The 265,397-nt window shown below is 35.2% G+C and overlaps 59 protein-coding genes, 5 long non-coding RNA genes, 3 other non-coding genes and 1 pseudogene across 88 annotated transcripts in view; 39 read left to right on the forward strand and 29 right to left on the reverse strand.

Moving 5' to 3' along the window:
* The first annotated feature begins 16,333 nt into the window (after window positions 1–16,333).
* Window positions 16,334–16,899, forward strand: LOC9326071 (defensin-like protein 268). Its single transcript, XM_002889963.2, has 2 exons — window positions 16,334–16,439; window positions 16,540–16,899. Exons 1-2 carry the CDS (start codon window positions 16,391–16,393, stop codon window positions 16,800–16,802), a joined length of 312 nt encoding a protein of 103 aa, XP_002890009.1. The 5' UTR covers window positions 16,334–16,390; the 3' UTR covers window positions 16,803–16,899.
* A 1,709-nt stretch (window positions 16,900–18,608) lies between these two features.
* LOC9326072 (defensin-like protein 286) lies at window positions 18,609–19,129 on the forward strand. The gene is made up of 2 exons (XM_002889964.2): window positions 18,609–18,740; window positions 18,839–19,129. Exons 1-2 carry the CDS (start codon window positions 18,680–18,682, stop codon window positions 19,012–19,014), a joined length of 237 nt encoding a protein of 78 aa, XP_002890010.1. The 5' UTR covers window positions 18,609–18,679; the 3' UTR covers window positions 19,015–19,129.
* An 898-nt stretch (window positions 19,130–20,027) lies between these two features.
* LOC9326073 (putative defensin-like protein 288) lies at window positions 20,028–20,473 on the forward strand. Its single transcript, XM_021013784.1, is given in 3 exon segments — window positions 20,028–20,042; window positions 20,202–20,292; window positions 20,295–20,473. Coding segments are annotated over 3 exon segments (204 nt in total). The 3' UTR covers window positions 20,393–20,473.
* A 575-nt stretch (window positions 20,474–21,048) lies between these two features.
* LOC9326074 (defensin-like protein 287) lies at window positions 21,049–21,673 on the forward strand. The gene is made up of 2 exons (XM_002889966.2): window positions 21,049–21,350; window positions 21,443–21,673. Exons 1-2 carry the CDS (start codon window positions 21,290–21,292, stop codon window positions 21,616–21,618), a joined length of 237 nt encoding a protein of 78 aa, XP_002890012.1. The 5' UTR covers window positions 21,049–21,289; the 3' UTR covers window positions 21,619–21,673.
* Window positions 21,674–21,924: 251 nt separating this feature from the next.
* LOC9326075 (protein ABHD17B) lies at window positions 21,925–24,789 on the reverse strand. Of its 2 annotated transcripts, none has more exons than XM_002892716.2 (6): window positions 24,312–24,789; window positions 23,388–23,424; window positions 22,933–23,169; window positions 22,774–22,821; window positions 22,297–22,673; window positions 21,925–22,175 (listed from the first exon to the last, which is right to left on the reverse strand). In XM_002892716.2, exons 1-6 carry the CDS (start codon window positions 24,620–24,622, stop codon window positions 22,103–22,105), a joined length of 1,083 nt encoding a protein of 360 aa, XP_002892762.1. In that variant the 5' UTR covers window positions 24,623–24,789; the 3' UTR covers window positions 21,925–22,102. The 2 variants fall into 2 exon arrangements, with proteins under 2 accessions (XP_002892762.1, XP_020866639.1); XM_021010980.1 differs by having other exon boundaries at window positions 21,938–22,175; window positions 22,933–23,164; window positions 24,312–24,327.
* A 1,564-nt stretch (window positions 24,790–26,353) lies between these two features.
* Window positions 26,354–28,041, forward strand: LOC9328825 (root meristem growth factor 2). Its single transcript, XM_021015023.1, has 3 exons — window positions 26,354–27,160; window positions 27,393–27,439; window positions 27,599–28,041. The coding sequence occupies exons 1-3, from the start codon at window positions 27,082–27,084 to the stop codon at window positions 27,806–27,808; spliced, it is 336 nt and encodes a 111-aa protein (XP_020870682.1). The 5' UTR covers window positions 26,354–27,081; the 3' UTR covers window positions 27,809–28,041.
* Window positions 28,016–31,703, reverse strand: LOC9326076 (putative pentatricopeptide repeat-containing protein At1g13630). Of its 3 annotated transcripts, XM_021015022.1 has the most exons (5): window positions 31,055–31,703; window positions 29,020–30,935; window positions 28,800–28,931; window positions 28,633–28,717; window positions 28,016–28,438 (listed from the first exon to the last, which is right to left on the reverse strand). In XM_021015022.1, the coding sequence occupies exons 1-4, from the start codon at window positions 31,497–31,499 to the stop codon at window positions 28,715–28,717; spliced, it is 2,496 nt and encodes an 831-aa protein (XP_020870681.1). In that variant the 5' UTR covers window positions 31,500–31,703; the 3' UTR covers window positions 28,016–28,438; window positions 28,633–28,714. The 3 variants fall into 3 exon arrangements, with proteins under 3 accessions (XP_020870681.1, XP_020870679.1, XP_020870680.1); XM_021015020.1 differs by having other exon boundaries at window positions 28,800–30,935; window positions 31,055–31,702; XM_021015021.1 differs by lacking the exons at window positions 28,016–28,438; window positions 28,633–28,717; window positions 28,800–28,931 and having other exon boundaries at window positions 29,131–29,248; window positions 29,397–30,935; window positions 31,055–31,702.
* Window positions 31,704–32,926: 1,223 nt separating this feature from the next.
* On the forward strand, window positions 32,927–34,693 carry LOC9328826 (DNA-3-methyladenine glycosylase). The gene is made up of 5 exons (XM_021012364.1): window positions 32,927–33,391; window positions 33,569–33,626; window positions 33,778–33,861; window positions 33,947–34,088; window positions 34,207–34,693. The coding sequence occupies exons 1-5, from the start codon at window positions 32,974–32,976 to the stop codon at window positions 34,483–34,485; spliced, it is 981 nt and encodes a 326-aa protein (XP_020868023.1). The 5' UTR covers window positions 32,927–32,973; the 3' UTR covers window positions 34,486–34,693.
* A 101-nt stretch (window positions 34,694–34,794) lies between these two features.
* Window positions 34,795–37,535, reverse strand: LOC9326077 (phosphatidylinositol 4-kinase gamma 6). 2 transcript variants are annotated; one of them, XM_021012363.1, is made up of 2 exons: window positions 37,370–37,535; window positions 34,795–37,016 (listed from the first exon to the last, which is right to left on the reverse strand). In XM_021012363.1, exon 2 carries the CDS (start codon window positions 36,931–36,933, stop codon window positions 35,062–35,064), a length of 1,872 nt encoding a protein of 623 aa, XP_020868022.1. In that variant the 5' UTR covers window positions 36,934–37,016; window positions 37,370–37,535; the 3' UTR covers window positions 34,795–35,061. The 2 variants fall into 2 exon arrangements, with proteins under 2 accessions (XP_020868022.1, XP_020868021.1); XM_021012362.1 differs by having other exon boundaries at window positions 34,795–37,071.
* A 741-nt stretch (window positions 37,536–38,276) lies between these two features.
* On the reverse strand, window positions 38,277–40,256 carry LOC9328827. 2 transcript variants are annotated; one of them, XM_021012365.1, is made up of 4 exons: window positions 39,998–40,256; window positions 39,837–39,900; window positions 38,914–39,434; window positions 38,277–38,831 (listed from the first exon to the last, which is right to left on the reverse strand). In XM_021012365.1, the coding sequence occupies exons 2-4, from the start codon at window positions 39,855–39,857 to the stop codon at window positions 38,474–38,476; spliced, it is 900 nt and encodes a 299-aa protein (XP_020868024.1). In that variant the 5' UTR covers window positions 39,858–39,900; window positions 39,998–40,256; the 3' UTR covers window positions 38,277–38,473. The 2 variants fall into 2 exon arrangements, with proteins under 2 accessions (XP_020868024.1, XP_002892765.1); XM_002892719.2 differs by having other exon boundaries at window positions 39,992–40,256.
* Window positions 40,257–43,801: 3,545 nt separating this feature from the next.
* On the forward strand, window positions 43,802–45,037 carry LOC9328828. Its single transcript, XM_002889969.2, has one exon. It carries the CDS (start codon window positions 44,124–44,126, stop codon window positions 44,790–44,792), a length of 669 nt encoding a protein of 222 aa, XP_002890015.1. The 5' UTR covers window positions 43,802–44,123; the 3' UTR covers window positions 44,793–45,037.
* A 2,170-nt stretch (window positions 45,038–47,207) lies between these two features.
* LOC9326078 (PI-PLC X domain-containing protein At5g67130) lies at window positions 47,208–49,816 on the forward strand. The gene is made up of 7 exons (XM_002889970.2): window positions 47,208–47,517; window positions 47,713–47,829; window positions 48,216–48,332; window positions 48,425–48,523; window positions 49,012–49,315; window positions 49,403–49,626; window positions 49,712–49,816. The coding sequence occupies exons 1-7, from the start codon at window positions 47,425–47,427 to the stop codon at window positions 49,796–49,798; spliced, it is 1,041 nt and encodes a 346-aa protein (XP_002890016.1). The 5' UTR covers window positions 47,208–47,424; the 3' UTR covers window positions 49,799–49,816.
* A 1,213-nt stretch (window positions 49,817–51,029) lies between these two features.
* Window positions 51,030–51,821, reverse strand: LOC9326079 (F-box protein At1g11270). Its single transcript, XM_002892720.2, has one exon. It carries the CDS (start codon window positions 51,730–51,732, stop codon window positions 51,094–51,096), a length of 639 nt encoding a protein of 212 aa, XP_002892766.1. The 5' UTR covers window positions 51,733–51,821; the 3' UTR covers window positions 51,030–51,093.
* A 59-nt stretch (window positions 51,822–51,880) lies between these two features.
* LOC9328829 (peptidyl-prolyl cis-trans isomerase E) lies at window positions 51,881–52,944 on the forward strand. Its single transcript, XM_002889971.2, has 2 exons — window positions 51,881–52,271; window positions 52,549–52,944. The coding sequence occupies exons 1-2, from the start codon at window positions 51,956–51,958 to the stop codon at window positions 52,764–52,766; spliced, it is 534 nt and encodes a 177-aa protein (XP_002890017.1). The 5' UTR covers window positions 51,881–51,955; the 3' UTR covers window positions 52,767–52,944.
* A 6-nt stretch (window positions 52,945–52,950) lies between these two features.
* Window positions 52,951–55,006, reverse strand: LOC9326080 (probable 6-phosphogluconolactonase 1). 4 transcript variants are annotated; one of them, XM_021013724.1, is made up of 4 exons: window positions 54,725–55,006; window positions 53,978–54,188; window positions 53,761–53,896; window positions 52,951–53,559 (listed from the first exon to the last, which is right to left on the reverse strand). In XM_021013724.1, exons 2-4 carry the CDS (start codon window positions 54,148–54,150, stop codon window positions 53,062–53,064), a joined length of 807 nt encoding a protein of 268 aa, XP_020869383.1. In that variant the 5' UTR covers window positions 54,151–54,188; window positions 54,725–55,006; the 3' UTR covers window positions 52,951–53,061. The 4 variants fall into 4 exon arrangements, with proteins under 4 accessions (XP_020869383.1, XP_020869382.1, XP_020869380.1 ...); XM_021013723.1 differs by having other exon boundaries at window positions 54,636–55,005; XM_021013721.1 differs by having other exon boundaries at window positions 54,517–55,005.
* A 6,586-nt stretch (window positions 55,007–61,592) lies between these two features.
* LOC9328830 (cytochrome P450 78A5) lies at window positions 61,593–63,749 on the reverse strand. Its single transcript, XM_002892722.2, has 2 exons — window positions 62,591–63,749; window positions 61,593–62,471 (listed from the first exon to the last, which is right to left on the reverse strand). Exons 1-2 carry the CDS (start codon window positions 63,527–63,529, stop codon window positions 61,854–61,856), a joined length of 1,557 nt encoding a protein of 518 aa, XP_002892768.1. The 5' UTR covers window positions 63,530–63,749; the 3' UTR covers window positions 61,593–61,853.
* Window positions 63,750–70,297: 6,548 nt separating this feature from the next.
* TRNAT-CGU lies at window positions 70,298–70,369 on the forward strand. Its single transcript has one exon. It is a non-coding gene; the product is annotated as a tRNA-Thr (tRNA).
* A 227-nt stretch (window positions 70,370–70,596) lies between these two features.
* On the forward strand, window positions 70,597–73,290 carry LOC9328831 (ras GTPase-activating protein-binding protein 2). 3 transcript variants are annotated; one of them, XM_021014879.1, is made up of 9 exons: window positions 70,597–70,782; window positions 71,075–71,256; window positions 71,377–71,680; window positions 71,765–71,958; window positions 72,041–72,197; window positions 72,292–72,407; window positions 72,503–72,568; window positions 72,653–72,713; window positions 72,795–73,290. In XM_021014879.1, exons 2-9 carry the CDS (start codon window positions 71,077–71,079, stop codon window positions 73,031–73,033), a joined length of 1,317 nt encoding a protein of 438 aa, XP_020870538.1. In that variant the 5' UTR covers window positions 70,597–70,782; window positions 71,075–71,076; the 3' UTR covers window positions 73,034–73,290. The 3 variants fall into 3 exon arrangements, with proteins under 3 accessions (XP_020870538.1, XP_020870537.1, XP_020870539.1); XM_021014878.1 differs by having other exon boundaries at window positions 70,598–70,782; window positions 71,071–71,256; XM_021014880.1 differs by having other exon boundaries at window positions 70,600–70,782; window positions 71,071–71,256; window positions 71,768–71,958.
* A 1,214-nt stretch (window positions 73,291–74,504) lies between these two features.
* LOC9326081 (ninja-family protein AFP2) lies at window positions 74,505–76,206 on the forward strand. Its single transcript, XM_021012559.1, is given in 3 exon segments — window positions 74,505–75,172; window positions 75,175–75,414; window positions 75,594–76,206. Coding segments are annotated over 3 exon segments (1,038 nt in total). The 5' UTR covers window positions 74,505–74,784; the 3' UTR covers window positions 76,004–76,206.
* Window positions 76,207–76,231: 25 nt separating this feature from the next.
* Window positions 76,232–79,156, reverse strand: LOC9326082 (probable inactive purple acid phosphatase 1). Its single transcript, XM_002892723.2, has 11 exons — window positions 79,048–79,156; window positions 78,758–78,942; window positions 78,589–78,680; window positions 78,444–78,510; window positions 78,225–78,347; window positions 78,039–78,131; window positions 77,749–77,960; window positions 77,531–77,663; window positions 77,233–77,438; window positions 76,715–77,150; window positions 76,232–76,628 (listed from the first exon to the last, which is right to left on the reverse strand). The coding sequence occupies exons 2-11, from the start codon at window positions 78,929–78,931 to the stop codon at window positions 76,323–76,325; spliced, it is 1,842 nt and encodes a 613-aa protein (XP_002892769.1). The 5' UTR covers window positions 78,932–78,942; window positions 79,048–79,156; the 3' UTR covers window positions 76,232–76,322.
* A 5,614-nt stretch (window positions 79,157–84,770) lies between these two features.
* Window positions 84,771–85,414, reverse strand: LOC9328834 (defensin-like protein 260). Its single transcript, XM_002892726.2, has 2 exons — window positions 85,267–85,414; window positions 84,771–85,149 (listed from the first exon to the last, which is right to left on the reverse strand). The coding sequence occupies exons 1-2, from the start codon at window positions 85,322–85,324 to the stop codon at window positions 84,842–84,844; spliced, it is 366 nt and encodes a 121-aa protein (XP_002892772.1). The 5' UTR covers window positions 85,325–85,414; the 3' UTR covers window positions 84,771–84,841.
* Window positions 85,415–94,188: 8,774 nt separating this feature from the next.
* On the forward strand, window positions 94,189–97,229 carry LOC9328836 (protein root UVB sensitive 3). Of its 2 annotated transcripts, XM_002889974.2 has the most exons (15): window positions 94,189–94,553; window positions 94,662–94,719; window positions 94,784–94,843; window positions 94,932–94,970; window positions 95,044–95,106; window positions 95,225–95,281; window positions 95,408–95,471; window positions 95,568–95,651; window positions 95,751–95,833; window positions 95,924–96,053; window positions 96,129–96,221; window positions 96,344–96,482; window positions 96,557–96,600; window positions 96,702–96,889; window positions 96,979–97,229. In XM_002889974.2, exons 1-15 carry the CDS (start codon window positions 94,432–94,434, stop codon window positions 97,075–97,077), a joined length of 1,323 nt encoding a protein of 440 aa, XP_002890020.1. In that variant the 5' UTR covers window positions 94,189–94,431; the 3' UTR covers window positions 97,078–97,229. The 2 variants fall into 2 exon arrangements, with proteins under 2 accessions (XP_002890020.1, XP_020869152.1); XM_021013493.1 differs by lacking the exons at window positions 96,557–96,600; window positions 96,702–96,889; window positions 96,979–97,229 and having other exon boundaries at window positions 96,361–96,475.
* Window positions 97,230–97,327: 98 nt separating this feature from the next.
* LOC9326083 (F-box/FBD/LRR-repeat protein At1g13780) lies at window positions 97,328–99,286 on the forward strand. Its single transcript, XM_002889975.2, has 4 exons — window positions 97,328–97,420; window positions 97,507–98,442; window positions 98,545–98,685; window positions 98,779–99,286. Exons 2-4 carry the CDS (start codon window positions 97,510–97,512, stop codon window positions 99,067–99,069), a joined length of 1,365 nt encoding a protein of 454 aa, XP_002890021.2. The 5' UTR covers window positions 97,328–97,420; window positions 97,507–97,509; the 3' UTR covers window positions 99,070–99,286.
* Window positions 99,287–99,636: 350 nt separating this feature from the next.
* LOC9326084 (factor of DNA methylation 4) lies at window positions 99,637–103,295 on the forward strand. The gene is made up of 7 exons (XM_021013492.1): window positions 99,637–99,741; window positions 100,311–101,526; window positions 101,622–101,803; window positions 101,877–101,945; window positions 102,046–102,339; window positions 102,545–102,754; window positions 102,859–103,295. The coding sequence occupies exons 2-7, from the start codon at window positions 100,317–100,319 to the stop codon at window positions 103,093–103,095; spliced, it is 2,202 nt and encodes a 733-aa protein (XP_020869151.1). The 5' UTR covers window positions 99,637–99,741; window positions 100,311–100,316; the 3' UTR covers window positions 103,096–103,295.
* On the reverse strand, window positions 103,271–106,810 carry LOC9326085 (putative pentatricopeptide repeat-containing protein At1g13800). Of its 2 annotated transcripts, XM_021013491.1 has the most exons (3): window positions 105,234–106,810; window positions 103,652–105,023; window positions 103,271–103,558 (listed from the first exon to the last, which is right to left on the reverse strand). In XM_021013491.1, exons 1-2 carry the CDS (start codon window positions 106,564–106,566, stop codon window positions 103,915–103,917), a joined length of 2,442 nt encoding a protein of 813 aa, XP_020869150.1. In that variant the 5' UTR covers window positions 106,567–106,810; the 3' UTR covers window positions 103,271–103,558; window positions 103,652–103,914. The 2 variants fall into 2 exon arrangements, with proteins under 2 accessions (XP_020869150.1, XP_002892774.1); XM_002892728.2 differs by having other exon boundaries at window positions 103,652–106,810.
* Window positions 106,811–106,890: 80 nt separating this feature from the next.
* On the forward strand, window positions 106,891–108,233 carry LOC110225017. Its single transcript, XM_021013496.1, has 2 exons — window positions 106,891–106,989; window positions 107,159–108,233. Exons 1-2 carry the CDS (start codon window positions 106,958–106,960, stop codon window positions 108,036–108,038), a joined length of 912 nt encoding a protein of 303 aa, XP_020869155.1. The 5' UTR covers window positions 106,891–106,957; the 3' UTR covers window positions 108,039–108,233.
* Window positions 108,234–108,335: 102 nt separating this feature from the next.
* On the forward strand, window positions 108,336–110,739 carry LOC9328837 (uncharacterized hydrolase YugF). The gene is made up of 10 exons (XM_021013494.1): window positions 108,336–108,656; window positions 108,943–109,037; window positions 109,102–109,199; window positions 109,316–109,365; window positions 109,442–109,537; window positions 109,650–109,739; window positions 109,851–109,943; window positions 110,023–110,118; window positions 110,279–110,344; window positions 110,433–110,739. Exons 1-10 carry the CDS (start codon window positions 108,480–108,482, stop codon window positions 110,583–110,585), a joined length of 1,014 nt encoding a protein of 337 aa, XP_020869153.1. The 5' UTR covers window positions 108,336–108,479; the 3' UTR covers window positions 110,586–110,739.
* Window positions 110,740–114,093: 3,354 nt separating this feature from the next.
* LOC9328838 lies at window positions 114,094–114,512 on the forward strand. The gene is made up of 2 exons (XR_002329445.1): window positions 114,094–114,196; window positions 114,280–114,512. It is a non-coding gene; the product is annotated as an uncharacterized LOC9328838 (long non-coding RNA).
* A 715-nt stretch (window positions 114,513–115,227) lies between these two features.
* LOC9326087 (PLASMODESMATA CALLOSE-BINDING PROTEIN 1) lies at window positions 115,228–116,608 on the reverse strand. The gene is made up of 4 exons (XM_021010930.1): window positions 116,275–116,608; window positions 115,840–116,082; window positions 115,719–115,755; window positions 115,228–115,643 (listed from the first exon to the last, which is right to left on the reverse strand). The coding sequence occupies exons 1-4, from the start codon at window positions 116,324–116,326 to the stop codon at window positions 115,376–115,378; spliced, it is 600 nt and encodes a 199-aa protein (XP_020866589.1). The 5' UTR covers window positions 116,327–116,608; the 3' UTR covers window positions 115,228–115,375.
* Window positions 116,609–117,399: 791 nt separating this feature from the next.
* On the forward strand, window positions 117,400–117,472 carry TRNAA-UGC. Its single transcript has one exon. It is a non-coding gene; the product is annotated as a tRNA-Ala (tRNA).
* Window positions 117,473–117,980: 508 nt separating this feature from the next.
* Window positions 117,981–118,888, reverse strand: LOC110225178. The gene is made up of 3 exons (XR_002329588.1): window positions 118,629–118,888; window positions 118,477–118,526; window positions 117,981–118,309 (listed from the first exon to the last, which is right to left on the reverse strand). It is a non-coding gene; the product is annotated as an uncharacterized LOC110225178 (long non-coding RNA).
* Window positions 118,889–120,701: 1,813 nt separating this feature from the next.
* Window positions 120,702–120,774, forward strand: TRNAA-UGC. Its single transcript has one exon. It is a non-coding gene; the product is annotated as a tRNA-Ala (tRNA).
* Window positions 120,775–121,294: 520 nt separating this feature from the next.
* Window positions 121,295–124,466, reverse strand: LOC9328839 (probable methyltransferase PMT4). 2 transcript variants are annotated; one of them, XM_021013564.1, is made up of 9 exons: window positions 124,186–124,466; window positions 123,400–124,068; window positions 123,170–123,305; window positions 122,842–123,082; window positions 122,500–122,728; window positions 122,257–122,414; window positions 121,861–122,164; window positions 121,559–121,691; window positions 121,295–121,462 (listed from the first exon to the last, which is right to left on the reverse strand). In XM_021013564.1, the coding sequence occupies exons 2-9, from the start codon at window positions 123,861–123,863 to the stop codon at window positions 121,313–121,315; spliced, it is 1,815 nt and encodes a 604-aa protein (XP_020869223.1). In that variant the 5' UTR covers window positions 123,864–124,068; window positions 124,186–124,466; the 3' UTR covers window positions 121,295–121,312. The 2 variants fall into 2 exon arrangements, with proteins under 2 accessions (XP_020869223.1, XP_020869225.1); XM_021013566.1 differs by having other exon boundaries at window positions 122,500–122,725; window positions 124,186–124,465.
* An 802-nt stretch (window positions 124,467–125,268) lies between these two features.
* On the reverse strand, window positions 125,269–126,686 carry LOC9328840 (protein KTI12 homolog). Of its 2 annotated transcripts, none has more exons than XM_002892732.2 (2): window positions 126,579–126,686; window positions 125,269–126,350 (listed from the first exon to the last, which is right to left on the reverse strand). In XM_002892732.2, exon 2 carries the CDS (start codon window positions 126,329–126,331, stop codon window positions 125,423–125,425), a length of 909 nt encoding a protein of 302 aa, XP_002892778.1. In that variant the 5' UTR covers window positions 126,332–126,350; window positions 126,579–126,686; the 3' UTR covers window positions 125,269–125,422. The 2 variants fall into 2 exon arrangements, with proteins under 2 accessions (XP_002892778.1, XP_020869267.1); XM_021013608.1 differs by having other exon boundaries at window positions 125,269–126,346; window positions 126,579–126,672.
* A 187-nt stretch (window positions 126,687–126,873) lies between these two features.
* On the forward strand, window positions 126,874–129,199 carry LOC9328841. 2 transcript variants are annotated; one of them, XM_021013609.1, is made up of 3 exons: window positions 126,874–127,035; window positions 127,578–127,734; window positions 127,820–129,199. In XM_021013609.1, the coding sequence occupies exons 2-3, from the start codon at window positions 127,590–127,592 to the stop codon at window positions 128,947–128,949; spliced, it is 1,275 nt and encodes a 424-aa protein (XP_020869268.1). In that variant the 5' UTR covers window positions 126,874–127,035; window positions 127,578–127,589; the 3' UTR covers window positions 128,950–129,199. The 2 variants fall into 2 exon arrangements, with proteins under 2 accessions (XP_020869268.1, XP_020869269.1); XM_021013610.1 differs by having other exon boundaries at window positions 127,823–129,199.
* Window positions 129,200–129,418: 219 nt separating this feature from the next.
* On the forward strand, window positions 129,419–131,181 carry LOC9326088 (putative SNAP25 homologous protein SNAP30). The gene is made up of 6 exons (XM_002889980.2): window positions 129,419–129,531; window positions 129,638–130,012; window positions 130,113–130,206; window positions 130,510–130,637; window positions 130,705–130,802; window positions 130,884–131,181. Exons 2-6 carry the CDS (start codon window positions 129,638–129,640, stop codon window positions 130,981–130,983), a joined length of 795 nt encoding a protein of 264 aa, XP_002890026.1. The 5' UTR covers window positions 129,419–129,531; the 3' UTR covers window positions 130,984–131,181.
* Window positions 131,182–131,387: 206 nt separating this feature from the next.
* On the reverse strand, window positions 131,388–133,826 carry LOC9326089 (probable inactive purple acid phosphatase 2). The gene is made up of 2 exons (XM_002892733.2): window positions 133,037–133,826; window positions 131,388–132,917 (listed from the first exon to the last, which is right to left on the reverse strand). The coding sequence occupies exons 1-2, from the start codon at window positions 133,733–133,735 to the stop codon at window positions 131,643–131,645; spliced, it is 1,974 nt and encodes a 657-aa protein (XP_002892779.1). The 5' UTR covers window positions 133,736–133,826; the 3' UTR covers window positions 131,388–131,642.
* Window positions 133,827–133,964: 138 nt separating this feature from the next.
* Window positions 133,965–136,215, forward strand: LOC9328842 (probable leucine-rich repeat receptor-like protein kinase At1g35710). The gene is made up of 11 exons (XM_021013607.1): window positions 133,965–134,246; window positions 134,316–134,463; window positions 134,549–134,620; window positions 134,771–134,842; window positions 134,931–135,002; window positions 135,084–135,227; window positions 135,312–135,392; window positions 135,458–135,529; window positions 135,612–135,683; window positions 135,782–135,853; window positions 135,945–136,215. The coding sequence occupies exons 1-11, from the start codon at window positions 134,150–134,152 to the stop codon at window positions 136,033–136,035; spliced, it is 993 nt and encodes a 330-aa protein (XP_020869266.1). The 5' UTR covers window positions 133,965–134,149; the 3' UTR covers window positions 136,036–136,215.
* A 115-nt stretch (window positions 136,216–136,330) lies between these two features.
* LOC9326090 (uncharacterized protein F44E2.3) lies at window positions 136,331–138,254 on the forward strand. Of its 2 annotated transcripts, none has more exons than XM_002889982.2 (7): window positions 136,331–136,473; window positions 136,559–136,656; window positions 136,744–136,901; window positions 136,999–137,098; window positions 137,187–137,565; window positions 137,637–137,718; window positions 137,829–138,254. In XM_002889982.2, exons 1-7 carry the CDS (start codon window positions 136,448–136,450, stop codon window positions 138,021–138,023), a joined length of 1,038 nt encoding a protein of 345 aa, XP_002890028.1. In that variant the 5' UTR covers window positions 136,331–136,447; the 3' UTR covers window positions 138,024–138,254. The 2 variants fall into 2 exon arrangements, with proteins under 2 accessions (XP_002890028.1, XP_020869265.1); XM_021013606.1 differs by having other exon boundaries at window positions 137,832–138,254.
* Window positions 138,255–138,758: 504 nt separating this feature from the next.
* Window positions 138,759–139,364, forward strand: LOC110225038. The gene is made up of 2 exons (XR_002329457.1): window positions 138,759–139,151; window positions 139,264–139,364. It is a non-coding gene; the product is annotated as an uncharacterized LOC110225038 (long non-coding RNA).
* Window positions 139,365–139,439: 75 nt separating this feature from the next.
* On the forward strand, window positions 139,440–140,158 carry LOC9326091 (haloacid dehalogenase-like hydrolase domain-containing protein Sgpp; the record flags this gene model as incomplete). The annotated part of the gene is made up of 2 exons (XM_021013808.1): window positions 139,440–139,567; window positions 139,664–140,158. Coding segments are annotated over 2 exons (432 nt in total), but the record flags the coding sequence as incomplete, so codon positions are not given.
* A 1,113-nt stretch (window positions 140,159–141,271) lies between these two features.
* LOC9326092 (nodulin-related protein 1) lies at window positions 141,272–142,012 on the forward strand. The gene has a single exon (XM_002889984.2). The coding sequence runs from the start codon at window positions 141,395–141,397 to the stop codon at window positions 141,863–141,865; it is 471 nt and encodes a 156-aa protein (XP_002890030.2). The 5' UTR covers window positions 141,272–141,394; the 3' UTR covers window positions 141,866–142,012.
* Window positions 142,013–143,033: 1,021 nt separating this feature from the next.
* Window positions 143,034–147,371, reverse strand: LOC9326093. The gene is made up of 4 exons (XM_002892734.2): window positions 146,901–147,371; window positions 146,198–146,436; window positions 145,395–146,115; window positions 143,034–145,279 (listed from the first exon to the last, which is right to left on the reverse strand). Exons 2-4 carry the CDS (start codon window positions 146,432–146,434, stop codon window positions 143,214–143,216), a joined length of 3,024 nt encoding a protein of 1,007 aa, XP_002892780.1. The 5' UTR covers window positions 146,435–146,436; window positions 146,901–147,371; the 3' UTR covers window positions 143,034–143,213.
* A 7,617-nt stretch (window positions 147,372–154,988) lies between these two features.
* LOC9328843 (eukaryotic translation initiation factor 5A-1) lies at window positions 154,989–156,784 on the forward strand. Its single transcript, XM_021013436.1, has 5 exons — window positions 154,989–155,624; window positions 155,884–156,006; window positions 156,103–156,159; window positions 156,248–156,322; window positions 156,460–156,784. The coding sequence occupies exons 1-5, from the start codon at window positions 155,505–155,507 to the stop codon at window positions 156,559–156,561; spliced, it is 477 nt and encodes a 158-aa protein (XP_020869095.1). The 5' UTR covers window positions 154,989–155,504; the 3' UTR covers window positions 156,562–156,784.
* A 1,664-nt stretch (window positions 156,785–158,448) lies between these two features.
* Window positions 158,449–161,494, forward strand: LOC9326094 (probable WRKY transcription factor 4). The gene is made up of 4 exons (XM_002889986.2): window positions 158,449–159,159; window positions 159,848–160,521; window positions 160,604–160,768; window positions 160,892–161,494. The coding sequence occupies exons 1-4, from the start codon at window positions 158,725–158,727 to the stop codon at window positions 161,148–161,150; spliced, it is 1,533 nt and encodes a 510-aa protein (XP_002890032.1). The 5' UTR covers window positions 158,449–158,724; the 3' UTR covers window positions 161,151–161,494.
* A 28-nt stretch (window positions 161,495–161,522) lies between these two features.
* LOC9326095 lies at window positions 161,523–165,034 on the reverse strand. Of its 2 annotated transcripts, none has more exons than XM_021012908.1 (10): window positions 164,548–165,034; window positions 164,154–164,259; window positions 163,697–164,056; window positions 163,520–163,606; window positions 163,166–163,435; window positions 162,931–163,069; window positions 162,546–162,846; window positions 162,261–162,455; window positions 162,048–162,170; window positions 161,523–161,954 (listed from the first exon to the last, which is right to left on the reverse strand). In XM_021012908.1, exons 3-10 carry the CDS (start codon window positions 163,986–163,988, stop codon window positions 161,844–161,846), a joined length of 1,518 nt encoding a protein of 505 aa, XP_020868567.1. In that variant the 5' UTR covers window positions 163,989–164,056; window positions 164,154–164,259; window positions 164,548–165,034; the 3' UTR covers window positions 161,523–161,843. The 2 variants fall into 2 exon arrangements, with proteins under 2 accessions (XP_020868567.1, XP_020868568.1); XM_021012909.1 differs by having other exon boundaries at window positions 161,619–161,954; window positions 163,697–164,028.
* Window positions 165,035–169,816: 4,782 nt separating this feature from the next.
* LOC9328844 (ARF guanine-nucleotide exchange factor GNOM) lies at window positions 169,817–175,932 on the forward strand. 2 transcript variants are annotated; one of them, XM_021010813.1, is made up of 3 exons: window positions 169,817–170,008; window positions 170,918–171,748; window positions 172,160–175,932. In XM_021010813.1, the coding sequence occupies exons 2-3, from the start codon at window positions 171,011–171,013 to the stop codon at window positions 175,784–175,786; spliced, it is 4,365 nt and encodes a 1,454-aa protein (XP_020866472.1). In that variant the 5' UTR covers window positions 169,817–170,008; window positions 170,918–171,010; the 3' UTR covers window positions 175,787–175,932. The 2 variants fall into 2 exon arrangements, with proteins under 2 accessions (XP_020866472.1, XP_002890033.1); XM_002889987.2 differs by having other exon boundaries at window positions 169,850–170,008; window positions 170,887–171,748.
* A 164-nt stretch (window positions 175,933–176,096) lies between these two features.
* Window positions 176,097–177,904, forward strand: LOC9326096. Its single transcript, XM_002889988.2, has 5 exons — window positions 176,097–176,628; window positions 177,083–177,182; window positions 177,268–177,385; window positions 177,464–177,559; window positions 177,656–177,904. Exons 1-5 carry the CDS (start codon window positions 176,250–176,252, stop codon window positions 177,791–177,793), a joined length of 831 nt encoding a protein of 276 aa, XP_002890034.1. The 5' UTR covers window positions 176,097–176,249; the 3' UTR covers window positions 177,794–177,904.
* Window positions 177,905–178,591: 687 nt separating this feature from the next.
* Window positions 178,592–181,453, forward strand: LOC9326097 (serine/threonine-protein kinase STY46). Its single transcript, XM_021012590.1, has 11 exons — window positions 178,592–179,168; window positions 179,271–179,345; window positions 179,554–179,670; window positions 179,771–179,865; window positions 179,954–180,074; window positions 180,155–180,234; window positions 180,322–180,381; window positions 180,469–180,590; window positions 180,694–180,779; window positions 180,879–180,994; window positions 181,065–181,453. The coding sequence occupies exons 1-11, from the start codon at window positions 178,851–178,853 to the stop codon at window positions 181,189–181,191; spliced, it is 1,317 nt and encodes a 438-aa protein (XP_020868249.1). The 5' UTR covers window positions 178,592–178,850; the 3' UTR covers window positions 181,192–181,453.
* On the reverse strand, window positions 181,352–182,880 carry LOC9326098 (transmembrane emp24 domain-containing protein p24delta7). The gene is made up of 4 exons (XM_002892736.2): window positions 182,593–182,880; window positions 182,283–182,492; window positions 181,786–181,862; window positions 181,352–181,689 (listed from the first exon to the last, which is right to left on the reverse strand). The coding sequence occupies exons 1-4, from the start codon at window positions 182,797–182,799 to the stop codon at window positions 181,545–181,547; spliced, it is 639 nt and encodes a 212-aa protein (XP_002892782.1). The 5' UTR covers window positions 182,800–182,880; the 3' UTR covers window positions 181,352–181,544.
* Window positions 182,881–192,006: 9,126 nt separating this feature from the next.
* Window positions 192,007–194,735, forward strand: LOC9328845 (uncharacterized protein At1g04910). The gene is made up of 8 exons (XM_021012757.1): window positions 192,007–192,556; window positions 192,640–192,707; window positions 192,789–192,877; window positions 192,972–193,134; window positions 193,259–193,548; window positions 193,638–193,842; window positions 193,950–194,107; window positions 194,227–194,735. Exons 1-8 carry the CDS (start codon window positions 192,295–192,297, stop codon window positions 194,483–194,485), a joined length of 1,494 nt encoding a protein of 497 aa, XP_020868416.1. The 5' UTR covers window positions 192,007–192,294; the 3' UTR covers window positions 194,486–194,735.
* LOC9326099 (fructose-bisphosphate aldolase-lysine N-methyltransferase, chloroplastic) lies at window positions 194,665–197,003 on the reverse strand. Its single transcript, XM_021012758.1, has 6 exons — window positions 196,396–197,003; window positions 196,260–196,288; window positions 195,902–196,113; window positions 195,664–195,786; window positions 195,171–195,575; window positions 194,665–195,091 (listed from the first exon to the last, which is right to left on the reverse strand). The coding sequence occupies exons 1-6, from the start codon at window positions 196,872–196,874 to the stop codon at window positions 194,876–194,878; spliced, it is 1,464 nt and encodes a 487-aa protein (XP_020868417.1). The 5' UTR covers window positions 196,875–197,003; the 3' UTR covers window positions 194,665–194,875.
* A 20,734-nt stretch (window positions 197,004–217,737) lies between these two features.
* On the reverse strand, window positions 217,738–218,282 carry LOC110225344. Its single transcript, XR_002329715.1, has 2 exons — window positions 218,160–218,282; window positions 217,738–218,028 (listed from the first exon to the last, which is right to left on the reverse strand). It is a non-coding gene; the product is annotated as an uncharacterized LOC110225344 (long non-coding RNA).
* LOC110225343 (phosphate transporter PHO1 homolog 3) lies at window positions 218,281–222,387 on the forward strand. Its single transcript, XM_021014837.1, has 12 exons — window positions 218,281–218,923; window positions 219,591–219,960; window positions 220,049–220,097; window positions 220,168–220,239; window positions 220,325–220,454; window positions 220,531–220,651; window positions 220,749–221,007; window positions 221,094–221,198; window positions 221,293–221,487; window positions 221,571–221,852; window positions 221,923–222,059; window positions 222,164–222,387. Exons 1-12 carry the CDS (start codon window positions 218,299–218,301, stop codon window positions 222,261–222,263), a joined length of 2,445 nt encoding a protein of 814 aa, XP_020870496.1. The 5' UTR covers window positions 218,281–218,298; the 3' UTR covers window positions 222,264–222,387.
* Window positions 222,388–226,423: 4,036 nt separating this feature from the next.
* LOC9328847 lies at window positions 226,424–227,323 on the reverse strand. The gene is made up of 2 exons (XM_002892739.2): window positions 227,232–227,323; window positions 226,424–226,849 (listed from the first exon to the last, which is right to left on the reverse strand). Exons 1-2 carry the CDS (start codon window positions 227,262–227,264, stop codon window positions 226,574–226,576), a joined length of 309 nt encoding a protein of 102 aa, XP_002892785.1. The 5' UTR covers window positions 227,265–227,323; the 3' UTR covers window positions 226,424–226,573.
* Window positions 227,324–230,829: 3,506 nt separating this feature from the next.
* LOC9328848 lies at window positions 230,830–231,634 on the reverse strand. Its single transcript, XM_021014836.1, is given in 2 exon segments — window positions 230,830–231,086; window positions 231,088–231,634. Coding segments are annotated over 2 exon segments (642 nt in total). The 5' UTR covers window positions 231,601–231,634; the 3' UTR covers window positions 230,830–230,957.
* Window positions 231,635–232,920: 1,286 nt separating this feature from the next.
* LOC110225141 lies at window positions 232,921–233,939 on the reverse strand. Its single transcript, XM_021014066.1, has one exon. It carries the CDS (start codon window positions 233,745–233,747, stop codon window positions 233,193–233,195), a length of 555 nt encoding a protein of 184 aa, XP_020869725.1. The 5' UTR covers window positions 233,748–233,939; the 3' UTR covers window positions 232,921–233,192.
* A 262-nt stretch (window positions 233,940–234,201) lies between these two features.
* LOC9328849 (probable fucosyltransferase 7) lies at window positions 234,202–237,502 on the forward strand. The gene is made up of 3 exons (XM_021014065.1): window positions 234,202–234,475; window positions 234,549–235,656; window positions 237,024–237,502. Exons 1-3 carry the CDS (start codon window positions 234,361–234,363, stop codon window positions 237,376–237,378), a joined length of 1,578 nt encoding a protein of 525 aa, XP_020869724.1. The 5' UTR covers window positions 234,202–234,360; the 3' UTR covers window positions 237,379–237,502.
* An 802-nt stretch (window positions 237,503–238,304) lies between these two features.
* On the forward strand, window positions 238,305–241,628 carry LOC110225440 (fucosyltransferase 6). 2 transcript variants are annotated; one of them, XM_021015203.1, is made up of 3 exons: window positions 238,305–238,521; window positions 239,841–239,988; window positions 240,068–241,628. In XM_021015203.1, the coding sequence occupies exons 1-3, from the start codon at window positions 238,435–238,437 to the stop codon at window positions 241,516–241,518; spliced, it is 1,686 nt and encodes a 561-aa protein (XP_020870862.1). In that variant the 5' UTR covers window positions 238,305–238,434; the 3' UTR covers window positions 241,519–241,628. The 2 variants fall into 2 exon arrangements, with proteins under 2 accessions (XP_020870862.1, XP_020870863.1); XM_021015204.1 differs by lacking the exon at window positions 238,305–238,521 and adding an exon at window positions 238,954–238,967.
* Window positions 241,629–241,764: 136 nt separating this feature from the next.
* On the reverse strand, window positions 241,765–243,517 carry LOC9326100 (annotated as a pseudogene).
* Window positions 243,518–245,368: 1,851 nt separating this feature from the next.
* On the forward strand, window positions 245,369–247,849 carry LOC9328850 (probable fucosyltransferase 8). The gene is given in 1 exon segment (XM_021011129.1): window positions 245,369–247,849. A coding segment is annotated over 1 exon segment (1,521 nt). The 5' UTR covers window positions 245,369–245,630; the 3' UTR covers window positions 247,152–247,849.
* A 141-nt stretch (window positions 247,850–247,990) lies between these two features.
* LOC9326101 (probable fucosyltransferase 9) lies at window positions 247,991–249,875 on the forward strand. Its single transcript, XM_002889993.2, has 2 exons — window positions 247,991–248,309; window positions 248,392–249,875. Exons 1-2 carry the CDS (start codon window positions 248,144–248,146, stop codon window positions 249,819–249,821), a joined length of 1,596 nt encoding a protein of 531 aa, XP_002890039.2. The 5' UTR covers window positions 247,991–248,143; the 3' UTR covers window positions 249,822–249,875.
* On the reverse strand, window positions 249,196–250,176 carry LOC110224603. The gene is made up of 3 exons (XR_002329104.1): window positions 249,940–250,176; window positions 249,587–249,732; window positions 249,196–249,286 (listed from the first exon to the last, which is right to left on the reverse strand). It is a non-coding gene; the product is annotated as an uncharacterized LOC110224603 (long non-coding RNA).
* Window positions 250,177–256,883: 6,707 nt separating this feature from the next.
* On the reverse strand, window positions 256,884–258,852 carry LOC9326102 (2-oxoglutarate-dependent dioxygenase DAO). 2 transcript variants are annotated; one of them, XM_002892742.2, is made up of 4 exons: window positions 258,385–258,852; window positions 257,760–258,133; window positions 257,343–257,664; window positions 256,884–257,247 (listed from the first exon to the last, which is right to left on the reverse strand). In XM_002892742.2, exons 1-4 carry the CDS (start codon window positions 258,610–258,612, stop codon window positions 256,975–256,977), a joined length of 1,197 nt encoding a protein of 398 aa, XP_002892788.2. In that variant the 5' UTR covers window positions 258,613–258,852; the 3' UTR covers window positions 256,884–256,974. The 2 variants fall into 2 exon arrangements, with proteins under 2 accessions (XP_002892788.2, XP_020866556.1); XM_021010897.1 differs by having other exon boundaries at window positions 257,760–258,210; window positions 258,385–258,445.
* A 334-nt stretch (window positions 258,853–259,186) lies between these two features.
* On the reverse strand, window positions 259,187–260,900 carry LOC9328851 (2-oxoglutarate-dependent dioxygenase DAO). Its single transcript, XM_002892743.2, has 3 exons — window positions 260,697–260,900; window positions 259,987–260,359; window positions 259,187–259,903 (listed from the first exon to the last, which is right to left on the reverse strand). The coding sequence occupies exons 2-3, from the start codon at window positions 260,328–260,330 to the stop codon at window positions 259,324–259,326; spliced, it is 924 nt and encodes a 307-aa protein (XP_002892789.1). The 5' UTR covers window positions 260,331–260,359; window positions 260,697–260,900; the 3' UTR covers window positions 259,187–259,323.
* A 387-nt stretch (window positions 260,901–261,287) lies between these two features.
* LOC9328852 (mitochondrial uncoupling protein 3) lies at window positions 261,288–263,045 on the reverse strand. The gene is made up of 2 exons (XM_002892744.2): window positions 262,596–263,045; window positions 261,288–262,014 (listed from the first exon to the last, which is right to left on the reverse strand). The coding sequence occupies exons 1-2, from the start codon at window positions 262,980–262,982 to the stop codon at window positions 261,484–261,486; spliced, it is 918 nt and encodes a 305-aa protein (XP_002892790.1). The 5' UTR covers window positions 262,983–263,045; the 3' UTR covers window positions 261,288–261,483.
* Window positions 263,046–263,218: 173 nt separating this feature from the next.
* On the forward strand, window positions 263,219–264,127 carry LOC9328853 (photosynthetic NDH subunit of lumenal location 2, chloroplastic). Its single transcript, XM_002889994.2, has 2 exons — window positions 263,219–263,749; window positions 263,919–264,127. The coding sequence occupies exons 1-2, from the start codon at window positions 263,279–263,281 to the stop codon at window positions 264,015–264,017; spliced, it is 570 nt and encodes a 189-aa protein (XP_002890040.1). The 5' UTR covers window positions 263,219–263,278; the 3' UTR covers window positions 264,018–264,127.
* The window catches only part of LOC9326103 (casparian strip membrane protein 6), a 1,549-nt gene continuing 98 nt past the window's right edge, over window positions 263,947–265,397 (reverse strand). Inside the window, exons 1-3 of one of the 2 annotated variants that reach the window (XM_002892745.2) lie at window positions 264,909–265,397; window positions 264,708–264,831; window positions 263,947–264,391 (exon numbers count right to left, since the gene is read on the reverse strand). The exon at window positions 264,909–265,397 is cut by the window's right edge and continues 4 nt beyond it. In XM_002892745.2, coding sequence (XP_002892791.1) covers window positions 264,176–264,391; window positions 264,708–264,831; window positions 264,909–265,222 — 654 coding nt within the window. In that variant the 5' untranslated portion in view covers window positions 265,223–265,397 and the 3' untranslated portion in view covers window positions 263,947–264,175. The remainder of the gene's footprint in view (window positions 264,392–264,707; window positions 264,832–264,908) is intronic. The other variant, XM_021012442.1, reaches the window with a different exon arrangement.

A 265,397-nucleotide genomic window follows, 5' to 3' on the forward strand; every position in this document is an offset into this window, starting at 1 on the left:
GACAGTGGCATCCAAAGAATGATCTAACAATAAAAAATACTTCTAAAATATATATGCTCTAAAATATATGCTCTATTATATTATTCCCTTTGCGAGGCAAACCAACTTCACCACGGTAAGAGCCCGAATCATTTCTAGATAATATTATGCTTAGGTCAAATCATGCTTCTCTATTTTTGATCAAGACATACATATCCATTCATATTCTATGTTTACACATGTACGAACATATCTTGATTTATTATATATTTTGGATTCCGTATATAAATAAATAAAAAACTTTATAATGTTCTTTTTTCGGCAGGAAATGAACTTTTTGTGTGTTAAAATTACCTTTTTATTGTTCTTTACACATGCGATCTAATTCTAGATGTCTCTCCTTATTTAATCAATATTGAGATATGTGGCTGATCCTCTTATGTTGTTTCCCCCCTTAAATTTCCCTTAGGCTGGTAAGAATTCATATCCGCCACATAAGAACAATGGATACATATGAAATCAGTGGATCCATCCGTAGAAGCCACATTTATATGACAAGGTGACTAGTGTTGATGCTTTTAGAACCGCGGTCTTTGAGGGATCAACCCACAAGATATCTTAACATACTGTTGGAGAAATTAAATTGTAGGTTACTCCTACTTTGACTCCCTTAGAGCATGATTATAGGGAGTATGTTAGCAAAATCTTAGGAATAAATTGATTACATTTAATCAATTTTCTGCTTTATCAGTAACAAACGTTCCTTAGCTAAGGAACGAAAGTTGGTTTAAGAGACAGCCACGTGGCGTCTTGTGAATGGGCAAGCCGAGAAATATTTAAAGGAAAAAAACCACACGCGTTTTTATTTTTTCCGTTTTCTCTCTCTCTCTCTCTCTCTCTCTCTCTCTCTCTCTCTCTCTCTCTCTCGCGAAAACGGAGAAATCGGAGAAATCCCGATGATTTCCTGGAAATCGTTTGATATCGGAGATTCCTCCACTCCGGCCGTCGTTCTTCCGTCGGCCCATCATCTCTACCGACTCCGGTGGCGACGGCGTGTTCGGTTGATGTATTCGGCGAGGTGGGGTTTAGAAATCGGAGAGAAGTTCACAAGATCTCCGATTTTCGATTCGAAATCGGAATCTCTGCTTCAGGTCTATATTATTCAAGGTATGCATGTCTCATTTGGTGTCTGAATTGATGTATTTTGCGTATTAACAAATTAGGGTTCTTCGGATTAACAAATTAGGGTTTCGGGATTTGGGGATAATCGGTTTTTCGTTGTTAAGTCTATTGTTTGCCTTATTAGAAGCATGTTTGAGTGTGTGTGTGATGTATTAAAAGAGTTTTCAAATTAGGGTTCTTCAGATTTTTGAAATTAGGGTTTCGGGATTTGGGGAAAATATGTTTTTCGTTGTTAACACTAATATTTGGCTAATTGGAAGCATGATTGAGTCAGTGTTGTTGTTGTTTAAGTAATTTCTGAGTAGTGTTCTTTGGATTTGTTAAATAAGGGTTTCTGGATTTTGAGAAATAGTGTTCTTTGTTGTTAAGTGTATGAATCAGATGCTGTCTAATTAGAAGCATGATTAATCTATATTCTGTAATGTTTAAGTCATTGTCAATTGGAAGCATGTTCTCAGACTATAAAAGTTGATTGTATATGCTTAATATTGTAGGTTCTTCAACATGAATGTCAGTTTAAAGAAGCAGTGGAGTTCATGGAAGCACTTGGTTTAAAGAAGCAGTGCAGTTGTGTCATGTTCTTCAACATGAATGTCAGGTAATACTCTGTTTTTGATGTGTGGATGATTGTTTGGATTAAGACTTTGTTGGATCATTTGTGATGATGATTAATATTCCGGAAACTGTTGAGATAATTGAGCTTTTGTTAGCTGCTGCATATTGATTAGTCTTCATTAAGATTAGGTGAGACTTGAGTGTTGTTGGTTGTGTCAGTTTGTGATAAATGCTTTTAGAGTGTCTTTAATTGTTTGCTATTTGTCTACCTAAAATTGAATTAGAATGTCTACATCAGATAAATGCTTTGTGTAGTGATTGTTGGTGTCGGATCCCGTAATTCGGATCCGGCCCGGAAAGTTTAGGATTCAGGAAACGAAGTGGGCCGTCAAGCTAGCCCATATGATGAGATGAAAAGCCCACTTAATTTCAAATCCAGCTCGAATGTAACGTCGGAATCTGCGAAGTAAATAAAGTGCGGGTCATACGGAATTCACATATTGGAGAAGATTCGAAACGGAAATAATAATAAGGGCGTGATTCGCGGCTAGATTGGGGGGAACGGATTTCGACGATGTAGTTATAAATAGGGGTTGTAGATCATTTGTAAGGGGGACGGAATTTCTTGAGCAATAAACGGATACACATACTTCACTCTTTTGTTTTCTTTTTGACGATTGCTATTCGAATTAGCAAGGCTAGACGACCCGATACACATCATAAAATTTGTATTGCGGATTCCGACATCCACAATTTGGCGCTAGAAGGAGGGGTTTTCTAGTCTTTTACTCCAGAATATCAATCGAAAAGATGTCAGACATAGCGGATCCGGCTTCAGTCCTCGACGAGATCAAGAAGTTGCTTAAAGATCTGTCCGAGAAGACCGACCAGCAGCAGCTCGCCACCACTGCGTTGTCTGAGAAGCTTTCAGCGTTTGAAGAGCAAAGCGGCAGCCAAATCGCAGTCCTCACAGCGAGTTGTTCCGAAATCAGGTCAGCCCATAATGCTTATGCGGATCGGGTTGATACAATTCTTGCAGGAACTTTGCGGACCAACGGGCCTCGCGACCATTTGGACTTCCATGGTCCGAACGTTTCGAAGGTTCAGGATCCTAGACTCGTTTCCCCGAACAACGTACTCCCATCTTCTTTGCCTCTTGGCTCTTAGAGTGAACCTGGAGATGGATCCCGTCATGCTCAAGCACCTCAAAACTCAGCCGGCGGTCCCTTTGTTCCAGCCAGAACACCTCTCCCCATTCATCTTGGCAGCACCCCGCATCATCCTCAAACCGAGTCCCATCCACCTCACCTTCCGGTCAACCCGGAAATCTAGAGCTTACAAAATCAGATTCGGGAAATGAGTTCGAAGGTTCATCAAGCCACCAGTTCAGCTCCCGAAGTCGATAGAGTGATCGAGGAGACGAGAAGGACTCCCTTTACTCCTCGAATTGTAGCCCTGCGAATTCGAGACCAAAGGAAGGTCAAACTTCCGGGGTACGACGGTAAGGGAGATCCCAAAGAATTTTTAGCGTCTTTTCAGGTGACCGCAGGTCGGGTACATTTGGAGCCAGACGAAGTAGACGCGAGCTTATGCAAGCTCTTCGCCGAGAACCTATCCGGGCCAGCTTTGACCTGGTTTACTCAACTAGAAGAAGGATCGATCGATAGCTTCAAGCAACTATCTACTGCCTTCATCATGCAGTACGGATACTTCATCAAGAGCGATGTAACTGATGCCCAGCTGTGGAACCTCTCACAGGGAGCCGGAGAGCCGCTCCGGACTTACATCACCTCCTTTAAAGAGATTATGGTCCAGATCCCAAATTTGTCTGATTCCGCAGCTATTGCTGCACTCAAGAACGGTCTATGGCACGAATCCCGTTTCCGAGAAGAGTTGGTTGTTAACCGACCAGCCACTATTCAAGACGCCCTCCATCGGGCAACGAACTGGATAAACGCGGAAGAAGAGCGGGCCGCTCTAGCTAAAAAGTTCAAAGTAGCTCCAAAACCTGCTCAACTTCTTCCTCAGAAGAAACCTGTTCAACCTGAAGCTCGGAAACCTGGAGCTGGCACATTCTCAGTGGATCGGGAGGAGCCAAAAGGTTCTCCGAAGATTTCACCTGCGAAGCAATCTTTCTCGCCAAAGAGCAAAAACGGCGCTTTCCCGAGTAACAAGTGGATTCGTGACCCAAACGCCTACTGCGAGATCCACAAAGTCAAAGGGCATGCTACGAAAGATTGCAAGGCTCTAGGAAGGTTACTGGCTGCCAAGTTCGGATCCGGGGAAATAACCGAAATCGACATTTCGGAGCTCGAGCCAACTCATCCGTCGGAGCAAACAGTAGCAACAGAGGAACCATCTCCTCCTAGCAAAAAAACCAAAAGGATCCAGTCCCCTGATGTTTTTAAAGGACCGAAGAAGCAAATCCAGGTGATTATGGGGGGATCCAAGCTCTTTCGGGATTCCATTAGTGCAATCAAGCAACACGAACGGAGGGCAACCCCCCCGATTATCAAGAAGGCCAGACTTACTGAGGAACAATTACCCGAAGTAACATTCTCCGAAAGCGAAACCAGTCAACTTGACAAACCACACGATGACGCTCTGGTCATAACACTCGATATTGCGCATTGCGAAGTATCTCGGGTTCTCATTGATACTGGGAGTTCGGTGGATTTAATCTTCCTCGATACTCTGACAAGAATGGGAATATCGAAGCAAGATATAAAGGGGCCACCATCTCCTTTGGTTTCCTTTACTAGCGAAGCTTCAATGTCGCTAGGAACAATTGTGCTCCCGGTATCCGCAGAGGGCATAGTCAAAATGATCGAGTTCACGGTGTTCGATCGTCCGGCTGCTTATAATGTTATCTTGGGAACACCCTGGATTTATGAGATGAAAGCAGTACCTTCAACGTATCATCAATGCTTGAAATTCCCTACGAAATCCGGAGTAAAGCAAATCCTGGGAAGTCAGCGAGCTGCGAGGATGTGTTACATGTCCAGCCATAAGCTTAAAATTCAATAGCAACCACAGTTCGAGGTGCCTGCAAATCCCGTCAAAAAAATAAGCAGTGACCTCGTGGAGGCAGTGGTAGTTAATGAGGAGTATCCGGATCAAACTGTGAGAATAGGAGCAGGATTAAACGAAACACTCCGAGTCGAACTGATAACTTTCCTAAAAAGGAATAAAAAAACTTTCGCCTGGAAAATCGAGGAGATGACTGGGATCGATACAAAGGTCATTTCGCACGAGCTCAACATTGACCCGACTTTCAAACCAGTAAAACAAAAACGCAGGAAACTTGGTCCAGACCGTGCCGAGGCTATAAATTCCGAAGTTCAGCGCCTGCTCGATGCCGGTTTGATTCGCGAGGTCAAATATCCGGACTGGTTGGCAAACCCTGTTGTGGTCAAGAAGAAAAATGGGAAATGGCGGGTTTGTGTAGATTTTACCGATCTTAATAAAGCCTGTCCCAAAGATAGTTTCCCACTTCTGCACATCGACCGACTTGTGGAGTCAATTACGGGCCATGAAATGATGTCCTTTATGGATGCTTTTTCCGGGTATAATCAGATTTTGATGAATCCGGAAGACCAGGAAAAGACAGCTTTCATCACGGACCGTGGAACTTACTGTTATATAGTCATGCCTTTCGGGTTGAAAAATGTCGGAGCCACTTATCAACAGTTGGTGAATATGATGTTCAAAGATCTCCTCGGTAAAACGATGGAAGTGTATATTGACGATATGTTGGTGAAGTCAATATCAAGCACTTCGCATATTGAGCATCTAGAGCAGTGCTTCGCAATTTTGAATAAGTTCGGAATGAAGCTGAACCCGACCAAGTGCACTTTTGCAGTTCCGTCGGGAGAGTTTTTGGGTTATATTGTCACGGAGCGAGGAATCGAAGCTAATCCGCGACAGTTGAACGCTTTTCTGGCGATGACTTCGCCTGGCAACATCCGGGAAGTTCAGCGACTCACGGGGCGGATAGCAGCTTTGAACCGATTCATCTCGAAGTCAACTGATAGGTGCCTTCCATTCTATAATCTGCTCCGAAAAGCGAACAAGAATTTCATCTGGGACGAGAATTGCGAAAAGGCTTTCAAAGATCTAAAAGATTATTTGTCCAAACCTCCTGTGTTAGCGAAACCCGAGTTCGGAGAAGAGCTTTTCTTGTACGTATCGGTTTCTGACAGCGCAGTAAGTGGAGTGTTAGTGCGATTGGATCGGAACGACGAAAGACCGATTTTCTATGTAAGCAAGTCTTTTTCGGTAGCGGAGTCAAGATATCCGATGATGGAAAAGCTAGCTCTGGCAGTAATTACTTTGGCTCGGAAATTAAGACCGTATTTTCAATCTCATACGGTTATTATCCTAACCACGCAACCTTTAAGGGCAATTTTGCATAGTCCGAGTCAGTCAGGAAGATTGGTTAAATGGACAATTGAGCTAAGCGAGTATGATATTCAGTTCCGAACAAGGACAAGCTTGAAATCTCAAGTCCTCGCAGATTTTCTGATTGAACTACCTCTGGTCTCCATGGAAGTCAAAGAAAATGAAGGACCTTGGATACTTCATGTGGACGGAGCGTCCTCAAAACAAGGTTTCGGGATCGGTATCCGATTGCAATCCCCATATGGTGAAGTAATTGAACAGTCATTTCGTCTCGCATTTAATGCGTCGAATAACGAGGCGGAGTACGAGTCTCTCCTGGCAGGACTTCGTCTAGCGGTTGGGATTGGTATCACAAAATTACAGGCATTTTGCGACTCGCAGCTCGTTGCTAATCAATTTTCCGGTGATTATGAAGCACAGGATGGCAGAATGGAAGCTTACCTCGCTCAGGTTCAGGAATTGAGTAAAAAGTTTCTTAGTTTCGAACTCACTAGAATTCCGCGAAGTGAGAACTCAGCGGAGGATGCCTTAGCGGCATTGGCGTCGAGTTCCGAAGTAACAGTGAGCCGAATGATCCCCGTCGAAGTAATTGAACATCCCAGCATAGCCACCGGAGAGCTGAATTTCGTGACTACACGGTCTATGCAAAGAAGGATGAGTGTGGAACAAGAACCACAAAGGGTCGAGGAAACTGAGCAGAACTCCGAAGTAGAATCTCTAATCGGAACACCGCCTAATCCGGAACCACTACAACCAGTGCTACCGCTTCCGGATTGGGGGGCAGACTGGCGGATACCCATCAGAGAATACATCCTTAATGGTATTCTCCCTGCGGATAAGTGGGAGGCACGGAGACTGAAAGCTAAAAGTGCTCGTTTCTGCATTTCGAGCGACATCCTCTACAGAAGAAGCATCTCGGGTCCTGACATGATCTGTATTTTCGGACAGCAGGTCCGTACTGTGATAAAAGAGATTCATGACGGAGTATGCGGAAATCACTCCGGAGGTCGCTCTTTGGCTTATAAAGTAAGAAAGTACGGATATTTCTGGCCCACGTTAATCGCGGATTGCGAGGAGTATGCGCGGAAGTGCGAGCAATGCCAGAAGCATGCACCTTCAATTCACCAACCCACCGAGCCATTATCATCAGTCTCTTCGCCTTATCCATTTATGAAATGGTCTATGGATATTATTGGGCCTCTTCATGTTTCTACTCGCGGAGTGAAATTTGTCTTGGTTCTTACCGATTATTTCTCGAAGTGGGTAGAAGCGGCAGCCTACGTAAACATAACTCAGGTTCAAGTTCGCAAGTTCATTTGGCAGGACATCATTTGTAGGCACGGTTTGCCATATGAGATCGTTACTGATAACGGACCTCAATTCATTTCACGGCAATTCGAATCTTTCTGCGAAGAATGGCAAATCAGACTCAGTCGATCAACGCCTCGTTACCCGCAGGGTAATGGTCAAGCTGAAGCAATGAACAAAACTGTTTTGTCTACTTTGAAGAAAAAACTCAAGTCGCACAAAGGAACTTGGTTTAATGAACTACAGAGTGTTCTCTGGGCAATTCGCACTACTCCTAGGCGTGCAACTGGTGAAACACCATTTTCATTAGTTTATGGAATGGAGGCTGTAATCCATGCTGAAATATTTGTGCCAAGTCCGAGACGGATGAATAACCCGCAGAACGATGCAGCAAATAGCGAACTGATGGTGGACGTTATTGATACCATTGAGGAGCGACGTGATCGAGCTTTGATTCGAATGCAAAATTACCAGAATGCCGCAGCTCGATACTATAATTCGACTGTCCGAAGTCGGCACTTCGACGTTGGGACATTAGTATTACGCAAAGTTCAGCAAAATACAGCCGAAGACGGAGCAGGAAAGTTAGGCGTCAATTGGGAAGGTCCTTATCGAATTACTCAGGTAGTTCGCAATGGAGTTTATCGCCTTGAAAACATGGAAGGAAAAGCAGTCCGAAGAGCTTGGAATTCCATTCATCTGAAGAGATACTTTGTTTAAGTATTTTATTATTTTCACTATTGTAAATCGAACTACGACAGACTTGATCCCCACCTTTGGGTACGTAGGCAGCTCGGACCTCGAGTGCAGTCTCTAAATCAATAAAATATTTACATTGTTGAAACAGTCTAAATATTCAAAGCCGAGATCTATCTCACAAACCGAAAAGGTTATTTTCGTACTATTTAAGATTCTTTTCATCCGAGCTCAGTGCTCGAATAGACGAATCTTTATCTCTAGAAACAAATGGAGATTTTTCTTCTAAAACAATTTCTAAGTATATTTACTTAAAAGAATAGTTGGTTCAACACAGTTCAATTCGGACTTCGATGTCCAAGTCTCGTGTCATGTTTCTTGAAAACCGGAAATACTTCAAATGTATTTCGTTTTCCTTTATGAACTTCTTGTCCGACTTGCGTTAGCAAAAAGATTTTCGGGAAGGAAATAGCTTAAGTTTTTAAAATCCAAAAGATACGGGAAGCAAAAGCAAAAGGTTCTGATTAAAAACAAAAGGGGGGCCATTTAAGCCATAACAACCCCGGAAATCAAATCAAGGATCTTTAGGCTTCGGGATCCTGCTGTCGCTTTTCCTCCGACCCCTGGACTGTTTTGAGGTCGGACATGAGACTTTTGTTGGAACCGAACTCATTGATTACAAGTTCCTCCTCGGTATATGGACCTTCAGGTGCCGACTCGGGAGGAGTGGCAACAAAGAGATGAGCAAACTCATCAGGACGAGGCTTGAGAGCGTTTATCTTGTTAACTTTGGCCTCCGCATCCGCTTCATCCTTCTTCACAGACTCCAGCTCGGCATCAATATCCGGGATTTCGCCTCTCTTAAGCTCCTCAAGAAGCTCCCGATTTGCTCTAGTCTCCACAGCTCGGTTGCTTATTGACTCATTCTCACTTAGGGCTTTCAGGTAGATCTCATGCTTTGAGATCAAGCCACTGTAGTGTTCTCGGAGTTTCTTTCGCTCATCCTTCCTTGCTGCTGCGAGCTCCTCGTCCCGTTTTTCCGCAGCAACCTTGCACCATTCCTCACTTCGCTTGATTTCGGCCTCCAACGAAGTTATCTTGTCACATGCCTCAAGGTACATGTTCTTTCCGGTTTTCAGTTTCACCGACAGATCCGTGTTAACTACATCAAGATGGTTACAGCGAGCTTCGGCACTCAACATCCGTTCCCGGATATCGTTGGCCTTCGCCACAGCTTTAGCATTCTCTTCCTTCATCTCTTTCATTTGACGGATCTCCTCTTCGAGTTCAGCAACTCGAGTCCTAAGGCTGTCAAGCTCGTTCACGGGGAAGAGCGGGCTCTCGTGACAAGAAAAGGTGGTGTTGTATTCGAGCATAATCTATCAGAATGAAAAGAAATCGTTAGTTCAAGCGAAACGAGCTGAAGTAAGAATTAAAGGAGGTACCTCTCCAAGTTTGTCGGCGAAGCGAAAGTAATTCGCCCTGTTGACTTCTTTTAGCTCGCTGAAGGCCGGGATCCTCATCCCAGCCGGAGTGAAGTTCCTCATGAAATCAGCTGGAGACTTCGGAGGGGCTAATTGAAAGTTTTATAGGAAATCAATATGAATGATTCGTACTTTGCAAAAAGAATCGAAAAACAATATAGGATTACCTATTGGAATAGGGATTTCTTGACGACCAGATTCCCGATTCTCTGAGTCTTGCGAAGGCGACCATGACTTGAACGGGAGGTTCGGACAGCGGAGTCCCCTGAGAAGTGTCTTTAGCTCCTTGGCTAGTAGTCCCGGCATCTTCGGAAGGAGTCACATCGACATTCGTGTGAGAACGACTTTTGCGATGTAGAGGAAGAACATCTGAGTCCTCGCTCTTGCGTTTCCTCGAGGAAGTTGCAGTTGGTCCTCCGTCAGAATACTCTTTTTCCCGAGATGATCGGGAGGAACGGGAATCCGAAACTCGGACTATCTCTTTACCAGCAGACTCCTTCACTTGATCTCGACGATCAGAAGTCTTCGATTCAGATGCCGGCATAACAGAGCCGGAAGACCTTCCTTTCCCAGATGCGGATCTGGACTTTCCCTCTTCCAGGGCCTTCGCCATTCTGGCCTTATCTTCCTTTTCTCTTGCCTCCCTAACCTTTTCCCTCTCTTTTTGGAGCCTCTTCTCTTCACGGTAGGAGACTGGAGACATGTTTCTATCGATGATGGGAGAAGTGTGAGGTGGAGAAGAGGTAATAAGGTCGGAGCGACTGCGGACACGGGAGCACGAGTTCCGAATTCGTTCACAAGTAAAGAGTTCCCACGTGAGGTCACTTTGATTGCAAATCCTGATGAACTGTTCTGCAAAGGTATGGGAGACCGGTGTCTTCGGAAGTTTAACTGCAAAACAAAAAAGGATTATTTCACCGAGGAGTGAAGTCAAGAAATGAAAATATGCAATAAATCCCTAAAAACCATCTAACCAGGACGACGTGTCCAGTCCCGAAAAAAAATCCTGCATTTGGACCATAGGTGAACTCGTTAACAGGAAAGAAGAAATACGACTTCCTCTACTTCTCATCTTTTTCAGGAAAGTCTCCGAAGACCCTGAAATGACTCCTCGGGCTAAGGAAGAAGGTTCCCGGGGTTCGCCCCTTCTTCATTGTGTAGAGATGAAAAATGTCGGATAGCGTAATCCGGTATCCATTCTCCTCTGCAAGAGTCTGGAGGCATAGAACTATCCTACGTTCGGGCAAAGCTGAGGCAAAGCGATCCCCAGTTCATGCATAAGTTCTATCAGAAGCCCCGGTAAAGGAAAGGAAAGGCCGCACTCCGAAAAGAATATTTTGAAGGCGCAACAGTGATCGGTAGGAGCAGATTCAGGAGACTCTCTGGGCTCCGGAGCTATCAGTTTAACTTGTCGAGGGATACCGCAGCCGCCTTTCATCAGAGCTAGTTTCCTGTCATCGAGTTCTGAGGAAAAGTATTTCCCGAACTCATCTTCGAGGATGAAAGATTCATTTCGGACCTTCTTACTCTTCTTCGGAGCCATAACATGAAATTGAAAGTTCTAAAGATGAAAAAAGATCTGGCAAGAAATGAATCGAGAAACCCTCAAGAAAACTGGTGAAGATCTTCGCCGAAAACCCAGGAGATGAAGATCCCGACGGAGAGTATTCTTCGGATGACGGGGAAGAACCACCGGAATTCGAAGGAGTACGGCGGAGGAACGGCAATTGACGGAAGTTTCTTCACACCTAACGGTTGAAAATCTAAAAGATCTTCAGATCTATGGCCTAAACCTAGCGGAAAGCAGGTGCTAAGAGTAATCTACTTCTAAAAATCTAATCGGATTCAAGAGTTCAAAGCGAAAAACAAAATCAATGGGAGAATTTAGGAGTAAGGAGAAGAGGGATACCTTTAAATAAACGGAGGACAGAAGTGGATCGTGGGTATTGAAGGCAAGGTACAGAACTCGAAGGGTCCAGTCTAATATATAGAACGTTTTGGCGGGAAAAGTGAGAACCCTAGGATCTCGAAGCGTCGCCTCGTTCCCGAGAAGAATCTCTCGGTTGGCAGGAAAAGTGAAAACCCTAGGATCTTGAAGCGTCACCTCGGACACGGAAAAATCCCGAGATTGACGGTATTTATGTCGAATTTCCTTTGTTACAAGATTTTCAATATCATAAGTATCCCGAAGCATACACCTCGGAACACTTGGGGGGCAAACTGTTGGTGTCGGATCCCGTAATTCGGATCCGGCCCGGAAAGTTTAGGATTCAGGAAACGAAGTGGGCCGTCAAGCTAGCCCATATGATGAGATGAAAAGCCCACTTAATTTCAAATCCAGCTCGAATGTAACGTCGGAATCTGCGAAGTAAATAAAGTGCGGGTCATACGGAATTCACATATTGGAGAAGATTCGAAACGGAAATAATAATAAGGGCGTGATTCGCGGCTAGATTGGGGGGAACGGATTTCGACGATGTAGTTATAAATAGGGGTTGTAGATCATTTGTAAGGGGGACGGAATTTCTTGAGCAATAAACGGATACACATACTTCACTCTTTTGTTTTCTTTTTGACGATTGCTATTCGAATTAGCAAGGCTAGACGACCCGATACACATCATAAAATTTGTATTGCGGATTCCGACATCCACAGTGATTATACTTCATAAATGCTTTGTGTAGTGATTAGTCTTCATTATATTTGTGATTTTTATTTCAAATGTTAATCTGTATTGTTTCTTAATCTTGAATTTGATTTATTGTTTTCTTTTTATTGTGAGATATGGTGTTTATTGGACACAAAGATGAGAGAACGGAGAGGAGATGGACTGTGAGGATCAGAAGCTGCGTTAAATGGCCAGACATTAAGGTAACAGAAGCTATCTTGAATTTGATTTAGAACATTGATTATTTTTGTAGTTAATATTAGGTGAGACTTGAGTGTTTTGGTTGTGTCAATTTAGTGATAAAAGCATCTTAAAAGAGTTTTTAATTGTTTGCTTTCTGTCAGTTTTGATGTTGAATTAGATTGTCTACATCAGTTTTTAATTGATCAATGCTTGTTTGGTTTCCATTAGGGTTTAGAAGTAAGTGTATCATTGATTGTTACCCACAACTGTAAACAAACACTAACACATAAAGTCTCTCTTTCTCTCCCATTCTCTTTCATTCTCTCGGATTCTTCTTTTATTCTCCCATTCTCTTTCATTCTCTCATCTTTCATTTTCTTTAATTCCCTTTGTAAACTCCCTGAAACTCTTGGAGATGAATCCATATACTAACTCTGCTGGCTTCATGGAGATGTTAACAAGTCAACAAGAAAGAGGAAGCCTAAACCCCAATGCTTGTGAGTCAGCATCACCAAGTATCAGACTTGGTGAATCTGATCTCCCTGCCTACAACACCCAATGGACAGAAGCGACAGAAGCTACAACTCAAGGTGGAAGCGCCAAAGCTAAATCCACACCAAGAAAGAGGAACATGTGGACAAGTCAAGAAGATTTAGTCTTAATATCAGCGTGGCTTAATACAAGTAAAGATGCCATTGTTGGCAATGAGCAAAGAGGAGTAGCATTCTAGAAGAGGATTGCAGCATATTATGCTGCAAGTCCCAATATATCTGGTGAGAAAAAGAGAGAGCCAACCCACTTTAAACAAAGGTGGGCCAAGATAAATGAGCTTGTTTGTAAGTTTGTGGGTTCTTTCCAAGCTGCAGCAGGACAGGTGGCAAGTGGTATGAATGATGACGATCTGATTAAGCTTGCGCATCAGATATTTGAGGCTGACTACGATAATAAGTTCAACTTGGAGCATGCATGGAGAGCGTTGAGGAATGAGCAGAAGTGGTGTCAAGAGCAGTCCACTAAATCCACTGACAAGAATAAAAGAAGAAACGTAGATTCTGAAGCTTCCCAAGCCCATAATGAGTCTCAAGCATCTCAATCTCGTCCTGCTGGTGTTAAGGCAGCCAAGGCAAAACTCAAAAAGCCTGCCACAACTGCGCCACTTGTAGAAGAAGAAGGGCAGGATGTAGAAAGGATTCAGGCTTTATGGGAGATAAGGCAAAAAGAGTTTGCTTTGAAGCAGCAAGAACATGCCTTTAGAAAGGAACTTACCAACTCGAAGTTGCTTGATTCTCTTTTATCTAAATCAGATCCTCTATCTGAAATTGAGGAAGAACTAAAGAACAAGTTAATTAGGGATATTTTGCTTTGAATGTCTCTCATGTATTTCTGTCTTTATATTTATGTCTATGCTTTTAATTTCTTGCTTGGATTTCTGTCTTTATGTTTATGTTTCAATTTGAAATTGTGGTTGTATTTCTGGTTTATGTTTGCTAAATGAAGTTTATGTTTCAATTTGTTTTATGTCTTTATGTTTCAATTTGGCTTTGTATCTTTTTGTTTATGTTTCGATTTCTTTCATGTCTTTTAACTTATGGTTTTTGCAATAACTTGGTATGAATTATGTGCAGGTTCACGTGAAAGGAGAAGAAGAGGACAAGTCTGAATCTGTACTTGGACACCACAAGACTTCTTTGTAACCACAAGTTTCCAGCAAGCTTTTGGACCACTTGATACTCTCTCTTTGGTCACGGACCAAGCGTATTTGTTCACTTCTTTGTAACCACAAGTAATAAATTGATTTGTACCACAAGTCACAAATGCTTTGTAACCATGTATTATTTGAGAACATTGCCTATAAATATCACAAATTTCATGTTGCTATGAATTATCTCTTCTCCTCAGTCTACTTTTTCTTACAAACTCACAACAAAAGAAATCCAAATCGTTGAACCACAACCAATTACTTATCTAAAACCAATTCTAAACCATAATTTATTCCATAAGCAAATACCATCTTCTATTTCTTTTCACTTCAATATCTTGTTCTAAACCCAAATCTTTTTCTTCCTAAAAATTATACATACAAAATGGCTTCATCTTCCAATTACAATTTCGAAGAAGCGTTGGACGAAGAATTATCTAATGCTTTATCCAATGCTTTCCAGCAAGCGTTGGATAATTCTTTGGATTCTTACGGTGATCGTCAGCAAGCCGCAAAACCGAGGAAAAAACGAGTCCATATTGAAAGAAATCGAGAAGAAGGACACATCCAGTTATGGAACGATTATTTCGCAGAAAATCCAACTTTCCCTCCTAATCTATTCAGACGCCGTTTTAGAATGAATAAGCCATTATTCATGCGTGTTGTTGATCGCCTCTCCACAATTCCATTCTTTCAACAAAAAAGAGATGCTACAGGAAGAAACAGTTTATCTACACTACAGAAGTGTACAGCAGCAATTCGTATGCTTGCATATGGTTTAGCGGCTGATGCGGTTGACGAATACCTGCGGATTGGTGCAACCACTTCGATGAAGTGCATGGAACATTTTGTTGACGGAATTATTTATTGCTTTGGAGATGAATACTTACGACTACCCACTGCAGAAGATCTTCAACGGCTACTCGTTATTGGAGAGATTCGAGGATTTACCGGGATGATGGGAAGCATTGATTGTATGCATTGGGAGTGGAAGAATTGCCCTACCTCTTGGAAAGGACAATATACACGTGCCTCTGGAAAACCAACGATCGTTTTAGAGGCTGTAGCTTCCCAAGATCTTTGGATATGGCATGCGTTTTTTGGACCGTCAGGTACTTTAAACGATATTAATATTCTAGATCGCTCTCCGGTTTTTGATGACATCTTAAAAGGGCGAGCACCAGCAGTGAATTATACAGTCAACGGGAACGAGTATAATTTGGGTTACTATCTCACGGATGGCATTTATCCTAAATGGGCTACTTTTATCCAATCTATTTCACTTCCACAAACTGAAAAAGCATCTTTATTTGCAACCCATCAAGAAGCTTGCCGTAAAGATGTCGAGCGTGCTTTTGGAGTTTTGCAAGCTCGATTTGCTATTGTCAAAAATCCGGCTCTTCTTTGGGATAAGGTAAAAATAGGAAATATTATGCGAGCATGTATAATACTTCACAATATGATAGTAGAAGACGAACGAGATGGGTATACTCTGTTTGATACGACCGAATTCGAACAAGCGGAATCTGCAGGAAGTTCACGGGTGGATTTCACATATTCTACAGATATGCCTTCAAATTTCTTCTGATGACCAATAGAGCTCGAGTTCGTGATCGAGGTATGCATCAACAATTGAAGAATGATTTGGTCGAGCATATATGGACAAAATATTCCAGAAATTAAGTTTAAAACATTTATGCTTTATGTAATTTATGTTATAAATTGTATCTCATGTATGTTTTAATTTTTTTACTTTGTAACAATTATTAAATTTTCTATAATTATAAATTTTATTTTTATATTAATATTTTTTTTTCTAAGAACCACATGTTAAGAGCCTACCATTAATCACACAGAAATCTTAACTCAAAAATACTATCTCTTAACAATCACTTTTACAAATAAATTACTTAAATATTGCTAAGAGCAAATTCTAAGAACCCACCTATAATCATGCTCTTACATACTAACAAGTAAGTCAACATTTAATTTAAGAATCACATCGTATTACCATAATGACGGTCCAACATAGCTTTAAAACTTGTGAAGTCAATTAACTAAAATAAAATCACTTAATTATTTTGTTCTTATCAAAATTAATTTTGAAAATTTATTAAGTTTACTACCAATAGTCAAAGTTTTTTGCATTAAGGTCTCCTCTCTATAGTCTATATATAGAGAGATGAATCAATTTATTCACATCGAAATTTTATTCTCATTGCAAGGGCAAAATCTATGGCGAGACTTATCTTTCATTTTGTATTCGCTCTTATTGTTGCATATTGTAAGAATATGCTACACATATATACATAGCTTTGAATGTGAAATATCCGTTTTACACTTCTGGCAACATTTACTAATGTTTTATTACTTTTGGGATGCAGATTTATTGTCGGTATCTGATGCGATAGTAAGAGAATGGAAAGAACCATGCTTTTGTCCTTCCACAAATCCTTACTGCAACTGTGGCGATGATCTTCAAGTTCCTACTCCTTCAGTGATTGGTCCTAACCCTAAAATCGAAAAGTGTGCGCGTTGCAATGGAAACTCTCAATGTAACAAAGTTTGTCCGGCAACGTGCAAATACAAAGTCTGTATATACAATCCAACATGTGATTTGCATACATGTTATTGCTATATATGTTGATTGATGCAACTTCGGTGAACGTATAGGTAGTTAAAAGAAGAAATGTCGAGCTTACATGGTTTTTACAAATATATGGAAATGAATATTTCTCATTATATTAATTTTGCTAAGTATATGTCACATATTCGATGGGGTGGTGTGTGTTTTAAATTCTCATTATTATGATAAAGCCAAAAGACTTTTGTCTGACATAGGAAGAAATGTGAAAGACCTAAAAGAAAAAATTGGAAAAAGATAACTCTTTTGCCCATAGAGGTATATAGTTGAGATCAATAGAAGCTAATTAGCACAAATTGGTTCTTTGATATCTAATGAAACGTAGTGGTTAATCGTAAAACAGAGGTAGAGATGGTTGCCATAAAAACAAAAACATGTACGCTAATATTGATATTAAATATATATATTACAAAAAAATCCAAAACATATTTGACTAGAAGATAACATATAATAGAATTAACGAATTTCTAATTAAGAGAGAAAGAGAGATATCAAGACTATTTTTTTCTGTTAAAGGAGAGAAATCAAGACTTACAACAAAGGACGAAAGGAAACAAAAATGAGCAATGTTGCCATCATATCTTTAACATGAATTTTCGTGTTTATCAATTTAACGCGTAGGATTTGTGAACTAATTTACTGTTTGGTATTAATGTATGGTGGATTGGATGGGGGTATTTAAATAGTGTGTGTGTAGAAGCAATGAAGCATGAAAATGACAACTAATTAAATAAGTTTGAATATATAGGAGTTTAAAATAATCAAAATAAGTTTTATAAAATAAATAAAATATCATTTTAAACATATTTTTATGTTCTAAAATGTATTTCATGATTTTTTTAATTAGAAATAATTTAGATTATTTAACTATTTTTTTTTAAATGTGCGTATAAAGTTTTTTGAGTGCGACCCAGGGAGACAATGTCTCTCCGTAATTCATTCAGAAACTAAAAAGGAATTAAATGCGTATAAAGTTTGACACTTTGACTGTTTTTTTCTTCTTCTATTTTATATAATATATTAATATTAATTTATAACAAACATAAATCATTATTTAAAAAGTCTCACATTTGTTTTTATTTATATACTTTTATTAATTTTCATCTTTGTTCGTTTTACATATTTCTGACTTTTAATATTAATTAGTTAAAATCATATATTTACCATAAATGCATATTGTTTCTATTACTATTAAATGAAGTACAAAATCTATTTAAACAAAAAAATGAAGTACAATATATAAAATCTATTTATTGTTGTAATATTCATATACTTTGATGCAGATCTAAAACTTTATTTATACATAATTTTAAATGCTTATTTTCTTTGATTACTTTTTAAAGATATTTCTAACTCAATGATCTATGGATGTTCATTAATTAATTTTTTATATATTTTAAAATATTAATATAAACCCATTTCAAATTTTCAATATTGAAAAAGGTCAATTTAAGATACAAAATTTAGTTCTTAAAATTATTATTTTACCATTACCAATTAACTCTATCATATTCTTGTATTTACTATTTTGAAAATTATTCAATCCAATTAACATTCAAAATTTAATATTAAATTTCTTATTTATCTTTAAGTCAAAATTAATCAATTTTAAGTTTAGGTCAGTAAAATTTAATTATAAATATACTAAAAACACACACACAAAGTTTTTAATAACTAAATACTTTTTGAAAACTGTAAATCCAATCCAATTAACTTTTTTTGCTAATTTTTCAAATGAATTTTAATAAAAACATTAAAATAATTAAGCACAATAAATTCTTTAACGTGTATAAATATCTAGAGCCCATCATCACAAACCAACAAATCAGTTACAGATTAAATTCATTAGACAGAGTCATTTTCAAAACTCGGAGACAAATATGAAGAATCTTCGAATAACCATTATTGCGTTCCTGGCCGTTCTTGTCTTCACCACAACTGGTATTTAGTTTCAATATACATTATTGTAACACTTTGTTTGTTGGCCGCTTTGATATAAACAACGTTCGTATTAATTCTTTTTATATTTTATTTGGCAGTTACAAATTCTTTGGATGAATCTAAGGTGGACACTATATCCGGATTCATAGAAAACAATTGTAAATTGGACCAGGGTTGTTTAAACCATATTGCATGTAAGCATTGTTCCTATCGCAATTGCAAATGCGATAATGGAACTTGTAAATGCCATGGCTCTAAACCCCCAAGCCCTTGATCCAACTGCATCTTGAACTTGTCTTTCTCCTATATACTCTTTTGTTTGTAATGCAAAAGAAAATAATACATTATGTTCAATTGATATAACTGGTAATGAAGATTATATATATCAACAATTAATTAGTATACAAAACTATATATCGAATGAAAGGTTTTGTGACCGAGATTATATATAACATGATTTTGCTTGGAGATGGTGTGGCTGAGTAAATCAATCTGGTTCAATTATGTATGTGTTATGCTTTCCAAAGTCCATAACCCGATACCAATTTTCTGCAACCGCCTAGTAATCGCCCAGATCATTACATAAGATTACATACAAAATCATGAGATCATAGTTAGAGTTTAGATAACATAACTTATGGCTGATAGCGTTAAAAATGCACATAGAAGAAATAAGCTAATCACCCTGTCGGTTTGGTCTGAACATATTTTATGATAATATATCTAAAATAGTGCTTGTAGAAACAACAAATAATGTAATTATCGATTTACAATTGTATATCAAAAGCCCAGGTCTAACTTCAAAATACAAGACTTACATTTTTTTGGGGTGGCCCTGAGCCCTAAACCAGCAATATGGAAAAAGAAAAGCCATAAATTCTTAGGATACATTTTTATTTTATTTTTTTCTTATGACACCTTCAAAACGGCAAAATAGCTTTCCGGAGCCACCAAAGTTTAATTGGACAAACGACAAAAGCCATAGATATTTTTTTCTATCCACGTAACCGTCACTTCTTTTGGGATAAATTTAATTTCTACAAAAAGCCATAGATTTTTAGAACACCTTATTTAATGAATATGTAAAATTAATTTGACATTATGCGTTATTTAATGAAAACATTGACGAAAGCAAAAATATTTTAGGCAACGAAGCAACTTTCTGGACCTCATCATGCTCTATATATACCTATTATTGTAGTCTTTCTTCATTCCATCGCAAACTAAACTAAAGTTATTCACACCTCATATTCTTCAAACGAAATCTGTTCAGAGCTAGGAGAAAATATGACCAACCTTCGCGTAACCATTGCAGTGTTTTTGGCCGCTCTTGTCTTCACTGCGACTTGTATTTAGTTTTCGTTTCTAAATCTAAAATTCAATTTTCAATTAGTGTTTCTTATTATCTTATATACCAAGAACCTTGTTTTGAATATGGATTTTTTTTATTTTTTTTGGCAGTTTCAAACTCTGTGGTGGAAGCCAATAAGAAAGAGATCATAATCACGTTCACATGCAAAAAGAAATCGGACTGTTTCACAAACATTGCTTGTGAAGCTTGTGTTGATTGCCGATGTGATAAAGGATTATGTAAATGCCATGGTTTTGGTGGAGACAAGGGAAATCCAACAGCTGCGCCATTAACTCCTTAATTTGTCCATTTCTTTTTCTTTTTTAAATCCTCTTTTGTTTCTTGTAATGCAAATGAATAATTAAAAAGTGAAAAATTTCAATTGATGAAATTTTTTTCGTGATTGACAATTTGGTGAAAAAAAACTAAACTAACTTTGCCTGAAATTAACTTCCAGATTTAATCACTAGTGGCAGTTTTTAACACATCACAAAAAAAAATATTTCTTTTTGATATATGGATAAATTTTTTTTTTTTATGTAAAATGATCAAACAGAGATGAGAGATAAAATATAATGATTTAAAATAATTAATAGGATATAATTTGATATGAAATCTTTTTTTTATTAAATTTGATTGGCTATACAAGTTTTCGGAAGATACTTTAGGGTATTTAAAAAGAATTTTATTTTATTTTTGGAATATAATTTTAAATGATTTAATCATTAAATATAGGAACAAGTACGAAAAAGTATAAGATAGTTTTGCCCTTAATAAGTGTTTTTTTTTTAATTATAAATACAGCTTTCTAATGACATTTCATGAAAAGTTTAACACCTCCATAACTATTTTACTCAAAAATGTTCCCCAATTAATAGTATTACATATTATCAGTCAACTTTGCACAAAAAAAGAAGAAGATATTATTAGTCAACAAAAAAGATATTATTAGTAAAAAAATATATATTATTAGTCAACAAAAGATATGATATTTTCATTTATGTTTACTAAGTAATAAATATAGATTTCTATTTCCAAACATTAAAAAAAAAAACAGATAAAATCACTAGATATGTGTTGTTCTGTCATATCTGTGTATACTACACTAATTTCATTACAAACCAAACTAAAATAATATACATCGTTCCTTTCATATTCAACAGAAGGAATCGGTTTCAAAACATAATTAGAGAGAAAAATGAACAATCTTCGCGTAATTATAGCTGTGTTATTGGCCGTTCTTGTCTTCACCGCGACTGGTAATTAGTTTCTTTACATTTAACGCAATGGTTGACCACTCTAAACACTTAACAGTGTTTTAATTTAATTGTTTTCTTTCTTCTTCTTGCAGTTTCAGAGTCTGCGGAGGAAATGGGAAAAGGGGATGTCACAATCTCACTTAAATGCAAAACGAAAACGGAATGCTTAAAGAACATTGCGTGTGAGGCTTGTGTCGATTGTCGATGCGATAGTGGAACTTGTAAATGCCATGGTTTCACAGCAGAAACCAATAATCCAACCGTTTAATTAACTCATATTTCTCCTAAATGTTCTCTTTTTCTTTTTATATTGTGAAAGAAAAATAAAGCGCAAAAGTTCAATTGATATAACAATGAAAACTATGTATCAATATCAATCATTTGTTATATGATTACATATGGAATGAAACGTGTGTTAAGATTGACATATCAAATTCCAGCCACACAAAAAACTAGAAATTCACACTAAATTAATTATCATCTAGCACCCGATTTATAAGTACGATGATAATCTCTGCGGGAAGAGTAGTTGTAGATTTTTAATGATGAAAATTGATCATTCGATGTCAAGAAAAAAAAAAAAATTATTGGAAAACTAAATGGTATCAAATATGAATATATATATATATATATATATGTTTATAATTGACTTCTTAAAAATAAAAATGAAGATATGTTCATACTAAAGATGTTTCTCTTTTCCACAGAATCTAACAAACGAATCAGAAAAAACAATATTGTGACAACAATCATCAAACCTCTGCAACTGCATTCTTCACACAATCAACATTACACAACCGAACTGATCTCACCATTTCACCCAACCTAGAACCAAAGATTTAGATAGTAAGATCCCATGTACAAAATATGATACATATCGACTTCAAATAACAAAAAGTAAATTCTATAATTGAATTATTCGGTCATCAATTGTTTAAGTACTAACCTGTCGAAGCTATTCCTAGCCCGATCAGAGCTATCCACGCTGTTTCTCGCCTTCCCAAACCGATGATCGATACTAATCTTTCTTGATTTGTCTCTTGCAGTAGTAACACATTCTATGCTATGTCTAGATCCAATCCAATTACTACTCTTTGTTGATTTCTCTTTCTTGTGGTCATCAGCCAATGATAGGCGTCGGAATTTTGGAACTGGAAGCTTCTCAATGGCTGAAATGAACTTTCTTAAGTGAGGTAAGTACTCAGGAGACGTCTCAATATCACAATGGCCTCTTCCTTTAAGCCACAAGGGTTCATATTTTTCTTTGCATAGTCCCCATAAATGTTTTCCATGTGAAATATTCACCACGTCGTCATCTGTTCCCTGCATTGCACGCAAAGAGAATTATACCAAGTTGTTACTATAATCTCGTATAAATATAATAAGAATGAATATATGTATATTGCAATGAAAACACACTTACATGAATTACAAGAACAGGACAGTTTACGAGATGAATTTTGTCGATATTCTGCAAAAAGAGAACTCTTATAAGTTTGCCTAAACAATAATGTACGTACGTAGTTATCCTTAGTTTGGGGTATTTAGTAAAATCAAGGAAGATATATAAGAACGATCGAACCTTGTAAATGTCGAACGGGAAGGAGTGCTTGAGAGGGTACATGACTCGTAGACCGGACAAGAAAGGACTATGAAGAACAAGTGCTCGGAGACGTGGAAGACGAGAAGCTAGCTCAAGCGACGGTCCACTTCCAACGGATTGTCCATACAAAATGATACGTTCATCTTTTGTACCGTACGTCTCTCTTAGCCAATTGTGAGCTGCTTCGATATCTGCGTACGTCTCTTGCTCGCTTGGCTTTCAAAATTTACGATCCAAATCACACAAAATATCATATACTCAACAATCAATGTGAACTTCTTAATTGGAGTATTCATTATATGGGGCTGACAGTAGTTTTTAAATTTGCTTTTTGGGTTTACATATTCGTATACGCGCTAATTAGTCCCCCCACAATAATAATAATAATAAAAAAAGACTATGGTGATTAGAAATAATCGAAATAAATGACTTACCTTACCAGAAGATTGCCCATATCCTGAGTAATCATATCTGCAATTATCATCACATTAAACCATATACTGTATTAATAATAATAAAAAGAACCCAATTATTATTATTTTTACAATTCGGTCGTCTCGGTAGTGAAGTACACCAACCTTTTTTATATAGTTAATATATTTAAAAGAAATAATGCGTCTTACATTTAAAAAAGAAACAGCGAGCTAAGAAATTTGACGAAATGATCTGAGTTTTGGGATTAAAAATGAATTTGGAATCCTATGCTCAATCCTAACCTAATCTTGTCTCATTCTCAAAACAAGACTACAGAAACAAAAGCTATCCCTCAAGAAGGTCATAATAAAACTAAAAACAATTTAATATATGTATCAACCCTTGTTTGAAAAATCGCTAGGCGCTAGTCGGGCGCTCGGCATGGGCCTAGCGATTAATCGGAAAATCGGATTAAAATCGGGGATTAATCGGAGATTAGTTTTAGGGTTATTTTAATATTTTTAAAATATATTAATCCAATATTGTAAAAATTTATGATTTTTATTACAAATTTATGATTTTTATTACAAATTTATGATTTTTATTAAAATTTGAACACAAGTTATTGTAAAACATCACAAACTCTCCATTCAAATGATTAAATAACAAAAATAAAAAGTTTTTTTATACTTGCAATCTAAAAAATAATCGGGGTATATAAGATTAGGCGGAAAGTAATCGGATTAGGCGGAGAATAATCGGGTTACTGATTTTTTAGGGGATTAGTCATTAATCGAGGCGGATAGGGTGGGCCTAGCGATTAAGCGGAGAGTAATCGGGACTAGGCGGGGATTTTTAGAACAGGGGTATCAACTATACCGTTAGTATCAAAAAATAAAAGACAAGTGAATTTAATGGTGTTCATGCATATATAAAACACTAACCCCATGAGATTGACATTGAGTTGAATTAGTTCGGCGAAGATGTAGAAAATGTGAGCAAGATCAGCGGCGTTGCCATGAGAAAACAAAACGGTGAGTTTAGCGGTTGGATTTTTCACATACATGGCCACAATCTCATTCCCTCTTCTCGTCCTTATCTTCACCACTTCGATGTTCTCATCTCTTAGGTAATGCGGCATGTTCGTAGAAATCCTCATCTTCCCCGTTGATTCCTCAGTCACCACCGTGTACGACGGCGGATTTGGTGGGAAGAATGCTAACTTCGCCGCCATCGTCGACGTCGCAATTCCCATTTCACTCAAAGAAACTTTTCTCTCTTTCTTTTTTTTTTGGTGATAGAAGACAAGAATGGCCTATATGCAATAATGATGGATGCTATAATCTATTGATATTGTTTATTAATTTATTCATAATATGGTTAGAAATGGATGCTAAAATTTCCCTTTTAAATGCTCTTTCTTTCTTTATATATATAGTATCCATCTAAATATGTATGGCTAAGATTAAGGCTTAACATAATATATTAATTTCCTTAACTGTGTAAAATGTTCCCCCTTCATTTTTCACGGGGTTTTCTTATTACTTTGGAGCGATATATAACCTACATAATCACATTTTTCAAAACGTATAACCCAAACATTGTGTCAAAAATAATCGTAAGAATATTGAATAAGTATGTTACTTATCTAATTATCAGAAGAAACAAATTTTTACTTATCAGTATAAAAGACTAAGATGATTGAGGATACACGCACGCCCACATACTGATCATTGTTCTCATCTTCTAGATGCTACTTGCATTATAGAAATATAAATAAATCATTATTTATTGAAAGAATATACAATTGAATCTAAAAAAGGGAAACAATGATGTGTAGTGGAGAATAAATCGCTCTAAATTTATTTGTAATCTTATTCGTTTGGAGGGACAGAAAGTTTACTCTCATCATTACTTAAGGAAAATTCACATCAATCTTTCTTTTGCAATTACACTAGCAACACCTTTTTGGGTTAACGAAATATAAATTCAAATTATGCTTAGTTGCAACATTGCATGGTTGACGACATGATAAGTCCCTGCAATTGGGCCTCTATGCATTCGTAAAGCCCATTATGAGCAATGTAATATACTAGTATTCATGCGAATTGATGAAAATTCATCTGGTTTCAAATTCATAAGATTTACACGATAGTTCATGCAAATAAGAAAATGTTTATGAAATTCATCAGGTTTAATGAAAATCACTTGCACGACTAATTTGTTAATATACAGATAAAAGTCTTAATAAAAATGGTTGATAATTTCAGACCTTCAAATTTGTAGTAGTATAAAAGAAAAAAATATGTTATATAAATGTGCACGGATTATCCCTTTTTTTAGCAGTTTCACACATTATAGTTTAATCGAATTAACTTCAGATGATACAGTAATGGTACTAATACAAAATATTATGTTATGAATTCTGATCGGGTAAAGCAATTAGGTACTCGAAATTTGGTGCAATGTGGGAGAAATAGCATACACAATTTTGATACTAACAAAAATACACATATTCCAATTATGGAAGCTATTAGCTATATAGAGCTATAGACCATAGGTTACATTCCACACCCACTGATTCATCGTCCATATTAACTAACTAATATAACTCATATTTGACCGACTTCCTTCGGCTGCCAATTTTTTTTTTATTGTATAGATTCAAATAAAATTTGTTGATTTCTTTTGTCAACTAAAATTTGTGAATCTTATACGGTTTAAAATAATTCATGATTTAAAAGATATTTTTCTTTTGTTTTTTTGAACACCAAATATCGTTTTCTTAGCTACTACTAAAAATAAGACTAATATAATGGAACAAAAATAACCGACTACTAGACAGTTAATTTAATTAACTAGTATATATATTGTATGTGTGTGTTTACTTACGTATATAGAAGAAACAAATATTTGTTGATTAAGATTAAATTATAAATGATGGAACAAGGGTTACTTTTATTGTTCTCGAGTATGAGAAAAGTGGTAATAGAGTAAGAGACAAACACAAAACACGCACATCTGTAAATTGCATTGTACGTTATGTTTCTTCTCCTTATTCGATGTTTAATTTTTGGGCTATTCCCAACGTCAATTTTTGCATTTTTCAGTATCATACTTTGTGTATTAATTATGAGAATAATAATTTGAGATCACTACATTTTCCTTTTCTTAATTAATTTCCTCTTTCCGAGCAATTAAATTAAAGAAAAACAAGGGATGTTCTTGAATGTTACATCGTATTGACTTAGTAAGCACCTTATTCTTTAACTTATATGGTCAACAAGATGATTGTTATGAACGGTGCCTTAGTTGGTGTTCTAAGTTCGACCAAATATTTTAATAAGATAGGTATTATAAGCTTATTGCGAAATATCAAATATATTTAGATTTTAAGACTATAAAACTTCATTTACTTAATTTAGTTATAATTATGGGTGTGAACTTAGATCTCAAGTTGTAATTCGCAGTTTTTTACATTGTTCGGGGATTTTAACGCATGTCCCAATGTCTATGCATGGCAGGTCCCCAATAGAGACACATGGCTTATGGTAAAGTAAAAATAGCTTAGATTTGAAATTCTCTTGGGTTCTTCTTCTTAGATCTCCTATATAAACACTAGTTAGCCTTCTTCTAATCTTCATCATTCTTGCGTACTTTGATCTCATAACTCATTTTGAGAACATTTTCGTAGCTAAGGGAAGAAAATAAGAGATGACCAATGTCACTTCAAGCTTTCTGTGTTTGTTGATCCTTCTTTTGTTTCGCCTCTCCTTTGGATATTCTCTTCATGGTTTATCTCTCTCTTCTATTTCCCGCTTCTCTATTATTAATCATCAAAATATCATGAACATTCGGAATAATTAACTCACAGTTATACGTAAAAGCTTGCTTTATGAGAATCGAACTTACTAAAAGCTATTTCTTCTTCTTTTTTTTTTTTTTTCCAATTTGCATGATATATATAGTTGCATGCATGATTATATTAAAATGCACTTAATATATTATGTCCTATTTTTCATCAGGAGGTAAGGATGAAGTGTCAAGTGTTGACGTCGGTTCAAATGCAAAGGTATATATGTTCTTTAAAAATTTAACTCTTATGTTTTTCTTGAGTAATGAATACTGGAAGCAATTGTTACATTATTCACGACTGCGAATTCATATATAGCATGCAGTTGCATTCAGTTTGAGTTTCGACAGACATGTATATAATCTAAAGAGATTGTAGGTTATGAAGCATCTTGATGATAATGATGATGATGCAATGAAGAAGGCACAAGTACGAGGAAGAATTGGAGAAGAGTTTAGTAAGGAAAAGACAAAGATGATGATGAAGAAGACAACGAATAAAGAGACAAGTGTTGAGGAAGAGGATGATCTCGTTGCCTACACTGCTGACTACTGGAAACCAAGGCACCATCCTCCCAAGAACAACTGATCAAATTTCTTATAGAGAGAGACTCAACAAAATGTTCCTTATTATAATCAATATAAGATGGTACAATACATAAATGGGTATTTGGGAGCTTTGTGTTTGTCGATCGTTCTAATTATAGATAAAAAGTGTTATGTATAACCAAATTGTGTTGTCTCAATGTTGTCATTTTATAAAAAGTGCCAAGTGGTATGTAATAACCAAGTTGTGTTGTTTTAATGTTATCCTTCTCTTAAATTAAGTGCTGATCTTACATTAGTGTTGGGAATTGGTACAAAAGAATATTTCAGAGAGACAAGATATGCTCTTGAATGAGCAAGAACAACAAACTATCAAAAAGTTACAGTAAGAATCTTCGGCGATATCTGGTCGAAAAATGGAAAAAGCTTTTTGGTTCCGAAAATGGATTATGTATCTCACCCGTCTTGGTTTGTAGTTGAATGGCCTCAGACTCCTAGTCCCTCACAGAAAGCTGAAGTAACCCTTTTGTCCACTTGCATCAAATACTCTTATTTACGACCAAACAGGTTATAATTGGGGTTGTTGTCACTGGCCGGACCATTTTGATTCCTCCCTCCGTTTTGAACCAAGCTAGGGAAGCACAAGAACAAGTGACTTTATCTTCAGAAGAACCTGAAGAAAGTAATTACAGTCTTAGACTCAAGTAGCAAAACGACCAAGGACACTTGAGTTTGGGTTGAGGAAAGTAGAAACTTGATAAAAAGTGGAAGACATAAGAAGTCCCCTGTTCATATTTCCAATCTAACCAAAAAGGCCTCATAAGTTCACATTATCAATTTCAAAGGTTACTAAGATTCATTACTTACCGCAATTCGTCAAAGAAGCCAATGTGATACTATTGTTGCCCGATGATACCATCCAGTAGCTAAGATTAATCTGTTAACTGGATCACTGAGGAAGACAATAAAACATCAGATAATTACCTAAGTAACTTTTTGGTTTCTTTTTACAGTAACAGCATAATAACATTTACCTCATGAGACAGTTTCTCTACTGAAAATGCGTGTCTTCTGCAGTTAGCAGATAAGATGGGACAACAGACAAAACTTTTCTGATTACTGATCAGGCAACAAACCCCATTTGATTGTCCAGGAAAGCAATTCATCTGACTTGATCATCACTTCGCAAATGTCTAAGTCAGGCGAAATACCGCGAGATAACATTAGACAGAAGAAGTATTTGCTCTCAATTGCTAAATGTCTCCTACACAAACGATTGATGACCGCGCTATAGTCCCTGATGGAAACATTGAATCCTCTGTCCAGCAGCTGATTAAATAGAATCACTGCCATTTCAGGGTCACCTTTTACACAATGTGCCTTGATCACTGTGGTATAAGCAAATTTGGACAAACTAACATTCCGCTTCTGGAGCGAATAGAGAAACCTGTCAGCTTTCCTTATGCAACCGTAGATACAAAGGCTGTCGATTAGAATATTATAAGTAGCAGACGTAGGATCAAGATTTTGAGATTTCATTTTTTTAAATAACTCAAATGCTCTGGATAAATGTTTAACTCTGCATAGATACTGAATAATTGTATTGTATGTGATCTGATCTGGAGTTATACCTTCAGATTCCATGTCCCTGAGTACATGGTTGAATTTTTCGAGTATCCTTTCCCTGAGTACCTGGTTGCAATTTTCAAGTTTCCAGCCTCTGCAAAGTCCTTTAAAAATCACTGAGTACGTGACATTGGTTGGTGGGATTCCTTCTGCTTTCATTTCCCTGCGCAATTCTTCTATGCTTTTGATACTTCCACAATTTGCGTACGCATCCATCAGAGTTGTATAACTCACAACACTTGGAACCAATCCATATAACTTGATGACATCCAAGATTTTTCTAGCCTCAGCTATATTCTGGGTTTTGCAATACCCGTAAATCAAAGAATTAAAAGTTGCAACGTTAGGAGTTATCCCACTCTCAATAGCTACCTTGAATAACTCTAACGCCTCCTCAATGCAACCAGACTTTGCATACCCGTCAATTACGATATTGTACAGAATAATATCCAGTGTGTCTCCACTTGAAATCAGAGAATCCAGAAGCGATCTTGCCTCAAGTAACATCCCTTTCTGACATAAACCGAGCATAATAGCACCAAGTGTCCTAGAATTCGGAAGAATTCTTTTGTAACACATCTCGTCGTAAACCCTAACAGCCATATCAAATTTTCCTAACTTGCACAGGCCATGAATCACAATAGAATATGCCACGAGATCAGGGGTCAGACCATACGCTTCCAAATCATAGAATAACGACAAAGCTTCATCTACTCGTCCTGTTTTACATAAACCACTGAGCATTACACTATAGGGGATGATACTTTTTAACTCAAATCCCCTCGACAACATATCTTTCAGCAATATTAAACCCATGTCAATATTTCCTAACTGACATTGCCCACATAGTAATATTGTGTATGTAATAACATCAGGACTCAAACCTTTATCCAACATATCTTGAATAACCTCCCCAGCCCCACTGATCATACCGAGAAGATGAAACCCTTTGACAAGAATATTGTATGTCACAGAATCAGGTTCCACTCCATGCTTATTCATATCACTAGCCAACTCTAAAGCTTCTGCGATAGAACCAACTAGACAGAGTCCGTTGATGAGTATATTGTGACTATATACACTAGGAACCAATCCACATTTCAAAACTGTACAGAAAAACGACTTCGCCATATCTACAAAACCCAATTTACAGTAACTTGACATTATACTATTAAAAGAAACTACAGAGGGGCCAATATCCTTCCACTCTGAAGTTCGGAGGAACAAAACTGCATCTTCTAGCTTTTGTTGCCTACACAAACCATCTACAACTGTTGAGTACGTGTGCTCGTTCTTATCCTTGATTTCCTTGTACACATCCCACATCTTATCCGTCTCTCTAAAATTATACAAAACGGAGTTGTACGACTGTGTCGACACATTCAAGTTCCGATCCTTCATCTTTTTCAAGATATAAAGAGACTCATCAACCATTCTCAATCTTGATGAAAGAAACAACAACATATCCCAAACTAATCCCGTAGACTCCCACTTTCTGAAGCTATTAGAGAGAAGTTCACAAAGCCTAGAAGATGAACCAGAGCCTAAACATTGAAAATTGATACAACAAATCATATTCCAACCAAACAACAAACTCTAAAATTCCTCCTAAAGTTCTTTAATTCATTTGAAATTGAAGACAATAAGAAAGTAGAGGACTTGCCTTCTTCTTGGAGCAATTGTTCCAGAATCACTTGAAGCTCTTTGAAACGTCTTTGACCTGCGAAAATATGTGAAACCAACAATGTGGAAAATCTGGAATGACGAAACCCATAAATATCTCTCAGCTCTTTGAAAAACCAAACCGAAAGATCTGAGCTTTCAGACATTAATTCAGCCATGATATCTTCGACGTGTATCTGTCTCAATTCCGAAACCAAGCCTCGAAAGTGATGCCCGTGAAGAAACTCACGGAAACCAATCTTCTTCATCCCAAAGAGAATCTCTTGGTAGAAGTCTCTGTGATCGGAAGTGAAATTGGTTGTGGGTGATGACTCATCTTCGAGTTTGGCGACGGAGAAGGAGGATTTAGTGAATAAGAAAGAAGAGAAAGAAGAGAGAGTACGAGACACTTTGCTTGAATTGAATGCAATCCATCTACAGATCATGGAATTTGTGGATTAGGGTTTGTCAATTGGGGGATTTCTGGAGATGCCCTTGTCGTTTTTCAGAGAAAATTAAGCGAATTTGAGGTTCGCCGGAGAGAATTTTGGTTTTCTTTTCCCGGCAAGTTTGAAGAACAGACGGAGGAGAAAAAAAGGGTTTTACGATTATTGGGTTTATGATTTAAACCTAATTCCGGTTAACCACTAACCGAATCAATTTTATACTCCGGTTCAACTTTCATGCCGGTTTACAAAAATTAGAAAGTGAGAGAGTCAAATTAGACAGTACTATTGTCCAATTTGATCTATTTTTTTTTCATTTCGTATTTGATTAAATCAATATATGATGATGTTAAAAATATTTTACATGCATCACAAATTTAACAAAGTAACACATACGTAGTAAGAAAAAGTGTATATTACATAAAAAAAAAAAGATGAGAGTTCGTTGTCTAAAATAGGCGAAACGTTCATTTCTATTAAACATGAGAGCATGCAGCAGCAAAGAGTAGAAGCTAAGAATAATCTGGTTTATAATTATTTAATTCACCGTAACCATATCAATAATCATATTTTCCACTAAACGAAGAAGTGATGAGTGCGAACTAGACTAGTGTGGTTTTTTTAATCTAAGGGCATCACAGACCGAAATTGTTTCTTCTATGAGATTATTGTCTAAAATGCCATTTTTTAGGAAAAACTTACGAAAATGTCATTTTTTTAATAGTTTACGGATTTTGCCCTTTTTTAACACTTAAAAATGTACGTATTTTGTGATTTTTTTTGCAAAAATACGTACTTTATACCAAATACTAAACCCTAAGAACAAATGGAACCGACTAAACCCAAACATAACGAGTGAAACGCATGTTAAATCATATTTTTGGAACCTGAAAAAAGGCAAAATCTACAAACTATTCAAAAAATGGCAAAATCCACAAATGCCACTATAAAAAAGGGCAAAATCCGTAATTAATTCTTCTTTTCTATTTACTTTAACATGACAAAACACTACAAAACTTATTGGAAGATGAAAGTTTCATTCATGCAATAATACTCAAATTAAATTATACATCTATCAATTAGTATTTCAAATCAAGTACAGAAAGAAGAACTACAACAGATTAAATTTTAAATGTAAAATTACATATAGAAAAGGTAATAAGATGGATCACTTCACCAATTTGATTATTTGACACCTTTCTTGATGCATGCATTAGATCTAAAAACAACTTAAATAAATGTAAAATCGTAGTATCTCTTTTTCAACTTAAATAAACTTCACTATGTCTATATGATTTTTTGCCGTTTCTTTGTAACTATATACACCAATGAAGAAAATATTCAAATACGGTAAAATTTCACAAATATGAAATCCACATTTCACCAACTTAGGTGTAATTAGTTCTATCATGTAACCACATTCATTAACTTAAAACCTCCATTATATGGTGCATTGCTCTCCTATAAGTACTTGATGCTATTCTTTGTTTTGACTTACTCCAAATCAAAGATGTACAAAGCAAGTCCTCAAAGAAGAGAGATTGTGGAGAAAAGCAAGAATGTAAGAGAGAAGGAGACTAAGCAAAACTCAAATTTCTTTGCAAAACACTTAAAGAGAATTTACCCAATCACGCTTCAACGAAGCACTTCTTCTTCATTCTCAATCTCTTCTATATCTCTGTCACTCTCTCAGAACTCGACCGATTCTGTTTCCACGGATTCAAATTCGACGTTGGAACAAAAGATCTCTCTAGCACTCGGTTTAATCTCATCTCCCTACAGAAGAGAAACATTTGTTCCAAAAAGTATCCCGCAACAACTAGAACAACAACTATGTCAGGATTTCAATAGTGATGAACCAAAGAGGTGCAATTGGATCACCAAGAAAAGTGGTAAGATCAAGATATGTCCTAATCTAATATTTATCATAGCTAAACGGCTAAACTAAATATATATAAGTGAATTAGAGAATCAATAATGTGATAAACCAAATCTAATTCCATTAATGATCATTATAAGTCAAGTATATAGGTACATATATAAAAGTTTTATTTTGTATTTTGTTGTAGATGAAGTCTACGTAACGTTTCATGACCAGCAGTGGGGAGTCCCTGCCTATGATGATAAGTATGATTATAGCTTCCACAATTTTATGAGATTAACTTCATATATTTATACAATCAAATGCCAATTCCCTCTTGTTACACTATATATGCTTATATCTAACTTAATGTTGTAAAAAGGAAATTAATTGCAAGGTGATTTATGACTAAAACAGCCTGCTTTTTGAGTTACTTGCGATGTCGGGGATGTTAATGGACTATAATTGGACCGAGATTATAAAACGCAAAGAACTCTTTAGGTAAAATCTCTCGCCATATTCATAATATCCTAAACTATACATGTAAATAATCATTTATAGGTGTTTTGATAATTTGTTAAACTAGAGAGGCCTTTTGTGAGTTTGACCCAAATCTGGTAGCCAAAATGGGAGAGAAAGATATCACAGAAATTGCATCAAACAAAGCAATAATGTTACAAGAGAGTAGAGTAAGGTGTATAGTCGACAATGCCAAATGCATAACCAAGGCAAGTTTCAAACCTTTCTCCAATTTTCCAAAACAGCCCTATAATTTATTGTATATTGTTCCATATACATTCATTTTCAATTATCCATAATGGATCCAGAGAATACTATATTTTACAGGTGGTCAAGGAATTTGGATCATTCAGCAGCTTCATTTGGGGGTTTATGGATTACAAACCTATCATTAACAAATTCAAGTATTCAAGAAATGTACCATTGAGATCTCCCAAGGCTGAGATAATTAGCAAAGATATGATCAAACGAGGGTTTCGATTTGTCGGTCCAGTGATCGTACATTCGTTCATGCAGGCTGCAGGGTTAACAATAGATCATCTCGTCGATTGTTTTAGACATGGTGATTGTGTGAGCCTTGCTGAGAGGCCATGGAGGCATATATGATCTTGGGTTGGCGAGAGAGTCTAATCCAGTTTCTCTTTAAAACATATAATTTCGGTTTTTTGAGTGCTATTTTTACTAATGAAATACAAGGATTGATTTGAGCTCAAACTTTCTTTGGATTTAGTTTGATATGTCTCAGGTTTTGGTTTTGTTTGGATTTAACTTTTATATATTTTAACTAATTTCTTATATATCGATCTTTCATGCTCTTTCAGTTCGGTTTGGTTTTGTTTAGATGTAAAAAAAAATGATTATTAATTAAATTCAATTTTCTATACAAATAGAGAGGAGAACAATATAACAATGTTATTATGTAGGGCGACCATTGTTATTCTTGTAAAGACGATGCAAAATGTATCGAAACAAAAGAAGAAAAAGGAAGTTAGGAAAAAAAATGTTAAAGAATATTTACAGGCAAAAAAACATTTCTTCACGTTGCAAGTGCTCGTGGATGCTACAAAAGTAAACTAATCTTAACATAGTTTAACGTAGCTAACAAGTAATTGCTTCAAAACTCAACTCGTGAAAGTAAAATCTTTGGTATTCTCTTATGTGAACTCATATAGTCATATGATCTCAAAACTTGCACGATGTACCAAGTCTCTGTGTGTTCCTCAACGTCAGGGTCTTGCGCTCTGCAAAAGCCGAGTGAAGCAACTCCTGAAACCTCTCCAAGAACACAACCCATTCGACTTCTTTCATGTCCGCTAACTTCACAAAGTTTGCGCTAACAGGGAGCTGCACGTTCGCGCTCTTGTGACTTACCAATGCTTTGTCGGTTTTGTTGTCTCTCGGAGGTTTCAGGTGTCCAGATCCCATGGTGTTGCTTAGATTGTTGTTCTTCATTGATGTGGAAAGCTTTGAGAGAGATATAGTAAGTATTGTTTCATCTTTGTCGTCTTCTTCTTCTTCCGCAATGCTCTCTTTGAGCTCTCCAAGTGAAGAACATCCGTATGAAAATGAGTTCTTGGCAAAGAACTCATTGGTTCCTGTCTCAGAGCCATAAACCAAGTCTAGGTCATTGTAGTCTATGTCAAACTGAAACTCTGTCTCTCCTTCTACATCTGACTTGGGAGATAAAACGTCTTTTTCAGAGGTTAATCTCTTGGCTTCGATACACAACATTTCTAGTTCACTTGGTTCTTCTTCTCCTGCACGAAATTCTCGAGTCATCATCTCACCAATCTCTGCCAGACAAAGTCCAAAAACAGCAGCTTCTTTGAGAAATACAGTACACAGAACTAGAACCCTGAGACAAGCCTCTCGAATCATTGGAAGCTCTCTTCGAAGCATTTCACAATCTTTCACTGGATCAAGACTTTGTATGTAGTCAAGTTCTTCTTCAGAGAAAGGTATTGAAGCCTGAGGCCAATGAATCCATTCGAAGTAAGGATCTTCGAGTGTTTCTGGCAAGCAAAGACCATGATCTATTGGAATAAGCTCCACTTGACCAAACCTCCCAACACCACCATCATCAAGCTTCTTCACCAACAGGTTTCCACCATGCCGGTCTGTGTTGAGAATCCTTATGTCCAATATCCCAATGCGGTGCACAGAAGCGACAGGGAAGCTTGAAGTCCCGTGATCACTGGCATCAAAATCATGAGGTACAAACTTCTGGAACGAAGCAATCTTGCTGCTGACCAGCTTCTTCTTCTCACGAGATTTGTTCCCGTCCATTCCATCATTGACATTGAAAACAGAGTGTGTTATCTTCACAAGAGCCGTGGGAGGAACATTAGAAAAGTGATCATAGTCAAGAAGGTACGCAGCAACTTCTCTAAACCCAGTTTCCCCAACTCGCACAGAAGGCTTTAAACCAGGCTGCCCAAGTGCTTTCCCTACGAAGCCTTTAGGATTGTTAGGAGCAAACGGTTCTTCATCCGTAGGCTTGACAATAGCAACGCTTTGACCCATTTCATTCCTAAAATAGTATGCCCCTCCAAGCCCACCATTGACAGGGATTGGTTCAACACCCATCTTCATCGCCTTAACAATGTCATTCGCAGTTTGCTTCAAAGACATAAAGCAATGCGAGTGACTAAGTATCTCAATAGGACCACTTCGATCTTTCCTCTGTAGATCATTCCCAGTAGGTGAAAGACACGGAGTAGACGAACTTCTGTGCATTAAGTTACGCTTCAGGAGAAGCGGTGAATCATTCCTCACAGCACTCAAGTCATTCTTCAACACCATATCCCCAAAGGTCAAAGAGCTTTCCTCAGTTGGAAAGTTAAACGCAATCTGAAGCCTTTTCTTCACAGTGTGAACATTGTCATTACGATCCAACTCAACTCCCAAAACACAGCCAGTTTCGGTTTGCACGAACACACGTCTCCTCCCTGAAGACTGTTGCTGAAGAAGATGATGCTTATACTGTTTCCCTTCCATCTTTCTAGCCCCATGAAATTCCCCTTTAAGAGGAGCCTTAAACACTGCCATTGCCATCTCTTCAGAACAACAACGCCTCCGTCTTAAACCAACACAAGCTCCACCAGACAGAAGTGAAAACAAGACCCTTTAGCCTGACACTACATCAGGTAAACCATGCTTTATAGGTGGTACCAGAGAGAAGAAGATTAAAATCTGCATAAAAAGATGAAACATAGATCAGAAATCTTGAAGATTTGATTATTGTATACAGTTGTAATATATAAAGCAACCTTCTTTTTCTCGGCTTTTTACACAAATCATTAAAAATTTCTACTTTCTTCACACTTCCCACAAGATACATCTTGATCCAAGAAACTTAACAGTAATCATGATTACAGAAATTTATTCACTTTACACAAATCGAAGAACAAAACGAAAAAATCAAAACCAAAGAAACGAAATTTAAAGGAGATTTCGAAAGAGAAGGTAACGAGGAAGAAGAAGAACTCACCGGAGAACAAGATCTGAAGAGACGCACATGGAGAAGAGACAGTGAAGCGTAGAATCTGAGAGAAGAGGCTTCAATGGAGGCAATGAATCGGTAAAATCTGACTCAGTGAGTCACTGATCCATTAGCCTCGCTATCTATCTCTGCCTCCTTTCTTCGTCTCTAACCTCTCAACGACGCTTTTTTAACTCTCAGCATAAGTATGGACCATTCCTGCTACATCATTTTTAACCAGTGCCACGTCAGCTTTGTATTTTAATTCTTTTTTCCTTGTCAAATTTCATTATTCATGTAATTCTATTTTTGTTTTTTGGCTACACCATTTGAGATTATAGATATTTGAATGATTGTGACATTATAGATTATAGATATCTGAGAATTTTATATCGTGTGTGATAAGATCATCTAAATTGGTAGATGATCTATTATAGTATTATTCATATTATTAACCGTATATATGTTGCATTTTAAGAATTCTACATGAGAAATACAAAAGTCTTTACTTTAGTTTCGAAATTTGGAGCTATATCTATATCAATAAAAGAGTGATTATTGGCTGACAAATTAAAATATTACAAAAAATGCAGTAATATTTGAAAGAAGTAAAAAAAAAAAAAACATTTACCATTATCCTCGACTCTGAGAAGGGTCTAGAACAAAAAAAGAGAGCCGTCCGATCTACAGAGTCCACATGAGACCAAAGCCGTTCGATTAGTAGATGATACGTGGCAATTAGTGAGAAGTACACGTTAGGATAAGAGGTGATGACGTGACAACTAGACCGACTTAGTGACGATTGATGCATGTAGTTGACAAACAAATGGGCCTTAGAACTTAAAAAAGCCCATGTAACCTATCAAGAGTTGATGATAGTTTTGCTGCACGAGGTGTATTTAATGTTTCCTTGTGATTGAAGCCACCACGTTAAACTGAAAAGAAAAACAAACCTAACTCGCAAAATCCACGATAAAGTATTTGAGGCCTACGAAATAATACATTACAGAAAAATCACTCTTTTCTGTTTTTATTCGAACGGTCTTTGTAAATCGAATACAAAGCCTAAAAAGGTTTTTTAAAAAAAAACAAGAAATTCTGATAGAAAATCCATCAGAATCTACAACAGAGAAGAGAGGAGTAATGTCTCCATCCTTTCTTCTCCTTTCGAAGTTGCCTCTTCTTAGCTTTTTCCTTTCGAATTTGTCTCTCCTCAGCTTTCTCCTTTCGAAGTTGTCTCTCCTCAGCTATCACCATTCGAAGTTGTGTCTCCTCAGCTTTCTCCTTTTGAAGTTGAGTCTCCTCAGCGTTCTCCTTTTGGAGTTGAGTCTCCTCAGCTTTCACCACTCGAAGTTGTGTCCTATCAGCTTTCACCATTTGAAGTTTTGTCTCCTCAGCTTTCACCATTCGAAGTTGTGTCTCCTCAGCTTTACCCACTCTTACAGGACTCCTGTTCCACTCCGATTGCGGTCTGTAACAAAAATTTCACAGAATTAAAGTTTATAGAACTAACAGATCACAAAAATGTATGTGAGTGTATGCATGTATATTACATTGGGAAAACGAAAGAGCTTGCGCTGGTTCCATCAGAACGAAAAGAGAGGTTTTCGGAGCCTGATCTTGGTCCACAGTAAGTTATATAAGCTAAACTTGACTCAGCCTCACAATAACTTATTTCCCTGAAACCATTTGGGAGATTCCTTGACAAGAGATTCTCATCACAAAAGTTGTCTGCTTCTGGTTCCTCTGTTATCTCCGGTTCCTCTGTTATCTCCAGTTGTGTGTCATGATGGACTATGTTTTCCTCAGGTCCATGAGTGTTGTTTTTGTTGGGTGGTATTTGGGAATCCTCCATTGATAAAATATCTCCCATGGTTAAAGCCTTCTTAGAGACATTTGTTGATGTAGCTACTACGTCCCTCGGTGCCACTTTGGAATCATCCTTAGCTTCTTGACTTGTCACAATCAAAGTCTCTTGATCAAATTCTTCAATTTCGCTGACATCTGATATTTTGGATCCAAAAGGTTTCGAATTTACGTTGACAGAATCTTTCTTGTTGAAGAACAACTTCTCCTGGATCATAGGATTACACAAGCTTTCAATTAAACTATGAAAATCATTAAATAATTGGATTATTTCATAAAAACTGAATTATTTTATTGTAAAAAAATAAAAATATTATACTTAACCATGGAGTCACATTTCAATGCCTCTAACAACTAGAATCTAAATCTCACCAAAAAAGACAACAACTAGAATCTAAATAAAAGTACGCTAATAATGATTCACACTAAAATCTAAAGCATGGTTTTACTGTTTCACCAATACAAAAACATATAGTACAAAAATCCAAAAAAATCGTTGAAATGTCAACTAATTTCAGTAACAACAATCTGTGCAATTAATTTGAGCATATATAATAACAAAAGAATAGTTTCTTGCCGTTTAATTTTGCAATTAATTAAAAAACCAAACCTCAGAAATGTAGGCAGACATTCTCAAGAAATATTATCCTCTTACCACCACTGAAACACCACTCCTGTTTTAGAAAAAATAAGCGAATTAGTTCAAAAAATCTTCGGAAAACACGAATCAAAAATATAAGGTAATCTTTATCGATATTTAATCACCCTAACAAATAGAGAACAAGATTGTCTCAATTCATAACTTGAAGGTAGTCAGAATCTCTTAACTAGGAGTTTTTGGTCTGGGTAGTCAAGATATCTCACTCTCTATTTATAAGGGGGTCGGCTTCTTAACCCTAATCATCATGAAAATTGTGTCAAAATGCTTTAATCCTGATTCCTGATAGGATTAGGATCCACTTTTTAACCATACGATTATGATCCAACTGCTTAAACCATACACGTGGAAAGAAGATAAGATTTTCGTAATCTGTACTTATGTTCTATGAACTCATATGTGTTCGAGCTAATATATGCAATGTGAGTTTTATTGGGTTTGGCCCAAATAAGTAAAGTTATTTCCAAAAACCCAAAAATATTCAAAAACAAATCTACTACAAATAAAAAGAGGTTGTTCAGGCTTCTCAAATCATCCACATCAGCTTAAACCATACACGTGGAAAGAAGATAAGATTTTCGTAATCTGCACTTATGTTATATGAGCTCATATGTGCTCGAACTAATATATGCAATGTGAGTTTTATTGGGTTTGGCCCAAATAAGTAAAGTTATTTCTAAAAACCCAAAAATATTCAAAAACAAATCTACTACAACTAAAAAGAGGTTGTTCAGGTTTCTCAGATCATCCACATCAACTTAAACCATACACGTGGAAATAAGATAATATTTTTGTAATCTATGCTCGTATGTTATATGAGCTCATATGTGGTCGCGCAAATATATGCAATGTGAGTTTTATTGGGTTTGGCCCAAATAAGTAAAGTTATTTTCAAAAACCCCAAAAATATTCAAAAACAAATCAACTACTAATAAAAAAAGGTCCTTTAGGTTTTCCAAATCATCCACATCAGCAAAATGTAGTTTTTCACAATCTGTTACCTCATCTTTTAATTTTTTTCAATGAAAACTCTTTGCAAAACCAAATTATGATGTCATGTCAGCAATGGGTAATAATACTTCTAAGTTTTTAAAGAAAAGAGCGTAGATCCTCATTCTCACAATTGATTGTAACGTTTGTTTCCATGTTCTCACGAATCCATATAAATCTATTAAATTCAGAGCACCTAATAACTCTTTCGCTAGATTAAGATTGACCATCTAAAAATCTTCTAGCTTTACACGTACTATAGTAAAATTGCCTTCCAATAACGATCGTTTCTCAATTCTCCAGAGAAACTCATATTCCAACGTTTTCAAAAGACATAACCCGATACTATTTTAGAGTTGGGATGATGGACGAGAAGGTCATGAATCCGAACGAGATTAATACGATAAACAAAAATCCCAAATACTCTTATCAAAATCAAACCAGAGTTTAAGATTCAAGGATGGGTGTTAGATTTAAGTAGTAGTACCCTTTAGACATTTTGGTAAAAATAGTAAAATAGAATATCATATGATTTTTTTTGTTTATACCAAAGAACTAAAAATAGAATTTAAAACAAAATTACCTAAGCCTTCAAATGTTTATCCGAGCGTAACTTGGATTTTCTCCTAGTGATAAATTGTAAACCGAGCATGTACCATCATACCTTTTCAATGTTCTAGGAAAATTTTAAAACAAATCGATAGAAGAAAAAAAAAATCCATACAGAATCGAAGTACAATTCTCAAAAGCGTTGCATAATTCAGAAAAATATCGAAACATTTTGAAAAGGAAGGAAAAAAGTGGATTTTTATTTCTCCGAACTAAACAACCCTTTTAAGTGAAGAAAGAATATTACAATATGGAATGAGAGGAATAGAAGGAGACACGGTGAACAGCCTTTACCAACAGAGATACTCGTCAAGTTAATTGATAAAAATGTCCGTAATCGGTTGAGCACAATGGAAGGGAGAGGAGCCTCAAGCGGACTCCAAACTTGGTTTGCATCAAAGATCTAGAGAAGACTCTGTTTGCTTTTTAATGTCTTAAAAATGATTCGAATTGTATCGCATTAAGTTGTAGAAAACGTTTATTTTTCTTTTGAATATAATTTAACATTAAATTCAAAAAAAAAAAGAATATCACAAAACATTCATAAATAACTTTGAAATTTCTAACATAGAATATATATAGACAATCTACAACTTTGAACATATAATTCAAAACCGTCTTTGGTTATGCAATTTTATTCTTAAAGCCTGAAATTGACCAACTTTGAAATTCTCTTCCGTTAAATTGTAACAATTTCTGGTATAGTATGATAGTATCTGTGTAAGAGACTCATTATGATATAATATCTATTGAAAGAAAAACAGTACCCATCTATTGGAATATCAATCATGGCCGAAATGGTGAATGGGTATATAATATACTCAAGCCCAATGGATGTTAAGACAACAACAATTTGGCCCCATTTATATTAGAGAGACATGACTCTCTCATCCTCGAGAGTCAAGACCATCTAGAGCCCATCAAAGCATTCTTTGGCATTCAGTTCATACACATATATGATCTTTATCAATCATTTATATTTGTCTCCTAGAAATTAACTCATTTTTTTTGTTTTTAGATTTTTCTTAAAGAATTCTTCAATTTCATTTTATAGGGAGCTCTATTTTATTTGTACGTTACCATGACATATAAAGCATAAAAACAAGACGTCTTGAAGAATATATTTTTTTTGAAAGATTCTAATTTATAATTATGAAATCATTCGTCTTAGTTTCATGTATTGCGATTGAATGGTCAATTTGTTAGATATTATAATATTTCAAGAGGTTTTAGCGTAATTCTCATTTTTATTAAAAAAAAATCATTAAAGAAACACATGTACACGTGCTATACATGGAAACTAAAATATTGCTATAATAGTGTGTACTTAGAGCATTGGTAACGCTGAAACACTGATTTGTGTTTTTAACATTATTTTATTAAGAAGAGAGAGAAGAAAAAAAAGAAAGAAAAAAGAAGAAAAAAAGAGGACTAATACACAAAAGACACGTGCTCATAATACTCTTAGAACACCTTAAGAACAGTTTTCGGAGAGAAACACAATTCCACTTTGTCTTATACTGTTCAAGCCTTTTATTAATTTAATATTCTTAAAACACCTGATGTGTTTTGGCGATGCATATGCTCTTACGAACCCACTGCAATCTTGTGTGTGAATGTTTTTCCTCTACTTACTTAAATTTCATTTGTTGATAAGAATCAACAAACATACAAGTTCCATCTTGTTCCTTCTTTTGCATACACTGGAAAGATGTCAGAGTAGAAAAAAAGAAGAAAAAGTAAGTGATCCAACACCAGTTCATGTACACCATTAATTCTTTGACTGCTCTTCTTTGAACTTGGTCACAATTGGATCAATCAATTATGGTCATTTTATGTCTGTTGTTCGTGACGTAATTGTCGAAACAGTTGAAATCCACCTAGATAAAAAGAACCAATTACTCAAAAAATTTAAGGAAATCATTAAATAATGTTTAACATATGAATAATTTGATTATGATATTAGTTTACAACTTTAGTGAATATATTTGCTTCTATTTCAAATAATCATAGCTCTGTTTAAAATAATTATGAATAACAAAACTTGACAATATGATGTATAAACACTGAAACACATGTTTAGATATTATTGCAACGCACAGTTTCTCACATAAGTTCTCTTTATACTATAGAGTAGAATGCTATATAGTCCAATAACAATAAATAAATAAAAATTCTTAACCAACTTCCCAAGATGTAAAGATAATTGATTTTAAGACCTCTACTTTTTTGGTACCTACTAATACTATATATATATCTAATCATTATATAAAATTCTCCCACCAAATTGATCAATGGGTCATCTTATCTTTATCGCCTTTTGCCTTTGTGACCATAAAAGGGTTTGAGAACTTGCATGACAGCCCAAAAAGGTGTGAATATTCATTGATAATAACGTGGCATTCCTATGAACACATAGAAACATATAATTAAACTTGCTAAGATTTTCATTTCACTATTATTTTCAACATCAAGTGGGATATTAATTTCTGAGCTGAGGATAACTTAGATAATAACCGGGTTTAGACCGGTTCAGCTAACCGATTCCTTGCTTTCTATAAATCTGACGCACCATCTTTCTTCTCTCATACCACAATTACTAATTACCCAATCTCAAATCTTGAACCTCAAGAAACAACAATGTCGGAGATGGCTAGAGATTCTTCAACATCAGAAGAGAAAACACATAAACCAAACTGCGAGAGAAATGTCTCCGGCGAACTTGACGTCTTCGAAGCCACTCGATATTTCTCCGACTTCAACGAACCAACGATGATCCAAATTCATAAACAAAGCATCGTTACAGAAAATCGACAGAAGAGAGTACACCCTGAGACAGAGGAACAACTCCCGAAACCTAGAGTCGTCGTCATAAAGCCGCAGAAGAAGGAGATGACACGTGGCGGTGGTAAGAAGCTGACAAGTTTCTTGAACTCTCTTCTTCGCTCAGCTGGTCTAAAGAAGTCAAAGTCAACTACGGAGGTGGAGACTCCACGAGGAGAAAGGATGAGGAGGAAGAGCTGCGTGGTAACCACACACGTTGAAGCGTCTTCTCCAATTTCCTGTGCCGGCGCGTGGAGTTTAAACGCGCGTAGGAGAAGCTTTGATGAGAAAGACGTGAAAGATTTGAAGAAGAGTGATCAGAAGCTGAACATAAGGTTTTGTGAGAGTCTCTATTCGGTCCAAAGGGTTGAGTGTAAAAATCCAAGTGCGGGAGATGAGAATGATGTAAATGGTGGATGCGAGAGTGATTCAAGTTCTGAATCTGATCTTTTTGAGTTGGATTTGTTTGCTAAAACAAACCCCTAATGAAGAACGGTCCGGAAAATAATCCTCTAATGTAAACTCAGTCTTAGTTATTATTATTAAGCGAGGTTGCACCACTTATTCTAAATGTTACTCGATAGAAATTTTTTGAAACGGTACACTCTCGGCTACTTTTATTTTCCACCTTTTACAAAGTTATATTCGTCAATTCATATGTTTTAGGGTGAATTTGTGTGGTGGCAGCACTCTTTGGATATTTTATAATGAAACTAGCAGAATTTAGTCAATTGCAAATCTACCAATAGTCAACAAAAAAAAACCTAACTCGATGTCAGCAACCTCTCCTTTTTCTGAAACCCTAACAATCATCTTTTCACCCTACTATGACAACACCTAATCACCTATCATGCAATTTCTCTATATATCTTTAAAACAATTTTGGTTGAATTAAGTTGATGGGTCTTCCCAGATCATGCATCTTCATTCCCCACTGCTAGCTACTGTTCTACTATATGAAAATTAATATACATTTTTAAAAAAGTAATACGCAATTAATACTCCAAACAGTAACTTTTATATATGACAATACTCATAACAGTTGTCAGAGCATGTTGTAAAAAGCAGTTGTTATAATATAAAAGCTGCTCTAGAGCACACTAAATAATGAAAAGCATGGATCTGTTGTGTCCTCGAACAAGATTTGTGATAATCTTTGTAAGAGAATGTATAATCTTATTTAAGAAGATAGAAAATCACAGGATTTGGCTACAATTTTTATTCTACATTCTTTTTAAAACAAATCTTATTTAAGGTTTAGTTGATGACAAATAAAATCTTATTTTAGGTAAAGTTCTAAACAATATTGAGGCTGGTTGTTGTCTATTTGGTTGATGATTGGGTTTATTGTCGTAAATTTATTCATTGTCGTCTTGGGTGATATTTTAGCCAAAAAAAATATATGTTATGGCAAAAAAAATTTTATTGGGATAATTTTTTGCCTGTTTCTAACATATATATATGTATATGTATATGGTATCATGTATAAATATAATAACGACTAAATAAAATAACATGCTATTTATTAATAAACATATATACAATTCTATTCTATCTGTCTTTTTAGCAAATATACAGTCAACATATGGTCATTTAATATACGTACAGTATATATCTTAAATAACCAACTAATCTATAAGAATATAATATTAGTGTATTTAATACACATTTTTATTGTGAAAATTTATATCAACATCTTTGAAAAAATGTAGTTAAAAATGAAAATTATTTTAATTTAAGACCAAAACCTATAGATTAGTTCATTTTAATTATCTTTTTTTATCTATTACATATAAGATTTGCATTACATACAGTAAAACCTCTATAAATTAATAACATCTCTAAATTAATAAATTCTTCCGGTCCCGAGTTGGGACCAGTATAAAATATGACATAAATTAATAAATTAATAAGATAATAATTTTTTAAAAAATCTCATATAAATATATGGTCTCATCGATATCATAAATTAATAATCGTATAAATTTATCAATATATATATAGATATGATATAAATTTATATATCTCATATTTGAATTACTATGATATATATTTAAAATATTCTATGTAAAAAATTTAATAAAATATGACTCTTTTATTCGAAAAAAGTTTGTGTTATTTTTTTAAACTTAATAATTGTTTCTCTATTTGTAATTAGTTTTTAAAAGATATTACTTATAATTATAAAGAAAAAAAATATTTTTAGATAGAATTGTTTTTAAAAAATTACAAAATTAGTAAAACCATTCTCTATAAATTAATAATTATTAATTTATCGATAAATTTATGGGAAATTGTTAAAAATACCCCTTTTGGTGTGCCCCTTTTCAAAAATGCCCTTTTTAGATGTCCATTTTCAAAAATGCCCCTTTTTAAATCTGAAATTTTTATAAAGTTTTATTAGGTTTATAAGGTATTTATGGATTGTAACTACTACTTGAAGACTCGATCCAAGTATTTATAAGGTTTTATAAGGTGTTTTTAAAGGTTTTACAAGTTATTTTAAAGGATTTTTTAAGGTTTTTAAAGGTTTTACAAGATATTTTAAAGGTTTTTAAAGGTATTTAAAATGCATTTATAAGGTATTTATAAAGTATTTATAAGATTTTAGATACATAGAAATGTAGTTTGTGTATGTTTTAATAATATTACATACATATTTGGGTAAATCTTATATTTTAAGAGCATTTTTTATAAGGTTTTAAAAAATGGGTATTTTTGAAAAGTGGCATTGAAAAAGTGGCATTTTTGCAAAAGCCCCTAAATTTATACCTCTCTAAATTAATAAAATTTGCTAGTCCCAATATTATTAATTTATAGTGGTTTTACTGTATTATGGAATTTGAAAATTTTAAAACTAGTCAAATTAAATATGGATTACTTCCTTCTTCGTGTGATCATTTCCTTTTGTTTTGCTTCCAATTGTGAAAACATTAATTACTATTCAAGAGGTTACCCAAAGAAATAAATTTACTAAACCTTAAGGAAAGTTTTCCAATTAAAGTTTTTTTTTACAAAGACTCCAAAATTGAATCAGTTCTTTTTCAAAGCTATACTATAACGTTTGACTAAGAATGTTCATATATCCCTTGGTCAAAGCAACAAGCCAGCAGTAACAATGGCCAGTTTCAAATTCTCCTTTGCAGTCACAATCTTGGTTATGTTTCATCCCGGAGCAATCTCTTTTGGTGCTTCCTATGGCTCATTTCAGGTAAGCCACAACTAAAATTATTTTTTCGATTTTCTTAAAGGTGATTTCCACCGAAATTCAGATTAATCTTGAGATCCAAAGATGCCATATGCGAATGCTGAGATTATCATCAGCATTTCGGTATTTCCTTAGAGGAGCTCAAATCGAATCCGTATTCACATTTTTAGGGATCTTATCATTTATGTTACAATTCAGCTCGGCGATCAATGCTCGTCGGACGAAGACTGCAATGTTGGACTTGGTTGTTTTAAATGCGGTGTAGATGTTGCAAGATGCGTTAGATCAAATATCACAGATCAATTCTCCGTTGTGGTAAGTAAGAAACAACTTTTTAATAAAGCTTTTTTTTTTCTTTTTCTTTATAGATCATGGAAGTATATTAGTGTTTATAATTTATGTATGTTTGTGACTGTCAAAAATTAGTTGATGGATATTGACCAATTGGTATATATGTTTGGTTCTTCTTGAATAGTGATAGCACTAAAGGTGAACATAATTCTTCCAACAAACATAAGCCTCTCATTAGTCATTATTGAGATATAGATGTGTTGATATTGACATAAGATAGGCTTGATCTGCGACTCTTGAGTTTACGGTCTAACTACCGGGAACTGATCTTCTAATCGGGCCAGAACAAATCTTTTAGTTTTTGGCAGACTATAATGAAGCCTTAATGATTTTTGTTTACTTTGTTACAGAACAATTCGATGCCGTTCAATAAATATGCATTTTTGACGACCCACAATTCATATGCCATTGAAGGGAAACCGTTTCATGTGGCGACCCAAGAAGATACTATAGTGCAACAACTCAATGTGCGTTTTACTAATCAATAAATAAATATTGTATGTTTCGTAACTAGCTATTATTATCTTTCTATCTCGTGAATCTTATGTTATTTGTTCAGAGTGGTGTTCGAGCATTGATGTTGGATACGTACGATTACGAAGGAGACGTATGGTTGTGCCATTCGTTCGACGAACAATGCTTTGAGTTCACCAAGTTTGTAAGTTCAATCTCTAGATTTCACTAACCAAAAGTAAACCGAGTAAAACTAAAAAAATTATTTAGCGAACGTTTGAAAATAGAGGCTAGTTTAGAATATAAACAACTGAATCATATTTTTTTGCATTTGCATTTTCAAAAATAATCTCCTTTTAAATATTGTAATTACGTTTAAAAGAAAAAATAATCTTTTAGTCCTTTATTTTATTTAACATTTATTGAAACTTATAAACACACGTAAATAAAACTCAAACGAGATGATTTTTAGTTTTTTCTTTGCGTTTGTGTGTGTGTGTGTGAAACATGTTTGTGTTTTCAATTTGCAAAAAAGTATTGTGAAAATTAAAAATAGGGAGGCACATAATTTGCTTTTGAAGCAATTGGAGCCTTAGTTTTGTCTTTTATTGGATGAGAAAATATCCTAACATGCAATGTTTTGGTACGAATGATTTGTCTTGTATTGTTTTGTTATATATGTCACTTTTTTAGAATCGGGCGATAGACACATTCAAGGAGATATTCGCGTTCTTGACAGCGAATCCATCAGAGATCGTGACATTACTATTGGAGGATTACGTCAAATCGCAAAACGGGTTAACCAAAGTGTTTACCGATTCCGGTTTGAAGAAATTTTGGTTTCCGGTTCAAAATATGCCTTTAGGTGGCCAAGATTGGCCGTTGGTTAAGGATATGGTCGCCAATAACCACCGGTTAATCGTTTTTACTTCAGCTAAATCGAAGCAAGAAACCGAAGGAATAGCTTACCAGTGGAATTACGTAGTGGAAAACCAATGTGAGTGTGATGAGATACCAAAATTCTGGTTTAATTCTAGTTGATTTAGATATAACCGATTAATCTCAATGTGGTATTAATTGTTAGATGGGGACAATGGAGTTAAACCAGATGAATGTAGCAATAGAGCAGATTCTGCACTGTTAACCGATACAACCAAATCATTGGTTTTGGTAAACCATTTCAAGACAGTTCCGGTTAAGATATTGACTTGTGAGGAAAACTCTGAACAACTTCTCGATATGATTAAGACATGTTACGTAGCCGCAGGGAACCGATGGGCCAATTTTGTCGCCGTCAATTTTTACAAGGTAAGGTTATATATATTAATATGGTTCACAAACATATGTATGTAGTAATGAATTTTAATGTTATATTTTTGTTGGGTTGAAACAGAGGAGTGATGGAGGAGGAACATTTCAAGCGGTTGATAAACTAAATGGAGAGCTTCTATGTGGACGTGATGATGTGCATGCTTGTTAATTTTATTTCTATTACCTTTTTTTATATACAAAAGTACTTAGAAAGTATTTTTTTTTTTTGAATAACTGCGGGTCTCCCAAAGGCTTCCTAGGCCCAAGGACTAATCCCACGAAGCTGGCAATTCCCCTATGTAAACCTGTCAGTGGTCGTGTCTCGAACCCTGGTGGCGGAAGTCACAGATGTAACCCTTTACCACTAGGCCACAAGGCCCGGTTCCTTAGAAAGTATTTAGACATTAATTAGTTGAAATTTTTAAAATATTTTTAATTAAATACGAGAAGTCGAGGAACATAGATTATAACATGAAACGTGGGAGGATGGGATTGTTACAGGAAGTAAGAGAGAAGGTACAGAGATGATTTGAGTGAAACAGGTTAACGATAGATTGCACACCAACATAGAGGCCAATATAATCACGAGGCAGATGGAGACCAAGGTTGTGGTTATCTCATAGGGACAAGGCTCTCAACAGGACATGTATGACTGGTCAACTTACGTACGCAAACACCAGCAACAAATACAAGAAAAATGAATATAACAAGAAGCAATGAAGAGAAGAAAACCATCTTTAAATTACAAAATGTTAGATTACAATGGTTACAAATTGGTAGAGCAAAAAATAAACTTTGGAAATAATAAATAGAAAACCCGAAGGTGGTAGGTCTGAAGACAAAGTCATAGGATTTGGTACGGAGATCATGTATCACCACTGGTTGTTTCTCCACTGGTTGAAAGTCCTCACGAGTCACGAGCATGCAGTAATAGCTTATTCTTGTCAAGAATTGCTATCGGATAGAGTACGCATTTGGGTTCCCCGAACAGGGCCGGCCTGGGCTAAAGCCCATGAAGCAAAGGCTTTAGGCGCCAAAAATAACCTTTATATATTAGAGGCAGCATTTCGGTACAAAAGTTGCTTCATGGTCTAGTGGTAAAGACAATTTTCCCTTACACACCTATCCTGAGTTCGATTCCTCAGACTAATTTTATTTTTCTGCTTTGGGCAGCAAATGTGATTGGGCCGGCCCTGTCCCCGAACCAAGAAAAAGTTTTGGTAAGATCTATGGAACACATTTGTTTCCATGTGCTTGAAGAGTCAAACAACCATATGACTTGGATGGGCCAATTTTTCTCAGATACGCACAAGCCGTTATCGAGGATGCACATGTTGACATCAAGTGGGTTAGATACATGGGGAAAGGGAGTTTTAGAGATGACTTGGAAAGTCTCGGTGTGAAGATCAAGAGATAATATCTTGGTTTCTTCTTCACAGGCAGTGAACCAGTAAAGTGACCCATCTAAGTACACGGGTTTATGGTAAGAAAGAACCCGAAGAGAAAAGCAGGGACAAGGTACCTCCAAGCGTTGGTGCTAAAGTCGAAAACTTCACAAGTAGTAACGTTGTCTAGGCCATATTCAGATGAATTATATAACCAGACCAGCTTGTATGTGCCCTTAACTTTGTCTTTACCGAATCCAAGCTTATAATTTGGAGCGTGAAAATCTCCTTTATTAAGCCTGGCCATGCGGAGCTGTTGAAAGCTGGAAAGAGGAAAACTTTGATGCCATCTAGTGACGGGGTTGACCACAAAACCCGGTGTGGAGACACAATAGAGACATACGAGACCGTCACAACTACCATAGCAAACAATGGAGCAAATAGTAGGGAACTTGATCGTAGAAACTATTGACGACCCAAAAACAATTCTCTTCGGAGCTTCATCATCGTGAAGGGACACGTAGAGGACATCTGGACCTCGTGATTGCTTACGACGGATCAACTGTCGTTCCTCGAAACGCTTGGACTCGATTGTGGATTTCCAGTCTTTGGATAAAGACTTGAACCTCAGCAGAGAATTCACAGGAAGTCTCTCGAGTATGAGCTCTACAACATCGTGTGGTAGCAATTCCAAACTAGAGCCATGTCTTTTAAACATTGTCTTGTTTCTCAGAAGAGACTATCTCGAGGGCTTTAAATGTTATATATACCACGAGATAATTGGGCCGAACCGCCAAAAACAAATATTTCGTATTGGGCCAAACCGCAAAAAAGCCCATTTATATTAGAGAGCGATTATTCTCTCGCAAAAAAAAAAAAATCGATCTCGTCGTCTTTCCAATTTTCTCTGAGAAGGAATTCGGAGAAAGAGATTATTAACAATGGCGGCAGTTCAACAGCAACAAGCGATGCAGAAGAACACTTTATACGTAGGAGGTTTAGCTGATGAGGTTAACGAATCGATCCTTCACGCTGCGTTTATACCTTTCGGCGATATCAAAGACGTGAAGACGCCGTTGGACCAAGCGAATCAGAAGCACAGATCCTTCGGATTCGTCACGTTTCTTGAAAGAGAAGACGCTTCTGCAGCCATGGATAATATGGATGGTGCTGAGCTTTATGGTCGTGTTCTCACTGTTAATTATGCTCTCCCTGAGAAAATCAAGGGTGGTGAACAGGGTTGGGCTGCTCATCCACGTACGTTTCTGATTGATTACTCTTTCTCCTTCTTGTTTTCATTTGGTGAATTTGAGCTATTGATGCTGTTGATTTGGGAGTTGATGAAATAGTTTTGAACTCGGGGATTGTTGAAATTAGGGTTTGCAATTAGCGTTTGATTCTGCAATTAGACTACAAGTCGATGATGTTCACAATGAATCCATCTGTTTGCTTCTGGATTGTTTGTGTTTCTGTATATATGTTTAAGCAGAGAGTTTGTCTCATTGTTCTTCTTGGTTTTGTTGCTTTGTTTCAGTTTGGGCAGATGCAGACACGTGGTTTGAGAGGCAGCAACAGGAAAAGGAAATGCTGAAGATGCAAGCTGAGAACAAGGCTGCCATGGAGACTGCTGAGGAGCTTCACAGGAAGAAATTGGCGCAAGATCGACAAGGCGAGATGGAGGAAGATACAGAGACCAAAGATGATCCTATGGCCAGAGCAGAGGCTGATGCTCTAAGTCACAGCGATGCCTAATGAAAGTAAGAATTACCGGTTTCTCTCATGCACTGTAGGCTGTAGGATAACAAGTATGTTTTCGCCTGAGTGTGTAACACTGTCACTATCACCTCATAGAGTTTTTGAGGTTAGATTGTTTCTTGAAGTTGCTGAACATGTTATTGTTATAGTTAATAGATTTGGTAGTTTGGTGAAACTTGCGTGGTTAGAAAATTAAAAGTCATGTTTTCAAACCGGATGCTCTTCATACAAAAAGGTTCATCACTGATAACAATAACCAATTGCTTTTGAATCAAAGAAGAAAATCTAAATCCTACTCAGAAAATTTAAACCTCTCGAGTTTAGACCCTGCTGGTTTATCCATAAACCAAATCAGATTCCCGTTGCTCGGGTGGACCAGCCTTGCAGGCAGAGACAGAGAGCTTTCTGGTAAGGGTATATCATCGATTGCTAAGTGCATAGCATTGGCTTTGGATTCGCCGGTTGCTACGACAACAACGTTAGCAGCTGAGTTAATGACGGGCAAAGTGAATGTGATTCTCTCTGGTGGCGGTTTAGGAGAGTCGGTTAGGAACGTAACCCAATCGTCCTTCACCTCAAGTGCTGGATGGTTCGGGAAGAGCGAGGCTACATGCCCATCTGGGCCCATCCCAAGCAAGATCAGATCAAACCTGGGACTGTCACTGTTGTCTGAGGCAGCCACGGTTCGTGTTCTCACCATCTGTCTGATGGCGAATTCATACTCTGTTGCAGCTTCCTCCACCGAAACTGTGTCGTTAATGGAACATATATGTCTCGGAAACACATTAACCTGAAAAAAAAAAACAAATAGAATAAAGTCAACATACCAACACCATGATTGGATAAGTTTCCAGATCCTCCATTTGTTTTCTTCTCAAACAAGCAAGGATTGGGGCCAAAAAAAGTCAATAGATTGCAGATTCAAGAAAACCAGACAGCCACAAGATTCTTCTATCCAAAAGTTGTCAAGAACCAAATCCCAACATCTAACCTTGGACAGTAAATTATCTTTGGCTAGCTTGTAGTTGCTGTCGTCATGACTCTTAGCTACCACACGCTCATCCGCCCAGAAAACATACCATTTTGCCCAATCGACAATCTTGTCATAAGGCGGCTCGATCAATTTTCTGTTGAATATGTAAATCCATGAGGAAATAGATAAAGGAAACTGAAAATGGGATCTTTGAAAACCTTTTGGTAAAATTTACCCCATGAAGCTAATGAGAGAGCCTCCTGATAACACAATGCAGAAAGCACCATGTTCTTTAATTGATGCTTCTGATATCTCAGCTATATAATCTACCAAGTCTATGCTTAGTTCCTCCAAATTTTCATGAACCCGAATTTCTCCTCTGTCTTTATGAGTCCAAGTAAGTGCCATATTGCTTCCTATGTTGTTTCACCGATCTTTCAGAAACTCTACATGTAAACAAAGAATGAGATTTAAGAATCTAAACTTTAAGAGAGGAAAGAGGTCAGAAATGGACTGGGAGGAGTAAAAGTTTCACAATTTGGACATAAAGAAACAGAGATAAGATCTTAATTATGACTCTCAACAGTGTTCCAATTTGACTACAAATCCAAGAATCAGCATTTGAAAATATACAGAAAACAGTAATTCAAGATAAATTAAAACCACACCCAACCCAGCAAGCAAGCACAGAGATGACATAAACATGAAACTTTTTAAGCAAATGTATAAAGTAAAATTCAAATAAAAAACTAAGAGGGAAGAGAGGATTGTTACAGAGACAAGGTAGAGAGATGATTTGAGTGAAAACTGATTAATGATAGATTGTACAAACCACCAAATAATAATGATTATATAATTGCTCATAAAAGCCTACATAGGCCACATCTACATACATATTAATATTGTGTGTGAGTAAACAAAGGATTTCCTTAAAATGCCTCTTGGGAGCGAAGAGGAATCAGCAGATAGAGATTTTAGTTACCCTCTGGGTTTCCACGATCGTGGTGATAAAAGTAAAACACACACAGGCAAAAGTAAAAAACAAAACAACAAGGATAAAATTCGAGGAATTCTTGATAAAATCAAATAATAATAATAAGAAAATTAGGAGAAAAGGGTTTATCTATCTTGTGGGGGTGTTTATAAGAATTTAGGGTTCAGAAGAAGAAATGGTTATGCAATTATACAAAGAAAAGGATTTTTATCTTATGGGGTGCTTCATCGAATAATTTAATTAGTCTAAATGATAGATGTGAATACAAAAGATAGTAAGAAATCCAAAACGAGTAACCAAACAACTGTCAGTTCATAAAAGACAAATGGACCAATCACTTCTTCTGTCTTGTCGAAAAGCAAGAATTGTGGATAACTTCGTTTTCTTTTCCATTTTTATTTGTCCTTTGTTTAAAATTTAAGAAAGTCTTAATTACTGAAATAATATCCCACTTATCAATTTTTGATTCAAACCATTTATAATGATAAGTTAGACTAAAAGAAAGTATCAAATTAATGATTTTAATAAAAATGACCACAACATGACACATGAACAACACTTACCTTCTTAATGTGCCCCACTTTTCATGAATCTTAATTAGGCATTGTAATATATTGATGTATAAGAGTTTTTTCAAAAAAAAATATATATGATAAGTGTAAATTGGTAATAGTATCTTTCAGTCCCACATTGGATTTTACACCATTTTAGGAATATATCAAATAATCACGAAGGACCCAAAATCACCAATAATTTTAAGGTCACAATGTCTCCTTTGTTTTTTATTATTCCATCTTCTATTTGGTAAAGAAACAAAATATAGAACCACATGTTAATGTTAAATAGTTTAAATATGATATATTGTAAAACATAGTATTTTTAAGAGAAAAAGTAAAGTTAATCCAGATCAATTATACTTCTTAAACTACATTATCTTCCATCTTTCAACTTTCTTCTTTATGTCTTTTGTGATTGTGAACCTCCATCACTTCTTATGTTGACAACATATATATTAGGCCATATTTATCAAAGAAAAAACTAAAAAAAACCTTATACAATACTAATTAAAAGTAATTTTTAACAAAATAAATCTACAAACGACATTTACTCATTGAGAAGGCCCAATAAAGCTTTATACCAGCATAAATTAACGTTTTACTATTCGTGAAAGTAAATTATTGATTCTTGCTGGTTGCAAATGTGATCAGATACGATTATGTATAAACGCTATTATCACCAGAGAAATGTACACAATTTGATTATGAGCCTAACTAAGGTACAATCAACGACTTAGTATATTCTATTTAGTTTCCTGTCTAAGTGTATATCTTTTGGAGGTCCGAATGATGGGATCGGAGGTTAATTTTTGAGGAATATCAATGTGAAGATCCTTTTGTATTACTCTATATCAAGCCATGTATGGCATCCGTATAAGTTCATTCTGAAAAAAAAAGAGAAGCCACCTCAATAATATGTGTGTGTAGGGTTTTTGAACAAATGTAAAGGAGCCGCTCAATATTGAGATAGATAGAGACTAGTACCAGCAAAATCATATCTTAGCGAAAAATACATATATACTTTGTTGTCACCATCCCATCGTAATAATACACACACACCCGTAAATGATTCATGGTGTCACCATGTCAACATGTATCTGATATATATCTCTGCACTAAACCGATGGGTTTAATTAAGTGTTTAACTAATTGTCGAAGATGAATCATTACGTTTTATTCTACTAATTAAATATGAATAATAAAAATAGAAAACAAGAAAAATAAAGTACAATGATTGTAAGAAATGGTTAGAAAATTGTTTGCACATGGAAACAACACTGCATTGCTTCCCTGACAGGAAAAGAGACCAGACAATCTCCCAAGTTGTGGGACACATGACTCCTTCTTACATTAGCTTTCCAAATTGAATTGAAAAAAACTGTAATGATTTTCTTACAGATAATAATAAGTAATATATGATTCCTAATGTTTTTTTTTTTTTTGTCAAACAATTCCTAATGTTTAACTAGCGAATTCATGACCCAGCATGATATGCTGTAAAAAGAAAGATAAGTAATTCATGGACAAATTGCAAATTTTATTTTTTTTTCTGTGGTTTTCAACGGCACTATTAGTATTCGATAAAGCTGTTCATATATAAGAAAAAAACTACAGCAGCTTTTGAAAAATAAATCTGATGAAAATTTATTTATATGCATCAAACTAGAATGTTGATTCATACCCTTAATTAAAACCACCTCTTCGGAATCAATTTCTCCACCTAAACCATTGAGGTGGCATGATAGTGATCTTAATAGCTATTTTAATCAGCAAATTATATACGTTTAGTAATACTATGATTCTAGCTATAGCAGGTGAAAATAGAGCTATTATTCAAGAAAAGTTTTTAAATTTAATCTTGGTGGATCAATCACATTCTTTAGTGGGTCTATAGACACATTAATTGAGGGCTATCACTAGTTTGCTACTAGTTTAGGTCCATAAAATACTTTTTTTAAAAATGATTGGTGATAGTGCGAGACAAACATGAGCACCAGATCTCTTAAAATCTCCCAAAGCAATTGCATGTTTGTGTTAAAGAATGCTTGTATATAGTCTTTTTTCTTCTTTGTTAAAGTAATTGCGAAGTGAGGCTGGGTTGGATCCATACAATAAGGATATCGACAGTGGCAAATGGATCGCTTCTTGTTTAAGGTCTAGACTTTTAAAAGAGAGCCCATTAACGTCCTAGCAAATTCCATAATATGTTTTCGGAAATGATATTATTTAGTGAAAATTTGGAAAATGTTACAACTTCTCAAATTTTCCTTGTAAGATAGAAATAACAAATAGTTGAGGAATTGAAATTGAAAGTGAAGAAATTAGGAGCAAAAGAGGAACCTAATTCACTTTATAAAAAAAAAATATACACTTCTTGTAGTATTTATCTTTTTTTTTTTTTTTTTACAGCTCTTCTGTAGTGAAGAACTTGTCTAATTTTTTAAAAAGTGAAAAAGAATTATTAACGGCCTCTAATCTCTATACACCACTCATATCAAGTCCAATAGAATATGTATGATCGTTAACTTTAATTGTAGACAGAAACAAAAATAGTTCAAAGAATATTAATTGTAATGTATTTTATACAAGGCAAATATTCAAAATTAAAAAAAAAAAGAAATAAATTCTGTGTTTACAAAAAAATCAGGGATATTAAACTTTTAATTTTGTGGGTTTGCAAAACAAAGTTTAGTACAAATCTGAGGTGAAGTTTCAATATTGTTTTATGTAAAATAAATATTTACAGAAAACAATATTGAAAAATTATTGTCTTCGACTCTTCGTTAAGACGTGTTCAACAATGAAAAATTACAAAACTTAGGCATTTAATAATGAAATAATTTAACACTTTTGACTTGTTTGAGTATAACTTTTCTTTTTTTATTATACTACAATTTATTGTTAAAGTTAAAGCCAGAATATACACTTTTGTTGAACTAAAGGGATTCGTCTGATAATAAGTCATCCAAATCTATTTTTGAAAATAGTTTGTAAGATAATCAAGGCTTAATGATCGATTTCTAATTACGTACTTGGCCATACATATATACTGCATACAACTTTTTTTTTATTCTTTGCGAGTGCTAATGAGTAATAAGTGGCGCAGAAAATACATAGCCTTTTTGGGCTTTAATGTTTATAAAAATGTTAGAATCACGATTGTTTTAAGTTGCAAGTGAATATTTGGCTTTAACAAAAGCATCTAAATTCGGCTTTTAGAAAAGAATCGTAATCATTAATTGAGCCACTTGAAGATCATCAAAAGCAAATATAATTAATGATCTAATTAGTGTCTACGACCCTAGACAGAGGATCCAATTCTCTCACCCAATGAGGGGCAGAGATTATCCAAGAGGGTTCATGATTCATACATAACCCATAAAAAATAAAATCAATAGTAATATATTATGACAATTTATAATGAATGATAATTTCAAAAACATACTAGTAAAAGTTAAATTCAATTTTAAACGTTGGAAAAAAAAAATCTTTCATTTGCTAGATTCTCATATAGGGTGATTTTTGGCATATTTTCCAATGTAAATCTAGTAAATGAAAGATTTTCTTTTCCAACGTTTAATATTGAATTTAACTTTTACCGGCCTGTTTTAAAAAATTTCATTCATTATGAAATGTCATAATATATTACTAGTGAATCTTGTAAGAAAATAGATATTACCCGCAAGGTGGTGGGCGAGTGGTTGGGCGAGTCCGGAGTTGAGGGTGAAATCCCTGAACCCGGGTTCGATCTTCCTCCCTCGCTGTTATCAACACTTTGTTGGAAAGTCTGGGCTTGGGCTTCGGCCCATGCAGTTTACCTGGTAGTCTGGTAACAGGCGATCCAGCTACCCCCGGGCATTAGTCGGAAAGCATTCCAAACTCGGTTCAGGCAGTGTGGTAGCCCATCCTTCGGGGTGGTAGTGAGTCCACTCTGTAGCACTCCGGTGCGTTCATACCGAAGCTGACCGGATCAGCCGATCGGGTATATCAAAAAAAAAAAAATAGAAAATAGATATTTTGTGACCACATAGTTAATTTAATTTTCTAAACTCATGTGTCCAACGTCTATCTTTTGCTTCCAATATAATGCGCTTGTGGTGGATCGATCATATCTACAATGAAGGAGATATGAAGAATAGATGCAGGGGCATACGGAAAATCTAAATAAATAAATAAATAAATGGGAAAGAAAGCAACTTGCACTTCTTTTTTTTTGATGTAAACGTTAAGAACTTGCACTTATTTTTGGAGTTATGAAAAGTTTGATTTGTTGGATAGTTAACTCCCAAAAATGTATACATCTTTTTTGGGAGAAGTTTAGCACTATCGATCAAAAATGTTTTATATACTGGCCGTTATCTATACATGCGATAATATAACGCTAGTTTGAGAGACAAAACTGAAATATAATTCAGCTGAAACAATAAATTTCATACATGTTGAACTAATTAGGTATCGCTGTTATTTATCATAAAAGGCAAACATCTTTTTCTTTTCCAAAAGCATAAAAACCCTAGCTACCCTTTTGTATTGTAAGGCTAATTAATTGTTAGTTGAACGCTAACAAATAGTCTTAAACTTCAATCTTTGTAATGATGTGAAAGATAATATGAACACGTCAGCGCTCCTAACATTCCAATTCATCAGTTTTAAATTTATCTCTAAATTTATTTTATTCAGATTCTAAAGACGAGCTACCAAGCAAATAAAACGATAAAAAAACTGCAATAGATGAATTACCAAACACATGAATTTATTAAAATGTGTTACAGAAACGCATTTATTTATGAGCTTAATAGATTTTTTTGTTGAAAGCATAATAGTTATGTACAATATACTAAGAAAATAGAGATCAAAACGTAGGAAACGAGAAAGAGATAAATATACCCAATACATGTATCCTTCTGTTTTCCTCATGGACTTTCCCCATATTCTTATTCTACGATATATAATTTAATTAGGAGTGCACTGGAGTCGTTAATTGTACTTTAAATGAATATTTTTGAGTTAAAAAGAAAATGAATAGGTAATCAACGATGGATAGATTCATAAACAAAAAAGAGGAACGTCGAGGATACGATCTTGTAATGTATATTATTGCAAATGACTCATAAATTCTGTCTAATCTATATATACAATTATCCTTTATGTTCATAAATATAAACATTTGATGTAAAATAACTTTAAGGGTGTTGAGTTCCTATCGGACAAACAATATTCTTCCAGAAAACAAAAGAGCGGAATATATTGAATTATATGATTGTTGGTCTTGACTTCTTTCTCTTTCATATTGTTGTCTACGTCATTTTCAAGCACATTTTAAATTGATTTTAATTTGTTCCCTTTTATATGTGGTTAATAATCTGACGATTGTCGCACAACCTCCTTTGTTTTTTTCCCTTCCTTTTAACATTAGTTTTCTTGCTCGAAGTTCTAATATTCGAGCTAGCCAAATAAATTCGGACTAGAAATAGTTTATTTTTCCATGTAAGCAAGTCGGTTTCTGATTGGCTTTTCCTAAAGGGAAGTCTCTTCCTAATATCTTAACAAAAATGATGTTTGATGAAAAAAAAAAAACTTAATATTATTGAAAACCTAACAATAACAATCTAGCAACTGCATAGGTAACACTTAATCTAATCATCTGTATCGGACATTTAGACCGCTTAGTCAATTACTCAGCAATCCGTTTAACTGACTCTTTCCGACTAAGTAAACCATTTAAAAAAAACACTGAGTGCATAGAATCAATCCATTACTAACTAAATTGCTTTTAAAAAAAAAAACATTAAGAGATGGTATATTTTTGTATTTTCCCACCTTCCAATTTGATCATGTCATAATGATGGATCAGCATGTGTGATAAGAGAAAATTGCTGATCGTTCTAGAATCTAGTGGGTTCGATTGGTAACCAAAAACTGTGTTTGGCTGTTAGCTGGAGCTGTCAGCTTTTTTGGAATAGTGCAAAATTGTAAGAAATAGCTGTACGAGAAAGGTGTACAAAAAACTGAGAATAAAACTTTTAATAACGTTTTTGGTAACGCGTTTGTAAAGTGGTTACTAATGAATGCCAATATGTTATATTATAACAGCTAGTATTATATCCTCTGCCCAATGATTTACTCACAGGTTAGATTTGGATCACGTTGTTCAACTTGCTAATAGGTTAGATTAGACAGATTTGGATCACAAGTGATATTATCATCTATGATCATATCCATTACTCGATTTCCTTTCTTATAAAACTTAAAAATATTTTTTTTAAAAAGGCAAAACTGATAGTACTCGATTTTCTGGATAAGAAATATAGTACGAGATGTGCTTATTGCATAAACATAGCTAATCAATTTTATAGATAGAAAATCATTGAAAAGCAAACCGAGGGGATGCGATAACATCATGAAGCAACACAAAGCAAAATAGAAAACTCACACCAAAACCCTAAAGAAGTTCGACCAACGTGCCAAAACCCTAACTCCTTCCCGACCATAATTATTATTAATTTTATTAATTAGTACTACCCATAGTTCATTAAACAAGTCCCCGACACGATAATCCATCAAGCGAAACCAACATTCCTTGGAACAGCCTTGCACTTCAACGGATTCTTCATCTCCATAGACAGCTTGAGAACCTCAGCGAGCTCAACATCACAAGAACCCTTAACCCATTCGAAATTCTGAATCAATTGAGCAATCCATAGATGAACAGTAGCTAGACCCATTGCTTTACCGGGGCAAACTCGACGACCCGATCCGAATGGAGCCAATCTAAGATCCGAGCCCATGATGCTCATATCCTCACTACCAATGAACCTCTCAGGCTTAAACGCTTCAGGGTCGGTCCAGATTTTAGCGTTGTGTGTGATGGACCACATGTTGACCATAGCTATGGTTCCCGCGGGGACAAGGTTAGGACCTACGTGGACATCGTGGATAGCGAGACGGGCCCAGGAGAGGAGTGGTCCAGGTGGGTGGAGCCTTAGGGTTTCTTTGACAATAGCTTGAAGGTACGGCAGTTCTGGGATGTCGGAATCAGACAAGGATCTAGTATTGTTACTTGTAGCAGAAGCTATCTCTTTGTAGAGTTTATCTTGGATGTCTTGATGCAAAACCATTCTTGCAAGCACCCATTCCACTAGAATCGCAACTGTATCTGTCCCTCTAAATATCATTTCCTAAAAAGAATAATAAAAATCAAAAGAATACAGCTTTAGTTACCAAATATTAAAAAAAAAACTCCAATTCAAAGATTGAAACTTTTATCCTCTCAGAAAAAATAGTAAAAGTAGCTTACCCAAAGAACAGCAATCATGTCAGAATCAGACAGCTTTTCTTCCTTTTGCAAGCCAAGCAAGACATCAACGAAGTCATTTTCCTCTCCCTTGAGATTATTGCTCTTCTTCATCTTGTGTTTTTCAATTATTCCGCCGACAAAAGTGTTGACTTCAGAGACCAAAGCTCTACACCTCTTCCTCACTCCTTGGAAGTCAAACCAGCGAAGAACCCAAAAGTGATCACTCCAGTTAAATATCCCAAGCAACTCATAACCTTCACTCACAAGCCTCTCCAGAAAACATCCAGATCCTTTAACTTCATCAAAATCGTAACTTTCACCGAACACAGTCGTCATTACATTATTCAAAGAACCAAAGTGAACGATCTTTTTCACTTCAACTTCACCACCAGCATCAGACATAACAACACTCTTAATCTTCTTCACCATCTTCATACCGATCCCAACTCTAACACTTTCGAAACTTGCGATTCTTCTCGGACTAAAAAGATGAGTGGAGGAGATTCTCCTCAGATTCCTCCAATACTCACCATACGGTGCGAATCCCATGGCACGGTGGAACAGAAGTTCGTAAGCTGACTCCTTAACCGGCCGGTCCGCAAAAGCAGAGCTGTTCAAAATCTCTTTAGCCGTCTCCGGTTCACTAGAGATAACGAAACGCGAAAACCCAACTGAAAACGCCATCAACGGAGAGGCCTTGAAGCGTTTTGCAAGAGCGGCGAGAACACGGTGGGGATTAGAACCGGAGAGGACGGAAAGAGAACCAGATGGTCCCGGGATTGAAACCCGGCTCTTGGATGACCCGGTCCAGGCCCATGCGAGCCCACCTGGTGAGAAAAAGAAAGCAACTGTGGCTATGAAAAGAGAAACCGAAGCAAATGCTTCGAAGGTTACGAGGTTAAAACTGTTAAAGAACAGAACGTAAGCTTCCGGAGACATCTCAGGCTGAGTTATGGAAGGAGAGAGAGTGTTGTGAGTGTGAGAGAGAAGTGCTTACAGATTATGGAACAAGATATGCATGAGAAGAGTGTTTAAATAGATACGATTTAGTCATAGATATTTTAAATTAATTGTTTCAAAAAAAAAAAAAAGATATTTTAAATTAATTAATTACGTATTTTCATTGTAATGTTGAATTAAATGTTTGAATTTGTATTTGCCTGGCAAGTCAATGGCTTTAAGTTTGGAGTGATTTTTTATGAAGATGTTTATTTTGTTATTTACTAAACTTTTTTGGAAATCACCATTTATATTGAGTTTAGTAAATTATCATAAAAAGTCATATTGCAATCCTAATATTGTATATAAGCTAAATTTTATTTTCTAATGATAAAAGTGAGTTTATTTTGTAAATGTTTTGCAGAGTTTCTAATCGGAACCAATAATTGTTGATAAAGTATCAACAAACAATAGTGTGTGATTCATATGGTAAGAGTGAAAAATTAAAAGCCAAAACGTTGATCATGCATATAATATATGCAACAAAGTCGAGATATTTTCTTTCATGTATAAAAAATGTTTTTGGAATACTTCACTTCCATAAACTTCTACTACAATTAGTCTATTATTATAGCAGTAACATTTAACATCAAAGAATAATATCAACCTCGCATTAAATAGCTAATAATAATAATAATAATAATCTGAAAAGATTCATTCGCTCTCCTGATACGGTTTTAAAATAAATGGGTGGAGTTAATTAACCAAACTTTTAAAATGTTATTATAAAAAAAAAAAAAAAAGAGAAACAATGCTAAAGAATAATCAAAATGGGAATCGCAGCCGTCCTAGCCACTATTACCAAAGCTATTTATTGCACGGATTTATTCATATTTTAGTATGGCTTACTAATTTTTTAATTTGAAAACTTTTTTCTGAACTTCTTTTGCATTAGAATTAAATTAAAATCGTGAAATATTAGTGAAAATCTTTTTTCTAAAAACTAATACTAGTAATGAAGTATTAGTGAAAATCGTGATTAGTATATTCTGCAACTCTATAAGTTTTTTTTCAATTTCTTTTGCATTAGAATTAAATCAAATTATTCTCACTTACTCATTTCACTATTCCATTGAAACATTTTACGGCAAATACACACTGTTACCAATTAGAATTATATTTCGAACATCTACTCAAAATGGCAAACAAAATTGACTAATTCTATATAACACCATTTTGTGTTTGTTTTACACTCATAAATATGAGTAATACAGAAGTAAAACAGAACGATAGTAATGCTTTTTTTTGTTCTTCTTTACACTCATAAATATGAGTAAAATACAGTAAGTTTAGATCAAACGGTGCACTTAATACATCTGGCATTTAATTCAAAGGCGTGCTCACATGACGAACAGAAACAAAACAAAATCTGATCGTTTATGGCTAAGTGTTAGGGGCATCTCAAATGTTCGAGGCTTTATTTTTACACTATTTGATACTACTATTTGACTTTATTATAAATCAAAAAAAGAGTTAAACTTACGAGACACGTGGAAGGAGTCAAATCAATAGTGAAGTCAATATCAATATCATAATTGAAGAAGAAAATCTTTGCCGTGTGATCTTAACTTTAGAAGCCTGCGTGGTCCTTGTAATTTTTTTTCCTTTGTAAAGCTATGCAAATCACTGTGCTCTTTTTATTTTCTACATTGAAATTTAATAGATGTCCAAGAGAAATAAATAAATTAATAGTATATACTTGTACTAGGATTTATTTACGTAGAGAAGAAAATAATAAAAATATTTAAGGGGGGAGACAATGGGCAGTGATGATTAAGAAAATACAGAGAGCAAGTGTAGTAGAAAGCTGACATTAGTATACACGTAAAGCTCTGTGAATGTACATGGTCTAGTGATAGGCTTAGGCCTGCTTCGTTCAGCTAGTTTCTACTGCTCATTTTACTGTTTTCGTATTTTGTTAGTATTTCATTGATGGCGAAACCCAATTCCTTTTCACATTTACTATAGTTGTATCGATAGTAAGTGAACTCGATATAGAACTATATATATTTCACATTTTCGTATTTTATTAGTATTTATTATTTGATTTCGTATACTTTATCAATCCCATAACTTATTTCTCCAAAAATACGACCATTTACTATGATTTCACATTTTCGTATTTTAGGAATTTTGTGTATAAAAGACTCTCATTTCAAATATTCCTATTCCTATTCCTGTTTATAAATAGAAATAATGTGACGACTCTCCTTTCAAATATTTATTTGTCACCAAAAACTAATACTTGATAAAAGTTTTAAACTAGTTGGAGTATATGGTAGAGTTTGACTAACAGTTACATATCTACATAGAAATGCAATAACAACTCTCTCTTTTAAAAACAAAAAAGCATGAAATAGTTTAAACAAATAGTGTGAAATAGTTTGATAAAGTCATATATAACATGAAGTAGTAATATCAAAACATAAATATTCATATTTATTTTTATCACAAAAATATATATTGTAAATTTTAAAGATCAATTTAACTATTGGACATACTTAAAAATGTAGTTACAACTTTCTTTCTCAACAACAAAATCATGAATTAGTTTGTACAAATTCATTTATGCAACATCATGTATTTTCATAACGGTTGCATGAAATAACAAAACCAAAACATATAAAAACAAATGAAAGCAAATTTTCTTTATAGTCTTTTGAAAACTAGTTTAACTATTTGACATAAGTTGATCAATAAATTGATAAATACATAGAAATGCAGTTATGACTCTTTTTTATAAACATGAGCGTAAAATAGTTTAATCCAATGAATACATGTAACATAAAATGTGAATACAACTACATTATGAAATAATTTATGAGATATTTATCATATTAGAGTGTTTTAATTGAAAATACACAATATCAAAAGAATATTACGAATTTGTTTGTAACATCATAACCATCTCTATGATACTACATGCGTTTTTACGTCATTTGTACCACAAACATTTTTGTTAAATAGATTGAGAAATTATGAAACAAATTTTTTAGGTTTTATCCATCATACTAAATGTTTAAGTATATCTCAATGAATACCATTTGTTTTGTAATGTTCTCACAACCATCGCTCGTATACCCTATTAGTGATATTTGTTTGATAATCTTACAATTTCATTTGAATTATGTCTTTTTTATATAAATTCATAATTGAAAATAATATTAATAGTTGAAATTAACCTATTGATAAAATATTATCATTAATTTTAACATTTTATCATTCTATATATTAGTATCAATAGACATAATTTTCAAATTATATATTAACAAATTTTAGGTTTTTTAGAACTATATTTTATTATTTTATAGTTTCTAAAATATTTATTAAAATTTTGCATCAATTGTGATAAACATTAAATTTATGTGTATTTTATCTGATAAAAAATAGTTGATAAAATTTTTGAAACTAATTGAAATAGTTGATAGACTTTGACCAATAATTAAATATCTGTGTAGAACTACTATGACTTTTGGGAACTCTCAAATACTTCCAGGCTTCAGTTAAAAGGAGCATGTTCTATATTTTTTTTTATTGAAAATGACATAACATCAGGAGTATTTTTACTATTGACAGCTGTTTTTTTTTGTTGGTCCAAAATAGATTTTAGGGTAAAGCATAGGAATAAATATGTAAGAAGAAAGTTGCACACAAAAAAATATGTAAGAACAAAAAAAGGAAGTGGAAATTGAAAGACCAATCATGTCAATGTCTGGACAACTCTTCATGTAGTTGTACCCTTTACAAGCAAAAAGACTTCTAGTTTGGTTCGAACATAACCAGAGTGATCTCATTCATTCTCTTGTCATCATCTTGTGGTTCCCCTTCTTCCTTGTTTGGTATGTGGTTAAGGATATGGATTGGGTATTTTTTTTAATTATTAAATAAATATTTTTAAACGAAAATTGGATATTGATATTCCAATTCGATTTGGATAGAGATCTACATTTTAAATGTTTGCACATGCATGTTTCGATTGATGATATTTCTTTTGTTTCATAGAAATTTATTTTTAATATATTTTATCCACAAAGGTTGATGCTTTCTATTTACTATTCCCTCCGTTCTTTAATAAGTGATATTTTAAACTTTTAATTTTGTTCTTAAATAGATAATGTTTTCAGTTTTCAATGCAAAATTAATTATTTTTTTATTGGTTTTGACGATTTATATTTTGTAGATTTTTTTTTATTAGATAATAAATAATGTTTTAGTTTAGAGATAAATAAAAATTAAATGATTTTTTAATCGATTAGCATTCTCCTAAAACATGAATTATAAAAGAACGGAGGGAGTATGCACTTACAAAGGAGTTTAAATCTAATTTCATTTTCCAAGTAATCAAACACATGCATGTGCGTTCATTTTCAAGAACATGTGTCACTAAAAGGAGACACAAATTTTTTTTAAAAAAACATCTAGACTATAACATTAAAATGAACCAAATAATACAAATTGAAATTCATATAAATTGTTCAACATTTTTCACCTTAACATTTTGATTCTAAATCTTACAGCTTTATTTTAGAGATAAAAGTATACTCAGAAAAGTTTCTTGAAACATTTTTTGATATATGATAGATCGTATTGACTATCGACTGTTCAAACATTTCTCACCTTAGTTGGTTTGGGTCCATTTTGGTGTTTAAAATTTACATTTTTGTAAATAATACATTTAAAATTAGGAGAAAAGATATTCAGCTACACGAAGTATAACGGAATACATGGCTACACATGCCAAGTTTAGAAATGTATAACCAACTACACGAACTAAATGTATTGCATGCCCACATATACTAACTATATGACGACATGTAGTCAACATCACGAACATCTTATTCCGGTACACCAATCATTGAAATCCGGAGTTGACCATCGTTAACCGGCATTGACCAACAAAAATATGCAAAAAATTATTTTTATTTATTTTAATATTAAAAACAAAACTAATACATATTAAATTCAAAATAAAGATATTTTGTATATATATTTAATATATTGATTATTATAATTAGTTAGTTTTTTCAATTTTAAAACTAAAATAAAAGTGAAATAAAAATAATTAAGCGAATTACTTATTTGTACATTGTCAATAAAAAACATTAACTTCTTATTTTACAAATGCTTTTGCTAAAATCAACATCGTTAGATTTTCTATTTTCTATATATTAAAAAGAAGCATTGCGAATTTTTTTGTTGTTTACGCGTTATTACGAGAATTTGTTTTAATAATTTTAATTACAAAAATTTAACAATATATTAAATTTAGACTAAAGAATATATAAAATTTTCTATATATCTTTTTTATGTATTATGATTTTGATTTTAGCAAAAAACTTTATATATTTTTACCATGCAAAATTTAGACTAAAGAGTCATATACTCAATTTTTTGTAATAGAATTTTATTTATTTCGCTTTTAGTTTAGTTTTGAAATTGAAAAAATTAACTAATTATTATTATCATACAAAATATAGAATGTGTTTTTTTTATTATTATTATACAACACCATAACCGATTCTATAGAATAATTCTTTTTAAAAACATTTAAAATAAATAAAAATATATATATTTGAATATTTTTGTTGGTCAATACCGGTCAACGATGGTCAATGCCGAATTTTGATGATTAGTGTACCGGAATAAAATGTTCGTGATGTTGACTACATGTCGCCATATAGTTGGTATATGTGGACATGCAATACATTTAGTTCGTGTAGTTGGTTGTACATTTTTAAACTTGGCATGTGTAGCCATGTATTCTGTTATACTTCGTGTAGCTGACTATCTTTTTTTCTTAAAATTACGTAACTTTTTAGAAAATTATGTAAGCAAAATGTGTTATCTATGCTTAATTGTGTATTTGGTGGCTCACCGTATATGTACAGTACAGTTTTGTAAAAACTCCGATTCATGGGCTCTACATACCGTAGCCTATCCTCTAGTTCTTTATTGGGCCGATAATATATCGTAGAGGAACTCTTAAACCAGCACATCAAAGATGCGTAGGAGAAAATATGTATCTGTGGGGCTTGATCTTTTATTTCAAAAATAAAATAAAAAATTTAAATACTGTTATAACAAATTCGGATTTCAATTTTACGATTAAATAATACATACACAAGTTTGAGTCTTATGAACTTAAGCTATTTGTCATTCCTATATGTGTATAACTTACAAATGACATTTGGAAGAAACATAAGTGTAATCAACACACTTGGAAAGAAATACAATAGTGAATTTTAACAAAAAAATAGTGTAAACATTATTGTGGTTGTGGTAGAGAAATAAAGGATAGAATTTAAGCAAGCAACCACATAAAAAGAACAAATGTCAACAATCAAATTCAGTTCATTTTTTTTTTTTGGTAAGAATCAAATTCAGTTCATTAAACTGATGTTTATAAAATTCAAATTAAAGATCTAACAAAAAATTAAAGGTTCTTTGGGAAAAATACCACGAGGCAAAATAGCATTAATATTTTCTCTATCTTTAGAAATCCATATTAATTATTTTTGTTTTTTAACTTTCTAGATGCATAATTCCAATTAAGTATTTGATTCTTTGAATCCAATACCTCAAATTAGCGATAAAACATACAGTAAACTTAAGAAGGCATAGAATGGAAGATATACATAATCCAGTCCATAATTACTCCGTCACATTTGTTTTTTTATATATATATTACACTGAATTAATGTTTAAGAAGCCTCCGTAGCATAGTGGTATTGCGTTCGCTTCGTAAGCGAAAGGCCGCGAGTTCGATCCTCGCCGGGGGCTTTTTCCTAAATAATTCTTTTTTTTTTGAAAAGTTTTTTTTTTTAATTTCCTTAAACTTCCAAAAAAGAAAAAAAAATCCTTTTTATCTCTTTCTTTTTTCATGAATAACATACACATACAATTCTCAATTCTTTTTAGCCACAATTTCCATTATTCAACAATATACATAATCATCAAAAAACAAACAATTGAAGGAAATTTCCCTCCTTACCATAAATAATAATTATAGTGAAAAAATATAGTAGAAAAGCCCTTCAAAAATCCCAATTTCTTCTCGTCGGAGATTTCTAAGTAAAACCCTAGAACTAACCATTATATATAAATATATATTCATCCCTCCCCTGTCTCCTACTTTGTCTTCTCTTCGAACTCATCTGAGATTCTTGATTCTGCTTCTCTTCTTATCGTCCAAGGTATTGCTTTTGCTCATTGTTTATGTTTCTCCCTTAAAAGTCTTTTCCTTTCTGGTGGAATACAGATATATGGAGTCTTAATTTCAATTTATAGATTCATAATTTGCAAGTAACTCTTCTTGAGCTATAAGATCTAATGAGATTTGTGAATTCCTTAGTGTAGATTTGAATGGCAATGTGAGGCTATAACTCTTGTTTGAATCAGATGAAACAAATTCATTACTTGTGGTTCTTATGAGACAACTTGTTTGATTATTTTTCTGACCCTTAGTGAATCTCTTGAATTAGGTAGAGATGGCACTTGAATCAAATGCTCCTGTGGTGGATCCAAACACTATTGGCAATTCGTTTGTTGAGCAATACTACAACCTCTTGTATAAGTCACCAGCTGTAGTGCATCAGTTTTATCTCGACGATAGTGTTTTGGGCCGCCCCGGTGCTGATGGAGAGATGGTTTCTGTCAAATCCTTAAAAGTAAGCTACAATTTTCAGTTGGATGAATCGAAAACAAGTTCATTGTTCGAAGCTATTTATCCGTGTTAATGTCATTGTTCAAAGTTTTTGTTTTTAAGAGTTCTTTATTCTTGTTTGCAGGCTATCAATGAGCAGATTATGTCCTTTGATTACAAAATCTCAAAGATTCAGATTTTGACTGCTGATTCCCAAGCATCTTACAAGAATGGAGTTGTGACTCTAGTCACGGGTTTACTGACCGTGAAAGAGGGGGAGAGAATGAGATTTTCTCAATCGTTTTTCCTTGTGCCGCATAATGGAAGCTACTTCGTGCTGAACGATGTCTTTAGGTATGTCGCTGATGAGATTGTTGAACCAGAAGCTAACAAGAAGGAGGTCGAGGAGGTGATTCCTCAAGTGGTCCAATCAACAGTCACTGTTTTGGGTGAGTATTGGCTAATGATTTTTTGTCAATCAGAAAAATTAGAATGACATTTCGGATTTCATAAGAATATTCGGTTTTGATCAGCAGAGCCGGCGAATGAAGTTGCAGAGCCAGTTACTATCCCTAGTCAACAGCCCGCAGCGAAACACACTACTGAAGATACAGTGAAGAAACCAGAAAGAGCTGTAGCAAATGGACATCCCAAAACCCAGGAGGAAAAAGTTGTGAACGATAAAAGCAATGCTGTGGATGCTCCCAAGAAATCATATGCAGGAATTGTGAGTTCTCTTTTTGTGTGAAATCCAATGCTATGGCTCAATCTTGCTTATATAATCTAAATATTTTGCAACTTACACTTAGGTTCAATCTTTGGCTCAAAACGGTGCTACATTCAATGTCAAAGGTTCTCCTGCAAAGCCTAAGTCTAAGCCTGTTACAAAGCCGAGTGCTGCTCCTGAATCCAAAGCTCCTGCGCCGGTTTCTGAACACTCTTCTGCTGAAACAGTCGACCAACCAGGTTTTAATTCAATGTTTTAACATTTCGGGAAAACCAATTCCTTTCAACTTCTTCTATGTCTTAATATGATTTTACCATTTCCGTGTATCATCAGGTTGTACGATATTTGTTGCCAACTTGCCCATGGACGCGACACCAGAGCAACTCAATGAAACCTTCAAAGGTTTTGGATCTATTACGAAAGATGGTATCCAAGTGAGAAGTTACAGGGTGAGTTGGTCATTGAATGGATCTTTTAAAGAAACTTGTTTTCCTTAGTTTCGCAGCCAAAAAATTTGAATCCTCATCAAGTTTATCTTTTTCAGCTGAAGGGAAACTGTTTCGGGTTTGTGACATTCGAATCTGCTGAAGCTGTGAAATTGGTCCTTAAGGTATGTTTCAACATCAACGAATTTCTTACAAAGTTTTGGTTATAAATTAGATTCTTCCTCTGATGTCCTACTACATAACTCTAGGCTCACAAAGGCTTAGCCATCAGAATCGGAAACCGCAAAGTTTCAATAGAAGAGAAACGAGGTAAGTCAATATAAAGATTAATAATGTCTCCAAGATCCTAACTTCACGATATAAAGACTGAAACCCTTGGTTCCACTGCAGGCAACAACGATAATGGAAGACCCTCAATGCGAAATGGAGGTTATAGGAACGAGAACGGTTACAGAAACGATGGGGTTAGGCCTAGAGGCAACGGGTTCAATGGAGGTCGAGGCTATGGAAGAAATGGATCCGAGAGACGGGGTGAATCACGCAACGGTGAGGCTTACAATGGTGATGGCAAAGTTCATCAGAACGGTATGGTAAAAGCTGGCCGTGAAAATGCTCAATCCAGAGGCTAAACAAGTTTGAAGTCATTTTCTTAAACTCTGATGTGTTCTTATTGTTCATTTGAAACTGAGAATCTGAAGTTTTATAGGAAGACATAGTGAGAGGGACAGAGAGAGAGAGAGATTAGAAGTTCTTTTGGAGTAGGTTTATCTCTTTAGGTGATAATCCCTTCTTTCATTTGAGATTTTGTTTGGGATAACAAAAATTTGATGATTACTTTTACTTTCTAATCTGATTCATCTTCATTTGGTCCGGTCTGGTTCGCAAACCATTCTTAACCAAAACTAAACCGGAAGTTCGATGTAAATTGATTGAGAAATATTCTTTTTCTCAAAATCAATATAAATCGATTTTTATAAAAATCGAAAATGAAAATGGACTGAAATTTTTTAGGACCGAATAAAATCTTCTTTTCGATTCAATAAGAAGAAGAGGACAAACAAAAAAAACTGAAATTTCCAAAACCGAAATGGGCAACGAACCCTTGAACGTATGGGCTTGATGTGAAAGTGAATGGTGTTGGTCGTCAACGACGTCGTATTGTAGTTTTCTCAAGTTAGCATTATTACTTGAACCAACAGGTGAAGAACACGTAGCATTTTTGGTTTTAAATGGTTTAAAGATCTTCACGTCCCCACTTAACTCAACAAAATGACCCACCAAGGATTCTAAAAATCTTCTTTTCGATTTATAGATTTCATTCTCAAACCTGAACTATCACTGAATCAATAATAATCAAACTTTTTCACTAAGTTATGTAGCTCATTATGTTAATTTAAACACTTCTCCATCAAAAGATTAGTCGTCAATAATCAAGCTTTACCATATTAATTACTTTATATTATCATTGTTAGTCTTTCAGATTATAGTACTAGTTTATTGGTGAATTTGCCTTTTTGTAGAAGTAGTATTCAATTACGTTTACATGGAGAGTGTTTTTATTCTCCTTTCACTTTTTCACAAGCAACTTGCTTGCTTCGTGGGTCCTTTGGTCTAACCCACGTGAGTGACGTTGTCGAGTCGCTAGATTTATCATATTCAAATTATATGTCGTTGTGTTACCTCTCAAAATAAAATTAAAAATTTACAAGACAAATTTCATTGTGAAATTTATAAATCAACGATACCACGAGTAATCAGGTCTTGTCATTTTCTTGATCTCTATACGTTTATGTCTAATTTTTTACGGACTTTGTTATTTTTTGAGGTTTTCGAGTTTGAGTTTTTTTTACTTTTACAAAAACTTGTGCAAAAAGAAATTAAAAAAGAAAAGGGAAAAAGGAGAAAACGGATCTTTTTACTTGGGAGACACGTGTCGAGACACTGGATAACTCAGTCACTTTACGACACGTTTCTTGAAGCAGCACTATGGAACGCCGACGTAATCCACCGGCCACGTGTCGTTCAGGCAGATCTCTCGGCGGCCACTTGCCTCCTCCCAGTCAAGGCCTGTCTCTCTTTCTTTCTTTCTTTCTTCTTCTCTCTCTTTTCCTCTGATGTCCCCAAAGGGTCTTCTTCTTCTTCTTCGTCTCTGCTCTTCACTTTCAATTGTAACCTCTTCGTCTTCTTCGCCGTCTCTGGTAACAACTCCGGCGAGTCTTTTTTTTTTTTTTTTTTACTTTGATGTGAATTTGCGAGATTTACTGTTTAATTCATGATAACAATTTTAGATTTTTGATCGGATGTGAAATTCAGAGTTTTTCATAACAAACGAGAAACAAAACAAAAATCTATTTTTCTTTCTTCTATTGTTTCGGAATCTATGGGTGAAGCAAGCAGACAACAAAGGGCATGGAACAGAGAAATGACGGTTACGACAAATCTTTCTTTAGACATAGACAAATACCCGAGAGATCTGTTACGAGGTTTCATGTCTGAAAACGGCGGTGGAAGAGCCTTTCACGGCGGAGAATTAGGCTGCGATGATGAGAGTGCCATTGAGCTGAATCTTGGGTTGTCTTTAGGAGGTCGATTCGGAGTAGACAAGACTCCGAGGAAGCTGAAACGATCTTCTTCTGTTTTGGACACTGTACCATTCAACGATTCAACGGTGGCTGAGCCTGAGAATTACACGGTGGGTTTAGAGAGAACGACGTCGTTACCGGCGGAGATGGAAGAGGAATGGAGGAAAAGGAAAGAGATGCAATCTCTTAGAGAATGGAAGCTAAGAGAAGGAGATGTGAGAAACAGAGTTTCAGAGTTGGGAATTCTGATGACCAAACGGTGTCGTTTGAGAATGAGAGATGGGTTACTGCGAGTAAAAGTGGCTTCTTGCAGAGACATTTGGTTTCTTCTAATAGACAAGTGTGTGGTGTTGATTCCGATGGAGGAGGTGGAACAGGAGGAGGTAGCTCATCGAGCTTGTCGGAACTAGACAACAAGAATCAGCAAGGTATATTTCAATACATTGTTGGTTTTTAGACTCAAGATTAGTAACACTATAGTGGAAAATTGGATATTTGTCATTGAACTTGTGGAATCGTAGAATGAGTGAATGTAAAACAACTCTCTGTGAAAAAAGTTTGATTTGTATGATTCAGTGGAAGACTGATCAGAATCTATGTGTTGCAGGATCATCTAACAGCTGCAATGATGAAAGAAGCCCGAAGATCGTGGCAGGATGTTCTTCGAACAGCGGAAGCCAGGGAACAGAGAAACCGAGTGTGACTAGAGCCGACAAAGTGAATGAGAATGAGAAAGGAGTGAGAAAAGAGGACTCGGTGGATAGGAAAGGAAAAGGGATGGCTACGTCTACTGGTTTGGTTGACATGCCTTGTGTGTTTACGAAAGGGGATGGGCCAAACGGAAGACGGGTTGACGGGATTTTGTACAAGTATGGAAAAGGAGAGGAAGTGAGGATAATGTGCATTTGCCACGGTAGTTTCTTGACACCAGCTGAGTTTGTTAAACACGGTGGCGGAGGAGATGTGGATCGTCCTCTACGGCATATCGTTGTCAACACTTCTTCTTCGACCTTTTAAATAGAAGAATCGGTAAAGAAACCAGAGGTCTTTTGTTCTTTGTTTCATTTTTCTTGTTGTTTTATCTTTTAAATCTCTAGTTTTTGGCTATAAAAATGAATGCCAAATCTCAATCTTGATGAAGATCAAGATTCTCTTGTTTTAGGTCTATTACTTGTGAGTTGTGAACATGAAAGTATCATCATCAAATGATTCTTTCTCAAGCTCTCGCGTGTAATTTAAGGCCTCTCTGCAAAGTGCGTATAATTGATGTGTAAACACTACAACAGTTTAACAAGGAACAATTGAATACAGAAGAGCTCGAGCAGTAGCAAAGTTTTTATGAAGCAAGTGTTGTTGCAGGACAACTATCAACCGTACAAGCCAAGATGTCTCTGTAATCTCTTGATATAGTGAAAGAATCATGGACTCGTCCGTCGCTGCTCTTCTTGTACTCAAACAGAAGATTAGAGTAATCAAAAGCTGTAAGTTTAACGAATCCGTAATCGTAGTCTCTGAAGAGACTCCAATTCGGTTGAAGATCAGAGAATGCAGCAAGACCAGCTCCTCCACCTCCAGCAACGACGTGAATGGTTCCATTCAATGGACCTTTGTAGTTGCTTTTCTCATGATTTGTGCATACACTCTACACACAAGAAAAGAAACACAACAATGGAATGATTCCTTTTTTTTTAAGAATCATTAGTCGACATGCCAGTATAGGATGTTTACCTGGTAAACCGGGCATGTTCTCTCGTAGTTATGAGCGTGGCCAAAGACCGCAATGTCGACTTTGTACTTCTGCCATAGCTTTTGAAGAGTGTCTCTTCCCATTGGTTCAGCAAAAGAGCCTTCTTCCGCATAAAACGATGTGGAAGAATAACCGAGAACACGGTGAGCGAGGAATATCAGCCACGGCTGCTTTTTCCTGTCGACTGATGCTAAGCAGTGTTCAATGAAGTTGTATTGCTCTGTTCCTTCTCTCCAGTCATGTTCTGTATCAACCACACAGAACCTAAACATCCCATAGTCACTCGAGTACCAGAACTTAGCTCTGTTTTGAGCAGGAACGTGGAACATTGTCTCAGCTGGTACACCACATTCTCCTCCAGAGTCTAAACCCTGGTACAACGATCCTGAGTTAGGCCAGTCACGCTCATGGTTTCCGCTGCAGAGAGTCAAATTTCAAGACTCGGTAAACAAGAAAGCCAGCAGCATTGTCTATAAAAAAAGAAACAAAAAAGCAAAACCTTGCAATCATGTATGGAACAGTTGAAGCAATTGGCTTAATCTGTGCTATGAATTGGTCCCATTGAGAAAGGTATCCATTTGCATAACAGATATCTCCAATGTGGAAAACTGCATCAGTCTTCTTTAAATCTTTAATAATTTGCTTTGTGGTGTTGAGAGAAGCGCGTTGGAAATCATTATACTCGTTTGAGCCATCGACCTCTGCCTGCAACAACATGGCACAAGAAAAGGTATAAATGCGGTTTTGAGACTACTACAATAAACAATCTGATATGTTTTAAGACTAAAAGATCAAACCTTTCCCATGTCTCCAAAGATAACAACTTGTTGGAGAGAGTTTTGGCCCGGGAAAGGAGAAGATTTGAATTGATACTCTTTACTCCAGATCAATGCACCATTGGACAATCTATGCCCAACTCTGTAGGTATACCTATATAATGACCAAATCAAAGCTCAGTGATTCCTCCATGTAGCTAATTCATCGGTTCAAAACAGAGAAAACACATGGCACATACTTGGAATTTGGCCATAATTCTTTGAGAAAAGCTGTGTGTATGTATCCAGGATCACGCCATCCAACCGTCCTTGCAGGAGCACCGCACATGCTGTTACGCCCAAAGGTCAATGTTCCAGCAGGTGAGAGTTTCAGTTCTCCTCCTTTAACGCCCCACTCAACAACAGGTTCAGCTAAGTGGAGTCCATAACCACTAGTCCATGTCACTGTCATCTATTTACAAACTCAGTTTCACTTCTTTGAGGTCAGTAGCACAGAAAATGATCACCAAAAGGGTTTTTAGAATCTTACTTCATCCCATTCTTTGCCTAGCGCCAATCGCGGATAAACTGGTGCATTTGGGTTCTCAAAAGCTACTTTGTTTGAGATTGCCACAAGCTTTGGCTGTCACACAAGAAAAAGCAAAACCAAGGGATGGTTAAAGATGAAACAAAAGAACCTGTAAAGCTAGAGAAGTTGTAGGTGAATGAGTGTTACATTCAACAAACCGCCAGAAAAGAGCGCGAAGGAGAAATCTGATCTCTGGTTGATCAGTTGAAGCTTCAAGGAACCAATTCCAGTATTGGTGTATCTTGGATTACTAAAGTTTGCATATTGAAACTGTAAAGAAAGAAAAGGGAGCAAAAAGCTAAAGACTTGCTGCAGAGAAGAAAAGCAGAATCAATGGTGAATAAGGCTATGAGAAAACAAGAAAACCTTGACAGGCGCGGAACAAAGTAGAGGTGGTTGGACCATTTTGTTATCTCCTGGACAAGTCGAAGCACTATAGGAATAACAAATGTGTTGACTTATTTTCAATCTCAGAATTAATTTGATGAGAAGAAGGAATGTGTTAGACTACTTGAAATCTGCAGGAGAAAACACTCCAATCCAATCATCATCAGATGGTTTTGGAGAACTATATTGGACCAACACCAATTCACTATGTTGACCCTGTAAAAGATATGCCTTGAAGTTTAGCAATTCATCAAAAGCTATGAGAAATAGAAGAAGAGAATGGTTATCATTACATTAGATCCAAGAACTGTTGGAGAGGCTTTGACATAAGCTTTTTCATTGAGATCAAATGTAATCTTATGGATAGCAATTCCTGATAAAGGTTGGTCTTTATGAGATTTCACTTGTTGAATTGCTCCAAGAACTGATACAACAGTCACCAAGATTGCAACTAACGATTCTCTCATGTCTTTTAAGACTGAAACACACACACAAATGAAACCAAATGTAGCAAAAAGTTGAACACTTTGGTAAATTATCAAAAACTAGCAATTGGATTCAAAAAGCAGAGTGAGGATATTACCAGTAACTTCGTGTTGCTTTGAATCAATTGGAGAAGATGAAAGATTGAAACTTTCAACTTTGAAGAAGATTAGATTATTATTATTATTTGTTTTTTTTTTTTTTTGAACACAGAAGAAGATTAGATTATTAAGAAGAGTCTTTAATAATTAGAATATCCAGTCTTGAGATTCCCCCCCAAGGATATAAAAAAGTCAAGACTTTGCTCGTCAACGGCCAATATATATGACAGTGACACTGGAGTAGAATTCACATCAGAAATTCAAATTTTGAGTCCAATGTTTTGATTAGTGGATCTTAAAATTGCTTAAATTTAGGGAATTCGAGAATTTTACTGTCTGAATGAGAAGAAGATTAGTCAAGATTTTAACATAAAATAGGATTAATACATTGAATCTCTAAATTTATTATACAATCAGTTGCTGTGTAAAAATCCTTCTTCTACTAGGCGCTACGCGCTACACATGATCTCTAATCTAAAGTCAATGCTTTTTTGGATATCGTATGGGCCATCGAATGAGAGAGGATTTAGTCATTTGTGTTTTGGGCAGAAGAGTGAAAGTTAGTTGTTGTTGTTGTTGTTAGGTTTTGCATGAAATCTGATCCATTAAAAGCCCAACAACCTAAGCTCAGAACGAATTGATACCAACATTGTAGTAAAAACAGAGAGTATAAATCAAATCAGTAAAAAGTAAAAACGCTTGCTTTTCTTCTTTGAAATTTGGATCATTTTTTTCCTATAAAGCTAGATAGAAAAAATAGAGCATTTTGAAAGATTTATTTAGTTCATATTGAATATGTTTATTTTAAGCATTTATCATATGCATCTACAAACGAGTTTTCTTTATGATGCCAATTTGCAATACCCTTGACTTGGCAACGAACATCATTATTCATCACTTTAATCACATGACAAACACAATCGCATTGGTGAGTGAGTGACTACAATAACCTACCTCTGGACAATGCTCTTTACAATCACTATCCTTCTTACAACATGGAGGTGGTGGTCCACGAAAGCCACCACTACCACCACCTGGACAGCCGCTGCATCTTGGTTCATTTGGCATACAAGAGTTTTGGTTGACAGAACTTTCACTATTTTGAATGGTATGTCCATTTTCTGCATATATTAATAAGAGATAAGAAACAAAAATACAATAATCTCTAAAAAAACTGTTTAAATAAAAATACTAAAAGAAAAAAAAATGAACTTTAAATATATATTTTTTCACAGGCTTAATTACTCTATATATATATATATATATATATATATATATATATATATATATATATATATATTTTTTTTACTTACGGACGACGGCGACAAGTAGAGAAACCAATAACAACATTTTAAAGCAAACGATCTTCATTTCTTTTTATTTTCCTTTCACTGGTGAAATTTTTTTATTGTTTGGTAAATCTTTTGATGGTGAAGTTGAAGGTATCATTGTACCAGAAAAAAAAAAAAAAAAGGAAGTTGAAGGTATTCTTCATCGATTTGTTATTTTTATAGTCCAGTTTAGGTGATGGTTAAATCATAATTTTTTTTAATATTTACACGTGGACTTATTGTAGTGTAATTGCTATTGCTATTTAAATTGTCTATCTATATCTTTTTTTTCAATCAGACTATGCTTTTATATTAGATGATTGACCCACATACTGTATATATTTTTTATATTTAGTCCAAAGATGATTCTACACTTTAAAAACCATGCATAATTTAGTGACCAAAATACTATTGAACTAGGATCGGACCCGCGGTCCACCGCGGGGGAATATTGGTTTACACACGTTGATTTTAATATTGTGCGTGTTTTTAGTCCAATCGTGTAATGTACTTATAAATATTCATAATAACAAATTGTAGAGAAAATGTTAAATTGTTTATAATTAAACCCATCATATTAATTATGATTTACAAAATGAAAATTTGTGTTTTAGAATTCTAAAATTAGACGATTCATGAGAATTAGAGCAGTCAAAATAGGTCAAAAACCACGGGTCGAGCCCAAATCATCTCACTATAGGGAAGATTTGGGAAAATTTATTAAACCCGCAAATAAGCGGGTCACATAGATTGATTCGCAGTGGGTCATAGGTTTTAATCGGTTTTCGTCCGCAGGTTGGCGGATCATCCCGTATTGATAAAAATATAATTTATTCAACATGTGGTAATTTAAAAACTTTTAGTAAATGAAATTATAATATTTATAAATATAATGATATATAAAGTTGTTTCTCTAATTTTTTTAAATTTATTTATTTTAGTAGTATTTTAAATTTTGGTTACTTTAAAATTATTTAAACAAAATCCACGGACAACCCCGCAAATCAGCATACATTCGCGGGACGGGTTTGTGTTTCATATATGCTACCCGCGGGTCGTGCGGACCGACTAACTACATGTCAAAATATATTTTGCCTATCGCAAAACGGGCTTAACGAGACGAATCAACTCGCTTTGCCAGCTCTAATGGAAATATTATTTAGTCATACAACAAAATAGAGTTTGGACATAGGAATAATAGAATCTGCATCTTATTTGTTAGATAAGAGATTGAAAGGTGAAATATAATGATTAAAAATTAATTAATATTTTCATGATTCACAAAATTTAATAAATATTTATCATCTTGTTGAATAAAATCTAAAAATCATATTCAAAAATTCTTTATAATTTGAAAATTAAACTTCTTTGGTAAGCTATAAGTATGAAAATACCATAATTTTGATTTAATCTAATTAAATTAAACTTAGTTACATGGATTTCATATCTATTTAATTTACATGGCCAAAATAAAAATATCTATTTAATTTATAAAATAGATGGGTTAGTTGTGATAAATTTTATAGAAATCTTTAGAAGCAATTAAGATATCTTTCAATTAATGGTAATTGGCTAAAATAAGTAAAATTAATGACAAAAACCTAGATTGTTATGGAATTAGTTCCTAATATATATGAACAAATATATTATACGTAATTAATGTATAGTATTGTTCGGAATATGCTTTTATAATTACTTACTATAAGTACAATCAGATTTTATTTGATTTCCATAAACATTTGATTTTAGTTCGATTTTTCATTATTAATTCGAATTTATATTCCAAAAAATTTCAAAGATCCGATTTCAGAATTGCAGGTCAATTTTCTGATTTTGACCCGACCCATTTTCATTTGTACTTCTCTTTTAATAGTATAGAGATAGAAACAAAATCGAGACCCATAATCATTATATGTATCTACACGTTCGGTGCCCTCAATATAACATAAAACATTTTGAAACAACAAAAGATTACACAGTTCTATTATTCTATCCTAGAAGGCATAGGTCGCCAGTACGTCTTTGTAATCCCTCGCTATCTCGAATGCGTCGTGGATGACTCCGTCGCTGCTTCTCTTGTACTCGACGGTGGTTAGGATGATGAAGCCAAAGTCCTTGTCGCTGAACAAGTTCCAGTTGGGTTGCATGCAAGAGAAATCAATTTGCGCTATGTCATACTTTATTGTCTCTAGTCTCTACAATTTTTTTAATAGTTTGAAAATAGATGACAATTACATGGACTAGTGGTTAATTGTCTTGGTTAGTCAAATTTGGTAGTAATATTTTGAAAATATAGTTCTTAAGTGATAATCACAATATATCTTCGAAATTTTTTTGTTTTAGCAAATTTTCTATAGAAATTTGTGCATAATTAAGCTCGTAAACATATATTTGCAAGTGTGATGTTTTTAGAAAAAAAATCATAGATTATTTTACTTATAATAATGCAACTCATCAACTAAATATGAAATTTCAATTTAACTTTTTTCTTATTTTTTTCTTAAATTTTGCTTAAGTTTTGCTTTAAAGAAAAAACTTTTGGATTTTACGGTCTATGATTTCTTTCAAGAGGTAAATAGAACAAGTCAAATTTGTTATTATTTTTTTCTGTAGCCAGTGTTCAAATTTAGAATCCGGTCTTATATATCTCTCAATTCGTTCCATGGATTTAATCGGTTGAGATAATGAAGTAAAGAAAAACTGCATTCGTAACACAATGCAGGTTTCTTTTATTTACTAATTACACCGCAAGAAGAGAAACGAGTAACTCAAGCTTTAAAGAAACTTCCTTCATTCTCCGAGATAACACTTTGTTTATATTCTTTGAGATTCGTTTGAAGAGCTATCAAGATTCTATGAAGCTATAGTTACTTACTGCAGAGCAACTATCAACAGCACAAGCCAATAAATATCTGTAATTTCTTGATATCGTGAAAGAATCATGGACACCGGCCGTCGCTGCTCTTCTTATACTCATCTTTAACCATCCAATATCCATTAGTTTTGCATTTTTCTTGTGTGATAGCCAAAGCTTGTGGCAATATCAAACAAAGTAACCTTAGAGAACCCAAAGGCACCAGTTTACCCACGGTTGGCGCTAGGCAAAGAATAGGATGAAGTAAGATCCTAAATCCTTTTGGTGATTATTGTCTGCGCTACTGACCCAAAGAAGTGAAAATGAGTTTGTAAATAGATGACAGTGGCATAGACTAGTGGTTATGGACTCAACTTTGCTGAACCTGTTGTTGAGTGGGGGATTAAAGGAGGAGAACTGAAACTCTCACCTGCTGGAACATTGACCTACGGGTTAGATGGCGTGATCCCGGATACATACACACAGCATGTGCGTTGCTCCTGCAAGGACAGTTGGATGGTATGATCCCGAATACATACACACAGCTTTTCTCAAAGAACTATGGCAAAATTCCAAGTATGTGCCATGTGTATTCTCTTTTCTGAACCGATGAATTAGCTACATGGAGGAATCACTTATCTTTGATTTGATCATTATATAGGTATACCTACAGATTTCAGCGTTATATATATAGGAATCACTAAAACTCTCACCTGCTGGAACATTGAGGAAGATTTAACAATGTCTCTATGTGTTTGATCTCATCAATTAATCATAAGATTTCAATTTAATTTTTTTCTAGTTTTTTTTTCTTAAAATTTGCTTAAGTTTTGCTTAGTTTTTCTTAAGTAAGAAAGAACTTTTGGTTTCATAATTTCGTTTGAGAGGTGACTTAAACAAGTCAAATTTGTTCTTTTTCTGTAGCTGGTGCTTAAATTCAGAATCCGGTCTCTACCTCTCTCTCAATTTGTTCTATAGATTTAATCAGTTGAGATAATGAATCTGAATACTATTTAGATATCTATATTTAATATTCCAATATAACACAATGCGGTTTGCATATACTTACAAAAGACACTGACATGCAAGAAAAGAAACCAGTAACGTATCAAGCTTTAAAGAAACTTGCTTCATTCTCCTAGCTAGATAACACTTTGTTCTTAATTAAATCTATTTTTATTATTATTATGAATGTTTGAATGTAGTGGAAAATTATGCTTCATGCCTCATCGAAATTTATAGTCCATTTTATAGGATTCGTGATATGGTGTAATCATTTTGAAGGCTAAAATTGTTAATAATCTGTTTCAAAATGGTGATATGGTATTCATGTAAAAATTCTTCTTCTAGGCGTTCTATACATGATTTCTAATCTAAAGCCGATGCTTTTAAATTTCTTCTTTGAAATGACCCCAAGATTGTAGTAAAAGCCGAGTAGAGGGAGATAATTCAAGTCAATAAAAGTATAACGCTTGCGTTTCTTCTTTGAAATTTGGATCGATTTTTCCTAAAAAAGCTAGATAAGAAAAATAGAGCATTTCGAAAATTTTATTTATTCATATTGAATCTAATATGTTTATTTTAAGCATGTCTACAAACGAGTTTTTTTTAGGATGCCAATTTGCAATACCCTTGATTTGAACATTTCATGTTACAATCAGTATCTACTTGGCAACGAACATCATTATTCATCACTTTAACCACATGACAAACACAATCGCATTGGTGCTTGCTACAATAACCACCCTCCGGGCAATGTGGTGTACAATCACTATCTTTCTTACAACATGGAGGTGGTGGTCCAGGAAAATCACCACCACTACCACCACCTTCACAACCGCTGCATCTTGGTTCGTTAAGCTTACACGAGTTTTGGTTGAGCAAACTTTCATTATTTTGAATGCTAAGTCCATTTTCTGCATATACTAATAAGAGATAAGAAAAAAAACAATAATCTCTGAAAAAAACTCTGTAAATAAAAATACTAAAAGGAAAAAATGAACTTGAATTTTTTTTTTTGTTTTTTAACTTACGGACGACGGCGAAAAGTAGAGAAACCAATAATAACATTTTGAAGGAAGCGATCTTCATTCTTAAAGTCGATGTTTTTTTTCCTTTAGATCACTGGTGAAGTTTTTTATTGTTTGGTAAATCTTTTGATGGTGAAGATGAAGGTATTCTTCATCGATTTGTTATTTTTATAGTCCAGTTTAGGTGATGGTTAGATCATTTGCGCGTGGAGATATTGTAGGGTAATTGTTATTGGATTCTTTTGACTAACAAAAATGTTTTACTATTATATTAGTAAACATGAAATTTTAACCCCCAAAAAAAGACTTAGGAGGGGTTATTGGTTCATAGATTTATATGGAATTAGAAATCCAAACAAAAATCATTTGTTATTCAATCATTGATTTTAAAATCCTAACTAAATTCATGTGTTATTGGTTCTATGATTTATAAATACTAGTTAAAATCTTATGTTATTCGTTTAGTCATTTGTTTTTGGATTTGAGAATCCAAATTATGTTTTAAATGGAATTGAATGGAATTGAAAGAGAAAAATAAAAGGATTCAAATCCATGGGTAAACACATGTTATTTCAAAATCCATATATCTTGATTTCATAATTAATAGAAATTTTCAAATTCTATATGGATTTACAAATTAACAAACTAATAACACCCCCTTAATAAACATGGAACTGTATTTGAAATCTAATTAGTACTAGATATTTTGGCCGGATAATAGTTGCCAAATTGGAAATAATAGATTTTTTTCGATTTAAAATGCTATCTATATATATCTTGTTTTAATCAGATTTAGTGGATTATGCTTTATATTAGATGATTGACACACATATTATTATTTTTTAATAATTAGTACAAATGGTCCATACTTATCAGTCTAAATAAGTATTGGATCAAAGAAAATCAAAGATGATTTTACACTTTAAAATATCATAATTTAGTGACAAATACTATTGAATAGGAACAAAATCGAGACCTATAATCATTATATGTTTCTACAGGCTCGGTGCCTCCATTATAACATAAAACATTTTGAAACAACAAAAGATTACACAGATTTGATAACAAAATTTATACATTTATAAATAAGATTCCAACGAGAACTTACGAAAGACAGTGACAAGAAGGGAAACCAATAATACAAGTTTGAAAGAAACTTGCTTCATCATTCTCTTGAAAATATCGTTTGCCCCTAAAACACTTCAATTCTAGAAGTTTGAATGTTGTGGAAACATATGCCATATCGCAATTTATAGCATTTTAGACTACACAATAATTTAGGTGGACCAGATTTTCATATTTATTAAAATTTCGTTTCATTACTATGGAATCTTGAACTTTTTCCCTATAATTGGACGAACCAAATGTAATAAATCAATGAAAATAACTTTTAGTAAATATGAAATCTGGTTCACCTATTACTCGAAAGATTTGTAACGTTTCTTCCCTCCATTTTTTGCTTGGTATCTGAATTTTTTTACTAAAATATATACAATTTTTTATCCCATAAATCATCAAATAAATTTGTATGTTTTATTTCCGCTCGCATTTGTAATAAGAATCACTTACTAATATGCCATCAATAGTCAATACTGAATTGTTTTGAACTAAAAGTGATTTAACTATAACAAGAAAAGAATGCTACTGTTGATGAGTTGATGTTAAACTATAAAAATGATATAATTCAGAGCTCATCGTTCCATTTTTTCTCTGTAATGCATACTGCAAAACTTAAAAGTAAAAATCTTACTTCTTTGATTGTTGAGAAATTTAAACACTTTTATTATATTCATTGATATTCTTTTGAAGACATTTCAAGATTCTACGAAGCTATTGTTACTGCTGGGCAACTATCAACATGTTGTTTTCTTGAGCATGTCTCTGTTTTGGTTCTGTTTAGTGTTTACATTTGAGAAAGAGAAGTAAAGCTTAGAGAGAGATCGAACAACATCACCGATTTTTCATGCATTATCACATCATTACCCAACACAACTTATAGAGAAAGTAGAATAAACTATTCTCCAACAACTACTTACCAACTCCCACTAGTCTTGCTTAACTCTAAGACATTGACTAGTTCTACAAGTAACCCAAAAGTAACTTAACAACTCCAACAGTGTCTTAAGTACTAAACTTCTCTTCTCTGGTTTCTTGATTACTTTAGTTTAGTTTGAGAATCAAATTGGCATTTAGTCAACACTCCCACTTGCCATTTTGTACCTCAAACCAAGCTGTTCACACAAGACATCAAAGCTTGGTCCTGCCAAGGCTTTAGTGAATATATCGGCCAGTTGTTCATCACTTCTGCAGTACTCCAGTTTGATATCTCCTTTTCTTTCTGATTCTCTGACAAAGTGATATTTGATTTGAATGTGTTTAGTTCTCCGATGTTGGACTGGATTCTTACCAATTGCAATGGCCGATTGATTGTCACAATAAATAGGCACTCCTCCTTGATCCCTGTAGTTCAGTTCTTCTAGTAACCGTTTCAACCATAGAGCTTGATTTGTCGCAGCACACAAAGCCATGTATTTAGCTTCCGCAGTAGACTGGGCAATAGTATCCTGTTTACTCGTTTGCCAAGAGAACACAGCAGAACCAATGCTGAAACAATAGCCAGTAGTTGATTTCAAGTCTTCTCTACAACCTCCCCAGTCACTGTCTGAATATCCGATTAACTTTGGCTCCAAGGTTGCAGTGAACATTAAACCTGCATCAATGGTCCCTTTGATATATCTAAGTACCCTTTTTGCTTCTTTGAGATGTTTTCCAGTAGGTTCCTTTAGATATCTGGATAGATAAGATGCAGCAAACATTAAATCAGGTCGAGTACCTGTTAGATATAACAGACCTCCCACCAGACTTCTATAAATTTTTGAATCTGCAAGACATTCTTCTTCTTCTTGATCTTTGCGCTGAGGTACCAATGGAGAAGCCACGCTTTTGCAATCCTCCATATTAAATCTTTTCAGCAGTTTCTTTGCATAGCACTCCTGAGAGAGAAAAATTCCTTCTTCACTTTGCTCTATCTCCATCCCCAAGAAGTAATTCAATAACCCCAAATCTGACATCTCAAATTCATTTTTCATAGCCATCTTGAACTCGTCTACCATATTCTCATCATCACCAGTGACAATGAGATCATCAACATATATGCAGACGACCAAAAGCTTGCCATTGGTTTCTTTAAGATACAACGCGGGATCGTTTTCACTTCTCTTGAAGTTTTCTCTCTGGAAAAACTCATCAATCCTGCTGTACCAAGCTCTAGGAGCCTGCTTTAAACCATAGAGGGCTTTGTGTAAACGTAGAACATGATCCTCTTTTCCTTCTTCTTCAAATCCTAGAGGTTGTTCTACATATATCTCTTCTTCTAAATTTCCATTTAGGAACGCCGACTTGACATCCAATTGAAACAACTTCCACTTTCTTTGAGCCGCAACTGCGATTAGCAACCTAATAGTTTCATGTCTTGAAACAGGTGCAAACGTTTCAAGGTAATCCACACCATATTGTTGTGTGAAACCTCTTGCAACTAACCTTGCTTTGTTCTTCACAGTGTTTCCTTTAGCATCTGTTTTTAGCCTGTAAATCCACTTTACACCAACCACATTTTTGTCGGATGGTCTCTGGACAAGCTCCCACGTTTGATTCTTCTCTATCATGTGTATTTCTTCTTCCATAGCTTCTTTCCATTCTGAGTGCTTTGCAGCTTCTTCAAACAGATTAGGCTCCTCAAACACAGTATAACATCCTTCACTTACATCCGAGTACTCAATGTCTGCAAAAGGTGCATTAAGAAGTATATCACCAAGTGATCTAGTCTTTTTGGGTGCCAGACTAGAGTTTTCTTCAGGACTGCTAAGACTTGACCTTGGAGCATATGGCTGAGTTGTCCTTCTTTCATATGAGTGATCATCACTTGAACTGGATTCTTCATCTCTGGGACTTTCTTCTTCTCTGACTTCAATTTCTGTGGATAGATCACAGTTCTTTATTACTTTCTTGGTTTTCCAATCCCATTTGCTTTCTTCCTCAAAAATGACATCTCTAGATATGTCAATCTTGTTTTCTTCAAGAAGGTATGCCCTGTATCCTTTGGTTTGAGAGCTGTAACCGACAAAAATTGCCTTCTTAGACTTGTCATCCCACTTCTTACGTTTTTCATCTGGTATATGCACATAGCACACACTCCCAAACACTTTCATGTGGTTTAAAGACGGTTTAGTACCATTCCAGGCTTCCAGTGGAGTCTTGTTCTCAAGGGCTCTGGTTGCTGTTCTGTTTTGAATGTAACCTGCAGTGTGAACAGCCTCAGCCCAGAATTTTAAAGGCATGTCTTTAGCCTTGATCATGGCTCTGGCCATTTCCACCAAGCTTCTGTTTCTTCTCTCTGACACTCCGTTTTGCTGAGGAGTATACGCCGTTGTTAGTTGTCGTTCTATACCGTTTTCTTCCAAAAACTTGGTGAACTCTCCAGATAGATACTCTGTTCCTCTATCTGTTCTAACCCTTTTTATTTTGCAGCCGCTTTGGTTTTCAACTAGATATTTGAATTTTTTGAAAGTAGCAAAAACCTCTGATTTTGCCTTCAAAAAATATACCCATACCATTCTAGTAGCATCATCAATAAAGGTAAGTAAGTACCTGCTACCACTTAGCGATGAGTTCTGCATTGGCCCACACACGTCACTATGAATCAGTTCCAGCTTTTCTTTTGCTCTTGACTCTGATTGCTTTGGAAAAGGTTCACGGCTGTGCTTGCTTAGAATGTAGCTTTCACATTTTTCTTTATCTGCTTTAAACTTTGGTAACCCAATTACCATTTCTTTTGACTGCATCATACTCAGATTTGAGTATCCCAGATGACCAAGCCTTCTATGCCACAAACCTGCAACATCATCCCTTGTCATCATCGCATTTTCTTCATTAGACGGCCACCTTAAGTGAAAACTCCTGTTTTCCATCGGAACTTCACCAATATTTCTTCCCAATCGATCAAGAATGATGCACTTTTTCTTTTTGAACTTCACTTGATATCCGTTTGTAATCATCTGTGGGACACTTAGAAGATTTTTACCAAGTTTCGGCACAAGGAACACATCCTTTATGATTCTCTTTCCTTTCTTAGTCATAACCTCAATATCTCCTTTGCCTTTAGACATCATCACAACACCATTTCCAACTCTTATTGGAACCTTTATGTCTGTGTTGATCTTTGTGAACATCTTCTCATATGGAGTCATATGGTTCGTACATCCACTATCAATTAGCCATATGCTTTCTTCTTTTCCTTTTGTTTCTTCTTGTCTTGCAGTAAACATGTGAATCTCTTCTTCTTCATCATGTTCCAGCATGACCCTTTCTTCTGAACTTTTCTTCTTAGTTCCACTTCTTTCTTGTTCTCGGTTTTCTTTGATCATTCTCTTGTTCATTGTGGTTTCCTGTACCACTGCCTTGTTCTTCATCTTTGCTGGATCTTCTTGATCCGCCATTCTCACCTTGATGTAGTCAACTCCAGGAGTCATAGCGAGCTCTGATACCATGTTGTTTTCTTGAGCATGTCTCTGTTTTGGTTCTGTTTAGTGTTTACATTTGAGAAAGAGAAGTAAAGCTTAGAGAGAGATCGAACAACATCACCGATTTTTCATGCATTATCACATCATTACACAACACAACTTATAGAGAAAGTAGAATAAACTATTCTCCAACAACTACTTACCAACTCCCACTAGTCTTGCTTAACTCTAAGACATTGACTAGTTCTACAAGTAACCCAAAAGTAACTTAACAACTCCAACAGTGTCTTAAGTACTAAACTTCTCTTCTCTGGTTTCTTGATTACTTTAGTTTAGTTTGAGAATCAAATTGGCATTTAGTCAACACAACAGCACAAAAGGGTAACAGAAACAATCAGATCTTTCGTCCAAAAGAAACAATCTTTGGTTGTATATGCTCATAAAGGATACTTTTTTTACCTGGTAAATCGGGCATGTCCTCTCGTAGTTATGTGCATGGCCATAGACTGCAATGTCGACTTTGTACTTCTGCCAGAGATTTTGAAGGCCATCTCTTCCCATCGGCTCTGCGAAAGAGGCTTGCTCAGCGTACAAGTCTGCTGAGGAATAACCGAGCACGCGATGAGCAAGGAATATCAGCCACGGCTGTTTTTGCCTGTCGACTGATGCTAAGCAGTGTTCAATGAAGTTGTACTGCTCTGTTCCTTCTCTCCAGTCGAGTTCTGTGTTCGCCACGCAGAACCTGAACATGCCATAGTCACTTGAGTACCAGAACTTAGCTCTGTTTTCAGCAGGAACGTAGAACATTGTCTGAGCTGGTACACCACATTCTCCTCCAGAGTCTAAACCCTGGTAAAACGATCCTGAGTTGGGCCAGACATGCTCATGGTTTCCACTGCACATGAGATTAATCGCAGTCACTTTCAATAAACCAGAAAGGCAGTAACTTTCTTAGAAATAGAAAAAGGCAGACCTTGCAACCATGTATGGAACAGTGGAAGCAATTGGCTCGATTTGCGCTGTGAATTGATCCCACTGCGAAAGGTATCCATTTGCATAACAGATATCTCCGATATGGAAAACTGCATCAGTGTTCTTTAGATCTCGAATAAGCTGCTTTGTGGTGTTGAGAGAAGCGCGTTGAAAATCTTTGTACTCATTTGAGCCATCAACTTCAGCCTGCAACAAGACACATGAGAGAGGTATAGATACAGTTTTAAGAATATATTAACGAAAAGGCACAATGTGATTTGGATGAAAGATCAAACCTTTCCCATGTCTCCGAAGATTACCACACGCTGGAGAGAATCTTGGCCCGGGAAAGGAGAAGATTTAAACTGATTCTCTTTACTCCAGATGTGTGCACCACTGAACAATTTATGCCCAACTCTATATGTGTACCTTTATAATAGTCAAAACAAAAGATTAGTGATTGATTTATACATATCAGATCACTCTGTGGAGCTGATTCATCGTTTCATAACAGAAAAACATATGCACATACTTGGAATTAGGCCACAACTCTTTGAGAAATGCAGTGTGTATGTAACCGGGATCACACCAGCCCACGGTTCTAGCAGGATCCCCTGTTAAATCAGAACAAGCGGGAATGTTACTAGTGTGTGTGTGTGTAAGTATGGAAGTTATAACGGATCTACGCACCACACATGCTGTTACGCCCGAAGGTCAAAGTTCCAGCAGGCGAGAATTTACGCTCTCCTTCCATAATGCCCCACTCCACTACAGGTTCTGCTATGTCGAGTCCATACCCACTAGTCCACGTCACTGTAATCTGTTTACAACAAGTTTACATAAGCAATTAGTTACTACAGAAAGAATCACTAAAAAAAGTTAAATAAAAGTTTTCTGAATCTTACTTCATCCCATTCTTTCCCTAGTGCCAAACGTGGGTAAAGTGGTGCATTTGGGTTCTCAAAGACTACCTTGTTTGAGACAGCCACAAGCGTTGGCTATCAGAAAAGGAGAAAACAAAACCAAGGAATTGTTAACGATGAAGCTAAAAACCTGTAAATCTAAAGAAATTGTGGGTGAAAGAGTGTTACATTCAACAAACCGCCAGAAAAGAGTCCAAAGGAAAAATCTGCTCGCTGATTGATGAGTTGTAGCTTCAAAGAAGCATTCCCTGTACTTGTGTATCTTGCGTTGCTATAATTAGCATACTGAAACTGTAAAGAAGAAAAATTTAAGACTCATTTCAGAGAAGAAAAGCACAAAAATTGTTATAAACCATGATGAGGCAAAGACCTTGATAGGCGCAGAACACAGTAGAGGTGGATCAACGTATTTTATTTCTGCAGGACAAATCGAAGCACTGTAGAAACAGAAAAGGTGCAATACAAAGCTTTTATGAGTTTATGTTTATCATATCAAAACTAAACCTTTAGATTTGAAAAAGCTTTTAACAAGAAGGTGTGTTATATTTACTTGAAATCCCCTGGAGAGAACACTCCGATCCAATCGTCATCTGATGGGTACGGAGAACTATATTCAACCAACACCCACTCCATATGTTGACCCTGAAAATAAGCACTGAAGTTAAAGATGGTGATTAAGAGTTTGCATTTGTTTCTGATAAAAAAAAAGAGAAAGCTTTACATCAGATCCAAGAACTGTTGGAGAGGCTTTGATATAAGCTTGTTCATTCAGATCAAACAATGTCCTGACAAAGGTTGGTCTCGATGACATTTCCCCTCATGAATTGTTCCAAGTGCTAACACAAGAGAGATCAAGACAGCAACAAGTTTTCCCATTTCTCACAAGAAGAGCCTGAAACAAATTTCTGAAGAAATGTTACCTAGAACAATAAAGACCAAAACAAACCACATGTAGCAGAAGATGAATATGATACACAGCTGTGTTCTAGAGATAACTTGTAGGAAACAACATTTATAAAGTTGGTGACTGATGATCAAAACCTAGAAACTGGATTCGAAATAGAATGAACATTACCAGTACCCACAGTAAGAGCCAAGAGGGAATCAGCAGAAGGCAGTAATAGAAGAGAATGAAAGATGAGTGAGGAAATGTGATTTATAGTCGGAAATGGGATTTGTTAAGCATCATTTTCAAGGTTTTCAGGTTCAGACATCTTAGTCCACAAACACAGTCACAAAGCATATAAAGACCAATCTAACATTTCTTCCACACACTTCCGTGACTTGTTGGTATAAGTGTTACTAAATTTAGAAACCCAATTGGTAGCCAAAAGATATTTCCCATTTGAGCTACGTTGCCAAAAAACGTACCTTTTACAATGCTTTCTGGATTTTTGTAGAAACCCATTTTCCAGATTCCACGAATTTGATGTTCCTCTGCAGAATTTAGAGATGGGTTGAGGTTGAAGACAGATGGGTATAACGATGAAGCCATGGAAGTCCCTCAACACGCAAAAGAAATGACGATGAATCAAGGCAGAAGAAAAGCTTTTGGGGTAGTGCTTGCCAGTTGCCACTAGATCGATTCCTCTTTTGAAATTGGACCGATTGGGTCGAATCACAGTTGGGTCATCGACTGTTTGATGGCAATTGAATTTGAAACCACACCCAAAGTCCAAAAAACTCATAAAGTCTAAACATTTGAATAAGTGCCTTGTTTCACTTTCTCACAAAGTAAGAAGCCAAAATTCGCCATGAGAGAAGAAGAAGTCTCTGATTGCGGATCAATTATACTTGAAGAATGGAATGGTTCTTCTTCTACTAAGTTATTCAAAACAGCAACCATCACTGCCTCCGCTTCTCTCTCCATCCAAAGGTTCTTCCCTTATTCCTCTTCCTCTATTCAATCCCAATCCAAATCTGATAGTTTCAGTGAAAATTGAGAAACTTTCTTGGGTTTTCTTCTCCTGTGAGTGATTTATAGGTCTGCTAATCGCTTCAATCATGTATGGAGACGAGTTCTTCAAGCATTTGTACCAGAGGCAAGTGTTAGTGTTCTCCGGATTAGGGTTTGGACTTCTCTGAATTGAACTTTGTCTGGTGCAGGGCTTTCCTGGTAGTGTAACTCCGGATTATGTAGGGTTTCAATTCTGGGACACATTACAGGTATGTAAGAACATGCTTGTGTGCCTTATAGTTACTGTGAAATTTGACTTGTGTTTGAATTTGTGACTCTCGGCTATGTTTGTTGCAGGGGCTCTCAACTTATATAAAGATGATGCTTTCCACTCAGGTGAGATCAAGTTTTGAGCTTTTGCATTTTTAAATTTGTCTGCTGCAGCAGTCCTGATTTGGACTATTTTCAGGCTCTTTTGAGTGCAATTGGGGTCGGTGAGAAATCTGCAACAGTTATAGGTGCTACATTTCAGGTGTGTTTTTTTCTATTGCTAACGTATAACCTTTCTCCTACTTTGGAATTCATTGGCTCTCTCAAGTAGTATAAATTGCAAGGGATTATAGTGATTGTATCTCGTTTGTAATGTGCAGTGGTTTTTGAGGGATTTTACTGGGATGCTTGGAGGCATATTGTTCACATTCTATCAGGTGCCCATATAGCAGATTCTGCTCAATCATATACTTATCAATTCTTTTCATTTTCCTCTTCTTCGAGATCTAGCCTGCTTACATTTTTTTTTTTTTTTTTGTAATGGGCACTGTTCTGTTCTTCAGGGTTCTAACCTGGATAGCAATGCAAAAATGTGGCGCCTAGTTGCTGACCTTATGAACGATATTGGTATGTAATAGTTAGTTGCCACATTCACACTTGAAAATAACTGCCTGTATTTGGTTCTCAGTTGAATGACTACAAGCTTTGTTGCTTTTATTGCAGGAATGCTAATGGACCTTCTTTCTCCTTTGTTTCCATCTGCCTTTATCGTTGTCGTTTGCTTAGGGAGCCTATCAAGATCATTTAGTGAGTTTCATTACTTGCATCCAACACTGAAGTTAAGACTTCCGTTTGGATTGGTACTTTGGTTTTTAACTTTTTTTCGATCTTGGCTACTCTAATTAGCTGGTGTTGCAAGTGGAGCAACCAGAGCAGCTCTAACACAGCACTTTGCTCTTCAAGACAATGCAGCGGATATATCTGCTAAGGTACTCTTTACTTCTTTTCACTGTGAATGATATAGAAACTATAAATGTGAAATTTTAGTAGTTCTTTATTTCTATTTTATCTATTGAAAGGAAGGAAGCCAAGAGACTATGGCAACTATGATGGGCATGTCATTGGGAATGTTGCTAGCTCGGTTTACCTCTGGAAACCCTATGGCTATTTGGTTTTCGTTTCTCTCTCTCACCGTGTTTCATATGTATGGTAAGTTACAGATGAAGGTTAAAGCATAGATCAAATCAGAATTTCTCTAACTGTTTTCCTTTCTTCTATATTTAGCAAACTATAGAGCTGTCCGGTGTCTTGTATTGAATTCATTAAACTTCGAGAGGAGTTCGATTCTTCTAACACATTTCATGCAAACTGGCCAAGGTAATTTCAAAATGCATCATTGATTCTTACAACGCTTCAATGGCTTCCCTTTGTTTTTAATTGGTTCATCTTAATCATTGCACCATATATCAGTAACTTTCTTTAACTAAACATGTCACCAGTTCTCTCCCCCGAACAGGTTTCTTCAATGGAGGGTGTATTGCCCGTGTGGGCCACTTCATTGAGGTCAACTAATTCAAAGCTATTGCATAAGAGAGTGCACTTAGGTGTAAGAGTTTCTTCTCTCCCTCGTCTAGAAATGTAAGTTCTATACTTTAGTCACCACAAAGTTTTTGGGGAAAGAATCGGTTTGAGGTTGACATATTTATGGGCAGGATGCAGCTGCTAAATGGTGTTGGAGCTTCTTCATACAAGAATGGTTTGATTGATTTCTTTCTCCATAACCTTTCAAGGACATTAGTTTCTCTGTCTATATTTGACGTAAACTCGGTTCTTGTCTGTTGTTGTACACTCCCGCAGCTAAGTATTTATTGGCTCACAGAAAGGGAAATGTTAGTGTGATCTTGCACAAAGATTCATCGGCTGCAGATGTGTTGAAATCATATATCCACGCCATTGTTTTGGCAAACCTTATGGAAAAAAGCACATCTTTCTATTCAGAAGGAGAAGCTTGGATTGATAAACACTATGACGAATTTCTCCACAAGGTAAGATTAAATCACTAGGACCAATTAATCCGTGTTTTCGTGACACGAAAGCTACTGTTTTTCACTCTTTTCTGTTATTTCCTATGCAGCTGAGATCAGGAGGTTGGAAAACAGAGCGTCTTCTTTCGCCTTCCATTACTTGGAGAGCAAATTGGATATCTCACACTTCCGCTGCTAAGATCGACTGAGCTTTTTATCACAATAAATTATGTGTGTTTCATTCGCTTAAGCAAACCAATATGTTAAAACTGATTTTGACAAAAATTATTGTCAAGCTTTTATGGAAAACGAACCGAACCGATTAAGGTAACCGGTTTAACCGGAGAAAGTCGGTTTGACATGTGTAACGTTTGTTATTAATGGAAAATTAAAGAATTAATAATGGCAACCGTTTTTTTAATTCGAAACGCAAATCGGAATCGGAAACGCTTCGAACGTATATATATAGAGGGTTCGAGTTTTCTCTCATTATCAAGTTCATCGCTTACCCACAACTCCGGCCGATAAACCTACCGGCGAATCGAATTCACGGTGAGTTTTTCGTTTATAATTGATACTTGTATCCTAGATTTTGGAATTCGATGAATTTATTGTTTGTTTGTTAATGCACGACTTAGGTGATGCCTGGGTTCGATAGAATTAGCGAATTGCCGGAATCTTTGATTAGTCAAATACTCTTACACCTTCCGACTAAAGATTCGGTGAAGACGAGTGTTTTATCGACTAGATGGAAGAATCTATGGCTCAATGTTCCCGGACTTGACTTGAACTGCCGTGATTTCCCTTTTGATAACAACAACGAAAAAGTGTTGATTGATTTCATCGACAGATTTCTCCAGTTTAACAATGAGTCTCGCCTGCTAAAATTCAAGGTAAATTACAGTAGAGATGAGATCATCAAGTTCTCGGATCGGATCCGTGATGCGGTTAACCGCCGAATTCGAGTTTTAGATGTTGAGAGCAATACCTATTATCAAGATGCTGATGACGGCCTTGTCTATCCTTGTATCGAGTTCATGCCTCTGAATCTTTATACGAGTAAGACATTGGTTTCTTTGAAGCTTTCGTTTTCGGGTCTTGCGGATCCGGGATTTGTTTACATGCCTTGTCTCAAATTCATGCATCTTCGAGAAGTTCGTTGGCATAGTAGTGGTACTATGAATCTGGAGAAGCTTGTTTCAGGATGTCCTGTTCTTGAAGAACTGATTTATCTTTGTGATGATGAATTGGTGGTTACTCGTGTGAGATCTCGAAGCTTGAAGAGGTTTTCTATTCCGTCTGAGCACAGTATTTCTTGTTTTCGGAGCGTGGCACAGACATTTGAGATTGATGCTCCAGGACTAGAGTATATGAGTCTTAAAGAAGACCATTTCGATAGATTCATGGTGAAGAACCTGACTTCTTTATTCATGATTGACCTCGATATCAAATTCATTTTCGGGTTTGGCCGGATGTTTGATCCGGAGGACTTGGCAAAGAGAAATGAAATCCGTGATTTTCTCACCGGGATATCTATTGTAAGACATATGATCATCTCTCATCAAACAGTGAAGGTATATATATATATATATATTTTTATACAACAAGTCTTGGTCTTTGTCTAATAAGTGGAAAACTCTCATTAGTATCCATTTTTTACTTTCTTCTTGTTGCAGGCCCTTCATATTTACTCAAAAGTAGGATCGATTCCCAAATTCAATAACGTATCCCGTCTTCAGGCTGAGTTCCCGAGCTCCTTGTTACAGTTTTTGCCAGCCTTTCTTGAGAGTTTCCCGAATCTGAAACACTTAATCTTGGTAAATCCTTTTTATGTTTTTGGCGTAACAACTTTGTGTTTCTTAAGGATGTTTATAATTGAGTACATGGCTCTTGTTTTGTGGTGTTTGCAGAAAATTGTTTATCCAGAGGAGGTGATGGAGGAGTTAAAACTCGTAAATGTGCCTCGATGTTTCGTATCGACTCTTGAGCGTGTTGAGATAAAAGGATTGTTTGACTGGGGGGAAGAGGATATGAAAATAGCGAGATACTTTCTTGAAAACTCAGCAGTCCTCGAGAAACTGATTGTGTGTTTCATGGGTTGTCCTCAACATTATTCGGAATCAGATATCTACGAGGAGCTTGATAAACTCACAAAACGTTCTCTAAGATGTCAAATTATCATCGACGCTGAATTGGAATGAGGCCATGATCATTATCAGTGTAGAAAGTATGTTTTCTCATGAAACGTTAGGATTTATTTTAAAGATCAGTTCGTTCTTAATCTTAGTTCTGGTTGGATTCCCTGACCATAAAACTCGGTCTGAGAACGAGAAAAATTGTTGTTTTTTAATTTTATCTTAATCTCAATCTCAGTTTCTTGGAGGGTCTTCAATGATATTATTGGATTCTCTGAAGAAAGTGATAGTATTACATGGGTAAATGAGTGGAACGTTGAACATTATTTATCCGTTGGACTAAAGCTATGTGGGGATCTTTTTTCATCTCTCAAGTCTTAACCAAGAAGAAGAGCACGTGTATGTCAGAAACTCTTTGCTCCTCCTAGTCAAAAATCAATCAAAAGATCCAAATTTCGAAACGTACTGTCGTAGCAAATTGAAATTTCGGTTAACTCGGTTATGAAAATTGCAAACCAATCAAATCTATAAACAAAATTTCAATTCAATTCAATTCCGGTTAATTTAATATTGTGATTGGTTTAATTCGGTTTAAAATGAATGACCAATTAACTAAAGGCTAAAGAAGACGCCAATATCGTTCGTCCGTCTTCTTCACTCTTTCTTTCCAGTCACGGTTTACGCGTCTCTCTATCTCCCACCTGCAATTCTTCGCCATTCTCTTTGCTGATTCATAAGGTTTCGCTTCATCTTCCTCCTCTACATTATTCGCTTGTTTCCTATTTACAGACATTTTACGTTTTTGTTTTTGAAACTGTTTCCGTGAAATTCTCTCTTTTCGTTTAGTTGCTTTACATTGTTCTTCATTTTGTGTCTCTCTTCGCTGGGTTTTTGCTCTGTAGAGACGCAATTTCCATTTTATTCTTCTCATCTTCTCTTTTTTGGTTGGCAAAATGCAGCTGGATTATGTTAGGGTTTTCAGTGGCTTTGTTCTCATCTTCTTCTAATGGAAATTTGTCTTTTTGTAATTACTGGGTTTTGTTCTTACTCATCTTCTTCGTCTAGGTTGTGAGAAGTTGTGATTTTTAGTAGGTTTCTGCAATTGGGTTAGTCAATTTCAGGTTTAGGGTTTAAGTATAAGGGTTCATGCTATGATGATCATGGACCTTGATGAAATATAACTCAAATTTTGCAACGCCAGTTTGCATAACTACGATAACTATCTCATTCTCTCTTTTTTGTCCTGTTTTTGTTTTTTAGCTGATTGGATTTTAAACCAGCTTCTTTTGGATGTTTTTGTGTTGTAGGTTGCAATGTATTCCAGAAGAGAGCTGGAAGATTTGGAGTACCGATACTACAGTGAAATGAAAGATGGTACTAGGAAGGTCAAATTCTCAGAGTCTCTGTTCAGGTGTCCCTTCTGCTACAGAGATCGAAAGCGTGATTACCAGTTTGATGACTTGTATCGTCATGCTTCTGGTATTGGCGGTAGCTCCCGCACTAAGGATGGGAGAGAAAAAGCTAGACATCTTGCACTGGAGAGGTATATGAGGAAGTATCTCCGCCCTCGGGAAAGACCAGATCCTACTCCAACTTCAGATGTCTCTTCTCTTCCTAAAGAGGAGTTTACCAGAAAGTGGAAATCTACATTGTTAACTGCTGAAGAAGGAGAATTCATAAGCATTGAAAAATCTACTTCACTTCATATTGTCAAAGCTGAACCAAAGTCTGTCTCAGGAGATGATCCTGGACGAAGTGGTGAGAAAAGACCAAAGTTTTCTGATAAACCCAACCCCTCTTTTAGCAACGAAGACAAATCATACCCTGTCAAAAGACCTTGCCTAGTTTCTGGTGCTAAAGAGAGAGAAGAACCTGTCCAACAGATTGGTCTCAGCCATGGTGCTAGGTTTGCTCCTCAGAAGCTAGTTTCTTTGGGTGCTGGTAATGGGGATCAGATGTTTGTGCATCCCTGGAAAGGTATCCTGGCGAACATGAAAAGAACTTTAGATGAGAAAACAGGGAAGTATGCTGGTGAGAGTGGAAGCAAGATAAGAGAAGAACTGCTCAACAATGGGTTTAATCCCCACAAAGTCACGCCACTGTGGAATGGAAAATTTGGTTTTACTGGTTTTGCTATTGTTGACTTTGGTAAAGAGTGGGAAGGATTCAGAAACGCGACCATGTTTGATAAACACTTTGAAGTGAATCAGTGTGGGAAAAGAGACCATGATTCCACACGTGATCCAGGTGATAAACTTTATGGTTGGGTAGCAAAACAAGATGACTACTATTCAAGAACTGCTATTGGTGACCACCTCAGGAAACAAGGGGACTTGAAGAGTGTTTCTGGTAAAGAGGCAGAAGATCAAAGAAAGACATTCACGCTTGTCTCAAACTTGGAAAACACACTGGAAGACAAAAACACTAATCTTCAACAAATGGAGAGCATCTACAAAAAAACCAGTTCAGTGCTTGAGAAACGAATGAGAGAGAAGGATGAAATGATCGACACACATAATGAAAGTATGTTTTCTTACTATGAAATGAATTTTTGCTTGATTGAGGTGCGTGCTTGGTCTAGTATTTGGAAACTGATAAGTTTGCTTTTCAATGTTTAGAAATGAGTAGTATGCAGCAAACTGCGCGTGATTATTTGGCAAGTATTTATGAAGAACATGAAAAGGCCTCTCAGCATCTGGAAGCTCAAAGGAAAGAATATGAAGACCGGGAGAAATATCTGGATAAGTGTCAAGCTAAGAATAAGACTGAGCGGAGAAAGCTTCAATGGCAAAAGCAGAAGGTAACATTCACATGCTTTGTACAACTTTACCCTGATCTTAGCAAGATTCGTGAAATCTTATAATTTCTGCCAGAACTTAATGGCAACTCAAGAACAAAACAAAGCTGATGAAGACATGATGAGATTGGCAGAACAGCAACAGGTAAGCTTTATTGTAAACTAAAAACACTTTGAAAGTTAATGTTCAAGTTGCTGTTGGTTTGATTTTTGGTCGTATCTATAAAATTGGCTGTTGTTTACAGAGGGAGAAAGATGAATTACGTAAGCAAGTCCGTGAGCTTGAGCAGAAACTCGATGCTGAGCAGGCATTGGAGCTAGAGATAGAGCGTATGAGGGGTGACTTGCAGGTCATGGGACACATGCAAGAAGGTGAAGGTGAAGATTCAAAAATCAAGGAGATGATAGAAAAGACAAAGGAAGAACTGAAGGAGAAAGAAGAGGATTGGGAATTCCAAGAGTCGCTCTATCAAACTCTTGTTGTAAAACATGGCTACACTAATGATGAGCTACAGGATGCGCGCAAGGCTTTGATTCATGTAAGCAATTCTCAGCCTCTCTCCATTTCTTCTTCCTTTGAGGGTTTGTTATTTGGATTTTCTGATTGATGAACATTTATGGTGTTGATCTAGTGAGACTCCATGTTCATACCTGGTAACTCGTGATAGAAATCTCAGATGATAGTGGAAGTGATTTGCCATTTATTCTGATATTTGCTACTAACCATGCTTAACCTATGTGCAGTCAATGCGGGAGTTGACCTCACGAGCTTACATTGGTGTGAAGAGAATGGGAGCATTGGATGAGAAACCGTTCCAAAAATTAGCTAAAGAGAAATATCCAGCCGAAGAAGCTGATGAAAAAGCCGCAGAGCTCTGTTCCTTGTGGGAGGAGCACTTGGGAGACTCGGCTTGGCATCCGATTAAGGTCGTCGTAAAAGATGGAACCCCAAAGGTAAACAATAGTACATACACGTTTTTCTCTTAAAACAATGCTTCTAGATGATATCTTAGCTCCTGCAATATAAGAACATGAAAGAGACTATAACGATTTTGCAGGAAGAACTGAATGAAGAAGATGAGAAGCTACAAGAGCTGAGGAAAGAGTTGGGTGAGGAAGTGTATGCAGCTGTGACACAAGCGCTTAAAGAAAGGAACGAGTATAATGGCAGTGGAAGGTACATAGTGCCTGAGCTTTGGAATTTCAGAGAAAACAGAAAAGCGACTATCAAGGAAGGAGTTGTTTATCTGCTCAACTCGTGGAAACAGAAGAAACCAAAGCCGAAGCGTAGATAAATAAATTTTAAAAGAAAAAACTCATTTCTAGAAACCTCTATTGTTGATAATTATTAAGAGTAGATGAGATTTTATGATTATCCCCACTAAGAATAGTTATGAGGCTGAGATCTTGGACTCGGATATCAAATTTATGTACTTGGTTATTCGGTCTGGGACGAGGAGTTGGGTTTGGTTAGATATGAATATGCTTCATTGAAGATCTTCTACAATTTACAGTTTAGCTACTTAAGAACACGTTTACAAGGCTTGTTTGGGTTACTAAATTACACTTTACATTTTTACGTATTACAAATACAATCAATAGGGCTTCTTGTTAGTTTATATTCTCGTGATGCTTTCTGGAGATTATTACTTCCTGCGTCAAGATGACGCCATAGTAAGAAAAAGCAGAGCTTATGAATCCTGATCCTTCTTGTAGATGTTATTGCCACAATCCGGTCATTGTGCTTTACCTGTATTCCTGCAGTGATATTGTTGTGAATTAGGTGAGTTTATTCCTTCAACCGGATAAATTTCTAAGAAATGGTTTGTAATAAGCAAGGTTTCTTTCTACCTTTATGGTTCCCTGTTCTCAAGCTCCACAAGACAAGCTTCGGTCCGCCTTTGTCTTTTAACGTTCCGCATTCTACCAGTTTCGTTCTCAAAAACTGGAGCCCTGAAGATACGTGTTCACTGAGGATAATAGTGAGCTCACATCCTCATACACGCCGATGCAGATCCTAAATTTCTTGTTAACTGACAAAGAAATTTGTTCTCAAGACCAATAACTGTGGTTCCACATCCTCACCTGACCATTTAGATATATGCTCTTAATCATCATCGGAGTCCCTTGGCCTTTGATTTAGCATAGTGTACTGCTGACAGGGAAGCTTGAGTCGGCTTAATCCCCTTTTCCAACATCTCTTTCATAAGTGTGAACGCCTTACGTACAAACCCATTCCTACGAAAACCAGCTATTAGTGTTGTGTAAGACACAAAATCAGGCTTTAACCCACTTTCAATCATTAGATCAAAGATCATTTTCGCCTCTTTAAGATTTCCCATCTTACAACAACCAGCTATTAGTGCTGTGTAAGGTGCAGCATCAGGATCCACCCCACTTTCGATCATTTGATCAAAGATTCCTTTCGCCTCTTTAAGATCACCAATCTTGCACTGCCAATCAATCAAAACTGTGTAGTAGAAAACGTCTGGTTTAACATCAAAGGCTTTCATTTCCCTCGTAAGATCCAGTTCTGGATTGTTTTTGAGCAAAACTGTGTATGTTACCACATCAGGTACGATTTCTCTCCTCTTCATGTCTTTAAAAAGAGCATAGGCTTTCTTCACGTCGTTTAACTGGCAATATCTGTTAATCATGATTGTGTATAAGACAACGTCTGGTTTAACATCAAAGGCTTCCATTTCCCTCTTCACATCCAACTCTGGATTGCTATTGAGTAAAACTGTGTATGTTACCACATCAGGTTTGACATCTCTCCTCTTCATGTCTTGAAAAAGAGCATAGGCTTGCTTCAGCTCGTTTAACCGGCAATAGGTGTTAATCATGATTGTGTAAGTGAACAAATCAGGGATAATCTCTTTAGTAACTAAAATTTCAAAAAACTGCCGGGCTTTTCTCACATTATTAACTCGACACCATGCACCAATTAACTTTCCATACATGCTCTTCTCAGGTTCGACTCCAAGTTCCCACATTCTATCCAGTAAGTCTTGAGCTTTGCTGATATGATTCTTCTCGGCGCAAAGACTAGTGAATAGAGTAAAATACACACTCTTGGGCAGAGGAAATTCCAGTCTAATGAATCGTTCAAATGCCTGATCAAGACAGCCAGCTTCACAATAGCCTTTAACCATACTTGCATCATTTTCCCGAGACTTATGTTCCAAACTCTCATAGAAAGCTTCAGCCTTGTCTAGTTTACCTGCAACAATCAGGCCTTCAATGACCATATTGTGTGTAACATAAGTGGGTTTTACCCCCCGATCTTCCATCAGTTTCAAAGTTTCGAGTGCCTCTTGGGAAAGACCATTCCTAGCCAATCCACCAGCAAGTACGTTATATATAACAATATCAGGTGTTTTACCTGATCCGTCCATTTCAATCATCAAATCAAAAGCATCAGAACATTTACCTTGTAGACAGCAACCACCTATCAACGTCGTGTAGTTGATGACGTCAGGAGCTATTCCTTTACCCGTCATTTCTCGGAACAGCTCAATAGCTTCTTCTACTTTGCCAAGCTTTCCCAAAGCATCAAATGCAACATTGTAGCAAACCCTATCAAGAGGAATGTTCAACTCTCTAAACTCTTCAAACAGATCATAAGCTCCTGAGAAATTTCCCATCTGACAACAGCACTGAAGGATCGAACTTCCAATCACACAATTTATTCTTTTTCCTTTCTCCACCATTTTGTTAAAAATATCAAAAGCTTTAGGTATATTCATAGTCTTGCGATGTCCCTCAATTATCGCCGAGTAAACATAGACATCCGGATCAATCCCGTGCTCCTCCATGTCAAGAAAAGCTTTTTCAGCATCTTCTATTCTCATCTCATTACATAAACCGCGGACCACTCTGCGATATGCAATTCCAAGATCACTCATATCCACCAGAATATTCACTTCCCTCAATGGTTGGAGTAGAAGATACGCCATACTTGCCATCTGATTTAAACATAGTCCTTCAATGAAATTCAAATAAAACACGCAAGGATTCCTCGTCTCTGAGTTTAACAGTCTAATAAGAAGCTTATCTACCCCTTCTTTATCATCATTCCTACACAATGCTTGAACCACAAGCACATAAGTATGCGCATCTGCATCCAACCCCAGCCTCTCTATTTCCCAGAAAACACCAACCACCATATCAGTTCTCCCAGAAGCAATCATACGGTTTAACAAAAAATTCAATGCCTTTATATCCGGAGCACGTCCTAGGGAATGATAAGTTCGAAAAAAAATATCGATAGCTTCCTCAAACATTTCAAGATTAGCATAGGCTTTAACCAATGCAGTGGAGACCCGTATCAACAACACCAATGACTGTTCCATTTCTCCAATGGCCTTTAACAACTCCATAACACTGAAACCGCGCCCCGCATCTCCTTTTCTAACGAGTTCCACTAGAAAAGTATCCAGTTTCTGATCTAAACCCCAACCACAAACAATTCTGATAACAGTTGCATAAGCTTGGACACTAGGCAAAGCCACATTTCCTTCAATTCGTTTGAGAAACGATAAAGCAAGATAAGGATCATCCTTCATACTATTCAATACTCGAAGAACCCCAATTTCATTTAACTCCAATGCTTTATAATCAAAGGTACCTTCTTTCACTTGCTCTGAGTGTGAGATTGTAATGTTCGTCCGGGAAAGTGCAGGAACCACGTACCATCTCGAAGAGGGTCCTCTTCGAATCAGTCCTCTCACATGTGAGAGTAATGAACTCGGGATAACCCGCATGAAATATTTTCCGATCTTGTGGCAGCCGGAAAAAAAAGCTAGCAGAGACTAATTGAGAAGAGATTTTCCGACCAAGAGAAAGCACTGAAGATTTTTTCAGGGTTTTACTTTTACAGAGGACACAGAAATCGAACCGAACCGATTCCAAATCAGAACTCGAACCGAAATAACATTGGACATTGCAATGTGTCTATTACTATATTATACCGAATCTAACCGAAAATTTGGAACCGAATAAACGGAAGTAAAATGGTTTTAATGGTACGGCCGTAAAATAATTGGGCCAAGACGGCCCATTCGTTAAGACCTTTATTACAGAATCGTTTCCTTTAAACCCTTAAAATTTTGAGAATCGAACTCGTCTATTCACCGCCGGTTTGCCGTCGCCGATATGCTTCGTCGTATCTTTTACAAGCGTGCACGGTCAGTTGTTGTCTCTGTCTGATTAGTTATAGTGTCTAGTTCATAGTTTCGTAATAGCTATAGACGAAATTCGGATTCAATTTTGTAATTATCTCTGCAGCCAAATTGATTTTCGAATAGAAGTAATTTGTGTAATAATCTTACACTTGTTTCAATTTTTCTTTGGCAGTGATGATTTAGCTTACTGCCATCGTTTGTTGCACATTCCAAATAACGAACCAGAGTCTGACTCAAAGGTAATTTCTGAAATCATTGGTATAGTTTCAAAGAAAGAAGAAGCTGCAGTAGTTACGGAATCAACTCAGCATTGGCGTAAGAATTGGCAAGATTTGAGAAAGAATAGGTTAACAGCTAGTAATTTCTCGCGTGCTATCGGATTTTCGCCTGATGGTAGACGAAATCTTTGGTTAGAGAAAATCGGGGCAGCAAAACAGTTTGCTGGGAACCGAGCTACGTTTTGGGACGTTGAGAATGAGATTGAAGCACTCGAGAGATACACTGAGTTAACGGGAAATGAAATCCTCATACCTGAGTTTGTTGTTTATAAGAATGGTGAAAATCCTGAAGAAAACTGGTTAGGAGCTTCTCCTGATGGAGTGATTAATTTAGTTAAAGACGGTGTTACTTCGAGGGGTGTGTTAGAAGTGAAATGCCCGTTTAATAATGGGGGTACCTCGCAAATGTATCCATGGAAGAAGGTTCCTTATATTTGTGTTCCGCAAGTTCAGGGTTTAATGGAGATTGTGGATACAGATTGGTTGGATTTATATTGTTGGACTCGCAATGGAAGTAGCCTCTTTAGAGTTTGGCGAGATACCGCGTTTTGGGAAGATATGAAACCAGCACTTGTTGATTTCTGGCAGAAGCATGTTTTACCTGCAAGAGAGATATACAATAACGTTGATATAAAGGATCCTCAAGTGAAGCTGATAGAGTTTATGCCGAAGCATTGGCATGAAGATTGCAAGAAGATTATGCGTGGAGCTGAAAGAATCAGCGAAAATGCGAACCGTTTGTTCTATGAAATCGACGGGAATCTTGTAGACTGAGATTTGGTAATTGCTTATGTGAAATCTGCAAGCAGAAAGCCACGTTCCTTGTTTTCATTTGAATGTTATTTTGCTTAGTGTGGAATGTAGAAAACACTAAATGAAGCTCTTGCAATGAGCTAAGTACATATTTCATACCTATTGTATACTCTGTTTCTTAGTCTCATCACTTTTAAGATGCTTCTCAAGTTTTCACTTTTGGCCATTATTTTTCTTGCTTCGCAACAGAAATCTGAAATTGCAGTTGTGTATTGGACGGTTGGATTTAGAGGCTCAATTAGCCACATTAACGAAATATGTGGCTGTGATTCTTCTTAGTCAAAACGACAGCGTTTTAAAGTCCTTTTTGAACAATGGTCTTACTTGCCACGTGTCATATCTTCTCTACCAAGTACAAAACGCAAGTGAACAGAGTAACAGAGAGCCACGTCGTCTTCAACGATGCTCTCAACGGTGACGGCGGTTTCTGGGCCGATTCTGAAGGTGGAATGTACAATGAAAAGGCCGTTTAAAGTGACGGCGGAGAAGTTTCCGACGTTTTTGCCGAGCGATGTTGAGAGAATCAAAGACACGTTTGCTCTAAAGCTCGCCGCCAGAATCGAGAGGCTTCCTGTGTCTGTAAGTGACTTGATATTCCACATTTATCTCTCTGTAACCTGTAATTCTGAAATTTTAAATCTTTTTTAATCCAAAGTCTGATCCTTTCATGATGATTGAGAATTTGAGCTTATATATATACAACTAGATTTCACTGTCTTAGCTGCAACTGGGTCATGTCACAATTCAAGTTTTTGGGATTATATATCTTACATTCAAAGTTTCAAGTGAGTAGAAACATTTAAAGCAATGTAAGAATGAACCTGTAGAGACTTTTCTCATTGTCTTGTAATGTGTGGAATGTTAGGTGAGCTTCAGGGAAGATAGTATTATGAGCAGTTGCGTTACACCGCTAATTCGGAACGAGACAACTCCTGTTGTGCTTCTTCACGGATTTGATAGGTACTAATGAAAATGTTGTGGTTTCTTGAGTTTGTGTCTTGAGTTTAAAACTCTTGTTAAACAGTTCTTGTTTAGAGTGGAGATACACTTATCCATTGCTAGAAGAAGCCGGTTTAGAAACATGGGCATTTGATATCCTTGGTTGGGGTTTTTCTGATTTAGGTTTTGTCCCTCTCTTATCTTTTACTACTTCCTTTCCCTTTTTCTTTTCTCTTATTCTCCAAACTTGTCAATGTTTTTGCACTCTTACACACTTATCTTTTCGTGCTTTTCTTTAGAAAAACTTTCACCGTGTGATGTGGCGTCGAAAAGAGAGCATTTTTACAAGGTTTGTAGACATTTTCTTTACTTGTCTGCTTTGTTTAGTTGAAAGGAATTGATTTGCTCTCTTGTATGATCCATAGTTTTGGAAGTCTCATATTGAAAGGCCTGTGGTTTTGGTTGGGCCGAGCCTCGGTGCTGCTGTCGCAATTGACATTGCTATCAACCATCCAGAAGCGGTACTTATAGAATTCTTAAGGAGCTTTCATTATTCCTCATAAAGAAGTTTATTAATAAACATGTTCAGAAGATATTGACTATGAGAAGAAATTTATGAATATTTTTTTTCAGGTTGAGTCCTTGGTTTTAATGGACGCAAGCGTTTACTCAGAAGGTACTGGAAACTTAGCAACTTTACCCAAAGCAGCAGCTTATGCTGGGGTAAGTTCTTTCTTGGTTACTTGATTGTGCTGGAAGATGATCCTCTGAGTAAAACTCTTCATAATTCTGTTAACATTATGGTTTTTTGGGTATATGAATTTGGGATTTTAGGTATATCTTCTGAAGAGTATTCCATTACGGTTATACGTCAACTTCATTTGTTTCAATGATATCTCATTGGAAACTAGTTGGGACTGGACAAAGGTAAACAAGCGTTACTAAGAAGTTCTTATTGGTAAACAAGAAACTAGCTCTCAACAGTCTGATTTTGTTCTCAATCTAGATTGGTCGCTTGCATTGTCTATATCCTTGGTGGGAAGACGCTACTGTTAGTTTTATGACGAGCGGAGGATACAACGTAACTTCTCTTATAAAAAAGGTACTTCCTTTTAAATCACTTCTTGTTCATTTAAAATTTGGAAAAGATGAAATCAAGAAGAGAAACTATGCATGCATTGATGTTCTATGTTTGCTACTTCTTTTTTTTTTTTTTACTCTTCATCTTCTGTTAGAGGCTACTGAAAAGATTCTGTCTGCAGGTTTCACAGAAGACATTGATACTATGGGGAGAGGATGACCAAATCATTAGCAACAAGCTCGCTTGGGTAAGATTTTTCTATCTCTATTTAGACTATTGACTTGTCATGTTTCAAATGGTCTCTCTTGTCCTAAATCATATCTTCTTCAATGCAGAGACTGCATGGAGAGTTATCGAATGCACGTGTGGAACAAATATCAAACTGTGGACATCTTCCCCACGTCGAAAAACCGGCTGCTGTTGCTAAACTTATCGCAGAGTTTGTCAGAGAGACTTGCAGGTGTAAAGAGGTTGAAAGTATACCTTAGACCCTAGGGGGGCATTCATTATTGAAGGACCAAAATCTTACTTCTCTAATTGTATAGTTGATACTTCACTTCTTTCACTGTTGGTTGGTTGGTTGGTCTTTTTTTGAATAAATAAAACAAATCCCCCACACCAAACATCTCCATCTTTTCCTTCTTTGATTGATCTAAAGAAATTATTGTTGTGTGTAAATTAAAAACAAAAACAGAGTGTGAAAACAGAGGAGATGACCAAACTTGAAGCCCCACTGGATTTGGTATGACAATCATCAATATGGGGTTATGAAGATGATATGATTTAATGAAAATGCTTTTGTATACCTAATCAATCGAATAGTATACGGCTCAGAATGAAGGCAGATAATGATTATTGAGATTACTATTAACATGCCAGACAAAAAACAAAAGAAAAACTGAGGTAATTAAAGAAAAAGGGTTGCCTTGTATTGTATCACAAGTTAAAAACACCAAAGAACTTGGTTGAGCTTTCTACTCCCTAGTCTTCTTCAACGAGAGCTTTCTACTCCCTTGTCTTCTTCATCGAGAGCTTTCGACTTCATAGGTAAAGAACGACCTAAAAAGAAACACGAAACTAATGAGAGGTTTAATAATTTGTTACCAAGAAACCAAGAATCAGAGCAAATATATATGTACATGATGATGAGCGATTTCTTTTTGCGCCGAGATGAGTAACACCAACAACTGTAATATCCCATCCTTTCACGTCACATCCACTAAGTTCTCGTGCCTTGTCTGCTGCGCTTTCTCCCACAATAGTAACAAGAGCTTTGCTGTTAAAAAATCAACAAAGACAAGTCTTGAGTTAGCAAGACTAATAACTTGAGAGAAAAGAGTTGGGAAATTGGAGAGGACAAACCTGTTGAGACCACCAGTTCTTCGGTCTCCCGGAATCAAAACACCTGTGACCTCTCCACATGTAGAGAAATGTTTACACAAGCCGATCTGGATATCAAGCTCGGGAAGCGAAGTGTCATATCCTGTAACCATCATCCTAAAAGTAATTTGATTGCATTGTTGTTAGAGAACACATACAAATATCTCCCCATAACAAAAAAAAATATTATCATCGAATATTACCGGTACTCTTGACGACTTAAGTATGCAACAGCAACCAAAGCCCGGCCAGGATCAATGCACATTGGTATATGAAACGGTGAAGCCTTAACAGAAATAGTCCATCCTCTAACGTCACTTCCACTAAGTTGCAACGCCTTTTCTAAGGCACCTTCTCCCACAATACAAATGTAGGCACATCTGTGACACAACACAAAAACTAGTTTTTAACTATAAACTTTGAGAAGGGTAAAAAAATTGGAGGAAGAAGAGCCACAAGCAAACCTCTTGAGAATACCCCTAACAAAGTCTTTGGGAACATTAACATTTTTGACCTCTCCACATGAAGAGAAATGTTTTCTCAACGCAAGCTTGAGATCATACGCATGAACCGAAGTGTCATATCCCTCAACGCTAATCCTGCAAACGGTACTGCAACCATTCAATTGCACGTGCCCCATACACATTTTTATACTTTAGCTAGTAATTATTTTGTGTTAGATCCTGTAGCTCAGCTGGCTTCCACTCTCACATGGATATCTTTGGTCACAAGTTCGATTCCCTTTCTTCTACTTGTTAATTTTTTTTGGTGAATTTTATATTGGTTTGATTGATGCCTTTATTTAGCAACTTCAGCCTCTTCCTTTTTATTCTTCTTTACTATTGGATACATTGTTTTTATTTTCTTAAACAAAACTATAAGCTTTCAGTTTTATTTTATTTTTCTATTTCTAGTAACTTTCAACAAATTCAATTCACATTTGTTTTATAAAATATACATATATCTTAATTGAATTTTTAGTAAAAATAGTAATTTAGTAAAGTTAAACAATATTATTCTCTTTTTTAGTTAATTTATTATTTTAGGGTCTAAATTTGGGTGATATTTGTTAATTAAATAAGTAAATTTAAATTTCTTATATATCTATTTTTATAGTGAATTGTAAGTTTGTAACTATGTATTTTTCTAATTAATAAATTAAATATATATCTATATAATATATGTACCTAAGTATATTATAAACCAATAGAAGCAATGTTTTCAAAAATTTTGGCTTATTTTTAGATTTCAAATCTGAAATATATATATTAAAGGTGCAAAATATACTTTAACGTTATCAAAAATAAATATCTACTTAATATTTTTTATTATGTAAATATTGTTATTAATTATTTATAATTTGTGCCCCATACAAAAAATATTTTTGCATCTGCCATTGCACATAACTTGTAAAAATACCAATCCACATAAAAAGACTGTCAGCGATAAACAATCAAAGCCATTGAAACATTAAAGACCGGTAAGATATATAGTATGATTTCAGAAGATTGAATGACAGAACAAAAGATTCACAAAACCCTATTTCTAGGAATGAGTAACAAAATCGAAAAAGTGAAGATATATATATATATATATATATATATATATACGGATTAGAGGAAACGCTCGATCGTGACTGAGAATCGCCCAGAAAGTTGAAACCAAACTTGAAAATCCAAGAGCTCGAGCTTGACATGAATAGCAAGAAATAGAAACAACCTTTATTCCAACAATGCTTCCGTTGTTAAGCTCAACAATAACACCCAAAATCTATTTATGATTTGTTACCAAATTATTGATTTAAAAACTTTTGACAAAATTATGCATGATTCATTCAATAATATATAAATATTAATTAAATTAATATTATTTTTGTTATTAGATTTTAAATTTTAATAGAGATTTAAAAATAAAATACAGAAAACTTAAATCTGAATGCAAATTAGATTTATAATTATGCCACGTCGGATAGACTTCCAACCAATCGACAGCGTTTGAGCTCCTTTTGGAATTTTGATCAATGGTCTCAGTTGCCACGTGTCATATCTGCTTTATCAAGAACCAACCGGCAACCGCTAACGGTGACAATGACGGCGACGGCGGTTTCTCCGCCAGATTATAGTGACGGCGGATAAACCTAGCGCTGTTTGCTCTAAAGCTCGCCGACAGAATCGAGAGGTTTGTAGACATTTTCTTTACTTGTGTGCTTTGTTTAGTTGAAGGGGATTGATTTGGCTCTCTTGTTCTTGTATGATCCATAGTTTTGGAAGTCTCATATTAGAAGGCCTGTGGTTTTGGTTGGGCCGAGCCTCGGTGCTGCTGTCAACCATCCAGAAGCGGTACTTATAGAATTCTTAAGGAGAAGAAATTTATGAATATTCAGGTTGAGTCCTTGGTACTGGAAACTTAGCAACTTTACCCAAAGCAGCAGCTTATGCTGGGGTAAGTTCTTTCTTGGTTATTTGATTGTACTGGAGGATGATCCTCTGAATACGTAAAACTCTTCACAATTCTTGTTCATTAAAATATTGGAAAAGATGAAATCAAGAAGAGAAACTATGCATGCATTGATGTTCTATGTTTGCTTCTACTTTTTTTTGGTTTTTTACTCTTCATCTTCTGTTATAGGCTACTGAAAAGATTCTGTCTGCAGGTTTCACAGAAGACATTGATACTATGGGGAGAGGATGACCAAATCATTAGCAACAAGCTCGCTTGGGTTAGATTTTTCTATCTCTATTTAGACTATTGTCATGTTTCAAATGGTCTCTCTTGTCCTAAATCATATCTTCTTCAATGCAGAGACTGCATGGAGAGTTATCGAATGCACGTGTTGAACAAATATCAAACTGTGGACATCTTCCCCACGTCGAAAAACCGGCTGCTGTTGCTAAACTTATAGCAGAGTTTGTTAGAGAGACTTGCAGCAGGTGTAACGAGGTTGAAAGTATATCTTAGACCCTAGGGGGCCATTCATTATTGAAGGACCAAAATCTTACTTCTCTAATTGTATAGTTGATACTTCACTTCTTTCATTGTTAGTTGGTTGGTCTTTTTTTGAATAAATAAAACAAATCCCCCACACCAAACATCTCCATTTGACCAAACTTAAAGCCCCACTGGATTTGGTATGTCAATCATTGATATGGGGTTATGAAAATGATATGATTTTAATGAAAATGTTTTTGTCTACCTAATCAATCAAATGGCTCAGAATGAAGGCAGATAATGATCATTAAGACTACTTTTAACATCCAGACAAAAACATATACAATGCTTAGGTAAATAATGAAGGCAGAAGATTATTATTGAGCTTGCTTTTAACATCAAACAGCTTGCAATGTATCAATGAAATCAAGAAGAAAAACCAAACAATCTTGTTCAGTGTTTCCTTTTGATTATTTTTATACTCTTCATCTTCTGTTACAATCTACTCAACAGATTCTGTCTTAGAGCCTTGTGGGGTGGGAATTATTGAAGGTGTGTATGTTTCTTACCAAAAATCTAAATTCTTAAATTGTTGATACTTCACTTCTTTAATTGTTGGTTGGTCTTTTTGAATAAATAAAACAAAATCCCCACACCAAACTTCTCTATTTTTAATCTATAATTGATCAAAAGAAATTATTGTTGTAATAATTAAAAAAAATTTTAAGTATTTTTTACACAAACAATGAGTTGGTAAGAAGGATGTTTGTTGTTAAGAAGTCTTCATCATAAACTCTGGTTGTTTGTTTCCATTCTCATCACTAAAGATTAAATGTTCTGTTTTTTTCTTTCTTTACTCAAGATTCTATTAGAGCAACCTTTACATAGACGAAAGCTCAACAAACGCCTAAACTTCTTGTTCCATCCAAAACAGAATCAAAGACTAACACAAGTGGATGTCTTTCTGTCTCTACACGTGGCTAAATCCAAACCTTACATCAGAACCACAAAGAAACACTAGTAATGAAAAACAGAGTGTGTAAACAGAGGAGATAACCAAACTTGAGGCACCACTGCCTGGGTTGCTTGGGTTAAAGACTCCGGTTGGACCAAACACCGGAGGAGTTCCTGGAAACGGAGTTCCTGGAAATGGAGTTCCCGGAAATGGAGTGGTTCCGTTTGTGGGAGGTGTTCCACTTCCCGTTGGTGGTGTTGTTGATGGAGGCGACCTTGTAGAGCTGTTACAAGATAAAGAACAAAGTAAAATAATGTGAATGAGGCAGTTTTAGGTTAATGGAAGTGATCAAACATACCTAGCGCTTGAAGGATAGATGCAACCATTAGCCAAATCTGCACCCAAAAAAGGAAACATCATCAAGATCACAAGTTTTTTCCATCAAAAGGTTTTAGACTTTTAAGAGTTATTGACTTAACTGGAAGGTGGGTTTGGATTGGTAATGGCAGTGCCGGAGAAATTGCAGCTTCCAGGGACTTGAGCTGCGTTTTGGAAGTAGCTGTTAACAGCCCAATCACAGTGGCTTTTGATGGTGTTTGGTTGAAAACAAGAACCGTTATCATGTATAGGATTACAATCTGCTAAAGTTCCACATGCATAGTCTATTGATGTTTGAAGCTCTGTGTCTCCTATCCCATCTTTGCAGAGACAGTAAATTGCACCTAAAGAGAAAGAAAGATATAGCCTTTTCAGATTGAGATCTTTAAATTTGAATATGTTAATAACCATAAAACCAGGGCACTGTGGTCGGTTGATAGTGCTTAGATTGAAAAGATCATTCCTTTACATAAAGCTTGATTTTGGGGAATAGGAAAATAAGAATTAATCAAGAAAGGGGAAGAAAAAAGCTTTACTTGAAGATTTGGTCAAGGCCAAGAGAAGCAAAAGACCCAGAAGCACTTTCATGATGATTAATCTCAAGATCGCTCTTTAGGAGAAGCACAAAAGAGACTTTGACTTTCAAAACCAAGAACCAGGTACTAACCAAAATTAAGATGATGGCTTTAGAGAGAGAAGTTAAGAGTATTGGAAAATGAAAGATGATTTAATAAAATATTGAAAAAGAAACACTTGTAAGTTAGTGTTTTGGTTCCAATGTTCCAACTACGATCTCTTTTGTAGTGACTAAACTTAAAATTAAATAAGTTTTTGTTTAAGAATTTTATATTAAGGTCGATTTATATAACGTACAAATAGAAAAGAGTTGAAAACTGACATATATTGACGAACTACATTTACGTGTGGGAGATATGCGGGACCCTCTCTGGTTGTTGTTGCATTATGCAACTTTTGTCATTTTAAGTATTTAACTGATTTCAGTTTGATAATTTTTTTCTTCCTCAATAGTCAATATCATACTAGTATACTACTATTGTTAATTTTAAAATTCTTGGATTTAGATTTTTTTTTTACTTCAAAAAAAGCGCAACGATTCAATCATTTTTATTTATAGATTTCTATTTTGCTGTGATCACTTCGTGGATATGAGTCATATCTTGATGAGCAAAATAAAACAGTTTTGAAATTTACATCTTGGTGAGTCACATATTATAAATTGGATATGATTCTATTTTGATGAAACGTTTCTAATTTCATTATATAATACTGTTATTTTAGAAAGGGGTACTTCTATTGTGTGTACACGACTGAAACGGTAATAGTTTTGGGTTTGAACACAATTTTTGTTTGTTAATGATTCGAACTTATTTTAAGAATGGTTTTGACTAGTAAGTACCCAAACCCAAGTAAAGCTTTCTTTAATTAATTTTATGTACACCATAACCATTACACCGTTATCATCATCATATTCATATATATGTGAGCTGGCTTAGAGACTTAAAGCCATGTAAGCGGAACTAGTGAGTAGAGAGTTAGAGTCAGTGTATATTATTTTTGTATATTCTTTCCCAAATGCAAATTGTGTTTGGAGTGGTTCAGCGTGCTTTATAAGTTGCTAATACAGTTCAAATACAACAATTGGGGATGTAGCTCAAATGGTAGAGCGCTCGCTTTGCATGCGAGAGGCACGGGGTTCGATCCCCCGCATCTCCATTTTTTTAACTATTTTTTTAATTAAAGGTTTTCAGTACAGTTGGGTTTCCGATCAACGGTAGTACGGACTCGGAATCTTTCTCTCGTGTTTTTTCCTTAGCTGATATATATAGTCAAACACGTTACTTGGACTTGGAATTTATGCACTCTAGACTTTTCCCTGTTGTGTCTTTGGATTCACGTATTGGCATTATCTCCGTGCATGTGCGAGATCAAATTAGGTTTCGTGGATGTCACTATACTCAATGTTTTGTGCAGTTTTCTTTGGCATCTTTATTTTAGGGTTTCTTGTGTACGTACGTATATATATGCTTCTTGCTCTAAAGCGTATATATCTATTAACATGAGTGATTATTCCAAGTGAAACTTGATCCATCTTTTTTGGGAGTATTCGAAGAAAAATACAGTATACGAAAAGTGAATCTTGGCAAAATATATTTGGCTAGATGAGTCGTGGCAAATTAAGAAATAAAATCGCTACGTATATATGAGGAACTTTGTTATGAGCTGTTAAAAAAAAATGATATCAATTAGAAAAGAAAGCAGCATTGGTATCAACTAGAAAAGACCAGTTTGTGAAATGAAACATCTTTGACCAGCTATAACACAAGGAGACATGGGGGACAAAGATTTCCCAAAATAACATAACCAGGTCTTTATTAAGTCATAATCCTAATAATAAAGCATCGCAAATTTTAAGTTAACAAATTAATTAAAGCATTGGAAAACATTTTCCGGGGGTTAAAAGAGAAAGGTGGTGGATTTGGCTTTGCGCTTCTTCTTCTCTAAAGATTTGCGCTTGTAGTGGAGGAATAGCAACTTTGAACTTGATCGGAGCTGAGTGAGGTGAAAAACATTCATTCAACATGTATATATATATATATATATATATATATATATATATGAGCAACAACAACCATCACCATCCATAAAGCTACTGGTAATACATAATTGATACACGACATTAGAGAGATAGATCATCAAGAAGATAAGTGGACACCTACCCAAGTGGTGTGGAGGTAGTAACATCATCAGGCTTGGACAACTTTTCCTCCTATTTGTAAGTAATATTCAAGAATAATCAAATCAAAAACGAATTCAATAAAAGCCTTAGCTAGAAAAAGAGAAATTACTGTCGCTAGATTATATATAAAACCTGAATATCAAATTTATCAGCAGAGTGATCCGATCCCTCCAACTTATAATACGTACGCGCCTAGAGAATCTTTGACAAGTCGAAGCATTATAGCGGGCACAGCTAACAGAATCAAAACGATGTTTAAAACAATATCTAAACACTCCATTTTCCCAAAATTGACGACAACCCCTCGTCCGCCCCTTCCCCATGATTCTCTCGTCTTGTGGACTTGGGGATTAGGGTGTGCGTGCTTCTTTATCAATTTGGGGACGCCGGAAACCCTAGCTCTATATATATATATATATATATATATTTAATTTGGGCCTGTTGTATCCGGGCCATGCTATTTTACTAGGACTACTTTCTATTTTTCTTTTGGGCCTGTCATTTGTTAAAATGACACCTTTTTTTATCCATCCAATATACTACAAAAAAATATATTTAAATTCGAAATTTTCATAATCCGTTTAATATGTATAATTAGTTTTAAGACTTATCCAAAAATCAAATATTTACACGCCAGTATACAAAATTTTAAATTTATCAGTACACTGACTATAGTTTAAATAACAGTTTCTTAAATATTTTGTTTCTAAACATAATAATATTTTGTATACTAAATTAAGTATTCGCATAAAACACAGGTTCATATGTATTTACAAGACCATTAGTTACTTTATCTTCACAAATAAAATTCTTGTTCTTGTGAAAACAATTTTCTAACTTTGAGAAAAATGTACTTCAAAATGTTGTGTTAACTGTTAAGTAATGTCTCTCAGAGTCTAACATGGTAGGTCCAACTTGTCTAAGTCATAACAACAGTGTTGTTTAATTTTGATATAACCGACAAAAAATCATTCCATATATAGTAAGTAAATAAAATGACATTTGTACATATAAAAAGACTCCAAACCAAAACATGAGTATCTTTATAATTTTAATTTAAATATTCAGATTAAGCAAACAATGATCAAACATAGACAAAGAATCTGCCACGTCACAAGTGAGAAGCTTCAGCCGCTTAAGACAATCACTAGTAATGACCTCTTACAATTCATTCATGTTTTGCGCTCCAAGGTAAATGATTCATTTTTCGGACGTTATGATTCTCAATTTGTCGCTTTAATCTTTTCAAATGATGATTAACCTATATTGTAGATATGCATCAAGGGAATATGTTGGGGATTTATTAGTAAATGAAGTCAAGGGAATCTCAGAGGTGTGCTGCAGGTTTACTTCCAACTGCCTTGCGAGAAAGACCAACTCGCTAAGTGGTTGAGCTTACTTACATCTCTTCCACACAATGATAGGTGAGAAGGTTTCTCAGCACCTAAGGTTAGTGCCGAAAAAAAATAAGTCCTAACTAGTTTTAAAATACAACCTAAGAAATTCTCATTTTGATTTGTTTTGTCCGAGAAATGTTTTCCTTAGATATATGAGTCTGGTGTTAGAATACAAGTTGTCTATTGTTAGGATTTTGCTTATGTTGAGAGTTGTGTTCTTGGTTCTCTTTTTGAGCTTGCAAGTTATGTTGGAGTCAACTAAAAGCTTAAAATCTACTTGTCGTTAGGGAAGAAGAAAAGCTTGGGTATGAAGTTGTATGCTCTCCGGATACAAAGCGTGCAGTCGATGTTCAAAAAGTCGTCAGGCGGTAGTTAGGCATTCGATAGGAGCTTAGCGCCTAGATCTATAAATCAAGGTCTTAGCGTTAGCACATTATTTACTTGCTTTATAAATATTTTTCATAATTTTACAACAAAACATTGGTTTTAAAATACTATGAAATATTAAAAACGTTACCTATTCAAATTTATAATATATATTCACACCTAATTTATATGAAAACTGAATAGATTAGTCTCAATAACTGCAAAAATGAGAATAGATCATTCATAACTTACAAGTTTAGTAATCAAGTATATTTTTTATTTTATGTTTGTTTATCTTTTTACTTATTCTACCTTGCGTGATGAAGGCAGTGGGGTATTTCTATAGAATCTGATAGTTGAGGACATGTACAGTTGGTTGCATTTTTCATATAAAGTAAATTTGGCTTATTTTATATTTATGTATTACCTAATTACAATAATTGGGGATGTAGCTCAAATGGTAGAGCGCTCGCTTTGCATGCGAGAGGCACGGGGTTCGATCCCCCGCATCTCCAAACAAATCTTTACTTTTATCAATAATATTATTATTCTATAACCAGAAGAAATATCTTTTACAACTTTTTATGTTCTGTCATTTCTTTTCTCTATAGAACAATTGGTTTAGAGGAATATACGAGAGAGAAATAATTACGAAACGAACAAAAAAAAAAAACTGAAAACAATTCTGTTTGCAAGACCACAAAAAAACAAAAAAAAACAATTCTGTTTGCAAACAGAAGAATAAGAAAAAAAAATGTAAAGAATGTCGTAATCTGATAAACTCTTGCACTGGTAAGTAAGTCCCAGTCTACATTTTCATCCTTTTGATTTCTTTCCAGAATCTGCAAGCATCATTTGGATCTGTAAAGCAAAGTGTAACTTTGATTAGACATTTGTGTGTTCTTCAAGTTTTCAAAGCTCAGAGAATTGTTGAAATGCAGAAAGAGAGAGATTACCTATATAAAAAAAAACTGTACTTAGTGTTGTTGATGGTGCAGAGAAGCAAACTTGTTGACAGTTTGCTAATTTTGCTTCTTTTTTTTTTCTTTTGAGTTATTTTTTTAGGAAAGGTTTTTGGCAAACAAGGAGCCGTTGGTCACTACCGTCTTCAATATCGATGACTCTTGCTTCCCAGCGTACACGAGCAGCAAATGTACGCGCCATCTCTATCACTCCAAGCTTATCACTTAGCACAACCCATCCCTATCAAATCAATCAGGAAAGGCGAAGTTTCTCTCAGCTTATGATTTTCCTAATTAGGATCATATGAGAAATGGTGGAAGTGTATAAAAGAAGAACCTCAGGGCGGAGAATCCGGTCCATCTCCAAGAACAAGTCCATTAGGCTGCACCGTTCTGAGCTAAGATGTGTGAGAAGTTCATTGGCATGAAGCATGTCATATGTTCGCGGATAAGTAGGGAATGGTTCACACCTGCGCAGCAATAAATGGCCAAGAAACAAATGTTATAAGCGAAAAGGAGATATAAGCAGTGAAAAACATGCTCAAATCTTCTAGAGAGACCTAAGGGAGATAAATGTGATTAATGACATCCCCAGAAGTCTTTTATAGAATATGGAAATCTAAGAAAACACACACTCACCAGTCATGTAGAACGCCAGCAAAACCTCGATCAAGTATTATAGGAAGAGTATTACGTGTTTTAACTGGGACAACATTCATCACCCAAACTGATTTTCCTTGGTTGAGGAAGGCGAGATTCAGATTCCCGTAACGAGCATTCATGTCCATGGCATTGCGTATCATGTAAAAAGGTGGGACAGGATCTTCATCACCAGGTCTTTTTGGGTGGTCTGAGAAAATCAAAGGTGTAAGCAAGGACCAATAGTTTTTCAGGGCTGATCTCCATACTTGTATATCCTCATCGAATTCTTCAGGTTTAATACCTGTTGAAAGATATTTATTGGAGAAGAACATTAATGTCCAGAAAAGTATGAGCAATGAGAACAGAAAATGACACGCCAAAATCAATAGTTACCATGAATTTCAAGCTCAGACAAACTTGTTCCGGAAGCTTTAGACCTATTCTGAATAGGAATCCAGCGTTTGGTCTTGGTTCCACTTATACATGGAACAAGGGGTTGGTAATACGGAACACTATCATCATCTTTGCAAAGAGGTATAGAAGCTTGCGAGCTACAACAAGAAGGAAAAAGAAAGAACGGCATCAGTGCGACTGTGAGTTAAAAACCAAGCTTCAGGACTCTGTTCTCATACTCACCGAGATGAGTAGCAATTTGGATCTGCTGCTTTCTGCCAAAGAAACGTCTCATCTTGCTGACCTGAGAGACTCCAGCAGATTTTCTTAGATAACTCATCCACTCGTGTTGAGATACTTGTTTTCTTAGTTTCAGGAGAATTTCCCTGTGCTTTGCTTGTAGGAGAGGTCAAAACAAAATAACCCCCGGGCTTGAGAACACGATCCACTTCCAAGAGTAGCATTGCATCTGCTTAAGGTTAGATATTGAAAGCATAACACTGTTATTCAATAGAAGTTCCATATCAAAAGTCACAGATCTTAACCAAAATAAGTGAAAGACTATGAACCATACCAGATAAATACCTTTTATATCCCAAGTAATCCCACATTGAGCACAGTGGACCATGTCAAATGATAAAGCTGGATATGGAAGCTGTTTCGAAAAGAAATTTCCAATGATTGCAGGAAGGCCTCTCTCTAGAGCTAACTGGACTTGGCTTCCACTTGCCTCATACTCTGCTATACATATAGGCATCACGTTCAAAGACACTAGATGTGCACCAAAGCTACCAAATCCGCAACCGATGTCTAACACAGTCCGTATCTGCAAATCCGCAACCGATGTTTCAGTGAAAACAAAACTAACGATCAATGATAAGAGTCATTAGAGAAAGAATAAAAAACGACTTACACCAGCTTGAGGAAACTCAGTATCGCTTCCTAATCCAATCATCTCAGCAATTTGAAAAGCATAATCTTTGACCCCGTCAAAGATCAAGCCATCTTCCGAGTGAAATGTAATTTGATTCTCTTCAAGCAACATTAGCCTAATGATAAGTATTAAAATAGATTAAGATGGTACAATACTAGCTGAAACTGCAGAACAAAAAATTTCTAATTAAAGCTTGGTGATCACAATACCTTTTAGTCATAGTTCCTGATGAAAGAAACTGATCTTTAGTAATCTTCACATTCCCAGTCCATATAATATCTCTACCAACAGGCCATCGAAGTGGTATTTTATAATCCCTTGGAGGACGAACTACACATCTTTCCCCTTCTCTTACAAACTCACAATTCCGATCAGTCTCTGTAATGTTATAGCAAGGAACATAGTTGTCTCTTTCTTTACCACATAAAGGAAACTCTTTTAACCGATTAACCCCTAAGGAGAAAAACCTTAGATCTAGATAATCAATAGCTGCTTGTTCCTTTATTCTCCCATAGTTACTATAAATGTTGTGTGGGGGCACTCGCGTAGTTAAAGTTGTAGAAGAATCATCTGAATTTGGTACTAAAATTGTAATGAGAGCAATAACACCGATGATCAAGAAAAGTAACCCGCTGATCCGTGGTCTAAGACCAAAAAATGAGGCAACCTTCATGGTCCCAAGGATCAAAACAATAGCTTTCTTGTAAGCAAATCTACACTATACATCCAATTCCTCCTCCTAAAACTCCAACTAACATTTACCTAATCAAGCCATAAAGAGATTCACATTTATAGGTACCCAAAACTCCAAGAATAATCCAAATCAGGAAAGAGATCAGTCAGTCATTCGTAATTGCCAATTACGGAATCAACAAAACCTGCAATCAAATTTGTCAGATCAAAAATCAAAATTTCCTAAAAGAGAGAAACTTTTTAACACTTTTTAGTATTTTGAGCAATGAAACGCAAAAAGGAAATTACTTTTGTCTACGTACATTTATAGATATCGTAAGAGAAAGGAGCCAAGAGCGAGGCTCGTGATTCTGTTGACAAACTCAATCTCAAATTCTTATTAGTGAGATCTCGAAGAGGGTCAGAGATCAGATGATTCAGATCGAAAGGAAGGAGCTTGACGCAATGATCGACAACGAAAACAAAAATCAACAAAGGGTTTTGACAAGCAGAAATTAGATTTCGAACAACAATGGCGATTGGCGAAGCCAAGCTCAGTGATATGAGTGTAAGCTTTTTCTGCTCTGTGTCTGTCTACTTCGTCGTTTTATAATTTTATATTATTGTATGAATAAAATAAGCTGCATTAATTATTAAAGGGCTTTTACCAACGAATGTCGACAAAAGGAAAGCATTTAGCGATTATTTTTGCTTAATTAATTAGTGAAACTGTGTAAAATAGTTTTTTTTTTTTTTTTTTGTCGTCTAGATTTATTATTAATTGCAAATTATGAGAACTGTTACATAGACGATTCTACAACTGACAATTCCTTCCGACCCTTATTAGATTCACGACAGACTACACTTCCTTCTTCGTAATCTTGATGAATACCTTCAATGATCCACGACCTGTCGACACTTTCTTCTCTGCGTAGAATCCTAGCGAACGGCTATAATTGTACATCGTTGGAGATCTCTTGCACACTTGCCTCCATCAATCTGCAAATTTGTTAATAAATCGCAATACCTGGGACTCGGACCCCAGACTTTTTTGGTGTAGAAGCATTAATCAACCCTTGGTCAACCAATGTGCCAAAGGGCTTCCACAACTGTGTAAAATAGTTAAGGATCTGATTAGTAGGTCTTTTTACTGTGGTGGTTATTTCCAAATCAAAGCATATATTAATTGTTTGGTGTAAATGAATAATTTTTTTATTCTGCCGACAAAAATATTAAATTTATTTTATAGTTTAGATACATCCAAAAATGTCAAACGTGTCGTTGTCCTTTGAATTTTCAATGTTATAAAGACAAGAAAGAAAGAGCTCAACGAATTGAAAAGATAGATCTCTAGAACTTCACTTTCTCACAAAGCAAACATTTTTACAAAAATAACTTTCTTTAACTTGATAAATAAGTATCATTCATTATATGTTTGCATTAGAATAACACATCAATTTAGCCCCAAAATTTCATTGAAGAACAACAAACAAGGATGAAACTTGACTTGAGTTAAGAAAATACAAAACCAAATTGTAAGATGTTTTTTACCCACAAATTTCAAGCGTTATTACCTCCAAACTCTCTGTTCAAGTAATCCACAAAACGTCTCTTTGCACTTTCTGCATCAGTTGGTAATGGTGGCCCGCTCAGACTCGATTGACCCATCAATTTAACAAACGTTCTTCGAAGCCTCCTTAGCTCCGGTAGTCCAATCGGTCTGCTGATTTCGATTGGAGGTAGTTCATTTCCCAGAGTAACTCTGCTTATAGCCCCACCAAGTGATTGTTGTTCCACAATCGCGTTGATGATTTCTTGTGTCGCTCTGTCCAACTCGTAAAGAGAATTCGCTTCTGAAAATCTAGCAGCCTGAGTCGCAATACTTGGTTGGAGAATTCTCACATCTTGGGTTTTGGAATCAACAGTCTTGGTTAGATAAGTCACAGCCTCTAAAATCACAGAAGAGGATTTATCTATTACTTCTCGAGAAGGGTATAGCTCGAAGAGAGGTGAATCCCATCGGTTCCTTCTCTCAGGTTTCTCAAATCTTCTAACCAGATCTTCGAATATACCATCGTCATATCCATCCTCACCTCTATCACTGCGTTCTTTATTCCATTGCCTGCAATGAGCTTCATCCACATCACAATAAACAACACAATACCTAATCCCGGCAGCACGCGCGATACACCAAAGCTCATATCTGTAACCTTTGATACTGTTCAAGGAATCTACAATAACAATATCGCCTCTCGAAACTGATCTATCAACATCTGACCTAAGCTTTCCTCTCAGATTCTTCTCAGCAGGCATGTTAACATAGTTTTGATTGCGGTCTAGATGAAACGAAGCCTCATCGATGATCCTAACATTCTGTTTCGTTTCAGACTCTTTCAATGCTTCAGCTAAAGTTACTGCAGCTATTGACTTACCACTACAAGGTTGCCCACAAATCACAACTAGCGCCATTGGTTTTTAAACACACTGTCTACAAAAATGGAATCAATATAAGACTTTAAATTCAAGCTTTAAGGTGCAAAAGAATATGCAACGACCCAGATTCACATATAAAACTAAAATTCCAGAAATTCATGGAGTTAAAACGATATCATAACGGATTCAATACCCAGAACAAGTTAAAGCATCAAACTTTATTATAACATACTTCCACAATTAACAATTCCGAAGAAAAATCAAGCTAATAAAAAAATATTACCAGAGCAAAATCGGGAGTGTTGTCGACAGGTTGAAGAAAGCAAAAGTGAGAATCTGATTTGGGAATTTAGGGCTTATAGATTGGAACCGGTTTAATTCGCTTGGTCCGGTTTGTTCATTTGAACATCAACTTGTGTCCGGTTTAGAATATAGGTACGAGCCGGATATGCCAAAACAAGTTGCTAGGCACGTTGACGTTGATGGTATACGGCGAGGATAATTTGGTAAATTCAAGTAATTCAAAGAATTTAAATAAAGTACAGCTCATTCGATGTTGTCTCGGTATCCGAATTTAATCCGGGTTTCAAAATCGGGTCTTTCCCCTAATCGAAAAGCACGAATTTTCAACCCTAGCCGCTTTCCAAAATTCCCCCAATTTTATTTTTTTCCCCTACCAAATTTTCTTCGAATTTGAGCTCAGATCCCTTCCTTCTTCCAGATCGATCTTCAGATCTATTGTAATTTTCTTTTTCCTCTTGATTTCTTCTTTCAATTGATATATGTTTTGTTATTATCCCTTCGTTTTGGTCAAATCTAGGGTTTGAGTCAGATCTGGATCTTTAAACAACAGATCTGATCAATTGTTTGTTTTTGATGTTGATTTCCTTCAATAATTTGAACGGATCCGTTCTTAATTTCAGTTTCCCCCAATTTTTTTATCCGATCTGGGCTCGTAGATTGGGATGTTCTAGGGTTCGTCAGATCTGTCAATTAATCGAGGGCTTTTGTCTGTTTTCATGATAATTAACCGATTCATTGATTTTCGATTCTTGATTTGGTGATTTAATCCGTGAATTGAAGTCTAGGGTTAGGGTTTTCAAATTTGGGGATTTTTTTATTTACTCAAATTAAATTGGGGTTAAATATTTTTTCTTTTTACTCTAATTAAATTATTAAATAGACTTATAGTTGTCACTTGTCACTTGTCAGTGTGAGTCTGTGGTTCACATAGATAACCTTCACGCCAAGTAACTAAATGGCTTTGTTTCTCATTTTTCAGGCTACTAGAAATATGGGTTTCAAGCGTACTTTTGATGCTGAGGATGTGCAAGAGCTCAACGTTAAGCATGCAAGACAGATTAGTTATTGTAATAAGCTGGCCAAACTAGATGAAGGAGTTCCATATCGTGTTTCACTGGAGAAGTCAAGTTTCGTAGGTAATAATAATATCTGTTTCTTGCAGAGGGGTTAACATGATAAACGTAAGCAGCTCGCTTAATTATTTATCTGTCTTATTATTAGCAGGAGATGATATAAGTGATCTCTATGGGTATAAATGTGAGGATAACCTTGAGAAGGGGTTTGAGACCAACGCGTCTTTCTCGTGGATCACAACTGGTTTGTGTGAGGAGGATTCTCAGTCTGGAGCTACGACTCAGTCTACCCTTTCTCATGAATCGCCTGAGTCGGATATACCTTGGAGACCGGTTTGCCCGGAAGAAGATGTTTATTGGTGTCCGGTTTCTCCTAGAAAAACAGTTCCAATAGGGCCGGATTACCAGGCTGATATCCCTGAATGTGTCAAGGAAGAGGCAAGTGATCAGTCAGGTCAGGCAGCTGTTGATTACGATGAAGAACAAGTGACGGGGAAGTGCGTAATTCCAATGCCTGACTGTGAAACCGAGGTCTGCAAAATTGGTAAAGGAAGAAAGGAATGCATTTGCCTGGATAAAGATTCCATCAGATGTGCGCAGCAGCATATAATGGAAAACAGGGAAGACTTGTTTGAAACTATTGGGTACGACAGATGTCTGAATTTAGGTCTTTATGAAATGGGTGAGGAAGTTGCGGGTAAGCTAACTGAAGACGAGGAAGATCTATTTCACGAGATTGTGTACTCCAATCCGGTTTCAATGGACAGGGATTTCTGGAAACACCTAAAGTCTGCGTTTCCTTCACGAACTATGAAGGAAATTGTGAGCTATTATTTCAATGTCTTTATCCTGCGAAGACGAGCTATCCAGAATCGTTCTAAAAGCCTGGATGTTGATAGTGATGATGACGAGTGGCAAGTAGAGTATGACAACACCTTTTATGGTGCTGAAACTCCATCTGATGAAAAAGCCGAAAAAAGCCTCTCAAGAGACGAAGAAGAAGAGGGTAATGCTAATGAAGATTCGTACATGTCCTTTGAGTATCAGTCCAACGCAGTCTACTCTCGATGTCCAGTTAGAAACAGAGAAGAATCCAACATTGGGAATTACTGGCGCCACTGCAATGATCTTGTGGATCAGTCGTATTCATTTGATCCTTGTGATTCAGTACTGCCAGATCATTGTTGGACTAAGAACATTGATCTTCTTCCAACTTCAAACATCATCGACGAGATCTTTGGTCAAGACCCATGGGATGATTTCTCCAGAGGGAAGTAAATGAAGAATAATTGTCTCCCATCTCCATTGTTACTCTACTCCAAGTTCTGAATCTTGTGTAAATGCATTATTTAAGAAAATCTCAAGTTGGAAGTTTTGAGGGAGTCCTGTCCGTGTATAGTTTATGGCCGTGGAAACTTTGTGTTTTTGATAGCTTTAGATTATTTATTACCTTTTAAATCAGATTTAGATTTTGTTGTAAGAAGAAGAAAAAATCTTCAACTGTTTAATAAACTAACTTTTGTTCATATCATTTAGTAGTACATATCACACTGACTCACTTCCTATACTTGGAAAAAAAACTTGATTCTCTCTCATTCTTCTTAGATATTTCCTCTATTTTCTTGTAGACATTCCTCAAGGTCTTGAGCTTAAAACATAATAAGCCTTCTCTCTGAAATAGTGTTTGGTTATTATACTCTTAAATGTTCCAAAATAGGGAGAAGCATAGGACGTGATGGTTATTACATATCTCTATCACAAGTTTCTATTTTTGGATAACCATTTTCCTTTTTCTTATCTCTGCAGTTTTCTTGATTAGAATCTTTTTTTCTCTCTGGATTTTTTACAGAGAAATTAGAGGTAACCCATCAAATTCTATTTCTTCATGATTCAATTTTTTTAACATTTTCATGAAAAGTCCTTGGAAATTTTAATCAATAATCATCATCATCTCATTGTTAAATAGATGTTTGGATTTTTCAAATCTCCGGGGAACAATAAGCTTCCCAATGAATCGTCAAACAACAAAGGAGGAACAATCACTGCAGGAAGAAGGACTTCTTCAGAACCAATCCTGATAACACCAGATTTCGACGATGACGACAAATACAAGAACGGTTTCAGCGATTCCGGTGGTTTGCAGAGCCAAACAACAGAAGAATTAGAAAACTACGCGGTTTATAAAGCTGAAGAAACAACCAAAGGTGTTAATAATTGTCTTAAGATCGCTGAAGATATAAGATCAGATGCTACAAGAACGCTCGAAATGTTGCATCAGCAAGGTGAACAGATCAACAGGACTCATGTTATGGCTGTTGATATGGATAAAGATCTCAGTCGGGTAAAGTTTTCTTTATTTTCCTTTCTTCGATACGAAAATGTGAAATTATTTGTTTTGTTATTATGGAGTGTTGATAAAATTAAAATGTTTGTGAGATCAGGGGGAGAAGCTTTTGAACAACTTAGGAGGAATGTTTTCAAAGCCATGGAAACCAAAGAAGACTAAAAATATCACAGGACCTATGATCACACCAGGTTTTAGTCATTCTAACGAAGTCTATACCTAGTTAAATAACACATACAAATCTTTTATTGTTTTAGCGCTTTCGAACTCTTGATTCTTGAATTTTGGTTGGATAAAATTATATGTATGATGATCATGTTTCTTATAATGTTGTTTTTAATTTGAAGATTAGAGGGGAAAAAAATGATCCTTTAACTTGTGAATAACTCATCATCTCAATCTTTATGATATCAATGTGCTACCCATCTTGATTCTTGATTGGATTATATCATATGTATGGTGGTCATGTTTGATATAAGTTATTGAACTTTTAGATAAACCGTCGAAGAAGAGCGAGAATCACAAAGAAGAACGAGAGAAACTCGGTTTGGGTGCGAAAGGTCGATCGAGCAGTCAACCATCAGGATTAGGACAACCAACAAACGCGTTGCAGAAAGTTGAGGTTTGTGTTCTTTTTACAAATTTTGCATCTTAAATGCTTAACTAAATTAAACTTGTTAAAAATGCAGCAAGAGAAGGCAAAGCAAGACGATGGACTTTCAGATTTAAGTGACATATTGGGTGATCTTAAGAGCATGGCCGTTGATATGGGATCTGAGATCGACAAGTCAGATAACACAAATACATATTTTCATACAGTTATGCTTATGTTTGATGAATACTTACTATTGTTGGGGGGAAATTGCAGGCAAAACAAAGCCCTTGATCATCTCGGAGACGATGTTGATGAGCTTAACTCTCGTGTTCAAGGAGCTAATCAACGCGCACGTCACTTGCTTTCTAAATAAGCAAACACCTTCCACAAATACTATTGTTCTTCTATGTATATTATATATATGTATCTTCTCTTTTTATTTTATTTTTACGTTCGTACAGTTGATTTTTTTTTCTTTGTTCATTCTTTGCTATGAAAATTGTCGATATTAAAGCATTTGATTCAATTGTTTTCTAAAGCTAATATTCTAAGAGTGTTTAATCCTAATAAATTGAATCGATCCAAATAAATTAATCTTAACTACCAAACAAACTTTCACTTTAGGTCTAATAGATTTACCTTTTTATATCCGAAAAAGCAAGACCAGTAAAACATCAAATCCATACTATAAGTGGTTTCATTTTGGATACAAATATGCTTTGGCATAATCAACATTCCAATGCTCGATTGATTAGCCTCCTCCGCATATCTAGAGTGTTGTATGTATATACTCATACACTACATTATGTAATTACAGCAAAATCCCTTCAATCTGTAACAGCGTACTGATTTTCAAACACAAACTCTTCAGACAATAAACACAAGAATCATACTATGTAACAAGAATCACTATTATTATTGTATACAAAAACTTATGTTATCTTCCACAACTCTAGTTGTAATGAAACATGGTTCTTACCGTGGGAGGATACTATACAAATCGTGCCTCTAAATAATAGACTTAGTTCAATATTATGTCTCCTCGTTCTTGACTGGAATCCAACGGTTACCAGACGAAGATTTCTTTCCCCGGGTAACAAACCCGATAATGAACCCTAAAAGCACACCCACAACCATCAAGCCTGCTCCTTTGACATACCACAAAGCATTAGATTCGGATTTCCCCATAAGTGTAGCAGAAGCAGGAACGGTTTTAAGATTTGGGATTTTAGTACTCTCTTTGTTCCCACTGATTACTTCCCCAGATGCTAACATCTCAACAGTATCATGAACTTCGCCATCGTGGTTACCCACAAAAGAAACTGTGAGCTTTTCTTTGTTTGCAACTAAACGAGTGTATCCAAATTCACCCGTACGATACATTGATTGTTCAGGCTGAGGGAATATAGGAAGATCTGGATGGTTTGGTCTCGGCTGCCAAATCGGTTGCCAATCTTGACCAGCCATACCAATCACAAGGTGAACCGGGTTTCCTTGCCACTGTTTGCCGCAAGTGTTGTTGCTTATGGGACAAAACCTTTCGTATCTATGAACATGTCCCCATAGAGCAAGTGTGACATTGTTGTTCACAAACAGCGGTTCTAGATGCTCAACCATCTTTTGTCGAATCATAGTGTCTCTAACCTCGTTGCTCGTAGTGTACATCGGTCTGTGTCCTTGCACAACAACAAACGGTGTTTTCTTCCTGTTTACAGACTCTAGATCTCGCTTTATGAATTCATATTGACTGCCTCCTTTAAGGAAATTCGTCTCCGTGGAGATATAAATGAAATGGACCGATCCCGTATCATAAGAATAATATAGATTCCTTGTCGGAGGAGCTTTCATTCCTGTGGATTCTGAAGAATTTCCAGGCATGTTGAACTTCAAACTATACGGCACACCACATTCGCCACCACCATCGTTTCCATAAATAGAAGCTGCCCAATCAGGTTTCCACGGCTGAGTAGGGAAATCATACTCATGGTTACCAATGCAGACATGGTAAGGAACTTTGGAGGCAATAGGCTCGACCTGAGCAAAGAACTCATCCCATACCCACGAGTAACCACGAGCATAACTTATATCTCCAATGTGTGAAATAAGAGCTGGCTTGTCACCAAGAGCTTCAATGTCACGGAGGATCCACTTCACTGTAGATATACTCTCATCTTGTGAGCGGATAAATGTCGTGTAAGCTGTAGCACAACCCATATCTCCAAACATGAAAGCTACGGTTTCTTCTGCGGTCACATCTCGAGCAATATAGCTATGGATCTCACTCCATCCCTTAGAATCACTCCCAACCTAATTCATAGAATCATAACTTGATCAATCAAAACATATTTCTTCCAAATCTATAACCTTTTGATATTCTTATAATCCAGAAACTCATGCTTAAGCTTCGAAATCGAGATTTGTGTTACCTGATAATAGTACCTAACGCCATCATTCAAATTCTTCATAACGGTATCAAAAATCCAACCAGGATCTCTCCATCCAATAGTGGAATTCGCCGGCGAATTACACATATGCTCTCTCTCGTACCTCATCCCACGCGCCGCCGCGGAATTGCCTAACAAATCCTTCGATTCACCGTATCTCACGAAACGTTCTTCTCCATCTCCAGCAACAAACATAACACGCATCGTGTTAACCATATTCGTGTACGACAAATGGATCTGCTCCGGCATACCAACACCGGATCCGAAACTCAGCTGCTCCGATTCAGCTAGAAGATGTTTAGTTCCTGGTAAGGGATTCTGATCATGATCCTTATGTTTCGGATCGATCTCGGATTCGCTCCACCGGAAGATCCGGAATGTGTAATTTGATCGGAGATTGGTCAAAGGAAGAGAAATCGAACCGAATCCAGATTTCCAAGTGGACGATTCATTTAAGAATTTGTAACCAATAAAGTGATCATTAGGAGACTCCGGCGGAGAGTAGAGTCCTAACCAATCGAGATCGGACGGAGAATCGACGCCGGACCATTGTATCACGACGGAATCGCCAGATCGATTCAGAACATTAGGGGAAATAGAAATGGTCGCTTTGGCATTAGCAGAGAAAACGAAACCGGAGACGAAGAGGAGGAGGAAGAAGAAAGAGAAATTAGCGATCATGGCGACGGAGGAACGTAAGAATAATTGTTGCCGGAGCACCGGAGATATATAAACAGTGGTTTAATACGACGGCGTTTTTATCGTTCGTTATGATTGGTTAGCTATTTTTAAAACCTATATTGATTTATGACGTATCACCTTCTTAAAAAAGGGCCTATATAAGCCCAACAATATGGACCTTATTAGGCCTATTTTAATTAATATTTATATAAAAATATTAAGGAATTTGAACCGTTTTTGGTTAGTTTAGTTTCCACTGAGCTTGCTTTCTTCCATGGCGATGATAAATAATTCTTCTTCTTTCTCCCACACCATTTCACTTTCCGATTTTATAAAATTGATTCTTCTCTTCTTCTTAAACCCACGAAGAATTCATGATTTCGTAAGCTCTATAGATCATCTGAAGCATAATCAATGGCGAATCTGAGTTTGAGCTTGTCTCTGATCTTCCGGATTTGCGCTTTTCTATTGCTGATCAATGTCTCCTTCGCTAAAACACTTAAACGAGACAGTAAGCTCTTCCAATTGCTTCCAGATTTGTGATTCTTCCGTTTTCTGCTGTGGGTTTTGGTTTTGGTAGTGAAAGCTTTGAATGAAGTAAAGAGATTGGTGGGATGGAGATTGGTTTACTCTTGGGTCGGAGATGATCCTTGTGGCGATGGAGTTTTGCCTCCGTGGTCTGGAGTTACTTGCTCCACAGTTGGTGATTATCGTGTCGTCATCAAGCTGTAATCTTTGACTCATAATCTCTTAAAGTTTGAGGTTTTGAATTGTTTTTTTCACTTAAAAAATGTTTTGTGATCTATTTTGCAGAGAAGTGTATTCAATGTCGATAGTGGGGAATTTCCCAAAGGCTGTAACGAAGCTCTTAGATCTCACTGTTTTGTAAGTTTCACTGACTTTGCAATCATTGTTGAAAATTTGAGAACTTTTGGGTTCTTGTTGGTTTCGATGCTACCAAATGGTTTCTAAATTGGAAGCAAATCCATTGCTGAGTGTATGATTGATTGTTTAATTGGATTATGAATTTGGCAGGGATCTTCACAATAACAAATTAACAGGCCCTATTCCTTCAGAAATTGGGAGGCTTAAGCGTCTTAAGACACTGTAATACTCTTCAACTTGAGGAATTCAGTTTGGCTACTTGCTTTTTCTTGATCTTGTTTGGTTTTGTATTGTGGTGTATTATAAACAGAAATTTGAGGTGGAATAAACTTCAACATGTACTGCCTCCTGAAATTGGTGGATTGAAGAGTCTAACTAATCTGTGAGTAATCCTAGCTCATGTCATTCTTGAAGGGGTTTTCTACTTTTCTTTGAGCTATGTAACATGCTCTTATTATTGCAGGTACCTAAGCTTTAACAATTTCAGAGGAGAAATCCCCAAAGAACTTGCAAATCTCCATGAGCTCCAATACTTACATATTCAGGAGAATCATTTTACTGGGCGGATTCCGGCAGAGCTGGGAACATTACAAAAACTTCGCCACTTGTAATCTTTGACATTCATTTCTCTTTATTGTAGATCAAGCAACAGACGTCAGATATGCTTTATATCTCTGTCATGATTCTGTAGGGATGCTGGCAACAATAACTTAGTGGGAAGTATAAGCGATCTTTTTCGCATAGAAGGATGCTTTCCAGCTCTTAGAAACCTGTAAGTGAGTTTAAGAGTTAACCAATTAAAAGTAGTATTTTGTCTAAGCTCACTTTTGGCTGTAGGTTTTTAAACAATAATTACTTCACTGGAGGACTCCCAAACAATCTTGCAAATCTAACGAACCTAGAGATCTTGTGAGTACTTGATCACATCTTTTGATATATGAACACCACTTACATATTTTTATCTCTCCCTATCTTATCCTTTTATGTTTAGGTACTTATCTTACAACAAAATGACTGGAGCAATACCCGCTGCACTTGCCAATATACCAAGACTAACTAACTTGTAGGCCTCTCTCCTCTACTAAATACATAACTAAGAATTGATCTGAAAGACCTATGTGCTCTTCTGCATCCTTAGAGCATGTTTTGATTTAACTTCAGGCACTTGGACCACAATCTATTCAATGGAAGTATCCCTGAAGCTTTCTACAAGCATCCCAACTTAAAAGATATGTAGGTTTCATAACCTCTCTAAGGTCTCTTTGTAAAAGACCATATATAGAACCCATGATATAACTTAATTCTTGGTGGATGTATGTGGCAGGTACATAGAAGGGAATGCCTTCAAACCAGACGTGAAGGCCATTGGTGCACATCAGGTCCTTGAACTTTCTGACACAGACTTCCTTGTTTAGTTAAGCATCGTACAACTCTGTTTCATTTACAGATTGGAATTTGGCAGTGTTATCTGGTTATTAAGATTGATTTGTTATCTGGTTATTAAGATTCATTTTCTCTGTTAAAGCGAGATTGTAGTTGATGTGTTTTCTGAATGTTAAAGATTCCTTATCCATATGTGAAAATTGAATAAAAAAGGGGAATCTTGGTTTGTTCTTTTCACTGTCGTTCTGAAAAAAGCAAAGAACCAAAAAGCTGAAGAGGGAAAAGAATAGAAAAAGTGTTCTTTACTTTACCTGCACATCTTTATGATCCAAATATGAAACTTGCATGCAAAGCAATGATCTCAAAAACCCTTCAAAAACCAAAACCCTTAAACACATCTAACCCAAACCTTCTCAAATCCTCCCACCATATTTTAGTTTGAAAATGGATACCTTGATCAAGCAGACAAGGTAAGTCACTAAATCTCCAAATTCATCTTGTCTATTCGAACACACATACATATATTGATGTAACATGTTGACATCTTTGTCTCAGGAGGAAGCATCCAGCTTCCCAGGAAAAAATTAGAGAGGTTGGTAGCTCAACTAGAGAGACAAAAGTGCCGGCAAGGAAGTCTGTTTCATTCAAAGAAGGTGCCACAAAATTCTGCTCTGTTTTTCTTGATAGCCTATCTTTGATACTTCATTAATTTCACATTATCATATCATGTGTGTTGGTAGATAAGAAGAAGTCCTCAAACTGGTTACAAAAGCAGTTCTCGAGGCAAATGAGCGGCCAAAGTTATGACCCGATCGGCGAAATGGATCATGCAGCTGCAGTTGCAGCCACTGCTTATGCCATAGCCACTTTTGAAGAAACTTGGCTAGAGAATTATCATGTAAGGGTTTTTTTAAAAAATAAAAATAAAAAAATTTGTGAGTAAACATTTTCTAGTAATTTGAGTTTGATGTGGTTTGAAATTTCAAACGAAACAGAGTGGCCTTGAACTTGGACCTTCTTCGTCAAGGAGCAAGAACAGAAGTGAAGAACGGTTGCCTTTAGAGGAACCAAGAAGCTTATCAAGAAGACTCTCAGGTGACGTTACAGAATAACTCAAGATTAGATTTTGTTATTCAACTGAAAATGTTGTCTGAAATCAATTTACGTTTTTGTGTTGACACAGGACAACTTTCGTTTATAGACTCAGAGACGAAAGATCATAAACAACCTACACTAAAGTCCCCAGTGAGAAAGTCATCGTCGGTTAAAAAGACTTTCTCCATGAACTTGAGAGGAGATCACACCAAACAGAGTAAAGAGTCAGAGGAGAAACATGAAAGACAAAGAAAACCAGTTTCTGAACCGCAACGGATACAACCACCGCTCAGGACACGATCAGAACGTCATGCTCCACCGCCACCTCCTCCTCCTCCTCTATCACCTTCGCCTCTGCGGCTTCCACCTAGGGAAACCAAAAGGCAGAGTTCTGTGCACACTAGTCGAAAGGATGATTCTACAGCTAATACTTGGGAAAATGCTCAACTAGCTAAGATCAAAGCAAGGTAAGTAGTCTCAATACACAAAAATAAGTTTTTGTGTATTATTAACACTCACATATGTATTACACAAGCAGGTATGAGAAGTTAAACAGAAAGATCGATTTGTGGGAAGCGAAGAAGAGGGAAAAAGCTCGAAGGAAGCTGGACATGTCTGAGGTTGATAATATAATAATGACTTTGTATAATATACTCTCATAATCATTATCATATAATTGAATGATAACTTGAGTTTATTATTATTCTCTAACATGTTGGTACATGAACAGCAGAGCGAACTAGAACAGAGAAGGAAGAGAGGTTTGCAGAGATTTAGAGAAGACACGGAATACATTGAACAGATTGCTGCTGGAGCCAGAGCTCAGGCGGAGAAAGACAGACAGAGCAAAGAGTTCAAGGTGAAGGAGAAGGCCGGTGTAATCCGGAGTACCGGTAAACTCCCTGGAAAAGCATGCTGTTTCTGACACTAAAAAACAGATGATATTAGATAACTGCAGTTATATATATGTATGTATGTGTGTGCGTGAGAGATGATATTGGTTTCAGTAAAAGAAAGAAGATCTTGAAAGCCAAAAGTGTATGTTATAGAGAGCTCTCAAAGATACTTTCTTAAAACAAAAACAACACAACACTCAAAAGACAATTGTACTTCCTTTCCTTCTCTGTCTCTACTTTTTGGAATGGTTTCTCATCCAGTGATCACATCACATTCACCAGTAAGTATAGCAGCTTCAATCATAACATAAATTGCAAAAAGCATGATGCAGTTTATATGGATTATTTCTCATTCACTGGATCAACAACACTACAAATGTTATGTGAAGAGCAGAGAGGAATAGGCTGAGAATAATTGCTTACTTTAATCAAAGCCTTGTAAGCCATTGAAAAGTTTGTTGAAGAGTTGGTCTGTTTCGAGATATATGAATCTATTGATGGCAGTGATAATAGCTTGTGAGACTGTGAGCTATAGTAGGACAAAAGCCAAATTCAACTGAGAAATGGATTGTTGCTTGAATTTATTAAGCTCCTCATAGTGAAGCCATTTTACAAAAACCGGTTTATACAAAAACTTCCTAACAAGTGAAGCTATTTTAAGAACACAAATAATGTCAAAATTGGGCCATTAATGTCACTTAATATGAGCTCAATAACTTGCTTTAGAGCATCTTTATCGCTAGTATCTTAGTTTGTTCTTAGCATTAATGGTGAATTAAAATAAATGTGAAATCACGAATTAAACTAAGAAACGTCTGTTAACTAAGAGACAAAAACTTTGCTAAGAGACGTCCACGTGGCAGCATGCGAGTAGGTGGCTTTTTTTTTCTTTCTCTCTCTCTCTTCTCTCATTTCGCGATTTCCTCAAACAGAGAGAAACCGGAATCACCTCAAATCGGAGGAGTCTCCGACGTTAAGCACCTCCGGCCGTCGTTCCACCGTTAGCTCGTCATCTCCACCGACTCCGGTTGTCCACGGCGTCTTCGGTTCACCAAATCGGCGAGGTTGGCTTACAAGTCTTCCACCAAGAGCCAAGAGTTTTGCGATTTAACATCAAAGGAGGAGATTAGGAAGATTGATCTTGATTGAACAAGATGGTACGTTTTATTGTTTTCTCAGTTCATATTTTATTCAAATAATTGTTCTATTCCTCAATTGCTTGATTCAAATAATGGAACTCAACTCGTTGCCTAAAATTCCTGATTTTAGTTGATAAACATCAGATGGTTCTAATTGGCTTTCAATCTTTAAACCTTTTTGATTATGGTATGTATCCAAAGTTTGATCCTTTTTGATCGATGCAATCTCATCCACCTTATTGCCTTTCAAGAACTGCTTCAAGAGGTTATTTCCTTTTCTTTATATCATCATATCTTTAATACTGCAGCAAGACTTGGAAAAACTGTGAATCATATACTGGAAAACACAATTCTGAAATTGCTCGAGTTCTGTTCCCTGATGATGTTTCAAGAGGGTTAAAATTCTGTGATGAAAAAGAAGCTCTTTATCGCAAGTAAGCTGTAGTTCTGTGTTCCTATTCTTAAATGTCACAAACTTGTTTTGAGTTAATTTGGAGTAAATTTGTGTTTGTTCGTTTCTTGTTGATTAGAATTGTTGCAGAAAAGACAAAGCCACTTGATGGGCTTATAAAACTGACCAAATGGATCGAAGATTGTGGATTGAAACGAGCTGCGGTTACAAACGCTCCAAAAGAAAACGCAGAGCTCATGATATCGAAACTTGGTTTGACTGATTTCTTTCAAGCAGTGATTCTTGGCTCTGAATGTGAACATCCCAAACCACACCCTGGACCTTACTTGAAGGCTCTTGAAGTGCTTAACGTGTCAAAGGAGCACACACTAGTGTTCGAACACTCTATCTCTCGGATTAAAGCTGGAGTTGATCATTGTTGAATAATTCTTTGGGAGTTGATGACAATTGGAGCTTTCAAATGTCTTATTATTTTGTATTGATCATACATGCATAACGATAGATTTGTATCCGGAAATAGTTGCATAAACCAATAAACTATATGCTCGGATCTTTGGCTTACTTTCATTGATATCTTGTTGTTTTGTGTGGTAAACATATCAGCTTTTGAATACATTTTGTTCAAAGCGCAAAGTAAAACTTTTTTCTACCATTAAAAAGAATTTCTACGATACCTTCTGTTAGTGTAATAAAAGAATTGCTTCTGATTTTCATCTTCCGGAAATCAAATTTAAAACTATTGTGCTTTATCTCATCTATGTTATAAATTGTATCTCATATATATTTTAAATTTTTTAATTTGCAACATTATTAAGTTTTCTAAAATTAAAAATTTTATTTTTATATTAATATTTTTTTTTCTAAGAACCACATGTTAAGAACCTACCATTAATCACACAAAAATCTTAACTCAAAAATACTATCTCTTAACACTCACTTTTTACAAAAAAATTACTTAAATATTGCTAAAAACATTTTCTAAGAAACTACCTATAATCATGCTCTTAGTACACCTCTATCAAGCTTAGTTTTAAAGGCCCACCTTCGTGCTATTTTGCTTTTGTCTTTATAAAACAAACTTGTAATTTTACACTACCGACAAAATCAAGTGATTGGATTTATCACCATCCCGTGACAAAAAAAAAAAAAAAAAAAAAAAAAAAAAAAAAGGATTTATCACCATCAATCAAAGCTTCGACCGACAGTCTTTAATGGAAAACGATAATTCCTTAGATATTTATCATAAAAATTTGTGATGGAGAAGAGAACACCACATTGGTCACCCCCATAATAATAATAACTGATCACTAAATGTCTTTTTCGGCCACGACAAACAATGATAGCAAACTTTAGTAATTAGCGTATCATCAACGTCCAAATATACACTTTTAACATAGAAAAACATTATTAAGAAATAGTAAGACAATTTTTTTAATTACTAAGAGGTTTTGGACCTAAGAATTTTTACCAATTGAACTATTGATACTTGGTGATTATTAAACTCCATAAGCTAAATTGATTAGAGTTTTTTTTAATTATTATTCAATATTCATAGTGATTAGATATTTTTATCCTTTTCAATTTATAAAATGTCTTGATAATATTTTTGTTGTAAAATATGGAGTACTATTTTAATTTTCAATACAAACAAAAATTAATAAATAAATGAGTATTGTTATTTAGAACATTAATTATAGTGGCTTATCATTAATGAAAGTAGATAATATCCTTTTTTTTTTCTTTGTGTGGCCAACATATCCAGTTTGTGTCTATATATACACATATCCACCTCTTAACCTTACATCCAAAACAAAACAAAAAGTTATATTCAGACAAGAGAAAAAAAAAAATGAATTTCATCTCCGATCAGGTAAAGAAACTCTCAAGCTCGACACCAGAGGAGCCGGACCACAAGAAGCCAGTCGATGGAACCGAAACAGCCACAAGACCAGCTACCAACGCCGAGCTCATGGCAAGTGCCAAGGTTGTAGCTGAAGCTGCTCAAGCCGCAGCTAGTAACGAATCAGACAAACTTGACAAGGGCAAAGTCGCCGGAGCCTCTGCTGATATCTTAGACGCCGCCGAGAAATACGGTAAGTTCGATGAAAAGAGTAGCACTGGTCAGTACCTCGACAAGGCCGAGAAGTATCTCAACGATTACGAGTCGTCACACTCCACCGGCGCCGGTAGTGGTCCTCCTCCTCCGGCGAGTCAGGCTGAGCCAGCAAGTCAGCCTGAGCCGGCGGCTAAGAAAGACGATGAAGAGTCTGGCGGTGGGCTTGGAGGTTATGCCAAGATGGCTCAAGGTTTCTTGAAGTGATTTGATCTTTAATTGTTGTTTCATTTTCGTAATTAAATAACTAAGTATCGTTTGTGGACTAGTTTATGTTGTGGGGAGTTACGAGTGAGTGTAATAACTTCTGGTAATCATGAATCTAATCCATCTTTGTTGTGTGATATTATACTTTAACTTACTGGCATGGTGTTTATAAAACCAAATTAGGGGACAAAAATGATCATCTTTTGGATTCGAATTCGTCAGATTTTAGATTGGTGATATGATCATCTTTTGGACTAACTAGTGTTTCATTTTCTAATTCACTCAATTAATAGTGAGATTTTTGGCATTGCAACTACTAAATGTGTCAAAATACTAAATCATACAACTTCAAGAAACAGAGAGAACATATCATTAAGTAAATGTACAAATTAATTACATGAATAACAATTTACTTGCAATTATAGGACATTTGCATTAATCTAATCTAGAATCTGCCCCATTAATTTCATAAAACAAACGCTTAGAGTTATCATAATTCTCTGAGTCCCATGCAAAATCTGATTGCACCGTTCATGTCTAGATTCAGGCACAAAACCACTCAGTTCCACTAAAGGATTAAGGATCCATTACAACAGAACTACTATTAAACATCTCTCTCCCAGGTATAACATGTTTCACCCAAAAATCAACAAGTGTCACTCTCATATCTCCTCAAAACACAGAATCTCTCTCAATCCTAACCAAACTACTTCCATTAACAGTCCAACAATACAAATCCAACCAATCTCTATCCATAATCTCCATCAAACCTTGAGCTTGTGGAACATAGTACCAAGGAATCTTCTTCCATTGATAAGCATGTCTTTTATCTTCATCATAAAATGGACATTTCACTTCAAGCACACAACTTGAACACAACCCCCATTTTTATCCACATGAATGTCTCCATCTGGTGAAGCTCCTAACCAATCTTCTTTACGGAATTCAGGTAAGAGAAAATCATGTCCTGTTATTCATAGTTTCTATTAAGTGCTTCAAACTCTTTGATTCCAACATGTAGTAGCTGCATTGCCTGAAAATGGCTCTATTGCTCCAATTTTCTCTAATTAAAATTGAGAAACTTTTGATCGGACGGTCTGAGTTCAAGAGATGATGACGTGTCGTGAGATTAGGTGGTTTTAACTTTTTAAGTGTTTTAGGCAAAAAGGAATAAATATCTTCATGTATTCACCAAGCTAAAAGAAAAAGAATTAGTCGATGAAAATCTCTATCACAAACGGTTCTCTTATATTATATCTCTCTCTATACGAAAAAGTTTTGAAAAGAATCGTACTGGTACAGTAATAATCTCATGGTCACAACAAACATTCCCAAAGTTTCAACATTGTCACGTGAAAGGCGCGTGTGATGATGAACGTTGGTTACTTGTAGTTGCAGTTGTAGTTGAAGCTGAAGGACATCGTTGTCTTCTAGGCCTTCTTGTCATCTTACCCCAACCTGCAAAGCTTCTATCTTCTAAACCCATTTCAGTTTCACCATTGTTGCTTTGATTGCTCACATGTTGAACCGAGGGAGGAGGAGCTGGAGCTGGTACCGGGCAATAGACTACTGGTTCAGCAGGGTTTGTTATGACTCGTCGTGGTCTTCCTCTTGAACCGGTTTTCTTCCTTGTTAAACCGGTTGGAGTCCAGGAGCCTCCTGCTGCTCTCATGAACCCATCAAACATTTGAATGTCTTCTGTTACTTCGTGTTTCGAAAGAGACAGAAGTCCAGGGAGAATGTCTCTTTGGAAGTCTCGTCTCTGTTTCCCTTTTCTCGCGTTTCCTCTTCTCGGTCTTTGGCTTGTGACCAGAGCGGTTCCTGAAGTTTCCTCCAATTTGAGGTCTTCAGGAACCAATGGCTTAGGCATATACTCTCCTTCTGAGATCTCAGGTAGTTTCAGGGTCATTGACTCAAAGTAATCAATCTCTTCGATAGAACGTCCTTGATTCTTCGAGAAAGTATCGAGCTTTTCGTCCAGATTCTCTTTGTGAGTATTTACTGTTTCTGCAAACCAGTGAAGGATGATGGTTTCAGAAACTTCTGATGAAGCAACAACTTCAAGCTCTCTATCTAGGCAAGCTGAATAGATGGCAACTATTGTGTCTGCTGCTAATTTTTCAAACTCAGGCGGTTTCTCTATAGTTTTTTCCTCTAATGGGATTTCTTCTGATGGCTTTTCTCCAGAGATATTATCTTCTTCTTCATCATCAGATTCGGGAACAGTTTCTAAATCTATCATAGGGGCCTTTGAATTCAGTCTTGAACTGGCAGGAACAGAGCAATTTTCGCCTTCATCATCACTACCCAAAATGTTCAAATCAATCTGACTCCTATTACCAACCGAAACCCTTGTCCCGGTCTGTTCCTCTGTTTGCTGATCTTCATCCCAAAGAGGATCACACGGTTCGTTCATATCTAGCATCCTAACATTATGGACTTTACCTTTTTCTGCATTGGATTGATCTTTATAAGCAAATCCAGGAATTTCTGTGTTAGCTTTGATCTTCTCAGTCTCCGAATTATTGGAACAAGAACCAGACTTTAACCTCTCTAGCCACATATTGTTCTGAACTTTGTCTCTTGCCTCATCTTTAGTATCCAATGGTTTCAAAGAAGAACTCAGAACAGCATCATTACTCTTCAGATTCCATTTCCCATCAGCTATCTCAGAGTTACAAACAGACTTGGGTTTATTAAGCCATGGTAAAGTAGCCACGTGTTCTTCATCCTTTCTGACTTCAACAACAGAAGTGTTTGAAAGTGTCACATTTAAGTTCAAATCTCTCACAAACTTCATCTCCGAGCTGTAATCACTTCTTCCTCCTTTAGGATAAGTATAGCCAGTCCCAGCAAATTTCGATTTTGATGAAGTGGAACACTCATTGTAAAACATGTTTTGGTTTAACTGACTGGAATTCCCGCACCCCGAGTCAAATCTAGGATTGCTTTCAAACTGCAGTCTGTCTCCAAGATACCCTTGCTTCTGAGCATTACTAATCAGAGTGTCAGACAGGTTTAGAACCGGATATCTCTGCGCTGAAGCAACTTTCTGAGGGAATCCAAAGCTAGGATTTTGCCAAGAAGAGTGTAAATGGTTCCACGAGACAGCAGAATCTGGACGATTATATGGATACAAGTGGCGCTGTTGGTGAGAAGCTAAACTTGAATCCAAGTGATTTTGATGAATGACAGCATCATGACTACTATTGGTATCAGTATCAGCCTCAAGGTCAATAAACGTTCTTTCTCTCCAGAAGACTGCCTTACTTGGTGGACCTGAATTAGGTAAACTCATAACTCTTTGTGAACTGTTCATCAAAACTTGCATAGGCTGAGACGATGAATCCAGAGGCTTGGCCGGTTGAAAAAACGGAGCAGCAGACTTGTGTGTGCCATTCCCATTATAATGATCTGCAAAATGGTGGATTTCAGATGAAAACATCCGGAAAAAGTAAGTAACATCAAACATGTGTGACCATAGAAGAAAATCCAACAATAGCATTTACAAGTTAATAGATCATCTTACCAGTTCTTAAGGGTTGGTGTGGCCAAACTTTTGGTCTGCCGTTCAAATCTGGTTGCGGAGGGATAACAGGAATATGCTCCCTTACACTACCCGAGTTTAGAGATTTTCCGTAGTCGCGAATATGGTCTTGAAACTCGCCATTACGCAAGTCACGGGAGTGGCCATAAGCAAATTCGTTTGCTTCTTGAGCATCAACTGGTTCATTTAAGTCAGCCAAACCATTGCTTCTACTCGACCCATACCCAATTCTCATACCATCTCTGCAAGATTCAGTCTTCACATCTCCATTAGGAAGATGATTCGATGTGCTGCAAACTCTGTGATCTTTTAACTCAACAACGTCTTCATTGTCATCAATGTACTCATCAGCTGGAATGCAAAGATCTATCATCTTTCTTCTGATTTTCGTCGGTCTAACCTCGGAAACTTCAACATTTTTGGAACTAGCTCTATTTTGCCATGAAACTGGACCAACAACCCCTTGAGAATTGCTTCCTTTCATAGGAGAATGGCCATTATCCTCAACCACTGACATGGATGGTCTATCGTAAACCGAGTTCGCCAAAGGGAAGCTAGGGATTTTCCATTTACGGACATCATCATTCGTAGCTTGAGATGAAAATGATGCCTCAATCGGAACCCATTCTTTATTAAACTGCTTCCTTTTCAGTTCATCCATCATATCCCTCTGTATCCTGTATACCCGGTGAAGTTCCAAAACCTGGTTAAAAGATACAAAATACAATCAACCAAAAGCCAGAGGAAGTGAGAAAGGTCACAGAGAGAATGTTCAAGTAAGTAACCTGTGTCTTAAAAACAGCTTCGTGTTCGAGCATTGTCCTTCTCACCACATCTTTGTCAAACCCAAATGTAGTCTGCGACGTGAAGCCATTGTAGCATTGATCGTTGTTGTTTGATGCAGAGGTTTTATTGTCACCGTAGAACAATGGCCATCTACAACCGTTAGATTCTTTGTTGAGATCTCTCATAGAGTGATGATATCCACCAAATAAGCTTTCACAGTGCACCTTTGTTCCCATTCCTGCTCACAAAAATCCAAACTTTAGTCTTGACCAAAAGACTAACACAAATCTGATTCAAAGACATTGAAAATTGGCCACAAAAACAAGAACTTTAGAACTCCATGAGCTCTATCAAGTTAAATCTCCATAAACCCATTTAAGAGTAGCTTCAAATTCCTCAAAAAGTCAACACTAAACACAAAGTGATAAACTAAATATAGCTAAGGGTTTTGACTCAAAACGGATGAGTTCTAACGCCGACGAGTCAAAATAGGATCTTGAGCAGAAGAAAAAAAAATAATCAAAGTCGAAATCTAAAGTTAGATAACAAAGAATCTGCAAAATATTAGGACAAGCTTGTACCAAATTGACATTAAAAAAAACAAAGCTTTAATCTAGTGAAAATTAAGCAGATGAAATTGGAAATCCCCAAATAAAAATCCAATTAAGAGAATTCATAAAAAAATGAGATTTTTTTTGTTACCTCAAACCCACATCCTCTTATCGCCAAACTCGTCTCAATACTTTCTCAGCAGAAGAAGAAATTAAAAAAAAAAAAATCTATGAATGAAAAGGAAAAAAAGTAAGGAAATTTTCGAATCTCTCTACTAATGGGAAGATTGAAACAAAAAAAAATAAAAATTAAAGTAAGAGTTATAGCGTAAACACCATTAATGGAAAAAATTAGATCGTCATCTTCGATCTAGCTGGGCCACTCTTCTTTCTCTCACTAAACAAACAAAAAAATTAGCGGAGAGGAAAAAGAAATCTGCTTTTATGCTTCTTCTTCAGAGATGATAAAGAAGGTTTTTATTATAGAAGAAGAAAGAAGAGAGAAAAAGAAAGATCCGAAAATCAGAAGAGAAAATAAAAACAAACGAGGCTTTGGCTTTTGTACAGTGACATGAAATTATTTGTCAACATCCGGTCTTCTCTTCCCTTTTATTCTCTGCTTTTTCTTCACCTTTTTTAGTTCCTTCTTTTCTTTTTTTTTTACTATCTTTTCATTTCATGTATTAATAATATTCTTCTTATTTCACATAAACATATTAAGTACATATTATAGAATGAAAAAACAGGATGGGAGACTCACAAAAATGCCCCTTTTTCAATACCCCTTTTCAAAAATGCCCCTTTTAGATGTCCATTTTTAAAAATACCCCTTTTATGTACAAAATGACTAAATTACCCTTCTTTTAATAAAAGATATCATAAATATATAAGGAAATATAACAAAATTAGGTCCACAAAATACAAAATATTTTTTGGCGGGAAAAGTGATCCCCCAATTTTTCTCGCCAAAACACTTGTAAATACCTTTAAAAAACCTTGTAAAATTTTCCCGTAAAATTTTTTCCCGCCAAAAAATTTTTTTTGCGGGAAAAGTGATTCCGCAATTTTTTTGGCGTTAAATTTTTGGCGGGAAAATTTTTCCCGCCAAAAATTTACAAGGTATTTTAAAGGTTTTTTACAGGGTATTTATAAGGTTTTACAATGTATTTTAAAAGGTTTTACAACGTATTTACAAGGTATTTATAAGATATTATAAGATTTTACAAGCTTTTTTATAAGGTTTTTACAAGTTATAAGGTTTTACAAGTTTTTTATAAGGTTTTACAAGTTATAAATACCTTATAAAACCTTAAAAGTACCTTGTAAAACCTTTTAAAATACATTGTAAAACCTTACAAAACACTTGTAAATACCTTGTAAAAAACCTTTAAAATACCTTGTAAATTTTTCCCGCCAAAAATTTTCCCGCCAAAAAAATTTCGCAAAAAAAATTGCGGAATCACTTTTCCCGCAAAAAAATTTTTTTGGCGGGAAAATTTTTTGGCGGGAAAAATTTTTACGGGAAAATTTTACAAGGTTTTTTAAAGGTTTTTACAAGTGTTTTGGCGGGAAAATTGCGGGATCACTTTTCCCGCCAAAAAATATTTTGTATTTTGTGGACCTAATTTTGTTTCAAATAAGGGTAAAATGGTCATTAAAAATTAAAAGAGGGCAAACTTAAAAATGGACTCTCAAAGGGGGCATTTTTGAAAAGGGGTATTGAAAAAGGAGCATTTTTAACAATTTCTCATTTATCAAATAGTTTGACTCGTAAAACTCTTTCTATTCTATTTTTAGTGAAAAAAATGAATTTAAAGTAAATTCTATTTATGCTGAATTTCTTATATTTATTAAATCTGTTTCTTTGAATATTTTATGTCACCTGTTTTTTTTTCCATTCGATGTGAAAAAAATAATCTAACTTAAAATTATACTGAGCAGTAGAAATAAATAATTGCTGAGATGTGAAATGAGTATCTTCTAGGTTCTCTTCATCTTCTTTCTTGCTTTTTAATGCATTTAAGAGAAAAAGAATACTATATTTTTAGCTATCTAGAAGAAGAAGAAGAAAAAAACAAAATTATTTGTTTTGCCCTTTGTTGTGATACCCCTGTTCTAAAAATCGGCCGCCTCTAGCCGTCTAGGCGCTGATCAGGTGGGGACCACGGCGATTTTGTCCAAATCGGTAAAAAAATCGGTGATCCAATTTTTGTCCGCCTAGACGGCGCTGAGCCCAATTTTTTTTTTTTTTTTTTACATTTTTTTTTCTTTTTTTGAATCTAAAAATTTAAAACGTCCCCACTTATGTTTCATAATTTGTATAAAAATCATAAGTTTGACCTTAAATTCTTGTTTTCATGTATTTAATGCAATTTTAAAAACAAAATTATAGAAATTTCTTATTTATAATAGATTAATATGTTTTTAAAAATATTAAATAGCCTTAAAACTAGTCCCCGATTAATATCTTTTTAATCTTCGATTTTCTTGCTAGGCGCTAGGCCTACCCTCACCGCCCGACTAGCGCCTAGCGATTTTTTAAACAAGGCTTGATACAATAATTTAGCAAAATAATTACACCACCTAAATTTTCGACTTTTAGATTTTAAAAAGGGAAATTGCAAAAAACAAATTATATGAGTTCTCCGGTTATTTTAAAAAGTTTTGTCTGGATGGAGTGTTTCTTGAGTGTTTTCAGATTTTGCAAAGTACGCAAATACCATTTTTATATAAAAAGTAATTAATGATATGAGGTCAAATGTTGTTTTAAACAAGAAATACTCTGTATATGGAAATATCACTATATCAGATATAATAAGAATAAAATACAAAAAAAAAATTGAAAATCCGAAACGAGCATGTCGTCACTCGTCATTGAAGGATAAATATGGTAAATGCTTGTCCCATTAATTACGCATCCTTTGTTTAACACATTTTTCTGTTAGGCCTCAATTTTATTTTATTTATAAAAAAATTAGGCCTCATTTGTTCAAATATATAAACTTAAATAAAAGCTTTCGACAGCAAACAAAACGTGGGTCCCGCCTAAAAATCTTTTCTTTTTCTATAGCTCTATCTCGTTGGCTACTGTTTTATGTGGAATAATTTTTTCGTTTTGATACTGAGGAATTAGAAGTTTAGATTTCTATAAAATATTGGATTGGTGATTATAGTTGATTCTTAATTATGAGAAAATAATTTTACAAGGGGGGATCTCGGATATTGATTGGGTGTATGAGCATGAGGAAATAATAACTGTGACGTTTTAAAATTATTTTTACCAAACAAAAAAGTTTGAAAATTATATTATGAGATCATTAAATATATATGGTAGTAATTGTTTAGGCACAGAGCCAAGAAAACATATGGTAATTTGTACCGTAAAACCTTGTGATTTTTTTCTACTTTAGATGTTTAAGTATTTATGAAAAATGAATTTTTATTTTAATCCAAGAGATTAGGCCTTAACAACAACAGAATTTCCAAAGATGTATTGGTACCAAATCTGGTTTGAGGGTCCAGCACACATAAAATAATACTGTGAAATGGCCCTTAAAGGTGTAACAAAATAATTACCACTTTTTTTTCATCAACGTGACCAAAACTCTTTAGAATACTGAACTCTAAATATATATGCACGAAAGTTTAAAATTAATTTTAATACATTTGAAATTCTTCAAAAATATCTCGTTTACATAATTTTGGTAATAGACATCAACAAAAACAAAAGTGGTATTCGGTAAAAAAAACTACTTTACATACGGTCTTCGGCTGTTGTGTGGCATGGCATCATTATGTTTTGTCTCTTATGTCACAAACCCCACATGGTTAATTCCGTATTGGTATTTTTTTTAGGTACCATCGGAAATTTTCTGACCATGTCTCATTTTTACTGTTCATATCCAAGAATTATAGTAAAATGCAAGAAAAAAAATCCATGAACTAATACATTATACTATATATATATCTGATAAATCTACATATAAACGTTATCTGTTTTTATCGTGTAATATAATGTCAGTAAAACTCTTTTCCAGCAGAGTTTTTAACTATTTTAAACGTTTATCAAGAAATTGTACGCAAATGAATTTGAATACAATCAATAAAAAAAAAATGATCGAAGACTTAAATAATAGATCGAAGGGCCTGTATTATTATATACATGTAACAATAGTTTGTTTTTTTTTGTCCAAAGTAGCAATAGTTTTATAATGCTTTTATTTGGGTTTAAGATAAGTTGGGATAATAGACCTTAAAAGTGGTCCAAAGTATACTTTCGGAAATGTCACTCTCATCAGAAAAAAAAAATCATCAAGATTTATAAACTGAGTATTAGTCAAGGGTCCTATCATACTTCTTATGGTATGTCCCACCAAATTGATTTCATTGCGAATCAAAGAGCAAAAATAATAATTCTATAACTATCAATATACACATGCAAGTATGCAACTATGCAACTATCAATTTCCTTTAGTATTTCTACTAAAACTATTAAACATAGATCAAAGTCTTTAGGAAAATTAAATTATGATGGTAACAAACTATATTACTCTCTCATTAGTCATTATGTCTATCAATCAGAAATATACTATCACAATTAAAATTAAAACAAAAGAAAATGTTATTGAAATTGAAAAAGTAAACTATTTGCCACTCGTCTCCCACTAGCTCTCCTCCATTCTCCTTTTACCAACAAAAAAAAAAAAAAAACTATTTTAAATCCCCTCTTGTCTTTAACGTCCACTTATTAATCTAAGTATATACTAGTATTATTTTATTGAATGCGAATTAAATAATTTCTCATGAGTTATGCATAAAGATAGTCCCTTTCGAAAAGTTTACATCAATTTTTGAAAAGCATCAAAAAACGTAGACAAACCACACTTGTCCACACAAAGTAATGAATTAAACACTTAATTATCGTATTATAGCCTGAAAAAGTAGATTCCAATAAAATCTATAGCAAATCGAGATCTGTTTTAAAAAAATTTAGAGAAAATCAAAACCCGAATAAATCAGAATGGGTAAATTATTCCAACATACCAATCACTGATATCCATAAACAAAATGTACAAATAAATTAATCCATTTAACCAATTCATAATTGTACAATAGTTATAAATGTTTTATCAAAACTTGAAAAGAAAAAAGATTCAAATTATTTCACTAAGATTTTAGACATAATTAGATGGTATAAATATTATGCGCATTTTGTATATTTAAAAATCAGGAGTTTCTTTTTGAAACTTTCGGATATCAAATAACCAGCCTATACTCTGAAAATCATCCAAACCCCAACCAGCTTAAATCGGTACAAACCAGCTTAAAGTGAATTAATGAATAGGTATATGATTGATTATTTAGTTATTGACTGTTTCTTGATTAAATACTAATAAGAATAGTAGAATACCACTATATTTTTCTTTCTTTTTGTTTTCCCTTGAATAAGACTGATGATAAGCCCATTGCCAAATTCATACATAGTTTGGGCCTTAGTGCAACTACAACCATAGAACACCAAAACACCAAATTTTAACACCAAATTTGGTGTTTTAGTGTTCTATTTTTTTTTCTATCTCCAACCATAAACACCAAATCTCACACCAAAAACAAAACTTTTCTTATTATATTATTAAATTTAAAATTCTCTTTATTTTTAATAGTTTGATAAACACTAATTATCTTTAAAACTGATTTATTTTATTTTAATTAATATAAGATTACAATCGATAAACTAAAAATAATAGAAAATACATTACATTGTACTAATTCTCAGAATTAAAAGTTTTCATATTAATTTAATTAAAATTTCATATTATAAAATATGAGAACATACAAAAATGTTGATGGTATACTTGTCTTTTCTTTGATAAATAATAATTTAAATATAAAACTAAATCAAAAATACAAATAAACTAATAATTTTTTTTTGGTGTTTTGTGAACAGTGTTACACCAAATACCAAAATAAAAAAAGATGGTGTCCATTATAGTGTCACGTTGGAGTTGAATTAACACCAAATTTGGTGTTTTGGTGTCTCCTTGGAGATGGTCTAAATCACCCTCCCCAAAAAAAAAAAAAACTCTCAATTGCTATTGTAGCTTTCAGATTTCCAAATAAGGACATAATTATACATTTATACTGATACACAATTAGTTAAAAAAAAAATTATTTCGACCCCTTTTAAACTAGTTAAAAAAATTATACTCCCTCCGTTTCATAATATAAGTCGTTTTAGCTTTAAACACGCAGATTAAGAAGATTTACTTTTAAAAAGTTCAGCCAATCATAAAAGAGACTGCATAATATAAATAATTATAAAATATTAAAGTAATATATAAAGTACATAAAAACTTGAAAACGACTTATATTATGAAACAAAACTTTTTCTCCAAAACGACTTATATTATGAAACGGAGGGAGTAGTTACTAGGCGTTATTAAAATTTAGTGTAATATAATTACCGGCTGGTGTACATACGGCTGATACCTGATGCTATATAACTTGGAATGTGAAGAGCCAATCACCGAAGTTTGATGACAGATACGAGAGAAAAAAAGGGAAAAAGATGCTCTCTTTTTTCAAAGGGCAATTTGGTAAACTAATAAATGGCAGATGATGTAAATAACGTGTAAGTTAGGTGGTTTTTATTTGTCTGAAAAATTGTAAGTTCGAAACGGAATCCTAGATTCGTGGACACAGATCGTTCTGGGGATTAGAGAGAGAAACAAATGTTTTCTTTCTGTCTCGACAAAATAAGAGAGAAACATCTTTTACCCTTTTTAACCTTCTAATTAGGTGTCGATTGTATCATTTAATTATTAATTGAAAATTAATTTTTCTTTACGTTTGGGTTTCTTCTACACATGTATACTCTACTCTCGTACGAAAAATCAAACAAAAAATTAAAATTTAGTTACAATATTGTTGGACCAAAATAAAATTTTAGACTGATTTTGTAGGCTTAGAAAATATTATTGTGCTTTTGTCCAACAAATATTGTGCTATAGTACGAACTTATGTAGGTTGTCCTTTGAATAGCCTGACCTATGTATGATTGCTCTTTGTGGATCATATAAATAGCCTAGTATGTATGCAAGAAAGCGTATGTTTGTAAATACAGGTATTTTATTTATTAGAAATTAAAAAACGAATTGCGAGTTTAAGCTAAAGAAAATTAATTAAAACGACTAATAGTAAAAGTCTAATTAACAAGCAAATTAGTTGTCAGTGTTTATGATATATATGTATCCACAAATTAACAGGCATAAAATGTCTTCATGTACGATCAATTTCGTATGATGTGATTGCATATGGACGTATAAATTGTTTTGTACTTACGTAGTATCTACTGTTCCTTTCCAACAATCTTTTTTTTTTTGTTTTGAAAATTTGTTTTAAGAGTTTTATATGTTGTACAAAGAAAATATACAGTCCAAACTATATACTAGACTAAAATTACAACAAGTAAAATTTTCAATTGTCATATCAATTAAGACACGATACAGATACATTATTTGTTTTTCTTGTACCCGCACGTTTCTGAAATCAAACCACTACTCTCAGATGATCAATTAATTATAAACAGTTAGAATCTTTCTTGTCAAAAAATTCATCAAATTATGATACAAAAGTTATGATACCATCATATATATATATATATATTTTTTGTATTGTTTTTCTCTCGTGTGTGTATATATTATTACTTTAAAAGAATTTCTAAAAAAATATATTTGTTCTGGAGCGTATTTTTCTTAATGAGTAACTTATATTACATCATAATTAGAGTCTTAATGATTCTTTGTAGTTGATTTTTTTTGTCTCAATGTTTTGTAGTTGAGTAGTCATTATTTTGGTGAAATGATATTTAGTATTCAATATTCATGTGTACTATATTATAAGAATTTTTGGTTTAAAAACAAAGCTTGAAAATAATAAATGTTTCTTTTTTCATTTATAAAAATTCAATCAATAGAAAACAATAGTACTGCACAATTCAAATAGTCATAAACTATTAAGTTAATATAAATTGTGAATAGAAACTTGAGAAAGTCTGATAAAATATAACAAAATATATATTAGACTAGAGGGAGTACATTTTTAACTTCGGAGTTTATAATCATAAACGTTGTTTCGATTTATTAATTTTTTTGAAGTTTCCAACGATGTTGAGTAGTGAATTAAAGTTTTTTTATTGAGATGAGTTAAATTAAAATTTCCACAATGTGTGTGTGTTTCTTCTTAGAGAGAGACCCTACAAATATGGGAATCAACAAGAATCAAAAGGGACCCATAAAAGTCTCCACCACCAATCAGCTGTGATCGCTCGCACTCTTAACTATGATATTTGTTAGATTAACGGCGCGTGTCATCTTAATCCCATCACGTGAACTTTCACACTCATGGACCCCACTATTCCCACCTCAGCTTGACCACCACCAGTCCTCCTGGTCGTCAAGAAGATTAGGCCGTACGCAACAAAAGCTAGATCTTGTCAGTGATCCGTGATCTGGACTCTAAATTGAGGCCCATTGGGCTTAACCTGTAACGAAATACATTGATCTCATCTCAGACCGTACAACAGTCACGTGATCGAACGGTGAAAAAACACTTTTGTTTACATTAGGCTTTAAAGCCCATCAAACCCTAGAAAGGGCCTTGGTATAAAAGCCCAAACGAAAACGCCTTTCCCGATCGTCGTCGTCACCTTCCTCTGTTACCAAAAATATCCTCGTCGAAGCTCTCTGCTGAAACCATGTCCGACGAGGAGCATCATTTTGAGTCCAGTGACGCCGGAGCTTCCAAAACTTACCCACAACAAGCTGGAACCATCCGTAAGAATGGTTACATCGTCATCAAAGGTCGTCCCTGCAAGGTTTCGTTCCCAAAGATTTGTTCCTCTGATCTTATTAGATCTGTTGATTATTTAGATCCCTCAGCTTATGTTTTCAGTATCTCTACGTTTTGTTTCGATAGAGCTTTGTTATTGTGATTCTTGTTAAATTCTCATATTATTTTAGGGTTCTTGCATGCTAATGGTGGTTTGTGATCTAATATTTTCAATCTGCGATCTTCTTAACAACAGGAAGAGATTGGTAGATCGTAGATTTATATAATGAAATGTTGTGTTTCAGGTTGTTGAGGTTTCAACGTCAAAGACTGGCAAGCATGGTCATGCTAAATGTCATTTTGTAGCTATAGATATCTTCACCAGCAAGAAACTTGAAGACATTGTTCCTTCTTCCCACAATTGTGATGTATGTGAAAAAGCTTCTTTGATCACTTCCGTTTATTGCTTGTTTCTTTCAAGTCCCCATTTGAGATTTTGTTTTGTTTGAGTTGTTGTGTTTCAGGTTCCTCATGTCAACCGTACTGATTATCAACTGATTGACATTTCTGAAGATGGATATGTATGTGTTCTTATGTAGCCCTTTGTCCCTTTTATAATAGTTGCTTCTATAAAATAACTTGTGTTCTTTTGTGATATCATTTTTACAGGTCAGTTTGTTGACTGACAATGGTAGCACCAAGGATGACCTCAAGCTCCCTACTGATGACACTCTGCTCCAACAGGTTAATTAAGTTTTGCATGTTCATCATGTTAATAAAGAATGTTGCTAGTTAGTAAAATCATCTCAATGTCGAGTCCTAAAAATGGAAGAAAAAGTGCAGAGTAATGAATGAGTGACCTGATTGTGTTAATGGAACAGATCAAGAGTGGGTTTGATGATGGAAAAGATCTAGTGGTGAGTGTGATGTCAGCTATGGGAGAGGAACAGATAAATGCTCTCAAGGACATTGGTCCCAAGTGAGACTAACAAAGCCGCTGGTGTACCAACCAACCGTGGCGTTAATAGGGAGGTCAATGTTTTATTATTATAATTTATGCGACTCTCTCTCACTGTCTGTCTCTGCCCTTTGTTATAACTTATGAGCTTCTTCTTCTTCTCTTTCTTTAGGCTTCCGTTACTTATTGGAGATTATCTTGTGTTTGGGTTACTCTTTGTTTTGGATATTAAACTTTTGTTTCTAGAACTTCTTCTAATTGTTTGATTTTTATGGTTGTCCAAATGTCAACGTGTCCGCCCATGATTCTAACCTTTTATGCGCGAAGTCTTTACTCGTGCGTTTATGTGAAGACGTAGAAGCAATACCATAAAAGAGTATAACTATTGAAATATGCTAACAAACCTCAAAAGTTAAGATCAGTTTAGTATTCAAAATTTGAAAAGTAGGTCTAAAATAAGTCTAAATAGTTGATGATCACTTAAAATTCAGAGTTTCATTTTCTAAGATCAAAATCAAAATGGAACCCCAAACTAAAAGAAACAACGAAAAGTAAACTGGACTAAAGCAAAATAAACAAAGGACACATGTTATTGAAAAATGAAAACAAAGTCTAATCTAAAACGAAGCTGTAATAAACTGTGTCTTATGTTATTGGCTTATTGCAATCACATTTCGTGTGGTAATAAATGAAAGAAATTCTATTTCTACCCCTAAAGCCAACGTGTGTACAACATAAATTATAAGAATGTTTCTTGCAAAGTCAAATGTATCTTCAAAAAAGTCATGTTGCTAGTTTTCTTTTATCTCACATCACGTTTCCTCCTATTACAAATATACACCCAAAAAGTCCACTAATAACAAAATATCATAAAGTTTAATTTTAGAAATCTATTGCTTTCATGTGAAAAAATATATATTACAGAAATAACTTGTGTATTTTCTACAGTTTATCTATCATCTTATGGTATTAATATTTGTTTTTTTTTTTGGTAATTATGGTATTAATATTTGTTTATCTGTCTAAAAACAGCTCTCATGATATGAGTAGGCTTATACACGACAGCCCATTAAGACACAAAATGGGCCTTTAAAACAGAATGCCAGTTGTCATTTTCTGATTCGTAAAACGTGGAGTAGCTGCGGCCTTGTCCGGTTGTCTCTCTCTGCCTCTTGGCTCCAGGTTCACCGTACAATAATAACAAGACCGACGCTTTTGTAAAGGTGAAACCTAAATTGATAACCAAATAATTTGATCAATTTGGTACAACTTTTGTTTTGACTGATGATATTCAGATTTCTTTTCTTAATGTATTTTTTTTAGATTTATTTTCTTTTAAAAATGTATGGACGGTAATTCATTTAGTATTGCATTCTCTTTTTTTTTTTTTGTTGTCTAGATTTATTATTAATTACAAATTATAAGAACTGTTACATAGAAGATTCTACAACTGACAATGTAAATATGAAAATTAAAAATGTAAATATGCTTTGTAGAATTTAAAATGATTTATCTATTTTGAAAATATAGATATACATACATATTTAATTAATGTTATCAAAACTCAACATTTACTTAAATGTACCGGTGAAAAATTAAATGTACAAAACGACAGAAAAACTCAAAAAAGCAGATTTTAAACATTAGTATTTGTTTCCAATTTTCTACTGCCTCCTGAAAAATTGGATTTGGAAACGTGTTTCATTCATGTCTGAACATTACTCAAATAAAATAAATTTAGCTAGTTTTTGAAATTAAAAACAAAGTAAGTATTTTTTTTAAGAGAAAAAACAAATTAAGTACTTCACACACGAAAAAAAGGAAATGGAGCAGAGAGAGAAAAAGCTTGTTTTACATATATCTGCAGCGTGGACTTTCTACTGCGAACCCAAAAGTTTTAATCTTTTTATGTTTCCAGATCCGTTTTAAGACCAGAAGTACAAAACAAAACAAAACAAAGAAACTCGAAATCTCCATTAAAAGAGCCATAGATATTAAAAAAGAAACAAAACGGCAAAAAAGTGAAGCGAAACACGACACGGATTCACACAATACTCAGATATACACAAAAAGGATTTTGATTGAGAACCAAAAATAAAAAAAAGTTTCTTTTTTTTTTCTTTGTTTTGATTTTTGGGTTGTTGGCTCTTTTTTTTGCCCTTTTTCTGTTTATTAATTTTGGGGATCGATGTCGGAAAAGGAAGAAGCTCCGTCGACATCGAAGTCTGCCGGAGCTCCGTCGCGTCCGACTTTATCTCTTCCTCCACGGCCGTTTAGTGAGATGTTCTTTAACGGTGGCGTTGGATTTAGTCCTGGTCCGATGACTTTGGTCTCTAATATGTTCCCTGATTCCGATGAGTTTAGGTCTTTCTCTCAGCTCCTTGCTGGAGCCATGACTTCTCCGGCGACTGCAACTGCTGCGACGGCTAGTGATTACCAGAGAATTAGTGAAGGGACTAATAGCTCGAGTGGTGATGTTGACCCGAGATTCAAGCAGAACAGACCAACCGGTTTGATGATTTCTCAATCTCAATCGCCGTCGATGTTCACCGTACCGCCTGGTTTAAGTCCGGCCATGTTGATGGATTCACCAAGCTTTTTGGGTCTTTTCTCTCCCGTTCAGGTTTATGATTCATCAACAGTTTTTTTTCCTCTTTTTTGGTTTGGTTAAAAGTTTAAAAATCTATTTATGGAAACTGTATGTTTGTGTCTTTTCTTTGTTGAGCTGTTTCTTGTTTTTGTTTTGTTGGCTGCTTAGGGAAAAAATAACACGTTGTTGTTGTTGGCAAATCTAGGTATATTCCAACAAATTATAGATTTTGTAACCATTTTTCTGGAATCATCTTAGGTCAAAATTGGAGATTATGAGATTAAGATTGAATTAGGGGTTATTAGAGATTTGGGGATTTCTCCTAAAGGAAGGAACTTTGCAACTCAACTGTATTGAAAAGGTAGGAACTTTCAGGAGATTGTGGATCAAAATACTCATCAAGATTTGGGGTTGCTCAAGGTTTTTATATAAATTCTCAGGAAGATTTCTTGGTGCCATATCCCAAAAATCTTGTTCTTATGACCTGATATGTTTTGATTATGGAACAATATGTGTTCTTTAGTCGAAATGGTTCTTTAGACATGCCTTTGCTATATTCTCTTTTGATAGGGTTATCTAGTTTTTGACTTTGGGTAACTAGCGAGTTTCGTGTCTGTGGCTCTACTTTGTCTTGACTCTGAATCTGTCTTTACCTATTTTGATGTGTTCTCGGATTGGTATTCGCGGTTCTTGTTCTAACCCGAAATGTAACAATGTGCAGGGAGCATATGGAATGACTCATCAGCAAGCTCTAGCTCAAGTCACTGCTCAAGCAGTTCAAGCCAATGCCAATATGCAACCACAAACCGAGTACCCTCCTTCCTCTCAAGTTCAATCATTTTCATCGGGTCAAGCTCAGATCCCGACCTCGGCTCCACTACCAGCTCAAAGAGAAACCTCAGATGTGACCATCATCGAGCACAGGTCACAACAGCCTCTAAATGTTGACAAACCAGCTGATGATGGCTATAACTGGCGAAAATACGGGCAAAAGCAAGTTAAAGGCAGCGAGTTTCCTCGAAGCTATTACAAGTGTACTAATCCAGGATGTCCTGTCAAGAAGAAGGTTGAGAGATCTCTTGATGGACAAGTAACGGAAATCATCTACAAAGGTCAGCACAATCATGAACCTCCTCAAAACACTAAACGAGGAAACAAAGATAACACCGCGAATCTTAATGGGAGTTCGGTAAATAACAATCGCGGGAGTTCTGAATTGGGGGTGTCACAGTTTCAAACTAATAGCTCCAACAAGACTAAGAGAGAGCAACATGAAGCAGCAAGTCAAGCTACGACAACAGAGCACTTGTCTGAGGCAAGTGACAGTGAAGAAGTTGGTAATGGAGAAACTGATGTGAGAGAGAAAGATGAGAATGAGCCTGATCCCAAGAGAAGGTAAAGTTATAAGCTCTTTTGATTATTGATGATAATCCATATTTTTTCGGTTTTTTGATGAGAGAGATCTTTGAATGTGCAGAAGTACAGAAGTTCGGGTTTCAGAACCAGCTCCTGCTGCTTCACATAGAACCGTGACAGAGCCTAGAATTATTGTCCAAACGACGAGTGAAGTTGATCTTCTAGATGATGGATATAGGTGGCGCAAATATGGACAGAAAGTTGTCAAAGGGAATCCTTATCCGAGGTACTACACGAAAAATCATCGATTTGTCTAGCTATCAAAACTCTTTCAATGGCGGAATCTGGTGATCAATATAGTTTATGTTTTAAGACATACTTGTTTAATGTTCTCTTTTTTGATCCTTAGGAGCTACTACAAGTGCACAACAGCAGGATGTGGTGTGAGGAAACATGTAGAGAGAGCAGCAACAGATCCAAAAGCTGTAGTAACAACATATGAAGGAAAACATAACCATGACCTTCCAGCAGCTAAATCAAGCAGCCATGCCGCTGCAGCGGCACAGTTAAGGTCAGATAATCGACCTGGCGGTTTGGCTAACTTAAATCAACAGCAGCAGCAGCAGCCCGTTGCACGTCTAAGGCTGAAAGAAGAGCAAACAACTTGAGAGAAGAGAACTCTGACCTTTGTTTTTTCATTATAAAGGTCTCAAATTCCACTCATACACTTGTCTGAGAAATCTAGCAGTTTGCAGGAAAGTAAGAGCTTCAGAAGGAGTTGTTGTTCTTCTATGTCTTGTGTAAAACTTAAAAAGCTTTTTAGGTTTACAGATTTCTGTTTACTAAAATGTGAATTCTTTTGTACATGAGGAAGAGAATTACAGGGGGATATTTTGTGTTGTATCTTTTGTGTTATTGTTTCAGAAAAAGATAGGTTTTACATTTTGTGTATGAAAATGAAAGTATTTGTTGTAATATCAAACTGTTTTCTTTTGTTTATTATTATTTTATATTACATAATGGCTATGACACAAATTTTCTTGCTTGTTCATCTCTCATAGTCAGTCATTGGTTAATGAAATATACAATTGTTGTTTTGTTATGGGTTTTGAATAATGGAGTAAGAAGTTAGGACATTTGTACAAATGAATCTTTTTCATGAGATTAATAAATTCCGGAGCAAATCATGTTTCCAAATAAGACATTGATTTTATCTTCTTCTTTTGTCTCTGCAATACAAAATATGTGAAAACGTTCTCTGTTTTTGCTTTTTATCTTTTTTTTTGCTCTCCTCATTGATTGATTGATTGATCTTTGTCTCTCTCTGTGTTATTTTGTAGTGAATCAGATCCGAAATCTCATCATTGTTTGTTAGTTAAAAGCGTTGGAATCTGTCCGTGATTCACGAAATCAATCTTGTTCAGCCTGACACAACACAGTACTTGCTCTGGCAGTTCCTCTGGTGATTGAGCCTGTGTCAGAAAGAAACAAAAAGTTTTACTTGAGCTACACTCTAACAAGAAAGACCTACTACCCACCAAAAGTTTTGGAGATTATTCAAGTACCTGAATAGTTAAACCCAGATCAAGAATCCCATTCTTGATACGATCCCTGAAAGATTCGAGTCCTTTCCTCGATATGTAACTGAATCTGTGTATATCCAAATCGATCTCAAAGTAGTTTGGTCCCTGTACAAATGATCAATAACATTAACCACAAAGCTCTGGAAATGAAATATCAGGTATGATTGAAAACTAAAGAAAGATTGGTAATCTAACCTGAAAGAAATCGTGTTGCGGACGAGAAAGAACCGGTCTATCATTGTAAGCTGTGATGAGTTTTCTCTCAGTAGAACTTAGCTGAAGATCCTCAGGATTGACCAAACCTGCCATGATCTTTAACCTCTCTCTGAATGGAACTGTTGATTCTCTTGTGAATCCTTTGACTTTCTCCATTTCATCATCCATAAATCTCTGCAAAAAAACAAATCTTTAAGAATCTCTCTTTACACAGAAACATAACAAGTTTTATAAAAAGAGCTATAGGATCTATCATCATCATACCTTGATGGTTTCTTTAAAGTGAGATGAGATTTCTTTGTGATAATTCTCATTGCGTTTGAAGTACAAGACTAAGCTATGTCCTTCACCATCATAGTCACCAAACATAGAGGTTGGATACATTGGAAGCTGGATGTTCACAATCAAGAGATTGGGGATGTCGCAGACTTGTGATGACGCCGGTTTCGGATTAGGAAGCTCAATGTGTTGAGCAATGTGGTTGATCTTTTTAGGACATGCGAAAAGATCGACTCCAATTGGTATGTAAGGACTACAATTTGGTGCAGGACACTTTTGCTTGTCTCTGCAGATGATTTAAACAATACAATTAGATTGATAACAGAATAATGTTTGTCTTACTGTCTTGATCTGAAAAATGAATCCTAACCTGAAGAAATTCAGTCCACGGAGCTTGAAACTCGACGGAGAAACTTCTGACCAGCTTCCTTGACTGGTCAGCTTCTCTCCCAAAGAACGTTGAATCACAGAACCGGCTTTTGGACGATACAAGAGCTTCTCAGCTGAAGCTGATACACACATTTAGAGATAAAATCATCAGAAAGAAAGTTAAAAAGATTCAAAAAAATTTAAAGACTTTGATCATTTCTTCTTCTTCTTCTTACAGAATTCAGATGCTGTTGATTTGCTATCAATAGATGTTCTTCGCACAGAAACCATAACAACTTTTGATGATTTCTTCCTGTGATCTTGATGATCTTCACAAGTAGTAGTCTTGAAGGTTTCATGATGAGATTCATCAGCCACTTGGTTTCTCTTTATGCTAACTTCATTCTTGCTTGAGTATGTCTCACCTTTGTTTCCATCTATTTTCAGGTAACTTTCGTAGAATTCTTCATACTGAATCACTTGTCCCATTGCAGAAGCATTTGCATCTACAAAAAAACAAGATCATGTTTTCAGACACAATCACAAACCAATGTCTCTAGTTTTATTAAGCAATTTTTTAATTTTTTTACCTTCAAAGACACTACTATTTGAACCATCATCAGAATCAGAATCGATGTAGCTAAAAGAATCATACCAAGCCTCCTCATGTGAAATTCCTAAAATACAAAAAAAAAAAAAACTAATCAGATTCAAGAAAACACATTTTAGGAAAAAAACAGAATCAAGATTTTGAGAAAGTTGCTTACGGTTTCCATCGATTTGGCTGCAGTTCCATTGAAGCTGAGTTAAATGGAAGTTAGCATTAGACATCTCTGCAGCTCTCTTACACATCATCTTGGCTGCGCAATTGTCGAAATCAAGATGAACATATTCGCTCACCGCAAAATCCCTGACACTCGCGTTACTCATGCGTTTCATAGGAACATCGGGCATAGAAGCCGAGATTTTGGACCGGCATTTGCCAGATCTGCCGCGTTTCTGCTTCTTCTGTTGAAGCTTGTTGCTCAGTTTTCTCTGGGAAGAAACGCAGCCACCCATTTTCTTTTTTGAGAATTTCTACTACTACTTCATTAACCAGCTAAGCTCAACAAGTTTTTGTCAAGAACCTGTTGAAAAAACAATCAAGACATAAAGAAAGAATAAGACCATTACCAAATATACATGATCTTGTCTGAAAATAGAAAAAAAGATTGAATCTTTTACCTTATAATCTTTCAGAGAGGTCACCTGTAAGAAGTTAAGTTTACATAAAAGAATGCATCAACAACATTCATAACAATGAGATGTTTATTCATGTATCTTCAAGACCCTTCACATAAGAAATAGCAAAAAAAAACGAATGAGATTTTATTTTCTTGATTTTGTTGCCTACTTGGTCTGAAATTTTGAATTATTTTAAATGAACAAACATCGGTAACATCAAAACGCAACAAATGTAGCCATTTGAATTATTTTTTGAAACGTGAAAGATAAGAAAGAAAATCTTGAAAACACAATTAAGCATTGTTTTTTAACCAAAACTCTAATCATTTGGTAACCAAAACGTGAAATACTTGAGACCAATTATAAAAAAGATATCAAAATAAAGAAAACTAACCAGGAGAAGAAGAGAGGAAGGCGAAGAAAGGAGGAAGAAAGAGGATTCTTTGAAAAAAAAAATCCTCTGTTTCGTCTTTCTTCTTCTCTCTGCCTCTATTTGTTTCTTGTTTCTCTCTGTCTTTTCGTGTCAATAACAAATAAAACAGAAAAAAAGAAAGATCTTAAGGGAAAATTAAGAACCGCACCACTGTTTCTTAAGTAACCCGTTTTCTTCGGATCCTTCTCAAAGTCTTCTTCCCCGTTAAAATCTCTCTTTCTCTTTTTCTGTCTCTCTCTGTTTTTAATTAATACTTTTGTCCATTTATTATTACAGAGAAAAGTAAAATAGTTTTTGGGATGTGATTGACCCATGAAGTTCGCGGGGTAAAGAAGAAACAGCGTTTTAATTACAGAACAGATGAGTTATTTACTTCACGTGTCGCCATTTATGGGAAACAATCTTCTTATTTTCTTAACCTCTTTAATACTCTGTCTTCTTCCTCATCGATGTTAAATTTAATTTTAAATCCATCCATTTCCAAAACATATTTACCCTACCTATCTTTCAATAAAAACAAAATTGGTAAAGATAAAACAATTTTGTTCTTCAAAATTAGAGTTTAATATTCAAGTTCAACAAATTTAGTTAGAGTCTAAAAGTTAACAATAAGCTAGACGCAAATTATAACAAAAAATGATATTATCATATAGAAATTGATGATAGAAAATGTTTGATGTCGTATGTGATATCGTCGTCGGGACACTGAATTGACATTAAAAAAAAAAAAAAGATTCGTATGTGAAGTTCTCGAGGATCACATGTAGGCCTGGGCATTCGGGTCCGCGGGTCGGGTTCGGATAAAACCCGATCGGGTTCGGGTATGTCGGGTATGGTAATATAGGACCCAATAGGGTAAACTCGAAACATCGGTTTGGTTTCGGTTCGGGTATGGTCGGGTTCGGGTCGGTTCGGATATCAGATTTGAGAACCGGTAAAAACCCGAAAATATCGGTTCTTGCTTGTTTCGGGTCGGGTTCGGGTATTTTCTACCCGTTTACACTGTGGAATACATTTTTTACACCATCGGGTATCGGGTTTAGGGTTTAGGGTTCTAGAATCGAGCAAAGGGAAGAAGCTAAATAGTCAAAAGGTTAATCGGGTTAGAGACTAAACCAAGGGCATTTAAGCGGATCGGATTTTCGGTTTACACCATCGGGTATCGGGTAAAACCCGAACCCGACCCGATACCCACGGGTAAGCAATTATAGAATCCAACAGTGTAAAACTCACATACCCGTACCCGCCCCGAACTGGTTTTTCGGATCGGGTCCGGTTCGGGTACTCGGATACGGGTTTTTTGCCCAGGCCTAATCACATGCTTAATGTATACGGCAGCTTAATGACTTCATCATATGTGTAAAAAAGTATACTAAAACGTTGTTCATAATTTAACCAATGTAGTTTATATATATATGGTTCTATTTAGACATATGATCGATCGATCGACCTATTACACAAAATTTCATCCCACCAAAATTAGCTAATTAATGCATGTTGCTAATTATACACACGCCATCAGACATCAGTTATTTCCATGCATGTTAATATACACCACAATTATTTTTTTTGCGTATAATTTATGAAAGGGTAACTAGGTTACGCATGGACCTAGATCATAGTACTGGGATCCTTAATTTCACACACATACAAAATTTGGTACCGAAAATAGTGATTTATGTTCAGTACTTTGTTGTAATAGTGATGGAAAAGTTATGTTATTATGTCGTTGTACAATATAGTTTGTTATCTCTTTTTAATATGTCATTCATAATATGATTATTTTTACATCAACTAAAGCCGTCTAAGAATAAAATAAGCTACTAAAAAACAATATTGAGCTAAAAAGTGAATAAAAGCCATTAGTTAGTTCAAAGTCCATTTCGTAGGAGAGTAATTAGTCCACGGAGATATATTCTCTATTTTTTTTTTTTTATATAGTTTTCAGTATTTTATTTTCGTTTTATTGGGTTGAGGCTGTTGTATGAAAGGGACTTAGCTGATTCTCTATGTTTGTGGAACAGAATTTATTTATTTAATAAAAAAATATATAATTCCAACGAAAACTATTTAAGTTATTTTTAGGACTGCCAAAACTTAGACTAATTCGACTTTAATTTTATATGTTTTTATCTTATTTTTCAGTTGTTACATCTATTACTTGTTACTTCCGATTAAACTAGATGGCAACAAGCTATTAATATCTTAATTAAATTCCATTTGCATATATTATGTTGCATCCATTCCTATTTATACATTTATTGTATAAATTCATTAATTTAGTGAAAAATGACGTTATTGAAAGGAAAAAGACTCAAGTCTCAACAATTAATGGATTCTTGTTTATTTCATCTGTGCTATTGACGGCTCGTATTTTATATCATTGAATCTACTCTTGTAACAAAAATTAAATCAGGATTTCTGGCCATGATTTTTCTGGATTTATTCAACCATTACCGAGAAAAAAAAAAGCATATTCAACTAATATACTGACGATATTTCTAGATTTAAGATTAGCTATCTTTTTTTTTGGTGAGAAAGATTAGCTATCTTTAGTACATGCAATTTTCAAGTGCTTCATTTATAAAAATCAAATTCCAAAAAGAATATTCAACCATTACCGAAAAACAAAAACTATTCAGCAAAACAAATTAGTCACATCAAAAAAAAAAAAAAAGGAAGAAAACTTGTTAGAAGCAAGCCCACTAGAATTAATTACGGATTTTGCCATTTTTTATAATGGCATTTATGGATTTTGCCCTTTTTTTAATAATTTATGGATTTTGCTCTTTTTTAACATTTAAAAATATGGTTTAACATGCGTTTCATTCGTCATGTTCGGGTTAAGTCGGTTCCATTCGTTCTTAGAGTTCAGTATTTGGTATAATGTACGTATTGTTGCAAAACATAATCCTAAATACGCTCATTTTTAAATGTTAAAAAAGGGCAAAATCCATAAATTATTCAAAAAAGGGCAAAATCCATAAATGCCATTATAAAAAAGGGCAAAATCCATAATAATCCCAAGCCCACTATTTTCTCACCAAAAGATACAAATCTAGGTAGGTAAGATAAAACATCTGAGTGCACTTTTTCCTAGCAAATTAAACGAGGTCTAGTTTAATAATGGTAAACATGTACATATATCTGAATTACTCATATATCGGATAGAATTCGACAACCGCATACATTCCAACTTATCATATACTTATATAATTGCCAAATTTTGATAAAAAAAAAATGTATTGATCTCTTTTTTAAAACCACGATATGTTTTGTTAGGGTTGCTGAGACCGTAATGATATAACTACGGTCTACAAGTTTTCTATATGTAAGAACAATATAACTGATTACATCTACATATGCAGTGTACGTATATCTAATTATATATTATACATCAATATAACTATTTATATATAAAAGAAGTTAATTGCATTGAAAAATTAAAATTCTTTGTCAAAATAGTTTTTAATTAGGAGAGGAAGATGAAATATTAATTGGAAGCTTTGAATTTCCAATTAAGAGGCTTTGGGCAGCTGTAAGTGTAGTTGGTAGACTTTAAAACACCAATCGAAACGTATTTACCCAATAACATTTCTTGTAATAATAATTTTCTCATTTTATCTGGTTGGAGTCACAATGTCTACTACCACTAGAATAAAAAACCTCATTTGATGACAACTCCAATTACACCAAACGATTCATACTAACTTCAATATTCTTTGATCTAGTATTCAAAACCCTAAAATATAACACGCGATTTAAGTCTATACGGTAACACATCAATTTAATACTCTAGTAGAAGCAAACTAAACATCGTTTTTGATATTTTAATACAGAAACTGGTGCAGTTTAGCAGTTACGTGGATACCAAATATATCATACAAGTTATAATATAAAAATTAAGAAGCAGATTCGTTCCAAACAAATACTTGAACGTGTGTAGACCTTAGGAAACATTGCCAACTGGCAACTCTGTATTATACTACCAAAATCTAGATATCTATAAATCTAGAGGTCGATATTATAATGACTAGTATTTGTTTGGTATTCAATGTTTTATTCAGATATCAATTACCTGGATGTATGTCAACTGAAAAAAAAAATCTCTTAATATGAAGACTGTTTACATCTAAATCATATGAATATCTTAATTAACTCGAAACTTTTTTTTGTGTTATTTTTCAAAAATCATGTCATTTGTTATCTATTAGACTATTACAGTACTCCCTCCGTTTCGTTTTAGTTGTCGTTTAAGGTTTTTTCACACAAATTAAGAAAAGCATTTAATTTCTGTTTTACCCTTTATTAATATATTTTATAAAAAATTTCATTGGCCAAAACATTAAAACAGTAGAGATAAAACTGGAATTTTCACCAAACATTTGCATCGAAAACCTAAAACGACAACTATTATGAAACAAAATTTAAATTCTAAAACGACAACTAAACTGAAACGGAAGAAGTATTACATAAATCACTTATGAAAAAACACCTAACGAATTGCGTCCACAAACCTATGAATCTAGCTATCTATTTAGTCATTTAGATATTTGTTGTATATGCATATGATGAAAGGAATCATAGATTGGTAAACATATTATATATATATATATTTTAAAATGGTTGTTGAATTTCTTTTGACACTAATTAAACATGAAAGAGACATGTCCTTCGGGTGTAAGAATACCTAAAACAGACAAAGCAGAGAGTCATAAATATCTTATGATTATAAATGGAAGAGATATAAAAATGTTTATTGTATACTAATCCCTTATATAGTTTATGTTGGACAACTTCATATTAATTTAGGTTTACTTATTTTTCTGTTATGAAACTCTAAAAAGTATTGTCTCCCACTATCCATTAGGACAAACTGGCAAAGGCAACCACCTCAACAACATCAAAGAAAAAGAATTATTCAACTTTTCTACAGAATTTGATCATATAAAACTATATAGTATTGTTACAGTTGTCAGTAACATATACTTTTCTAATTAGGAATTTAATACGATTTTATTTTCCTTTTTTTTTTTTAAATGCAAGTGATATGATTTGAGAAAAAAAAACAAACAAAACGAATTAAGCCGTGCATTACGGATTCCATTAGTTGGGCCCGTATCTTTTTCGTTATATCACGAGCCTATTATAGGCCCATTAGTAATATTGTAGGAAGCTTCAGATAATTCAGGGTCTAAAGTATAAATATCTTAAACTACAGGCCCATCATCTACTTGGAAATATGAGTATTTGGGCGGAGAGGGGTGTTTTCGTAAATTCTACCTCATACTTTATTTTTATTTTTTTGCTTTCTTCGCCTTTTGCTCCCTCCTCGAGATTTTCCGATCGTGCTTTCCTCAAAAGCATTTCTGTTTCTCGTCGTCGGAGCCCGACGACAGATCTCTGAATCGCTTGAGAAACAGTAAGTAAATCTACAGATCTCGTTTCTTCGAACTTCTTCTTCGTGTACTATTTGTTTGTATCGTTCCTTCGTTGTGCATTGATGTTCTTAATGATTACTAGAATCTAACTCAGAAGTTACCTCTCTTTGTTATTCAGTTTTTGAACTAGATTTCATTCTAGCGTCGAACGAATTCCTCGTTTTCTTTGATTCGCATTGCTGGTGTTTTTTCCTGAATTTCGAGATTTAGCGAGACCTGTTTAGAGTTTTCTTGTGTTGCGGGATTTTTGCTCATCTGAAGAACTAATTATAGTTTTGGAAATTTGTATGGGTTCATCACACTGTCACCTATCTGCTGAGTTGTAGTTAAGCTTATTCCATCGGAATTAGTGACTCTTAACTCTATAAGTTACTGATATTATAGATGGGTTAAGTGTTATCAGTTTTTTTTTGTTTTGGTAACAAAGTGTTATCAGTAACAAAGTGTTATCAGGTTTATTGATATAACAAAGAGTTTACAAACTTTGCTATTTAGAGATTTGTAGGAATTTGTTTTTTTTTTTCTTTCTGGCTCAAATTATAGGAATTAGTTGCTTAGCTATTCATAAACTAAATGTGATTTGGGAAATCTGCAACGTATGTTACTACTATGGAAGAGGTTAGTCTGAAAAAAAGTTACTAAATTGTCAGCATGGTTTTAGACCACTATATAATTCTTTGCTTGTGGTTTATATGTTTGAGTCAAAGTGGCTTTATTCAGAGACGCGTTGTAGTTTTTGATTACCTCTGGAATGTATGATGTGAGAAGAAACGCGACTGTCTATCTTAATAGCTCTTTAAATGCATCTATTATCTGTTTTAAAATAAGACTTTTAATTTAACTTGTTTTTTTTTGCCAGTAATGATTGAGTTTGGCCTCTATCTGTGAAGGGTATATATGCTCTGTATCTACTTTATATTCTGCCAGGAAGATTGTGAGCATTGAAGTGCCTTGGGCTCTGGCTGAAGATTTGAGCTGATTAAATGGGTCGCCTAAAGTTGCATTCAGGAATCAAGGCCATTGAGGAAGAGCCTGAGGACTTTGAGAGTACTGATTCAAGTAATACTACCACTTTAGCATGCATGATTGATACGGAAATTGCTGCTGTTTTAGCGGTTATGAGAAGAAATGTTAGATGGGGAGGTCGATACATGTCTGGTGATGATCAACTAGAACACTCCTTGATTCAGTCACTTAAAGCTCTTAGAAAACAGGTGTTCTCATGGAACCAGCCGTGGCATACGATTAGTCCCATGTTGTATCTTCAGCCCTTTCTGGATGTGATACGGTCGGATGAAACTGGAGCACCGATAACCAGCATTGCTTTATCATCAGTTTACAAGATCTTAAATCTGAATGTAATTGATCAAAATACTGCAAATATTGAAGACGCTATGCATTTGGTAGTTGATTCTGTGACAAGCTGTCGATTTGAGGTGACAGATCCTGCATCAGAAGAGGTTGTGCTAATGAAGATACTTCAGGTTCTTCTAGCATGCATGAAAAATAAAGCATCAGTTATGCTAAGCAATCAGCATGTATGCACTGTTGTCAACACTTGTTTTCGTGTTGTCCACCAAGCAGGAATGAAAGGTGAGTTACTGCAACGTGTTGCTCGCCACACGATGCATGAACTAGTTAGGTGTATCTTCTCGCATCTCCCAGATGTTGACAGAACAGAAAGTACACTTGTCAACAGAGCTGGAAGCATCAAACAAGAGGTATGACATTGGGGTCCTTGTTGTTTCCTTTCTGGTTGATTACAAGTCAAATTGGGCTAGAAGTTTCTTGTAGGATGCTCCAAGATTAAACAATAACATGATATTACAGTAGCTAGGTTTCTTCACTTGCAGTAGAGAATCGAAAAGGGATGGATTTTCCGATTCGTTAAATATAGGTCTGGAACTTACTTTGGAACTTAAAAATTGTTTAGATTCTTATCTTCTTTCAGATAGAAATTTATAATTTTTCTAGTGCGAGTCAAAGAGCACGAGTAGAAATAGAAGACCAGCATTTCTGTAGTTGATAATTAATTTGATACGGACTTCCCTAGCAGATACTGGATTTTAAGCCTTTTTCTCTTGTTTCATATATCACTTATTGATTGGTGATGGTGTTTTGCATGGTCGCAGAAAGCTGGAGTCGACAGTGATTATGCCATTGTGAGTAAACCAGTCGAGGATGGAAATGCTAATTCCGAGTATGATAATGAAAATTCTGTGGCAACTTTTGCAACTGGTGCTCAAAGTTTGATGGATGATGGACTCGTTGGCCCTGGAAGCAGAAAGCCGGCGTCTCCATATGATTTGCATATAATGACAGAGCCATACGGAGTCCCAAGTATGGTGGAAATATTTCACTTCTTGTGCTCTTTGTTAAATGTGGTTGAACATGTTGGGATGGGATCCCGATCAAATACCATAGCATTTGACGAAGATGTGCCTCTGTTTGCATTGAACTTGATCAACTCAGCCATTGAATTGGGTGGATCATCCATCCGCCATCACCCAAGATTGTTAAGCTTAATTCAAGATGAGTTATTTCGTAACTTGATGCAATTCGGATTGTCAATGAGCCCCCTTATTCTTTCGATGGTTTGCAGCATTGTGCTCAATTTGTATCAACATCTACGTACTGAACTCAAACTGCAGCTTGAGGCATTCTTTTCATGTGTGATTCTAAGGCTTGCTCAAGGAAAATATGGGCCCTCGTATCAGCAGCAAGAGGTTGCTATGGAGGCTCTTGTGAACTTTTGTAGGCAGAAGAGTTTTATGGTGGAAATGTATGCCAATCTCGATTGTGATATAACTTGCAGCAACGTGTTTGAGGAGCTGTCTAACCTTCTATCGAAGAGCACATTTCCTGTGAACTGTCCTTTGTCCGCAATGCACATTCTTGCTCTGGATGGCCTAATCGCTGTTATTCAGGGAATGGCTGAGAGGATAAGTAATGGATTGACTGGTCTGGACTTGGGTCCTGTCCATCTTGATGAGTACACACCTTTCTGGATGGTTAAGTGTGACAACTATAGTGATCCAAATCACTGGGTTTCATTTGTCCGCAGGAGAAAATATATCAAGAGAAGGTTAATGATTGGAGCAGATCATTTTAACAGGGATCCAAAGAAGGGGTTAGAATTTCTCCAAGGCACACATCTTTTGCCTGACAAACTTGATCCCCAAAGTGTAGCTTGCTTTTTCAGATATACTGCTGGGCTTGATAAGAACCTTGTTGGAGATTTTCTTGGAAATCATGACGAATTTTGTGTTCAAGTTCTCCATGAGTTTGCTGGGACTTTCGATTTCCAGTACATGAATCTGGATACTGCACTCCGACTGTTCTTGGAAACCTTCAGGTTGCCTGGAGAATCTCAGAAAATACAGAGAGTGCTTGAAGCGTTCTCGGAAAGATACTATATGCAATCTCCTGAGATTCTGGCCAACAAGGATGCTGCTCTTGTGCTATCATACTCTATTATCATGCTTAACACTGATCAGCACAACGTTCAAGTGAAGAAAAAAATGACAGAAGAGGATTTCATTCGCAATAATAGGCATATCAATGGAGGAAATGATCTACCTCGAGAATTTTTGTCTGAACTCTTTCACTCCATCTGCAACAATGAGATCAGGACTACTCCAGAACAAGGTGCAGGCTTTCCTGAAATGACTCCCAGCCGTTGGATTGATTTGATGCATAAATCAAAGAAAACAGCTCCATATATTATGGCTGATTCAAGGGCTTATCTTGACCATGATATGTTTGCTATCATGTCTGGTCCAACCATTGCTGCCATATCAGTCGTTTTTGACCATGCAGAACATGAAGATGTTTACCAGACATGCGTCGATGGATTCTTGGCTATTGCTAAAATTTCTGCCTGCCATCATCTTGAAGATGTGCTTGATGATCTGGTAGTATCTCTCTGCAAATTCACAACTCTTTTGAATCCGTCATCTGTTGATGAACCGGTTCTTGCATTTGGTGATGACGCAAAAGCAAGGATGGCTACTATCACTATTTTTACCATTGCAAACAAATATGGAGATTATATACGTACGGGTTGGAGGAACATATTGGACTGTATCTTACGGCTACATAAACTTGGACTTCTGCCAGCTCGTGTAGCCAGTGATGCAGCTGATGAATCTGAACTTTCATCTGAGCAAGGACAAGGAAAGCCCCTCGCGAATTCCCTATCTTCAGCTCATCTACAGTCAATGGGAACTCCGAGGAGATCTTCCGGATTGATGGGAAGGTTTAGTCAGCTTCTTTCCCTTGATACAGAAGAGCCAAGATCACAGCCTACTGAGCAACAGCTTGCAGCTCATCAACGAACACTTCAAACAATTCAGAAATGTCACATTGACAGCATATTTACTGAAAGCAAGTTTCTACAAGCTGAATCTTTGCTGCAGCTTGCGCGTGCTCTCATTTGGGCTGCAGGTAGGCCACAAAAAGGAACCAGTTCTCCAGAGGATGAGGATACTGCAGTTTTCTGTCTGGAATTGCTTATTGCAATCACTCTAAACAACAGAGACAGGATCGTTCTCCTATGGCAAGGCGTCTATGAACATATAGCTACAATTGCTCAGTCAACGGTGATGCCCTGCAACTTAGTGGATAAAGCTATTTTTGGTCTACTTCGGATCTGCCAGAGACTACTTCCTTATAAAGAAAGCCTAGCTGATGAGCTTTTGAGATCTCTTCAGCTTGTGCTGAAACTGGATGCACGTGTTGCTGATGCCTATTGTGAGCAAATTGCAATTGAAGTCAGCCGTCTAGTGAAAGCAAATGCTAATCACATCAGGTCTCAGGCGGGTTGGAGAACAATCACATCCTTACTCTCCATCACAGCGCGGCACCCAGAAGCTTCTGAAGCAGGATTTAATGCCGTATCCTTTGTTATGTCTGAAGGAACTCACCTGTACCCAGCCAATTATGTACTCTGTGTTGATGCTGCAAGACAGTTTGCTGAGTCCCGTGTGGGACAGTCCGAACGGTCTATCCGTGCCCTTGATCTAATGGGAGATTCATTAGAATATTTGGCTAAGTGGGCTCTGTCAGCTAAGGAAAACATGGGAGAAGAAGATTTCGGGAAGATGTCACAAGATATTGGGGAAATGTGGTTAAGGCTTGTTCAAGGACTAAGAAAAGTGTGTTTAGACCAGAGAGAGGATGTCCGAAACCACGCGTTACAGGCATTACAGAAGTGTTTAGGCGGAGTAGACGGGATCAACCTAGCTCATAGCATGTGGTCTCAATGCTTTGACAAGGTAATCTTCACGGTTTTAGATGACTTACTTGAGATAGCTGGTGGGTCACAGAAAGACTACCGAAACATGGAAGGCACATTGCTTCTTGCAATCAAACTTCTCTCCAAAGTGTTTCTTCAGCAACTCCAAGAGCTATCTCAGTTATCAACCTTCTGCAAGCTATGGCTCGGTGTTCTAACCCGAATGGAGAAATACATGAAAGTGAAAGTAAGGGGCAAAAAAAGCGACAAGCTTCAAGAATCAGTGCCAGAGCTTCTAAAGAACATATTGCTCGTAATGAAAACGAAAGGCGTGCTTTTGCAAAGAAGTGCTCTTGGTGGAGATAGCTTATGGGAACTAACATGGCTTCATGTTAATAACATTGCTCCTTCTATGCGACTCGAGCTATTCCCTGATCAAGAATCCACACAGCTTGGTGATGATGAAACAGTATCGAATGGCTTATCTTCTCCTGAAGCTGGAGCAAACACAACGGGTTCGTGACCTTATAAGTGAGATCATTAGGTGAGTTTCTTTTGAATATCCATATAAGTAAGTACTTTGAAAGTGAAAGCTTCTTATGTAACACCTTGTCTACGTTTTTTTTGTAATATATAAGTGCTTCTAATTCAGAGATTCGAATTAATTAAGGAAGCTCCTCCGTTAGAATTTCGATACCAATGGTTGCTTATTACAAACTTTGTTAACCAAGGACCTTTGGAACGAATTAGAAGGTCTTGAGCAGCTGTGGGACCCACAAATGGAAAAATATCAGTGTGATTCAGGACAGTTGTTAACTTTTTTTTTGCCTCCACGAAATTTTTTTTCTTTCTTGTTGAGTCGTTTACGTCACGTCGATAATTTCTCCTCCCACTGATTTTCACGAGAAAATTAAAAACCTAAGAAAAAGAATCGTTAATTTCTCCAATTGATTGATTAGAATTTAGAAAGAGAAGGAATTGTTTCAATGGAATCGCTAATATCTGTTTCTCCTTCCATAATTCTCCCTCCGACCACCGCAACTACGATCCCCGTTTCAACTTCACGATCAGTGTTGATTCGTCTTCTTCCCCACCGTTCTTCTTCATTTTCCGGCTTGTCCAGCTCCGGGAGACGGATTTCGATTTCGAGAAGAAGACACTTCGCTAGCTGTAAATCGACCGGCGGCGGAGGAGGATCAGATAAGCTTGGTGGTGATGAAGAAGAGAGCGAGGAAGTTGAACGGGCGCTTCACTTGGACGGTACGATCCCTGGGACTTCCGATGAGTTTGTAAGGCAAGTCTCTTCGCGTGCTTACGAGATGCGTCGGAAATTAGAGCAGACGTTTGATTCCACCAGCTACGACGGTATAAATCTCTAATCACTTATTACTCACAGTGGCAATTTTAGTTACATATCCATGTAGCTCGGGAACTGAGGTTGCTAGTGTGAGTAAGATTGCAAGAATGGTTTTATCATCTCATCTTTCACAGAATGTAGATGCATAGGAATATCAAAACCATAGACCTTATAGGAAGGGAACATAAGTGTTCTATTCATGTTAAGCTTGTGTTCATCTAAAGTTTATAAATTGAAGTTGCTCCTCTAGTGCTCTGTATCTTGCTTGGGTTAAGTTTATGAATTGATGATTTTGCATATGAATATCAAAGCCACAGGAACATTAGTGTTTTATTCATGTTAAGCTTATATTCATCTAAAGTTTATAAATTGATGTTGTTTCCCTAGTGCTCTGTATCTGGACTGAGTGATTTCGCTGATAACTCTTTCTCTCACTGTGTCTCTGTCTTCTCACAATCTCAGTGTTGGAGTCCAACCCATGGAGAGGAGACTCGAAGCCCGTATATGTACTAACACACAAAGAAAACCAGATCTGCACCATGAAAACAAGAACGAACCACAGGTTTACCTACTCTATTCCACTCAAGCTTATTTTATACTAGTTTTTAGTTTTTCTCTTGCTTGCATAACAGTAGCAATTATAACAGTGAAGTGGAAAAGGAGCTTGGACTGTTGTTCCCTAGTAGGATCAGCAACCAGAAAAAACAGTCTAGACCCAAAACTAAATTCGATATGCTCGTAGAAGACATTCGAGATGGAGTACTGGTAAAGTATTTTCAATGAATCACTTCCAACACCCTATATATGAAACCCAGAAAATGTGATATAGTTTTTATCTCAAAGGTTTTCGAAGATGTGAATGAGGCTGTTCGATACTGTGACCTATTACAAGGTGGAGGAAAAGGGTGTGAAGGCGTCGCTGAGATTGAGGCCTCATCTGTAAGATTATCCGACAAAGCTATCATCTCCTTACATTGTTGCCTTAAACATTTGAAATGACCTGCTCTGTTTTTTTTTTTTTTTTTTTTTGAATAGGTTTTCGATCTTTGCCGTAAAACAAGGTCTCTGGCAGTTCTCTTCCGCCGTGGAAGAACACCACCTACACCTCAGACACTGGAGCGTAATCTAGGATCTCGTAAGCGTTCTCTTGAGGACTTAAGGGATGGTAAATAGCTTGTGAAACAATGTAGGTTATCTTAATTTTACTTGTATAAATTAAACAGTTATTAACCGTGTGTATATATAAAAAATGTATTTTACTTGTGCTCCATATTATTTGTTCCTTACAATTCTCTTGAAGTTGCTCTCTTTACTTTGAACTTTTGAAGGCTTCAAAGCTAACACTAGTAGGTCATGTATTAGTTGACAAAAAAGACCATTATATACTAAATTTTTTAACATGAAAAATAGACTTTTTTTGTTCAGATAAAAAAAATAGATGCGAAAGGCATATGCTTGTGTATTAAATAGAAGTCATGTGATAGATGTGATTCCATGTTATCCGGATCGTAGACTTAGTCTCCATTTCATAATAATATATGATTCATATAGTATTCTTTTTATGATTGTCAAAATGATACATTTGTAAATGTTAGACTAGCTTAACACTTTGTTATGTCAAAAAAAGAGGAAAATACTTCCCACTCTGTTTACTCATTATTTCTTAACTCACAAAGGGTAAAATCAAGGTAACCCATTCTTCTTTTCAATTTGAAAAGAGTGTATAATTGTAACAATATTGTAAGGATTTACATCACATTTTTAAATCTTCTTCAAAATTAACCAAATCTAAAAATTTATTAATATTACAAAATTCTGAAAGTTTATAAGAACAAATCCAACATGATTCCTTAATAATTCCCTTTAGTAGCCTTCTTAGTCGGTCACTAATAATAAGGAGACCAAAAGAGAAAAGTCTGAGATAACGGTGACAGAGTTTAAAAAAACTCATTAAAATAGACGGAGGAAAAAGTCATCAACTTGACGGCTAAGTTAACGGCGATGATCTACGTTCACACAAGCAACAAGCAACACAAAAGAAAACAAGAATCATCTCTCTCTCTGGTTTCACAGTAAAGAATTGATTCCACAATCTCACGCGGAAGCAAAATCCATATTCTAAATTCCACGAAATCACTCTAATCACATCGCTCAATCTATCGAAATCGAAACCCGTTTTCAAAAATCTCATCTTTTCTTTTTCCCATCAAAGTATCTGAATCGGTTTGAGATGAGCTCCGATTCACCGGCGTCTGGAGACGGTGGCGAACAAGCCGCTGCGGGAACAAGCGTGCCTTCACCGTCTTACGACAAACAAAAGGAGAAGGCACGTGTGAGTAGAACATCTCTGATTCTATGGCACGCGCACCAAAACGACGCAGCTGCAGTTCGGAAACTCTTGGAGGAAGATCCGACTTTGGTTCACGCTAGAGACTATGACAAACGAACGCCTCTCCACGTGGCGTCGCTTCACGGATGGATCGATGTTGTTAAATGTCTGCTTGAGTTTGGTGCTGATGTCAACGCTCAGGATAGGTGGAAGAACACGGTAAAGTCTCTTCCTTTCGATTTCGATTTTGGGTTTCATTGATTCTTTCTATTTGTTTTACCTTTGATCTAAGATATTGTGTTGGATTTGTGGTATTTGCAGCCTCTGGCTGATGCAGAAGGAGCTAGGAAGCAGAAAATGATTGAACTGCTGAAATCTCATGGTGGTTTATCTTATGTGAGTTTTTGATCTTGTATAGCTTTAGATTAGACATTGTCTCTTTTGTTTCATTCGTTAGGGTAGGTAATGATTGCTATTGAATATGAAAGTTTTTTTTGCAAAATTTAGAAACTTTCATATCTCTCTGAAGTAGCTGCTTAATGCAGTGTTGTTGTGTGTGGATCTCTTAGTGTTTATATCTGGCTGAGTAAATTTTTCTATGCAGGGTCAAAACGGAAGTCACTTTGAACCAAAGCCTGTGCCACCACCAATTCCAAAGAAATGTGACTGGGAAATTGAACCTGCTGAGCTGGATTTTTCAAATGCCGCAATGATTGGAAAGGTATGAGTGTGCTTTTACTTATCTGTGTTTAGTTCAATATAGTGGAGTTTGTGCAAGTGAGCTTCTTTTGGCTAATTTGAGGTTGGTCTCATTCTTTTAGGGTTCATTTGGTGAGATTGTGAAAGCCTATTGGAGAGGAACACCGGTAGCTGTAAAACGTATTCTTCCTTCTCTTTCAGATGATAGACTGGTTATGTAAGTTCTTATTTCTCTCTCTTATATACAATTGTCGAAGAAGTTTCTCTTCTAAGATTCTTGTGTTTCCATACTTGATGTGATGCAGTCAGGACTTCAGGCATGAGGTTGATTTGCTAGTTAAGCTTCGCCATCCGAATATTGTGCAATTCTTAGGAGCGGTAACCGAAAGAAAGCCCCTTATGTTAATCACCGAATACTTGCGCGGGGTAGGTTTTCACTATCCGCTGTCTTTTATCTCTGCATATTTTCTACTTGGCTAAATAAATGACTTATCTATTTTTCACAGGGAGATCTTCATCAATACCTCAAGGAGAAGGGCGGTCTTACTCCAGCAACTGCTGTCAACTTTGCGTTGGATATCGCGAGGTACTTGAAGTTTTAACAATCGGGATATTATGTGAAAAAAATTTCATCGTATTTAGCCTGAGTGTTTTCTAAAATTTCTTGTTACAGAGGAATGACATATCTTCACAATGAACCTAATGTTATCATTCACCGAGATCTTAAACCAAGGTAATCAAAATTGCTTCATATATAGCTCTTTGGTTTCTTACTTCAAATCCGATGTTCATAAACCGCTTCTTGCATTTTATATTTCAGGAACGTTCTTCTGGTTAATTCCAGTGCAGACCACTTAAAAGTTGGAGACTTTGGACTTAGTAAGCTCATAAAGGTTCAAAACTCTCATGATGTCTACAAAATGACTGGAGAAACCGGAAGCTGTAAGTGTTGTTCTATAGTAAAATTAGAATTCATCTTCCTTCTTTTCCTTTCATTTCTCTAACTTCACCTTCTTTGTTTCTTTTCTTCGTGCAACAAAACCAGATCGTTACATGGCTCCTGAAGTATTCAGGCATAGAAGATACGACAAGAAAGTCGATGTCTTCTCCTTTGCAATGATTCTTTACGAGGTACTAAGATCTTAGCTATGAAAAGTTTCTGTCTCTACAATAAACAGAACCAAAGTTCAGAGAATCTTTACCTTAATTTCATTACCACATTGTACCCAGATGCTTGAAGGAGAGCCACCGTTTGCGAACCATGAGCCGTATGAAGCAGCCAAACATGTATCTGATGGACACAGACCTACATTCCGGTCCAAAGGATGCACACCAGATCTAAGAGAGTAAGAAAAACCCGAGGCTATATGCACCGGTATTACTCTACCGGCTATCTAACTATTCTCTCTTTTATAGGTTAATTGTGAAATGCTGGGACGCAGACATGAACCAGAGACCGTCGTTTCTGGACATCCTCAAGAGACTTGAAAAGATCAAGGAAACTCTACCATCAGATCACCATTGGGGCTTATTCACTTCATAATACACCAAATCATTATTTAAGAACAAAAACAACCAGAAACACGAAAGTAACAATTCTGTTTGCCTTATTATTATTCTCTGTTTCTTGTCTTTTGTAAAGATTGTTTCTTTTTTTCATCTTTTCATTTGCTTTAAAAGAAACGACTTAAAAGAGTGTGAGATAAAAAAAAAAAGCTTTATTGTTCTATGGATTGGATTGAGTTTGCAGGTTAATGAGATGTTAAGATCATATCAGACAGGATAAAGTGTCTGTTTCCGAAAAATCCAGTAACAAAATGAATTCAGTTGTGTATATAAAGCTAGAGTCTTAGGGATTTCAATACAATCTCTGTCCTCAAGAGATGGTAATGGTTTTCAGATGAGCTTCTTCTTCTGGAAGAAATTCTTCAAGTGCCAAAACTGAAGACCTGCGACCGATAAACAAACTGCAAGCGACACGAAACTCAACCATGCCATCTTCGAATTTGTTGCAATGTTCAAATTGTGCATTTCTTCTTCCCTGCAATAGACCAGATGAAGATGAGTTTTGAGTTTTCATTCATTCACTTCCTCTGATTAAGTAACTTCAAGCGAAGACAGGTTTTGTTGCAATTACCTGTCGCGGAGATAGAACATCTCGTCGTGGATGGAATTCACGGTTTCAAATAACTTCTTAACCTCAAACTCCATTGTCTGGCCAATAACATCAAGATACAACCATGACAAGGTTAACAAAACGTTTCTTTAAAACTCTGCAACCTCTTTAAGGACTATATGTTACATTTCAAGCTAGTCTTGCTCTGTAGCCTGTTAAAATCTAGTCGTACCTACTTTCATTTCAAGATAGTATTGATCAATCTATTTTCGCATACTCAAAACCACAAACACACGACCCCTGTCAGTTGGATTTGATCCCTAAGCAATGTTGCAGACTCAAATTCATAGCCTTGTTCGAACCAAACCAATGCACCAACATAACCTAGAAACCAAGGCTACATAGCATTTCTCACTTGAGATATAACTTTTCACTTTCCAGCATCAAAATCTATTTCCTCTAAGAGATTAGTTTGACTAAGTTGAGACTTCAAGACTACAGAACAAACGATAACTTACTTCAACTTGGCTCTTCTTGGCCACATTCGACCAATCCTTGGTATGAATACCCGTCCTCCAATCAAAGTCAATGATCAGCGTCGTCTCCGGTTTGTGATCGACGGCGGAGAAGCAAGATATGTAATCCCCTGTTTCCACAGCTGTAAACGAGAATTGTCCCGATTCTACTCCGTCCGATTCGTGATAAGCCGTTCCTTGCGGCGATGTGACCTAAAAATCAACACATTGCGTTATTATACAAAAATCACCAGAGGAAGAAATTGAAGGGAAATGCGATCAGATCGGATGGATCTAGATGTATTATTATTACTCTGACGGTGACTTTATGGGAAGAAGGAAGAGGATGATCTTCGTTAGGGTTTATGATGCTGTATTTCCCGACGGACATTGCGTTTGCGTGAATCTCCTCGGAGATGCATTTCGTGTGCCCAGAATGTATCTCGTATCGTATAGAGAGGGTCACAGGAGATAAAATTGAGAAGATCAATAGTACGATCGAGCTCCGACGAAGATCCATGGCGGCTCCGGTATAGAGAGAAATCGATCTAACGAGTTTCAAAGCTTAGTTTGTTTTTCTGGTTAAACGGAATAAAGGAGACAGAGAAAGTCAACACGTGCGTTGCCATGTGTAAGTGTTTCATTCGTTAAAACACGTGGAGTAATACACTCTGGAGTAGGCTATAAACCTAAGGCCCATTATATTGGACATACTTTCAAGAATCTTGTAATGTCACAGTAAGGCCATGAATGGTTGTGTTTTTAAGGAATACTAGATTTTTAAGGAATATTTAGATTATAGTTTTTGGTTTTTGGATTTTACATTTTGGTTTTTATAAATATATTAGATTTTAATCCGTGGTGTACCGCGAGATTATATTTTTCTAAAAAAATTCAAAATTTAATTTGTTTAATAGATTATTTTGATTGTTAATTTTGGGATTTCACCTGTCATATACCATCTTGTATAAATATCGACCCAAACCCGTCCCACCATATTACCCGTCCCGTGAAATTAAACATCATTTAGTTATTTTTCTTTTTAATAATACTTTTATTTAAAAGATATAATTCGAGTCAATTTAATATATATATATATTGAATTTGTATAAAGTTTAAATATTATTAATATTACAAACTTTTTATATAATTTAAATATTATAAATACTTTAAACGTTTTATAAACTTTAAATATTTAAATGGTTAAACTTTTTATAAAGTAAAAATATTTATAATATTTAAAATTCTTATAAAGTAAAAATATTTATAATATTTGAAACTTCATAAAAATTTTAATTTTAGAAATATTAAAACTTTTAATAAAGTTTAATTTTTAAAATTTTTTAAAGAATTATAAAATTTAACCTTTAATAAATTTTAAATATTTATATTACTTAAAATGCATATAAAGTATAAATAATATTAATATTTGAATTTGTACTCCAAAAATTCAAATGTTAATATAGATAGAGGTATACCATATAAAACTTCAAGATTTAGTTAGAAAAAGTAGGTGAATAAAACTAACCATATTAAAGAATCGGACTAAATATTGAGCATATGCCGTTGAACATGGTAATCATCATTGATTTGCTTATCATGTTTAGGATTAGCTGCACAACAAAGTAAATGTTTGGTATACACACAAACAGAAAATATAAAATATGAACGTTCTTATAATAAGAAAAAAAAAACGTTTTTGTTGGCTTGCTAATGAGATTGAGAGATTATAAAGGTTACCATAAGTCACAATGAAGATGTGATATTTGGCTTGCTAGAAAGATGATATATATAAAGCTCATACACGATTAGGGTTAGTTTTGATTTCGAATAAAAAATATCTCCTGTGAGCATGCAATTTTCTAAAATCTGATATTAATGCTTAATAAATGTAACATTATTTAGGAAAATAAGTTATTGATTCGAATATTCTATTTTTTTTAGGAAATATATGAAAAATCGTATATGCAGAGAATTTAATCGAATAAAGAGAGAATATGTCTTTGATTAGGTTTTAATTGCATACCAAATAAAATGAATGGTTAAGACTTAAGACTGAAACAACAATATTTAGTATTAATTAGTTGTGATTAGCTAAGATTTGTATCATAAAATCGAGAATATAGCGACAAAATCGGGAATGTTTAAATATCATTCAATGCCATGAAAAAAGATTTGAGAATAAGTTGGTGGTAATATATTTAAAATATATAAAAAAATATATTATTTTTGTTATCATTTTAACGAATTTAATATTCATCATTGAAAACTTTTAAATCCCCTAGATTACGTTTCAATTTTTTTTTATTAGTTGCTAAATTGAGAAGATATGATTTTGTTAAAACTAAATTGATTATATGGAAACAATTTTTGGAAATTGTTTAGTTTAAAACACTATGCAATATATATATTTTTTGTTATAAAATAAGAGGATATTATGTGTAAGAAATGTAGGAAATAAGAATCTAATACCAATAAATATTATTTATTATTTCTAAGGGTGTGATTGGTTGGGCTGTATCTTTATGGTGCAACTCAAAAAAAAATTTAAAGCTCCAATATTACACCAATCAAGCTTTAGCTTTCTTAAAAAATCTCACAGCCCAAAACAATTTTTTTTAGTTTTTTCTGCTGTAACTCTTAAAATTTTTACAGCATATTTTTGTGTGCTTTAAAAATCTTTACAAAATTGAGTTGTTGGGTAAGGAAATGCTAATAATTAAGAATCTTTCATTTATTATATTTTAAGGCCACAAATTGATGTAGAAGCAATATTGATTAGTTACAATTTTTGGGAAAACACGTTTCTATAAGATTATTTTTAAAATTTTTGCAGTATTAACTAATATCTAAACAATTAATGCTAATGGCATTCCTCCATAAATAAGTCTTAACTCCAGGATTTATTTACTAAATGTACTCCAAAAATGTATAAATAGATAAAAATATATAAATAAATGGAAAAAAAAATCTTACGTGAAAAATTTCTTTAGGAAAAGTAAAAAACTCAAATAAAATAGTTTTTGGATCATCTTTGAAAATGGTTTGTATCTTCCAAAAACTAGATTCCCTGTTTTTTATGGAAACCAATTTCTAAAAATCTTGAATGGGTGAAAAAAAAGTTTTTCTTAAAAAAAAACTAAAAACCATTACAAAAACTACTAAATATTCAAGGCCTAAAGTTTAGAAGGAAATAAAGAAATAACTAACTCATACCATATTTTATAATCAAGCATTATCCACTTATCCTGATTAATTACATATGAGTAGGTGGGAAGATTCCTTAATTTTAAATTAATTGGGAAAATTTGTTGAAAAGGCAATTGTACTCAAGCTTTTTTGTAAAGAATAAATAGTATCTTTCCTTGGAAGGGATGTTAATAATGCAAAATTGAGGCTATGTGTCATGATTTCGTTTCAGTTTTTTTTTTCCTTTTTGTTACAATAGTATTAACTAACCTTAAAAATGTCTGAATAAAGGAGATTAAAACAGAGTTTTGAATCGTGATTAGTGCAATAAATAGATGACAATAAATAAAGTACGGGAGAACACTTAGGTGAATTCGTTGACTATCAAAAGGTAAAATGTGTCCTCTTTGTTTCTCTTACTCCCTCTCTTTCTTTCATATTGAATGTTTTAGCCATTTTACTATAAGAAAATCCGGGCTACGCCGGTAATATATTTAATAATTGATATTTTTAGATTAATTAACTTAAGTTTAAATTCAATTTTAGTTATACATTATAAAGTCATATGATATTGTATTTAGCATTTTAATAAATATAACCTATATGATACTATTAATCTATTCATTCTAATTTATATTTACAAATTGAAATTTATTTTTTGTTTCTTATTATTACTTATATAGTTTTTTTCTCATCTATGTAGTCTCTAATAATCTTAAGGAAAATGATCTCTTCTTAATAGTATGAAATGTACCTTTTCTAATAGTAGTTTTAATTGAGAAATTCCAAAAGTTTTTCAAATTTATCTTCTTTAGTTATGTTGTTAAGGATTTGAATATGTGTAATTTGATAACTTGGTTTCTAATGTTATGAAATCTTGAAGAAAAATAACAAAAATATCATTATTTTTAAATAACCAAGCAATGGATTAGCAAGTAAAGAATGATGGTTCTTGTGTGATACTACATCATTGACTTTGATCGTGTTAAGAAGTCAATATTCAAATTCCCTTTAAATGTTTTGATTAGTTTATTTTTTCACTTTATATGTAAAAGCTAAAACTTTTCTTTCCCATTTTATTAGCGGCTTAATTGAAATCACTTTCGGAATTTTAGCAGCCAATTTTTCAATTACTTTCAACCTAATTATTTTAGTTTGTTTGAACAAATTTGACCTAATTATCTCAAAGCTTGAACTAAACGTATCCAACATATTCGCTTCGACATAACGACAAGAGCGGAGTAGGGAAGACAAAATTTTGACCTCATGAATTTTAAAGCCTTGACAAACTTCATATATGGTCATATTGAAATAAACTGCAAGCATGTAAGAAAAAAGTTAAATCTCAGTAATATGAAAGTGTATGTAAATGGGTCATTCTTATTATTTATAAAAAAAATTGAAACTTTTTGAGGAAAACCACATGCTAAATGTTTTTTAAAGGAACATTATTTCATTACACATTTTAATTTTCAATGAAATTGATTCCAAAACTTACGATGAAAGCCATATATAGTATCAAATCCAAGTAAAAGTATTTTATTTTTGTTCATCATAGTGCGTTGAAGTTTTGTCCTACACATACACACATCATCTAATCACACGTATAGAAACAAAATATACATAGAGGGATGGATCTTTATGTTAGTAGAGCAAAACTTCGAGTTGTCTTCTACCAAACGCTTCCCCCTGCATCATGAAAAAAATCAAACCATGAGGGATACGTCATAGGTAGGGCAGTTAGTCATAGCTTCATCATTCATGTTATTAATTATCATAAACGGAATGGATTGAACTCTTGGGTAAATGGAAGAGGAAGCATACCAACCAAACCAATAATTAGATGCTAATCAAACGTTCGTTGTTTGTTTGTTTGTTTACTGGGAATGTTCTTTACGTTGAGTGCATCCCCTACACATATACACATCATGTAATCACACGTATAGAAACAAAATATACATAGAGGGATGGATCTTTATGTTAGTAGAACAAAAATACCTCTAAAGCGTGAACTGAGGTTTTTACGCTTCAGTTTTTCTAATCTAAGGGTTATCTTGGGTAGTCGGCTTCGGCAATTCGCTTCCAGGGTGCTGCGTGCGAGCAATCGAGGAACTGAGCAAGGTAAATGTTGGCGGATTCGTGATTTCGGAGGATGATGCTGGTCTCTTCCACGAATTTGTATCTACTATTAATTACACTTTCGTAGTTTCGTAGAGTGAACTTCTGTAGAGTGATCCATTGATGTTGATGACCAAGTAAGAAAGAAGCTAAACGTTGATGTAAGTTTCTTTACAACTGTGATGAGTTTTTAAATTGTAGAGAAGGGGAACTTGAACGCCAAATTCATCAACATTTGAGAAGTAATAATTGCGATGAATTTTGATTGGGTGGCTTAGGGGGAATTCCAAAAGCTGAAGTTTGGGCGAGGGGAGTCTCTTGAGTGACTTATTATATACTATGTGTCAATGAGACGTGGATAATTGTAAGTGGTTTTTAAGAGTGATGTGGCATTTTGCAAAATCTCCGCTTACGTGGCTTCCTCTAAAATGCTTTTGATTGTGCTGATGTGAACACATTGAGAGGCCTCAATGAACACCTTTTATTAGTAAGAGATTTTGTTTCATAGTATAAGATGATTATGACAAAAATGTTTAAGTTTCTATGAAAAAATTAAATTTATATACTTTGTAACTATTAATATTTTGCAGTATAAAATTTTATTGGCCAAACTCTCTTTAATAAAATATTAAATTATATTTTTAATGTAAAAATTATTAGAAAATAATAATAATTAGTTTCTTAAACTTTATTGTTTTAACCAAAACATCTTACATTTTAAAAGAGATGAAGTATTATATTATGTTTTTCTAATCAAACATTTTCCTTGAAAACTAGTGCTATTTTTTTTTGGATATTGAATCAATTTGGCATTTAACATACATTATAAAACCAGTTAGGAATATTAAAGCTGTCTGAATTAGGTAATAAATAGAAGAAAAAAACATTTGAAAGTTATAAACTTATTTTTCTTTCCCTTACCGTTACCACTTTTTTTTTTTTGTTATTGTATCAATTTGGCATTTAATACTATATACATTATTAAACCAATTAGGAATATTGAAGCTACACTTGATGGTTGTTAACTTATTTTTCATTCATTCCTCACCTTTACCACCTTTGTTATTGAATCAATTTGGCCATTTGATATACATAATGAAACTAGTTAGGAATATTGAAGTTTTTTGTTCTGAATAGGTAATAATAATAGAAAAAAAAAAGAAGACACTTGACGGTTATTAACTTATTTTCCCTTCCCTCACCCCTTAGTCCGTTACCACCTCTTTTTTCTTCCTTTTTTTGTTATTGAATCAATTTGGCATTTGATATACATTATGAAACCAATTTGGAATATTGAAGCTTTTTGAATTAGGTAATAATAGAAGAAGAAGAAGACACTTGACGGTTATTAACTTATTACGGTTATTAATTTATTTTCCCTTCCCTCACCCCTTCGTCCGTTACCACCTCTTTTTTCTTCCTCTTTTTGTTATTGATTCAATTTGGCATTTGATATACATTATGAAACCAATTATGAATATTGAAGCTTTTTGAATTAGGTAATAATAATCGAAGAAGAAGACACTTGACGGTTGTTAACTTATTTTCTCTTCCCTCATCCTTTAGTCCGTTACCACATCTTTTTTCTTCCTTTTTTGTTATTGAATCAATTTGGCATTTGATATACATTATGAAACCAATTAGGAATATTGAAGCTTTATGAATTAGGTAATAATAGAAGAAGAAGAAGAAGACACTTGACGGTTATTAACTTATTTTCCCTTCCCTCACCCCTTAGTCCGTAACTACCTCTTTTTTCTTCCTTTTTTTGTTATTGATTCAATTTGGTATTTGATATACATTATGAAACCAATTAGGAATATTGAAGCTTTTTGAATTAGGTAATAATAATTGAAGAAAAAGACACTTGACGGTTATTAACTTATTTTCCCTTCTCTCACCCCTTAGTCCGTTACCACCTCTTTTTTCTTCCTTTTTTGTTCTTGATGCAATTTGGCATTTGATATACATTATGAAACCAATTAAGAATATTGAAGCTTTTTGAATTAGGTAATAATAATTGAAGAAGAAGACACTTGATGGTTATTAACTTATTTTCCCTTCCCTCACCCCTTAGTCCGTTACCACCTCTTTTTTCTTCATTTTTTTGTTATTGAATCAATTTGGCATTTGATACACATTATGAAACCAACTAGGAATATTGAAGCTTTTTGAATTAGGTAATAATAGAAGAAGAAGAAGAAGACACTTGATGGTTATTAACTTATTTTCCCTTCATCCCTCACTGTTACCACTTTTTTTTTTTGTTATTATATCAATTTGGTCATTTGATATACATTATGAAACCAGTTAGGAATATTGAAGTTTTCAGACTAGATTGCATGGAATCAGAAGTGAGTACGCGAAAGCGAAGGGTTTGGAAGCGTGGAAACGATTTTTTTAGAAATATTACAAAGTGGGTACGTGTTGTAAGTATATATAGAAATATATATATATATATATATATACATATTAATAAAACATATAATTAACCACATAAATCCAATACATAAATTTTAAATACTTCAACTACAAATAAAAATCAAAAATTTTATTTTTACAATAAATAAAAAATAAAATAGTTGAAAGTCAAAATTTTAGATGACTATCTTCATTCTCATTTTCTTAATTCCATCCAATAAAATGGTTTCAAATTCCATTTTATCGATAAGAACATCATCAAATTCAAGATTCTCGAAGTTTATTTAATTTAATTCATTATTCCAGCATTTTCCAAATAAATAATTTATATCGTAGTTATTTTGTTAAGCATGAACTTTTAAAAATAAAATACAAAAATCAGCATGTAAAAATTCTAAATTGAAAAATTAGTTTTGGTTTCTTTTTTTATTGTAAAAAATACTATAAAAAAATTTCATGTGACTATCAAATTTTTTAATGGAAACGTAAGCTTCCAACAAGCTTCCAAAGTGTTTTTTTGGGAAGCGCTATGAAAGCGAGATTCCAAAAGCTTCTGACTAAGATTCAGAAGCGGGAAACAGACCTTCGACGAACCTTTCGTGTTTTTTACCTTTCTGAATAAGGATATCTAATAATAATAACAATTTGAACAATTGCCTTTTACGGTCACTTCAACGGTCGTGACTTTTGATCTTAACTCTTCAAATATTCTTTGATTTTATTTAATTATTAAAATATTAAATAAATTTTTGTAACCATTTAGTTGAACTATTGCAACATTTGGTTTACTTACGAACTATTCTAATTTTCTATTTATTTTATGAACCTAATGTAACCCTTAATTTATTTGAAACTGTTGCAACATATTGTATATTTGATATATACAAACGCGTGTCTCGCTATAATTCTTCCTAAATTATATTTTAAAATTTATTAAAATCAACTGTTGCAACATTTAATGACTAATCTTTGCAATTTTTGATTTATTTTATTTATGAACCATTGTAACCTTTAGTTTAATCGACAAACCTGTTATCTTTGGCATACTTGATATCTACAGTCGTGTCTCTCGATATAACTTTTCATAAGAAATTTTTTAAATTTTGAATTACTAATATATATTTAAATAAATTATTGCAACTGTTTAGTTAAACCATTACAATATTTGATTTATTTAACAAACCATTGGAATTTTTAGTTTCTTTTATGAACTGTTGTATCATATACTTTATTTGAAGAACTATTGCAACCATTGATATATTTGATATTTAGAGTTGCGTCTCTTGATTATAACTCTATTTTCACATGTTTGTGTCTTTTCATCATAAACTATTTTTATTTTACTTTTTGTCTAAAAAACGTTTAATATGGTTGTGCTTTTTTATCGTAACTCTTCATTAAATATTTTAAACACCAATAACAATCTAAATAAATACCTTCTACGGTTGCTTCTTTTTATCGTAACGGATCATAAAATATTTTTATTTATTTTCAATTTATTTTTGGTTGTATCTTTTTATTGTAACCCTTCTTTAAATTTTTTTTTTCCATTTTTAATAACTGAAAAAATATTTTGTACAATTGTGTATTTTCACAAAGTTGCATCCATTCATTTAAAATTGTATCTTTTTATCCATTTTTTGTTTTTCCGAAACCGTTCATAAAATAGTTTCATTTTATTTTTATTTTGAAGAAATTCTTTCTATAGTTATATTTTTCATCGTAACTCTTCGTTAAATATTTTAATTTATTAATTGAAAAAAATATTACTTACAGTTATATTTTTTACAAAGTTGCTTCTAGTAATAATAGAAAAAGAAGACGCTTGACGGTTATTTAACTTTTATTCTCTTCCCTCACTGTTACCACCTCTCTTTTCTTTTCTTTTTTGGTTTTTGAATCAATTTGGTATTTAATAAACATTATGAAACCAATTAGGAATATTGAAGCTTTCTGAATTAGGTATAAATAGAAGAAGAATACACTTAACGGTTATTAACTTATTTTCCCTTCTCTCACCGTTACCGACCTCTCTTCTTTTTTTTTCCCGTCTCGTGATTTTTTTTTTCTTCTTAATTTCGAATTTTGCTCGGAAACAAAAAAAAAAATCCTCGAGATTCAAACCATTGACAAGGAGAGAAGAAGCATTCCATTTCGCGTTTGTCATCTAATTTCAATTTCTGCATTTTCGAAGAAATTTTTGACATCTCACAAGATCGGAGAAATTTAGGTTTTAGTAATTTTTTTAATCTCATGAAGCGGCGACGACGATCGTCGGAGGAGGGAGATGGAAGTTAAATCGGAGAGTGATAATACTCAGGCGCGAAGCGATAATAAGCTTCCGCCTCCGTCGGCAGTTCTGAAGCCTCGTGTTCAAGTATGGTTCGTTAGAGTTTGCTCCAGCATTTTGGTTTGGACGTGTTTGATTCAGCTTTTCGCCGCCGGTGAGCTTTGGCGTTCCCGGATCTTCACTGGTTTTACCAATCAGATTTCCAGATTCTCTGCCCCTGTCGAGCCAGTTCCTTTGCCGCCTCATCTACCTCCTCCGAGTCAGTTTTCTCTCTATTTGGGGACATTAGGGTTCTATTTCGTTGGTGCTTGAGAGTTTAACCAGATTATCGTTTTTGTGCAGGAAATTATACAAGCAATGGTATTCTACTTGTATCCTGTAATGGTGGATTGAATCAAATGCGATCCGCGGTTGGTCACTTTGCTTTAATTGCTCTTTTTTTTGCTTTCAGATTTGATGTTTCCAAATTCTGATTTTTATGTTGTTTTCAGATATGTGATATGGTGACTATTGCTCGGTTACTAAATCTCACTCTCGTTGTTCCAGAGCTTGACAAAACATCATTCTGGGCTGATCCTAGGTACTGTATCTTCGGTGTTTATAGAATCACTCATGTGTCTTATATGCTTAAACATTTTTTTAGCAATCTAAAGTATCCTAATTTTTGTTTGCAGTGGTTTTGAGGATATTTTTGATGTGACACATTTCATTGATTCATTGAGAGATGAAGTTCGGATTATAAGGAAACTTCCAAAACGGTTTACAAGGAAGTATGGATATCAAATGTTCGAAATGCCTCCTGTGAGCTGGTCTGATGAAAAATATTACTTGAAGCAGGTTTGTGTTTTCTGTGTTGGGTTCTTTGACTATACTGATTACAAGATATAGTTATGGCAACAAATAGCAAGTTCTTTTCTTGGTGTGTGTGTTTGTTCTCACTGATGAGTTCTTTCTTGTTCAGATATTGCCTCTTTTCAGAAAACATAAAGTTATACACTTCAATAGGACTGATACCCGCCTGGCAAACAATGGTCTTCCGCTCGCACACCAGTGGCTCAGGTGCCGGGTGAACTTTCAGGGACTAAAGTTCACTCCACAGCTTGAGGCTTTGGGAGCTAAGTTAGTTCGGATTCTACAACAAAGAGGGCCATTTGTGGTTTTGCATCTGAGATATGAGATGGACATGTTAGCTTTCTCTGGCTGCACTCATGGTTGCACTGAGGAAGAAGCTGAAGAGCTAAAAAAGATGAGGTTTCTCTTCAAAAAATCTGTCCTGAATTGGTGCTCTGGTTATAGGTTTTTAGCGTCGTTAATTCATGGGTCCATGCTGTGTTCTTTAGGTACACATATCCCTGGTGGAAAGAGAAGGAGATAGTCTCAGAGGAGAGGAGGGCGCAAGGGCTGTGTCCTTTGACGCCAGAGGAGGTGGCCTTGGTTTTAAAAGCATTGGGATTCGAAAAAAATACACAGATATACATTGCAGCTGGTGAGATTTATGGGGGCGAGCATAGACTATCAGTTTTAAGGGAAGCATTCCCGAGAATTGTGAGTCTACCAGTCCCGGTTTTCCTTTTCTTGTTACAACGAGTGGTCAACAGCATCTTCATTACAACGCACTTTTTCTTATCAGTTTTACTCACATGTGGTTATAGGTGAAGAAGGAAATGCTATTGGAGTCAACGGAGCTACAACAGTTTCAGAACCATTCGTCTCAAATGGCTGCTCTAGATTTCATGGTATCTGTGGCCAGCAACACATTTATTCCTACGTATGATGGAAACATGGCAAAAGTCGTGGAAGGTCATCGGAGGTAAATTTTTGTGGTGTCGAATGCATTCAGTTTCATGACAACTAAAAAGGTAGTGTTAAGAAAATCCAAACCTGTGGTTCTATCTAACCACTATTGGTCTATCTATGTTGAATTTGCAGATACCTTGGATATAAGAAGACAATCCTGCTTGACCGTAAGAGACTCGTGGAGCTACTAGACTTACATCACAACAAGACCCTCACGTGGGATCAGTTTGCAGTAGCCGTCAAGGAAGCACATGAGAGACGAGCAGGAGCACCTACACATCGAAGAGTAATCTCTGACAAACCTAAGGAGGAAGATTACTTCTACGCAAACCCTCAAGAATGTCTTTGTGAAGGTACAAATTGCCACGACCTGTTTGGCATAGAAATTTAACACAGTGAAGTCATGTTTTAGCATATTATCTCATTGCTTCTGCAAGGGGACGGCATGCCAAACACTTAAACGGGAGCTGCATAGTTCCTTCCTTGAGTTTTTACATTTTTGTTTGTAATTTTTTCAATTTTCCTGCATAGTTGCTGATCTTGATTTATTTAATTTTATGTAAGTTAAGATGTAACTAAAAGAAGATTATGTCTCAATTTATACAATTTCAAAAAAGCCAGCTTTTGGCAATAGCCTAACATACAAATTGTGGTCTCTCAACTCTTATGTCTCGAGGTTGATTCAACTCTATGTGGTCTGATACCAAACCAGTAAAGATTTTCTTTCTAGCCCTGATTTTGTTCTGCAGGATAAGCTATACGAGCTGAGCTAAGCTTATTCTCACTTGGTTTCCCAGAAGATGATATCCCCTTGTTCGCCAACCAAACCAAGATCTTTGAGCCTTCTCTCTTGGTAATACTCTAAAACGTCAAGCTCAAGCTCTCTATCCTTGAAGATTTGGTCGATTTGCTGAAGTACTCTCTTCTCACCAATCCTTATTTTGAGAGCCATTTCCAACCTAGGATCAAGCTTCCCTTCTTCCAGAAGCTTCTCATCCTGCGATAGATGATGAAGACGAGCAAGAAATGAGTGTTAAGCTGCAAAGACAGTACACGTAAAACTCGAACATATATACCTCTTCAATGGTGGTACTAAAACCAGACAGAGCAGATTTGCAGGCATCTCTGACAACACGGCATATTAGTTCCTCGTTTGAACGACTTACAGGCAATTCAAGATGGCCCCATATGGTGTTATTGAAGATAGACTCTAATAAGAAAGCATCTGAACCACCAAGAGCCACAAGCCGAAGATACTGAAGCATGCCAGCGGGAAGAGTCTGGCCGTCTACTACGTCAAAGTATCCGGTCTCACCCATCTTGTTAGTCTCAGCGATATCCAACTTATCCCCAAAGAATGGGTCTGATTCTGGTATCTCTATTGTTAAAGTATATGAGTTCCGGTTAGGGTTTGATTCCACAAAACCATAGTCCAGAGCAAGTTCTGCATTGCTTTTGTTCAGATCGTACTGAATGTATACCTGTGGAAGAGATCATCCAGATAGCATTAAAGGGCTTGTTCTTATACTCCTGAGGGGCAAAACTAAGTAGACAGTGTTTGAAGTTTACCTGCTCACCTGCTTTAACATAAACAGGTGACTTCAAGGAAAACAAGAGATCCCTAGAGAAGAGGCCGGCTCCCTTGATCTCGTATGCGTAATCTTCTGTAGTTATGGCAGGGTTATGGTTTATCTGTTCAAATTCAAACATTGAAGACAGAGATTCTCTGCTGAGCCAAGCATCAATGGATGAAGATTCTTTTCTGAATTTTTAACTAGACAATATCTGAAACAAGAAGATAGCTTACCAAGTCTGCAAGAGGGATCAAGACAAGGTTTTGGCCACGGAGACGAGAAAATGCCCTCGACTTGAGAATCCCAAACGCCCAGATGAAGTCATCGAGTGTTATGCGGGATGAGAAGAGATCTTTGTTGGGCAGTAATATCTCTTGTTCCAGTTTCAAGAATTCATTCTCCACATACTCTTTCACACCCAATGTGGTGCTCAACAGTTGAGTCCCTGAGCCAGACAACAGAAACCACAAAGTTAACAATGTTTTGCGTAATTGTTCCCTGGTTCATCATTAGCTACTGCTACTCAAACCAATTGGTATGAATCTTAACAATGATCTGACCATCGAAAGAAAAGGGTAAAAAAAATTGGACCTTTAAGCTCAGCAAGCTCCTCTTCTGACCTGTACTGGATACATTTCACGAAGAAGACATCTCATGAGCTAAGTGTTGATCAGAGATACTAAACTCTTGAACACACAATTGATGATCAAAGACGGACAAAACCCACCAGAAGACAGTGGAATCAGTAGATTGAGGAAGCATATCAAGATAAAGTCTCCATGAAGACTCTTCTTCATACTTCTCTCTGATCAAAAACAGAGCTACTGAAACCCACGGCTTTAATCCGCCGCATAAAGGTCCGATCTTGGAAGCAGTCACTGTCTCTGGGTTTATCCACAATCGCTTAGGAATCTCCAATACGACCTCGTTTCTTCCAATATCACGCCTGGCTACAAGTCCCAAACCTTCCGGTACCACGGCAGGTTCCGCCGGAGACTTCCCGGAGACGACTCCTTGGTCTCCGAGCCATTTCCAGAAATTCCGAACATTTTCCGGCAGTTCTGAGCTTAAAGCTGAAATAGGTCTCACCAAAGATTTCTTGGGTCGAGAAAATAGAAGGGAAGGGTTTCGTGACTTTTGAATTGACGGAACACGGAGAAAACCCGACACGACGGCGACGGCGACGGCGGCGGAGGAGGCTGTCATGGTGTTTTTCCGTTGGCGGGTAGTATCAGTGAAACAGAGTGTGTTTGTGGATAATAATGTAAGTTGAGGGGAAAAAATCTAGTTATTCTAGTTAATAATGTTTAAGGCCCATTATTGTAAAAGGCCCAGGCCTACATTTAGCTGTTATGTAATTAAACTATCTTTTATATTCACCGTTTTCATCAAAATTTGATCCTTTTACTTGTTAATTGTTGTTATCAACTACTCCCTTTGCTTCTAATCCGTGTTCAAAAAATCGATAGGCGCTAGTCGGGCCGTGAGGGTAGGTCTAGCGCCTAGCAAGAAAATCGAAGATTAATCGGAATTAGTTTTAGGGCTATTTAATGTTTTAAAAACATATTAATCCATCATAATTAAGAAATTTATATAATATCATTTTTTAAATTACATTAAACACATGAAAACAAGATTTTAAGCTCAAATTTATGATTTTTATACAAATTACGAATATAAGTAGGATGTTTTGAATTTTAGATTAAAAAAAAAAAGGGGGTAGGCGCCGTATAGGCGGGCTAGGCGGACAAAAATCGGACCATCGATTTTTTTTACCGATTAGGACAAAACGATTAGGACAAAATCGCCGCGGTTCCCCTCCGATCAGCGGCCAGGCGGCCGATTTTTAGAACAGGGCTTCAAATTATAAGATGTTTTAGGGATTTTTTTTGTTTCAAAATATAAGAAGTTTTACAACTTTCAATACACATATTAAATGTAATTAACATCTTGGACTATTTATATTCTGCAGTCTTTTTTAATTGGTTGATTTTTTAAAAATTAAATATTAAATTATAGTTTTAAAAAGAAAAACTGTTTTTAACTAAAAGATCCTATATTTTGAAATAGAGGTAGTATCAAAGTTAAACTAAAACAAAAAGTATGGAGTTTGATAGACACTCTATCACAAAGAAGGAAACAGACCATTATAAGAAAGAAAAAATGGTCAACTTAGATAGGTAACAATTCATGGAGATTCCAAGACTCTTATTAATCCCTCCAAGATAATGCAACATGTTACAACAACAACAACAAAAAAAAAAAAAAAAGAAAAGAAAAAAAAAAGATTGGAGACATATGTTCCACCATATCAACACATACCTTCATCATCATCAACTTAACTGACACTTCTTCAATGTTTTTTTTCTCAAAGTTGATATCAAGTGGTTCTAATTCAAATGACTTGAATTTAATTATGTGTTTAAGTGGTTCAGGTTTAATTGTGTGCTTAAAATACTTTTCAAATTATTATTACTGAAGAATCAAATATACAAGTCCTATTCACTATTCTCCATCAACGTAGAATATAAATTTACTCCGTAATTCAGATAATGTAGTAATCATATGTAACACCGGAACTTTCCTTTCTCCTGTTGTGCCGGCTTGACCACCGGATATGAGAGTGAGACCACTAAAGGTATATGTGTGATGTGATCTCCTATCAGAAACCCTATAAATTTGGCTATTACTCTCTCTCTCTCTCGGCTTTCGATTATGATAAATTCGAATATGTTTTTTGATATAGTTGAAACGGCAAAGTTGATGACTATTTTAACGAGAAACAAAAAAGTTTATGACCACTACTTCGTGTTTTGGACAATAATAACTTGGTTCATGAAACTAACTAACTAAGGCACAATCCGATTATCCGAAATTCCTAATGCCTATAAACTCTATACCTTAGGTGTGATTAGAGACACTTCGGCGATTTGGATTACTTAGTTTTATTTTTATGTTAATATAACGTATTAATTTTCATTAAAAAAATGTGTGAACTTTGAGATGGAAGACGCATGAATGACTTTTCATGATTTTCAAAACTTGTTCAAATTTCCAAACTTGGTAACAAGATTGTTTCAGTTGTTAATATGAAATTAGACTGTTTCAATTAAGTATATTTTTCTTTGTCAAAATGTACTAATTTGTCTTACAAAAACTCAAATGTCAAGAACACAAATTCTTATAAAACCGCTTGTCACGCCGCAACTCATGTAGTAAACCTGAAAACAACTCACTTAATCGCAATTTTACTGAGAAAATACTTCTCACGAAAACCACAAAACTCGGTCCATATTCGGGACGACGACATGACACGTGGTGGTCGGATCGACACGATTCAGGGATTGGTCAACAAACCCCTTTAAAGTATATTTTCTGAGTTTTTTTTTTTTTTTGACATCAAAAGCTCCATTTCATTAAGTTTTACGGTACACACTCTCTTCTAGAGAGAGCAAAATAGAAGCCGTCAAACTTACATGAGAAAAAAGAAACACACAGGTTCTTGTTTTTACAAATAAACAAGCATCCCGGACAATGGTACAACTAAACATAAGCCTAAAACAATACTCTAAAAGAAGAAATCTAAACATTCTTATAGTTGCGAAACTCGCCGCATAGATATGCCACTCGAAGTGGTGTAAGGATAACCGATGATTGATGGTCGGCCTCCCCAAGATGCAATACCACACGAAATACGAAAGTATTCGCTGTATTTTGAAAATCCAAACTTTAGCCTGAAGTATCGAGACACTCGATCCCTAAAAAGGGTGGTCACAAATAGGACGAGAGAAGACTCTCGCGGTCCAAAAACTTGAGATGAACAAGAGTTTGGTTGCCAAAAGCGAGGGAGCAAATTCTGAGTTCTTTGTCAAACAAATATCTTATTTTTACTTTTACAAAAAAAAAAAAAAAACTCATACAATTATTAACTTTAACTACATTTGGTATATATACTTATATTATTCTATAGCCAGGTGAATAGGCTTCCTTTAGTTCGTATTATAATAATTAATTTAAAAAGTGTTTCGAGAAGGTCAAATTGGATGGCTAATTTATTTACAAACCGAATTTGCCTAACATTTAATAAAGACAGTCAGATACCTTATCAACTAGCTAGTACTAAGGAATATATACAAAGTACAAACTAACTTTTGATCATAAAGTAAATAACTATGATTAAAAAGTATGAAAAAAAAAAAAATTAATCACAATTTAAACTTTCTCTCTCATTTATCTATGGATCTTTGTTTTGCATCTTTGTATTTATAGTCGCCGTCACATAAACAATTCACCGGATCTCTTTTCTGTCTCTTTCTTTGCCTGTCACTAGATGAATTTTTTTTTATCTCTCCTTTTTGCCGGAAACTAGATCCATGCCAAAATATGGTATCAATTTTTACCGGATTCACGCCAGGATTTTAGTCGGAGATTTTTTTTTTTTTTATCTCTCTCCCTTCTGCCGGAAACTGGATCCATGCCAAAACTATGATATCAATTTTCGACGGATTCACACTGGGATCGTAGTCGGAAAATTCTTGCTGATCATATCATCGTGATTCTTTTTGTAAAAACACATAACTAAAAGGATATATTGGTACTTATCACACTCGAGAAAAGGTTAGTTACCCACAAAATTTGGTCAAAGGTTATTTCCTTAATTTTTTTCTGGGTCAAAGGTTATCTACCAATTTAACCCCTAGTACTAATTATTGTCTCTATGACTCTTCTCTTACTATTTTTTTTTTATAATAATTTGCAAGAAAATACAAAACCATATCTATATTAGTATCATCGCAACACTTTTTGTGACGGGTGGGTAAAAAAGCTTTCGGGTATATCGGATATCCGACCCATTTTAAAAATTCCTTCACAAAAAATTTGTTGGTTCGGGTTATATTTAACCCAACTCATACACCGGATATTCCATATTTAATAATTTAGATTTTTAGAAGATTTGATTAAGATTTATAATTATGATTCTCCTATCATCTTTGTTTGATTTGTTTTTAACTGTTTTGAATCATTATATAATACATAAAGTAAAAAAAAAAATCAATTTTTTTTCTGCATATACTGTGATTCGAAATTTTAAAAACGGACATATATTATCCAATTGACGAAAATGTGTGTCAACGTTCTACATCGATTAAAATATTTAGACAATGATTTAGAATCATATCATAAATAAGAACATTAATAAAATAAATGAGTTTTTTGGCGGGATGGGTTTGGCGGGACGGGTTTTTGAATCAACAATAATAAAAAGATTAAAATATCATTAATCCGCCGCTTCAATACGGATTTAATCCTTATTTTTTTTAATACAAATCACAGGACGGGTTAAGAAATTACAGAACGGGTTATATTTCGGAAATGATTTATATGGCGGACGAATTTGAATCAATATTTATATACCGCTTTAATACGGGTTAAATCCTCAGTTTATTAATAATTATCTCGTGGACTCGTGGTATACCGTTACTTAATAACAATTGTAAACTATAATATAAATAAATATGTTATAAGGAGATACAATTTACAAAATATTTTTATACTAACTTTAAAATTAAATCATCCCGCGGTGTACCGCGGGTTAAATTCTAGTGCTTGGTAAAGAAACAGTTAGGATATTACTTAGTATTCTGCAAAATCGTAGAAGGTTTCCTCTATCCATTTGATAAAGATGGAGAGTTCTCTTTTCATATAGATATAGATTTAATACAGTTTTCAACCAAGTTAAATATGTTAAACATACAAATCCCCAGTGTGCACGATTCATGTGTACATGGGATATAAATCCAATCACAATCCACCACACTAAGGCCATGCGCAGTGGAGCATCTTCACGGGTGTTAGTGGTAATAAAAACAGCAAAAAATTATCTCTCTTTTCACATCCGGGTGTAAGTTTACACTCGGATGTAACACTCACTCTCTCTCTCTTTCTTTCTCTCTTTTCTCTTTTTTAGATAACTTTTGCATTAAATCAATTTTTTTTTAATACTTACACCCCAAACGAATGCCCCACTGCCCTTGGTCTAATATGCTTGAAATTAAATCATAGCCTTATAGGATAACAAATAAAGATTATGTGAGACATTTAGAATTGGCTCCACTGCTGTCCATGAGATATAAATAACTCGAAAGTTTTTATTTTACAGATTACCAACTTTGTCACATTTATTATACGCCAAAGTATCTTGGTGTTTGATACGGTTCAAGTATCATATTAATTTATTGAAACCTTACTAATTAGACTTTTTTTTGTAACTAACTAATTAGACTTTTCAATCTATATATACATTTTTACAGGGGATTTTTGCAAAAAGTCTTTTGGATCCGGGTTTTACCCGGTTTAATCATATTCGGATCTTGGATAAGAGATTTAAGGAATGTTGTCTTAAAACCACATTTAAATTTTCACTCTAATTACTTCTATAATTCCATATTTAATCTACCAATCCGCACTTCACATATTCCTAAACTATTTCGCTAATCCAATATCTCCGGAATCTAATCATACCTAATTTATTCCACTCATATTTACACAATCAAAACAAATTACTTCTCACATACCTTATCATCTCTTTTGTTCCACCATTTTCGTCAATGCAATCTTCACCAAATCTTGCTTCTGCTACTATCAATTTAAATGACTTCGAAATATATTTTCCCTCTACTAATTGAATTTATTTTCCCGCCTACGCTCAGTTCTTATCATTTAAGAGAATCTTTTAGTTATCCTCTCCTTCCCACAGATTTCCGGAAACCTCAACCAATTCATTGATAACCATTAATCTATATTCCATAATCTTAACAATGCATATATTTTATGCCGATTTGTGGGAGATTGCGATACCTATTCTATCACCCTATATATAGTTCCATATCAAACCCTCTCATCATCATCAGCACTCACCCCCTCTAATCATATTATTTTCTCTAAACATAATCGAGCATATAATGGCTGCTGCAACATTTGCTTACCTCAAAGATGTCAGGCCATACACCACACAGTGGAGAGTCCAAGTGAAGGTACTTCACTCCTGGCGTCAGTACACATCCAACACTGGTGAAACTCTAGAGTTGGTGTTATCTGACATTGAGGTAAATCTGTAACATAATAATTGTTAATTAGTTTGCATTAAACCATTTTAAAGCTACTATTTTTAACTGACTCTACTGTTTCTATAAACTATAACAGGGCAAAAAGATTCATGCTACCGTGAAGAAGGAACTGGTGAGCAGATATGTCTCAAGCTTACCTGTTGGTCATTGGGTGTTCATTGAGATCTTTGCTCTCAATTATGCCAGTGGCCAATTTCGTCCAACCTCTCATCTATATAAGATGACTTTCACAAATGGAACTCATGTCTTTCCATGTGATCCTGTCTCTGACTCAAGTTACCTGTCACTAGCCAGTTTCAAAAGAATTCAAAATGGAGATCTTAATCCATACATATTGGTTGGTAAGTATCTTTTTAATTTAAAGATATTAAATAAATCAATCTACACTTTAGAAACAGAACATGATATATTTTTATCTCTATTTTTATTTTATAGATGTAATTGGCCAGATTGTTATGATTGGAGAGTTGTTAACTCTTGAAGCCAATAACAAACCAACTAGCAAGATTGAGTTTGAAATGAGAAATGAAACGTAAGAATTTTCAATTTTTTGGTTAGTATCTTTACTTATCCTACTGAACATGTTCTGTTTTGAACATAAAAGTGATGAAAGGATCTGTGTTACCTTGTGGGGATCATTTGCTGAGACTGTTTACAGAGGAAGCCAGGATGCTGGTGGACGTCCTGTTGTCTGTTTGTTGAGGTTTGTGAAGATCAAATCCTTCAAAGGTACATAAAACATAATCTTAGCAACCATATCAATATACTGGGACCGTTTATATAGAAGTTATGCCTCATATATCTTATTTGTAATCTACAGGTGTAAAGACTCTGTCTAACTCATTTGATGCTTCACAAGTTTTTGTTAATCCAGCAATCCCTGAAATTGCTGTGTTTGTTCAAAGGTACATTTTGTATGTGATTTAATAGTTTATCCAATTGTGCTTACTTCTGTACTATGGAACTAACATATATATACATGTTTTTGACATATAGTCTCCCAAGTGATGGTGCAATGTGTATCTTCCGTGAGAGAGTCCCGAAATTTGAGATTGTTGTTGCCAATCAGGATGATACTTCTTTAGATCATCCCAGGAAAACCATTGTGGATCTCCTCAACTCTGTCGAGGTAATTAGTTATGATTACTATCATTAGAAAACAGTTTAATGTCTATAAATATCCATATTAAAATCTACTTTTTTTCTAGATTGGCAAGGCAAGGTTGATGTGTACAATCTATGCAATTGATACCGACTGGGCTTGGTATTACATTAGCTGTCGTGCTTGCAATAAGAAAGTCACACATATCCACCATGGAGTGAATGGTGTGAATAACAAAGGGAAAAAGCCAAGGTTCTGGTGTGACACTTGCAAATCTGTGGTCACTAATGTCGTGGCTAGGTAAAAAATTCTGAAATAGCTATGTTATTAGTCTATAGAAGAAAATTATATCTACATATACATTATTGTTTACATTTTATACAGGTTTATGCTCTATGCTAAGGTGATGGACAACACTGGTGAAGCTAAATTGTTGCTGTTTGATTCAGTTTGCTCTGAAATCATTGGAGAGTCTGCTACATCTGTGCTTAATGGTTCCGTTGATGAGGTTTGATGCACTACTATATATGCTAATATCTTTTTTACATTGTTCTAGACACACAAATTCCTGAATAGTTTTTAATTTCAGATTGATGATCCGGAGAACATACCAGATGCAGTTAAAAATCTATTTGGAAGGACATTTCTTTTCCTGGTGTCTATTGATAAAGAGAATATTTGGGATGGGAAGGAGATATACAAGGTATCTAAAGTGTTGCAGAAAGATGGCCTTCTGCTTGAGGAACAATTGCTGGAGGATTCTCATGAGTTGGTCAATCCTGCATCTATTGTATCTGGTGATCAGGTGATTGTTTTGTCAGAACATATTTAGCATAGAACAATTGTTAGTACATGGATCTTAAAACAAGCTAAGTTATAGTATTAATTTCATCGTTTGTTTTATTACAGGTGCCACTAATGCTGGAGATGAGTCAAGAGACTTCTGACTCTGTCACTCCATCATCAAAACGTGTTTATGCTGACAATCCCGGTTCTTCTGATCATTCTTCTTCTTCTAAGAAGTTGTGCATTGAACCTATTGACTTTGGTGATGAAGATTCTATTACTAAGGATCAAGAGGCAAATGTGAAGGACATAGCTGCCAAGGTTGCTGTGGTGATTAATGATGATGCTTACAAATCTGAGCCTAAGACTAACAATGTTGTATCCAATGGTGGAGTGGGTACACATGAGGTGAAGAAGGAGGGGAAATGTGTTAAAGGTGTTGTGAAGGTCAAGGTTGAAAAGAAGTGAAGAATGGTTGCTATGATTTGAATAATTACCTGCTTTGTTTTCTTATTGCTTTCAGATTTCTAAGACTTTGATTTCTATTATTGCTTGCTATTCTGTTTGGTGATTTCTTTCTATTGTTAGTCTTCGTTGGATGCTATTTTATTTCAATTTATCATTTCTTACAATTATAGTCTTACTCTATATTAATTAACCTTGCAAATATAGTCTTTTTTGCTTAACTTCTAATTCATCTATAAACCTAATTAATTAGAGAGCATAATATAGATACATCTACATATATGTGAAGTGCTAAGATTCCGTATAACTTGATATATTAGAATATTAAAATTCTTAGATGTATATATAGTGTCTATATATACTGTATACTCAATCTTTCATATTTGACATGCAATCTTCAAACGTAATCATTTTGGTAACTGACAACTTTTCAATCATTATCAATGATTCCCTATAATCTAAAAAATATAGAGTATACTAATAAAACAATTAATAACGTTTCGATTTCCCTTATTTTCTTTAACAATTTATTTCTCATCTTCATCAATCTCTCTATATAACCAAGTAGACCTATCGTTTAGAATTGAAAAAGAAACACTGTAACTTCCCTTCTCAAAGCAAAGCAGAATCGTTACAAAACATGGTTGATATGCATCTTTTTTCCCAAATTCGTGTTAACTCTACAGAGTGGAGGGTTTATGTTAAGATAATGCGTATCTGGCATCACAATCCACCATTGAATGGTGATGTAACCACCATGATTCTCGCAGATGAAAAGGTTTGTTTGTAATTCTTATCTTCTGTTTTAAAACATAGTGAAGATCATCCACTTACTTTCTTCTCTTATTTAATATCTCTTGATTTTTTTGTTTTTGTTTGTATAGGGTAATTTCTGCGATGCAACAATTGCTAGAAACAACTATATTTTTAACTTTCAACCTGGACTCAAAGAAGGTTTGTGGTATTACATGTCTGACTTCCAACCAGTCGTACCCTCAGAATACCAAGCCAGATTTGCACCATTTCCACTTCAGATTAGGTGTATCAGACAAACAACAATGTGGCCTGTTAGATCTAGGGGTTATAGCAATTTCTTTGACTTTATGACTCATGATTCTATCAGCAACCCTCATCCAGATGATGGAACCTATGTGACTGGTAATAAAAGAGCCTAGGTTCAAGTTATATAGTTATCTATTTAAATGTCTTTCCAACCATTTTGTGTTTTGTTTTTTTAGATGCTATGGGTGTGATCTCTGCTGTGTCCACCATTGGAAGGTTTCCCTTTGTTTGTCGTCCTGGTGAGACAGATTATGAAGCTCGCTATGTCTGTTTCAAGATTGCTAACAATGTGTAAGTTTACTATATTTCTGTCTAATTTTGTACAAGATTCAAATTTTTGTTATCATGTTATATCTGTTAAAAACAATATGCTTTGATGGCTACATGAAATCTAGGGGTGAGACTATCAAATGCGTTGCTATTGGTAAGTGGTGTGAGTTCTTTATCAACGCTTGGTCCAGAAGAATTAGCTCTGTAGATTACAACTATGATAAGATAGTTGCAGTCTTGCGTTTCTGGAGGATCTCATCGTACTGTGGTAGGTTTTAATGAGATTTTGCTATTGCTGAACTTATTTTTGCAGTGTTATATTGACTGTGTTTATTATTGCAATATAGGAAAAAATGTCTTAATGAGTGAATCTTGCTGTTCACGTCTCTACATTGATCCCATTTTCTATGAGCTAGACTTACCAAGCTACCTGTAAGTATCGTTTATATTTTACACTTCTTTAATGTTTTTCGATTTTCAGTGTTAACATAAATGCAACTATATTTCTGGTAGGCGCTCTTTCGAAGATACTTCAAGTGATGAGGAAGATGTCATGATGGAGATGGTTGAGGAGAACTAATTATTGTGAGGGATATCTGTGCATGTTCTACGGTGGCTAGCTCTTTTGAAGAACTCTGAATGGTTTGGTGTTATGTTTTAAGTTTATGGTTTGAACTCTTCATGTTTTTAATTTTCTTTTAGTTTATTATCAACTACTACGGCAACTCTGCACAAGAGTTTGCAAACTTGCTTTCTATTTAATATTTTATCTGTATTGAATCTGTTTGACAATTTATGTGTTTTTTGGTATTTTGATGTCTACAAGTTTGCAATAGGTCTGTTAAAAGAAAAAAAGGTTATAAATTAATTATGAATTTAATTCTAACTAAATCTCAAACAGTAACTATTTAGGTTAATTCGTTTACTTTAGTAAATTAAATGATTTGGTTTAAGAAAATGTTTAGAAAACATACCTAGATATTAAAGGTATTGGTTAGCTTTAGACACGCATCAATCAAGATAAGCATCTATCAAGATCCTCATTGCTTGCTGTATTTCCTTAATCTGTGTAATTATAAACATATCAGTTAGTATATGAATCACTAACGATAATATTGGACAGATTTTCTAAATATTATCATTGAAACATCTAACTTGATCTCAATGCCTAGAATATAGTAACTGTCTATATTTTATCAACAGATCAATATTACTTGATCAATGGCGTATCTGCCATTTAATTTTTAAAAGGCTATTTCAGTATGAAGTTCATTGTTTATCAGAAGAACCATTTTGCTTAAACTCGCTGTTTTTCTTTTGTTTGCAAATATGAAAAAAAAACCAGACTACCCTCTTTTAGACTTGAACTCTTCACCTACACCAGCTAAAAGATCCCGTGTTACTCAAACTCCAACATCGCAGAGCCAAATTACTCAAACTACTAGCTCTAAGCCTAACTACCCTCTTATAGATTTGAATTTCTCACCTAAAACAGCTAAAACAGTCCAGTTTGGTCAAACTCCAACATCGCAGAACCAAATTACTCAAGCTACTGGCTCTAAACAATTCTATCCTCTTATAGACTTGAACTCTTCTCCTAAACCAGCTAAAAGATCACGTGTTATTCAGACTCCAACACCGCAGAGCCAAATTACTCAAGCTACTGTCTTTAACACAAATGGTGTTGTCCCTCTAAAATCAGCCTTTAGCAGAGTGTTTAGAGATATTACCAATCTTCCTTGCAGAAATGCTGAAACAAGTAAGACCCCAAGGAGTCCGCAGCAATCATTATCTTCAAAACATACACGACAACCACTTGGTCCTGCTCTTCCTACCTCATGCTTACGCAAACTGTCAGACTGTACTCCTGTTCCACAAGAAAATAACTGCCATATCAGAAATTTACAAGACGCCTTTGCTAATGCATCATTTTCTCCTTCAGACAAAGGTAGCATACATTTCTTAAGTTACTGTCTTAGTTTTCAGAGTTTTACCAATCTACTATCTAAATACATTACTTAATTATATATGTTTTTGTACTATCTAGGCAAAGGAAAAGAACCAGTACTGCCAACCTTAACAGATTGTAGCACTGATGATGAAAGTATGGAGCATATTAATTATATTGGAATGAATGACAGTGAATCTGATGGAACACAAGACTACTCTGTTAGCAGCACAGAAGATGAAGTTGAAGAAGGTTACTCGGCTCCTGTTCAGGAACCTTCTACTGAACATATATTTAATTCTCCACAACAAGTTATTGACTTGAGTAGTTCAGCGGATGAATCAAGAGAAGAATTAACTACTCCTACTGTAAGTGTTACTAGGAAAAGTGTAGAAAGGAAAGCAGTGACTCAAAATAAAAATCTACCTAAGAAAATAGGTAGGCCAAGATTGGCTTTCCCCTCGAAAAGGGCAGCAGCAAAAGCAAAAAAAACAGGTTAGAACTTAAGAATATAATACATAATAGACATTTATTTGCAAACCTCAACATATAGCATCCTTTGTTGCGTACATATTACTAACACTCTATTTTTCCTTTAGGATATCTTGATCATGGTGATCCTACATACACGTGTAAGTATTGTGGTGCTTTGATGTGGTTTGATGAGCGCATAAACAAAAGAAACAGTAGTAAGGATCCAACATTTACTCTATGTTGTGGGCAAGGCAGTGTGAAATTGCCATTTCTCAAGGAATCACCAGAGCTTATTAAAAAGCTTCTTAAAGGAACAGATGCAATTAGTAGAAATTTCAGAGAGAATTTAAGGACTTATAATATGCTCTTCGCAATGACCTCCCTTGGTGGGAAGGTAGATAAATCTATGCCTAAAGGTAAAGGACCTGCAATGTTTCGATTGCAAGGAGGAAACTATCATCAAATTGGGGGATTAAAACCTGCTGCTGGTGATTATGCTAAGTATTCACAACTTTATATAGTTGATACTGAATCTGAAGTTGATCAGAGAGCTACTGTCATCGGGTAAGAGTTATAATAGTATTCAAAAACATTGCAGATTTACTGTTATATTAACTTCGATACTATATTCAGCTGTAGTTATCTAACTCTGTGTCTTCTTATGGTCATTACAGGAAGGGTAAAAATCTAAAGTCTACCTCTTGGAAAAAAAAACTGAACAAGGAACTGATTGAAGCAATAATAAAAATGCTGAATGAATCAAACCCTTATGTCAAGAAATTCAGGTCTGCAAGAGAGAGGTTTCAATCTAATGATGATGAACCATTTCATATGCGGATTGTTGCTGATCGTCAAGGTGTTGATGGGAGGCAATACAGTATGCCTACAGCTGGAGAGGTTGCAGCTTTGATCCCTGGTGATTTCATTCCTGACATGCCAGTTCGTGATATAATTCTAGAAAAATCCTCAAATGGACGCCTAAAGAGGATAAGCCAGATTCATATTTCCTATTTGGCTCTACAATACCCTCTAATATTTTGCTATGGTGAAGATGGTTACAGGCCTGGTATTGAGAAGTGTTACAAATCAAGCAACAACAAGAAGAAAAAGTGTATAAGTATGAGACAGTGGTTTGCTTTCCGCATTCAAGAGAGGGAAAATGAGTGTCATACTCTGCTTGAATCAAAGAGGTTGTTCCAACAGTTTCTGTGTGATGCATATACAACTATTGAATCAAACCGCCTCTCTTATATCAAGTTTAATCAGTCTAAGCTACGATGTGAGAATTTTAACTCCATTAAAGCAGCTGCTAACTCTGGAACCAAAGATATGGCTGAAGAAGGAAATCAGATTCTTATTCCAGCATCTTTCACTGGTGGACCTAGATATATGATCCAAAGCTATTACGATGCTATGGCTATCTGTAAGCGTTATGGTTTCCCAGATCTTTTCATCACCTTTACATGTAATCCTAAGTGGCCTGAGATTACAAGATATTGTGAAGCAAGAGGGTTAACTGCTGATGATAGACCGGACATCGTGGCGAGGATATTCAAAATGAAATTGGATTCTCTGATGAAAGACTTAACAGAAAGAAAAATGCTTGGAAAGACAGCTGCATGTAAGTTTTTCATTTTACTCTGTCGGTTTTATAGTTTAAGAATACAGAAAATGCTATTTGTTTTTCCTAACTATTGCTTTTTTTCCTCTTCCAGCTATGTATACTGTTGAATTCCAGAAAAGAGGATTGCCTCATGCTCACATCCTCTTATTTATGGATGTTAATAGTAAACTGCCAACAGCTGACGACATTGACAAGATCATATCTGCAGAAATTCCAGACAAAGAAAAAGAACCGGAGCTATATGAAGTTATCAAAAACTCTATGATTCATGGACCATGTGGCTCAGCGAATCCAAATTCTCCGTGTATGGTTGATGGCCAGTGTTCTAAGCTATACCCAAAAAAACATCAAGAGATCACTAAGGTTGGTAGTGATGGTTATCCTGTCTATAGGAGGAGGCTCACAGAAGCTTATATTGAGAAAGGTGATGTTAAATGTGACAATAGGTACGTTGTCCCTTATAATAAGAAGCTCTCTCTTCGATATAATGCTCATATCAACGTGGAATGGTGCAATCAAAATGGTTCTATCAAATACTTATTTAAGTATATAAACAAAGGACCAGATATGGTTACAGTGATCGTTGAGCCTATAAATCAGCCAACAACAGGTGAAACAGCAAGTGGTTCTACAGCAACTGGTTCTACAGCAACTGGTGATACAACAACTACAGCTCAAGAACCAGATTCAAATGAGAAAAAGAAGGATGAAATAAAAGATTGGTTTGACTGCAGGTATGTTATTAACTTAGTATTATGTAAATTAGAAAGTTTTTATCCTGTTACAATTTTCTGGAATTCAGTTTTTGTATGTCTATAGATATGTATCAGCTTCAGAGGCGGTTTGGAGAATTTTCAAATTTCCTATTCAACACAGATCAACCCCAGTCTTGAAATTATCTTTTCATGTGGAAGGAAAGCAACCAATATATTTCGATCCAAAGTCACAAATAGCAGATGTTCTAGATCGTGTATCCAATGAAGATTCTCAGTTTATGGCTTGGTTGACATTGAATAGAAAAAATGCAGTCGGAAAGAATGGAAAGCGTGCAAGAGAGTGTCTATATGCGGAAATACCAGCCTATTTTACTTGGGATGGAAAGAATAAGCAGTTTAAGAAGAGATCTAGAGGCTGGGCTTTGGGTCGTATTAATTATGTCCCAAGGAAAATGGAAGATGAATACTATCTTCGAGTACTGCTCAACATAGTTAGAGGTCCACAGACTTATGATGACATAAAAACATATCAAGGTGTGGTTTATCCAACTTACAAGGAAGCATGTTTCGCACGTGGCATATTAGATGATGATCAAGTCTACATTGATGGTCTGATTGAATTAGGTCAGCATAGTTTTGCTCCTGTTTTGAGGAATTTTTTTTCAATGCTGCTTCTATCTATGTCTCTAGCAAGACCAGAACATGTTTGGTCAGAAACATGGCATCTATTAGCTGAAGATATCCTGGCTAAGAAGAAATTAGAGTACAAGAATCCAGGTTTTAGAATACGCTTCTCTAATTTTTAAATGTTGTTTTCAGTACAATTTTTAAATCGCCTGTTTTACCTTCCACACTACTATTTGCAGAACTTACACTCACAGAAGCTCAAATAAAGAACTACACGCTTCAGGAGATAGAGAAAATTATGTTGTTCAATGGAGGAACTCTAGAAGATTTTGAACATTTCCCTAAGCCTACAAGAGAGGGAATTGATAATTCAAACCGTCTTATTGTTGATGAGTTGAGATATAACATTGAATCCAACTTGGAAGAACAGCATGCAGAGTGGAGAGATAAGCTAACTCCTGAACAGAGAGGTGTATACAATGAGATAACCGGGGCAGTTTTCAATGGTTTAGGTGGAGTTTTCTTTGTTTACGGCTCTGGAGGAACAGGGAAAACATTTATTTGGAAGACACTAGCTGCGGCTATTAGGTCTAAAGGTCTAATATGTCTTAATGTCGCCTCAAGTGGCATTGCTTCTTTGTTGTTGGAAGGAGGAAGAACAGCACATTCAAGGTTTTCTATTCCATTGAATCCTGATGAGTTTTCTGTTTGCAAGATCAAAGCTAAATCAGATTTAGCAGATTTGATTAAAGAAACATCTCTCATAATCTGGGATGAAGCGCCAATGATGAGCAAGTTTTGTTTCGAAGCTTTAGATAAAAGCTTCTGTGATATTATCAAACACGCAGAGAACAAGGTATTTGGTGGAAAGGTTGTTGTATTTGGAGGTGATTTTAGACAAGTACTTCCAGTTATTACTAATGCTGGTAGAGCAGAAATTGTTATGTCATCTCTAAATTCTTCATACCTTTGGGATCACTGCAAAGTTTTAAAGTTGACCAAGAACATGCGACTTCTAAACAACAGTTTAAGTGCTCAGGAAGCTAAAGAAATACAAGAATTCTCAGATTGGTTGTTGGCTGTTGGTGATGGTAGGATCAATGAGCCTAATGATGGTGAGGTTGTGATAGATATTCCTGAAGATTTGCTGATTACAGAAGCAGACAATCCAATAGAAGCAATTACTAGGGAAATTTATGGAGATCCAACTAAACTTCATGAAATCCGTGATCCTAAATTCTTTCAAATGAGAGCTATTTTAGCACCAAAGAATGATGATGTCAACACAATCAATCAGTATATGCTTGAGCATTTGGATAGTGAGTATACTTTAACTCTTACCTATTTACTTTCTTATTATATAGCTTTGTTGCTAAGTTGTTACTGTTGTAACTAATCATAACCCATTTATTCTACAGGTCCAGAAAGAATTTATCTATCTGCTGATAGTATAGATCCTTCAGATTCTGATGCTCTTAACAATCCTGTTATTACTCCAGATTTCTTAAACAGTATCAAGGTTTCAGGTTTGCCTAATCATTCTTTGCGTTTAAAGATTGGTGCTCCTGTTATGTTGCTTAGGAATATAGATCCTAAAGGAGGCCTTTGCAACGGGACTAGACTTCAGATTACGCAGCTATTAAATCAGATTGTGGAAGCAAGAGTTATAACAGGAGACAGGATTGGTGATATCGTTTTTATTCCTCTCATAAACATTACACCTTCAGACACCAAACTGCCATTCAAGATGCGTAGAAGACAGTTTCCACTATCTGTTGCATTTGCTATGACTATCAATAAGAGTCAGGGGCAATCTCTTGAACGAGTTGGACTTTACTTGCCTAAACCAGTCTTCTCTCATGGCCAACTATATGTTGCGTTGTCTAGAGTGACTTCTAAAAAAGGTTTGAGAATACTAATACTCAACAAAGAAGGGAAGATTGAGAAGAAAACAACGAATGTTGTTTTCAAGGAAGTTTTCCAAAACATTAACTGAACAATGTTATCTACAGAGAAATTCTGCAATGAGGTCAGTTGAATTACCTTTTACTTTTTATGATTTAAGTTATGGTCTGAAAAACCCCTACACACAATCATAATGCAACATATATTTCACTTTCTACTGTAGGAACCTCATATCTAATCAACCAGACAGCTTCAACATCAAAGATGCATTCATATCGGAAGTAAAATGTCAATTTCCTACTGAACTATTTGTGGAAGTCATTTGCATACTCTAAGTTCTGCATTTTCCTTTTAAAATAAAACAAAGAAACTCTTACCACCAAAAAATTGGTTGTGCTGGGACTAACCTTGCTTTCTGAGGTAGTTGTTGAATTCTCCTCTTTATATTTTTGGCTTCTGTGGACATCATCGTCAGAGATTGTGCTGGATTTTGGCTCAGTAACCTAGCATATTTCAAAAATAACTTAAAATTAATAGTTGCGATCACTTTTTTAGCTTATATCAGATTTTCAGAAACACATTATATTCTGCGTTTGTCACAACACAGTTGATTCATGCCTTTGTATAAACTACACGCAATTCTACCAATTATTCACCATCACTAATTACCTTTTAAACAAATCTTACGGAAAATGATGTTGCCTCAATCATCAATTTCAGATAAGCACAAACCTTTAGATTGCTCCGATTATGAATTGAACAATCGATTGAGTTTTCTCCTGTACTCCATTGCTTGATTACTCACTCGGATGATACCAGTCACTTACATGCAACCACTGAATTATACAGATTCTTCTCGCCGGAGACTTTTAACTTCTACAATCCAATCGGAATTTGAGAGACCTTATTTGCAATCCCATCCAAAAATCGACATCAATCCACACTGCCAAGACTTATTCAAAGTTTAGAAAAGCGCAGATGATGGTGAATTGAAGTTCTTTGATCGTCGGAATTGTTTTTTTACGTTATGTCACCGACAGACTCTAATCCGTTGACGGTACCAAATTTCTTCCTTTTTTGTTCTTTTTTTTTCCGACCAGATACAATAATATTACTTTAATTATTGTATATTAACTTTATTAAACTATAAATCTTACTAACTATAGGTTTTTAAAAAAAAAAATTACTCAGTATTACTAATTACTTAAAATAAATCCAAAACATTTTATCTTCTCATTTTACACTTTTAAAACTTTTATTCCCTTTTCACAAAATATATGTTCAAAAAAACTATAATTTGTTTTTTTCTAAAACGCAATATATTCAATTTACATCAAATACATTATCTTATTTGTGTAAATTTATAAAAGTGGAAATGGCATAATTTGAGTACAATTTAGTGATCTACTGGATATTTTTATACATCTATTTTAACTTACTGCAATTGAAATTTACTAATTCAACCATATATAGATATATACATCTCTAAATTTCAATATATACATATAAATTTATAAAAAAACATATATGTCAAATAAAATATATAAATTAATAATGAAGGAAATAATTAATAATATTTAGGCCCGCGGTGTACCGCGGGTTAACATCTAGTAATAATTATTTTGTTTGGTTAAAGAACCAGGCTATTTGACCAATTGACCAAATGATTTTTTTTTTTTGTCGTCTAAATTTATTATTAATTGCAAATTATGAGAACTGTTACATAGACGATTCTACAACTGACAATTCCTTTCGACCCTTACTAGATCTACGACAGACTACACTTTCTTTTTCGTGATCTTGATGAATACCTTCAATGATCCACGACCTGGCGACACTTCCTTCTCTGCGTAGAATCCTGGCGAACAGCTATAATTGTACATCGCTGGAGATCTCTTGCACACTTGCCTCCATTAATCTGCAAATTTGTTAATAAATCGCAATATCTGGGACTCGAACCCCAGACCTCTTGTTGTAGAAGTATTAATCAACCCTTGATCAACCAATAGGCCAAAGGGGCTTCTACTGACCAAATGATTATCATCCGTTTTTTAATTAATTCTCTTCTTTATAACTTGTCAATTAAAAAAAAAAACTTGTTATTTCCTTTTCATAAAAAATTTCATGCACAGACATAATTTACGTTGATTAAGATCCATGCAACGTACGTTCATAATATTATAATATATTTGCGTGTAAAGAATATTCATCAACTACTTCTTCACTTTGGTACTGTGCAAACAGTGCAATGACAATATGATCACATCGACCTTGAGCCGCCCATATGGGTCTGATACCGCGACTAGGGTCGTCCACTACGAATATAAAGTTTTCTCGAGATCTGACGCTGATTGATGGATTTTAAAAAATTAAATATGTCAATATAGGCTTTGATTGGTGAACAAAAATAAAGCTGTACAGCTTTATACAGATTTGACAGTTACCAATCACAAAAACTTTATGAAAAGCGGTATACTATAACATAAACAGTTTTTTTTGGACAAAAACAAAAACAAATTAAAACGGTTACGGTTAAATACGGTTATAACGGTTACGGTTAAATACGGTTACGGATAATTACGGTTATAGTTATTTAATGACTACAATACGGTTAATATCGGAGGCGAAATCTTACGAGTTACCTAACTTATTATAATACTTTTCATAAAATCAAAAAGTATGTTACAAACAAAATTTTCTTCATTTCGAGCAAAATAACAGTATAACATATTTGTTTGAGAAAAATACCATTTTTTATAATGTAGATTTTTTCATATGCAGTATCATTTACTTTTTTGAAAATCTTAATCTGAACATTCGATAATTGTTTTTGCATTATATGGAGTTACAATTATATTTTTAAAGTTTTAACTATGCGGTTAACCATATGGTTAAATAACGGTTTTCATATGTTTACCGTTAATTAACGGTTACGGTTAATATATTTTTTAACTGTAACTAATTAGTTTTTACGGTTAACGGTTACGGTTTTTAACCGTTTTATACGGTTACGGTTGAGAAACAGTCCGTAACCGTAACCGTATTTTGGATCGTAACTGGACCAAAAGCTAACTGTAACCGTATTTTGGATTATAACTGGACCGTTTTTCAACCGTAACTGTATAAAACGGTTAAAAACCATAACCATTCACCGTAAAACTAGATTAGTTACGGTTAAAAAAAATATACTAACTGTAACCGTTAATATACCGGAAACGTATCAAAACCGTTATTTAACCGTACGATTAGCCGCACGGTTAACCGTATTATTAACCGTATAATTAAACTTTATAAAATATAATTGTAACTATGTATAATGCAAAAAAAAAGTCTCGAATGTTCAGATAAAGATTTCCGAAAAAGTAAATAATATAGCCTATGAAAAAATATCATTAGAAATAATGGTTTTTTCTCAAAAAATTATTTTGGAATGTTATATTGCTCAAAATGAAAAAAAATTTTATTTATTATAGGACTAGTAAATTCATATTATTATTCTAACAATAAAATATTGTTCATTCTATATAATCTTAATTTTCATATGTAATTATATACTAAAGTACATTTCTATGTAATTTTTTTTTTTTCTAAATTCTTAATATTATTTATTATGTGTACTACTATGATGTTTCCAATCAGAGTAAATTTTTAAAATTTGTTCTGCATTATTTTTTGTACAGTTTTCGTGTTTTATTCTTTTGTACAGCTTTGCACTATTCCCTAACATTGTACAGCTTTGCACTATTCCCTAACAGCTAACAGCTCCAGCTAACCGCTCCAGCTAACAGCTAACAACTTGTTACCAAACAGACCCGTAATCTTCATAATCTTTAGTACGGGACTAATTAACTCCTTTTTTTTAATAATTCAACTACTTTTTTTTCAACTGCAGGTAGAAGTTCGGGATCAACGCGGTTTTTTATTCCCTTGTAATAACTAGTAAAATGTCCCGTTTCTCACCTTAAAAACTGAAGTTTCATGTTTGATCACATACACTGTGGTTAAAATAATATATCGAAAGTTAATTTTACAAATTGTTGTACCGTAAGGACTAGAAAAAAAAAAAAAAATTAATAACAAAAAGAGAAATTACAAATTATTGGATTTCTCTATAATTTAACACATCAGTCTCCATTTTAGCAAAAAAAAGATAAAAGAAAAAACACATCATGATGATCAAAAAGATAAGAAAGAAAAGATAAAAGAAAAAACACATCATGATCATCAGTCTCCACGCGCCTTTAGTCGCCCTCTCTGAATACATACGTTGAAAAGAATTCAACAAAGATGATCAAAAAGCTATAAAGTTAATTACTTTAATTAGAAACAAATTTTCTAATCATAAATCTTTATAATATCGTCAAAAAAAAAAAATCATAAACGACCTGTCTCTCTCTGTTTTGTATATATATATAGGTCTCCTCGTCGTCAGACACAAACATAAACTAGAGTTTCATAAAAAAACACATAAACCTGAGATCAGATTCAATCAAGAAACATAGATTCGATTCAAGAATCGAAAAAATGAAGTTTGGGAAAGAGTTCTCGTCTCAGATGGTGCCAGAGTGGCAACAAGCTTACATGGATTACGATTTTCTCAAAACTCTTCTCAAAGAAATCATCACATTCAAACGGAGAACCAACAATGCACCTCCTCACGGTGGTGCCAAGAACGGCGGAGGACTAAACCGGAAAATGACTCTGTACCGTGCGTTTAGCGGTTTAGTCTCAACACCGGGAAGGCATAAACGCAGTAATAATCCTCATGATGTTGAAGAAGGTGTACAGTTTACGGCGTCGACCACGTCAGGTCCGATTCTTGTGAACACAAACTCAACTCGCGGCTGTGAGACGACGTTTTTGATGGCCGCGGAAGAAGGAGGAGAGTACGAACTAGTGTTTTTCCGGCGACTGGATGATGAGTTCAATAAGGTTGAGAAGTTTTACAAAAAGAAAGTTGAAGAAGTTTTGAAAGAAGCGGCGATGCTTAACAAACAAATGGACGCTTTGATCGCGTTTCGTATTAAAGTTGAGAATCCAGATGGATGGCGATGGGAGGAACGGACGGTGGAGATGACTCGACTAGCTTCCGATATAGCTACTTCTGCGGCTGCTCTCTCTGCTTCTACTCCCGCCGGTGCTAAATCTAGTAAGCAATAATCAATACATATCTATCTACTCTTCACCTAACTCACCCACTTTTTGTAAAGAAAAAGGCAGGAATTTAAAATTTTGTCAAATTTATGTGTAGTTTGATCAAATTTGATAGTACCAAGTACCAACCAGAAAAGAAATTGATAATACCGAAACCGGATTAGAGTTGTTTCATTTTTTTTTCAGGCTTGAACAAGAAACAAAGTATTTTTTGATATTTTAAATTTTTGTTAGTGTTAAATATACTCACTAACAAGTGAACTGAGTTCATATTTTTGAATTTGAGTATTCCATGTACTTCCAATTCAACTGTTTTTTTTATTGTTTGAATTTAATGAATTCTCATAGAAGGGTAAATGATTTTTATATTTCAAAGTAAAAGATTTTAGTGTGGTTGGTATTTTCATTTCCACTTGAGTTATTATTTTATATTCATGTATATTAGATTTGTGCTCTTTTAAATAATTCTTTACTCTAATGGATAACATGTATAAACATTAACACGTATATTCATGTATATTAAGATTTTTGTGTAAATGATTTTTAAATAAGATCATTTTATACGGTACTGTACCAAAACCGGAATCGAATTGGTTAATTTCCGGTTCACTTAAATCACACGTTACCGTAGTTTTAACCAAACCGAAAATTTGAATCTGTAGTGAAAGTTCGAAGTCAAGAGCACATGGAAGCTATACAAGAAGGAGGCTCGAGCAGAGCTGGGCTAATGGAAGATGATGATGAAGACGAAGGAGAAGAAGAAAACGAAACCTCGGTGGTATCTACCGGAGCGATCGATAACGTAACTACGAGTAGGATGAGAGCAGCGAGACCATCACCGATCGATGTTCTTGATCGAGTCAAGATCAACAACACAAAAGAGACGCCTCGTTCCACCATTAAAGGAGTTCTCAAAGTATCAAAGCAGACTGAGTTAAAATTCAGCAGAGAGAATCTGATGAAAGTCGAAGAGAGTCTCAAACGCGCTTTCATCGAGTTTTATCAGAAGCTTAGGCTTCTCAAGAGCTATAGGTGCGTTATGGGTTTTAAAGTTTGAATTTTTTTTTATTATGATTGATGTGTTTTTGATTTTGATATTCGATTATGTTTGTTTATGCAGTTTTTTGAATGTGTTGGCGTTCTCGAAGATATTGAAGAAGTATGATAAGGTAAGATTTGAGATTTTTGATTAGATGGAAGGTTTTATATGTTTCAGAATGACTATAATGTCTTTTATAGATAACTTCGAGGGAAGCAACGAAGCCTTACATGAAAGTTGTTGATAGTTCATACTTGGGAAGCTCTGATGAGGTAAAGAGGTTTATGAGATTTTTCTTATTTGGATAAGTAACTTCAACAAATCCTCTGTTTTTTTATTAATGCTCTGTTATGACAGGTTATGAGACTCATGGAGCGTGTTGAAGCAACATTCATAAAGCATTTTGCTAACGCTAATCGTACAAAAGCGATGAATATTTTACGACCTCAAGCGAAACGAGAGAGACATAGAACTACATTTTCCACAGGTAAAAGATCAGTAACTTGCATAAATGGGGTTGTTAGTTTCAAACTTTGTGGTACTTATGAGGAAATTGGTTTCAGGTTTCTCGGCTGGATGCGTTTTTTCTCTTATAGTGGCTCTTATTGCGATCATCCGCACCCGAAATCTTTTGGAAAAGGAAGGCCAGAAGGAATACATGAATACTATGTTCCCTCTTTATAGGTAAGAACTTAGTAACTTGGCGTTCTTAAGAATTATATCGAGCTTTCGAGTTGGAATATAATGTTTAGAATGTTGTCTTTGTTTCTGTTTCTCGTAGCTTGTTCGGGTTTATCGTGCTGCATATCATCATGTATGCTGGTAATATATACTACTGGAGGCGATACCGAGTAAACTATTCCTTCATATTTGGGTTCAAGCAAGGAACTGAACTTGGATATAGACAAGTCCTGCTTGTGGGTTTCAGCATCGGAGTCTTTGCATTGCTTTGTGTTCTTGCCAATCTTGACATGGAGGCAGATTCCAAAACGAAAAAATATCAAGAAAAAACTGAACTTCTTCCTCTTATCCTACTTGCTGTACGTCCCAAAACCCATAAATTGGACTTTTCAACTAAAAAACAATGGCATAATAACTCTGTGATGTTTGTTTTCTACTTTTGCAGGCTATGTTCATTGTTCTAGTCCTGCCATTTAACTACTTTTACCGCTCGAGTCGCTTTTTCTTCCTCACTTGTCTGTTTCATTGCCTCGCCGCTCCTCTTTACAAGGTAAATCAGAGATGGAACAAGCTCATCATAAGAATGTTGTAAATTTTTATTCCAGTAGGTATTGACTGTCCAGTTTTTGCCTTTTCCCATGCAGGTTACATTGCCTGATTTCTTCTTGGGAGATCAGTTAACTAGCCAGGTTCAAGCAATTCGAAGCATCGAGTTCTATATATGTTACTATGGTTGGGGAGACTTCAGACACAGAAAAAGCACTTGCAAAGAATCTAGTGTCTACAACACTTTCTTCTTCATTGTTGCTGTCATCCCTTATGTCTCTCGCCTCCTTCAGGTACAGTACATAGTTACTTACTCCTCTCAAAAAGAATAATCCAACATCTAAGCAGTCCATAACGAAACCTGTTACTCATACAGTGTTTGCGACGGCTATTTGAGGAAAAAAATCCGGAACAAGGGTACAACGGACTCAAGTATTTCTTGACTATAGTGGCGGTATGCTTGAGAACGGCTTACAGTATCAACAAAGGTCAAGTAGCTTGGAGGGTTTTAGCCGCTGTCTTCTCATTTATAGCTGCAATATTCTGTACTTATTGGGACTTTGTCCATGATTGGGGTCTTCTAAACCGGACATCGAAAAACCGCTGGCTTCGAGATAAACTCCTCGTTCCTCAAAAGAAAGTATACTTCATCGCAATGGTGAGTCTCAGAAACACTTTTCATCAAATCAAAAATGTTTCACAGCAACTGATCTTAGAACATGTATCAGGTTTTGAATGTCCTGCTGAGATTTGCGTGGATCCAGACGGTTCTGGATTTCAACTTTTCCTTCATGCATAGACAAACGATGGTTACCATTGTCGCTAGTCTTGAGATCATTCGTCGTGGTATATGGAATTTCTTCAGGTGAAAAAAAACTTCAAAACTCACATTACCTGATTCTACAAGCTAATGTTGCACTAATATTCCAATTAGTAACACTCAGTTTTTGTTTGGATTGTGGATAACAGATTAGAGAACGAGCATTTGAACAATGTCGGTAAATACCGAGCCTTCAAGTCCGTCCCATTACCATTCAACTACGATGAAGATGACGATAAAGACAATTAGTAGTTTCAGAAGTCCTTCAAACTGTTTACATTGTCTCTTTTCTTTTTTGTTCTGTCAGATGAGAAATGTAGGAATTCGTGTAAAAAAAAAAACATATTCTTCAAAACTGTTATATGATTCTTTCTATTCAACTTTGCTCTTCGTACCTAATTTGTGAACCGTCTTTGATCCTAGTTTGCAATCAATCACACGTTGAACCAGAATAGTTGAAAGAATGTGTTGAACAAGACTGTCACACCCACCAATCATATCTTTCTTTTCAAAACATTAGCAAAAAAAAAAGCATGCAACCAGAAAATTAGGCAAAGACAATGTTGGTCTTTGAACGACAATTCAAAGCAAAGAAACTTGTGATCAAACCAATAAAATGATCAAAGCCAACAATCAATTCTCTTCCTAATCATCCCTAAGGTTGCTTCGGCGAGAAAAAGGCTTGGACCTCGTTCTCCATGTGTTCTTCAGCAGTTTTAACTACTGCGAAATATGGTTGATAATATTCAGAGTGAGCATCCAAACATTTGTCCAACTTGGCAGAGACTCCCGCACACTTAGTGATGAAATCTTGCTTGTTTTTCTCAGCTTCCTCACTACAATCAAGCCAAGCCATAAACGATTCTTTGCAACCACCTCCTTTCAGCATTGCTAACAACCTCTCTTCTTCCTTCATCAACAGTTCTAAAGCAGCATTTTCCGCCGCGAGAATCGGCTGATAGTAATCAGAATGAGCCTCCATACACTTGTCCAGCATCGGAAAACACTTACCGATACTTTCTTTCTTCTTCTCAGCTGTTTCTTCCACGCAATCTTGAAAAGCCGTATATGTTTCCTTGCATGGACCTTCTTTCATGAACACTTGTAATTGATCTCGCCAAAGACTTGACGAATCTACTACTTTCTCTGGCTGGACTTGTTTTTCTTTTTGAGATTTGGGATCGGAATTCTCCGGTCTCAGATCCGCGGATGACGTGATTCCCATGCCGTCAGAGATATAGGATCTAATGGAAATCGGCAATTCAAACTATGAATTTTTTTAAGTCACAAAGACGATAGATTGAAATAATTTTCAGATTATTATTATACAATTACCAAGAGATAACGATTACCCCTAGTTATTGCAAGGGATTACACGGACTAGGTCTTCATATTTGATAATTACAATTTTAGCCTTTACATAATATTAAGCGGAGGAGCTATTATAAGTTTATAACTCTTTTTTTTTTTTTTGTCATCTGTTTTGATTTGTTTTGATTGATAAAGCAAAGAATTGATACATTGTAGAATTACATATGCCGGCGGAAAAACTGGATTTCCCCGGAAACTAAGCCCAAACGAGGGAAACAAAGCCCTAAATTATAGGGAAACTAAAGACCCAAAGGAAAGGGCAGCAAATGCACGAAACGAAAGATAAAACAAAGCCTATTGAGATAGTGTAACATGGTTGTGGTCGATTTGGTTTGATAATTAAAGAAACACAGGTATTTACTATTTACAATAACAACCCACAAAAAGCGGAAATAAATGAGCAGCTCTAACGAGAATCCGGACAATTTAAACCTATCAAATTTGTTTTTAAGAAAATGAAGAAACTGGCTGACTCAAAAATAGACTACAAAAGGGTTTAAACCTATTCTACGAATTTTGACGGGGTTAAGGCTCATCCAAGGCCGAGTTTTAGATGGGCCGGATCGGACTGGACCAAAAACCTCTTCTTAACATCCTATTCATAAGTACAACTGACACAGCCAATCTTACCACAGTATTTCATTTTCTTCATACCTCTTAGAGAGGTGAAGAGAACTAGAGAAATTGTATGCATATATATATATAGGCCGGGAACTTCTGTTTTTCGGTCTCTGTTTACCTTGTAAAGAGGAGCACCGAGGCAATGAAACAGACACGTGAAGAAGAAAAAGCGACTTGAGCGGTCAAAGAAGTTGAATGGCAGGACTATCACCATGAACATAGCCTGCACAAGTAGAAAAACAAACATCAGAGAGTTATTATGCCATTGGTTTTTGGTCCAATTTTCAGGTTTTGGGACATACAACAAGTAGGATAAGAGGAAGAAGTTCGGTTATTGCTTGATAGCCTTTCGTTTTGGGATCTGCCTCCATGTCAAGATTTGCAAGAACATAGAGCAATGCAAAGACTCCAATGCTGAAACCCACAAGGCCACAAGCAAGACTTGTCTGTATCCAAGTTCAGTTCCTAGCTTGAAGCCAAATATGACGGAATAGTTTACTCAGTATCATCTCTAGTAGTATATATTAGCAGCATAGATGATGATGCACAGTAAACGTGAACAAGCTGCAAGAAACAGCGAAGAAGACAACCCTCTAAACAATACATTCCAACTCGAATGCTCGATATTAATTCTTAAGAAGAAAAGCCAAGGTACTAAGTTTCTTACCTATAAAAAGAAAGGCCATAGTATTAATTCTGGCCTTTCATTTCCAAGAGATTTCGGGTGCGGATGATCGCGGCAAGAGCCACTATAAGAGAAAAAACGCATCCAGCCGAGAAACCTGAAACCAATTTCCTCATAAGCACCACAAATTTTGAAATTAACAACCCCATTTATGCAAGTTACTGATCTTTTACCTGTGGAGAATGTAACTCAATGTCTATCTGGTTTCGCTGTAGGTCGTAAAATGTTCATTGCTTTTGTACGATTAGCGTTAGCAAAATGTTTTATGAATGTTGCTTCAACGCGCTCCATGAGTCTCATAACCTGCCATTACAGAGGATCAATACGAGATTGAATATTGAAAAACAGAGGAATTGGATCAAAAGTAAGAAAATTTTCATAAACCTCTTGACCTGATCAGAGCTTCCTAAGTATGAACTATCAACCATTTTCATGTACGGCTGCGTTGCATCCCTCGAAGTTATCTATAAAAAGACATTTCGTCGAACACATGAGGCCTCAGACAGGGAGACCTATTTGTCATTGCCATGAATTGCCTATCATTCCTCCTAGGCCTGGGCGTTCGGATATTCGGGTCGGGTTCGGGTCGGGTTTTTCGGGTATAGAAAACTAAGACCCGTTCGGGTATTTTAAAACTTCGGGTTCGGGTCGGGTTCGGATCGGATATTTCGGGTTCGGATTCGATTCTTTGCAAAGTATTGAAAAATACTCAAAAATCTATAAAACTCAAGTATTTTTTAACCGAATCTAGCCAAAAGTAACTAAAACACCCAAAAATTCTTAACATCCAAATAATTTAGGCACTTAAGTTTTTACAAGTATAAATATTACTAATGTATTATAACTATGTACTTATATTTCGGGTATGTTCGGGTACTTGTTCGTGTTAGGGTTCGGATCGGGTTCAGGTTCGGATTTTCGGGTTGTGAAGTTTAGAACCCGTTCGGGTATTTTAAAACTTCGGGTTCGGATTCGGATCGGGTTTTTCGGGTCGGGTTCGGTTCGGTTCTTCGGATTCGGGTAATATGCCCAGGCCTAATTCCTCCTAAACCTAGCAGCAGATGAAGGGAAATTCAATTACCATCACAAGTCTGAATCCACAAAACTTACACATTTATGTTTGAGCCCTCCAGTCTTGGGGATACAAACCTGCTCCAACTTTGGTACACTACAGCCGAACGATTCTCTTGCCTTTGTCGGCAAAAACTTCTCTTCTTGGTTCAATTGGATCCCTTTATCTGAGATGTTTATGGCTTATACCTTTTTAATGGGCTTGACCCATAAACAATTTTAATTGAAAGCTCATGTCAACAAGACAACAATTGTTTTTTTCTTCTTCGCATTTTAATTGAAAGCTCTTTAACAGAAAAAGAAAGAAGAAGATATACTTGGGGTTATCTGTAAAATCAACACTATTATTAGTAATTCTATCTCTAATCCACAGATGTGGAGTCAATTCTCAACTTCGAAACAAATACCTCTAGTTGAGAAGTTGAGAACATGAATGTAATTTACTTGTACTGTGTTTGCAGCTACTTAGCACTCATTTCTTGCTCATCTTTACAAGATAAGTTTTGGAAGAAGAAAATTGTGATCCTAGGTTAGAAATGGCTTTCAATGTAAGGATTGGTGAGAAGAAATTATAGGGTGCTTCAGCAAATTGACGAAATCATCAAGGATATATAAAGAACTTGTGTTTTACACTCTATAGAGTATTACCAAGAGACGACAAGACTCAAAAATCTTGGTTTTGTTATCATCTTCTTTTAGTAACATCTAATTAAAGTTGCGTAACAGAAAAGTTTCAATGGGATGAGAGAAGAAGAGACAAATATGAAAACTAAAATCAACCAGAGCACAAAGAAAAACCGATAGGCTATGTTCAACGTCTCTTTAAGACTTGTTCAGCTAGCGTTGGGTGGTGACGTGGGAATGCTCTCTGGATTCGTTCTTCAATAGTAGGTTCCATATGACTCTGAATTTGTCTCTGACGATCCGTCAATATGATACGGTTAGGTTCTTGATCCTTCTGCTCGTAGGTCTTGGGAATCCGTGCGTCCTTTGGAGTGGTGAAGATTTTTGAGGCTATCTCTGTTAAGATCCTTCCAACACTACCACCACCACCCTTCGGAGGAGTGATCCCACAAAGAAGCACGTACTATAAAAAAAAAAAAAAAATTGATGAGCACAAAGATCCCAAGAAACTGAACCATCAATCTGCACCAAATCAACCATCGCACGAAGATTCCAAGATCAATACGCACCAAATCAACCATCGCACAAAGATCTCAAGAAACTAAATCAATAATCCAAAACCAAGATCCCGAACTTCACAATGATTAAACCACAACTCTGATCAGAGACTTACGAACTTCACAAAGATTAAACCAAAACTCTGATCAGAGACTTACGAACTTCACAAAGATTACACCAAAACTCTGATCAGAGACTTACGAACTTCACAAAGATTAAACCAAAACTCTGATCAGAGACTTATGATCTTCACAAAGATTACACCAAAACTCTGATCAGAGACTTACGATTTTCACGGTCCAGTCTTCTTGGCTCGCCATGATCGATGATGCTTCGAGAGTGATTTGTTTTCTTATTTACGAGAAGTTCTGTGAGTTTTTGAGAGGGAAGGTGCAAATTTATGCTTTAGAGTCGTTTATATAGCTAGCCTTTGGAGGGAATTAGTTTCTTCTCACGCAAATTAACACATGCATACGCAGCACCGGCTTTATATTGTTTATAGATTTATTTTCATAAAATCTCAATTTATAAAATTGATGAAAAGAAATTACAACGAAATGATTTAAAAAAGGAAGTGTTATATACTATTATGCCTGAACAAATAAACCAATGCACTGGACAGATATTTCGATTTATACGTTTTTAAAAAATCTTTTTCTTCTTCTCACAATTACGTATATATAAATAAATTTTAAGAACCTATTATGTATAATTATGAATTTCTTTCATTAAAATATATGAAAGTAATAAAAATACGTATTAAATATGAAAAATAGAGAGAGTAAAAAATTAAACATAACATTACATTTTAAAATAAAATTATATAGAATATTGTAATAACTGAAGTACAATGAAACGTAACTGACTGAATGAGGAAACAAGATTTATTTTATGCCAAACAATATACAGGATAAATTTCATAAAATTATACTAACTATTTTTCTATTTCTATAACAAAAATACACACAAACTTTTTGCAATTATCCAGAAAAATACTATTTTTATTTTATTCTTCAATACTCAATCTGAAACGTGCATCTATTTTATGTCACACTTTGATGACGATATTTACGATTTTTAATTTAATTAACCGTATAGATTGTATTAACTGAAGATATGGTTTAGATTTTGGATATTATAATGAGTAAAAGAAATAGTTAATGTATCTTTTTGAATACACAAATAAAATGTGTATTTTCATTATATATATACTAGGATCGGACCCGTGGTCCACTGCGGGAGAATATTGATTTACATACGTTGATTTTAATATTGTGCATGTTTTTAATAGAACGAATTGTGTAGTGTACTTATAAATATTCCTAATAACAAATTGTAAAGAAAATATTAAATTGTTTATAATTAAACCAATCATATTAATTATGATTTACAAAATGGAATTTTGTGTTTTAGAATTCAAAAATTAGACGAATCATGAGAATTAAAGCAGACAAAATAGGTCCAAAACCGCGGGTCGAGCCCAAATCATCTCACTATTGAGCAGATTTGGGAAAATATATTAAACCCGCAAATAAGCGGGCCACATGGATTGATTTGCAGTGGGTCATCGGTTTTCATCCGCGGGTTGGCGGATCAACCCGCATGATAGTATTTATTGATAAAAATATAATTTATTCAACATGTGGTAGTTTAAAAAACTTTTAATAAATGAAATTATAATATTTATAAATATAATGATACATAAGATTATAATCTCTAAATTTTTTCTAATTTATTTATTTCTTTAAATTTTGGTTACTCTAAAATTATTTAAACAAAATCCACGGATAACCCCGCAAATCAGCATACATTCGCGCGACGGGTTTGTGTTTCATATATGCTACCCGCGGGTCGTGCGGACAGACTAACTACATGCCAAAATATATTTTGCTTATTGCAAAACAGGCTTAACGGGATGAATCAACTCGTTTTGACAGCTCTAATGGAAATATTATTTAGTCATACAACACAATGGAGTTTGGACATAAGAATAATAGAATATGTATCTTATTGTTAGATGAGAGATTGAAAGGTGAAATATAATGATTAAAAAATAATTAATATTTTTCATGATTCACAAAATTTAATAAATATTTGTCATCTTGTTGAATAATTCTAAAAATCATATTTAAGAAATCTTTATAATTTGAAAATTAAATTTCTTTGGTAAGCTATAAGTATGAAAATACCATAATTTCGATTTAATCTAATTAAATTAAAATTAGTTACATATATTTCATATCTATTTAATTTACATGACCAAAATAAATAAAAAATCTATTTAATTTATAAAATAAATGGGATAGTTGTGATAAATTTTCTAGAAATCTCTAGAAGCAAGTAAGATATCTTTTAATTAATGATAACTGGCTAAAATAAGCAAAATTAATGTGAAAAACGTTGATTATTATAGAATTAGTTCCAAAAGTATAGGAACAAATATATTATACGTAATTAATGTATAATATTGTTTGGAATATGATTTTATAATTAGTTACCATAAGTACAATAAAATTTTATTTGATTTCCATAAACATTTGATTTTAGTTCGATTTTTCATTATTAATTCGAATTTATATTCCAAAAAAATTTCAAAGATCCGATTTCAGAATTTCGGGTCAATTTTCTGATTTTGACCCGACCCATTTACATTTGTACTTCTCTTTTAATAGTATAGATATATATATATATATATATATATATATATATATTTGTTGTGTTTCTATAATAAAATATTTCCAAAATAAAAGCATAGAAAAAGTAACTATTGTCCAAAAAAAAAAGGTAAATGATCCGAAGATCGAAGAAATTAATAAAAATATGAGAAAAAGGTCGGATTGGATTATTTCTGTTTCAGAAGCAACAAATCTCATTCAAATGAAGAAATAACTTAGCAAACCACAAAGATGACAAAGTAATAATAGCCTTTAGAGAAAATTATCGCAACAGAAACATTAATGGGGATCAGCAAAGTATTAAAGTGATGACCTTTAAGAGTAGACTCCCTCTCGAATCATAGAAAAAGAAGGAACATTTATTCATATGATCTCAAATCAATCAATCAACTTATTCGCACACAAAATGGCAGATTAATTAGAGAATAAACTTGACCATCAATGGTCGATCTTATAGGTTACGAATTTAACAACGAAATTTCCTCTGTTCCTAGAGAACAACTTATCCCCAAATTCCAATATTTTGATATTCCCATAAACAAGAAACCCTTAAATGTTTACCTAAATCCTCGAGGAATTTGAGCTTGCTTGCAACGCAAGGCTTTTATATTAGAGAGAAAATGAAATGTACCGAAGAGAAAGGCAAATATAGACTAAAAGTGCAGTACAAAAGGTAAATTTCCAAGAAAAGAAGAAGAAGAAATTTCCAAATATAGTTTGGACAGAATGTCTTATGGTTGATGAGCCTTTAGTGTACCTCATTGATGTGCTCATAGACGAGCTAAACAAGATGATGGTAATCTATCATTGCTCCATGCATGGACAAAGAACTAAGCAAATGCCTCGAATCAATAGAAGAATAAACCTCCATTTGGATTATGATAATCAAAGCCAACAATGTCAGTCATTTCATTTTTACATTCTTAGCAAAAAAAAAATGTCAGTCATTTCGAGGAAACTTTATCCAAACTAAATCTTGTTGATATTGAATTGAAAAGGGACAACAAATGCTAGTGTATCTTAGTACAATGTGAAACAAGTCATCAAACAACAAAGAAGTAAAACTTTTCAACTTGATCTTCAGACAAACTAGAAATGCATGAACCAGAAGCAATCACTAGAAAAAGATTCTGTATCAGAAACAACAAATCACATTCACGTGAAGAAATAGCTAATTAAAGAAACCACAAACAAACACAAAAACCCTCTTATAGATCAAATTACCTATCGAATCATATACAAAAGGAAAGAGTAGTCATTCAAATGGAAACATTACCAATTGATATTCCTTGTAAACAAAGAAACCATTAAAAAAAGAGAGAGCCTAAATCCTCTTAATTAATCATCCCTCAGCTCGAGAAAGGCTTGAAGCTCCTTCTCCATGTGTTCTTCAGCAGTTTTCTTGGCCGCAAGAAAGGGACGATAGTAATCAGGATGAGCATCCATACATTTGGTCATCATCGAAAAAAACTCCCACACACTTAGGGACCATATCTTCCTTGTTCTTGTTAGCTTCATCAAAGCAATCTTCCCAAGCAGTAAATGGTTCCTTGCAACCACCTCCTCTCATGAACGCTAAAAACACCTCTTCTCTCTCTTCTTCTTCCTTTAATTCATTTGGGGATACGGATTCCCTTGGATCTCGCCAAACAGTTGACGACATGAAATCCTTCATCAGTAGTTTTACAGCAGTTTTCTTGGCATCGAGAAAGGGATGATAGTAATCAGAATGTCTCTCCATACACTTCTCCAACATCGGATAACACAAAGAGATAGGTTCCTTTTTCTTCTTCTCAGCTTCTTCCACGCAATCTTTAAAAGCCGTATATGTTTCCTTGCATGCACCTTCTTTCATAAAAACTTGTAATCGATCTTGCCAAAGACTTGACGAATCTCCTACTTTCTCTGGCTGGACTTGGTTTTTTTGACATTTGGGATCGGAATTCTCCGGTTTCAGATCCGTGGATGACGTTATCCCCATGCCGTGAGCTAGAGAGATCAGATCTTTTGGACGATATGTTGAAATAATTTTCTGAATGATACAATTTAGAGATAACGATTTACCCTACAATTAATCAGTGATTATTACTTCATTAGGTCAAAGAATTACAATATATGTAGGGATTTGATAATTACAATTTTTTCTAAATATTTGATAATTACAATTTCTTTACATATTATTTTGTTTTTTTTTTCCTAGAATGAGAATTGCTCTTCATACTAGTTTGCAACCAAAAATACACGTTGAACGAGAATAGTTGAAAAAGACTTTTGTCACACCGATCATATATCTTTTCGAAACATACTAACAAGACAAAATTTGAGATTCATGCAACTTGAAAATCATGCAGAGACAATTGTAGCCTTTGAACTGTGTCATTAAAAAGCAAAAAAAACATCAGATCCAACCCTATAAATGATCAAAGCCAAAACAGTCATTCTTGGCAGCTAACAACTAAGCTCTTTTTAAACATGATTGTCGAAAGCATATAATAGCATGATTAACAAGGTAAGCAAAGAATCATATGGTCATGTATGGAGGCTGATAACAGAGATGAAGTTGTGTAATGTTTCATATCTCCCTCCCTACAAATTAGAAACACGACATACATACCAGGATTTGTAAAGATTTTCATCTTCGAGGAGATTTCAACCAAACAGAATGTCAACGATAATGAATGAAAGTGGGGAAACAATGGCTAGTGTATCTTAAGAACAAAGTGAAACAACAAATAAGTAAACTTGATCTTCAGCCAAACTAAAAAGTGCTGGAACCAGAAGCTATCACTACAAAAGGTCTGAACTTTTCTGATTCAGAAGCAACAAATATCATTCAAATGAAGAAATAGCTTAGCAAACCAAGACAATATTTCTCCACTGAAACATTCATGGGTTTCAACAAAGTAATGACCTTTAGAGCTCAATCATATGGTCATGTATGAAAGCTGATAACAGAGATGAAGTTCTGCAAATGTTTCATATCTCCCTATAAATGAGAAACACGACACACATACCAGGCAAAACTGAGATTTGTAAATATTTTCATCTTCGACCAAACAAAACGTCATCGATAATGAATGACAAGTGGGAAGACAAATGCTAGTGTATTAAGCACAAAGTAAAACAACAAAGAAGTAAACTTGATCTTTGGACAAACTAGAAAGTGCTGCTATCACAACAAAAGGTCTGGCCTTTTCTGTTTCAGAAGCAACAAATCTCATTCAAATGAAGAAATAGCTTAGCAAACCACAAAGAAAACAAGATTTCTTCACTGAAACATTCATGGGTATCAACAAAGTAATAACCTTTAGAGCAAATTATCTATTGAATCAACAGAAACAGTCTTGGGGATCAACAAAGTACTGACCTTTAAGAGCAAATTTTCTCTTAATCATTCAAATGATCTCAATCAATCAACTTATTCGCACACAAAAATGATCGATCATATAAGTTACGAATCTAAAAACGAAATTTCCTCTGCTCCTAAAGAACAATTTCTCCCAAATTCCAATATTTTGATATTCCCATGGAACAAGAAACCATGAAAAATTTACCTAAATCCTCTCAATCAAATCACCCTTGAGCTTGCTTCTTCGCAGCCACTTCCTCTTCCGAGATCTTCTCTTCTTCTTCCTTCTTCTTCTCAGCTTTCTCTTCTTCTTCCTTCTTCTTCTCAGCTTCAAGCTCCTTCTTAACCTCTGCTTCAGCAGCTTTCTCCGCAGCGAGAATCGGCTGATAGTAATCCGAATGTTCATCCATACACTTCTTCAACATCGAAGTGACTTCCATACAATTAGTAACAATATCTTCCTTGTTCTTCTCAGCTTTCTCAACACACTCTTCCCAAGCAATAAACGAATCTTTGCAACCACCTCCTTTCATAAACAAGCAAAACCCACACTCTCCTTCTTCTTCACCATCTGCGTCTCCTCCTCCTCCTTCTTGTGGTTGATCCGATTCGGAATCTACTGGATCTCTCCAAACAGTTGATGAATCTCCAAGTTTCTCCGACGGAGACGAATCTTCGAGTTCCTCAGATGGAGCTGGAGCTGGAGCTTCTTCGTTGTTTTGAGATTTGGGGTCGGGAAAAGTCTCTGTTTTTGGATCTGTGGATGATGCAATTCCCATTTTTTCTCAGGCGTGAGTGAGATCTGATCTTATGGAAATCGGAGAATTCAGGTTTAAGGTTCTCTCGGTGCCGCCGCCGACTCTTACAAGCCAGAGAGATTTGTGTAATCGAAACGTCTTTATGTTAAAACCCCTCAAAAACCTTTTTATGGAACCGGGTTTTCATAACCGGATTTATGGACCAAACCGAACTGAAACCTTTGTTAAACCGTTGAGAGTTGAACCAAAATGAATATGATTCACACAAAGTCACAACAACAAAAGAATAATCTGTCCACAAGACATTTCAAGAATGATACATTGACAAATAGTGTATTGTTAAGACTTCGACATCAATGTTTGTTGCTAAATTAAACATAACTTGATTATTCATATAAATCGAATACCGACACCAACACCATTTGTTTTTATAGTAATAAAAGGAAGATGATTATAGGAAGTAATCATTAGATTAATATTTTAGAGTCTCTTTCAGAGTTCGTCAATTTTCACAGGGAGACAAGTTTCTTTGACTTGGTCACTATAAGAGTTGTAAACTCTTTGATAACTCTTCATAATAATTGAATACAGCAATTATTTCAAGTCTCCGGTGAAGTTTTTCTGGGCTCTAAGTATGAAGACAAAGCTCATGATAACAATCTTCACTTGCTTACTACTTTGGTCGGTGATGTTGTTACTATCATTCTCCAACATCTTCAAACGCCAGCTTCTTGGTGCTACAATCAATGGTAAAATCATTCATCTTTTCGGTTTCTTATTCAGAAATGTTCCTTTTGACTTATTTTTTTCGTTTTCTTGCAGTAGGTTCAAAGGATTCTGTAAAACCGAGGGATAAACTGTTTGGAGGTCTTTTAACCGCTGATTTCGATGAAGATTCTTGCTTGAGTAGGTATCAGTCTTCCTTGTATCGCAAGCCTTCGCCTTACAGAACTTCTGAATATCTAGTCTCTAAGCTTAGAGACTATGAGCTACTTCACAAGCGTTGCGGTCCAGGCACTGATGCTTACAAGAAAGCAACAGAGAAGCTTGGTCATGATCATGAGAATGTTGGAGATAGCTCTGCTGGTGAATGCAAATACATTGTGTGGGTGGCTGTTTATGGGCTTGGAAACAGAATACTCACTCTTGCTTCTGTGTTTCTCTATGCTCTCTTGACAGAGAGAATCATTCTTGTGGACCAACGCAAGGATATTAGTGATCTCTTCTGTGAGCCTTTTCCGGGTACTTCCTGGTTACTTCCTCTTGATTTTCCATTGATGGGTCAGATAGATAGTTTCAACCGGGAATACTCGCATTGTTACGGAACAATGTTGAAGAATCATACCATTAACTCGACTACAATCCCATCACATCTTTATCTTCATCTTCTCCATGATTACAGGGATCAGGACAAGATGTTCTTCTGCCAAAAGGATCAATCTTTAGTCGACAAAGTCCCTTGGCTGGTTGTCAAATCCAACCTTTACTTTATTCCATCTCTATGGCTGAATCCTAGTTTCCAAACCGAACTCATCAAGCTATTCCCGCAGAAAGACACCGTCTTCTACCACCTGGCACGCTATCTTTTTCACCCGACAAACCAAGTCTGGGGTATGGTCACCAGATCCTACAATGCATACTTATCAAGAGCAGACGAGATACTCGGGATTCAAATACGGGTTTTCAGCAGACAAACTAAATATTTCCAGCACGTAATGAACCAGATCGTAGCCTGTACACAAAGAGAGAAACTGTTACCTGAAGCAGCTACGCAAGGAGAATCACAAGTCACTAATACATCAAATCCTCCCAAACTTAAAGCTGTCCTGGTCACATCTCTGAATCCAGAATACTCTAATAACCTAAAGAACATGTATTGGGAACGCCCAACTACAACAGGAGACATAGTAAAAGTTTATCAGCCAAGTAGGAAAAAACGGTCTATTTCCCCACGAGAACTATCGCATCACGACAGATAGAGCCCAAAGTATGACCCCGATCTATATATCTCTGAAACAAAAGTTATAAACCTAAATCTCCCCGACACAAAAGTTTTGTATCTAAATCTCCCCGAATTAATAGTTCTAGATCTATTAAACCATAATCCTGGGTTTCGTCGGTTTATTTTATATTTAACCGATTATTACAAAAATTAAACCCAATTAAACCAGAGAAAACCAAATTTCTCAAATACATTATCTCCTTCCTCTCTCTCACGCCTTTCTCTCTCTCTTTTGCTTCATCTTTCTTCTAAAATGGTGAGAATCATAAAACCCATCACGTATTCTCTCATATTTGTCAAAGATTTTTGTTGAATTCTTAATTCTAATGCTTCTTCTTCTCAAACTTTCTTCCTTTTACCCTTTCAAAAAAGTATGACTTCGATGCCTTACGTGACTTCATAGCCAATCACAAACAAAAACCCGGTGGGTGAATCAATTTTTCTTCTACTGATTGCTGCAATTTGACCGGAATCACCTGCAATTTAACCTCTATCAATCCAGACACCGGAAGGGTTACTAAATTGGAGCTCGTGAACAAATAGTTGTCGGAGAAATTGACTGAATCTCTCAAGAAGCTAGTTGAGATTAGGTTCTTAATCGGTCTCAGAATTTCATCAAAGACTCGATCCCAGTTCCGATTTTCAACTTGGTGAATCTACAGACTCTTGATTTGAGTTCTAATGATCTCTCCGGCGAAATCCAAAGAAGTATAACTCTCCCAGCTTTGCAAAGTCTTGATCTTTCCTCCAATAAAACCAGAGTTCTCAACTTTTTTTTTTTGTTTCTCTAGCATATAATCTTTGAATTTCTGTTAAAATTGATGTTTTTATGTGTTTACCGGTGATTGGAATCGGAGAATTATCGATTCCATGTTTATCAAGTTTCAAAGACGAGAAGCTATACCAGAAACCTTCGTAGACGGAACTGTTCAATGGAGCGAATTGAAGTACGATTGGTGGGGTTTCCTTCTCAGCCAATGCCCCGATCTTACTCTCTGTGTGCAATTCTCTGGGAAGAGAGAGATATTAAGAAAATTTGGTTTTCTTTGGTTTAATTGGGTTTAGTTTTTCAATAATTGGTTAAATATAAAATAAACCAACGAAACCCAGGATTATGGTTTAATAGATCTAGAACTATTAATTCGGGGAGATTTAGATACAGAACTTTTGTGTCGGGGAGAAATAGGTATAGAACTTTTCTTTCAGAGATATATAGATCGGGGTCATACTTTGGGCTCTATCTATCGTGATGCGATAGTTCTCGTGGGGAAATAGACCGTTTTTCCGCCAAGTAGAGAAAGGTTTCAGCAAACAGACAAGAAGCTTCACGACCAAAAGGCACTCGCAGAGATGTACCTCCTAAGCCTAACTGATAAACTAATCACAAGCTCTTCGTCAACATTTGGATATGTAGCTCAAGGTCTTGGAGGGTTAAAGCCATGGATACTCTACACACCAAAGAAGTTCAAAACTCCTAATCCACCATGTGGTCGCGGTGTATCCATGGAGCCTTGTTTCCTAACCCCTCCAGCTCGTGGATGCGAAGCCAAAAAGGGAATTAACACAGCAAAAATCGTTCCTTTTGTAAGACATTGTGAAGATCGACATTATGGGCTTAAGCTAGTTGATGATACCAAAGATGAGTTATAGATTTTACAAATTGAAACAGAGCATCTTTCGATGAATTCTGATTGTATGTATTATGTAACTATGTAAAGGCAAATGTATACAGCAGTCAGCAGATGTCTTAAAAATCGAAACTTTAAATTGTCAACCATTCGAGTAATGTTGTTACTTACTCGATCCAAAGGCAATGTTCTAATACATGGCTACTGAAATTTCAACAGAACAAGAACTACTCTGTCGGAATTGTGAGCTCATGTCGATGTTCTTCAAAACTCAAGCACTCTCCTAATTTGGAAAAGAGGAGAGAGAGCGAAGCGATTGCAGATTTTGTTTTTCGCAGACACTTCTTACAGTGATTTTGAAATCTAATTTTTTTTTTTTTTTTATGAATTTTGAATATTATTCTTTTTTTGGTTAATATCATGTGTGATTTTCTAAAATCACAAAAGTGAGAATTATAAAGCTGGGATTTAACTTTTTAACATGTGTCAGAAATGAAATCTAAAATTTTAGTTCAGATTTTAAATATTCCATATATTAAAAAAAATCTGAAAATAATAATAAAATTATTTTTCCTATAGAATAGTCAATGTTACCTTACCTATTAAAAGGTTAATACATATCAGAAAATTAAATGCTAAAGATTATTTTCCAAGTAAATTTAACCATTAAGCTTTCTTTGGAAAACCAAATAATATTACTTATGACATTTGACCTAAATATATATACATTAAACAAATATGGAAATAATCATAAAGACATAAATCTTTTCACCTTTTTTTCTAGAAACAGTCAATATTAAATGCGTGCATATTAACTTCTGACTACGAACGTTTTAGCATTAATCTCTCTTTGTTGAAAAAAACCAACAACAAAAATCCTCTCTGTTCTTCTTTTGTAATTTTATTTTGATCACCTTCTTGTTCTTCTTTGTTTCGAATTTTTATTGGCTTTTTTATGCTTTTCTTTCGTCTTTGTTCAATTTGATTTCTTTGAATCATTTTTTTCATGACTATTTCTTCTTAAGTTATATGTGTTTTCACTAATAATAAAAAATTGTTTTTAGTTTTGATTAACATTATGGACACCAAAAAACAATCCGATCCATATGTTCGAGAACAAACATGTTGTCAAAGATCAATTCAACCACCAACATATCAATGCAAGGTACGTTATGAGTTTCTATATGAACTTTATAAATTTATATTTGTTATCTGTTCATATTTAAGTACACAATCAATATATAATATAAATATATACATACTCAAAATATGAATAAAAATTCATATTATAAAAATAATAATCTCAGTTCAGAGGTCTTAATATGATAATTTCATTAGAGATCTTAACATATATTTTCATGGAACCATTCATACCCCTAAAAATCCCTGTCGGCTATTAGTGATGTGGATTTAGTTCTTTGGTTTAATCTGTTTTAATCACTGATTTCGGTTGGTTTAGTGAAAAGACCAGGATAGGCTTTTATCTCTTAATTTTGGGCTTAGTAGTTAAAGGCCCATGAGTTCTGTCTGATTTTCTCTTTCAAACCGTTGGAAACAGAGTAGGCCTAAAACAGAGTAACGAGTAACGACTAACGAACGACTCTAGTGAAGGTAGCTTGTTTTGCTAGTAACGAAAACTATTTTTATTGGTCGTTGCAATACGTTTTCATAATACTAATAACAAAAATAGTGGTCTAGTAGCATTTTTTATTGGATGGTAGATGCAAAAAGTTTTCTATAAGAAACCCGACTAGATTAACCAAATTACATAAAACAACTTCAAAATGATTTCAAGAAGCTTCCTAAAAAAGAAAAAAAAGGATTTAAAAACATAACCCTTTTTTAAACCAAAACATACAAATTGATTTGGCCTGTCAATAAGTTGTCAAATGGTTAAAAAAAGAAGTGAAGGTTCAAAATTATGCCGTTTTAGTAATGCTTGGATTGGCTCATCAATCAATAATCCAATAAAGATAAAATCAAATCAATTTTGTTTACTATCTCTTAGTCAACAACGCGAACTTCCGGATCTGATTAGTATTATTTCCATAAACTATATGAATGTATGATTTGGCAATTTGAAAATAATACATGACATGTGATGTATTGTTTGGATTCCAAGTTCTCTCCTTCAAAACAAGTCACTCATTTGTCATTTCTTCGTTAATTTAAAATTACATATAATAATACAGATTAATTTAAAATTACATATAATAATACAGCTTGATGATTCACATAAATCGAAGATCAAGACTTTTCTACATTAAACAAAAGTGGAGTCACGTTACGTAGTTCGTTGATTGTCACAACTTAACAATGACCCATTAGAATATTTCAAACACTTAGTATTATATACAAATGACATGTTTCTTCACCTTTAATTAAGAATTAAGAGTTGTAATCACGCTACATATATAACTCTTTTGAATCAATCTCCTAGTTATAACTGATCAAACTAAAGTCAATATGTATCACATCTTTCAGATCTCCGGCGAAGTTTTCAGGGCTTTTAGTTTGAAGATGAAGATTCTGCTAACAATAATCTTTAGTGGCTTACTAATTTGGTCCGTAGTGTTAGTTTCATTCTCTAACGACTTCAACAACCAACTTCTTGTTGCTACTACAACCAACGGTAAATAAAATCACCTGTCTTTTGTTTACCTCAAGAATTGGTAGAATTGCTCCTTGTGACTTTATATATCTTGTAACAGTTTCAAACGAAACCGAAACACCGAGGGATAAACTGATCGGAGGGCTTCTAACCGCGGATTTCGATGAAGGTTCTTGCTTGAGTAGGTATCAGCAATCTTTGTTGTATCGCAAGGCTTCACCGTACAAGCCTTCTGAATACCTTGTCTCTAAGCTTAGAAGCTATGAGAAGCTTCACAAGCGTTGCGGTCCAGGCACGGATGCTTACAAGAAAGCAACAGAGATTCTTGGTCATGATGATGAGAATTTTGCAAGCAAATCTGTTGGTGAATGCAGATACATTGTGTGGGTTGCGGTTTACGGGCTAGGAAACAGAATCCTTACTCTTTCCTCTGTCTTCCTCTACGCTCTCTTGACAGAGAGAGTCGTTCTTGTTGATCAAAGTAAAGATATAAGTGATCTCTTCTGCGAGCCGTTTCCAGGTACTTCATGGTTACTTCCTCTTGAATTCCCATTGATGAAACAGATTGATGGATACAACCAGGGATACTCTCGTTGTTACGGAACAATGTTGAACAATCAAGCCATCAACTCCACTTTAATCCCTCCGCATCTATATCTTCATATTCTTCATGATTCAAGGGATAATGATAAGATGTTCTTCTGCCAAAAGGATCAGTCTTTAGTCGACAAAGTCCCTTGGTTGATTGTCAAAGCCAATGTCTACTTTGTTCCATCTCTATGGTTAAATCCAACTTTCCAAACCGAACTAATGAAGCTATTCCCGCAGAAAGAAGCTGTCTTTCACCATCTTGCTCGGCATCTTTTTCATCCGACGAATCAAGTTTGGGGATTGATCACAAGATCCTACAATGCCTACTTATCAAGAGCAGACGAGACGCTTGGTATTCAGATACGGATATTCAGCAATCGAGCTGGATATTTTCAGCATGTAATGGATCAGGTCGTAGCTTGCACACGAAGAGAGAACCTTTTGCCTGAACCAGCTGCACAAGAAGAATCAAAAGTCAATATATCAAGAAGCCAGAAGCTTAAAGCTGTTCTTGTCACATCTTTGTATCCAGAGTACTCTGAAACCTTAAAGAACATGTATTGGGAACGACCGAGCTCAACAGGGGAGATCATTGAAGTTTACCAGCCAAGTGGAGAAAGGGTTCAACAAACAGACAAGAAGCTTCACGACCAAAAGGCACTCGCCGAGATGTATCTTCTAAGTCTAACTGATAACATTGTCACAAGCGCAAGGTCTACATTTGGATATGTTGCTCATAGTCTTGGAGGATTAAAGCCATGGTTACTCTATCAGCCAACTGGTCCTACAGCTCCTGATCCGCCGTGTATTCGATCCACGTCTATGGACCCTTGTCACCTGACTCCTCCGTCTCATGGATGTGAACCCGAATGGGGAACTGACTCCGGGAAGGTAGTTCCTTTTGTAAGGCATTGTGAGGATCGTGGGAACGATGGGCTTAAGCTATTTGATGAGTTATAGATCTTGTTTACTATAGCTGATTCAATAGGATTGTGAGTTATTGAAACAGAAAATCTTTGATGAATTCTTCTGATTGCATGTAATAATCAAAGTTTTTATCTTTCTTTTTAGAGTCGTCTATAATAATCATTATTAGTGTCCTGGTTCAGTTTTTAATTAAACACACAAATAAAACGAATCATGCTTTTATGCTTAATGAAAATCTAACACTTTACAGTTTACAATTCCATCCTCTGTATTTATATGTTAATGCACAGAAACATATAGTTTTTTACTTTTTTTAGAACAATTACAAGGCTTGTTTGGGTTATTATAAATTTATAATAACACTGTACATTTACTTACAATTCAAAATCAATAAGGCTCCTGTGTCTGAGAGCTATGAAAATCCTCTGTGTCAAGAGTTTCTGAATCAGGAATTAGGCGAGGTTATCATGCTTTACCTGAATTCCTGCAGTGGATTAGGAATTAGGCGATTTTATTGCAAATCTTCTCACACGGTTAGATACCTATAACCGTGTTTCCACATTCTCACTTGACCTTGTAGATATAGGCTCTCTTCATAAATTCTCGGATCATTTTCTAGAACGAAGTCTCTTGGCCTTTAATATAGCATAGTGTACTGCAGACAGGGAAGCTTTAGTTGGCTCAATACCCTTTTCCCACATCTCTTGCATAAGTGTGACCGCCTTATGTACGAATCCATTCCTACAACAACCAGCTATTAGTGCTGTGTAAGGCACAACATCAGGCTCCAATCCACTTTCAATCATTTCAGCAAAGATCCTTTCCGCCTCTTGAAGATTCTGAATCTTGCACTGCTGAGCAATCAAAACCGTATAGTAGACAACGTCTGGTTTAACATCAAAGGCCTTCATTTCCCTCTTCGTATCTAACTTTGGAATATTGAGCAAAACTATGCATGTTACCACATCAGGTTTGATCCCCATCGTCTTCATCCTTATAAAAAGAGCATAGGCTTCATTCAGCTCGTTTAACCGGCAATGTGTGCTAATCATGATTGTAAAAGTGTACAAATCAGGGATTATTCCTCTAGCAACTAAAACATTAAAATTCCACCGGGCTTTTCTCACATTTTTAACTCGACACCAAGCGCAAATTAATTCCCCAAACATGCTCTTCCCAGGTTCAACTCCAAGTTTTAATCATCAACTTTAGTTTCTTCTATTTTGAGATAATGTTCTTCCTTCCTAAATAAGCTATACCTGTCATCTGATTTAGATATAGTCCTTCAATGAAATTCAAATAAAACACGCAAAGATTCCTCGTCTCTGAGTTTAACAGTCTACTAAGAAGCTTCTCTACTCCTTTTGTATCCTCATTCCTAGACAATGCTTGAACCACAAGCACATATGTGCATCCGCATCCAACCGCAGCCGCTCTATTTGCACGAAACTAGCCACCACCATATTGTTTTCTCAAAAAATTAAATGCTTTTATATCTGGAGCACATCTTAGGGGACTAGTCTGGAAGAAAATATCGATAACGTCGTCAAACATTTCAAGATTAGCGTAGGCTTTAACCAAGGCACTAGATAGCCTGCTCAACAACAGCAATGACCCTTTTCCCTCCTCTTCTGCTACTCCAACGGCCTTTAACAAATCCATGACACAGAAACCGCGTCCCTTTTCTAAGGAGTTCCACTAGAAAAGTATCCAATTTCTAATCCAAACCCCAACCACAAACGATTCTGATAACAGTAGCATAAGCTTGGACACTAGGCAAAAAAGCCACATTTCCTTCAATTCGTTTTAGAAACGATAAAGCAAGATAAGGATCATCCTTCATACTAGTCAATACTCGAAGAACCCCAATTTCATTTAACTCCAATGCTTTATAATCAAAAGTACCTTCTTTCACTTGCTCTGAGTGTGAGAATGTAATGTTCGTCCGGGAAAGTGCAGGAACCACGTACCATCGCGAAGAGAGTCCTCTTCGAATCACATGTGAGAGTAATCAAATCGGGACATCCCCCATAAAATGTTTTCCGATCTTGTGGCAGCCGGAAAAAACAACTGGCAGAGACTAAGACCATGTGCAACGCTCGATCAAAGTCCCGTCCCTTACTTTAATTTTTTTATTATTCTTTTTGTTTTACTTTGATTAAAAAAAAAAAAAAAGAAGGTAACCAATCGTGGGCCGCCACGTATCAGTGGAGCCCGCGAATAGTGAAGAAACAAAGGTAAAGGACGTCCCATTTGTGAGTAGACATGTCAATTAGGGCCAAAGTCCGCGGGCTAGCCTGGCCCAGCCCTGAAAAACAGCAGGCTCGGATTTCAAAATATATGTCTAGAAAAAATCGGGTCTTTCGGGCTAAGCCCGTTCGGGCTATAGGGTTCTTTAGGCTTAGCCCGGCCGGGCTCGGGCTAGCCCGAAAAGCCCTTTAAAAAATATTTTGATTTTTTTTTTGTTAATATTTTTGTTTAATTGTAAGATTTGTTGTAAAAAAAATTTTGATAGAGTTGAAAACCCTAAACATAGTTTTTTCGTTATGTATTACTATAAATCGAAAAAGCAAATATTAGCTCTACTACCTAATTTGAATTATTTTGATTTTATATATTATCTAGTATAAGTTTAAACAATTTATTTGGATTATTTATTTGATTTTAACTCTCTTTTTAAAAAACTAAATTAGCGTTAGTGGTTATTTAAATTTTGATTGACTCGTTTCATATATAGATTTTTTTTAAGAGATATTATAAATTACAAGTTTGTTTTTTGTTGTCGGAAGAAAAGCCCAAAAAAGCCCGAAAAAGCCCTGTAGCCCTGTTAGGGCCGGGCTTTAAAATATAGGCTCGGAATTTTTACAGGGCGGACTCAAATATGTACGAGTTTTGCGGGCTTCGGGCCGGGCCGGGCCGGGCTAGCCCGATTGACATGTGGGAACGTCCCTCCAAGTCCCATAGGTTTTGGAGTGGGGCCCGGGCTGGACTTTGTCAAGAAACTCGATTGCACATGCTCTAAGAGCATATGCAACGCAATAACTTTTGTAATGATCTTAGAATTAAAATATTAAGAAATAAGTAAATAGTAGAAGAACATGTGAGTAAAAGCTCTTGCCCATGAACTGTTCTTCCTCAAGTCTTAGTGCCACGTAAACTTTTTTGGTTTGTTTTAGTGTAGTATCTCTCTGCATTTAATTCATAGCTTTTATTTTAATAATAAAACCATTTTTAAGATCTACCTAAGAGCATGATTATTGGTACTATCTTAGAAATAAATCTTAGGAATATTTAAGTAATATATTTGTAAAAGTGATAGGTAAGAGATAGTATTTTTGGGTTAAGATTTTTGTGTGATTAGTGGTAGGTTCTTAACATGTGGTTCTTAGAAAAAAAAATACTAATATAAAAATAAAATTTATAATTATAGAAAATTTAATAATTGTTGCAAATTAAAAAAATTAAAACATACATGAGATATAATTTATAACATAAAGCACAAAAAAAAATCCTTCTTTTATTTGATTTTTTAACCAATCACAATGTGACACCTTGCAACATCTTAACTTAGATACAAATCTTAGCTTTAAGATGTTGGTTTGATTATTTTTAATCAACTTTAATCCTAAGATTTGTGTAAAATACTCAACATTTCAACCAATATTCATACTCTAAGGTGATATACCTTTAAAGATGGTCTTATAAGTGAGAAGAGATTTTATCTCCGTCTCGTTCTTCTCCGGCGACGGATAGCATATTAACAAAAACCGAACCGATTCCAAATCTTTCTAAAAATAAAATCGAACCGAACCCTATGTACCGATATAACCGATTTCTTTGTTGGTACAATTTGTACCAGTTTTAGAAGCAGAGGCAGATTGTACCAACAAAGTGACAAGAAGCTTCACCATCACCTACAGTCATAGCATAACACATTTATGATACTTATAAAGTATCAAGATTCTTTAACCAAGATTGGAATCAGAGTCTTTGAAATCACTTAATTATAACTATTTCAGTATTTTAGATCTCCTAGAAGTTTTCTGAGCTTTTGGTTTTGAAGATCAAGCTCATGATAACAATAGTCACTTGCTTACTACTTTGGTTACTATCAATCTTCATCATCTTCAACCACCAGCTTCATAATGCTACAACCAACGGTAAGATCCATTCATATTTTGGTCTTGTTTAGTCAAGAATGCTCATTTGACTTAGTAATTAATTCTCTTGTAATAGGTTCAACGGATTCCCGAAAACCGAGAGATAAACTGTTAGGAAGGCTACTTACTGAAGAGTTTGATGAAGATTCTTGCTTGAGTAGGTATCAGTCTTCCTTTTATCGCAAGCCTTCACCATACAAACCATCCAGATATCTCGTCTCTAAGCTTAGAAGCTACGAGATGCTTCACAAGCGTTGCGGTCCTGGCACAAAAGCTTACAAGAAAGCAACAGAGAGTCTTGGTGAAAATTATTCAAGCAAATCTGTTGGTGAATGCAGATACATTGTGTGGATTGCTGTTTATGGGCTAGGAAACAGACTACTTACTCTTGCTTCTTTGTTTCTCTATGCTCTCTTAACTGACAGAATCATGCTTGTTGACCAACGCAAGGACATAAAGGATCTCTTATGTGAGCCTTTTCCAGGTACTTCTTGGCTACTCCCTCTGGATTTTACACTAACAGATCAGTTAGATAGCTTCGACCGGGAATCTCCTCGTTGTTACGGAACAATGTTGAAGAATCATGCCATTAACTCGACTACAATCATCCCCTCATACCTCTGTCTTTATCTTATTCCCGATTACGTGGATCATGATAAGATGTTCTTCTGTGAAAAAGATCAACTTCTCATCAGGCAAGTCCCTTGGTTGGTCTTCAACTCAAATCTTTACTTCATTCCATCTCTATGGTTGATCCCTAGTTTTCAATCTGAATTAAGCAAGCTATTCCCACAGAAAGAAACCGTCTTTCACCATCTGGCTCGCTATCTTTTTCACCCGACTAACCATGTTTGGGGTATGATCACAAGATCCTACAATGCTTATTTATCAAGAGCTGATGAGAGACTTGGAATTCAAGTAAGAGTTTTTAGCAAGCCCGCTGGATATTTCCGGCATGTCATGGACCAAATCTTAGCCTGTACACAAAGAGAGAAACTATTACCTGAAGTGTCTGTCTGAGAATCACAAGTCACTAATAATACATCAAGAAGCTTGAAACTCAAAGCTGTTCTTGTCACTTCTCTTTACCCAGAGTACTCGGAGAATCTAAGGCAAATGTACTGGGAAGGCTCAAGTTCGACAGGAGAGATAGTACAAGTTTACCAACCAAGCCAAGAAATGTATCAGTAAACAGACAATAAGCTTCACGACCAAAAGGCACTCGCTGAGATATATCTTCTAAGTTTAACGGACCACATTGTCACGAGCGACTCATCTACGTTCGGGTACGTTGCTCAAGGTCTTGGAGGATTAAAGCCATGGATACTCTACAAGCCAAAGAACAACTCAGCTCCTGAGCCACCATGTGTTCGTGCCGTGTCAATGGAGCCATGTTTCCTTAGAGCTCCACTCTATGGTTGTCAAGCTAAGGAAGTGAAAATCACCCCTTTTGTTATGTATTGTGACGATCGGATCACGGGCCTTAAGCTAGTTGATTCAAATTAGAAATCACATTTTTTTTATGGGTTTGTGTGTTTTATTTGACCTAAAACCCACTAGTTTTTTTTTTTTTTTTTTTTTTTTTTGTGTTTTTCTTGGATCACTAGTTTTAAAGTTCATATATTTATTTAATGATTTCTAAAAAGTAGTTAAAATCTGGTGTTATTTATTATTTTATTTCTCATTATGGAAGTGAATCTTGTTATCTTAGAAATATTTTTGTAAGTACACTAGCTAGTTCAAATCCACATGGTAATTAGAATGAAGCTTCACGACAAATTAAGATTATGATAATGAATTGTTACATGATATGATATGGTCAGATGGACTATGTATGTTCTGGACCTTCTGGTTTTGATCAATTTAGTTTTGTAAAAGACATTGTTATTATGTAAATAAATGTAATTGAGTTATTTAAGGTTGCGATTTCGAATCTCGTAATGTTTCGAAATATATACATGTGGAAAGAAATCTAGCAAAAATAATTGTAGTAAGGTTTTTTCAAGATTTTGTTTCCTTCACTTTGGACAAGAGTGATTTAAGGTTTTCTCCAAATTACGACAAAGAGAAAACCTTTTTCTCCAAACTCGTTACGACAAAGAAAGAACCTTAGTACAAATTAAGTAATATCGAAATCACGAAAAAAACTTCTCAAAATATATGGAAGTAATTTTCATATGGTTTATAGAAATTATATTTAATTCCAAATTTTAATGAATACAAATTTTTCATATCTTATTCCACAAAATATGATATTATTTATAGTAGATAATTAAGAGTATAATGTTGATCAATAAAAAAAGAATTAAGAGTATAATAAATTTTGGAAACAGATTTATTGAATCATAAATACTGATCGATATCCTATTCCATAGTATTAGTGTATTACTAAAATTTGTCTTGATAAACATTGAATAATATTATTAAATGATTCAAGCAAACCTATTAGATCTCATTTCCTTCACCTCGTGATGGCCACAAAATGAAACCATAAATCTATGCAACAAAGTAGAAAACAGGAAGAAAACATATCTCCTTTAGCTAGGATCTCCATTATGATGAAGCTCACGATAGCAATCGCCACTTGCTTAGTACTTTGCTTGGTGCTACTACTACCATCCTCCAACATCTCCAACCCCCACAAGTCTGATCTTACGACCAACGGTAACAAGACCCTTCATTTTTGTTGGGTTAGATTATTTCAAATAAAGAGAAATGCTCACATTCTTTCATTGTTCTTGAAAAGGTTTAAACAATTCTGAACGACAAAGTGAGAAACTGCTAGGAGGGCTTCTTGCTACAGGATTTGATGAGAAATCTTGCTTAAGTAGGTATGATCAGTCTATGAGCAAGCCTTCACCATACAAACCATCTGGATATCTTGTCTCTAAGCTTAGAAGCTACGAGATGCTTCAAAAGCGATGCGGTCCTGGCACAAAAGCTTACAAGAGAGCTACAAAGCAGCTTGGTCACAACGAATTAAGAAGCTCTGATGACGAATGTCGGTATGTTGTGTGGATGCCTATGTTTGGTCTGGGAAACAGAATGCTTTCTCTGGTCTCTGTCTTCCTCTATGCTCTCTTGACAGATAGAGTCATGCTTGTTGACCAACGGAACGATATAACTGACCTCTTCTGCGAGCCTTTCCCGGAAATTTCATGGTTACTTCCTCTACATTTCCCATTGACTGATCAGCTAGATGGCTTCAACCGGGAACATTCGCGCTGTTACGGCACAATGTTGAAGAATCATGCCATTAACTCAACTACAATACCGTCACATCTTTATCTTGATATTTTCCATGATTCCAGGGATCATGATAAAAAGTTCTTCTGTGAAGAAGATCAAGCTTTCCTCGGGAAAGTCCCTTGGCTCGTTGTCAAATCCAACCTGTACTTTGTTCCATCTCTATGGATGATCCCAAGTTTCCAAACCAAACTCATCAAACTATTCCCACAGAAAGAAACCGTCTTTCACCATTTGGCTCGATATCTTTTTCACCCGACAAACCAAGTTTGGGGTATGGTCACTAGATCATACAATGCTTACTTATCAAGAGCAGACGCGAGACTCGGGATTCAAGTACGAGTGTTTAGCAAACCCGCTGGATATTTCCAACACGTAATGGACCAGATCTTATCCTGTACACAAAGAGAGAAACTGTTGCCTGAACTGGCCACACAAGAATCACAAGTCACTAATACATCAAGAAGCTCAAAACTTAAAGCTGTCTTGGTCACATCTCTGCATCCAGAGTACTCTGATCATCTAAAGAACATGCTTTTGGAACGACCAAGTTCAACAGGAGAAATAATTGAAGTTTATCAGCCAAGTGGAGAAAAGATTCAGCAAACAGACAAGAAGCTTCACGACCAAAAGGCACTAGCCGAGATCTACCTCCTAAGCCTAACCGATGAACTTGTGACAAGCACGAGGTCTACCTTTGGATATGTAGCTCAAGGTCTAGGAGGGTTAAAGCCATGGATACTCTACGAGCCAAGGGACAAGAAAACTCCAAACCCACCATGTGTTAAGGCCATGTCGATGGAGCCTTGTTTTCTTAGAGCACCGCTCCATGGTTGTCAGGCTAAGACAATCAAAATCACTCCTTTTGTTAGGTTTTGTGAGGATTGGAAAACAGGGCTTAAGTTAGTCGATGTCTCAGATGAACTTTGATTATTGTAAGAATTCATCTTCTTTTATGTTTTTTTTAAAAAAAAATCTTCTTTTATGTTCATCATGTATTGCCTACAAATCCCTAAAAAGTCGAAGTGATCAGCAAAGTGTGTGTTACCTTTAGAAATCTCTCTGATCTCGGCGAATACGATCTATCGTCGCTGCTTATAACTTCGGCGCCGAAACTATGGTGAGATGTCATCTTACAACACCGTCTCTCAGATCTCGGCGAGTAATTTCCCTGACGCGACGACGATTTCAAAAGTCGGATAAACTCGCTAGGGTTTGTCGTCGTCAACAAAAAAGATGCGCACGTGATTAGCAAATAAGCCCCTGAACTATTTAGTATCTTTTATAATTTCCACAAAAGTATGTTAAATTTTAAAATGGGTTGGCTGATTTTTCAGCCCTATACTAGTTGCAATCTCAGCTTTCCACCCCAAACTTTTTACCTCTGAAAAAACCATCAAAAAAAAACTTTAATCTCAATAAAACTACAGGTATTTCTAGATTTGTTCGTAAAACTACGCCTCCAATTGAACCGATTAATTAACCGATAATATTTAATCCGGTTTGACTTACCCAGAATTTTGACCAAAATTAATCGATTTTGACTCTATTTTAACCCAATTTTGACCCAAAAACAAATATAAAAGAAAAAAATGTTTTCTCTATAAATAAATTTAGGGAAATTGTTAAAAATGCCCCTTTTGGTGTGCCTCTTTTCAAAAATGCCCCTTTTAGATGTCCATTTTCAAAAATGCCCCTTTTTAAATCTGAAATTTTTATAAAGTTTTATTAGGTTTATAAGGTACTTATGGATTGTAACTACTACTTGAAGACTCGATCCAAGTATTTATAAGGTTTTATAAGATGTTTTTAAAGGTTTTACAAGTTATTTTAAAGGATTTTTAAGGTTTTTCAAAGGTTTTACAAGATATTTTAAAGGTTTTTAAAGGTATTTAAAATGCATTTATAAGGTATTTATAAAGTATTTATAAGATTTTAGATACATAAAAATGTAGTTTGTATATGTTTTAATAATGTTACATACATATTTGGGTAAATCTTATATTTTTAAGAGCATTTTTTATAAAATTATAAAGAAGGGGCATTTTTGAAAAGGGGCATTGAAAAAGGGGCATTTTTGCAAAAGCCCCATAAATTTATTTATTTTTATAAACAATTAAAATAATAAATTATAACTTAATTTTATCCAAAAAGATAAAAAAAATAAAATAAATAAACCACAAAAGAATTATATAATAAAATTTTGGTATATACTTTTGGTAATATTACAAAAAACTAAAATAATAATTTTTTTTGGCAATCATAATATATGACCTTTGAATTTTCTATATTATGAAATTCAAAGTATATGCAAAACTCATATATATATACATATATATATATATATATATCCTTAAACACCACAAATCAAAGTATATATTATGATATTTATAAATTCATTTTTCTTTATAGATTCAGTTTTTTTTATAAATTCAAAGGTCGGTTATATATATATATTTATATAATATATATATATATATGGTGGTTTTAAAAAGAAAAATGAGTTTGAATTTTATATATATATTATACCAAATTCATTATATATATATATAAATGATTAAATGAATTTTATTTGTGGTGATATTATATACTTTGATTTGTGGTGATATTCAAAATATACATTTTATTTTTGGCAATCATTTTTCTTTTATAAATTCAAAAGTTATTTTTCTTTCTAAAAACACAATAATATATATATATATATATAACCAACCTTTTAATTTTTAAAAAGAAAAATGAATTTATAAGAAAAATGATTGCCAAAAAGAAAATGTATATTTTGTTATATTACCAAAACTTTATAACAAAATATAGCACAAAAAATAATTTGTGGTCTATTTTGGTATATTTTTTGTTGTTGTATATTTTGTTATATAAACAAAAGTATAGACCAAAAATTTGTTATATATATTTTTTTGTGGTATACTTTCATATTATTTTGTGGTATACTTTCATATTATTTTGTGGTATATTATTTTTTTGGTAAAATTAATTTATTATTTTTAATTGTTTATTAAAAATAAATAAATAAAAATAATAATTTTATTTATAGAGAAGACATTTGTTTTCTTTTATATTTGTTTTTGGGTCAAAATTGGGTTAAAATGGAGTCAAAATTGATTAACTTTGGTTAAAATTCTGGGTAAATCAAACCGGATTATATATTACCGGTTAACTGATCGGTTCAATTGGAGGCGTAGTTTTAAGAACAAATTCGAAAGTACGTGTAGTTTTATTGAGATTAAAGTTTTTTATGGTGGTTTTTTCAGAGATAAAAAGTTTGGGTTGAAAAGTTGAGATTGCAATTAGTATAGGGCTGAAAAATCAGCCAACCCTTTTAAAATTGTACCCAATTCTCGATGTGAATATTTTCAAGTAACGTAATGGGTTACTACTATGACTAGATCATGGTCCGTGCTATACATCACGTGATTTAATATTTTTTATGAATTAAATTGTATATTTTGTAATCTGAAATAATAATTAAATTGTACATTTTGAATTAGGATTACTTTTCTAATCTGAAATAATAAAATAAGATTAGGTAAACAATCCAAAAAATATCACAACACAAGTAATGCTAATAGGAAAAGCTAAGCAATATTTGAGGACATATTATATTGGTTCGTATTACAGACGCCTATATAAATAGGAATCTTTCCAAATCTACCACATTTTGAAATGTGGCATTCCAAATCTACCACATTTGAGAAAAGCTTTCCAAATGTACCACATTTTGTTGCCACATGCCTAAATCCGGACGAAATTGCCCTTGATGGAGAGAGAAGTGTGTGTCAGAGAAAGAGACAACTTGGGACAAGATGGAGCAGTCTGCATTTAATGCTGCACGTTTACAATTGTTCTCTTAATATATTAGATAATATTAAATTAAAATCGGGGACAAGTTCATATGGAATGAGTAATATAATTAGATCGGGAACAAATTCAGATCGAATGAGTAATATAATTATATCGGGAACAAGTTCAGATCGAATGAGTAATATAATTATATCGGGGACAAGCTCATATGGAATGAGTAATATAATTAGATCGGGGATAAGTTCATATCGAATAAGTAATATAATTAGATCAAAGACAAGTTCATATCGAATGAGTAATAAAAGTAGATCATGGACAAGTTCAGATCGAATGAGTAATATAATTCTATCGGCGACAAGTTCATATGGAATGAGTAATATAATTAGATTGGGGACAAGTTCATATCGAATGAGTACCAGAATTAGATTGAGGACAAGTTCAGATCAAATGAGTAATAGAATTAGATCGGGGACAAGTTCATATGAGAAGAAACCCAAATCTAAATGTGTAGAATTAGATCGGAGACAAGTTATGATCGAATGGGTAATATAGTTAGATCGGGGACAAGTTCAAATCGAATGAGTAATATAATTAGATCAAAAATTGAGCATGATAATTTTTATCATCTAATTCTCTTGATTGTCCATCGCCAGATGGTGTAGTTTTGTCCGCCAAAAATTTGGATTTACTCGGGGACAACTAGATCTTTCTGTTATTCCGCAATAGAAGGAAAAAAAGTTCAATAATCCGGGTAGGTGAAGACAATAGTGCTCAACGAATCTGTGGACCAGAATAGATGATGTGAAATCTATATAAAATTCAAAACTTTTAAACGAGAACAATTGGTGGACAAGATGTGAGATTCATGATAATAGAGCATGATGATTAAATCGGGGACAAGATCTAGACGCAACAGAAAATTTCTAATCGAAGACAAGATTTCGAGACAAAACCGAAAGTTAATTGTTTAGTCTCATGAGAAATAATGTTTCTCTGTTAAAGCGCACGTGTCCCGAGGGATGAGAGATAAATATGAAAGCAAAACAGTTAAAGAGAAGTCAAATCGTTGCATCGTGGAACACGAAAATTTCTTCAACAAGAGAGGGTAAAATTGTAACTCCACAGACCAAATGTGGTAGGATTGGAAAGACAATTCCAAATGTGGTACATTTGGAAAGTTTTGGGGGAAAATGTGGTAGATGTGTTAGTTTTTCCTATATAAATTTATTATTTTTGGATCGCTCAAGTCTTTTACGGATATAAACTTGAGAGATTCGCCGGCATGCAGATTCATGCTCAGTTTAATCTTTCTTAGTCCTCCGTCGCTTATAGGCTTGTATATATATATATATATAGTTGTGGATGTTCAGCATCCACAAATTCATCTGGAGCTTCAAGATCTCTATCCACTGGTCCTAATAGGAATGAGGAGATAGAAATTAAATCCTTACTTTTGCGTCTATGCATTTCACTCTACGCTTCACATTGCACAACCTCCCGTTGCTGATCCATATCTATTACAACCTTTGTCCAACGTTACAAAGAAGAACCTCCTCCGAGAGAATGACGTAACACCAAAGACATTCTCTCTCTCATCATTTGTCAAACTATAAGAATTCGACAAAGACGTTTCAACAAACAGGAATAAGAGACAAATATATGAAAACTCAATATCTAAAAATGGGTAATGAATCCAAAATGTGTGTGAGTCACGTGGGATTGCAAAAAAAAACATAACAACGTCAACGTGAGTCACGTGGGATTTCAAAAAAAAAAAAACATAACAACGTCAACGTGAGTCACGTTTATATCCAAACAGCTAGCTAAACCTAAAACACCCAAGGATTTTTTGCATTGTTGGTTCAATCTTCTTTCTTAGTACTAGATATTGTATTATGAGATGTGTAATACTAAAGTTTTTACTACTCCCTCTGTTCCTGAAAATTTGATGTTTTAGAGTTTACACATATATTAAGAAACAATCATGATTTAATCATTTAATAATTTTTTCTTTTTATTAAATATTTTTAATAATGTATGAACCAATAATAATCTAAAACAGTTAATTATTTGTAATCATTACGCCTTGAAATCTACGATTTGTTAATATCAATTAATAAAAAATAAAATAAAAAACTAGAAAAGCAATCTTTGTGGAACAAATATAAAACACTAAAACATCAAACTTTCAGGAACGAAAGGAGTATGAATTAAGAAAATCGTGTTATTTAAGTGTCTAAAATTGATAAAGAAAACATTCGATATGAAGGATTAATGTTCCTAATTTTTGTGCAGTAGGTTGCGGAGTAGGTTGTAGAGTAGTCTAGGAATATCTTCATCAATAGTTTTTTTATAGAAAATACAAACTAATAAAATGAGAAACTTTTTGGTGGATTTTTCCACTTTTTGGAAAACTCACTCTATAAAATATTATTATTTTGTTTTCCCTAATTATGGAAAATCCATATGTGATAGAGACTATGGATGCTCTAATATATAATAATCCGATATATGCCATGATGGTCAGACAACACACTATTCGACATATACCAATATCAAAACTAAGAAAGCCTACATCGGCGAACCCAAATTTTTTTTTATCCGGGTCATTAATAAATTAAAATGTACTTTTTAATATATCGCATAATAAATAATATACAAGCATACTATATCTCAAAAGAAAGTTGTTGTTTTGCGGAAGAAAAAAAATTATAAGAGAAAAAAACGTACTTAAGTTGTCATAAAAAGGAAAATTAGATCAAAGGAGTTAATGAGAAGAATCGAACATGGGTCATGAAGTGACCAAATAGGGGTGTCAAAATGGGTTAATACCCATGGGTTATCCGAACCCGTCCATGATTTTAGTGGGTTTGGGTAGAATTTTTTTACCCATATATATATAGGTTTCAGTGGTTATCCTATTAGGGTTATAAGTTTAATGGGTAAAACCCATTAGGGTCATGGGTTACCCATGGGTTTCATAACCAAAACTAAAAAGTAAAATTTATATATATCTATATTAATATATTATGTAAAATTTATATAAATATATGTAAAATATCTTTTTTTCTTTACAACTATCTTTTTTATTTGGTTTTATGGTTCTTTGGATTTGTGGTTTTAAGATTTTAGGATGTTTTTCTACTTTAATATCTAGATTTTTTAATTTATTATTTAAAAACTTTTGTTCGTTTACAATTTTATGTTATTTTTTGGATTTTTATTATTTATATATTTTATTATACATATATATGGGTACCCATATAACCCACTAAGCCAATAGATTTCTATAATAATGGGTTTGGGTATGTAAATTCAACCCATATAAATATATAGGTCGGGTCAAACCCGTCCATTAAACACTCAAATCCATGTGGGTTTGGGTCGGGTCGGGTCGGGTTACCCATTTTGACACCCCTATAACCAAATTCAAGGAATTGCCAAAATACTTAAGCATAAAAACAGATATATAATTATTTTACTCAGGTCAACTGGCCTACCTACCTGGTTAGTGGGTCTGCCCCTGAAAGCCTATGCTTTCATATTATTGAAGAAAGTGATAAGAAGATGCTTAACCAGAGGACAGCTTGCTGACATGCATCTCTTGAGTATGACGGATAATTTCAAGGTCCTGCCAGATTAGTGGAGTCTCAACAACCGCACATGCAGCTCTAGCTTGCAACATGTGTTAGGGCCATGTTGATGGAGCCTTGTTTCCATTCTCCTCTTACTTATCTTATAAGCCCTTCCAACTATTGATTACATTTAATTATATTCACATAGATAATACATTGTCTAATTACCGTTGTATTATATATCCCTTGGATGCTTGACTAATTAGTGTATGTAACCCTTATGGATGAATCATAGGTGGTGGGCTAGTGGTTCTAGTTTGGTGGAAGAGTGGCTCTGTTGGTCTAGGTCAGAGATCGATTCTCCGCAGACACAGAATTGCTCAGTTTTATCCTTTTGGCCACATGGGTCTTGGCCCATTGTTTACGGCCCATTTGAAAATTTGGAGGCATCTTACCCGTGGGGCATCATCTGATTCATCTCCCCATAAATTAGTTCTCAACCCCTTCATAAGCCTGAGAATTTACCCTGAGTAAAAAAAAAAAAAAAAAAACTCTTATGCATGTATGTCAAGCGGGATGATTGGATTAGAAAGCGGGATACCATAAGCACAATGAAATTTATTACATGATCCAGCGTAACAAATATTAAAATTATTATGAGAATTATTTAGATACATTTAACAGTCCCCTTAATTTATCTTTGGGACGTCATTTAAATCTTTAATGGTTATAAACTTGAGAGATTCGCCAGCATGAAGATGCTTGCTAAGTCTAATCTTTCTTAGTCCTCCGTCGCTGATAGGCTTGTATAGTCGCGGATGTTCAGCATCCACAAATTCATCAGGAGCTTCAAGATCTCTATCCACTGGTCCTAACAGGAAGGTAGCGGTAGTAATCCTCATTTTGGCCTCTATGCATTGCACTCTATGCTTCACATTGCATAACCTTCCATTGCTCCATATCTATCATAAAGTTTCAAAAAACCAAAAATAAAGTTTAATTTTCATGTTCAACACATTTTTGAAGTATACTAGCTAATGTGATGATATCATCTCACCGTAGCCATGTCACCAAGGTTGACAAGAAGCGTGTTCGGCAATGTGTTAATGGGGAAAAAGGATCCTGAAGAATTGTCCATGGCTTCAAGTCCACCAACATCCTCATCACCTTGAAGAATTGTCAAGAAACCAGGATCCGTGTGTAATCTCACACCGAGTTTTCCAACTGCTTCCGGTTTAAAATGATATTTGTTCATCCGAAAATGGCTAGGCCATCCTCTCAGAAAATGTTGGTCCACCACTCCATAGCTCTCCGCTAATCTCCTTGCCAGATTCCTTGCAAGATCATCAGTAGCTTTCGCATACTTTAGCATAATCTCCCTGCAAATAGCCAACAACCAAAAAAAAAAAAACATAAGATTAATGTTTCACACAGTTTGATGGATCCAATTACCAATTGTACAATAAATAATAACCTTTGATCTGCGGAGGCGTCAAGTTGATCACAGAAATTATTGACAGCTTGAGGAGATGCCATGTCAAAACTACCAAATGATTCATAAAAAGGATTCAACTCACTTAGTGGCTTGTAACCACTACCTAGTAACACATCGGTGTTTCGCACTTTCATCTCATGTGGACGTTCATGGAGATCTCTAACAGTCTTCTTCATCTCAGCCATCAAAGACAAAGAAACCCCATGGTTTATCACCGTGAAACATCCCCATTTTTCACTTGCTTGGCGAATTTTTTGATTCAGAATTTGATCATTAACCTCTTCCAAGTCTATTGTCGGAATTACTCCACTTTTTTTGTATGAAGGAATTACTCCATTTACTTCCGCCATTATCTTCAATGGAAAAGTTTGGAAAAGAGAAAAAAAGAAAAATCTTTCTCTAGTCAACGAAAAACTCTTAAGTCCAATGGCTGTACGAAAAATAACATCTTCAGAGAGTGACGTAATTAGTGAGTTCAGTAGCAAATTAGTTAAACGAAAGATATGATCAAAATACCAAAGTATTCATCGAAAAAAAAAAAATACCAAAGTATTCTGAATTTGGCAAAGACGTTTAAGGAACAAGAAGTAACACTAAAGAGTACCTTAATTTCGTCGGGGATCTTACTATCTCTAGATAACCTCGAGAAAAACGAAGGAGTAAATATACTGGAAATTGACTTATCGAAGGCGAGAGGATATATATAAAGAAGTCGCAAGTATTTTCGACCGCAGAAGTCTGCCTCAACAATCAATAAAATACTCTCCACGCTTTCCACGTGAATTTGAATACCATCGGAACTATGCGTATACATGCAAATTTGAAGTTGCATAGTGATCCAACAATGTCTCTAGTACAAACCATTAGAGTCTATACCGGTACCACAAAAATGAAATCATTCAAAAACGCTATTTAAGTACGTTTTCGAAAAAAAAAAAAAAAAAAAAAAGAGTTACGTTTTCGAATGATTTCAAGCAAAGTTTTAGTAATAACAACACAAGATCAACGTCACCTCTTAGCGGTTTGTGATATACGTGTCATCATGGGCGGATCTAGAGCCACCAAGGAGGGTGCATCTGCCCCCTATGCATTTATGATATGATATCCAAGTATTCAACTACTCTTAAAAAAAAAAAAAAAAAAAAAAAAAAAAAAAAAACTACTCTTAAAGTTGCACGCCAATGGTTCTTGCATAAATTGTGTCAACACATGAACACAGTATGGAATTTTTGTTCTTGTTACTGCCAATTAGATCATCAATCTACCAATCGTTTTGCAATAAGGCTCAGGATCAGGAACAAGTGGACCTCTGGGGTTACTGAATATGATTTTGATAATTTCTTTCTTCTCTTCAGGTACCACCAACAAAACAGGGGATCAATAGTAGTATTTCATCCACAAAGATCTCTAGGTAGAAAAATTTCATATATTGCAACAATCCAATAGGTAATACATCTTTAATACATTCTTTATTTCTCATTCTTAGGTAAGAAATTGCAGTTTTCTGGTTCCATAGCGCTACCATCTTAAAATGCCTTCTAGATCATTTATTTAGCCCTTCATGGGTTATAAGCTTGAGAGCTTCTCCATCATGCAATTTTTTGGTCATTCTAATATTTCGTATCCCTTCGTGACTAATAGGCTTGTATAATCTCGGATGTTCTGCATCCACAAACTCACTTGGAGGTTCCAAATCTGTATTCATTGGTCCTAATAAGAACGAGGCGATAGAGTACCTCATCGTTGCTTCTTTGCATTGCACTCTATGCTTCACATTGCACAATCTTCCATTGCTCCATATCGTAGCCATGTCCCCGAGGTTGATAGCAAGTGTGTTTGGCAACGGGTCTATAGGGAAAAAGGTTCCTGAAGAACTGTCCATAGCTTCAAGTCCTCCAACATTTTCATCATCTTGAAGAATCGTCAAGAACCCTGAATCCGTGTGCAGTTGCACACCGAGTTTCCCGACAGTTTCGGGTCTAAAATGATATTTGTTAATCCGAAACTGGCTAGGCCATCCTTTGAAAAAGTCGGTCTCAACCAGCCCGTAACTCTCTGCTAATCTCCTCACTAAATCCATTGAAAGTCCATTGATAGCTTTCGCATACTTTACCATAATCTCCCTGCGAACTCCAAAATACATCAAGACATAAATCAATATTTCCATCACAAGAACCCTTTGAGACCAAAGAAAAAAGAAGTTAACCTTTGATCCGCAGAAGCTTCGAGTTGGTCACAAAAGGTATTGACAACTTGAGGAGAAGCCATGTCATAGAGACCTAATGCTTCATAGTAAGGATTGATTTCATTTGGAGCTCTGTAACCACTCCCTAGAAGCACATCGGTGTTACGCAGTTTCACCTCGTATGGACGTTGAAAGAGATCAATAACAGTCTTCTTCATCTCAGCCATCAAGGACAGTGAAACTCCATGGTTAATGACCCTGAAACATCCCAATCTCTCACTGGCTTCACGGATTTTCTGATTCAGAATCTTATCAGAAACCTCTTCCAAGTCTATAGTCGGAATGACTCCATTTAGTTCCTCCATATCTTCAATGGAGAGGTTAACACAACAACCTAAGGCCAATGTTTATAGAGAAAGAAACATCCTTTAGAGAGTGAAGTAATCAATGAGATCAGTGTCGAAAATTAGTTTCAACAAAGACAATTCTCTCTGATCAAATCAGTAAAAGTGGTCTGAATTCGACAAAGACTTTAAACGAATCAGAAGAAAAAGTTTAAAACTTTATATCTTTAAATTGGCTAATGATCTATAACGTGACGATTCAGACAACTAAAACAAAGAAAACCCGGTAATGAATTGAATTAGGCTAAATCAAACAAAAGATGATTCTTCAATTTTGCTTATTCTGGGTAAACATCAATTCCGTCACTCAAAGAAATTAAAGAGTACCTTAATTTCGTCGGGGATCTTGTGTCTCTAGATTTTCTCGACAAAACGAAAGAGTTGATGAAGTGAAAAGTGACTTATTGAAGGTAAGAAAGAAAAACGAAATCGAACTTGGAAGTAAATTTGGATCTACAGAGACTTTTCTGCTTGCGACACTGTTGTGTTTCTTTTTCGCCGCAGATGTCAAAATGACGTCAATCTGTTTGCTCAACGATTTCCACGCGCCAAATTTCTAGATTTCTTTTTCTTTTTTTGACATCAAAAGCTGAAGTTGCTGAAGTTGCTAAATTTCTTAAGAAAGGAAAAAAAATTCTTAAAATACATGAATGTAATTTTTCTTTCTATTTAATACATGAACAAACTCCAAGATACAGAAACTTTACTAGCCAAAATATACATACATAAATTAATATTACTCCATTTTAATATAAACTTTTAGTAATATATGTGCCTAAAATCACAAAATCTTTGTTAAAAATTGCAATTTACATCAAACACATAATTTTCTACGAATTTTTTTTTTAATTAAATTCTTACTTTTTAAGATACTTTTTAGCTTCCTTACCAAAAAAAAAGATAATTTTTAGCTTAGGATGTCCAATCTAATTTTATTAAAAACAAAAAATGAGTTTGAAAAGTAAAATATGATCCCTAAATATTTGACCCCAACTTTATATAACTCTTCTCACCTTCATCAGAAAGTACTGATGCTACTTCTCAAGTTTCTTACAAGATGTGTAAGAACTAAAAGACCCCAAATCTCAAATTTGCTTTTCCAAGTTTCTCAGGTTTAGAAGGAAGAGATCCCTGCGAGTTGTCTAAACTTCTCGTAAGAAACCCAAAACACGAACTGCCACGGTCCAAGCCTTGCCCATGTCGGGAAGAAACCTTTCCACAAAGCTCTTATTCCTTCTAACCTAACCGTCTTCACCAAACAGTCGTAGGAGTTTCTGTACACAGCATTTTCACCCTGGTTCATCATCCTCGTCTTCACCACATCAGCTGGACAACTCAAAGTTGTAGAAGCAAGACCCGACATTATCGAAGCAAGCGTGTGCGCAAAAATGTTATCCTCAGCAATCTTCTTATCGATGACAAAGTGTTTGGCGTGATCATAGCAAGCTAGTTCTCCCATATTCACTAGAAATGCTCTCTGGATGTTTGGAAGAACGCCTTTCCATAGCCCTTTTACTCCTTCTGATTGTAGGATTTTAGTGAAAGCTTCAACTGGTCCCGAGTATCTCGGTTTCAGGCCTTGGCTAACCAATCTACCATCTGCTTGCATTCTCACTTTGACCAAATCAGCTGGACTAGCCACTACCTGCATTTCTAGTATAACACACAATAAGAAGCATTTTAGATTGGTGTAGGATAAATAACACTCAAATGTCAAATCTAAAGATATAAACAACCTAAAAGATAGCTACATTTCATCGCTACGATAGAACTTCAGCAGCGTAAAAACAATTGAAAAGCCTAAAATGATTAAATTCGCCGGAGATCCCCGAGTTTCCATTGGTAATCAGTGATCTAAGAGAACTTAATTGTAACAAATAGGAGACAACAAGCAAGCACAAATTTTGGATTAAGGATCTGTGAAACACATTGAGCAATCCAAGACTAGGATCTGCATTGTTTCTAATCTCTGAACCAACCTAAAGTAGCAGCTAACTTTGAAATGGCACGAACACTGAAAGTTTTAAAACTTCAAGAAACTTGAGACAAAATCTCTTACTTAATAACTTCTTCTACGAAGCATTTTCAATGGAAATCAAACATAGAGATCGATTGTTCCATTCGAATTGTTCTACTTTAAGTTGAATCGGTATGTAGCTTAAATCCAGATTCGATCTACAGTCAATACAGGACTCTAAAGATTCACCGGTGAAGAAGCACCGTTACCTGAGCTATAACACCAGAAAATCCTCCAACGAGAGCCTTTGTGGCAAGAGGAAGAGACTCGCCGTTGTTAGTTTCAGATCCGACGATAAATCCTTTCAAATTCTCGTATCCAATGATCCTTATTGGCGTGTAGAACATGTGTCTGATAATCGCCGGAGATAGACCTTTATAGAGACCAATCACTCCTTCCTTCCTCGCAATCTCCGATACGACTCCGATAGCGCCAATCCGGTGCGTACCAGAAGCAGATCCCGAACCATGGAGCTGCATTCTAGTTTTAGTGAGATCAATCGGAAACGTAACTGACTCTGCGACCATCGCAGAGAGTGACGCAAGCAGGATCCTGGTTCCGGTCGGTGCTTCTCCGGCCACTCGGCTCCGCTCCATTTTCACCGGATTTGATTACCAACTCAAATGTGCATCACAGAGTTCAATTACCCAAAAACTGAATTATATTATATGTTGCCTATGCAACGACATCGTTTTGGTAACATAATTTTTTTTTTTTGTGTGTATTGGACGACGTCGTTTACTTGAAATGTTGGCCTTTTTAAAGTCTTATGGGCCCATGTCCACTAATTCTAAAATACAAAACTTTAGAGATAACATTGTGATTTTCCAGTAGACAATAATAGTTTTGAGCTCCTCCCATTTCCTATCCTCAACACAAAAAAAAAAAAATCATGAGCTCCTTCACCACCAACACTCCACCACCGTATCTCCTCCGCCCAAATTACTATCGCCGTGTAAACCCACCGTTCTCCGTCGTATGTTGCACCGGAGAATCCCAACAAGACATCTTCACTCGCAGGAGAACCCTGACCTCATTTATAACATTGACGGTCATCGGCCGTGCCACGTCATCAGCATTAGCTCAGGAGAAATGGGGGACGAGGTCATTCATAAAGGAGAAATATTTTATGCCGGGGTTATCGCCGGAGGATGCGGCGGCGCGTATAAAACAGACGGCAGAAGGATTAAGAGACATGAGGGAGATGTTGGAGCACATGTCGTGGAGGTACGTTATATTCTACATAAGATTGAAACAGGCTTATCTGTCTCAGGATCTCACCAACGCCATGAACATCTTGCCTGAGAGTCGCCGGAATGATTACGTTCAGGCGGCAAACGAGCTAGTAGAAAACATGAGTGAGGTATACGTTATAATTAATTAATGAACTTTTTAAAAACAGAATTAGTAATTTAGGGTCAAACTTTAAACCACTTGATAATATTTCATATCTTTGTCAACAATTAATTATTATACTTACCAAAAAAAAAAACAATTAATTATAATTTTGCTAAATGTTTTTGACACAACAGTTGGATTACTACGTACGGACGCCAAAGGTGTACGAGTCCTATCTCTACTACGAGAAGACATTGAAATCGATAGACAATGTGGTGGAGCTTCTTGCTTAATTCAAATGTATTAATGTATATATCTTTCTTCATTCTTCACATGAAATTTCTGGACTCATTACATTACACTAGATATAAAATTAAAAAAGACTTATTCAAGAAACATTTCGTAGCGATTTCTATGCAAAATCAGATCGATATATATGTGCATAGATATCTTAGTGCCGCGAGAGGGAGATAGCCGAATTGATAACAATAAGCATGAGTAAGATCACTGCGCAGAAAGAACCGATGAGAGATCCCGAGATGCGTTCACAGAATCCGTCAAATTGCTGGCAGATCGGTGGCCAATTAGCAGTTGTGTTCCCCTCGTGAGCTAGATACACGGTGGCTGTTGCTGCAGATGCACCAGAGCTCACCAAAGCCAGCATCACCTGATTATATTATAGAAACAATAAATTGTGTTAGGTTTCTTGGGTCACAAGTTATTTTGTGCCCTGTTTTGTTATCCTATGATCTTAGATTTAACTTGACCACTATTATCTCTACGCCGTAGAATCATTTATGCAGTTTAGATCTACTTGTAGACAGCCGTTAGGTAATTATCTTGACGGTTTTGGTTTATGTTCGATGTAAACTATATTAAGACAAAATTTATCTACACATATTACAACTTTCGACCATATATAGTACGATCATAATGAATAGGAGGGAAAGGGAACAACGGAAAAGAGGGAGCGAGATACTTACCGTGTCGATAACGAGCAAGATGATTCTCGAGGTTTTAGCTTTAGTACTAAAGATATGAAAGATACTCACCGGTAGAGAGAGAACCAAATATCCACCAGCAATCGCGTTTGCAACCACGAAAAACCTATGAAACAGAGCAGTATTGTTATATATCCCACAATCAATTCATGACAAATCGATATTGATCATTGAATAATTTACATGAGCGTTGGTAAGTCGCTGTATTTAACTTTGAGAAGTACGAGCTGGCTTAAAGAGACAACAGATTCATGTGTTGTTCCCATGGCAAGCGCACTTCCTATAGTTCCAAAAACAGCAAATAACCGCAGAACGAATCCAAGAACCGATATTCCTTTGTTTATAACTAACTTTGGCTCAAAAGTAATAACTTTCCTAGATGATCTTGAAGTTTCCCCAGCTTCAATCTGTTTTGCTTCCCCTGCTTTTATTCGTTGTGCTTCCTCAGCTTCAATCTGCTTTGCTTCCACAGCTTCAATATGCTTTGCTTCTTCCATGTTAGCTCTGTGACTGTTTACTAAACAAAAAGGGTCCGCAGTTTATATAAATCTCCAGAGTGTAACACTTCAAGAAGTGGTTATGACTTTGAAATAGCTGATTATAATGGAGGAAAAAAGAAAAAAGATGTAAAAGCATAATTAATTGTGGTATTCATATAAGGACAGATAATTT

Source organism: Arabidopsis lyrata (assembly GCF_000004255.2).
Source record: "Arabidopsis lyrata subsp. lyrata unplaced genomic scaffold ARALYscaffold_1, whole genome shotgun sequence".
Classification (NCBI taxonomy): Eukaryota; Viridiplantae; Streptophyta; class Magnoliopsida; order Brassicales; family Brassicaceae; genus Arabidopsis; species Arabidopsis lyrata.

Coding starts and splice junctions, on each gene's coding strand:
- LOC9326083 (XM_002889975.2), top strand. CDS start 97,510: ATGCCTGGGTTCGATAGAATTAGCGAATTGCCGGAATCTTTGATTAGT. Junction 98,443..98,544: donor TCTCTCATCAAACAGTGAAG/GTATATATATAT, acceptor TTCTTGTTGCAG/GCCCTTCATATTTACTCAAA. Junction 98,686..98,778: donor ATCTGAAACACTTAATCTTG/GTAAATCCTTTT, acceptor TGGTGTTTGCAG/AAAATTGTTTATCCAGAGGA.
- LOC9328853 (XM_002889994.2), top strand. CDS start 263,279: ATGAGCTCCTTCACCACCAACACTCCACCACCGTATCTCCTCCGCCCA. Junction 263,750..263,918: donor TAGTAGAAAACATGAGTGAG/GTATACGTTATA, acceptor TTGACACAACAG/TTGGATTACTACGTACGGAC.
- LOC9326085 (XM_002892728.2), bottom strand. CDS start 106,566: ATGCGGGTTATCCCGAGTTCATTACTCTCACATGTGAGAGGACTGATT.
- LOC9328852 (XM_002892744.2), bottom strand. CDS start 262,982: ATGGAGCGGAGCCGAGTGGCCGGAGAAGCACCGACCGGAACCAGGATC. Junction 262,015..262,595: donor TTTCTGGTGTTATAGCTCAG/GTAACGGTGCTT, acceptor CTAGAAATGCAG/GTAGTGGCTAGTCCAGCTGA.
- LOC9326080 (XM_021013724.1), bottom strand. CDS start 54,150: ATGGCACTTACTTGGACTCATAAAGACAGAGGAGAAATTCGGGTTCAT. Junction 53,897..53,977: donor TCTCTCATTAGCTTCATGGG/GTAAATTTTACC, acceptor CATATTCAACAG/AAAATTGATCGAGCCGCCTT. Junction 53,560..53,760: donor AAGATAATTTACTGTCCAAG/GTTAGATGTTGG, acceptor TTTTTTTTTCAG/GTTAATGTGTTTCCGAGACA.
- LOC9326088 (XM_002889980.2), top strand. CDS start 129,638: ATGTTTGGATTTTTCAAATCTCCGGGGAACAATAAGCTTCCCAATGAA. Junction 130,013..130,112: donor TGGATAAAGATCTCAGTCGG/GTAAAGTTTTCT, acceptor TTGTGAGATCAG/GGGGAGAAGCTTTTGAACAA. Junction 130,207..130,509: donor AGGACCTATGATCACACCAG/GTTTTAGTCATT, acceptor TTGAACTTTTAG/ATAAACCGTCGAAGAAGAGC.
- LOC9328829 (XM_002889971.2), top strand. CDS start 51,956: ATGGCGGCAGTTCAACAGCAACAAGCGATGCAGAAGAACACTTTATAC. Junction 52,272..52,548: donor GGGTTGGGCTGCTCATCCAC/GTACGTTTCTGA, acceptor GCTTTGTTTCAG/TTTGGGCAGATGCAGACACG.
- LOC9326071 (XM_002889963.2), top strand. CDS start 16,391: ATGGCGAGACTTATCTTTCATTTTGTATTCGCTCTTATTGTTGCATAT. Junction 16,440..16,539: donor CGCTCTTATTGTTGCATATT/GTAAGAATATGC, acceptor TTTGGGATGCAG/ATTTATTGTCGGTATCTGAT.
- LOC110225017 (XM_021013496.1), top strand. CDS start 106,958: ATGCTTCGTCGTATCTTTTACAAGCGTGCACG. Junction 106,990..107,158: donor ATCTTTTACAAGCGTGCACG/GTCAGTTGTTGT, acceptor TTTCTTTGGCAG/TGATGATTTAGCTTACTGCC.
- LOC9328836 (XM_002889974.2), top strand. CDS start 94,432: ATGAGAGAAGAAGAAGTCTCTGATTGCGGATCAATTATACTTGAAGAA. Junction 94,844..94,931: donor AATTCTGGGACACATTACAG/GTATGTAAGAAC, acceptor TGTTTGTTGCAG/GGGCTCTCAACTTATATAAA. Junction 96,483..96,556: donor TCTCTCCCTCGTCTAGAAAT/GTAAGTTCTATA, acceptor ATTTATGGGCAG/GATGCAGCTGCTAAATGGTG.
- LOC9326084 (XM_021013492.1), top strand. CDS start 100,317: ATGTATTCCAGAAGAGAGCTGGAAGATTTGGAGTACCGATACTACAGT. Junction 101,804..101,876: donor TTCAATGGCAAAAGCAGAAG/GTAACATTCACA, acceptor AATTTCTGCCAG/AACTTAATGGCAACTCAAGA. Junction 101,946..102,045: donor GATTGGCAGAACAGCAACAG/GTAAGCTTTATT, acceptor TGTTGTTTACAG/AGGGAGAAAGATGAATTACG.
- LOC9328834 (XM_002892726.2), bottom strand. CDS start 85,324: ATGAAGATCGCTTCCTTCAAAATGTTATTATTGGTTTCTCTACTTTTC. Junction 85,150..85,266: donor TCTACTTTTCGCCGTCGTCC/GTAAGTTAAAAA, acceptor TAGTATATGCAG/AAAATGGACTTAGCATTCAA.
- LOC9326077 (XM_021012363.1), bottom strand. CDS start 36,933: ATGGCAATGGCAGTGTTTAAGGCTCCTCTTAAAGGGGAATTTCATGGG.
- LOC110225141 (XM_021014066.1), bottom strand. CDS start 233,747: ATGGGAATTGCATCATCCACAGATCCAAAAACAGAGACTTTTCCCGAC.
- LOC9328843 (XM_021013436.1), top strand. CDS start 155,505: ATGTCCGACGAGGAGCATCATTTTGAGTCCAGTGACGCCGGAGCTTCC. Junction 156,160..156,247: donor ACATTTCTGAAGATGGATAT/GTATGTGTTCTT, acceptor TCATTTTTACAG/GTCAGTTTGTTGACTGACAA. Junction 156,323..156,459: donor ATGACACTCTGCTCCAACAG/GTTAATTAAGTT, acceptor TTAATGGAACAG/ATCAAGAGTGGGTTTGATGA.
- LOC9328845 (XM_021012757.1), top strand. CDS start 192,295: ATGGAAGTTAAATCGGAGAGTGATAATACTCAGGCGCGAAGCGATAAT. Junction 192,557..192,639: donor GCCTCATCTACCTCCTCCGA/GTCAGTTTTCTC, acceptor GTTTTTGTGCAG/GAAATTATACAAGCAATGGT. Junction 192,708..192,788: donor TGAATCAAATGCGATCCGCG/GTTGGTCACTTT, acceptor TGTTGTTTTCAG/ATATGTGATATGGTGACTAT.
- LOC9328839 (XM_021013564.1), bottom strand. CDS start 123,863: ATGAAGGTTGCCTCATTTTTTGGTCTTAGACCACGGATCAGCGGGTTA. Junction 122,729..122,841: donor GATTACTTGGGATATAAAAG/GTATTTATCTGG, acceptor TCTAACCTTAAG/CAGATGCAATGCTACTCTTG. Junction 122,415..122,499: donor CCAAATTGCTACTCATCTCG/GTGAGTATGAGA, acceptor TTCTTGTTGTAG/CTCGCAAGCTTCTATACCTC.
- LOC9326098 (XM_002892736.2), bottom strand. CDS start 182,799: ATGGATCTTCGTCGGAGCTCGATCGTACTATTGATCTTCTCAATTTTA. Junction 182,493..182,592: donor CCCATAAAGTCACCGTCAGA/GTAATAATAATA, acceptor GTTGATTTTTAG/GTCACATCGCCGCAAGGAAC. Junction 181,863..182,282: donor CCAAGAAGAGCCAAGTTGAA/GTAAGTTATCGT, acceptor GTTATTGGCCAG/ACAATGGAGTTTGAGGTTAA.
- LOC9326093 (XM_002892734.2), bottom strand. CDS start 146,434: ATGGGAACAAAGGTGCACTGTGAAAGCTTATTTGGTGGATATCATCAC. Junction 146,116..146,197: donor AAGCTGTTTTTAAGACACAG/GTTACTTACTTG, acceptor TCTTTTAACCAG/GTTTTGGAACTTCACCGGGT. Junction 145,280..145,394: donor ACACCAACCCTTAAGAACTG/GTAAGATGATCT, acceptor ACCATTTTGCAG/ATCATTATAATGGGAATGGC.
- LOC9326075 (XM_002892716.2), bottom strand. CDS start 24,622: ATGGGAATTGCGACGTCGACGATGGCGGCGAAGTTAGCATTCTTCCCA. Junction 22,822..22,932: donor TCCCGTTCGACATTTACAAG/GTTCGATCGTTC, acceptor CTCTTTTTGCAG/AATATCGACAAAATTCATCT. Junction 22,674..22,773: donor GTCCTGTTCTTGTAATTCAT/GTAAGTGTGTTT, acceptor CGTGCAATGCAG/GGAACAGATGACGACGTGGT.
- LOC9326076 (XM_021015020.1), bottom strand. CDS start 31,499: ATGATCTGTAGATGGATTGCATTCAATTCAAGCAAAGTGTCTCGTACT. Junction 30,936..31,054: donor ACAATTGCTCCAAGAAGAAG/GCAAGTCCTCTA, acceptor TTCAATGTTTAG/GCTCTGGTTCATCTTCTAGG.
- LOC110225343 (XM_021014837.1), top strand. CDS start 218,299: ATGAAGTTTGGGAAAGAGTTCTCGTCTCAGATGGTGCCAGAGTGGCAA. Junction 220,098..220,167: donor TATTGAAGAAGTATGATAAG/GTAAGATTTGAG, acceptor TGTCTTTTATAG/ATAACTTCGAGGGAAGCAAC. Junction 221,199..221,292: donor TCGCCGCTCCTCTTTACAAG/GTAAATCAGAGA, acceptor TTTCCCATGCAG/GTTACATTGCCTGATTTCTT.
- LOC9326072 (XM_002889964.2), top strand. CDS start 18,680: ATGAAGAATCTTCGAATAACCATTATTGCGTTCCTGGCCGTTCTTGTC. Junction 18,741..18,838: donor TCTTGTCTTCACCACAACTG/GTATTTAGTTTC, acceptor TTTATTTGGCAG/TTACAAATTCTTTGGATGAA.
- LOC9328827 (XM_021012365.1), bottom strand. CDS start 39,857: ATGTCTGCCTACATTTCTGAG. Junction 39,435..39,836: donor TGTCTGCCTACATTTCTGAG/GTTTGGTTTTTT, acceptor CCTATGATCCAG/GAGAAGTTGTTCTTCAACAA. Junction 38,832..38,913: donor AGCTCTTTCGTTTTCCCAAT/GTAATATACATG, acceptor TTTTTGTTACAG/ACCGCAATCGGAGTGGAACA.
- LOC9328849 (XM_021014065.1), top strand. CDS start 234,361: ATGAAGACAAAGCTCATGATAACAATCTTCACTTGCTTACTACTTTGG. Junction 234,476..234,548: donor TCTTGGTGCTACAATCAATG/GTAAAATCATTC, acceptor GTTTTCTTGCAG/TAGGTTCAAAGGATTCTGTA. Junction 235,657..237,023: donor AAAGTTTATCAGCCAAGTAG/GAAAAAACGGTC, acceptor TCCGCCAAGTAG/AGAAAGGTTTCAGCAAACAG.
- LOC9328841 (XM_021013609.1), top strand. CDS start 127,590: ATGGGTTTCAAGCGTACTTTTGATGCTGAGGATGTGCAAGAGCTCAAC. Junction 127,735..127,819: donor GGAGAAGTCAAGTTTCGTAG/GTAATAATAATA, acceptor TCTTATTATTAG/CAGGAGATGATATAAGTGAT.
- LOC9326096 (XM_002889988.2), top strand. CDS start 176,250: ATGGAATCGCTAATATCTGTTTCTCCTTCCATAATTCTCCCTCCGACC. Junction 177,386..177,463: donor ACATTCGAGATGGAGTACTG/GTAAAGTATTTT, acceptor TTTATCTCAAAG/GTTTTCGAAGATGTGAATGA. Junction 177,560..177,655: donor CTGAGATTGAGGCCTCATCT/GTAAGATTATCC, acceptor TTTTTTGAATAG/GTTTTCGATCTTTGCCGTAA.
- LOC9326090 (XM_002889982.2), top strand. CDS start 136,448: ATGGATACCTTGATCAAGCAGACAAG. Junction 136,902..136,998: donor CTTGGCTAGAGAATTATCAT/GTAAGGGTTTTT, acceptor CAAACGAAACAG/AGTGGCCTTGAACTTGGACC. Junction 137,099..137,186: donor CTTATCAAGAAGACTCTCAG/GTGACGTTACAG, acceptor GTGTTGACACAG/GACAACTTTCGTTTATAGAC.
- LOC9326082 (XM_002892723.2), bottom strand. CDS start 78,931: ATGAGAGAATCGTTAGTTGCAATCTTGGTGACTGTTGTATCAGTTCTT. Junction 78,681..78,757: donor CAACAGTTCTTGGATCTAAT/GTAATGATAACC, acceptor TATCTTTTACAG/GGTCAACATAGTGAATTGGT. Junction 76,629..76,714: donor GAACATGCCCGGTTTACCAG/GTAAACATCCTA, acceptor TCTTGTGTGTAG/AGTGTATGCACAAATCATGA.
- LOC9326074 (XM_002889966.2), top strand. CDS start 21,290: ATGAACAATCTTCGCGTAATTATAGCTGTGTTATTGGCCGTTCTTGTC. Junction 21,351..21,442: donor TCTTGTCTTCACCGCGACTG/GTAATTAGTTTC, acceptor TTCTTCTTGCAG/TTTCAGAGTCTGCGGAGGAA.
- LOC9326095 (XM_021012908.1), bottom strand. CDS start 163,988: ATGGGTGGCTGCGTTTCTTCCCAGAGAAAACTGAGCAACAAGCTTCAA. Junction 163,607..163,696: donor CAGCCAAATCGATGGAAACC/GTAAGCAACTTT, acceptor TTTGTATTTTAG/GAATTTCACATGAGGAGGCT. Junction 162,171..162,260: donor CGCAACACGATTTCTTTCAG/GTTAGATTACCA, acceptor TCATTTGTACAG/GGACCAAACTACTTTGAGAT.
- LOC9328831 (XM_021014879.1), top strand. CDS start 71,077: ATGGCACTTGAATCAAATGCTCCTGTGGTGGATCCAAACACTATTGGC. Junction 71,681..71,764: donor ATCAACAGTCACTGTTTTGG/GTGAGTATTGGC, acceptor GGTTTTGATCAG/CAGAGCCGGCGAATGAAGTT. Junction 72,198..72,291: donor TGAAACAGTCGACCAACCAG/GTTTTAATTCAA, acceptor GTGTATCATCAG/GTTGTACGATATTTGTTGCC.
- LOC9326099 (XM_021012758.1), bottom strand. CDS start 196,874: ATGACAGCCTCCTCCGCCGCCGTCGCCGTCGCCGTCGTGTCGGGTTTT. Junction 196,114..196,259: donor GGAGCTTGCTGAGCTTAAAG/GTCCAATTTTTT, acceptor TGTCTGGCTCAG/GGACTCAACTGTTGAGCACC. Junction 195,787..195,901: donor TGATCCCTCTTGCAGACTTG/GTAAGCTATCTT, acceptor GAATTTGAACAG/ATAAACCATAACCCTGCCAT.
- LOC9326078 (XM_002889970.2), top strand. CDS start 47,425: ATGGCCAGTTTCAAATTCTCCTTTGCAGTCACAATCTTGGTTATGTTT. Junction 47,830..48,215: donor CAGATCAATTCTCCGTTGTG/GTAAGTAAGAAA, acceptor ACTTTGTTACAG/AACAATTCGATGCCGTTCAA. Junction 48,333..48,424: donor CTATAGTGCAACAACTCAAT/GTGCGTTTTACT, acceptor TTATTTGTTCAG/AGTGGTGTTCGAGCATTGAT.
- LOC9328844 (XM_021010813.1), top strand. CDS start 171,011: ATGGGTCGCCTAAAGTTGCATTCAGGAATCAAGGCCATTGAGGAAGAG. Junction 171,749..172,159: donor CTGGAAGCATCAAACAAGAG/GTATGACATTGG, acceptor GCATGGTCGCAG/AAAGCTGGAGTCGACAGTGA.
- LOC9326102 (XM_002892742.2), bottom strand. CDS start 258,612: ATGCAACTTCAAATTTGCATGTATACGCATAGTTCCGATGGTATTCAA. Junction 258,134..258,384: donor AGATCCCCGACGAAATTAAG/GTACTCTTTAGT, acceptor TTTCCATTGAAG/ATAATGGCGGAAGTAAATGG. Junction 257,248..257,342: donor ACCTTGGTGACATGGCTACG/GTGAGATGATAT, acceptor ACTTTATGATAG/ATATGGAGCAATGGAAGGTT.
- LOC9328840 (XM_002892732.2), bottom strand. CDS start 126,331: ATGGCGCTAGTTGTGATTTGTGGGCAACCTTGTAGTGGTAAGTCAATA.
- LOC9328851 (XM_002892743.2), bottom strand. CDS start 260,330: ATGGAGGAACTAAATGGAGTCATTCCGACTATAGACTTGGAAGAGGTT. Junction 259,904..259,986: donor GAAGCTTCTGCGGATCAAAG/GTTAACTTCTTT, acceptor TGGAGTTCGCAG/GGAGATTATGGTAAAGTATG.
- LOC9328825 (XM_021015023.1), top strand. CDS start 27,082: ATGACCAATGTCACTTCAAGCTTTCTGTGTTTGTTGATCCTTCTTTTG. Junction 27,161..27,392: donor CTTTGGATATTCTCTTCATG/GTTTATCTCTCT, acceptor ATTTTTCATCAG/GAGGTAAGGATGAAGTGTCA. Junction 27,440..27,598: donor ACGTCGGTTCAAATGCAAAG/GTATATATGTTC, acceptor AAGAGATTGTAG/GTTATGAAGCATCTTGATGA.
- LOC9326079 (XM_002892720.2), bottom strand. CDS start 51,732: ATGTTTAAAAGACATGGCTCTAGTTTGGAATTGCTACCACACGATGTT.
- LOC9326094 (XM_002889986.2), top strand. CDS start 158,725: ATGTCGGAAAAGGAAGAAGCTCCGTCGACATCGAAGTCTGCCGGAGCT. Junction 160,522..160,603: donor GAGCCTGATCCCAAGAGAAG/GTAAAGTTATAA, acceptor TTGAATGTGCAG/AAGTACAGAAGTTCGGGTTT. Junction 160,769..160,891: donor AAAGGGAATCCTTATCCGAG/GTACTACACGAA, acceptor TTTGATCCTTAG/GAGCTACTACAAGTGCACAA.
- LOC110225440 (XM_021015203.1), top strand. CDS start 238,435: ATGGACACCAAAAAACAATCCGATCCATATGTTCGAGAACAAACATGT. Junction 238,522..239,840: donor CACCAACATATCAATGCAAG/GTACGTTATGAG, acceptor CACATCTTTCAG/ATCTCCGGCGAAGTTTTCAG. Junction 239,989..240,067: donor TGTTGCTACTACAACCAACG/GTAAATAAAATC, acceptor ATCTTGTAACAG/TTTCAAACGAAACCGAAACA.
- LOC9326092 (XM_002889984.2), top strand. CDS start 141,395: ATGAATTTCATCTCCGATCAGGTAAAGAAACTCTCAAGCTCGACACCA.
- LOC9326087 (XM_021010930.1), bottom strand. CDS start 116,326: ATGAAAGTGCTTCTGGGTCTTTTGCTTCTCTTGGCCTTGACCAAATCT. Junction 116,083..116,274: donor GGCCTTGACCAAATCTTCAA/GTAAAGCTTTTT, acceptor CTTTCTCTTTAG/GTGCAATTTACTGTCTCTGC. Junction 115,644..115,718: donor ATCTATCCTTCAAGCGCTAG/GTATGTTTGATC, acceptor ATCTTGTAACAG/CTCTACAAGGTCGCCTCCAT.
- LOC9326089 (XM_002892733.2), bottom strand. CDS start 133,735: ATGATCGCTAATTTCTCTTTCTTCTTCCTCCTCCTCTTCGTCTCCGGT. Junction 132,918..133,036: donor GCGTTAGGTACTATTATCAG/GTAACACAAATC, acceptor TCTATGAATTAG/GTTGGGAGTGATTCTAAGGG.
- LOC9328847 (XM_002892739.2), bottom strand. CDS start 227,264: ATGGCGAGCCAAGAAGACTGGACCGTGAAAATC. Junction 226,850..227,231: donor AAGACTGGACCGTGAAAATC/GTAAGTCTCTGA, acceptor TTTTTTTTATAG/TACGTGCTTCTTTGTGGGAT.
- LOC9328842 (XM_021013607.1), top strand. CDS start 134,150: ATGGCGAATCTGAGTTTGAGCTTGTCTCTGATCTTCCGGATTTGCGCT. Junction 134,247..134,315: donor TAAAACACTTAAACGAGACA/GTAAGCTCTTCC, acceptor TGGTTTTGGTAG/TGAAAGCTTTGAATGAAGTA. Junction 135,393..135,457: donor TTTCCAGCTCTTAGAAACCT/GTAAGTGAGTTT, acceptor TTTTGGCTGTAG/GTTTTTAAACAATAATTACT.
- LOC9328830 (XM_002892722.2), bottom strand. CDS start 63,529: ATGTCTCCGGAAGCTTACGTTCTGTTCTTTAACAGTTTTAACCTCGTA. Junction 62,472..62,590: donor ACATGATTGCTGTTCTTTGG/GTAAGCTACTTT, acceptor TATTCTTTTTAG/GAAATGATATTTAGAGGGAC.
- LOC9326101 (XM_002889993.2), top strand. CDS start 248,144: ATGCAACAAAGTAGAAAACAGGAAGAAAACATATCTCCTTTAGCTAGG. Junction 248,310..248,391: donor GTCTGATCTTACGACCAACG/GTAACAAGACCC, acceptor GTTCTTGAAAAG/GTTTAAACAATTCTGAACGA.
- LOC9326097 (XM_021012590.1), top strand. CDS start 178,851: ATGAGCTCCGATTCACCGGCGTCTGGAGACGGTGGCGAACAAGCCGCT. Junction 179,671..179,770: donor ATGCCGCAATGATTGGAAAG/GTATGAGTGTGC, acceptor TCATTCTTTTAG/GGTTCATTTGGTGAGATTGT. Junction 180,995..181,064: donor TGCACACCAGATCTAAGAGA/GTAAGAAAAACC, acceptor TCTCTTTTATAG/GTTAATTGTGAAATGCTGGG.
- LOC9328837 (XM_021013494.1), top strand. CDS start 108,480: ATGCTCTCAACGGTGACGGCGGTTTCTGGGCCGATTCTGAAGGTGGAA. Junction 109,366..109,441: donor AAAGAGAGCATTTTTACAAG/GTTTGTAGACAT, acceptor TATGATCCATAG/TTTTGGAAGTCTCATATTGA. Junction 109,740..109,850: donor AAGCAGCAGCTTATGCTGGG/GTAAGTTCTTTC, acceptor TTGGGATTTTAG/GTATATCTTCTGAAGAGTAT.
- LOC9328826 (XM_021012364.1), top strand. CDS start 32,974: ATGCTATTCTTTGTTTTGACTTACTCCAAATCAAAGATGTACAAAGCA. Junction 33,392..33,568: donor TTGGATCACCAAGAAAAGTG/GTAAGATCAAGA, acceptor ATTTTGTTGTAG/ATGAAGTCTACGTAACGTTT. Junction 34,089..34,206: donor ATGCCAAATGCATAACCAAG/GCAAGTTTCAAA, acceptor TATATTTTACAG/GTGGTCAAGGAATTTGGATC.
- LOC9328828 (XM_002889969.2), top strand. CDS start 44,124: ATGTCGGAGATGGCTAGAGATTCTTCAACATCAGAAGAGAAAACACAT.